The 210,215-nt window shown below is 39.3% G+C and overlaps 4 protein-coding genes and 2 long non-coding RNA genes across 14 annotated transcripts; 5 read left to right on the forward strand and 1 right to left on the reverse strand.

Moving 5' to 3' along the window:
* The first annotated feature begins 23,188 nt into the window (after positions 1–23,188).
* LOC124866398 lies at positions 23,189–34,357 on the forward strand. The gene is made up of 3 exons (XR_007037796.1): positions 23,189–23,451; positions 26,754–26,916; positions 34,026–34,357. It is a non-coding gene; the product is annotated as an uncharacterized LOC124866398 (long non-coding RNA).
* A 38,878-nt stretch (positions 34,358–73,235) lies between these two features.
* On the forward strand, positions 73,236–88,666 carry erfl1 (Ets2 repressor factor like 1). Of its 2 annotated transcripts, none has more exons than XM_047361384.1 (5): positions 73,236–73,345; positions 73,926–74,160; positions 77,886–78,072; positions 83,472–83,601; positions 85,010–88,666. In XM_047361384.1, the coding sequence occupies exons 1-5, from the start codon at positions 73,285–73,287 to the stop codon at positions 85,813–85,815; spliced, it is 1,419 nt and encodes a 472-aa protein (XP_047217340.1). In that variant the 5' UTR covers positions 73,236–73,284; the 3' UTR covers positions 85,816–88,666. The 2 variants fall into 2 exon arrangements, with proteins under 2 accessions (XP_047217340.1, XP_047217341.1); XM_047361385.1 differs by having other exon boundaries at positions 77,886–78,063.
* Positions 78,531–81,110, reverse strand: LOC124865891. Its single transcript, XR_007037683.1, has 3 exons — positions 80,863–81,110; positions 80,591–80,665; positions 78,531–78,764 (listed from the first exon to the last, which is right to left on the reverse strand). It is a non-coding gene; the product is annotated as an uncharacterized LOC124865891 (long non-coding RNA).
* Positions 88,667–92,846: 4,180 nt separating the features above from the next.
* Positions 92,847–161,150, forward strand: arhgef1b (Rho guanine nucleotide exchange factor (GEF) 1b). Of its 7 annotated transcripts, none has more exons than XM_047360512.1 (32): positions 92,847–92,905; positions 114,847–114,933; positions 115,026–115,139; positions 116,957–117,055; positions 120,537–120,579; positions 120,718–120,823; positions 122,592–122,732; positions 125,308–125,337; positions 126,194–126,296; positions 126,465–126,534; positions 126,829–126,855; positions 127,246–127,428; positions 130,933–131,062; positions 131,980–131,991; positions 132,623–132,781; positions 135,961–136,157; positions 136,250–136,396; positions 136,639–136,721; positions 136,891–137,016; positions 148,215–148,329; positions 148,968–149,068; positions 149,257–149,331; positions 149,417–149,492; positions 150,067–150,234; positions 150,326–150,413; positions 150,499–150,606; positions 155,424–155,476; positions 155,568–155,705; positions 155,807–155,932; positions 156,020–156,207; positions 156,628–156,732; positions 158,312–161,150. In XM_047360512.1, the coding sequence occupies exons 2-31, from the start codon at positions 114,883–114,885 to the stop codon at positions 156,700–156,702; spliced, it is 3,132 nt and encodes a 1,043-aa protein (XP_047216468.1). In that variant the 5' UTR covers positions 92,847–92,905; positions 114,847–114,882; the 3' UTR covers positions 156,703–156,732; positions 158,312–161,150. The 7 variants fall into 7 exon arrangements, with proteins under 7 accessions (XP_047216468.1, XP_047216470.1, XP_047216469.1 ...); XM_047360514.1 differs by having other exon boundaries at positions 156,023–156,207; XM_047360513.1 differs by having other exon boundaries at positions 132,626–132,781.
* A 2,523-nt stretch (positions 161,151–163,673) lies between these two features.
* Positions 163,674–169,357, forward strand: cd79a (CD79a molecule, immunoglobulin-associated alpha). Its single transcript, XM_047360520.1, has 5 exons — positions 163,674–164,646; positions 166,521–166,847; positions 167,540–167,655; positions 167,804–167,866; positions 168,746–169,357. The coding sequence occupies exons 1-5, from the start codon at positions 164,607–164,609 to the stop codon at positions 168,869–168,871; spliced, it is 672 nt and encodes a 223-aa protein (XP_047216476.1). The 5' UTR covers positions 163,674–164,606; the 3' UTR covers positions 168,872–169,357.
* A 149-nt stretch (positions 169,358–169,506) lies between these two features.
* lipeb (lipase, hormone-sensitive b) lies at positions 169,507–203,725 on the forward strand. Of its 2 annotated transcripts, XM_047360921.1 has the most exons (14): positions 169,507–169,652; positions 178,797–179,038; positions 180,400–180,684; positions 181,134–181,224; positions 181,553–181,579; positions 184,555–184,700; positions 185,099–185,284; positions 186,788–186,940; positions 190,734–190,878; positions 194,458–194,685; positions 196,612–196,812; positions 200,760–200,941; positions 202,408–202,674; positions 203,027–203,725. In XM_047360921.1, the coding sequence occupies exons 1-14, from the start codon at positions 169,562–169,564 to the stop codon at positions 203,429–203,431; spliced, it is 2,649 nt and encodes an 882-aa protein (XP_047216877.1). In that variant the 5' UTR covers positions 169,507–169,561; the 3' UTR covers positions 203,432–203,725. The 2 variants fall into 2 exon arrangements, with proteins under 2 accessions (XP_047216877.1, XP_047216878.1); XM_047360922.1 differs by lacking the exon at positions 181,553–181,579.
* Positions 203,726–210,215: the final 6,490 nt, after the last annotated feature.

The raw sequence follows: 210,215 nt of genomic DNA on the forward strand, positions 1-210,215 counted from the left end.
TGACGAGGTTTTGGGATTGAAGTGGGGGTAGGGAGGAATCGAGGGGCAAATAAATAGAAATTGAATGGTTTGGGTGCGAGCAGACAGAAGTTCTGAGGCGGAAAAAAATATAAAGAACAGAGAAGATAGCGACAATGATGGAGAAACTTTTGATAGTTGTGGAGTTCAGATAACATAATGGTGCTCCTCTAGTCTTTCCAGTTTGCACAAATCCAAGGGGCCTCTGTTAATCAAGGAAAGGACATTGTTTGGAAGGAATGGGCAACCAGTTTGTCTTCTAGTCTAAAGTCTGCAACTCCCATTGTTCCCTGCTGGATATAGAACCCATATTTACATTCCGGTATAATCCAGAAAAACAGAAAAAAAACAAAACATTAAAAGCCTATTTTTTATGATGACCATAAAGGTACAACTACTAAAAATTAAATTCATCCATATATCTTCTACACCTGCCTAATCTTTGTGGGGTTGTGGGGGGCTGGTGCCAAACTACAGTGGATGTTGGGCAAGAGGCAGGTACATTTTTGACAGGATACCACCACATTGCAGGGCAAGACACACTTACGCCTAAGGGCAATTTAGAGTGACAAAATACTAAACATGCATGCTTTTGAATTGTAGGAGGACACCAAAGTACCTGCAGGAAATTCATACATGCATGGGAGGAACAAGCAAACCCCAAACAGAAAGGCCTCATTTGGGATTTGAACCCATCACCTTCTTCCTAAGTAGCATAATCTGGTAACGACTAAAAGGCTAGTTCCAAAAATACAGGGACTACAAGGGTAAATTTTGGAAATATAGATACCGTTACAATAATCTAAGCTACTGAAACTAAAAGCATGCATTTGATTTTTTTGTGCCCTGTTTTGATAGGAAATCCTATTTTTTGAGATCAGAATTCAGTTATATTTAAGTTTAAAAGCTCGTAGTTTGTGTTAACTGTAATAAATTTGAAATCATCTGTTCCTGGGGTCTCTGGGGAAAGAGGTTGTAAATCCTTCATCAAAAGAGTTTTAAAATCTTTATGTTCTGAGACACATATCAACATAAAAACACAAACCCATGGATCCCTAGCAGATTTTAAAAATCTGTCAAGGAAGTGCTGCAGCTATTGTTATTAGTGTTCCTGTGGGACATATCTATTAGGCTTGTTATATCAAATACTGTATCGCTGAATGTTACAACCGTTGACTTTTAATGGGGTAATAAGATGGTTTCTGAGTGTAAACACTGCAATTATCTCAGGTTCATGGTGAGAACACTGGGATTTAATCTCAACTGTGGAAGTTTCTCCCCTGTTCTTTTCTGCTGCCTCAAAAGAGAGAGAACATGAAACTATGCATCGATGAAATCCCTGTAGTGTTGCAGTTGCATTTTTTCATAGAGATTACACTATGTAGGTTGAAATTGACAGAGTCATCAGTTTTAGTTTTATTGTTGAAAATCACCACTTTTAATTACCACTTCTGCTGGGCCTTCTTTCGAACAGTGTCTATGGTTTTCACACATAGACACTGTTCAAAAGAAGGCCCAGCAGAGACTGTACTTCCTGAGGCAACTCAAGAAGTTCAACCTTCCACAGGAGCTGCTGGTCATCTTCTACACTCCCATCATTCAATCTGTCCTGTCTTCATCCATCTCAGTGTGGTTTGGCTCATCCAAACAGGACAGGTCCAGAGTGCAACGAATAATCAGGACTGCAGAGAGAATAATCAGTGCTGACCTTCCCTCCATCCAGGACTTATACAGGTCTAGGGTCAGAAAAAGAGCTGCTAAAATCTCTGCAGACCCCACACACCCTGCACATAAACTGTTTAGAGTTTTACCGTCAGGCCGCTGCTACAGAGCACTGTTCACTAAAACCAGCCGCCACAGAGACAGTTTCTTCCCCCAGGGTGTTTCTCTGTTGAACATTCAATAGAGTACAAAACAACAGCATACAGATGTTGCAAATGCACCTTTTTATTTATATATGTGTATATTGTACATTGTAAATATGTATATTCTGCAATGCAAAAACAAAACCAGAGAGCAAAGTGTACCGGAGTCAAATTCCTTGTATGTACGAACTTGGCAATAAAGCTGATTCTGATTTTAATTGTGTGATGGGAGTTACAGCTCATTGTATAATGGCTTACCAGGAAGGCTCACAAGAAAATGGCCAGGGTAAATGAGAAACTACTGAAAAAAAACAGAAGACAACATTCTGGATCTCATAATCAAAAGAGGCCTTTGGAAGTCCGTCATTGTCCTGTGAGAATGATAACAGTCGCCCATCTTCCCAGGAGGAGATGCTCTCAAATTCATTATATAGCCAGACTGTGCCATCCTCAGAGAAACTGTAAAAAAAAAAAACAAGTGATGCATCTCAGACTCTGCAGGCCTTTTACCAATGTTAAATGACAAAGTTCATGAGGCAACAATTACATATGCATGGTCAAGTTTGGATTGCTTGGAAATATTGCCAGACAAAAGCCTCTTTTGCTATAAGGAATATAATATTGTCTCTTAAATTTGCTAAGTTAAATTCAAATGAGTCACAAGACTTTTGGAACAATGTCATATTGCCATAATGTTGTATTTTATTTGCACTCATAAGTCAGATTTTGCACTCAGAAGTTCAGAGTTCCCAGCTGGGAATACAGTAGTTACTCCGAAGTCCAAACAAGGTCCAAACAAAACAGTGAAAGTTGTTTACATTTATTTACAAACTAGCATGATTGAATAAAATTTAAATTATTCTAATGGCAAATATTTAAAGTTGTAGAAAATAAATTTCCATGGTGCACCAGCAGCAGCATGTGATTTTTGTCCATGGTCCTGAAACCAGCAGCAGGATGCAATCACTGTCCATGGTCCTGAAACCAGCAGCAGCATCTGATATATTTTCATGGTGCTAAAAGCAGTTGCTTTGATCTCTTCTTCAAAAGCAGCTGGTTTTCCTAAGATTACAGGCTCTAAATCTCCAGTAAACTCAATTGTTTTACTCATGTAAAACAATGTTAAGTAGCTGCAACTGATTTGACTTAATATGTAACATTTTACGTTGGGCCAGCAAAAAACAAGTTGGAATGAGGCTGTTGTTTATACTACAATCTCTTTAATAATTACATGTGTTACATGGCATATGGGTTTTATAGATAGATAGATAGATAGATAGATAGATAGATAGATAGATAGATAGATAGATAGATAGATAGATAGATAGATAGATAGATAGATAGATAGATAGATAGATAGATAGATAGATAGATAGATAGATAGATAGATAGATAGATAGATAGATAGATAGATAGATAGATAGATAGATAGATAGATAGATAGATAGATAGATAGATAGATAGATAGATAGATAGATAGATAGATAGATAGATAGATAGATAGATAGATAGATAGATAGATAGATAGATAGATAGATAGATAGATAGATAGATAGATAGATAGATAGATAGATAGATAGATAGATAGATAGATAGATAGATAGATAGATAGATAGATAGATAGATAGATAGATAGATAGATAGATAGATAGATAGATAGATAGATAGATAGATAGATAGATAGATAGATAGATAGATAGATAGATAGATAGATAGATAGATAGATAGATAGATAGATAGATAGATAGATAGATAGATAGATAGATAGATAGATAGATGCAACCTCTGCTCTAATTTATCCCAAATGTGTTCAAGAAGGTTGAGGACTCTGTGCAGGCCAGTTAAGTTTCTCCACACCAGACTTTATACACCTGCAGCCATGGAAGTGATTATAACACATTCTTTATTAGTGTTTCAATGTATAAAATAAATAGAAAATTCTCATTACCCAGTTTAGCTAATCACACTGGATTTATTACTTGCAACTCATGTCATCTCAGGTGTGACAAGATTCACATTGCAACTTCTGGGCTAAGTTTAAGTCAAGTCAAGTTTATTTATATAGCGCTTTTCAGGAACAAGGCACTCAAAGTACTGTAGCACTTGTGTAGTTTAGCACAACATAATCCACAGCATCATGCTTGGTGACAGCATTTTCTAACACAACATTTTAGCACAGATACCTCATTCCAACAAGGGCCTGCGAGGGTTGAAGATTTAGGCTTGTTTTGCAGCCACAGGACCTGGACACCTTACAGTCATTAGGGACCATAGAATCCTCTGTATAACAAATTATTTTAAAGTGAAATGCAAGTAAACCTTTCACACAGCTGAAAGCTGGTTGAAATTGGGTCACACAATAGGATAATCTTTCCCAATGCACCAGCAAATCTACAACAGAATGGATGAAAAAGAAAAGAATCCAATCCGAGAAAAAGTTCAGACCTCAGTTGGACTGGAATACTGTGGTGGGACCTCAAGAGAAATTACAATAAACATGTTCCCAGAAACCTCAATGAGCTGAAGCAATGTCTAATCACAGATATTTCATTATGGTAATGATTATGACATTTTTAGTATGTTTTTGTTGGGGTTTGGTCTGTAGACCAATAACACACATGTGACATATATGTAAAGCACTACATATGAGGGGACTTTGCCAGAAAATTCCTCCTCAACAATATGAGAAACTGAAAAAGTCAAACAAAAGATGGCTATGCTATTAGAGCCAAAGGAGCTATTGAATAGGTTTTCTTAGTTTTTCCACATTTGACTGTAACAGTTTAACTTTGTATTTGTTTAATAAGCAATAAAAGAGTGGGATATTTTGTGAATTACATTTTAGAACCTAGCCAGATCAGTTCTATCAGTTTTGCTTCAAAACCCTAGAATTGAAAGAGGGTATACTTTCTTTTCACCTTGAGCGAATGCCTAAAAACTGAACTACCAGTAAGTGTGAAGATGAGACAGAGTGGGTCACTCAGAGAGCTTGTACTCAAACATCTTTGAGTCAAGTGACATGAATCTCAATCTCATAATTGATTTTCATAAACTACCAAGCATGTTGTGAGGAAGTCCTGTTGCACCGACAGAAGATTGGACTATGTTACTTAGGCCGAACCCCCACACACCCTCTCGAATCAGCAATGATAAAAGTGGAGCTGAAATGGGTTGTGGGATGGAATCAAGAGAAATGAGATACACCAAATTAGAAGAGATTGGCCTGATGGACTTGGATTAGAAGGGAAAGAGGTGTATAGGGAGGGCATATCGAGAAGAGGAGGAGTGAGTGAATGTGGAAGATGGGGAAAGATGGAGGAGAGAGGAGGAAAGCAGTGAGGGGTGGGGGGTCTTGGTACTTGGCAGTCTCTGGGTATCTCAGGTTCTCTCCGGCCGGGAAAGCGGTCGATATTTAATTGTTATTGCTAGCATGGAACGCACGGAAGCGGGGCCTGTACGAAAATTTCTCATTTATTTGGTATTCTTGTTTTCTCTCCTTTTCCTCCTTTCACCCGCAGCCCTCTTTGCGGGGGAGGAAAGTGGGGGGAAGAGATGGGCGTCCTGTGTGCGCATTGGGGTAAATGAGAAAGGGGATGAGATCCTTGAATGGATCTGAAAAACAGAGTGTCGTCCTCTCCCCAAGTTTAGTTTCTGTCCCCAGAAACATCATATCCAACCCACTGTCACGTCCACCTGCCCCCCACCAAATCCGTCATTTTCATCAAACGTCCAACCAAATATTATCTACACTCCATTCCCGAAGATCGAACATAATTTAGAGACGATGGGATTCGCCATCTGTTTTCATATTTCATTCCTCCGTGAACTTTATTTTCCCCTCGACTTCGGACAAAATTATAACCCGATCGATCCGCTTTCCCGGCCACCACCACCCGTCTACATATATTTTTTCATGTGCGACCACTTCACCGCACCGTGTGGGTCAATTTACAGCCGAAGCAACGCCTGCAGAACAGAATCTGCAGCTGATAGAAACTTAGATGCTGATGCGAGGTGGAGGTTCAGCCTCAGCACCTTCTCTGTTACCCCCACCCCCCTTCCTTCTCTGCGCTCTCATCCCTCCCCATGCGCCCGGATCGCTCCCCCCTGCGCGCTTCTGACCAAATCTCTTTGCTTTCTTCTTCACGCTCTGCTCCTGTAAAGTAATACCAGACCACTTTCAGACAGCAGCAGGTTAGAGAGGAGTCCTTTTTTTTTTTTTTTTTACCTTGACAACTTTTTGGAGGTAACTTTTCCTCTCTGTGTGTGTAGTAGCGGGCTTCCACATCTCTCGCAATTTCTTTTCCGTTCGCGCCGATATTCACTTACATTACCACTCATACATCATGTCAGTGTTAGAGTAGTTTAATGCACAGGAGGGAGAGGATGCGCTGTCCGATCTCTTAAAACTGCACAATTACCATCAGTCCTCCACGCACGTCGACAGGATTCCCATTCCAGCCCAAGAGGGAGCTACTGGACAAGTCAATGAAGGTGCGCCGGTGAAGGTAAGCACCTCACTTCCCTATTCAGTTATAGACAGACGGCATTAATAATTGAGAAAGCCGCCAGAAATTAGAGTCTCACGAGAAATATGATGCACTTCATCGGTGAGAGGGGAAACCTTGCGCCTCACTTGCATAAATTGATTGATGCAGCTTGCAGAGGCTCTCTTCAAAAAGATGCTGAAGTTCGCGACATGCACTCTCCTTTTAAACGAAAAAGTTGTTGGCTTACATTTGTTTTTTCATGGTGCCTCAGGGGGTGTAGTTCAGGGGCAAACGCACGATGAAAAGTAAAAGAGCTGCGGGGAAGTGGAACTTTGGAGAGGAAAGATGTTTCTCATTCAGTAATCCAACACAACACTGAAAGTATGGCGACGCGTATAGACGGGCGTTCTGATTTAACTTCGTACTTATTCGAGGTTATTAATGCATTTCAATTACCTCAAAGAAAAAATAATCACAGCAACCAAAATGCGTCCTTAAAGCAGAGGCGCATACAGAAAATTTAGGAAGGGGTGGCAAGATGGGGGCCATTGATAATACTGTAGTGGCACACCAAAACCTTATCCTGATACTGGCATGTTTACTGGGAGTCCAGAGATGGGCTTTGAAAAGTTGCATGTAACAAAGGGCAAAATAACTAAAATAAATGAATTATTACAAATGAATAAAAATAAATAATTAATCAACGTTCTAACCTACGGAGGTCCATCAAATTCAAAGTGTTCTGATAATGAAGAACTCCTCTCCAAATACAGACAGCAAAGAAGTGTGACTCTTATCTTTGATGCCTCACTGATGTTCATGCAAGAGCTGCTGCTTTGATGCAGCATTGCAAACAGACTTCGTTAACTCATCCAGTGTTGGACTTTTAAGACGCTGCTTTTCAAGATTTTTCAACTTTTTCTCCCTCTTGTTGAGTTAATGTCATTTATGAAATGTGCTCCAGAGGTCAAGGTCTCGTCTGCTCTTAGGATATTTTCTGCTCTTAGGATATTTTTACGTTATTCTCAGTCACTTGTTTTGCATATAAGTGCGTCTTTAAACTTTTATTTACATTTAAAAAGGAACATTTTCAGCCTGATCTCTTCATTTATTTCAATTTCATATTGCTCAAGGTCAAAAACACACAAGCTTTAAAATCCACAATGATGCTTGAAACTTTAATACTTTGGGTTAACCTTTGAGAACATACACATAAATCAGAATTATGTGCAAATTACTTTGTGTTTCCACATTTCCTAGTTGTTCAGTGTGTTTTTAATCCTTTAATATGAAGCACATCAATAGATTGCACCTTTTCCCACCTCTTGTCAAAAGCTGCATTGATCTGCTGAATATTGCAGATAGAGATACAGAGAAGCTAGTCCTCAGCTGCATTACTACAAAGCAAGTAATTGAAAGCCTTGAGATTTTTCCTTTGTATTGTATCTTCTCAGTTTGTGTATTTAAGGAGCTTTTATAGGGAGAGAAAATTAGCAGACATATAACCTCAAGTCACCAGCTTCATCAAAGTGTAAATTGTGATGTTTTTTTAATATTTCCTGATGTGTAAACCTTCAAATAACGAAACTTAGCTTTTAATTTCATTGTTACTTTCTAAACATCAAAAACCTTCAAGATATGTTTATTTTTTAAGTGACGTTTGTGAGTACATTGTTAATAGTTGCTCTATATTTTTACAATGACTTACTGGCAGCATCATTGTCAATATGTTACCATTGTTACCAGTTTGCAGTAGTTCATTGGCAGCACATTTGCCAGTCTATTGCCATAACATGGGTAGTTACAGTTCATTTACAGGCAGCAATGCCTTTATTAAGCACATGTTTACAGGCAAACAGATGACAGTATAGAGCTTAGAGAGCACCTGAAGGTTTGGTGTTAATCTGCTGGATTCAATTCAGTTCAGTTCCAAAGCACAAATTCAGACCAAATGTCAAAAGTGTATAATATATAATCAGATCAATCCAATCACAGAGACAGATTGAAATTCAGTTAGCACATAGCTGTCATATGCAGACATAATCCAATTTAACCTGAATTATAAAGCACTACAGTCATATTCAGCTTTTTAATTGTGGTTCCTTTAAAAGGAAGGTTTTGAGTTTGTTCATTTTCTGAATCTGACTGTATTTAATTGTTTTACATTTTAATGAGATTGGATGCGACTGGATTCAAGCAGGAATCTGACTTGTGGAGTGTGCAGGAATGGACACTGGAGAGTAATAGAGTAGTCAGTGTTTATCTTCCAAATGACAGCAGTCAGTGATCTGATCTTGGAGAATCAGGGAAGAATACCAACAACTGAGCCAAGCTATTATACATGCAAGGCAAGGCAAGGAAAGTTTATTTGTATATCATCATTCATACACAATCCAAAGTGCTTTACAGAAATCATAGCAAAGGGGTTAAAATAACAAAGAAATATACATTTTACTTAAAAAGGCTACATATCACAAACTTAATAATAAACAGAAAAATGTTAAAATGCAATCGTAACTAATGTAATCTTCATTCTCATGCTTCAGTCAATAATGATCAAGCAAACAGTTCATTAGTGAGATTCTTTGATCGAGATCTACAAAAAGCAGCATTGTTTTCATTACCGATTTAAATGAGCCAACAGTTTATGTACATCTCAGGCTTTCAGGGAGTTTCTTCCAGAGCTGATGAGCATAGAAATCAAAGGCTGCCTCGTCTATTTTAGTTCCAGGTTCTCTTTCCTCATGTTGGTTAGGACTGTGGCTGCAGCATTTTGAATGCAGCTGCGTGATTGTTTTTTTATTTTATTTTACAGAGACCAATCACAATAATTTAGCCTACTGAAAATAATCTAACCTACAAAATCAGGAATCAAACAGAATCATTGTCCCTGTAAGCAAAGTTTTATTGAAAATACATAGACATGATGATATAATCTTTTTAGGAAAATGTGGTTGAAAAGTTAAAATGTATGGGATGTCTACATGTTGATGTCTATAGATGTGTCTATAGATGTCTACATGGGTTGATCACAAGGGCTAACAAGCCTGACTTTCAATGTTTTCGTTCAGTGTGTCACATTTAAACATATTAATGAACTAAAAATTCAAATTTTGACCATATTTTTTCTCATCCAAATAAAAACATAGACTGGCCGACCTGAAATAGCAAAAGAAAAAGATGTTCATAGATGTACACGGTTTGGATGATTAGCTCTCTTTAACAACTTTAACCTCACAAATGTTACAAGATTTTCATGTTACTTTTGCATTGAATTAAATGTTTCATTCTGCCCAGCATTTTATTAACTGTGGAAGGTCAATTTTGCAATATGGACCATGATCCACTTTTATCTACGCCCAGTAAATGTCTGAAGAGATTCCGGAGAGAAACTGTGGAAATCCGTAATATAACAACGTATGGACAAACCACAGTGACATTTTGTTAGATATGGGGAAACCAGTGGTCTCCTTGCAACTCTATTTTGTATTGTTGACAGTTTTTCTCCTGCCAGAAATACTCCAAATTGAGAGTACGCTGGAGCTTTGTCTGCTGAAATATAGGAGACCGACAACTCATAAGTAATTCACACAAAGAGAGAAGAGAAGAAGAAGGATCAAAAAGAACAAACTGAACTTCCTCTTAGATATCATCCTCCATGTGGGACATCTTTTTGTCTACAAAAACCTGAACTCACATCTAAACTGCATCTTTTATAGTGAGATCCCTGCTGGAGAGCCCAGATTTCTCCCTGAATTACCAGTAGGATGATTCCCAGTGCAGTTCTACACAGACTTTCCAGTACCCCTGCCGTTTTCACTTCTCCCAGATAAAGTCTTTTCTATTGATGAAGATAATGTGCTGATCAATATTGCAGTTTCAGGCTTATTCTAAGAGACTTCATATCTGCAGGCCCTGTATGAATCGAGGGTCTGCTGTGAGAGAGTGTCCCCTACATTGATTATGTATTAGCTTGGCGAGTTCCAACGCGCAGCCACTTGTTTGCAAACAGTGGTTTATTTCCGAAGTATTCAAACGACCACTAAGCATGCAGAGGCAATATTTATAGAGGCTTTAACATTCATTGTGGATGGCTCCACGGGGCGTTGAGACGCTCGTAAAGGGTCGAGCACAGTAAGTCCCAATCCACTGAGCATTTGACAGTACAGTCGATGGCTCAAATCATTCCTCATCCCCTTTATGGCTACATGGACATTTACAGCTGTTATGGGGTTAAAATACAGACATAAACGGATGCAAAGTGTGATTAAGGGTCATTCTGTTTGAAGGTTTTAGCACTTGGTGACAAATGGTGCCACCTCAGGGTTCTGGCTGTGCTGTTGCTTCGAAGGAGGCAACTAGTGAAGAATATTTTTGTCATCCCACACTTTGTTGCTTCTTTCAACTCAAATAAGTAAAGGGAAAATTAATTGGAATGAAGCTGTTTTTGAATATCCCAGATGTTTATCGTAATATTCCTTTTTGAATTGTTAATGCACAAAATTATCTTTCTAGTCAAACTGTATGCAATATATATATATTTTGACATGAAAACAGTATTAACTCTAGTTGCTTCTTCTTGAGAAGACAAAAAGTGAGACAGGAATCACTCAAATTTAAGTGTGTGTATATGTTGTTTTTTAAACATCACAATTGGGACATTCTTTACCAAACTCAGTTTCACACAATGGTTTTTCCATCAAACTGGTGTCAGTGTGAAACTGCTGCTCATGCTTGCTTAGCACCATTTTTTGTGTTTTAACCTCTGCAAGCTCTGGCTATGTTAAATCAACTGGTGCTTACTTTGCTCCAACTATGAGCTGAGCCAGAGCGAAAAAATGCTTTTATGAGGAGCTGGAGGTGGGCTCAGTTAAATTAGCTTTTTTTTTTTGAGAAATGTACAATGATAAACAGTATAAACAACAAATCTCAACATTGACAAAAAAAAATGTATTAGTACTGGAATAACATGAGCTCACTGGCTCTAATTGTTCTGATGTTTACTTTGATATCACTTATCACCAACTTTACTTAATGATTGTACAGTTGTTTGTATGTCACACTCATGTTCTGCCTTTTAATAAATCCTGCTTCAAATTCTCCTGATTCAAAACACCGTTCGGGATTGTTAAGAGCCCAAAAACGCCCCATGTAACAGCGCTAAAAAAAAAGCTGATATCAGGACATCTGTTTTTAGGGATTTTAAGAAAAATAATATGATTTTTGTTCTTAAACTGTCCTCCTGTAATGTCTTTCTCAACTAGATCAATATTTTACTGGATGAGATGCTTACAGTGATGCAGTGATGCTGCTCCAAGCTGGCTCTTGAACAGTGGGAAACCATACCGGTTCTTTTATAGAACCTGTTAGAAGCTGGATGATTGTTGAAACTACTTTGGTAAGAAAGAAACTCTAAAAAAGCACCTGGAAATGAACCTGGTGATGTATTTACATTTGGTGACAAAGCAGTTATCAGTGAACTACAAGAACAACATTAGCCAATTATAGCTAGAAAGCATGTACTATATATTATTATATCAGCAAAGGGACAGAATTACCTCAGTCATAATTGCACAGCAGAATATGGTAAAAGCATATCAATAAATAGAGTTTTAGCAATGATGATAACTATTGTATCTTTAGTTCTTCAGCACAAATCTAGACGCTGATCATTTCCCCCTTTAATTCCCCTACACATCCTGAACTAACCATGCAATGATTCATACCTACCAAGGGGAGGTTTTGTACCTGCTTTGACAACCATTGCGAAAGTAATTTTCTGTAATTTGTTAATAAATGTGTAAAGAAATGCCGTTCCACTCTACTAACGACGATAAAAAGTCGTAGATATAACAGGTTTGGTCCTACAGTGTGTGGTGTACAGCCACACAACAAGCACAACATGCCACACAAGAACAGATTTCACTCACAAACATTCAGATGTCAGACGGTAAATCTTGCAAAACCTCCCGAGATCAAACGTGAGTTCAGAGTAAATTCCCTCCGTGTTTCCGTCACTACCCTTTCTGATTGGTTAGATGTCCCATTCAACAGGTTGCATGCTCGTTCGTCCTCGGGGAACACCCCACGCGGTAGGATATCAGGCTAAGATAATCCAACATGTTGAATATCCCCGATTTGAGGTCAGAGCAGTCCCAATGTCCTTCCGAGCAGAATAGATCACTCTTAACACATTACACACAGCAGGATTATCTCATAAGATTATTTTAAGAGCATCACAATAATCGGGGCATGTCGGAAGGGGAAGATCGGGTCACAAATTGGCATAGAAGTCCTGCCGTGTGAACAAGGCAGTAGACATGTCTGCCAGCAAGAGAAGGTCAGAGTTACTTGAGTTATTTGATTTGTTGATTTTCACTTATATTTCATAAGAAATTTTTAACCTGTTGTAATATGGTGTGATACAAACTTTCAGAAAATAATCTACAATTAAATGAAATAATATGTCAGACTCCACAAATTTTATCAGAGTGTAAAACAGCCTTTTTCTTTTGGGCTCCACGTCTTTGGAAAGAGCTTTAAAATATCAATATTTCGACACTTCCCACTCTTTATATTTTCAGGGGCCTGAAATGTATAACTGTTTTATTTAGCCTTTTATTTGACTTGTCTTGGAATTAATTTAGTTTGGTTTTAAATATACCAACTGCTTTCTGTTATTATATTATATTATATTATATTATATTATATTATATTATATTATATTATTTACACCACCATGTTGACAAGGATTTAGTGGAAGTTTACTGGCTGTATAAAATATTATTAATTATTATTATCATTATTAGTGTTAGTAGTTGTCTTAGTAGTAGTATTTACTCTGTCAAGACAAATACAGTAAGGTTTAAATATTATTGCTTAAGTTATGTAAAGCTTTGTTTATGGTTAGGAAGAGGGATGTAAAAGGGAATAAAATGGCAACTTGGGGGTGCAAAATGGGAAAGGAGTGAGTTGACCTGGAACAATCTCCCATGTCCACTCATTTTATCCTCCCTCCCTTTTGAAATCCTTATTCTCTTTCACTCTCCAAAGTTTCTCCTTCAGCCCAGTTGAGCTGCTCTGAACTCCATCTCAAACTCTCTACTTGTGTTCCCTCCAGTTTTCCTGCCACCTTCTCTGTCTTCCCGAACAACCACAGCGGTTTTCTCCCTTTAGACTGTGTGAACCCTGTTTTGGAATTGCTGACCCCCCTCGGTTCTCTCTCTCCTCTCTCTTTCTCCGCCCGTCTCCCACTTAACCCCATATTTCACAGCTGACATACGGCTAATTTCGCCCCAGTCCTCCGAACAGAGCTCTTTATACTGCTCGAGCACGCTTAATTACCCACAATTAAAGCCAAACGCTAACGAGAAAATTGCTCTGTTATGAAATGACTTCAAAAGGAGGAGAATAAGTAGAATAGATTGGAGGAAAAGTTGGTTGGTAGCCCTTGGGTGGAGGGAAAGAGCTTCGCTGCTGTGTTTTTCTCCCTTAAGCTGTCTCTGTGGACAGTGGCAAGCAAAGATCCCACTGGCGTCGCCTAAAGCTGTAGACAGCAATGCTTAAAATATATATGCAAGTGTTGATAATGTGAAAGCACAGTTATTTCTTTTAATAATGCAGAGATGCATCTGGGAATACTGTGTTGTGAAATGGTAAAGACTTTCATTTTGGTTTCTTTGATCACAGCAGTTTAAAATCATGAACATTAAAGATCCAACATAGCGAATGTGCAATGCAGTTTTAGCTTTCACAGGGGTCAAACCAACCTCAGGTATGCTGTTTCATTTGTTGATTGATTCTGTATCATAATGACTGACATGTTTGACATATTTTTATAAAAGGAAAACAGAAAATGCTCATTGACTCAATGTCCCATCTGCCTCTATCTAGTTTGAAAGCTAATATTCATACAAAAACAAGCACAACAGGACACTTTGCATCTCATCTGTTCTTAATCAGAGAAACGCTGTTTGCATGTTCTGTGATCAATGCATTTTGTTGGGTTGCCTGCAGTCTACATGATGAGAAAACAAGGTTATTGTCCTAGCAAATCCCTATTCAGTTTGGTTTATTCAGAAAAAGTGTAATCATGGTACATGTCATAGTGCATAGTGCCATATGACATACACAGTGCTTTGCAAAAGTATTCACAGCCCGTGAACTTTTTCACCTTTTGTTGTATAACATCCACAAACGTCTATGTATTTTATTAGGATTTTCTGTGAAAGACCAAGTGAGAAAGTAAGTCGAAGTAATGTCAGGATGCAGGGTTTTCAGTTTATTTTTAAAACAAAAAATCATTTTCAATCCCTTTTGCTATGAAACCTCAAAATAAAATCCTGCACAACCAGCTACCATTAGAAGTCACCTATTGGGTGAACAGAGCTCATGAAGTGCATGAGTTTTAATCTCAATAAATATAGCTGTTCTGTGAAGGCCACGGTGGTTTCTTCCTGAACATTAGTCAACAGACAGCATCATGAAGACCAAGAAACACCCCAGACAAGTCAGGGATTAAGTTGCAGTGAAGTTTAAAGAAATGATGTTATAAAATAACCAACGCTTTGAACATCTCGCAGAGCTTTGGTCAGTCCATCATCTAAAAATTAATTGAGTACGGGACAACTTCAGACCCTACCAAGACTTTGCTGTCCACCGAAACTAACATGGTGAGAAAGGGGAGCATTAATCAAAGAAGTGGCCAAGATGCCTATAGTAATTGTGGGCGACCTGCAGAGATTCACAGCTCAGGTCATGCTGTGGCAGTGCTTTTCTTCAACAGGGACAGGAAAGCTGGTCAGTCGATGGAAGATTGACCAAAGCTGAATAAAGGGAAATCCTGGAAGAAAACCAGTTAGAGGCTGCAAAAGACTTCAGGTTGGAGTGGAGATTCACCTTCCAGCTGGACAAGGACCCTAAACATACAGCCAGAGCTACAATGACATGGTTCAGGTCAAGTTATATTTGTTTGTTACAATGGTCTAATCAAACTCAATCTGACTGACCTTGAACTTGCAAATATGCAGAAAAATTAGTCTCAAGATGTGCAAGACTGGTAGAGACATACCAAAAAAGACCTGCAGCTGTAAATATAGTAAAAGGTGGTTTTACAAAGTATTGACTCAGAGGAGCCAAATACAAATAAATGTTACACTTTTTAGATTCCCAAGAGTCAATGAGAAAGATTTTGGGTACACACTGAACAGTTTATCAGGCCATCACTGGGCAACCAACTCAAAGGATAGACCATACAAATATAGTTGTGAACAATTTAATGATACCAATAACCCTAACCAGAACCCAGAGAGGAAAGACAAGAATCCAGAAAAACCCACACACGTACAGGGAGAACATTTCAGTTCCACACAGAAATGTGCAACTTAGGGTTCAAACCCTAACCTTCTTGATGCAAGGCAACAACACCAACAACTGCAACACCACAAAACCCTTCATTGTAATTATCTATTCTTATTTTTTGTAGTCTTTCAAAACGTTTTAAAAAGTTTTGTGGTCAACTAAATAGCCTAATTTTATTGTTTATTAAGCCACATTGCTTAATGGTTAAAGAATTAACATGGAAACTTTGTTCTGTCACAAAATAAACACATATACAATTTTAAAAGATGGTCATACTTTTGGCAATCCAAAAACATTATTTACATGTTGTTTTTTTTATATAGTTTAAGGTATAAAGTCTTATTGGATGAGGAAGACATAGATATGAGCATCAACAAATCTAAAGCAAAAAAATAAATAAAGCTAGACTGAAAGAGAAAACGTTGACTGAAAAACATGCTTTAAAACTATTCAAACGAGCAGGTTTATATTTTGTGAAGTACTGCTTCCAGGGTTTGTCATTTGGTTTTGGCTGTGTTGATAAAAAATTACTGAACTGTTGCTGGATGGCGAAGCTAGAATAAACACTTCAAATTACTATGATCCTGATAAGGTTTCTTACAGAAGGACTGTATTTATAATAATGAAACTCTGCTGCTAACACCTTACAGCAGCTTGTCTGAACCGAGAAATCAGGCTGTTTGGGTGTTTCTGTTACTCTGTCCCTGACCACACAGCCCATTCTTGTTCCAGAGACGTCCACACCATCAACAACCCCCCAATCCAATCTGCACTTGGCAAAATGAAACAAATAACCAGTAATTTGGATTATTTACGTCCAGTTTACGCCTCACCTTCAAGGAGGGGGGAAAAGTGAGCTATATGGTCTTTGGATAATTGGAACAGTGGTAGTAATAAGTGCAGCAGCTACAGTGATAACAATTAGATTTGATTTCATTTGAGAATGCCTCCACAGCTGCTCCCCACTCACCCCCTTGAAATCCCCTTCTTTCCTCCCTTCCCCCTTGCCCCTCTCCCCCTAGATTAAAGTGGGTGTGTTAATTCCGTGGTGTAGCGATCGAACAGCTCTGGCAACAATGGGAAATGGGCTATTGATCAGAACAGCTCAGATTAAGACTAGGCAGTGGAGCTCTTTCTTGCTCTCTTTTCCTTCCTTTTCTCCCCATTTCCCACCTTCTACTGGCTGTCTTCCTGTCTGTCCTGCTTGTGTCACCCCCCTTGCCTCACCCCGAGATGCACACACTCTCCATTCTTTTGTCTTTAGCTCTCAAACCAGTGGAAAGTGTTAAAGAGTCCATGAGGAATTCCCTTTCTTGCTTCCGTGTGTTTTTAATTTCCAGTAAGATGAATCTCCGTTAATATTTTTGTCCCAAAAGAAAGCAGCGAAACAGAAAGTATATATAGTAACATCAACTTGAAGTATAATCCATCGAGTTTTCTCCCTTTAACAGCTTTCTATGCTTCAATGTGACATCGACTCATGGTAGATTTCATATCAGTCAGTCACGCAGAGGGGCCCCCTCCTTTTGTTGTGCCACAATTAAAATGTGCCCCATCAAAACGGCTCGTGTCCCAAAATGAGCTGTCACGCTCACGCCGCAGGACGGAACACATTGGGTTTGCATTGAACAGACATAAAACCCGGCAAATGTGAGGAGACAGCAAATCCATACAGTGAAAAGTGAGCTAAGAATCGCCTGCTCTACTTATATTAATTAACTCAGTCAATGGGGATGTGATAGGTCCGTTTTTCATCCTCTTTCAGGCGCCTCCTTGCTTTGTCACATATACCTCCCAGGTGTTGTGTTGTGGGGGGGGGGGCTCTAAGATGCTCTGGCTGATGAGGAGAGAAAAACCTGAAAAAGTTTGAGTCAGGTTGTCTAAGGCATGTTTTCCCTTTTCAGATTCTGAAAATGATGAGCAGCAGAAAATTAAAGTATAAATACTGACAGGGACCAACAACACACAAATACACAAAACAAAGCAAATGTTTGCATCAATATTGCCACGAGCCTCAGGGGACTCAGAGTATTGGCAAAGCTTTCATCTGCTATGTGTGTGAGTGTCTGATATTCAATGCTCACAGCACTCATGACTGACACACATCAAGAAAACAGATGTGCATGCGCTCATGTACTGGACTTACATTTGTGCGACTTGAATCCCAACACTGGGGCAAAACTGGACTTGGGAACAAATGGAGGCACCAGTTCAGGAGGTTAACAAGCAGTGATAGACAACTGGAATCGGAAGCTGGCACTAGAGGGCGATGAAGAGGTGCAGGAGCAATAGTATGAATGTGTGATGTGTGTGCTTGGCTTTGACCATGAACGTGAACATGTTAAACCGGTAATGCTCCTTTTGCTCCATGCTTCTGCCCTCAAAACTATTCCGTATCATTGTTCTCAGCAAAATTGCAGTTTCTCTACAGGATGACCTTAGTTTAACTAGTTTATCTGATATAACAGACAATAAGAGCAGTTACACCACAGGAAAATTCTGAAGATTTAGATTTTTTAAGCATTTTTTAGGGAAAGCCTTTAAAATCATTTTAATACTGCAATTCACTGTTGAAGGAATTGCTCAGGCAAGGGTGGTTCATGCATGAACGACACTCAGGGCAAGTCTCCTCTTCTGCTGGATGGATGGATGGATGGATGGATGGATGGATGGATGGATGGATGGATGGATGGATGGATGGATGGATGGCCATTAACCAGACATGCAAATAGGTAATCAAAATATTTTCTTTGTGCCAAACCTCCACTACTCACCCTGAGGCCATGTCGTCTGGTACAGATAGCCATATTGCCAATAGCTTTAGCCTCCACTATCAAAAATGACCACTGTGGTCAGGATTGTTGAAGTGAGGTTCTGGTCAAAGTTATAAGTAGTTACCTTACCTGCAGTATATATCTCTCTTGGCATCTTCACTTCATTTTAATTCAGACAGGTTGTCTGAATTGAATGGCTAGTCAGAGAAGGGCCAAAAGCAGGACTTTCTAGTCTCTTTAACTCAACATTTCCCAGCGCATCTCCAAGCTGTCCCTTGCTGTTTATAAAACAACAATTCAGGTTGTGATGTCCCGCTCACAAGAGCTTTCAAAAATCTACCAAGAGAGGTGTGGAGTTGACCTTTACAGGGTCAACATAGGGAGTTACACATAAAATGAGTATTGGATATCTCCAACTAGGGCTAAATACATTGGTGATGTATAATACCTTGTAAGTCCTTTTATTTTCAAATTATACCACAGGTGAAGGAATTACTCTTGTCTGAGTCCAATGAATGGGATTGTCTCCACACTTTTCAGATGACCTGTCTTAAAAGCAGTGGACCTGGTGTCTTTTTACAAAAAACACCCCAGCCAGCTGGACACACTGACCGTCTGTAAACACTACATCATACCTTTGAGCCACATAGCCAGATGCCCCTTACAGAAGTTAGGTGATATGAGGCTGTGACATCCTCGCTTTACCTCCCAATGCCACCTTAGACCTTTCAGAAAACACAAGGTGCCGGTTTTAAGTGTTTTGTGAAAGAGGCTACAGAAATCTATCATCTTTTATACTGTAAAATGGAGACAACGACAACATTTTTGTAGTTTTACCCCCTTTGTATTTCAGTTACTGCGACCATAAACACTTTACCTGTTCTGTTCTCAGTATATGTTTCACACAGGAAGATCATTGGTGGTGCAACATCTCCTACCAACACTTGCACTGTAGATAATCACTTGATACGAATATGACTGCCGTTTTAAACATTCATAAAAATGCATTCACATAAACCACTTTGAAATTTATTAGATCAGAGCTTTCTTTAAATGATAAAAGTCCCATTTGGTGAATTGTGTATTATCTGTTAACTTCAGTTTCCAGGACCAGCTACTAAATAAAAAAGCTATGAGAGTTATCAACTGCAGGTAAAACATTAACTGCTTAAAGCTTTTTAACAAAAACTTACTTTAGAAATTCTGAACTTTCTCTTTAACGGAGATGAAAGAAAACGTTGTATTCAGTAAGCAGACTTCCATGATCGTTAGCTCGTTATATGTTAATAGCACAAAAAAAGATCTTATTTCATTGTCAACCCTTACTATCCGAAGCTTTGGATGCGAGCATCCAGTTCCCCCCATCCTTTAATCCCTTCTTCTCCTCCTCCACCTCCTCCTCTCCTGATCCCTGTGTCATAGACTCCGGCTCTCTGCATTCAAGTGAATTCCATCGGTTTACTTAATTGATTATTAACTTACTGATAAAGAATCAATTGAATAATTAAAGTTTGTTTAGGGTGGAGTTGATTTAATGGCACAACAGTTGCCCTGTTTCTTTTTCACCTGAATTCTTGATTTCACATGTGCCGTTGTGGAGCCGGACCAAAGTAGGCAGAATTTGATTTGGGGGGGGGGGGGGGGCGCGAGCAATATTATCCGGCCCCCTTGCGTTAATACTTTGTAGCGCCACCCTTTGCTGCAATTACAGCTGCAAGTTGCTTGGGGTATGTCTCTATCAGTTTTGCACATTGAGAGACTGAAATTCTTGTCCATTCTTCCTTGCAAAACAGCTGGAGCTCAGTGAGGTTGGATGGAGAGCGTTCATGAACAGCAGTCTTCAGCTCTTTCCACAGATTCTCGATTGGATTTAGGTCTGGACTTTGACTTGGCCATTCCAACACCTGGATACGTTTATTTGTGAACCATTCCATTGTAGATTTTGCTTTATGTTTTGGATCATTGTCTTGTTGGAAGATAAATCTCCGTCCCACTCTCAGGTCTCTTGCAGACTACAACAGGTTTTCTTCCAGAATGGTTCTGTATTTGGCCCCATCCATCTTCCCATCAATTTTGACCATCTTCCCTGTCCCTGCTGACGAAAAGCAGGCCCAAACCATGATGCTGCCACCACCATGTTTGACAGTGGGGATGGTGTGTTCAGGGTGATGAGCTGTGTTGCTTTTATGCCAAACATATCGTTTTGCATTGTGGCCAAACTGTTTAATTTTGGTTTCATCTGACCAGAGCACCTTCTTCCACATGTTTGGTGTGTCTCCCAGGCAGCTTGTGGCAAACTTTAAATGAGACTTTTTATGGATATCTTTGAGAAATGGCTTTCTTCTTGCCACTCTTCCATAAAGGCCAGATTTGTGCAGTGTACGACTGATTGTTGTCCTATGGACAGACTCTCCCACCTCAGCTGTAGATCTCTGCAGTTCATCCAGAGTGATCATGGGCCTCTTGGCTGCATCTCTGATCAGTCTTCTTCTTGTTCCAGATGAAAGTTTAGAGGAACGGCCAGGTCTTGGTAGATTTGCAGTGGACTGATACTCCTTCCATTTCAATATGATTGCTTGCACAGTGCTCCTTGGGATGTTTAAAGCTTGGGAAATCTTGTTGTATCCAAATCCAGCTTTAAACTTCTCCACAACAGTATCTCGGACCTGCCTGGTGTGTTCCTTGGTCTTCATGATGCTCTCTGCGCTTTGAACAGAACCCTGAGACTATCACAGAGCAGGTGCATTTATACGGAGACTTGATTACACACAGGTGGATTCTATTTATCATCATCAGTCATTTGGGACAACATTGGATCATTCAGAGATCCTCACTGAACCTCTGGAGTGAGTTTGCTGCACTGAAAGTAAGGGGGCTGAATAATATTGCACAGCCCACTTTCCAGTTTTTTATTTGTTAAAAAAGTTTGACACATCCAATAAATGTCATTCCGCTTCACGATTGTGTCCCACTTGTTGTTGATTCTTCCCAAAAAATTAGAATTTTATATCTTTATGTTTGAAGCCTGAAATGTGGCAAGAGGTTGAAAAGTTCAAGGAGGACAAATACTTTTGCAAGACACTGTATATAGTGCTTTTCTGTAACAAGACATTCAAAGCGCTGTAAATGAAAATAAACACAGATACAGACAGAAAAACAAATCAAATGACACTAATAATCCTTGGGAGTAATAATAATTAATAATCCTTCTACGTTTACTGGTAGAAATTGGTTCCAAGCCACTCTTAATAATAAAGCATCTTATGCTAAAAGAAGATGATAATATTGATAGTCTCATCAAGCTGAGTCACTGGTACAAAACAGCTTTAATCTCCTTTACTCTGTCTTCCCGTGGAAAATATTTGATCAATTGTGTTGAGAGACCAGCTGACCAAATCCATAATTTGCAAGTTTGGAAGATATGTAACGTGAGGCTCTGAGAAAAACACAGACAAAACAGATGCAGAAATTGGGATACATAATTTTCTTAGCACTTTGTTGTATGAACAGATCACATTTTCCTGGATGCTGGAGCTAATCAGAGATAGGCATAGATCAAGATAGACGTCTACCATCTTAAACCAACTTGCAATCTAAACATTGTCATTGCTGTTTATGAGAACACTAATATACGAACCTTTACATTGCTCTTATGTTTACATTACAAGCACATTTCCAACCTTTTATAAGAAGTTTCAAGTGCAGCAGGGGGGCCCAAGGTGCCACAAATGCTGTCACTCATGGGGGCCCTGTGCAGATGGTTTATGGAAGTCATGAGGTGGGTTAAGAAGTATTGTGATATGAATATTGAAGCAGGAACAGCAGGAATGATGTTTAGAGCATTAGTCATTATCTTCCTAATGTCAGTCAGTCAGTCATTTTCTACCACTTATTCCATAGTGGGTCACGGGGGAGCTGGTGCCTATCTCCAGCAGTCTATGGGCGAGAGGCAGGGTTCACCCTGGACAGGTCGCCAGTCCATCGCAGGGCAACACACAAACAACCATGCACACACTCATTCATACACCTAAGGGCAATTTAGAGAGACCAATTAACCTAACAGGCATGTCTTTGGACTGTGGGAGGAAGCCGGAGTAAGGCCGGAGTGAGAACCCATGCATGCACGGGGAGAACATGCAAACTCCATGCAGAAAGACCCCCGGCTGGGAATCAAACCCAGGACCTTCTCGCTGCAAGGCAACAGTGCTACCAAGTACGCCACCGTTCAGCCCTCTTCCTAATGTAATCAATTTAAAAAAGAAAAAAAAAATCATTTAGTGAGATAAATTCAGCAAATCATAGTGATTTCCAAGCTTCCAGACACACACTCCCATTGCACTTTAACTCCATGAAGTTACCACCTTCATTGGGGAGAAGGGGGGGGGTTGGGTTAAAGTAAGCACGTTTTTGGTAGCCGGGACTAAATTTGTTGGGGAACTGCACGCAAAGCTGATCTGGTTGGACCCGCAAAATGGCTCATCTTGTGGCAGTCAATCAGAGAAAGCGCTCACAGTCGCAAACGGAGCCAGTACCACACGGCGCACTCACAACCCGCTCACAAACCTCATATTTGAGACACAGGAGCGGAAACGGGTCGAATCCTACTTCAAATTCTCTTTCCTCTCGGCTTGTCGACCGGGGAAAACAAACCGACCTGAGGCGCGGCGAATGGGGATTTACTAATTAACTACTTACACACACACACGAAGAGAGAAAGAGAGAGATAGAACGAGTGAGTGAGGGAGAGAGAAATGCACACCTCCTGTTCCTCCTCCTTCTCCTCCTCCTCCTCCTTCTGCTCGCCTCCCCGGGTTCAGGTTGGTAGTTGAGCTGCCTCTCCGGTCGCTGCCTCGGTGCGCCGTCAGATTGGATGCGCTTGGATTGACTGTGCGCGATTCAGCCGGTGAGAAGATCACTTCCTGAAAATAACATACAAATTTGAAGGTATGTTTTGTTAACAATACTAATAATTTTGGTTTAATTTTGTTAGCTCTTCTTCCTCTGTTTTTGACTGAAAAAAAAAAAAAGTTGTGTCCGCGCTTTAGCGCGCTTGCTCAAACGTCTCCTGTGGTGATATAATTTCGCTATATTATAACTTTTTCTTGCTTACATGGAAGCTGTTGCACTGGTGCAATATTTGCTTGCAGGAACAAAACACTTGTTCCTGCATTACATATTTTTGTTGTTGTTTTGTTTTTGGAAGCATTTGAAACATTTTGCGCGCACACACACCACGGGGATGTTAAAGTCTGCGAGCAGGTGGGAAAGTCTCGGCTCTACACGTTCAGCTGTCTGCGTTGGCCCGGATTAGCCTTTAAATGTCTCTATTTGTTAAGGCGTCTCGCTCTCACCTCCACGCGGCCGTATCAATCAGTCAATTAAACAGGCATTCACGCGGCGAGCTGCACAAGACCCTTGCAGCCGGTGTACATATCTCACTCCCTCTCTCTCCCTCTGGTTCACATTAATCAGCGCTGCTCTTTTGGCTCACGAATATTGTTTGTGAGAGACTTTGGATATTCATGAGGCCTTTGTTTTGCTTTAGCGTGAACTTAATTTAATGAATCCATTTTTAATTATTTACATTACTTTTGATTTGAAAATAGAGTCGTGTTCAAGTTCATCTGCATGCTTTGGATAACCGGAGTTTTACAGAATGTCCCCAGCACATTTTTCCAAGTTTCTGCTCTCAGATTTCTCAAAATCTGCAAGTGTAAAAATAGTTCGAGCTAGATGTTTTCTTTCCGTTGTCATATGCCAATGTGCGTCCTCTGCAAAGGAAGAGGCTCAAGTTTACTCCAGCAGAAGTGAAGCCGCGGATTTTGGCTGTGCTTGGGTACATGTTGGGATCCAGACTCGCATGGGAGTTTGTTTAAGAAGTAGGCACATCGATAACACTTCGCAGTCAAGCTTTAAAAAACATATTTGGAATAATCTTTATTTGATTTCACAGGGTTCATATGTTTTCATATATTATTACTTATTTATTTTCTCTCTCTTTTTAAGGTGTTTGTACACTACCCCCCCAACCCCCCCTTCAACTTTTGATGCATATTTATGCGCGCCATGGGTGTACTCCCATCAATTATTTGTGCCTGTATATTTCCAGATAAACAGTGTTTGTAAATCGATACATGCATGTAACTATTGCAGATTAAGAGATCGATCAATGGATCCACTCGAAGACCAGAAGAGCAGCCAGTCTGTGTGTTTGTGCGTGCGTGCGTGATGTGTGTGTGTGTGTGTGTGTGTGTGTGTGTGTGTGTGTGTGTGTGTGTTTATGTTGACTTGAAAAAACATCAGCCATGCAAAAAATTTTATAAAGATGGAGCGCGGGCATAACAGCGTGCGTACTGAAAACATGATATAAAAATGGAAATGTTAATTTAATTTTGGTCATTTGCGCCTAAGACAAGCCCAATTTATTATTATCATTATCATTATCATTATTATTATTATTATCATTATTATTATTATTATTATTATTGTTTTTGTTATTATTATTATTGTTATTATTATTGTTGTTGTCATTGTTATCATTATTAATAAACTTTTTAATTAAAGAACTGTGAAAAATAAAGATGGATTACAGACTAATTAAACAAATATTTCCATAAAAAAATGAATCCATGTAAATTTCTTCTGGTTTAATTTTCATTTATTTCATTATTTATTTTTTCATATTTTACTTTTTTTTGTGCTGTTTTTCTTGCTTGTGTTTTGGCTTAGTGTGTGTATAGTCTCAGGTCAACGTGTTGAGCCTTTTCTCACCAGGGTAGTTAGTGGACTTTTTTGGACCTTGTGTTCGGGTTTTCTTCTTCCGCTTAGCTGCCAGTAAATGAGAGAAAATAGCGACATTAAATTGCATTTCAGGAAACGTATTTCCATGTGAAATCCTTCACCACTGCAGATTCGGAACTGAACTCATCAACCCGTCCACATTAATTTGACATCCAACAATTTTAATGCAAAGGAAAAGTTATAGAGAAGAACTGCTGTAGGAAACGCGTTTTATTATTATTATTATTATTATTATTATTATTACTACTACTATTACTATTACTATTATTATTATTATGTTTAACATATTTTGCTTAGATTGATGTTTAACAGTTTTATTATAATTATTATCATTAGTAGTATTATTATTAGTATTATTATTGCATTTAACTGCATTTAATCAACCGATTGAGGCCTGATTAAAACTCCGCCTTTTCCTACATTTAAAGTTTCGCATTTAATTTATTAGTATAAGATGATTTTTTAAACCGACAGATGCTTTCTACTTTTACATTTTTTTGTACTTTTCTTGTTCTTCGGCCTCTATCGCTTTTGCAAAACACAAAATAACGACGTGCATTTGATGCTCTCCTGTTGGTCCTTCACTATTAAAGTCCAATTGTTTTGTCAAGATGCTTGAAAAAAAAATATTCACAAAAATGTGTGAATAAAACTTTCATGTTTGCTATACTTTGGTGAGGTTTTAAGATTTTTGGGGATATTTTCAGTTATAGGGAAAAATAAGATGTGTGAATTTTTTTTTTTTTTTCTTTCTCCAAAAATGCTCTCATCCTTAATGTGTTTGTCATCTGGAAAGCAGTTTCGTATGATCAAAGTGCGGCTAGTTAGTGCGGTCAATACCCTTTGCAGCAAGTTTCTCATATATCGATAAGAAGACGGCGAAGCCTCCTGCCGAGCTGCATTCAGGTCCTCAATCTCCGCTCCGAGAACAACCCTGGCCACAGCAGCGCTTATAGGGAAAATATAACTTTATATTCATTTGAACATAGTTTTAATGTAGATAGAGGAATTAAAGCTCTCAGAAGTAAGTTTGAGTTCGGGTTGCATCAGACAAGCTACTTTATAAAAAAAAAAAAAGTACAAAGTACCCACCAAGCAATTAGTACCAGTGATCATTTTCATAAGTTTATACTGGCATGTGTTCGTCCTCCTCGCTGCCCCTTTACTGTGTGACAGTAAGGAGGCAATAAGGTGATTGATCTGTGGTCTGTGAGGCAGCAGTGGTCCTGCGAGAAAACATCAGAACACAAGTTTCAGGATCGGATCGACTCAGCTGGGCCAAAGCGACACCTCCCTTGCTATTTATTTATCATTTGATCAAATATCCACGAATTTCTAATAATAATAAAAAAAAAAAAACTTGCAAACAAAATGCCTCAACATATATTTGTCACCTCCTAAAGAGCCGCGAAGGTACTAATTTTTATACGTATTTTGGGTTTTAGTGACGCTTCCGTGCAGTGAGACAGCGGCGCTTTCCCACGTCTCCTCCTTCTTCCTGGATCGGAACATCCGCAGCGGCGAACAGACTCCAGCCCAGGCCGGGAGACGGTGATCAGGCTTCGGCCTCAGGTGCATCTCTGAGGCGGGGCCACGCGGAAAGTCCAGGTGGGTGAAACCTTTCCTTCGTTCTTCAGTTTTTATATCGTTTTTAAACTGCGAAGGTTAATGACACTGTAAAGGTTTTATTGTTAAAATAACAATTAGTCAGTGGTACATATTATCCAAAACATTGTTTTAGTTTTACATTTAGCCTGCATTAAATTAACGTCCAGTACAACTGGCAGCTGTTTAATGTAAGCTATACCAACAGTAATTTACAGACTTATTTGTGAATAAACTACATAATAAATTGCTATAAATGTTCTAAAATACCCCAAATACTTTGTAAATCTGCAGTAACACGATGTAAACACCTTATACAGAACAGAACTGCAGAGAATACGGAAGTTTTACTGTCAGAACCGACTTCATCGTTGTAAATTGTTAGTGTCATTTTGTCTTTAAAACCACCGAAATTGTTTGATAGGGTAGCCTGCTGCAAATCTTTTATTTTTAAAATTACATTGACTCAAGGTAACAATTATCCAGTACCTTTCGTATTTTAGTTTTGCAATAAAGTTATTTCAATCTGTTGCACAGAATTGCAAAACTACAATAAAACTTGTTTTATTGGTAAACTCATCAATGCTGCTGGCTTAATGTTAAAAGCTATGATAAATAATTACTGCAATTCAGTAAAAATCAACAGTAACATGATATTAACATGTTATTTGCTGCTGAATATAAGTGAGCTGTTTATTGTTACCACAGTAGAAAAAAAAAAAAAGGTTGTGAATAGAGACATTATATAACTTGAAAAAGAAGAAAAGTGTTTACTGTGTACAAAACACGGTCCAGTGTTTTTTATGACTTTGTAGATTTTGGGTGGTGTTTTCCGGTGAGAAGTCATGTGTTGTTGATTAATGTGGAGAATCAATTTTAATTTTATAGATATTCAAAAACATTACAATAGTTTGATGCCACAAACTATCAAATAGGAAAAGTTAAAAATATGTATAATTATTTGGGATTTTCTTTTCTTTTTGAAAAAAAGAGACAGCAAGATCTGTCTGCTCATAATCAAAGATTTCCCCAGCAATGTTTTCAGACCAAATTTCAGATTTTCCTCAAGCCAGCCAACGCTCGGACATCTCCCTAAGCACCTCTTTGCCTCCCCCATTTCTTCCTGTCTGATATTAGCCCCCTGGCGCACCTTAAAATGTGCGTTTCATTATTCAGGATTCAGTTCTGTTTGCCAGTGTAGACACACTTGTACCTGTTACATCCCAAGCCTATAGGGCAACTGAAGGACTCCTCTGTTTCTTTTCCATCACCTTCTCACCTCCTCCCCTCTTCTGTCATCGCTCACCATACCACACCTGGTAACTACAAACTTGTACACAATAATAACAGCCGCATGTACCTATCTATCTCTCCATCTAGCCTGTCGGCAGTTAGTGGAGTGGCTGAGAGACTTTCAGTCGTGAAAGGTCAGTTAATCAATGGTTCACAATTTGACAAATCCCAGCGACTCTTATCATCCTCACGGGCGTTTAGGACCCGAAAGGAGGACCACCGAGATAAATGCTTAATCCTGGATGCTTAGAGAGAAGGAGCAAAAGAGGACAAGCTGGTGAGCAGATGGGCATGCAGAGAGGTTGGGAGCAGCATGGAAGGGAGGAGGGGTTGTTTTGGAGGACTAGGTGAGCAACGAGTAGTAAAAGAAGCAAAGAAAGAGATGTAAAAGTGACTCCATTGCACAAGGTGAAGGTGAACAAATACGCCTGCATTTGGAAGATGTCAGCCCACTGCTTTCGTCTGTCACGTTCAAAAGAAGCACGCGACTTTGCAGCTCTCAGATCACTAGGTTTGCCTGAGGCTGGACAGGCCATGCACATGCCTCCTGGGTTGACGTACAAATCCCGCTTCAGTCTTAGTTATGGCTTTGACACCATGTGTAAAGTTGAGAAAAACCTGAGGAAAACAAAGGTGTATGAGTGCCTGAATTCTCCCGTGGCATGTTAGCAAGCCTGCAGCAGTGTGCAACCAAGAGGAAAATGAGCTTTTGTCCACAAGGCTGGCCCTTTTCTTCCCTCTATTTTTCAAGCTGCAGGGGTTTGGAAGGTGGCAAACTCTCTTTGCCCTATACCCTTAACAAAGATCACCTCAGTGTGACATCGGGTCAGTTGTTTTTTGTCCGACTGAATTGTTTGTGCTTTTTTTAATCTCTTCTTGCAGTTTCATTTACTCGAATCTAAACATAGGCAAATGCTCAAATGTACACACTGAAAATGTTTACACATCTTTTTCAGTTTGACCAAACCGTATCTTTATTTAGTCCAGAAAAATAAATTGAATATGTATCTTTGTTAGTCAATAGATCTTGTTCCGATTGAACCTAAAGAAAGATTGGGAAAGTTATGTTCTTATAGACCATCTCTTCAACCATAATAGCTTTTTTTTTTTTTTTTTACCGTACTTAAAAACAACAAGAAAGTCAAAAGACAGTGCAAGGATGACCTACTGATCACACTCTCTTAAGTTAAAAGCCATTGTAAAAAAAAGAGTTTTTAAAAGAGATTCAAATGCATAAAGAGTTCTGGCAGACCTCACAGAAACAGGAAGATGGTTCCAGAGTTAAGAGCTGGGGCTGAAATAGCTATGTAGAAGCTCAGAAAGATAAGGTGGTACCAGACCATTTAAACATTTAAACACCAAGTGTAAAATTTCAAAAACAATTGTAAAAAAAACAGGCAGCCAGTGACGAGAACCAATCTTGGGGTAATGTGCTCACACATTCTTGTCTCCGTTAATATGCAGGCAGCTGAATTATGGACCAGCTGGAGACAGCGGAGTAGATACTGGTCAATTCCACTATAAAGGCATTTGCAATAGCCTAATATAAAAAAGATAAAAGCATAAATGACCCTTTTCAGGGCATCGTGAGGAAGATAAGGCTTAACTTAGCTTCAGATGATAAACTTTAGACTGGACAACTGCACTGACGTGTCTGTTAAATTTGAGGTTATTATCAAAGATAACCCCAGGGCCCCTAATAAAATACAGTCAAATGAGTCTGGGGAGCCAACAGTTCTGCGGCATCCTGTCACCAGGCAAGCTTCACCAAACACAATGACCTCTGTTTGTTTTTTTTCATTTAAGCAAAAGAAAATTCAGCTCCGTCCATGTTTTAACATCTTGTAAACACTTCTGTAATTGGCTCCAACAGAGCTTTAAGTTAAATAAATCTGGATGTCATCTGCATAAAAATGAAATGCTACATTATATTTTTCAAAAATGGAAGCAAGTAGAGTGAAAATAAAATAGGGCCTAAAATGGAGCCTTGAGATACCCCATATTTAAGTGGGGCCTCTGTGAAAGAAAACTGACCAAGTTAGACAGAAAAACTCATGATCCACTGTGTCAAACGCAGCAGTGAGATCAAGAAGGATTAAAACAGCAGAAGCCCCAGAATCAACAGTTAAAAGCAAATCATTGCACACCCCGAGGAGAGCTGTTTCATTGCTGCGACACGACCTAAAACCAGACTGAAACTAGATGTTCCTGCAACTGAAGATAAACTACATCCTTTAAAATGTTAGAAAGAAAATGTAGCTTGGCAGTTGGCCAAAGGTTTGAGAGAATATTAAGATTAATTTTGCTCTTTTTAAGAAGAGGTTGAACAACAGCATGTTTAAAAGCAGCTAAAACAGAACCTAAGAGAAGAGAGGTGCTAACAAACAACAGTCTGTGGGAAAACGGTCACCTGAACAGTATAAGGGCCTCAAGTGTTAACCTATTACAGAAGTCTAAGAGATAGTCACAGGCTCAAAATATGCTAAAACAGCAGGGGAAACAAGTGAAATAGCTGGATCAGGGTTGCAAAGTAAAGCAAAGTAACAAAGTAACAACCTGACAGCACTAGCTTCATCAGTAAAAACTTCAACAACAACAACAAAAAAACCCTTCACAAAGTTAAACAGAAGTCAGGCCAGAGGAACCATAAGGATTCACGGGAGTTCAGAGAATTAAAGAGTTTGAGGCTTGCTAATATTCTTGGATGCAAAACTAGAAATAAACTGGGACTTAGCATTTTTGACAGCAGCCTGATACTCAGTTAAATAGTTTTTTAACTTTTCCAAAGGAATGTGAAGCCTCTCGTTCTTCCGTCTTCTGTCTTCATGCTGGCAGGTACGTCTAAGCGAACAGAGGCACTATGTGTTAATTTAAATTTGCCTAAAAGATTCAGGAAAAGCATATTTGTAAGAGATTTTAAATTATATCACCATTAAATTTGAAATTTGATTGGGGTTTTTAGAAACTGGCAAATGTGATTATTATTATGTAATTATGCAAAGGAAAGTATTCATAGTTTATAATTCAAATGTATTTAGCTGTTCATGTCTGCTGCTTGTGGCTGGGCTAGAGTCACATTTTATGAACAGTGCAATTGCAAACTAATCAATAAATACATGAAAACTGGTTCCTTATTCCCAGCTCTATTCTGAAATGTTATACTCCATTTATGGCTGCCAAACCAGTTTTAATAAGTCAAATAAGTAGTGGTGTCTCCTGAATTTCTTTATTGCTATTTATTTAATATAAAACTAAGCTAGAATCAGGCCCCAGAATCTAATTCAGCCTAGGGCCCCATACCAGCTTGAACTGGCACTTCTCAGGCATAAGGCAATGTCATCTTGTTGTCTTTTTAACAAAATTTAGATTGGAGAATTGAGTTTGCATGTATGCATTGAGATTTCATCTGAGCTCTTTTTCTAGAAGAGAATCTGGCACACCTTGAGCGTCCTTTATCACCATCTCAATACAAATCCAATATAATTCAATTGAGATTAGTTGAAATGGCATGACAGCAGGTCTCTACTATTGCCAAAACACTTAGGAGACAATGACAGCACCACATCGATGCATACTAACACATACACAACACCCAACCTTGTAGCGAGACCGACACATACTCACAGATGAATCAGTGAGTGGGTGACAAGGCAAGTCAAAGACGTTAGGGAAAAACAAATCAGGAACGGTGATGTCAAGGGAAGATAGGAGAATGTGGAAAGGGTTTGAAGCAAAGGGGAGAGAAATGATGAAGGGAAGCAGTTGGTGAGCCATGCTAAAGCATGACAATGAAAAAGACATTCGAGAGAAGGAGTGGGATAGAGGTGGTGAAAGATCAGAATGAGGCAGCGATGCCCTTTTGAAAAGATGGCCAGTTGTGGTCCACAAATAACTCTGGAGTACAATACCAAAAACGTTCTATGAAGTCATAATAAATTAAAAAATTAAAGTTACAACTTATTGAAACATGTATTCTTGTATCTTAAATGCATATAATAAAAAAATATGCAGATATGACAGTGTCTGGCTGCGGGGCGAGGCCTTTATGTCTGTTGTGGTGGGATGACCAGTAAATTTAGAAGTGTGGCTATTTCCCTTCCCTGGCCTCCTTCGGGCATCACTAGAAAAAGATCAAGGAAAGAAAAGAAGATGCCAAACACAGAAATGAAGAGCAGAAAAGATAAAGAGGCTAAATAGGGGCAGGTTCACTGGGGGATAAAATGTATAAGTGATGTACAAGAAGAAAGAAAAGAAGAGATTTACTAGAAGAGAGATTAAGTCAAGTTGTCCCCGGTCAGTCATTAATCCGATTTAAGCACAATTAAGGTGAGACTGATTCCTTCCTAGAGAGAAAGAAATAGATGGAGAGGCTGTAAAGAGGGATACCAGAGTGGTGAGGCGGGTTGTGGTGGGAGACAGGAAAGGTAGACAAGGATGGAGTGATTGAAAGAGAAAAGTAGGAAAATGAAAACAGGTGTCTGAACTCAGAGAGGCTGTAAATTGGGCAAATTAGAGGCTGTGCCGTGTACAAACAGAATCCTGATGAAACATTTTAATGTGCGCATTTGATCAAATGTGTGATATTTGACAAATACAGGTATATATTTTGTAAAATCTTTCTCAATTGTGTTTGCAAGAGATGGTAAATTGACCGTTGACCACATTGAGTGATTTTAAGCTTGACTGGTCTTAATGGATTATCAGCTGGTCAGAAACTGAAAGATTTGATCTTATTCTAATCGGTGAATGCAATATAACTTAATACTGCTAGAAACCACACTCTTCTGTGTGGACCTGTTTACAGTAGGAAGAAGAATCTAAGTTAGTTGATTTCAGAATAAGTGAGATCCTTATACGTGAAGTCCGAGCTACTTACTGTAAATGGAACCTTGATTTTCTATGATGATATGTCTGCAACATATTCAGGTGGGTCCTTTTAAATAGCGAATGTGGCTTCAGCAGATAACAGGAAGGCTAAACATATTACAGCAAAGTTGCTGCAGTTCAAGGTTAAGGTAAGTATCTATATCGGATTGGGGGTCTCAAACTTAAGACGACTAAGGTCATTAGAAGGACTCTGCAGAATTTGTTGCTGAGGAGGTTATTCAGCAATTTGATTCAAATGTGCTGAACCAGGGAAGGATCTAAAAGTTGCATTAACACTGGTCCCCCTGATTACTGGAGTTTAGGACTATATTTTGTAGAGAATGCACACAGAGAGTGCTGTTTACTTTTACTGATGCTAACCATGCTAATTATAATAAAATACAATCCTAAAGACAGATACAATTTAAAACTCTGTATGTTTCTGTTTTAAAATATTATAAAGATTTTTAAACATTTTTATGTCTTACTCCTTGCCATCTCACATGCAAGGTGAGGTGCCATCTCTGCTCTTAATATAAATAATGAATAATCAGTGATGACAAGAAGGCAAGATGGAAATGTTCTTACCACTTAACTGTTCTCAAAAAGAAACTGGATTAGGCAAAAAATTGGTCAAAAGAACTCTGATTGGTGCATCTCTGTCAGTGTTAATAAATTATATAGAGTATGCTTCTGACTCTATTTTATTACCCTTAAAGCAACTAACCAGACTGCTAATCATGTGTGGACTAAAGCTGCAAAGATTAGTTTGAAATTATAGTGTCTGTTTTCCTATTGCTTAATGAGTCAATGAAGAACAGAGAGGACTCAAAAGAGTATTACAAAGAGGGACAAAGTGAATGAATGTTATTCGAAAAGAAATGTAAAGAAAGTGATGAAGAGTAACCCACCTCCTTTTCTGTTTGCAACAAATCCTGCTCTGTTTGTTCCAGATGTGTATCAGGGGTCTCGGGGTCGACAGAGGGGTCCCTCCACTGCTGTAACATTTCTGTCTCTACTGAGAGATGGTGGTCCCGATAGCTCGGCCCGTCTGACATGTACACAACGGTACATAAATCAAACGCACGCTCGCTCCATTTATCACCTGTTTGAGAAGCACAGAGATAGCGGCCAACTCTGCATACAGCCAGCGTGAGTCAGGTCTAGTTAAGTGGGGTAAGTAATGTTTAGCTGAAAAGGGTTTACTCGTGTTCCTGCTATCTCTATTGTTCAGGGTTTCTTCCAGTGTTTGTGCCTCTTTTGTTTAATAGTGTGCAGCTTGCTCTCAGCTACAAGCATAATTGCTGCCCCCGCATATAACTGCATGTTATTACAAAGCTTGTTAGGCCAAAGAATGGAGGAAATTGACAGCTCTGGTCATAGATTTTGTTTGCAACATTCTCAGCTTCTAGATGGAAGTGGCTTTACATGTTTTTTTGATTGACTTACATGTCCTTTTTAAAGTATTTTGCCATAATTGGGCAAGACACTTTTACATCTACATCTTTTTTGTTGCATCAGTGTTTTTTTTGACACTCTGTTAAAGATTCTCTTTCATTTTTACTCTGGCACATCATCATGAGTCCCAGATTCAGAGGCCATTTGGCTGCTGTTGACAGGAGGGAGCAGCTATTGACAGAGCCCTGCCGGGGAGGCGTGTCTCCGGCCCCACGTCCAAAGCATTTGTGGCGTTTAATACACTGTAGCAGAGGTCCTCGCAGCCCTCGCCCTGCATGCTACTGCCATAGGGATCAATATGCACTGGGTTAGAGAGAAATGGACCATCTGATGCACACTCAGAAAAGAGGGGGGTTAGAGAAAATGAGTGGGAGAGACAGAACAAGTGGGGCAGGGTGGGGGTAACGAGGTTTAAAAGGAAAAAGAGATGAGCAGACTTGGAAAAAGAGGAGATGGCAAAACCAAAAGCATCAAAAAAGGAAGAAAAAAGGGAAATGATTAGAGGGATGGTTGAGGCAGAGAACTGCTCTGCACAGAGATAGATAGCAGGGGAGGAAAGCCGTCAATGGTTGAAAGAGATGTTCAGCCGGGAGAGAAAACAGATTGGAGTGAACGGGGATAGATGCTGAAAAAGAGGAAGACTTCAGACACCAGAGAGGATACAAACAGGAAAGAAAAAAAGACATAAGGGAAGAATAGGAGATAGGAACGGAGAGGGGGTAGAAGAAAGGAAAAACAGACAGAGAAGGGGGGTGAGAGAGGGATGAGGAGGAAAGGAGAAGAAGGGGGGGTAAAATTTCCATCAGGTTTTCAATTGGGGTGGATCAATAGTGTATTAGAGCTCACCTTGACCCCATCTCCCCCCCCCCTCCACACACACTTCTCGCTGCCCCGGCACACAGGCCAAGCTACTCTCCCTCACAGCAGGGGATGGAGAGAGGGAGAGATTGCATTACGGCCTCTCCTTCATGGACCAAAGTGGCAGAAAATGGCACAATAAAAGCAAGAGCGGGCAGAAAGCGAAAAGAGGGAAAACTGTCGGGCAGAAACAGAGAAAGTGGGAGACAAGGATTGAGAATGTGCAAAACAAGAAAGCAGCGGGTGTTGTCGCACTTGTTTGGATGGACCTTTCTGCCGGGGAAGATACATGTTGTTGTTGGGCACCTCGTTGTGTGCATGACTTGAGTGAGTTTGTGTCACTAAAGCGCTTAAAAAGACAGATTGGAGCTGATGCTATCCACACAAAACGAGATGATGCACATGGAGAAATGTTTAGTCTTCCAATCACAGAGGCTGTTTAACAGTTATCATGCTGGGTTTCTTGTTTGTTTCTTACTTTTTCGCTTTACTGGCTTATCAGAGCTATAAGAATGTTAGCTGAAAAATTCCTTGTATTTATTCACAATACATTATTTACACAGCATTCAAAGGTTAAAAACATGTCTGGAAAACATATTTCCAGATGTTGCACATAGTTGAAATCATATCCAAGCTTTCATAGATGTTTTTCATAGATTTTTTTCAATAAGAAACTTTTTCAGTGTAGCAGTGAATTTCACTGTGTCCTCTTACCAATGATAGACTTGGTAGCAGTTGTAGAACATTTATGTTGTAGTTTAGTTTGCTTTTGTATAAAATGTATCCATCTGTGGCGCAGTAAGGGAAGAGACCATAATTCTAGGATTTTATTAAATGTTGATCAGGAATACATCAACATAACATACAGAAACATAACTTTAACTACAAGTTGTTAGTTTTAGCTATTTCAATTTAAATCAAATTGTTGTTTCTTCATTGTGTATTTATTAGCTATAATTCATTTAATATGGTTAAATATAATCTATAAAAATGTGAAAAACGACCCTGCGACACTACCATGTTTCATCTGTAAATGGGCTGAATTTATAAAGCGCTTTTCCAGTCAAATCAATCACTCAAAGCTCTTTACACTAGAGCCACATTCACGTAATTCCACTCACAAAATCGCATTCGTACACAGATACACAGTTTGGTAGGCAAGTTGAGGTTAAGTGCCTTGCCTAGGGCACATTGATAGGAGGGAGCTGGAATCAAACCCACAACCTTTGAACTGCTAGACGCCATAGTCGCCTCCAATGGCAGCAGATACTCTACTTTGGGTAAATAACACGTTTCTTCAGCATACATATTTGATCAACATGAGCGCTACACCCCTTACACGCTACTTACACAACTACCACTCAAATACTGTAGCACAGACTCAGCAATATGTTACTATAACATTACTCATGCAATGCTGTCCACGTACATAAAGACTGACTCACTTCAGGATGTCAGATGTTTGAAAATGAAAGTAAACCTGATGACAGGACATACTTCCTGATTAATTCAGCTAATAATCATCTGACCATTTTCAGCCAAGCAAAGTGAAGTAACATAGCGGGTCCCAACGCAATTGAACACTTTGAATTTGATACTCTTTATCCTAATACACAAGTGCTATTCAGAACGAGGGGGCATCCTAGGCAACACATACACTTTCCAGGCGTAAAAGGACTTAGTGTTCCACTAAATACACTCTTTCCTCACATGTAGACCTGCATATTAGCATTTCTAAATACTGTCTGTCAACTTACATGGTAAGATAGAAAACTGTGCAACAGCAGTTAACACATGATATAGAGAAAACAAATCATATAGAAAACAAATCAGATGAGGTGTAAAATAACTTCAATAATCTTAGAAGTTGTTGAGAGTTTTAGCAGCCTGAGGCAGAGCTGTATAACAGTGTAGTGGCTTTGTTTTTGATGTTGCTATGTTGTTTGTCTGATGGCAGCAATTTAAAATGTTCATGGAGCGAATGTAAGCAGTCTCTGACGATGTTTAGAGCCTTCCTTCTAACGGCACTGAACAAGATCCTGGTTCGAAGTACATCTACTCCAATGGCCCTTTCAGGTCCCTTGACTTTCCTCTGCAGGGTCATCTGTCTGCCACATTGCAGATGAAATACTGTTCTGAGATGCAACATGTCAACGAACTCTCCACTATAGTTGAGAGGATATCGGCAGGGAATGATGCTTGCTGTAAGGTCACTAAAATAAATATGAATATTAAAGACTAAACTTGTTGAGAATAAAATGTGTGAAACTTTCCGTCTGATGCCTGTCAGATGAAAGGCATCTCCGCAAGTGACATCAGCACGTTTTTATCGTCCATTAATCTAAACTTTTACTATAAGGGTCTTAAAATATACCTGATAAGGTGAAGCTTCTAATTTAATCTTTTCAAGCCCAAAGATTGACAAATATTAATATTTAAAAATAGCAGTACATCTAACAAGAAAAGATATCTAGTCAAACTCGTGGAAAGGAATTGCACCACCTCACCTTAGCTGGATCGAAGAGCAGATATTAACATTGTGAATGATACCTTATAACTGTCCAAAACCTACAGTCTTTCCAGCATCAATAGAAGGGACAGTAGTGCATAAAGTCTCGGTTTTAGCAAATATGGTACAGCATTGGGTTACTATCTTAGACTTTACTACTATTGAGTGCAGAGTAACACAGCTCTGTCCCTACCCATCTGTGACTATGCACTGCTGGTTAGCTGGCTGAAAGGGAGCTATTACTCTTTTCTTTCACTTAAATAAAAAGACCAATTTGCATGTTAAGAAATATTTCCAGACAACAAGGAAAGTCACCACACATCACTCTTGTTAAAGTTTTTTAAGTACTTGAATCCAGGCTCTGCCAGAGCAGACAACCTCACAATTATCCTGATAATTAACTAATTAACTCAGCTTGTGTTTGGTTAAAGAGCAGAAAAGTGAAAAGTGTTAAAATATAAAAAAATATACCACTAAATTTATCAGTTGTTTTATCCTTCATTTAGTATATGTATCATAAATAACATTTAAATAACCGTGTTATTTTAGCAGCAGTAACAGCGGTTCTTTTTCTGTTTTAAATAAAAGTGATCATATCATGTTGTACATTTTTGTTTTATTTTTCTTGTATAAATACCATCATACTTTTAAACCAAAGTATTTTTCACTAAATGTTATACTGTGATAATCTCACACTGACCCATACCTAGCAATGGCGTACATCAACTTTAGCTAGACAGCTAATAATGGTAGCCACAGGTTTGCCTTTAAAATCTCAGATTTTATGGTGGTGATATAGTGGTCCTTTCTATTTTCCTGGTCTAATTCAATATTTTATTTAAGCTGCAGGACTCTGTCAGGGCCGCCATGTCTTTTTATGCCTATGAGCAAAACAAAACAAGGAGCTGAAATGGCAGGAAGATGCCCAAGTTGCTCAGAGTCACAAAAATATGTTGTTTTAGCATAAATGTTGAGAATCAAATATTCAGCACAAGAAAAAAAAGAGGTCTGCCACTATCCACAGGCCATGCTGTGGAAATCCGTGATTTTTTGAAGGGGTTGTCCATATGCAATGAGTTAAATATGCTGGCAACCACATAATATCCACAGAGATGTCTCTCCTCCATCAGCAGAGGACACCACGTTTCTTCTGGATGGCAGCGGCAGAGGCCAGAGGGAGGTGATGGGGGAGAGGTTGAATAAAATAAAATTGATCCAGGATTTTAGCATTTAGACACAGTTTACAAAGCGATATAGAGGGGGGACTGTGCAGGGGGAGGACACTTAACTTTACAATAGGTCAGCTCTGCTTCCAACTCTGTTACTAGCCCGATGTCCTTCTGCATGTGTCCCTCTGTGCATATACACAAGAAACTAAACAGAAAATAGAATCCTTTGATTCTTTCAACGATCCGTCTTTGGGTGAGGGTGTGATTTAGCTTTTTAGACGTGAGCTTGTTTGTAAAAGCGCAGACCTGTACCAGCAGCTTCATCCCCATCTCTTCCCCACATTTCCTAATGCTGTTCCCATTGTCGCCATCCACACTTCAGTGCACAAGCACATGCCAAGAAGACACACACAGCTTCACACAAACTCGGTCCCACTCACTGAGGGGGAGAAAGGGGAAGAAAAAAGGAGAGAAAAAAAGAAATCGATCGCCGGGGATAGCGGTGCGCGTCGGAGGATCGTATCTTGTCAAAATAATATATTACCCTCATCCCCGCCTGATCGATGCGGTGGATTAGGGACGGAGGGCTCCCTTCTCTCTTCTCTCCCCCTTCCCCCCTCCCACCGTCTTCTTCCTCGGTGCTTGGTGCAGTTTAATATTTACCTCCGTGAAAGAGCGGCCGCGACGGCTCTCAGCCCTAATTGATTCCGACACATGCGGCTCTGTGCTCGGGCTGCGGATGAGAGAGGGAAGGCCGGCAGGAATGCAGAGGGAGAGAGAAGAAAGGAGGAATAAAAAAGGGAGAATGACATGAAATGATAAAGATGGAAGGATTATGAACTTGGGGTAAATGCCTCAATGTGCAGTCCCTTAGAATGGTATTCATACCCTAATTTCTTTCATATTTAAACATGATAGCACAACAAATTTTATGTGTTTTATATTATGTGACAAAACCAAGACAAAGTACTGCATAACTGTGAAGTCAAATAAATTGACACAGTTTGTGTTCTATGAAAATCTGACAATTTGTTTTTAGCCCATCTACTCTGATACCCCTAGATAAAATCCAGTGCAGCAAATTGCCTTCAGAAGTCACCTAATAGAGTTCACCTGCGCGCCATTTACTCTCAGCATGAAGTGTGGCATACATTTGGCCTCTCTCTACTCGGATACCTCTAAGTTATGTCTAGTGTACCGACTGCCTTCAAAAGTAACCTACCTAGTAAATAGAATGTAATTTAATCTTAAAGAGGACATTTACCAGAGAAACAACACAGAGGACCATGGTCACTTTGGAGGAGCTGCCTAGATCTACAGCTCAGATAGGAAAGTCTAGTGACAAGACAATAATTTGTTGTGCAATCCACAAATCTGGCCTTAATGGAAGGTGTCAAGGATGAAGCCAAAAGAGAGTCAAAGAAAGCCACAAGCCATGTAGTGGACACCAAAAACAAGCAAAGTAGGTGCTCTGGTCAGATGAGTCCAAATTAAATTTGTGAAAAACATTGCACATAACCCTGAACACACCATCCCCACAGTGAAGCATGGTGGTGGCATCATCGCGCCGTGAGAATGCTTTTCTTCAGCAGGGGCACGAAAGCTGATGAGAGTTGATAGGAAGATAGATGCCGTTTAATACAGGGCAATCCAAGAATAAAGCACATTAGACGCCGGGAAGTATAAATGTGAAAAAACAGTAGAGACGTACCCCAAAAAACGTCCGGCTGAAATTGCTATGCAAAGTATTTAGTTTGACAGACAGTTTTCATATGAACACCACCCTTTTCAGATGGTTTGTTAAAATATATATATATTTTCTTCAATTTTATAATTATGCACCATTTTGTGTTGGTCTTCCGCATAAAGTCAGAATGAAGTACACTGATATTTGTGGTGTAAACATTTCAAAATATGAAATATGTTTAGGTGGTATGAATATTTTTGCAAGGCAAAGTGAGGATAAAATGTTGTGGAAAGATAAAGAATTGCAAACTAGACTTGTAGAGATTGTAGCAAGAAAGGCCACAAGTGAAAACATGGGTTGTTCAGTTTGAAGAAAAAAAAAGTGTTAAATTGTGTTGGAAAATTTTGACAAATAGATTTAAAACCAGCAAGGAACCTCAGTCCTTGGTCAGAGGAAATATAAACTGGAAAAATGTAAGAAGGAGATGACAGAGCCATAAGGTAAAGAAGGATGGTAATGTTCTGTTGGACAAACAGGAGCAACAGAGGAATGGAATAGATAGCTAAGACGAAGTGAATCGGGGAGAATGAGGGAAACAGAAAGAGCAAGTGGAAATTGGACACCACGTGAAGATGGCTTCTGGAGAAAAAAACTGGAAGTGGACCAGGGCAGAGAGGAGCAAATGAGAGGGGATTAAGAGGGCGACATGAAGATGGATAAAAATGGTGCAGTGAAACATGACGGGTGGAATGTAGAGCACCAATAAAAGCGCGGGAACAACGAGGGAAGAAATAGAGGGGGAAGATGGAAAAAAGAGCCCGCTGCAGGGAGGTGACAGAATGATATCAGGTGGGATAGACAGAAAATAGGAGTGATAGCAGAGTGAGAGACGGAAAGGTAGAGAGGGACCATATTTTCCGTTGAAGGAACTGGGCTGTCATGCTGTTCCGCCAGTACAGAGCGGCTCTATAAAATACAAAGAGCAGGCGGGTTGTGTCGGGTGACTTATGTGTATATCTAGGCTCTGTCAATATTTCTTTCTGTCGCGCTTCCTCTGTGCTCCCTGGGTCCTCAGCTCCAGCTGTGCTTCCAGTCTCTCCTTGACTGTCCCACTTATCGCTTCTTGTCCAGCAGGTCTCTGCTCTTATTTCTTTTGCCAACTGGAGGCATATGCAGAAGGTGTACGTTTTGAACAATAATCTAAAACCCAAACACTTATCTGGGACATTGGTTTAAGGCTTTGGCGGCTCATATTCCCCAATGGTTTGCCATTATGAGAAAATGAGATTTACAGTTAAAGTGAGCGACGACACAGATATGTCCATTGATGCTTATGACTCAAAAATCCCAGAAATTGGGAAAACAGCTACTGGTGGTTTAAATCTATCATGCCTACACTATTTTTCTTACTTGTGCAAAAGTGCATGTATTAATTATTGTATGTGTTTGTGTGCATCTTATTGCAAGTGTATTTCTGTTCTGCAGCACAGAGGCACCGGGTGGCAGGCTGATTTATTCATGCCTTCCCAAGGAGGATTGCACCTCCTATTTCTCATCTGGCACACTTTGCATCCTGAACACAGGCCTGTGGAGGCCTGGGTCCATGGAGGTCCAACATCCTGCTGGTGCACTGCTCTACTCTGCAATTAGTGGATACTCACAAATTAGCTGAAATTTTATGTTTATATATTATTAAATTGGATCAGAACTCTTTTAAACAGTTCTGTCTTTTCGGTCATGTGAAGTTGCTCCCTTTTGATTTACAGTGGCTTGAAAAAATGCTCATACCTTTGGATTGTTTCACAGTCTATCAATGCACAACAAAAACGAATGTATTTTATCAGGGCTTTATATGATAGACCAAGCTGCAGAGATTCAAACCTCAGGCGGGAGCAGCAGTCTACATTACAACTATTTGTCATGCACTCCATAAAGTCACTGTTGAAAGAAAATGAAATCCCCTTTACAGGTTGCCATGCAGGGGACACAGCAAACAGGCACTCTGGTGAGATGAGATCAAAGTGTAACTTTTTGAACTGCTTGCAAAATAATATGTGTGGTGAAAAACTATCAATGCACATTAGCCTGTGGGAACTATTCACACTGTGAAACATGGTGGTGGCAGCATCATGCTGTGGGAATGCTGTTCTTCTGCAGGGACAGGGAAGCTGGTCAGAGTTGATGACAAGGCTGATAGAATTAAATACATGGCAGTCCTGAAAGAAAGCATGTTGGAGACTACAAAAGACTTTAGAGTGGTGTGAAGGGTTACCTTCCAGCAGAAAAATAACACTAACCATACAGCAAGAGCTACAATGGGATGGTGTATATCAAAGCATATTCATGTGTTAAAATAGCCCTATCAAAGTTCATGCTTAAAGCCAATTGAGGATCTGTGGCAAGACATACGTTTACTGATACTCTATCCAAGAGACTGACTGAGCTTGGGCTATTGTGCAAAGTTAAGAAATTAGAAAACCATGTATCACTTTTCTTTCACTTGACAATTAGGGGCTTTGCCATGTTGGTTTAAAAATCAAATTAAATTAACTGGAGTTTGAAGAAAATTTCAAGAGTTTGAATGCTTTTTTAAAGGCACTTTATTTACAGCCTAGATTCTTGTTAAGCTAAAGCCAACTGATCTGAGTTTTGAATTGGTTTTAGGAGAAAGGAAAAAGAAAATACACATCGTTCCACTTTGCAGCTTGTTCTATGAATCTATTTGGAGCTGCCGTTAGGACTCTGATTGTCAAGACAGAACCAGAAAATAATGATAAGAAAAAAACAAACAGTAAAACAGAACTTATTTACGTCACAGAATGAGTTGAAAATTCCCAAACCATCTCCAAGGCTTCCTATTTCTCTGAGCCGTTGTTTCTTTTTCCTTCCCAGTCTCTTCCCTCTCTGCGTCTCTCTCACTTTCTCTCTGCTACTGTGTCTAGTTCTTTATTTACACATCCCCCATGCTCTCTGCAGTGGCTCAGGGAGCGGTAACAGAAGTGTCACTTGTCATTATTGGTCTAATTCAGTAATCCGTCATCGCGCACTCACTGTATGCAGCGCATTATATGCTGGCACAGCAGGTGTACTACGCACCGAGGTGGAGATTCGATTTGACACGCGCACACAGGCGAGCGGGGACCGACGGGGGCCGTGGCACTGAACGTGTGTGTACATTTGTTAGTGTGTCAAAGGAGGAAACGTGGAAAGATGGAGAGATTGAATCAAGGCTTTTTCGTGTGTCTGGTGTGGGTCCAGTTGCAGTCCAAGCTTGTCTCATTAGTGACTCTGAATGCTGTTGCGCTGGAAACACAACAGTAGGCATTAATATAAAGTCATGAGGTTAGGTAAAGATCTGCCAATGTATTATTATGGCTTTGGATCTCTTCATTCAGAATGTATCCTCATAAGATTTGAATGTGTCTTTTTTTAGATGTCTATCTGTCTGTGTGCTCAGTCACCTTGCTGTTTAAATCAAGGCTGGTTTAAATGTATGAAAGTGCTGTTGTCATGATTGTTGACGTAAATTTACAGGCAAATTATTCATTTTAAACTCTTTCGATGTAAAAAAATGATTCCATAGTCATTATCGTGTTTCTTGGTTATACACTCTCAAAAATAATGATATTGCAACCGCACAGAAAGGTGCTGCTTTTTGTCAAGAAATATTAGAGGCTGTTCTACCGTAGAGACTTTTTCACTATTTGGAGGGAACAAACCACCAACTCTGCACAAATGTCTGACTCATTGATCCACTCAATTATTGCTGATAATAATAACATAAAAGAGAAATATTATGGAAAGGAATGTAAATCTTAAAACCTCCTGTTGGCCAGAATCTTTTTTTACCTTTAATTGAGCAGAGAAAGTAAAGCATACAACTCTGCAGGTTTTGTCCACTTCATCAGGCACGTTTCATTTTAAAACTTAAAATTGTGATGCATACATTGTTTCAGTTTGTTCTTCTGCTTAAGGGTGACCCATTGGTTTCAGGTCTTGTCAACTACTGTCAAGTTTTTATTCTTCTATTAAAGCTAATGTCATTTCATTTTCTGTCCTTTTTAAAGATGTGTCATCAATGATAAATTTTGATTTTACTTTTTCTATTCATCTTTAAATTTCTATTACTTGTTTTATTGCTTAAGACTTACTTATTCAACACATTTTATTGGTGTTAAAACTATAAGGCAGTTTCCTAAGGTGTTTCAGAACATTTCTGACATCAACCACTGCACCAAAGCTACAGTTTCTAGAGCGTACCATGTGCACCTTATTGTTAGGAAAAAAAATTATTTATATACTGAATGACAAAAAGATTAGATTTAGTCTGTTAAACAAATTCAAGGGAATTATTCCACAATGACTACATAACAGCTGTTGTGAATTAATGATCGTTTTGTTTGGCTTTTAGCAACTATTAATAATTATATTTAGTAATTATTCAGAGTTTTTACCAGTCTCCTTTGAGTACTTTAGTCCCTGTTTCATCCTATGGTTGGGGCACAACACAGCTATCCTATGGACATAGTCAGGCACTATTTGCATGTCAGTTTTGGTTGGAAAAACTCGAGATTACATTGATGCTAGTCTTAGGAGATTAAGGAAGAGAATAGAAACAACTCAAATGTTAAATTAGCTGCCTAATAAAAGTTAAAAGTGACAAAACAGGCAATTAAAGAACAACTGACTTGCTGCAAGTAACTTAATCAAGGTGTAAAACATAGAAAGGAAGAAGAATTATCACAGTGCACAGGGGGAAGCTTAAAAAAATAGGGAATGGGTTAACTAACTTAAAATAAGAACTTTAAAGATGAAGATGTATGAAGAAAAACCTAAAGAAAAAATAACTGATTTAGAAACAAAAGAGCATAAGCAAATTAAAACCACATATAGTTTATCAAGTTATTTGACATAAATAACATTGAGAAATTTAAACCGTAATTTACAAATAGTTGTTATAACGGCTCTTTCCATCACATACAATTAATGTTGACATCTTATCTAACACACACATGCTTGTTTAAGATAAACTTTATATAACATAACATAACATAACATAACATAAAGTAGCAAATGTTTTGTAATATAACATAATGTAGAATTTAAAAATGTGACATAAAGTACGTGTAATTTAATGAAGATAGTATTATCTAGCAGTACGTAACAGTGGATGACATAGCATATGATACGTATGAAGCATAATGTAGTGCAGCTTAGCATAAAATAACATATAATAAAATAACATAAACTTAGTTTTGCACTGTGAATGTTGTTCTGATATGATATTTTACAATGTTAAAAAATCCACAACGTTTAGTACAGATGAAGGTTTTTGAATGTTTTGTAATCTTAAAGCTAAACTTGTGTGCTGTCCGATCACATTGGGACATGGGCTTAAAAGCAGACAATCAACCAAAAGATGTATTGAATATTGAATATATGAAAAAAAAAAAAAAAACAATTATGTCACATCTTTAAGCAGAATGGACATGATTTTTTAAAATCTCAGATAGAGGGTTATAATATGAAGTGGTTTGTGTCAATAAGATCTGTTGAATATCAAGTTAATGACCAAGGAGCTTGTTTGATATTTCTGTGCAAAATTGTGTTGTTGTTCATTAGTTAAGACATATGATATATATATATATATATATATATTTTTTTTACAATAGGCCAATTTTAAACAATATTCGGGTCTACAGTTTTATCTTTTTTTACTTTGCACTGTAATACATTTGCCCTTTGAGTTATATAAGCATTGGTTTTACATTTACATTTCTCAAACATCTTTTTTTTTTTGCACCTTTTTATTTAAAATCCAAAATTCAACAACTCAATGCATCAGTCCAGTTACAACAATGTCAGACAGAAGGTTTAGCATGTACACAAGTGTGGTGCATTCTGGGTAGTATTTTGTGTGAACCGGAATGAGAGTAAAGAGCTTTTCAGGTTTGTGATAGTGCAGCTTCCCTTTCTCTTTTTATCAGTGGCAATTTGTATGTAGGCGCACACCTCTGTACTCCCTGCAGACACAGCGGATTTCATCAAGTTCTTAACCCCACAAGGCTACAAATCCGGTTACCACTGTAAGTGTTTTAAACTGTTTAAACTATCAGGGTGCTCCATGCTGAGTCCTGTGCCGTGTGCGAGTCACGCCCAGATTTCACTGAACCATAAGAGTCCTAACTGCATTTACTTTTCTCATTTCTCCCATTTTGTATTTGCTTCATGTAACACCTGCCATTTCCCGGCATCTTATCAAAGCCAAGCCTTTATAAACTAACTCCAGGGGGATTCAGTACTATTGTGTTCTGTAAAGTTTTTATGGTTTTATTGATCCCTTTTTCACAATTCCCTCTTTTTTATAGAAAAAGGTTAGTAAAATACTATATAATTGTATATAACTTGAATATCCCAACCCATTTTAATTTGCTTTAAAATAAGTTATTGTGTTGTTGTGGGATCCACTGAATGTTTCTGATGTAGACATCCTAATTACTAGATAAAAAATCCACCTCAAAGTTAGATTCCTAAATTTATTGCACTATAAGGTTGTAAAACGTTTGCCTCTATAGGATTTTCAAAATCGTTTTAGGTTGCTCTTCTCAAAAACCGAGATTAATTTCCTGATCTTGTTTGCTTCATTTCCATCCTAAAGTCATTTGTCATCAGAGACTGAGGAAAGGACCTGGTAGCTGCAGAAGTTTACCATCTCTGCTCTGAACTTCTAATATGTGAACAAGCCTTCAAATGGTGGCTTATAATGCTCTATTGTTGACTAAGAATATTAAGTCTGAGAAGTTTTAATATTTCCTATGGGGGAAAGCAATAGAAATGTTTTTTTTTTTATCTGAACAAAACAAAACTGGTAACATTTAGGTAATGTTGCTAGTAAAGCAGCTGCCAGAGCAGCAATCTCTGACACAAATTAATCACAGACTAAACTCAGCACAGATACGGATCATCACAATCAATTTGCATTATTCCTCCTTTAAAATTATAACTGCCAGCCATCTCTTTGACCCTTTGAGTTGCTTTATTTTAATGTTGATTGCTTGTGTGTATGTTTTTTATGTTTCTCACAGTACCTACATTTATTGCCTTTTATTGATTATTGCATTTGATAGATTTTGCAACCACTGTACCACATTTTCTCTATTGAGGAATAATAGAAGCTGAATCCAAAGCTAAATAACACTGACTTTTATTCAAAAGAAATGTTCAAAGTGCTAAGCTCTTGTTCTTTTACCTCATTCATCATTGTGTGTGACCTGGTTTTCTGCCGCCTCTCACATCAAACACAAACAGAAAATAAATACAGGGACTCAGAAAAGGATTGTTTAGGGCAAAGTTCTGTAATTCCTTAGCTCAGGTAGAAAGCCTTTGATTTCAAAGAATACATACTTGTTATTAACTTACTAGTTTATGAAGTGAAATCAGCTTAATTTCTTGCTTGACTGCAGCATTGTTTTTTGTTGGACTACTACGTTTCCTTTGCTCCATGAGCATCTAGAGCAGTAAAGAGTTATATTCCATAGTTGGTTAAATGCAGTGGCTTACAAAAGCATCATTGTCCCCCATTTGATCGAATTCCCCTATCTAAAATCTAGTGCAATCAGTTGTAGAACTTTCAGAAGTCACCCAACTGGTAAAACGTGTGCAATGTTATAGCATTATGTGTCATGTAAAGGATTTATGTGAAGTCCTAAGAGGTTTGTTAGACAAGATTAATGAACAAACAGCAACTTAGAGACCAAGGAACACAGCATACAAGTCAAGGATGAAGTTGTAGATAAGCTTAGAGTAGAGTAGGGTATAAAACATGGCCCAAGCTTTGAACATTTCACAAATAAAACCATCATCCAAAAATGCAAAGAGTATGGTACAACTGCAAACCTACTGCATTAATCAGAGAAGCAACCAAGAGCCCATGGTTACTCTGGAGGAGCTGAAGAGGTCTGTCAACATGACAACTATTACTTGGGAACTGCAGTAACAGTGCATATCACCCTGAACACACCATACCTGCTGTGGAACATGGCGGTGGCCGCATCATGCTGTGGGCATGCTTTTCTTTGGCAGGGACAAAAAGCTCCTCCACGTTGATTGAAAGATAAATAGAGCTAAAAAAAAAAAAAACTGGGCAGTCCTCGAAGAAAATCTGTTAGAATAAAACACTACAGTGGTGCAGAGGTTCACCTCCCAGCACGACAGCAACCCTAAACATACAGCCAGAGGTGCAATAAAATGGTTTATACAAAGAATATTTATTTGCTAAAGTAGTCCAGTTAGTCCAACCCAGAATCTGTGGTATGACTTAAAAATTGATGTTCACAAATGCTCTCCAATCAATCTGACTGACTTTCAGCTATTTTGCAAACAAAACTGGGCAAAGCTGTTATTTACCCGGAAAGATGGCAGCTATAATTGCAGCAAAATTTGACTCTACAAACTCTGAACTCTGGTCGCTGAATATAAATGCTCAACAGTTCAGTTTGTATGTGTGAAAAAATAAAAACCAAATATAATTTTTCTTCCACTTTATAAGTGTGCTTTGTGTTAGTCTGTCGCATAACATTTGAATAAGATGCATAGAAGTTTGCGGTTATTTACCGGAAACAAAATGTGAAAAAGTCGATGGGGTCTGAATACTTTGCAAAGCCTTTTAATTTGACCCAATTGGCAAGAGCGGGTTTGCGCCATAATATATCCTTATAAGTTCATTATTAGCGTATTATTCTGTAAAAACTGAGGTGGAGAAAGTTAAAAACAAAGAGAAAAAGAGGGAGAACGCAGCTGGGGTATGATTAAAGAAGTTCTTGAGGAAGGAAAGTGTTTAAATGATTAAACGTGTATGCTTGAGAGGACATGAGAAACGCGCACATGCAGCGAAATACAGCGAGCTGTTCAAGAGACACGAAAACGATGAGAGGTGATGCCACCAGAAGGGAGGGCAGAGGAGTAGGAAGAAAGAGGGGGAGGAGGGTGATGATGAATGCAGGGAGAACAGGGATGAGAGACGGAGCAGCATGAAAAGAGCGCGTACCGTGCGCGGCCCCGCTCTGACGATGATGAAACGTTAATTAAAGTAAACGAGCTACCTGCGCTCCCCCCCTGGTAACCCTCACCCCTTGTCACACTCTGTTAAGAGACAAAAAGAGGGAGAGGAAGGAGAGGAGGGGATTTTAAGGAGAGAAGTTGGATAATGCAGCTCAAAGTTGATTTCTATCACATTTGTCGGAAGATGGATGCATTCAAAGCAGTAAACATTGATGATTTGAATGTTTACTGCTTATTCGTGCTTATTCTTATATATGTTTGGCATATTCTGTGTTTTTGCCTTAGATAAATTAAACTGTCTTCTGCAAATATTATTTAACGCCCAAAATCAATGTGTTAGAGCTGCTGTTTTCATCTGGTTTTTTGCATTCGAAAGATTAGCCCCATAATTTCCAAATCCAATCCACAAATCCTCTCTTTTCACGCTTCGCCCCGGCCTGCGTCCCTCCATGTATATAAGTGTCATTTCCCGTTCAGGTTCACGCAGGATATATCCGCCAAGTTCACCTTTTTCTTCAGTTCTTTTTTATTTGATTTTTTTCCCTGCCCATATTCATCCACTTAAATTGGGCTTTAATTCTTTTGTGTATTTATTTACTGGCTCCACCACTCTCTTCAGTTTTTTTTTCTTCTTTTTTGTTTTTTCATCTCTCTCCAACGATTATCCTGGCGTCTAATTAGAAATCGATGCCGCTGGGCCGGCGGGTATTTGCAGTTTGTTTGTGGACGTTGAGAACAATTCCCCGGACAGAGAAGAAAGGGAAGAGAGAGGAGGAAGAGGAAACGCTGCACCGCCACTCTGTATGCACACACAAAAACACACAAATGCACATATATTCTGACAACCGACTTTACAACCGCTTGCAGCTATTCTTATTTCTAAAAAGCATTTAAAAAAAAAAAGCAAAAACATACAAGGAAGAGAGAAATGAAAAGAAAATCATTTTTTAACAAGCGAGGCGAGGGAATTTTTCAGGATAGTTGAGGATTATTTCCCAAGTGCTTTAGGAAAACAAACTGATCTTAAGTGAGGACAAGATAGGAATGTGAACTACCTTCACATTATTATTATTATTACGATGATTGTATTATTAATAATATGTATATTGGTTTCTATATTTTAAGGCCTACGTATGTTTAAATTCTTGTTGTTTTTTTCTTAAGAAATATATTTTGCGTCCGATTTAATTTTCTTTTTGCAAAAGAGAAAATCGAAAGTTTGCAACTCTGTGAGAAAAGGATGTTAAACGCAAGCGTGTCACACAAACCCTCTTCTTGTTCCCCTGCATCGTTCTGTGCCACATCTGTCTGCTGCTCCGTCCGCATTTATGAAGTCGACGCGTTAGCGCCATTACCGGAGCCAGTCGAACCTAACCGGATTAGTAGCTGCCAAATGAAAAAATACCTAAAGTGTTCCAACCAAGTGAAAAAAAAAAAAACAGAATACAATGTAGGGGAGGAGAAATCCGCACTTTTATTAGTTCAGCTTTGCTCCACAGTGTGTTTGTTTGTTTACCGTCTTGTGCGCACGACGTTTTATTGGCTCGCTCCATAATCTGTTTGCCAGCCGCAGTTTCTCTTCTGGGTTTTTTTCTGTTCATCACGACCAAACGAGATCCATCACACACACGTACATACGCGCATGCACACTGTGTCTGACAGGTCTGCAGCAGGGGCTCATCCAGAAAGTTTTTGTAAGCGGTGTCCCTATGCGGGGCCAGTAATACCTTTTTGGTTGCACAGCAAAACCAAAAGCTATGGCAGAACTTGAAATTTATGTCAGACAAAATGAATACATAAAATTAAATCTTGATTCTCCTGATGAGTTTTAAAACAACCTTCATGGTTTGTAATATTCATTGTTGCATAAGATTCTGACATGATAAACTTGAATACAAATACCACAGTTTTACAGTATCACTGTATTTCAGATATAAAAAAATATAAAATTATTTAATTGCTTTTGTTTAAAACAGAAAAGCACCAATTACTTCTGGCGCTGCTAAAATAACATATCAGTTATTACAGCTATAATGATCTGTAACATTTGTTTTGTTTGTTTTTTTTCTTTTGACACATTAACTTAAGCAACATTTCAGAATAACCACCTGCTAAAATTAGAAGCAGTTTTTCCCACAAATATAACAAGCTGATATTAGCTGGTTAATTAGTCAGGCCATCTGCTCACGTAGCCATCCTGCAGTCACGACACCCATCCCTTGCCCACTGTCCTTTTAAAACATTGATGGGTGGTGTTCCTCCAGTTTGAAAGCCATTACCGTAATTGTTTCTCTGAACCGGAGAAATTTCTGAACAACCAAATGTGCCTTTCTTTTAAGCATGGAAAAGTGTAGTTACCATCTTTAAGCCATCTGACCGGTAGTGTGCAGCAGCATGTGGGGGAGGGGTACCATGGCACTATTCTGTGCTTTATACAGCCAGATAAAACTCTAGTCCCAACTATGTTTTGTCAGGGATCTTCTCAAAACGACTTTAAACATTAGGAGCAATACAGAAAATGTCATAGTTCCAAAACTGTTTACAACCTCTATACATTTTTGTTTTCAAGTACCTATATACCAAAAATCTGCTGACTTCATACGCTAAAACAAGCTTTTTTTAATCCCTCACGACATATAGGGTCCATGACTTAGAAGTTGTGTAACTCTTCTAATTTTTGATCTAAATGTGTGATCCAGATATCAGTTGCAGGTGGAGCATCAAACTAATGGCCATCGACCCCCATGCCAAGGTTTGTCAGGGGAGGCCAGCTGGTGGGCCGTTAATAATCTTACGGTTCTACAACCCAACCAAAACCCAGAACAGAATTTCAGGAGTTTAATTTAGGTTGGTTGCAATGGCAGAACTTGAATTTTAGGTCCAATCAACTTCATCTTCTTTAGAATTTTGTTCAAAACTTAACAGTCTGTAAGTGGATGTTTTCAAAACAACTGATTTAAAATATTAGAAAAAGCTTCTTTTTAGGCCCCTTTAAAATTACGTGTCCATGACTTAATTTCTGTGAAGCCTAACCCCCCAACCCGTGCATCCCCCTCCCCCTGGTGGCGCCACTGAGGAAGTGTCACATTGGTGGACACTGTGGGTGTCACAGCACTCTGCATGATAAGGAAAACTGAATAAGTTGCTTTTTCTCCTTGTTGCTTCACATTTCGTCAACCTCTGTGATGCTTTGGCTGTTTGAAAATCATCAACCCCAACTCCCCTGTGTGTGTGTGTGTGTGTGTGTGTGTGTGTGTGTGTGTGTGTGTGTGTGTGTGTGTGTGTGTGTGTGTGTGTGTGTGTGTGTGTGTGTGTGTGTGTGCGTGTGTGTGTGTGTGTGTGGGTGGGTGTGTTTAACATGTCTGTGTCTTTCTCATATGGGCTCTAACGTGCAGTCAGTCCAAATTTCAGACTCCATCCGTGCATTTTCTGTCAGTCTATCCTTCCATCTTGCACTCTCATTAAATGTAACCCCCCTCTCTCTCTCCAACACACACGTTCACACACACCCTCTCTCCATCTCTTTCTGAGTCTCTCCTTCTTCTTCCTCCGCGCCTCACGCTCCCCTTGCCCGTGGCTATATGATCGTGAAAAATGTGTTTACAAAACTCGCTCTCTTGCAGATCAAACCGTACGGACGAATCAAAGACTTTGGAGGGAGAGTCAGAGGAGAAGCGAGGAAAGAAACAGAGAAAGAGAGATAGAGAGAGAAGGGAAAAGAAGCAGAGGGTGTGTGGAGGCCTTATAATTTTAAAATTCTCTGTTTGTTATTCCCTTTTTTCCTTTCTTCATATGTTTTTTGTGTGCGCGTATGTTTTTGCTGCATCTCCTTTGGTAATACAATATCTTTAAGGCCCCCAAAACAACTGCGTCTCGCAGTTAAACAAGAGATAATGCAATATTGATGTCTCCTTGTCTTTGCTATAACGCAATACAGGGCCCATCCTGGCTGGACACGCTAACATGGGCTGATGGTGCCCTTGCACTTAAAGGAATTACTCCACTCCTGTAATAAATTTTATAGTGATGCTACACAAATATCAGATCCCAGAAGGATTACAGAAGATGGTGAAACTAAAGGAGTTGAAATTACTCCAAAAGGAGCATCAAGAGTTTACTAGAAATGATGCATTATGTTCTGCAAAGCTATATTGGTTTTCAGCTCACTGCCTCATGATTCATTTGGTTCTAGAAGATGTACTTTTGGTTTAGAATTTAGAAGTCATTTAAAGTCATGCTGATAGAGACAATGCTCCTGGTGGTCATCGGTTGTTTCAAGCTGTAATAAGTTGCTGTTTTTGTGTTTCTTAAGAGTGATTGTTAAAAACCCTTGATAAAGTTTGTGGACTGAGGAAACACCAGAGAAGCTAAATAAATGACAAAATTAAATAAAGTGTTGCAGTTGCGCACTTTATTTGTGGTCACACCAAATATTGATGGATGGATGGTTGGATGGATGGATGGATGGATGGATGGATGGATGGATGGATGGATTTGAATTTAGCTTGTTTAGTTTGTTTTATGTAACAGCATGAGACATTTCTTGTTCCTGTGAACTTTCACTTGAATTGAACTGAAAAGAATTAAATTGAATTGAACATCTGTACTTCATCTGTATATATGGTACAGTGCAAAAGGTGTCAAAAAATGCTGTAAACAAACAATGTTTTCAGGAATATAAATGATGATTTATTTTTTATCAATTTAAAAAATGCTAAGTGAGTGAACCCAAACATACTGCCAAAGTCAGTAAGAACTACCTTCTGCATAAAGAAGAACTAGACTTACTAGAAGTAATGGAAAGGCCCCCACAGAGCCCTGATCTCAACATTATCTAGTGTGTCTGGGATTACATGAAGAGACAGAAGAATGTGAGAAAGTCCACATCCACAGAAGATCTGTGGTTAGTTCTCCAAGATGTTTGAAACAACCTACCAGCCGAGTTCCTTCAAAAACTGTGTGCGACTATCCCTAGAAGAATCGATGCTATTTTGAATGCAAAGGGTGGTCACACCAAATATTGATTTGATTTAGATTTCTATTTTGTTCATTCAATGCATTTTGTTGAATGATGAAAATAAATGATTAACACTTCAATTTTTTAAAGCATTATTTGTTTACAGCATTTTTCACACCTGCCTAAAACGTTTGCACAGTACTGTATATACCTCTTGGCACCTCCTTCTCATGTTAGTCACCCGCTGTGGGATGGCATCCTATGCCTCAACAAGCATTTGTCACAAGTCAACCAATGTGGCTGTGTCAGTCACTCTGGCATGAACAGTACACCCAGGCTCATCCTACAGGTGTTCAATGGGATTAAGGTCAAGGATGCTGGCAGACGCTTCCGTCCTCTCCACTCCCAAATTCAGGAGGTAGTACCTGATGAACCCTTCTCTTTAGGGGTGAGCATTGTCTAAATGGTCATTAGAATTTAATCCCTAAAAGTGGAAATATGGGATGCCACTTGATGCAGAATCACGTATTGATAGGAGTCTTTAGTTTGCCTCTAATCATGACAAGTCTTACTTTTCCAGTGAGGAAGAGGCTTCCAAACACCATCCAACAGCAACCACCAAAGGCTGTCTGGTACTGGCAGAGTGGATTTAACAAAACAGTATTTGCCCTTCTAACTTCTTTATTAATTTGACCAAATTAATTTAGTTGCTAAATCTTTACCTAAAGTGATAGATCCCAGTGGACACTTTTCTGAGAGTCAAATGACTGGTCTTAAGAGGATGGCTGATTGTATCTATGCATCTATTATTTCTATTATATTTATGCAGGAAATTATTGCAGTGCTGCCAGTTTAGATAATGATAGTCACAAACGGGTCTTTTTGTTGAATTCCGCTGAATTGCATGCCAGGTTCATTTGCAAAACTGAAACAGCATTTAAAAAATATATATATTGATTATCTTTGTGTGTCAAATATTTCATGGTCATAAGAGTCTAAAATAATCAGACCTTGAAAAGTGGAAGACAAGTGAAAAACAGAGGGACACAAAAATGAAAGTTAAGGGGAGTGTGAAACATGTGCTGGTGAAGGGGGTGAGGAGAGGAGAGCTAAGAGGACAGGGGGGAGGGGGCAGACAGACAGGCAGGGGGAGCGATTATTGCAGGGTTTATGTATGAGCTATTGATTGAGCCGGTGGTGACTTCTTGAGTGGTTAATTCGGGAAGTGAGAGTGATACAGAGAGTAACTCACTGACCAAAGAGGAGAGGGAGGGAGGGTAAAGGGGGGGGGATGATGTGGATATGGAGAGAAACAGAGGCTGAGACTTGTGCATTTCTTGGGGTAAAAGTGTGGAAAACACCAACTGTTTTACAAGAGAAAATGCTGCGATGCCTCTACATATTTATTCTGTTTGTTTACAAATGATTAGAAACATCCTTCTTTTTCTTCTCATCTTAGTCTAAGCATACACCATCTCTACAGGTACTCCGGTTTCATCCCACCCTCAAAAACAGGACTGTTCATGCACTGTAGAACTCCATACCTGGCTTATTTACCGCACCAATCCAACCTTTCAAGCACTTGACTCTTTTTCAGAGAATTGAGCAACAGTATGCACAGGGCCATCTTAAATTATATGTAAGCAGGCAAGCAACTGCATCAGATGAGTAAGCAATATAAGTGAAAAGTTTGTTTTAATGTTTCTGGATATGCTTAGTAATAGGCACATGGGCTAAACTGCACATACTGTGGTGGAAATCATGTTTTGATCCCCTTCTGAGTTTGTAGGTTTACTATTGTTAGTCTGGATTTTTTGTGAAACATTTGTTTTAAAAGTGCAAGACAAAAGATTCAAAAAAATGTCCAGAAAAAAACTTTTAATAAGGGTTTGAAATTGAATTGCATTTGAGTAAAATAAGGTTTTGATTCCCTACTATCCAGCTAGAATTCTGACCTACACATACCGGTTTTGTTCCCTTCAGACACACAAATTAGTCTTCTTCCTTTAAGGAAGTACCTGTCAAATAATCAATTTTATTCAAACTTCTCCATCACTATGTACAAGACAAAGAACTGTTAAAGGTTGTCATGGACAAAATTGGAGGAACTACTGGCTGGAATGGGCTACAAGACCATCAGCAAGAAGCTTGCTGATGAAGAGACCAAAGTTTTTATGATAATTAAAAAATTGAAAAAGTACAAGATAAGTTCCCCTCACTCTGGAGTACCATACAAAATCTCACCTTGTGAGGTAAAAATGATGATGACTGAGAAAGCTGAAGGATCAGGCCAGAATTACAGCTGAAACTTTGAGTTGCTAGACGACAGCCTTGAAACCTTTGGGCTTAGGAGAGCATCTGGAAAGACAGGTGGGCCAAAATCCCTTGTGAGATGTATGCAAGCCTAACCTCTGACCACAAGAAACACCTGACCTCTGGGCTTGCCTGCAAGGGTTTTGCCAAAAGTCCTAAGTCAAGTTTTGATTGAGGATCAAAAACTCATTTTACTCAGTCAAATATAAATAAATTATACTTTCAAATTCAACATGGGGATCACATAATGATTTTCTCCACTGTACTACCACAAAAATACTAATTTTATATGATCTTCTACAAGCCTACAGGGGTTGGACAATGAAACTGAAACACCTGGTTTTAGACCACAATAATTTATTAGTATGTAGTATTAGTTTGCGGCCAATACACCGTCAATTCGTCTTGGGAATGACATATACAAGTCCTGCACAGTGGTCAGAGGGATTTTAAGCCATTCTTCTTGCAGGATAGTGGCCAGGTCACTACGTGATACTGGTGGAGGAAAACGTTTCCTGACTCGCTCCTCCAAAACACCCCAAAGTGGCTCAATAATATTTAGATCTGGTGACTGTGCCGGCCATGGGAGATGTTCAACTTCACTTTCATGTTCATCAAACCAATCTTTCACCAGTCTTGCTGTGTGTATTGGTGCATTGTCATCCTGATACACGGCACCGCCTTCAGGATACAATGTTTGAACCATTGGATGCACATGATCCTCAAGAATGGTTCGGTAGTCCTTGGCAGTGACGCGCCCATCTAGCACAAGTATTGGGCCAAGGGAATGCCATGATATGGCAGCCCAAACCATCACTGATCCACCCCCATGCTTCACTCTGGGCACGCAACAGTCTGGGTGGTACGCTTCTTTGGGGCTTCTCCACACCGTAACTCTCCCGGATGTGGGGAAAAAAGTAAAGGTGGACTCATCAGAGAACAATACATGTTTCACATTGTCCACAGCCCAAGATTTGCGCTCCTTGCACCATTGAAACCGATGTTTGGCATTGGCATGAATGACCAAAGGTTTGGCTATAGCAGCCCGGCCGTGTATATTGACCCTGTGGAGCTCCTGACGGACAGTTCTGGTGGAAATAGGAGAGTTGAGGTGCACATTTAATTCTGCCGTGATTTGGGCAGCCGTGGTTTTATGTTTTTTGGATACAATCCGGGTTAGCACCAGAACATCCCTTTCAGACAGCTTCCTCTTGCATCCACAGTTAATCCTGTTGGATGTGGTTCGTCTTTCTTGGTGGTATGCTGACATTACCCTGGATACTGTGGCTCTTGATACATCACAAAGACTTGCTGTCTTGGTCACAGATGTGCCAGCAAGACATGCACCAACAATTTGTCCTCTTTTGAACTCTGGTATGTCACCCATAATGTTGTGTGCATTTCAATATTTTGAGCAAAACTGTGCTCTTACCCTGCTAATTGAACCTTCACACTCTGCTCTTACTGGTGCAATGTGCAATCAATGAAGACTGGCTACCAGGCTGGTCCAATTTAGCCATGAAACCTCCCACATTAAAATGACAGGAGTTTCAGTTTCATTGTCCAACCCCTGTATGTGCATAAGTCTATGCACACAAACATTCACACACAAATGCAGAAAGAAGTTTTTACAGCACAATCAGAAAAAGACAGCTGTCATAAGCAGTGGCGGTTCTAGACCAAATTTACCAGAATCCAGGATCTCATTCTTTCGGGCATGACTCAAAGTTCATAGTCATAGGTGAGGGTAGGAACGTAGACCGACCAGTAAATTGAGAGCTTCGCTTTTCGGCTCAGCTCTCTCTTCACCACAACGGACCGGTACAGCGCCCCCATTACTGCAGCAGCCGCACCGATCCGTCTGTCGATCTCCCGCTCCATTCTTCCCTCACTCGTGAACAAGACCCCGAGATACTTGAACTCCTCCACTTGAGGCAGGAACTCCCCTCCAACCTGAAGAGGACAAGCCACCCTTTTCCGGTCGAGAACCATGGCCTCGGACTTGGAGGAGCTGATCCTCATCCCAGCCGCTTCACACTCGGCTGCGAACCGCCCCAGTGCATGCTGTAGGTCTTGGCTAGAGGGGGCCAGCAGGACCACGTCATCCGCAAAAAGAAGAGACGAAATCCTCTGGTCCCCAAACCAGACCCCCTCCGGCCCTTGGCTGCGCCTATAAATCCTGCACATAAAAGTTATGAACAGGACCGGTGACAAAGGGCAGCCCTGCCGGAGTCCAACATACACCGGGAACAGGTCCGACTTAGTGCCGGCAATGCGGACCAAACTCCTGCTCTGCTTGTAAAGAGACCGGATCGCCCCTAACAAAGGGCCCCTGATTCCATACTCCTGGAGCACCCCCCACAGGGCACCACGAGGGACACAGTTGAATGCCTTCTCCAGGTCCACAAAACAAATGTGGACCGGCTGGGCAAACTCCCATGAACCCTCAAGTACCCTGTAGAGGGTATAGAGCTGATCCAGTGTTCCACGGCCGGGATGAAAACCACACTGCTCCTCCTGAAGCCAAGGTTCAACTATCGGCCGGACTCTCCTCTCCAATACCGTGGCGTAGGCCTTACCAGGGAGGCTGAGGAGTGTGATCCCCCTGTAGTTGGATGTTAAAAGTTGATATGTATGTCAAATCTAAAAAGGAAAAATCTCCTTCATGCAGAGTACCCTTTTAGAGTAAAGGCCAATACTGTGTAAGAACAGAGAAATGTGTTGTCTAAGGGGTAGATATCTATTCAAGGGGTGCGAGAACAAAATAACATTATTCTGTTCTTGCAGTTTGTTCTTGATGCATATTCTCAGCAGAACTTTTTTATTGTTGGAAAAAAATGTGTGAACGTTTTTCTCGTGTGTCCAAAAACATTTAGGTTGCTGTTCTGCAGTGTTAGGGACCTATGAAGGCTAAAATCTAATTATATTCTATATTACTTTCACGAACGCACTTTCTATTGAAATCTTACTACAAATCTACACTTTTCTCTAAACTTTTAAAGTTCTTTTTTTTTTTTAGACCTAACTCCTTTAAACATTGTAGTCAACTCCGGGACTGAACAGACACGCACACACACAAATTCTTAATAGGCGTGAATTCAAGCCCACAGGACACTCATCTGCTCTCTGAAAACAACAGATGGCTCCCTTGTTCTCGTTGTATCACCTTGTCTGACGTAGTCAAAATAGTCAAGAACAGCAAGGCCTCAAAGTGACGTGTGCGCGCACCTGTTATAGTTATGCGATATATGTAGGCACGGACGTATCATCCTTGTATCTAAACGTGGCTGTTTTGCAATGCACCTCTCATGGAGCTTGTTTGCTCATAGGATATCCTGCAGTCAGACTCCTAAAAGCTGTGGTGGGCGACGTCTCGTTTACGTACACATCACTGTGTGTGCGTGAGTGTGTGTGAAGGTCAGCTCGCCGGCACAGTTTCTTTTCCTATTTCTCTTCCCTCTCGCGCAGGTTTTGATCTCTCAGCCATGAGATCAAAGGCGTTCTCTGGCTATTAGTCAGCGCGAGCCATTGATCCCTCATCGATCCACGCGAGACACAGCCGCCCCATGAACACCGCGCGAGGCTCCCCAATGCTCCTCCCGCGCGTCAGAAGAGAGAGGGAGAGACTGGGGGCGGGGGAGGAGTGAGGTGAGGAGACAGCAAAGGAAGGAGGTGCTGTATGTGTGTGTGTGTATTTTTCTACTGGCGCGAGCAGATCCAAACTCGAGCTTTTTCTTTGCCGCGGGACATGAAACAATGAGGCTCGAGCCGGTTTTAATAAAGCGCGCTTTCCCTCCTTTCAACTCTGGCGCGAGGCGGACGAGCCGGCAGCGGAGAGCGATCGATAATTAATGACGATGAATAATTTAACCCTATCGATTGATACTTTTTTCTTCATCCTTTCCCCTCCTTATTTTCTTAAGGCCAGCGTTCCATATCATACCAATGTACCGTTTCGCGCGCTTCAACATCCTCATCCCCACTCACCTGCTTCTCAACTTCTTGTAGGAGTTCTTCACCTTTCATGAACATCTGAGAAAACAAGTTCCTTTATTTAGCACAGGCTATAGCTCATATTTATGAGCCCAGTTGGAGTCTAAACTTCACCTGACTTCCCTCCAAGAATGGAAATGATATTTAAAAGGCTTTAAAAATGTATATATTTTAGTATTTTTTTTAAATCTTTAAATTTTCATACTCAGTAGGATTAAACAAAATTGTTCTCTTAATTGAAAATTCAAGATGTTCAAGACACGGTTTGCAAATGACTTCTCTTTTTATGAGCCCAATTTGCCACCCTAACCTACTTGTGCATGCTTAATAGGGCAATAAAGTAATCACCATCTCAGTAATGCACTGTTTCAATTAATTGATTTACAAGGTAAATCATGTTATAAATGTTAGCCATTCCTAATTAGTGTCATTATGTGGGTTTCTGTTGGACCGATATGCGGGGAAGAACTCCTGAAGCTCGAAATTTGCAGGTAAGACAACACTTTATTGCTCATGGCTGGACACGAACAGGGTACCAGGCGTGCACACTAACACAAACAACACATAAGGAACCAGCGGGGAACAAAGGAAACAAACGGGCTTAAATAAAAAACTGGACAGCAGGGGAAACCCATGACACACGTGACCAGACAGTTAGGGGAAAACACAGAACAGGTGTGGGCTTGGGGTGCAGGGAGACAGAAAACAAAGGACTAGACCAGGTAAAATAACAAAACACAAACTCAAGAACTCAAAACACAGCAGGTATGACAATTAGAAGTTATTGCAAGGTCATATATAAGCTGGAAGGTCAAGAAAAAGTGTCATATTGTTTTTTAATGGAGTTGACCCACATACAGAAAGCAATTCAGGAGACAGAGTTTTACAGTGAAGTGTTTATTTACAGAGTAGTGTAGTGAACAGGGAAACTGGAACCAGGATACCAACTGTAAAAATAAACAGGATGGTAAGCAGGGAAAACTCAGGGTCAAAACTAATGAACAATAATTCTGCCTTACTGGGTTGATGGAATGATCCGCCAGAGGGAGGAGAGCGGAGAGGCCAAATGGTTGTTTACCCGTGAGACATGATGGTGGATAATGGTGTGCCAGGATGATAAGTTGGACCAGGGGTTTCAGATGTAGGTGCAGTGGAAGGAGGTGGGTGGACAGGGTTCTTCAATGGAGATCCAAGGAGCGAAGAATTCAGGAGGCTACCAACCTGTGTGGTCCAATGAGTTTAACAAGAGGCTTGAGTCTTTGTTCATGGAGCTGGATCACTTCTTTCCAGAAGTGGTTAATCCAGGCAGAGTTCCACGTGGAAGGCAAGGTCAGGTTCAGGTAATTCTGCAAGGTAACAGATTCAGATTACTAAAAGTTCAAGGACAAGACAAGGTAATGTGGCTTGAGCTGTACCACTAAGGGGAACACTCTGGCAGTGAGTTGCTGGCAGCCTCCTCCTTATATACTCCTCAGCAGGTAATCAAGGGAATAGAGAACACCTGTCACCTCTCCTCCAGGTTCCATACCATCTAGGGGCTAAGCACAGTAAAAACACCAAACAAACAGACCAGGCACAGATCCTGACAAAAAGTATTTTTTTTTTACTTTTAATGATAATAAATGTAAATACTATGTTATAGAAAAATAGATTGATAGATCAATCTTCCAATCTTGTCTTGCTGGCTTTCCTGTCCCTGTTGAAGAAAAGCACCACCAACAGTATGATCCTGCTAACACTGTGTTTCATAAAAGGGATGCTGTGTTTACGGTGATGTGCAGTTATTAAAAATGTGTTGCCTGATGCATTTGTTGTCTAATTTATGGGGTTCAAGCCTTCTTTAACATATGATCATAACCAAGCTGGCTTCACAATGTCATCTCATTTGCAAAATCATTAGGCTGTTGTGCTATATTCTTTATTATCTTCTGAGCAGTCAATATTTCTCGTAGGCTTTTAAAGTGAATAATTCAATTGTTTAACAGTTGCAAAGTTTTGTTAAAATTTGATCAGGAAGTTTGCTCGGATTCTAAAGGGTCTTTGCCTCTCCAAAACTCGTAGGCTGAGATCTAAACTTCACCTGACCTACCTCCAAGAATGGAAGTGGCATTTGAAGGGTTTTAAAATAGATGGGATTTTTTTTATTATCCATAGCAATAGACCATTATTTTTGTCAAAACACTTCAAGATTCAAGGAGTCTTTACAAAGGATCTCTTTTTATTTTCAGAACCAAATCTTTAACCCTGACTTACTTTTGCATGTTCAATTAGGCAGTGAAGGTACAGTAGGCAGCAGCTGATTAATGCACACAAATCATTGTTAAAATATGAGACGGTTTCATATTGGAGTTTATACAAACTGGGAGGACTAGAAAATTATTTCTTTGGTTTATTTCTTTAGGCTTTGGGGTTGTTATGGCTAAAAGTGTGTCTTTGATCCAACTTTGTCACATAAAATAGTTGTCTTGACGAAGTACTCAGCAGAACTTGACTGATTTTCTGAAGTAATATAAACACAACATTCTTAGTGTTTTACAATTTATTTATTTTTTTGGCATTGGTTGTAAAGGAATTTTGGAATTATAAAGCAGTTTCTTTAAGCCACATACACTAGTCTATGAATCATTTCTAGCGAAGGACCAATCAGCTTTTCCTGGCTGATATCAATTTCTAGGTTTTATGAGGTCTGACCTGCCGATTAACTAGGCCTGGTGAAAGAGAACCAATGTGCTGCAGGTATTTTGATAGAGGCAGTCGCTTTAATCCAAAAGAAAATGAAAGAATCACAAGATTAAACACATTTATTGATAAAAGCATGTTTCTAATCTTCATGTATTTCTTATTGCAGCTCTAATCAAATGTAAAAAGGACCAATTTTTGCCAATTATTGGTTTATGCCTGTTTTTCTACAAAACTGCATATTTTATTTCTTTTGTTATTTCTACCATAGAAATGCCAAATGTAATCTAGCTTTTAAAGAAAAAATATTTCTCCCATGCAGGTGAGGAGGTATTCGCTGAAAACTTGGCGGATAGGCATGCAGTGTGTTCTGTTCTGTAAAAGTTTCTACAGTCATGGCAAGTTGTATTCGCTAGTTGTAGGCTTTAAAATATCTACAACATGTGAGCTAAGTCTAAAAGTCATGTTCAATGAGAAATAGGAAAACAGTCTTAATAGTGACATGCTTCCCTTAGTACATCCATCTTCTGTACGAATATCATTTGTGTATTAGCTCTTTTGGGTTTTTAGTGGTCTTAAAAGACATTTGTGTCTTTCAAAGGCAATCATCTATGGTCTTTGTTTATTGAAATTAGAACCAATTATGGTTGGCTGCAACAACTCGCCTAAATACACAATCTAAAATTGATTCCTTGCAAGGTTGTTTGCTGAAAATGGACACATTTGTTAAATCTTTGTTTTGATGCCGCTCCCATTCCTCTGAAAATTATTAGGTACTGGATGGAAAATGAGGGAAAAAAGACTCATTGTCCAAAAGAAAAACTTCCCAAAAGTCTGAAGGAATATTATAAAGATCACATTAAAAGATTACAAAAAAATCGAACTTTTGGAAAAAAAGCATTAAAAAAGCACTTCTGCACATTGCTGTATATACTCAAAACGTTTTAATTTCACAAAGCTGGGTATTTAGGCATGTCTTCTTGTTTTTATTCCTTATTGTGGTATTCCTTATTCTGACTAGTGAAGAAACTAATAGAAGAGAAGTGGCCAAATAGCAACCTGACAATCACCAACAATCCTTGTAACTACAGTGGCTCTGTATCTTTCAAACTGAATTTCACTGGCTGGTGTTCTGGCTGGGCACTACTGTCAGATGATAGCCCATCTCAGTGTGAAGGCCTCAGTATTTGCTCTGCCCCTGCAGTGTGGAGTAATGTGCGCTCTGTGGGAGAGCCTCGGTGCTCCTGTAACTATACATCTTGGTTAAATACACTGACAGAGCTGCAGCCCTGCCTGTTCCCATTACTCCAACTGCACTGATTCCTCTCCCTTTCATATGACATTACGATGGGTGTATGGATTCGTGATACAAATGAGTAATCATGTGCAAGTTTTGCTGCTTTATAAGTTGATAGATGAGTGCATTGACTCTTGTAGAATAGCTTTGTGTAGTTTTACTGGTTAAACCTTTTTTCTACTTAGAAGATAGAAAAATGAAAGTTATTTACAATACATCCATTTAAACTCTAGCAGTCTATTTCAGTGCCTATAAAAATTTAGGATTGAATCAATGCATTTTATTTGAAATCTTTGAGGTTTTTAAACTGATTTTGATTTAAATGAGGTTAGAACAAGTAAATAAATTTTTGCTGTTGTTTGTTTCACATTAAATGATGTCCACGGAGTCTGTGGACTGACATCTGTATTAATTAATGATCGTTTTATTCTTATTTGGTAAACAGTTCTCTGAAGCAGATAATTGAGATGTTTTTAAATTAAAAAATAATCTTTTTCAGAACAAGTAAAACTTTAATGGTACAACATATATAAAGAATTCAATAATAATATAATACATACATCTTAAGTATTTCTGTACATTTTCAGTAAAATGTGGAGAAATGATGAGAAATATATGCTACTGTATCTGCAGCATTGACTTTTTACTCTTGCGTTTGGATAGGCGGTTTCTATTCCTTTACCCCGACCAACCTTCCTCCTCCTCCTCTTCCTCCCCCTCCTCCTGCTCTTTCTGTCTTCTGTCTCTCCCTTCTCTCCTTCTCTCGGTCTCCTGTAACAAACCCATAGCAGAGTCCCTCTGTTCTTCCACCCTGAGGCTGACCAGTGTGTCAGAGCTAACCAGGGAGAGGAACAGAGAGAGGGGAGAAAGCGGGAGAGAGGAATTGAGAGGGAGAGGGTTCAGTCAGGCCTTTTTCAGGGGCAACCGAAGAAAAAAAAAAGTGGAAGATGAGACAGATGTACAGAGTCCGTTTCATCTCTTGGAAAAAGAAAGCGAGAGAAGCCAGACTCTTCATGGTTCTCGCAGTTTTCTATCTTTTTATATCGCGACCCATCACTCTTTCCTTCTTTAGACAGCACTGGAGACATAATGTTGCCTGAATGTCAAGCTGCCCCCCCTTTTCTGTGCTCTACCCCAGTCAATCTGCAGAATTTCAAAACAGAGTTACAGTATGTTCCTCACACTGTTCCCTTTATACACTTGTCAGTGGCCTACTAACCTCAGCTGCACAAAGTATAGCAGCTCTTATGATGGACTCAAACATGCATGGAACAAAAACTCATCAGTATCTGGGAGTCTGCATCAAAAAGAAAATAATTAGATTGTTTTACATTTTATGTTGTGCATTGTTGGTCTTAAATTATAACACACTTTTCAGTTTGCTGAATGCAAGCTTCAGTTTGTCATACAGTTTTAAGGTCATTTAAAATGTTAGTTTAAAAGGGATCAAAGAGATGCTTTGTGGTCTAAATAAGGTTTAAAAACCTTAGACCCAAGTCTGAAGAGTAGTGTGGCACAATTATTTAGGGTCTCTTAGTTACGCTGACATTTTTGCACCAAAGGTGTACTTTTACCCACCTTTTACATATTTTTCACACATGATTTTGTTAACGTTGGCAGGTTTTATGCAACGGAAATGTTCAGTTATGATTCAAAGAAAATTAGACTTTAGCTTGTCAAAGAGTTCCCTGAGTGTTTCAGAGCTATACGGTGTCAGGGTGAATAATTTCACACACATTTTACACATCTCTAATATTCAAGACTTTATCATAAAACAAAACAAAAAATCAGCTTGCAGAAATAAATACTGGCACAGACAATACATCAGTTAACTACATATAACCTTGAACACAACATCCCCGCAGTAGAACATGGTGTGGGCAGCATCATGGTGTAGGATCATTTTCCAGGTATGCATATTGCAACAAAATTTGGTTATGATAATTGCTTTACATTCTTGTTCTGGTGCTCATGATTTTTAATAAAAGAATCCCTCTGTTTGGAGCAACCACATTAAATAAAACTGGCTGAAGCACTGTTTTTTGGCAGAATAAAATATCTTAGCAATCAATTTTTATTATTTCTTTTTATCATTATTTTATTATTTGTTATGTATAAATAAAACCTGAATTTATTGTGCCTTTGGAGATTTATTAAACCCCAAAGAGTCTCGTCAATTCAATAAAATATTAAAAATCCTTTAAAAAAATAAAAAAGGTTTATCTTTGTAATCTTTATATTACATTTGCCCAAGCCAGTTGTAGTTTGTCAAGTCAATAAATTTACTTATACAACAAGGGAAATATTCTATCTACCCTGACACTTTAAGGCAACCAGACCAACCATATATGCAAGGGCAGCACAAGCTTTTAAAGTTAATTCCATCTCTTTAAGAGCAACTTATTCATTTCTTCTTCCAGTCAGTGGCTGCAAGTTTTGTATCTAAAGCCAGGGCTCAAATAAAAAATATCTGATATAATCACAATGAACTTCTATATTTGTAAATATGAGGACACATTTTAAATAAAAGTTACCCTGATAATAAAATATAAATAAATAAATAAAGAGTCCAGTTTAGAGGTGCATAGTAATAGGTGACTCCATGCATTGCACTGCTCTCCTATGCATTGCTATGGCAGGCCCCAATAATTACTTATCTAATTTTTATCTTACAATGTGTAAACTGACACAAAACAACATGCATAGTCTTTGCCTTTGACCCCTGAACCTTGATCTTTCAAGTGTTGTGTGCCCTTGATTTGTTGTTTTGCCCGGTCACAAACACACAGTGCCCTGCTGCAAGCTAAATTACCAAAAGCCTCTGACTCATCAGCACACCAGAGGGTCCTCAGCAGTAATTATCCCTTTGTTAAAGCCGGCACAGGCCTCTCCTTCAAAACATGTGGAGCACCATAACTGAGGTTTGCTCTAAGCAGTGAACATAAGTTAGATTTTTTTTTTGTCAATATGTACCCATCTGCAGTTACTCTGCATCTCTTTTGTGCATATTGTCACACTGGTAACTGTGTGATCCGTCATCCACGCCAGGCTTATTGGTGACCTTTTGTGTGAAAGAGGTCTTTTGTTTTGGCCTGTTGTTTCCACAGCCGCTCTGTGCGAAACAAAGTGTTTTGTGAGTCTTTTTGTATGTCTGCCCGCATCTCTTCTCACAATCAGCACAGTAAACAAAGTGCATTCTCACTTTCTGCTCAGTGAGATGTGTGTTAGTGTGTCAGTATTGATTCAGTCAATATCTATGGGCTCCATGTCTTATTTTTGTGCTCTGCTTCTCACTGTGTGCATGTGACGACTACCTGTATACTTGCACATTTTTGCAGAATCTGTGTGAGACTGTGCAATCCATTACAATCTGCAAAGGCCTGCATCTGACAGTTTGTGTATGTGTGTACAACTGTGTGTGTGTACGAGAAACTGTATTCCCTGGGCTGCTAGTTATAATGTTTCTGGGGGTGATGGGGGGAACTTGAAAGCCCTGTGCTGCCCAAATCAAAACTAACAAGGAAATGATGGGGGCTCCTTTATCTCCTCTCTGGCCTGGGGGGCCGAGAGGGGCAAGAACAGGAGACTGGGCAGGGAGAAAAGAAAAAGAGAGGGAGGTAGAGATGGAAAGAAGAAGGAGGAGGAGGAGAAGGCAGGGGCAGCCTGGCTTCCTCTTTGATTTGTAAAAAATGCATTACCTCCGAAATCAAACGGAAAATTACTGCGCCGAAGCGAAACACACAGAGTAGGAGCGAAAAGGAGGTGGGTCGGGCAGGAGGGAAGGGAGGGAGCGAGGTAAGGGAAGACACTGGATAGGTGTGTGTGAATAGAAAGGAGGTGGAAAACAGGAAAGGAGGAGTCACCTGTATAGATATGCTGCCAAATGGGAAAAAAAGAATAAAGGGTGGATGTGTATGGATCTGAGGTGGTGCGTAGGTGGTTTGAGAGGTAGCTGGAGAGCCCCCCGACTGATAAGAGCACATGCATATGGTCCTCTGAGGAGACAAGTCTATACATGCTGCAGACCATGTGAATATGGCAAATGAAAGAGATGATACAGTATTGATGACCTGTAGCCCACAGGGATGAGGAAGCTTATAGATCACTGCCTCCAACACAAAGAATATCTTGTCTTTTTAAAGACCAGACTTTCATTCAGATACATTTTATTAGAAACTAACGTTGTAGGTTAATGAGAAGATTTTAGATATATTGCATGGCATCATATGCAAAACAAGCCACATGACAGGCTCTTTATGTGTTTAAAAGTATGTGCAACACTGTGTACAGGCAAAGAAAATTAATGATGAGAAAAGAAAAAAGCATGAGTGAAAAGGTTCTGGACAAAGAAAAAAGCTTGAAAACAAGGAGGATGAAGGAAGAAGAAGAAGGGTGAGAGGGGCCACGATCCAAGGGCTGCAGAAGCGGGGCGAGAGCGATGCTGAGGCTGATAGAGAGAGTGAGAAGTGCCTCGAGTTAGCAATAATAATTTATACAAACACACCTTAATAATTCACGTTCCATTTCAATGCTGCAGGGAAAATCCAAAATTCACAGAGCATAATTAAATAGAGGCAGAGAGAGAGAAGAGACGAGACGAAACGGAGAAAGGCCAGCGTTAAAGATACCAGCGAAGCAGCAGGTTCATCTCTTCCATCTGAGATTTGTAAAACAACTACCATGAAACGGTAACATGTAAACCTGATCCAAGTCTCATGGAGCAACCAAAACCTCCTCCCTGCCTCCAAAAAGTGTGTTCTTGGTTTTTACATATTAAGATCTACTCAAGTCCATTTGCAAAACCAAATAAATTTCAACAATTTCAGTTGCAACAGCTTTCATGACATGCTCTTGCTCATTTGGTTATGGGGGTCATGTTTTTTTTTTACTGGTTATTACAAATGTATTTATTTAAGATATTATATATTTTCTTTCTTTTCATTTATAGTTACATTTATTTATTTTTAATTCATTTATTTATTTTCAATTCATTTTTTAATTCATTTATTTTTATTTGCTTCAGTTTTGTAAGAATTATTCATACTTAATTACACCTGAAAGCTTACAAGTTTGTTTCTGGTGATGCTCCAATCAATCGGCAGGAGATCTTAGCCAATTTTCTCTTGATCAGCACTGATTGGCAAGTCAAATACTGAAAAATCAGGTGGGTTTTATCCGTTTTTTGTTTTCTTTCATTAAATGCATCAGAACTAAAGCCTCCCACCATGTCTTCTCTACAAAATTATCAACCAGCAGCAAGTTTAAATGTTATAAATTTCAGATAAAAGTTATAGGGAGAAGGAGGATAATCTTGTAGTTCCTTCATTTTTCATGTCTGGAAATCAGAAAATGCAAACATACAAAAACATAAAACACAAAATAGGTGAATTTAAAATGATTTTGCAATATTATTAAATATTGTCTTTTACCTTCCTATGACTGCTCCGTGTCATAAAAACAAAAAAAAGAACTAAAAAACTAAAACCTAACTGATCTATTACATTTCATTCAATAATGCAGCTTTTACATGCACAGATAATATTTGCAGAAGCTTGTAGATTAACCTGCATCACAGGAGGATTGCACTCAAAGACCTTAAGATTCTATTTTACTGAATCAAGCAAATGGCATTTTAGCATAAAGGTCCTCAGAAAGGCAGGAAAGGTTGGAGACAAACATGTGGCTTGCAGTTATCCATCTTGGTAGCCTAAGCAGGACTCTAAATACATCCTGAAAAGCCAGCCTGAGTTTTTTTAATGTTAGCTTTTCTGTAACTACAACACAGTATGGAAAAAATGAAGTATAAAAGTTAATATTATAGGCCTTATAAGGGGCCCCTTTAACATAATCTGCATTCATGTATAATTTCCATCCTAACATATAGTTTTGAATTTACAATTTAGAACACCGTTGCTGTACATCATCATGATCTCATTAATCTTTACTCTGTATTTCCTTTCGCTCATCCAACATGTGTTTTGAAAAGTGTGCTGGAAGTAGAGCTGGAAAGTGACAGAATAATACATTGTCATCAGCATACATCTAAAGGATCATCAAGACAATCAACCAGTACAATCAGTCTCACAAGTGTTCAGCTTCATAGAAAAATCAGACAGTCAGTCAGTCAATAATTATTGAATAGGAAGGGACCCTTCTCCTTAGCATCTTTAATAATTTCTTATTATTAAAATACAGGACTTGTAATATTAATGTCCTGATAATATTAATACGTTTTCCCATTTTGTCAGATTACATCCTCCTATTTTATTGGACTTTTATGGGAAAGATCGAGACAAAGAGTCAATAAAAATCTATAAATTGTGTCTCATTAGACATATAGCAACTCATCTAGAGAATTACATTTTTAGAAATCCTTTTTTATAAAATGGCTCAAGCTCAGTCAGACTGTATCATGGTTGTTCTTCAGCTTGAAGGTGAATCTAGCCATAAGACTCAAGACTTTTGCAACCTCTAACGGGTTTTTCTTTCAGAGTTGCCTTGTATTTAGCTCCATCCTTCTTCCCATCAACTCCAACCAGCTTGCCTGTCAATGTTGAAGGAAAACATTCCCACAGTAGGATGCTTCCACTACCATGTTCAACTGCTTACATGGATTGTGGCAAACTGCAGAGGACACTTTAGGTGGGCAGCCATGTCTTGGTCAGGTTTGCAGTCATGCCATTCTCTTTCCATTATGGGTTGATGAGGGGAACAATGCTTCATAGGATGTTCCAAACTTGTTTTATAAACTAAACCAGCTACAGACCTCTCCACAACCTTATCCCAAATGTATTGTGTTCCTTGGGTCTCATGATGCTGTTTGTTCATTAATCTTCTCTATAACAAATCAAACAGGTGGATTCTACTAATAACTGACCTTTGACAACAGTTGGTTGCATTGGATTTTATTTAGGGGTATTGGATTAAAGTGGACTGAAAACAAATGCATGCCACACTATTTGGATTTGGATTTGTATAAAATCATTTTACATTTTCCTTCAACTTCATTAAGCAGCACTTTGTGTTGGTCTATGACAAAAATATCCCATGAAGTTTGCAGCTATAATGTTGCAAAGTGGGAAACGTTCAAGTGGTTTGAATGCGTTTGGAAGTTTATGGCTGAATTTTGTTCAGATTATATTGTTTCAAAAACAATTATGCTTTTTAGTTTTATTAATATTTTAGCTTGAAATTCATGTTTCAGGGCTGCACGGTGGTGCAGTTTGTAGCACTGTTGCCTTGCAGCAACAAGGTCCTGGGTTCCACTCTGGGCCAGGGGTCTTTCTGCATGGCGTTTGCATGTTCTCCCTGTGCTTGCGTGGGTTATCACCGGGTACTCCCGGCTTCCTCCCACAGTCCAAAAATATGCCTGTTAGGTTAATTGGTCTCTCTAAATTGCCCTTAGGTTAAATGGGTGTGTGCGTGGTGTTTTGTCCTGTATGTCTCTGTGTTGCCCTGCGATGGATTGGCGACCTGTCCAGGTTGTACCCTACTTCTCGCCCGTTGACTGCTGGAGATAGGTACCAGCTCCCCCGTGACCCACTATGGAATGAGTGGTATAGAAGATGAATAAGATGAATGAATGATTGAATTCATGTTTCAGTCAAAACTCAGGTGAAAGTTCTGAATCCTTTAGATGATGGACATTTTAACTCTCAAATCATCATAAAGTCACCGGCCACTCCCCCAGTCTACCTACATATCAGAAGAAACCATTTATCTGGCCATTCGGTTTTATATTTCAGAATTTGATTTGCACTTTCTGCCTTTAAAAATCCACAAAAAACAAACCTAAACTGTAACATGTATGTTTAAAATATGATTTTGTTTAAATATAATATGCTTCAGCGGCTTTTTGGATGCCTTTTCAAAAGTCTGTGTAATTCCTGGAGTTAGAAATGCACTATTGGGATGTCCACCACATTGCATCAGACACGGCCTCAGGTGGCTGTACAAGATCACATCCATCAAACACCTTATCTCCACCAAAGACATATTAAACATAACCTTGCTGTATTTCACATCGATTTGAGGTGCCTTTCTGAACTTACGACGCTTCTCTAGACCCTTACGCAATATCTTGATTTTCAGCAAAGTTTACGCCCTCCAACTTCTACTCGGCTGCCGTAAACTTTACTAAGAATAAATGTTTTTTCGTGTTCCTCTGGTTCTATCTGCAACAGATTTAAGACAATGTTTTGTTGCTATTATTGTTTCAGGTGTTGAGGAGGTATGGACTGCAACTGCGTCAGTGATCTGCTGCTCCCCCCGGTGCCCGCTCTCTGGACCCCAGGTGAGTCCGATCCCTGTTAGCCACGTTGAAACAATACCTCTCCTCATACTTTTGCTGCAAAAAGTTTTCATTTTAAAAATTTATTGAAATATTCAGGGGAAAATATCCATGAAAATTTATGCCGGATTTAGCGTAACCATTGTAAAAATCTGGCTGAAAGTTACGCTAAGAATTCAGCTTTTTATCAAGAAAATCTTTAGTAATGCTGGAGGCTGGTAATTGGCTCTATGTTTTGTGTCTGACAAGGCAAGATTCACTGTGGGCTGAAGCAGGTCCTCCTATGATGTGCATACAGTTGGCTGTTAAAATTCAGGCCCTGGTAACATCAACCAAATCTCCCCCAGTGAGCTGTCATCATCCCACTGACCAATCTATCGAGGCTAGAGGGCATTAGCACAGACTAACATTGCTCAAGGCACGTGCTGTGATTTTAAACACATCATCTCTCAGCTCCATCGCTCATCAGTCATTCAGACAGCAATCCCCCCCCACCCCCCCCAGCGAGCAGCGGGACAAACGACAGGCCTTAACCTTCTCTTTTGTTGTTTTGTGTGTGTCTCCCTTCTCTCTCGCTGCATAGGGTTCGCCTTCCCAGACTGGGCCTACAAGCCTGAGTCGAGCCCTGGATCCAGGCAAATCCAGCTGTGGCACTTCATCCTGGAGCTGTTGCAGAAGGAGGAGTATCAGGGCGTGATCGCCTGGCAGGGAGACTACGGGGAGTTTGTCATCAAGGACCCAGATGAGGTGGCCCGGCTGTGGGGAATAAGGAAGTGCAAGCCCCACATGAACTATGACAAGTTGAGCCGGGCGCTGAGGTATGTCTAAATGAGATAGGTTTATCGCCCCCCCCCCCCCCCGGTTTACATTATTTGTTTACTCTCGCCAAACTTAATCCTCACTTAACGCCTCTCTTTTTCATGTCAGTGAAAATAGAAAGATAAAGGTAAGACTTCTCCAAGGGAACGTCAATACCCTCAATTTCTCCTTATCAGCTGACATCCTAATGGAAAGATCACCATTGAGCTGCCAAATACAAAATTCAATAGGGATTTCAAAATTAAGCTGCAGTGTGAAAATTGCTTGGACTTCCCCAGGAATAGTGAAAACACACGGCTCCAAACTGGAGAAGCAGTTTACACCCCCTCGATCACTCACAGTTTTGTTGTGCCAACACCCACCACCCCGACTTGTTCCACCCCCAAATCTGCCCCCCCTCCCCCCTCCTTCTGCTTTCCTTTGGCCCCTTGTTAATGGAGGCTGTCGTCAGAGTCTAATTGTTATGAATTGGCTGAGGCCACAATTAGCCTTCTTAATTAGCCTCACTTAATTGCTCAATTAGGGGCTAAGGCACAATTGCCACGCAAAGCAAAACATGTACACATCATTGCATCGGGGTTCAGCCACTGTGAATACATGCTGATATGAACATTCTGCTCTGTTTGTTGATAGAGTGCGTCTGCATAATGAGGAGCCTTGTACCCACGGTTAATGCTGAGGCTGTGTTTCTCAATCTAACTGTGATCTTTTTAAACACAAAAGAATTCCTTTAAGATTTGTCTGATTCTCGCAATAACTCATCTGCAGTTTTTTACAACCCCCCGCATCCTGCCTTCATGCGTGATTTCTCAGCTACTTTACCTGAGCCAGATGGCTGCATGTCCCCTCCCTAACCGTTGATCAGCTCGGCTTCCTGGCACACAGTACACTGTGACACCTCTGTGGGTGGTAAAGGAAACTGGCATGATGACATGCCTGTCGGGAGACACCGAAGGTCGCTACCATGGAGACTACTGTCGTTGTTATGTCACCTATTTGTAAATCCGCTTCCCTGTTGGAATTGCTGACAGCTTCTCGGTGTTTGGTACATATGCACAACCGTCTCAGACACTAAAACTGTGGCTCATTGTTCAAAGTACAAATTCAGATTAAGATTTGTTTTCTACGTCATATATCTTTATCTCTGAGAAATACAAAACTAAAATTAGTTGTACCTGAACATAAAATTGCTGCCATTCTCTAACAGTGACTTTGGAAATTTGTTTTTACCTGCTTGTCCCTCTTCCTGGGGTCCAGTCTAGTTCCAGGTGTTTTCAAACTTCTTACTCCTTATTATTGCTTTGACTGTAAATATAGGCAAGTAGCTACTTTCTTTTAGGCAGTTCATAACTTATGAAGATCAAATAGTATCTTTCCCATTTTGAAGATAGGCTAAGAGAAATGGGTCTTTGTGCCACATCCTTTTTATATTTCAGAGAAAAAGAAAGCAATGAATTACTACATAAGAAATCTTTAACATCCTGATCAATGTAAAAAGAAATAAAGAATTCATGAGACCTTTTGAGACATTTATTTTATGTCCCTCCATATCTAAAAGACTGTCTCACCCTACAAACTCCAACACGTTCCCTGTGGTGCAAACACTTAAACTCCTCCCAAGAAAAGCTATTCACTATGGGAGATCATACATTCTGTGCTGCTCCTGCCAGACTTTGCTCATCCTGACACAATGAGAGCATCACAGCCTATGGACAGTGTTGTTAAAACGTGATGTTAAAAGATTCTTTTTTATTATTTTGACAGAATTCTTTTTTTATTTAAGTCGCAACTGTATTTTATTTGTATTGATTATTGTTATTGTTTCTGTCTTTTTGCAGCACTAGGATTTTCTACAAAAATGTTAAGTTATGTAATGTAAAGATAAAAACAAAAATGCGTTAATGTTTATAGGAATTGTTAGGATTGATTTCATTTAAAACAATCATTTCTTAACCAGTGAATAAATGTACTCAAACTCCATTTGTATTTTGAGGACTTATCTGTGGTGATGAGCTCCAGCTCTTTGAGGTTGGAAGGCCTTCTAACCATCACCCTAATATTTAGCTCCCATCACAGATTCTCTGCCAGCTTCAAGTTAGGCTGCTCGCATGGTCACTCCAAATTACGCTAGTCATAAAAGCATGCTGTTAAAATTAAAACATTACTTCATCCCTAAATCTGCTAGATGTATTAATAATTTTGAACAATACTTTATGAAAAGTGTGATATATTGATAGACTATTTATATTTATGAATGAATATCAAATTATGCATTAAAAGGCACAAACAGGCATCTTTTTAGGCACCAAAAACAATGAATCAATAAAAAAACAAAAACAAATATCCAAACATTACAGTCCAGTGATATGCCAAGTGGAGAAATCTAGAATTTAAAAAGATTTTATGTTTGCAGACTTTTCTTCTTCATTTTTCAAAAGACATAAATTCTACTTTTTGCTAATGGTTTGAGTATAGTTTGACCAGTCTGAGACCAGACAGTGGCTCCATATGAAGAATGTGAGAGAATCATTGAGTTCAAAAACATCTCTGCACAGTGAAGTGTTAAACAATTTCTAATAATTTTATAACAGTTTATATTTGATCTAACAGTTTTGATGAATTTATCAACATGGCTCCTAAAGTTTAACTGAGCATCCAGAATTATTCCTAAATATTTTTCTTGTGATACTTGCTCGATAGGATCCCCATTGATCTGGATATTCAAGGACTGTAATGACGTTTTCTTGATTGAAAAGCAAATACACTTTGTTTTCTTTGTATTGAGAGTTAAACAAGAGTCATTTAGCCATGATGATAATCTCCGCAGGCTGTCCTGAAGTTTTTTAGTCACCAGTTCTTTGTTTTTGAGTTGCAAGCATGTGTCGTTTTCCCAGGGACACAATATAACTCAACAGGATCTGAAGCATATGTTTTTATTTATAAAATAGACTAAAAGAAAGCCTGGGCTGAATAATCATAGAATATTATATTCAGAATTTCTTAATTTGTTTTCTGTATAGACAGAAACGTTTGTTGCTTTTCTGTGTTTCTCACTGTTTGCTGCTTGACTCAAACTCTGTACTGGTTTGGTTATTGATGTTGTATGAACTACAGAAAAGTAAGGTGTGCAAGTATAGAAAATATTTGGCTATTGTGACATGCACTGTTAGTGTAAAGCAACTATTAGACTTTAAGACTATTTAATAAACATTTATGTGTATTAACCTCTGTTAATTTTTCATTTCTGAGGTTTAAGTATAACATCAGAAATGATTCAAAACTCAACTAAACAATCTTGTGAATCTGATAAATAAAACATGGAGAAAACCCTTTTTAAGTGCAGAATTGTCTTGGAATGAAAGGAAATAGTTTGACTGCACTGTATGTCTGGAGTTCAAAAGGATCTAGCATTTTGATTTTTTTCTGGTTTTTTGTCTTCTCACAGCTGAGTAAAAATGTACTCAAAAAACACATTGCATTGAATAAAAGCAACAAGATGTGAATTGATCTGAAAAAGGAGATGAATAAAAACAGTGGGAAATCAGCTTAGCGCTTTGCCTCACAGCGTCCAAGTTGTTTATTTATTCTTTTCTTACAGTGAGGAAACACAGAACCTTGATGCAAGCATTAAAATAATCCTTCCCTCTCCTTTTTCCTTTTTCCTTTATCCTTTTCCACATCTCCCTCCATCCCTGCATCAATATCCTCTCCTCCTCCTCTGCAGGTATTACTACAACAAGCGCATTTTGCATAAAACCAAAGGGAAGCGGTTCACCTACAAGTTTAACTTCAGTAAAGTGGTGCTGGTGAACTACCCCATCCTGGACATGGCCAACTCGCCCTTCTTTCTGGCCCAGAACCACTTTAATGGGGGCTCAGCTGCTCCAGACTGCAGCCCAGAGGTACGAACGGTAGGATGGAGGGATGGGGAGGGGATATGCTTTATGTTAAACTATATAAATGTACATAAATGATAAGGGTCATAATCAGCCCCGTAACCTACCAAATATCAAACAACGTTTGTCTGAAGGCTGAATTTGTTACCTTCCAACTGAACAAATGTATCACACATTTAAAGAAAAAATAAGATTCCTTTGTATCTTTCTCATTAAAATGTATTTATCATGACTAAACTGATAACATTACAAGCATGGAACTAATATTTTTGTAATCAAGAATTAATAGTAATCTAAATTAAATTGCTGTATATTTTTTAACGATTTATACATGATCAATGCAATTTTTCTGTTAAAAGAAACAAAAACAAACTACATAAATTAAGGAATCTAACACTAATTCCACAGATTAATACTATAGCTAAGAGGGGGAGTAAAAAAGTGAATACAATATTATCTGTGCTCATTAAAAGTTTAACTTTTATCAAACGTATATTTGTCTCTCCTATTGATTTACAGCATAATTTTGAGTTCTAATACCTAATATTGATTTCAGTGTAAAAGTTAGCCAGAAACACTACAATATAACAAGAAAAACCCACATCATGAAGGATGATGCGGGTTAGATGAGCTGTTAGGGTCCTGGGAACCAACTTGAGGTTCGAAATATCCTTTTGTCTCTCTCTCGGTTGGAGGGATGTGCCGAACTGGGTGATACAAGGAAAAACAAAGCAAAAAACCTTTCAGGAATTTTACAGCAAAATAGACAAATGCAATGAAACATACTATGCAAACAAAAATATTTATCATAAACAAATCTGTAAAGTTGACCTGTACTAGCTCTGACTCTGCTAGGCATGGTTTCTTGCTTGTCCTTTGTCTCTCTATGTGGATCCCAGAGCTCAACTGCCTTGGGAGTTTCTGGGGAAGGAATCTTCATGAGGACCTGATCAACCAATCATAGGTAGACTTTGGGAAAAGTGCGTCCACGTCATGCTCGACAGCTAAAAACAACAATGGATTCTATATTCTTTAGACTCAGGGAGAGACCATGAATGTAAACTATCAATTTTGGAAACAAAACTATCTTCAATGTAAAGCTGCTGTCACATTCAAGGTCTCACGCATATGTAACCATTCTATTAAATCAAGTAACATTTAATAATTCAAAATCCTTTCTGGATTTTTAAATTAGCAAAATAAGATCCTTCATACATGAAGAATGGTGGCATATTAAGAGACAGAGACAGTCATACAAGACTCCTTGAGCACAACACTTCAGCAGAGCCAGCCTAAGCAGCTGCTTGGTGTCCTCAAACCAAAAGATGGCCCCCAAGAGCACTAGAACTGTCAGGGTCACAGCTTATTTTTGTAGGAGTAATGTTCCTGTGGTACATGTGCAAATCAAAACTTGTGATCCTTAACATTTTAAATGTTATATGTATAAAATGTTTTGTTATTGGATGGGTTTTTGAAGTAGCTTAGATGTTTCTTGCTCCACCTTTCTATGCAGTAACACATATTCACCTCAAAATTATATGGTTTAAGTTTTTGAGGATGGGGATCAAGGTCCAAACAGATTAATTTATGGGCTGAGTAATGCAAATGTGAGCCTTATATTACTTTATAGTTATAAAAGAAATAGTTTTGTTAATTATAATGCACAAAAATATTTAAACTTGGATGATGAAAGAAAATAGTAGCTGAGCTTAAGGTTCCCGAAGAAGTCCAAAATCAAATTCTTTTTAGGGTACCATATATGGCTTTGTGTTGTAAAAAACATTTTTATTATAAGGATTAAGGACACCACCCAGTCAGGATATTGGAAAGGGACTTTGGAGTAAATGTCAGATCTGTGTGTTTGTAAGCACTATTTGTTTTATAGAAAGTGGGCATGAATTTACACAGTGATAAATCAGAGAACTCACAGATCTAAACTAACAAATTGGGAACAAAGAAAAAAACAGGCAAACACCTTACTCTGCTCTTAGATGTTTTATAATCTATGATCCATTTCAGGTAATCACAGCTCAATCTTGTAATTTTTTGCTGTTATGTTTCTTGATGCCCTCCTGTGCATTTTCTCTTTACAAGAGAATTATTGCACTCATCACTCCCATCTTTTATATGTTGTCCTGATGCTGGGGATAATAGCTCACATCTCAATGAGCCCTGAGAGACTGTAACATTTTACAGAAATGTTTTCCAACAGAATATAGAGCAGACGGGTATTATTGGATAAAAAAAAAGGCTTTGACTTTACCTGTATATCTAAACTTTAAAAATCAGTTTAAAGATTTTTAGGGAATACAGATTTCAACATTTCCACACAAATGTATTTATATGTCAAATAAAAAAAATAAAAAAAGTTAATTAAAGAGCTTTGCAATTAGCCAAAAACTAGAAAGCACAGGTAACTTGAAAGTACAGTTAGGGGGAGAATCATCCATCATTTGTCTGCGCCATCCCTCAGATGGGATAAGGAGATGCAGACTCTGAAGGAGATACGAGCAGGAGGACGGTCTTAACTCACCCTTAAAACAAAAGAAGACATTATCCCTCTCCTTCTCTCATCCATGTCTCCGATGGCGTATCCATCTGTCATCGACTGAAAATGAAAGAAATAGGAGAAAGAGAGAAAAGAAAAAGCAAGGGGGCCGTGTCAAATCAGATCAATAGCGGGTCATTAATGCGGTATGTTAAGCAACGCAGATCTCCCAGCTTGGAAGTACAGTCTCAACTTTCAAACTTGGTGACAGATACTATCGATCCAACCCTATGCAAAGGGAGAGAGAAAAATCCCACCTTTGTCCCCTTGATTCCCGAGGTTCAGCTGTTGCACTTTAACTTGTCTCCCACTCAATCACATGGTTAAAGCAACAAAAAAAAACACCCATATACTGACTCACACTAGCTGTCCTGCTTCCTGAATGGGTCCTGTGTCCTTTTACTTAAACTGTCCCACAATCCTTCTTTTCTTCTTGTCATTTATCCTCTGTCCCCACTATCTTAATCGCTGGTCTCCACTTGACTCTGTACTTTTCCTGTCTTTGAGTCTCTGAGCCTCTGCATCTCTCTTTACAATGAGTCCCAGGGCACCCCCTTTTATCCTGTCCTTGCTGTGACTGTGTCGCTGTTTGCATCACACTGCTGGGTGCTGCTGTCAACATATGACTTTACACTGCACGCCACAGAAGAAAAGGATAGGAATTCATGCACTCAGTTTAGCACGTTACAGTATATTGCCAAACTATTCACACACACCATTTGGACCATTTTACTATTTCAACATGTTATAACCTCAAACCTAATTGTATTTTGCTGGTATGACTGTGAAGGGGAAAGGAAAGATATATATTTTTTTACAAACTACGATTTAAGAAGTATGGTATGCATATAGGCCACGAAAACGTATTTCCCAATTACAAAGTTCTGTTTTTGATGTATTTTCACTCTTTGGTGTTTTTGACTTTCAAACTAATTTTAAGATCAGACAAAGAGAGTAAATACGTAATGTAGCTTTCAAATGGGGATTTCCAACTCAGTCTGGCTCTATGTGGAAAGCCCTTGTTAAATCACAAATGTGCTGTGATTTGCCACAGTTTTTGGAGAGCTGAGTTTAATTTCACAACCCATACTAATTACTGCCAGGCATTAAGAATCAAGAAAATACTCAAATAGGACCTGTCTGATAGCATGAAGTAGGCTAAAATACCTCAAAAAGCAGTACATCATGCCCCGATTTAAACAAATTGTAAAATAGATGAAAAACATAATCATTGACTTTGCAGAGTTACAAACCCATTTCTAAGATTTTGGGAGTTCGTTAAACCAAAGTGAAAATGGTTATCCACAAATGGAGAAGAAATGGACAGTGGAGAACCTTTCCAAGAGTCGCTGGCCAAACAAATTTAATCTATTAAAATCTCTGAATGGCACAGAAAAAACAATGAAGGTTTTGGAATGGCCTAGTCAAAGTCCGGAATTAAATCTGACTGAGATGCTTCGCACAACCTTAAACAGGCCATTCATACTCAAAAACCCTATGTGGCTGTGGAGAGGGGAATTGTCCGAGCTTCTGCTGGCAACAACTTAATGCTCACCCTCTACCGATGATCCACATGGCTCTGTCTTTAGTGTTTAACCCTTTCTCTCTCCTAGACATGGCGATTGACTGAGCTTTTACTGTGACTAACTCTATGTGCTCTCTTTCAGACTCTAACCTTGAAAACTGGCTCAGAGTTTATCTGTTCTTTCTTTCTAGGTGAAACAACTAAAGGAGCTACATCCATTAACATTTACTTTTCCTTCCCATAGAAAGTACTCCTGGATCAGTGCTTCTTTGTTCTCTTTGCGTCTCTGCTCTGTTCTCTCAAATCCCCAGTCGGTCGTGGCAGATGGCCGCTCACACTGAGCCTGGTTCTGCTGGAGGTTTCTTCCTGTTAAAAGGGAGTTTTTCCTCTCCACTGTCGCTACATGCATGCTCAGTATGAGGGATTGCTGCAAAGTCAACGCCAGTGACTGTCCACTGTCTCTACATGCTCATCCAGGAGGATGGAATGCTGCAAGTCACTGACTGGATGCAATCTGCTGGTTTTCCTTAGATAGAAAAACGTTTTTATCCAATTTGAATAAAAAGCTAACTCCGACTGCACTGTTCAATGATTAGGATTAATTGGAATGTAAGTACCTGACTGTTGTGAATTGGCGCTATATAAATAAAACTGAATTGAATTGAATTGAAAAGTTTAAACAATTCTGCAGAACGAGCAAACATTCCTTCAAAATGATATAGAATTCTCATTGGCAGTGATTGCAAATCCTTGATGGCAGCTGTTGCCACCAGGGATGGCCCAGTAAATTATTATGCTTGTGGGCACTTACTTTTTTACATAGAGGGAAGTTGGATTGATAGTTATTTTTCCCCTAACGAATGTCATACTATTTGAAATATATTTATTCTGACTATCTTATAATCTAATTATCTGATTTTCTATTGTCTCAAGATCTGAAGCATGAAAAAAGCAAAAACAGAAGAATTCTGTAAAGGGGCAAATACTTTTGAACATTACCACATTCTGCAAAGAATGGGCAAAAATGTCTCAGCAGGTAGCGACAGACCCTAAAATATTGTAGCTGTAATTTCAAATTTGATCTACAAAGTATTGACTCATCGGGCCTGAACACAAATGTGGCCTGATCTTGTCAAAGTTTTGAAAACCATGTGTAATTTTCCTTCAACTTTAGGATTATGTGCTAAATTGTGTTATTACAAAAATTCCAAATAAAATGCATTGTTTGTGGTTGTAACTTGACAAAATATGAAAAAAAAAACGTAGGGATACTTTTTTAAGGCGTTATATTTGTGGACAAAGACAATTTCTAAACATCATTCTTATCTTCCTCTTTCTTAGGCTATACAGTCCCTGTTTCCTCGTTTGCCAGACACCGGCAGGGGAACATCCCTGTTTGATCGGGGATCCACAGCGCCGGGACCTGATGGAGACAAACTGAGACTGGACACATTTCCTTTCCTCGGTTCAGGTGAGCTGAAGTAGATTAGCGCAAAATTATCACTATTCGAGGAGCAGACGAGTTTACACTTTAGCAGAGAACAATCCTTAAACAAAAGGTGGGAGGTGAAGGTAGAGAAAGAAGGAAAGCAGAGACAGGATTGAGGATATGGGGAGGCATGAACATTTATTGTTAAAGGAAATAAGAGCGATAGCTGTCCCACAGCAGCCTGCAGTGAGGTTGTGCTGCAGGTAAGAGAGGCCAGGTTACCTTGTGCATTATGTAGGCGACCAGAGGTAAGAAGCAAGTCTGAGGCTGAAGAAATCATCTTAGTTTTTAGTGCTGCAATTTTGCACGGTCATCTTCCTTCTTCTTAGCACACGAGCGTCAACAAATGCTGTGTGGATTTGTGTCAAATGCATCTGATTTTGCTTTTATCTCTTTTCTACACAAGCTCGAGAAGGTAGCATGTAAACAGATGCACTCAGACACACATACACACATGCAAGCCTCATCACACAAACTTGCACCTCTCCTCCCTCCTCTGTTTGTCCTCAGGTCCTATCCCCCCTTCTTCCCTTCACAACCTCCTCTCCATCCCATGTGTCCCTGCTGTCCTAATCCCTTCCCAGGCAGGAAGGCCCTAATTGAGGGTGCAGGCTTCAGTTTGTGGCCTGTGGGCGCCCATTACTGTGTTTTCATAAGCAAGTGAGGCCTGCCTGACTGATTCAATATTCATGTGTCTGCCAGCTACTCCTGGCCCAGCACGCAGAGACTTCAGCGCTGTCAAATTAGCCCTGCATAGTAAATAACGGAGTGGTAGGGAGAGAAAGAGTGAGACTGAGAGAGAGATGGAGGGTGCAGCAGAGACAGAATATCTGAGTTGGTTGTCATTTGGAAGGAAGTCAGGTTGGATGAGAGGCAATGTATTTGTTTGTTCATTAAAACTTAATAGCAGCCTCACCTCAGATTTACCTCCTATTTGGGTTATGAACTGATGCTGACAAGGAATTGAATTAAAATACAGCGCGATAATTAGTTTGCAGATGGGTACATTTGTCTAATCCGATAATATTTAGTAACATACTTGACATATTTCTCTGTTTTAACATTTAGAAGATTTGTTTTCAGAACCATCTCTAATAATAATCAGTTGAAAGATTTGAGCAGTGTTAATCACTTTTACTGCAGTGCAGATTCTTTGTGCTCACATCTGTTCTGCAGCAGTGTGAAGCGGGTGTATAACACAGTACTGGCATGCATAAATGAACCATCAGGTTTTTGAAAGCAACTGTGCCAAAATAAGCCCCCGTGGCTCCTGATTTGAATTGCAAATCCTGGCTATAATTAGTGAACATTCTTGGATCTTGTAAGTCAGGAAACCTTTGCCCCCTTCTGAGAGTTAACCTTCTGTCTTCCTGGGTCTCCTCTCTCCTAGGTGCCCCGTGCTATTCCAAACCCCCGTCCCTGCTAGGTCCATACCCTCGCAACCCACCCTTTGACTACCCCTGGAGTTTCAACCCGTACCTCCCAGGGGCCTTCTCTCTCAATAACTGCCCCAAACTGCCCCCTGGCTCCCTCTACCCCTCCCAGTTTTACCCCAGCCCTTTGCAGAGCAGCCTTTCCCAGCTGCCTCACCCGTTCTCCTCACTGCTTCCCCCAGGGGAAGCTGCCGGAGGTGAAAGGGGAGCACCAGGGCAGACTGGCGGGACAAACAGCACAGCGGGTGGTCAGTCAGCTCGGCTCTGCCTGCCGCCCTACCCAGGCAGCCTGTCAATGGGTCGGACTGACATCGCCAACGGGGTGACATTGGGGGAGAGGGTGGAGGCAAACCCTTCAAGCACAGGCTTGGGCCTGAGTTTGGGGGCCGTCAGCCTTGGAGCCGGGACAGGCCAGCAGAGCCCCACAGAGAGGAGGGGTGGGGTGAAGCAGGACCCGGAATCAGACTCAGACCTGGAGATAACGGATCTGAGCGACTGCAGCTCGGACAACGAGAACGAGCATGACTTTGGCATCGGGAAAGAGTCCAGCCTAGGGAGCCGGTCGTCGCTTGTGTTGGATGGAAAGAAAGGGAGCCTCTTGCCTCCCATCGCCTCTCTCCCCCCACCAGTGTCCCCTCATCCACTGAAGAGCCTGGTGCCCCTGACTCCTCCACCTCCTTCCCTGCCTCCATCGCTCTCCCCCTCCATGGCTCTGCACGACAGACACAGGGAGGCAGAGACTCTGAAAATGATCCACAGCTAAGACATTTTCTGACCCTACTGACAGGTCTACGCTCTGATAACTCTCTTCTTCTTTCCTGCTTTAAACTATCAAATCTTCAGTCATGGTTGAATATTATTTTTTCCATGTCAAATACTTAAGTTCCCTACTTCTGAAACTGTTTGCTGTGTAGGTTTTTTATTTATTTCACCCTGATGTCTCCTCCAGATTAGAATACATTATTCTTAGCTGCTAAGGTGCCGATTTTTTCATTTAGTCTTTTCTGTTTTGATTTTTCACACTAAATGTGTGCAAGAACTCTTCAATTTGCTGTCTGTAGTTGAGCTTCAAGCTGAGGGCAACAAGGTGGCAAATTGCAGATCAGTTCAGGCAGTAAAAATATGAACATACTCCAACGAATCAGAATAATCAAAACAAATTTTCAATTTCACATATAGGCATTTTAATTCTTGGGATTTAAGCTTGTAAAGCATATTTATAATTTTTTGAGACATTGTCAAATATTGCCACCTAGTGGTTCTCTCAGGCAATATTCTCTACAGCCTTTACCTTAGTACAGTGACTTTGCAAAAGTATTCAGACCACTTGAACTAGTTTACATCCTGTCCTGCTACAAACACAAACTTTAGTATATGTTGTATTATTTCGTGACAGACTGTAGTAGTGCAATGTTTTTACAAATCAAAAACTAGAAAGTGTCATGTGCATGTGTAACAAGCCCCCCGGTCGCCGCTTCAGCACCAGGTATCAAGCTCTTTTTATAGTTCTAGAACCACCGCTTGATGCGATTACAGATTTGATCTTCTTTACAACATAATATAAGTATCAACTAAATCATTCTCCTGTACCTTTGACTGTGTGGTTAGAGTTGCTCTGCCACTAGAAGGTGAATCTCTAGCCCAGTTTTAGGTTTTTTTGCAGCTTCTGACAGGTGTGCTCTTCAATTTTTTTTTCATCAGTCTCTCCATTCAGCTCTGACCCTATCCCTGCTGAAGAAAAGCGTCCCAACATCATGATGCTGCCCCCACCATGCCTCATAGTAGGCATGTTGTGTTTAGGGTGGCAGTTTTCTGCCACACATAGCGCTTTGCATCTAGGTAAAATAAAAATATTTTGGTCTCATCTGAAAAGAACACACTCTTGAACATGTTTGATTTGTCCCCTGCATGTCTTGTGGCAAAATGTAGAGGGTACTTCTGAAGACTTTTTAGCATCAATGGCTTTCTTTTGCAATGTTTCCATAAAGACTAGGTTTAGGGAGTAAAAAATTAATAGCTGTCATGTCAACACACCCTCCTATTTGAGCTGTGGATCTCTGCAGCTCTTCCAGAGTTAACAAAGGCCTTCTGGTTGTTTCTCTGATTAATGATATCAGTTTAGCTGAACTAACATGTCTTTGTAGGTTTATAGTTGTGCAACACTCTTTCAGTTTCCGGATGATGGATAAAACAGTGCTCAGTGAAATGATCAAAATGTTGGATATTGCTTATTAACCTATCCCTACTTTAAAGCTCCTTATATCTTTATCTTTGAACTGTCTGCTGTGTTCCTAGGTCTTCATGATGCTGTTTGTTAGTTAACTTTCTGTAACAAACCTTTGAGGACATAATGCTAATTAGATCACTTTTGAAGGTAATTCGTTGTTATAGAGTAAAGTGGGCTGAACACAAATGCATGCCACATTTTCTGCAAATCATGTATTATTTATATATTTTTATTTATTTATATCTTTTTTACTTATTCACTACTTTCTGTTAGTTTATCAAATATGTTCCAATTGAACAAGTGAAGTCTTGTGGTTGTTACAAGACTAAATGCAAAAAAAAGTGAAAACGGTTTTAACACAATGTTGCAAAAGTACATGTATAAACTGTTTCTCAAAGCAAAATTTTCCTTTTTTTGTAAGCACCGCTTCATGTGTTTTTATTCAAATACAAAAAATACATTATTTATTCAGTTTTAACTGTATCACTCTGTGAATACTTAATTGTTGTTGCACTTTTTACAAACAGGAATGAAAAAGAGAGCTGAGTGAGCTGGATCAATTTAGAATTTGTATGAATATTTCTGTGTATATATTTTAATATGGTGTACATGACATTTAATTATGATTCCTCTATGATAAGATTTACCTGTATTGTTGTGATTTACTTCAGTATTTAAACATGTTGCTAAATTATAATTGTCGGTGTATCAAGGTTTAAAATATTAATGGAAGAAGATCTGAAAGTGAAGAAAGAGCTCTATCTAACGCTTCTTGGTTTCTGATTTCTATCTGCCTCAGTTAATTGTGCCCGTTGCTCATTTTTACTACATACCCAGTGAAAAAAATACCCTTTGGGTAAACAGAAAAGAAAAACATACTTGTAGACTTATTTTTCTAGGAGCATTAAGCCAGTGTAAAACTACTGTAATTAGTCAAATATTAATCTTATTGGTCTTTGCATTTTTTTTTAAATCCTCCTCGAAAATCTGCTATGATCATTTTTCAATCACTGTTTTATAACAGCACTTATCCCTGCAGAAACAAACTGTTAAACATCGCAAAAAACATTTATTTCCCTAACAATGTTGTACAGTTTCTTTATTTTGGCAGCTTTTGGTTTGCTAGGCAGTGTCACTTTTAAGGATCTGTTGTGAAAGCTCTATTGTAAACTTACTGTTAAGCTTCATGTTTTGTTGAGTTGTTCCAGGAAAGGTCCCAAGTTACCCTTGTGTGAAATACCAATCTGTAAATATCGTTTCCTTTCTGTGTGTATGTGTGTGTGCACATCCCAAAATGAAAATGCAGTGAGTCTACCGATCATTTTACTTTATTTTACTGTAAAGAAAAAAATGAATTTGCAGAAAGAAGAAAAAGATTAATATCTTCAAAAAGCAATAAATATTATTCTGGATAGCGGGCTGTTTGTGAGTTTATGGAATGGATGAACTCGTTGTGTGAGGACCATTAGGGGGCAAACTTTCATTACACTTTTTAAAGTGAATGCAGTGTTTTTATCTGCACACAAAGTGCTCAACATTTCTTGGAAACCACAGGAAAATGATGTGTAAAAAGCCTTCGGACGCACGGGCGGGTCGATCGATAGATAGATAGATAGATAGATAGATAGATAGATAGATAGATAGATAGATAGATAGATAGATAGATAGATAGATAGATAGATAGATAGATAGATAGATAGATAGATAGATAGATAGATAGATAGATAGATAGATAGATAGATAGATAGATAGATAGATAGATAGATAGATAGATAGATAGATAGATAGATAGATAGATAGATAGACAGAGATAATCTGAGAAACAGAAGAGAACATGCCGATAGGTGTTCTTCATGATCCAGGAAACTGAAACTCACCTAAACTTGCACATATTTAAAATCTGAGCTTAACAAGGACCTAAACTCAACTAGCTACTACACTCAGTCTGGAGGAGGATGAGGGAGATAAAAAAAAAAATCTTCAAAGCTTACATCAGTTTTAGTATGAGATGATTAGAATTAACACACCTTTACCAGGGCTTTGAAAAAATAAGAAGTTTATTGTGTTTTGTTAATTGTTATTGTTTATAAAAGATTTTAATATTCAAATTATTATTTGACAGCATAACCATATGGGAAACTGTTAAAGCACAATAGAAAACTCCCTGGTGATCAGTCCAATTACTAATTACAATCATGCCTACATCATGTTGTGTGTCAATTATGAGACCCACTACAACTTTAGTGTTTGAACTAACTGATCAAATCTTTTAGTTAGTAAGTTTTTAGTTAGAAATGCACACTTGTCCAGAATATTAACAAATGTAACATTTAACTATACAGCTTACAGAAAAAGTATTAAGTTTAATTCAGGGCAAAAAATAGCAAAGCAGATTGACACAGGTAATTGGCTTGGCTACAAATCTGAGGAATTTTCTCTTCCTAATTTGATTTAATATTGTCTCCTAATTCTGCCTCTCCACATTTTAAATACAAATTGTTCTCCTTTCACCCTGCGATGGCCTGGCGACCTACCCAGGGTGTACTCTGCCTCTCGCCCATAGACCGCTGGAGATAGGCACCAGCTATCCCGTGACCCTGTATGGAATAAGCGTGAAGAGATGGATGGATATTTCTCTTTTTTTTTTTTCTCTCACTATTTTCACACTTCTATTCAATTCAATTCAGTTTATTTATATAGCGCCAATTCACAACACGTTGTCTCAAGGCACTTCACAAAGGTCAGGTACATACATTCCAATTAATCCTAACAATTGAACAGTGCAGTCAGATTCAGTTATTTATTCAAATTGGATAAAAAGTTTTTCTGTCTAAGGAAACCCAGCAGATTGCATCCAGTCAGTGACTTGCAGCATTCCCTCCTCCCGGATGAGCATGTAGAGACAGTGGACAGTCACTGGCGATGACTTTGCAGCAATCCCTCATACTGAGCATGCATGTAGCGACAGTGGAGAGAAAAAACTCCCTTTTAACAGGAAGAAACCTCCAGCAGAACCAGGCTCAGTGTGAGCGGCCATCTGCCATGACCGACTGAGGGTTTGAGAGAACAGAGCAGAGATACAAAGAGAACAAAGAAGCACTGATCCAGGAGTACTTTCTATGGGAAGGAAAAGTAAATGTTAATGGATGTAGCTCCTTTAGTCGTTTCACCTAGAAAGAAAGAACAGATAAACTCTGAGCCAGTTTTCAAGGTTAGAGTCTGAAAGAGAGCACATAGAGTTGGTTACAGTTAAGCTCAGTCAATCGCCATGTCTAGGAGAGAGAAAGGGTTAAACACTGAAAGACAGGGCCATGTGGATCATCTGTAGAAGGTGAGCATTAAGTTGTTGCTAGCAGAAGCTTGGACGATTCCCCCTTCCAGAATGGTGTCACAGTTAGACACAGATTCAGGCCAGGTGTAGCTTCTAGGAAGAGAAAAGAGAGAGAACATAAAGTTTAAAACTGAAATAACAGCAAACAATACAAAATTGGAAAGTAGTGTGAGAATGTAGCAAAGAGGGTGAAAGTGGTCATTATGTCCTCCAGCAGCCTAAGCCTATAGCAGCATAACTACAGAGATAGTTTCAGTTTATTTATTTATATAGCGCTTATTTACAACAATGTCATCTCAAGGCACCCCACAAATGGTCCGGAACGGCACGGGCCGCCGGGGTGGCCAGACCAAACCACGGAGTGCCAGAGCCCACCCACATGTAGGGGCACTAAGTAAAATAATAAACTGATAAAGTTTGTCCATCTAGAGCCCACTGATGGCCATTGTTATACTAAAAACCACAAGGACTGGGATAACTCTTCTCTGATTTATTTCCAACATTTTACCAACCACAAAATCTGTTTGTTAGGGGATAGTAATTAACAGATTCAATCATAAATAAAATTATCATTAATTGTAGTTGGATTCAAAACAGCCTTGAATCTAACGAGTCTAAATGTATAATGGGGTGGTGTGTAGTGTTAAAGTTAACAAAGCAGTTCTGAAAAGAAATGCAGGCAATAAAATTAATAACACTAATATTACTAATAAGAAGCAAACTATTTCCAAATGGTTTTTTTTATTTGACTTGAAAAACATTTTGGTTTATGTTTTAACTAAAGTTAGGCTGTTAGGAAATGTGGAGATCAAATGCTTGTACAGTTTGCAGGTCATTGAAACAAGTTGGAATGATCACTCTTCTTTTTACCCTGCAAGGATGCATTATTTCTTAGCAAAAATAAAATACAATGGATTTTTATTCCCTTATTCCCTTCTCAGCTGATCTTTACGGATTATTTATTTATTTACTTGCAAGAAGATTCCTTTGTAGATTAATTCATGAACTGTGTTTATTGATAATTCCATGAAAAAATATTTTCTGTTTTTAATGCTTTGTTGACTTAGGACTAACCTTTCAGCCTTTGTTTTCATTGTTGTCCATTGTTACCAAATATTACTCCACTTACCAACATTTTTCAGGGTATTATGTAACATTTAATCATAAACTCCTCCGAATTTGTGTTATGGTTATAAATGTTTTCTTGTTATTGAACTATTTGACCTCAAAGAGCCTGTTTTTAGAAGGCTATTTTTGACATTTTTGTTTTTTCCATTTACAATATTTTTTGTATTTGATAGGCAACACCTCTTGCATATTTATTTTTATTTAAATTCAAGTACTCTTAGCTCTAAGCTAATGACAGGCACAGTTGAGTAAAATGCAGATTGGATGAGTATGAACAATGTTTGTCCACGGTGTGGCGGTAAGGGGATGTCATAAACAGCATTAATCAAGATAGAATATGTTTACTTTAGGCACTAAGCCTCGTCAACACGTCAACACAAACTCAACTTTATCAAACAGCGGCACATAATGCAATAGTTAGAAGTTTGTTTATATATTCAATCAATTAAATAACAGATTATAATCTCACATATCAAATTAAATAATTTAAAATAAGTATAAATTGAAACAAAATGCCTTCGGAATGAAAAATATTTTTACTAAAATCATGAACAAAAATACTACAAAATGTAAATAACAGGCATGATTATAAAGACAAAACAATCTCAGTAATAATCTTTATCTTTAAATTCCAGGCTACTTCTGAGATTTTATAGATTTACGTTTCGGATCTTTTATTCAGTATAGGAGCTTTCGTTGAAATGAGCTTGTTTTAATTTTACATTGTCTAAAAGTTAAAGCACTATTAACAAGTATACTTGTTACTTATAGTAACAAGTAAACTATAAGAATGTAGGCCTGGTAGACCCAGTTTTGGCTCAGGGTGGCTGAGTGGGTTAGGTGGGGACTGTTTACTGTGTAACACAGTGCGGAAACAGGCCGTTCACTTTGTTATATGACGAGAAAACACACTAAAGTAAAAAAGAAACATTAGTATCGTTACTCAATAGTCCAAAATAAAGTTTAGCTACTTGTTAAATTTTAAAAGGTAACTTATTATTGTTGTATTGGTCATTACACAGAGTCCATATTTTCTTCTTTTTTTTTTTGATGTGTACTTCCGCGTAACTGTGTTTTCTTTTTTTTTTTTTCTCCCACTGACGCTCGGCAACTTTCGAACAGGAAACCTATTAGACGCTCCGGTCGTCGTTTTATCTTTAATAGTTGGTGAGTAAATCATCTAAACCCATTTCCAGTCAACATTATGAGCGTTTTGAGGTTTTGCGCCTCTACCCGGTGAGTTAAACGTCGCCGTTGGAAGGGATATTTGTTTCTCCGAGAGTAATGGCTCTTCTCCCCCTCTCCACTCACTCACAGCCCGAGTTGTGTTGGGTCTGCATGCAGGAATCCTGTGCTCGGATATGCGCCCTCTCTGGACATTTTCTCGTTAATAGCGGTTTTATTTTAACATTACAGATTGTTCATGTCTCACATTAACAATGTCTGTTTAACCAGCAGTGTCAGGAGTGTTGCGTTTGCAGACAGTTGGAGAAAGCGTCTTCAGGTAGCAGCAACATAGTTATGTTTTGGTATTACTGGATTTATTCAAGTCTTATTTGGTTTTATTCTAAATCCACAATTCAGTTTAATATCCCCAAAGGGAGGTGTGTTGTTTTGTGTAATGAGTTGTCAGTGGGATGCTTATTGCAGGTGACCTTGGGAAATTTATGTTTTCATCCCTTTTTATATAATGCCCTCCTTGTAATTTATCAAGCCAAAGTAGCGTAGTTCAAACAGGCTGACCAAGTCAAAAACTTGGCAAAAGGTCTAGAAACCGTTACCAAATCTGGCTGCATTTCAACCGTCTGGGTTTGGGAAAAGTTGGAACTGAAATTTGCAGAGTTCAGACAAACTACAGTGCCTTGCAAAAATATTCATATTCATGGATTCAGTTCCATTTATTCAGTGCAACCAGTTGCCTTCAGTACGTTTACCTGTCAAAATAAACATAGCTGTTCTTTTAGAGGTTATTATGATCTTTTTAAGAACAGTAGTGAACAAACAGCGCAATGCAGCAACCCCATGGTGAAACATGGCTGTTGCAGCACATGCTGTGTGATGCTTTTCCTCAGCAGGGACAGAGAAGCTTAGGGTATTCAGCTCTCCTAAGTCAAAACGTTATGGAACCATTAACAGCTGCCAGGTATATTTCTACCAGCTTTGCACTCGTAGAAACCAAAGTTTTTGGACATTCTTTTTTGCAAAATATTTTAAGTTGTCAGATTGGACAGACACCAACGGTAAACATCAAGGTTCAATATTGAATTTTGGTATGGACTTTGATTAACAAGAATATTCTTTGATCTAAACCTTTCCATTGTAGCTCTGGCAGTATGTTTAGGGTCAGTGTCCTGCTGGAAGGTGAATCCACCCCAAAGTCTTTTCTTTTGGGACTGGCCTGTATTTAGCTCTGTCTATCTTCCCTTAAACTCTGACCAGCTTTTGTTTCCTTGCCAAAAACGTTTCCTCACAGCATGATGCCAGTACCATGTTTCACAGTGGGGATGGTGTTTTCATGGTATACAGGTCCTTCTCAAAAAATTAGCATATTGTGATAAAGTTCATTATTTTCTATAATGTAATGATGAAAATTTAACATTCATATATTTTAGATTCATTGCACACTAACTGAAATATTTCAGGTCTTTTATTGTCTTAATACGGATGATTTTGGCATACAGCTCATGAAAACCCAAAATTCCTATCTCACAAAATTAGCATATTTCATCCGACCAATAAAAGAAAAGTGTTTTTAATACAAAAAACGTCAACCTTCAAATAATCATGTACAGTTATGCACTCAATACTTGGTCGGGAATCCTTTGGCAGAAATGACTGCTTCAATGCGGCGTGGCATGGAGACAATCAGCCTGTGGCACTGCTGAGGTCTTATGGAGGCCCAGGATGCTTCGATAGCGGCCTTTAGCTCATCCAGAGTGTTGGGTCTTGGGTCTCTCAACGTTCTCTTCACAATATCCCACAGATTCTCTATGGGGTTCAGGTCAGGAGAGTTGGCAGGCCAATTGAGGACAGTGATACCATGGTCAGTAAACCATTTACCAGTGGTTTTGGCACTGTGAGCAGGTGCCAGGTCGTGCTGAAAAACGAAATCTTCATCTCCATAAAGCTTTTCAGCAGATGGAAGCATGAAGTGCTCCAAAATCTCCTGATAGCTAGCTGCATTGACCCTGCCCTTGATAAAACACAGTGGACCAACACCAGCAGCTGACACGGCACCCCAGACCATCACTGACTGTGGGTACTTGACACTGGACTTCTGGCATTTTGGCATTTCCTTCTCCCCAGTCTTCCTCCAGACTCTGGCACCTTGATTTCCAAATGACATGCAGAATTTGCTTTCATCCGAAAAAAGTACTTTGGACCACTGAGCAACAGTCCAGTGCTGCTTCTCTGTAGCCCAGGTCTGGGGAATGCGGCACCTGTAGCCCATTTCCTGCACACGCCTGTGCACGGTGGCTCTGGATGTTTCTACTCCAGACTCAGTCCACTACTTCCGCAGGTCCCCCAAGGTCTGGAATCGGCCCTTCTCCACAATCTTCCTCAGGGTCCGGTCACCTCTTCTCGTTGTGCAGCGTTTTCTGCCACACTTTTTCCTTCCCACAGACTTCCCACTGAGGTACCTTGATACAGCACTCTGGGAACAGCCTATTCGTTCAGAAATTTCTTTCTGTGTCTTACCCTCTTGCTTGAGGGTGTCAATAGTGGCCTTCTGGACAGCAGTCAGGTCGGCAGTCTTACCCATGATTGGAGTTTTGAGTGATGAACCAGGCTGGGAGTTTTAAAGGCCTCAGGAATCTTTTGCAGGTGTTTAGAGTTAACTCGTTGATTCAGATGATTAGGTTCATAGATCGTTTAGAGACTCTTTTAATGATATGCTAATTTTGTGAGATAGGAATTTTGGGTTTTCATGAGCTGTATGCCAAAATCATCCGTATTAAGACAATAAAAGACCTGAAATATTTCAGTTAGTGTGCAATGAATCTAAAATATATGAATGTTAAATTTTCATCATGACATTATGGAAAATAATGAACTTTAATCACAATATGCTAATATTTTGAGAAGGACCTGTATGTACTGAGATCCAAAAACCACTGACCAGACCACCTTTTTCCATGTCACAGCAAGCCACATGACTTGTGTGAACTCAGAACAGGATTTTCTTATGACTTTCTTCTTGCCAGTCCTCCATGAATGCCACATTGGTGTAGTGCGCAGCTAGTAGTTCAAATACATTGAAGTTTATGCTGGCAGCGTGACAAACGTTCAAGAAATTCCAGAGGTATGAATACTTTTGCAGGGTGCTGTAGATATGGAGACTCAAAGTCAGAAACATACAAAGATTTTAAATTGTAATCTTTGTCCTATTGTGAGACCTCTCCTCTAGTGCACGAATTATTGATGAATTATTTCCTCTAAACTGCCAGATTTTGTTCTCTCAGGATCCAAGGCATTGTTGTTTCTCTTCAGTCATTATATGTCCATAAATAAACATACTTTTATGCCATCTCTGTAATTAAAAGAAACGAAAAACATTTAGTCACAGTCCCTGTAAAAGTCCAGATCTAATCAGTTGGATTTCCCTCAACACTGTTTTTGTACATGAAAAGGAGACTGACGTTGGGTCCTGCTGCCTTTCTATACCACTCATTGTTAGATCAGACCATATAGACTGGGTGCCGCAGCGCAGACAGAGTTCAATAATTTGTGTCTATGCATAATTGATTACCAATGATGATTTTTGCCTTGTGAAAACTAAAGGACATCGCCCCCTCAGACCATGCAGAGAGTTCCCTGCCTTCACAGGAAGCTCTAATTACAGTACGTCTAGCACAGCAGTTTCATTATTCAACTGCCGTCATTGACTAAATATGCAGTTGGTGAAACGCCGTAGGTTGAGCTTTTATTAATCATACCTCAAAGAGAAGGTTGTCAAACCAGTTTGTTACACTTGTCCTTTGTGATATTTACGTGTAAAGAGTGTTTTTCTCTGAAAGCTGGACCGTCGTCAGGGCACACTTTTACATTTTTTTCCCTCTGGATGTTTATATCGAGCTCGTTATTAGATGCTGTTTGGAAAGGGTGTTGGTTGGTGCTGGTGGTTTCGGAGACTGTGACGTGTTCTCAGCGAGGTGCTGCACTCAACTCAAGAAGCCCCATGTGAAGCAGTCCCTGCCACTTCCTGTTACACTCTGCTAAACTAGAAGGAGCACTGCACTTGTCATCTCTTTTCTTTACACACGCTTTGCAAGTTCAGGCTTGTCTGGAGCCCAAAGGTACCTTCGCTTCCTTTTAAAGGAATGTTGGCTATTTAATTTGAGCTGCTGTGCCCCCCCCCCCCCCCTATCACCACCTCCCTGTCTCTCGCTCTATCCATTGTTATAAGCCTACATAAACTCGCCCACATCAACTGCCTCTCAGAAAGTAGGATGATGAACCTGGGTAGTATCATAGTGAGGCTTAACAGTTGTTGTCAGCCTCAATGAGAGATGCCCAACAGCTGGAATGACAGGTAAGGGCACCCACAGTTGAACAGCCCGGGGGTGTCCTGAGGGCCTGGAGCTGTGCTGCAGGAGAGCTAATAATTTACTGTAGTCAGGCATGGACTTCAAAGCGAATGCAGGTATTCTTCTCTGGCTGCAGTTAGTTTGACGAACAGGCAGCAGATAATGAGAGACAGAACGGACCGGGCTGCTCCTCTCGTCTCCACGGGTCAGCAGTGAAAATCTACTGATTCCTCCTGAATGAGCTCGGTTTTTCGAAGTGGAGGTGAAGGTACAAATAAGCATGCAGGGGAGTTGATGGGAAGGCGGTTTTGCCGTGCTGCACCTACAACACAAGTCATAACCATCTGAAAAAAACCGCAGCTATTCTCAGTGCTGTTGTAAGGCAGCAAGCTGCAACGTGCCTCTGTGTGTTTCTGTCGTTGTTTGCACAGAGCGCTCATGGATTTTAATGTACAAAAAAGATTTCTGAGTGGTTAGTTAAAGTTCTTAAAGTAGATCATGTTGATTTGAACAGTCGTTGCAGTGGTGCTACAGTGTACAAAAAGTACTCGTAGAAAAAAATAATTGCAACCCAGAACAGAAGACGTGTTGCAACAGATGTATGCAGTAAATTGATCAATGGCCGAATGCCTTTTAAGCTGCTTCATGTTTCGGGTCCTGTTATTTTTATCTAAATGCCTCCCGGCAGATGCTTTGAGGATGTGATGAGATTATTTAAACAGCTTTTAAAGGTTACTCCAGATGGAGCTATCACATTAACTATATCAAGGAGTTGTTAGAAAAATTTGAACTGGCTTGGTTTTTCATCATCTTCGGAGATCTTCCCATTAACCAGAAAAAAAACAACAAAAGAAAAACAGACATGTTTTGTTTGAGTCACTTTAATTGCAGCTATCTGCAGTTCTCTCATCTGCTGAGTGCTGCAGGCTGGTCATCTGTAGGTTACAGCTGATTGGCCACATTTTTGATCATTGACGCTACAGTAATAGATTTATCTGTAAAGTCTAAAACCCTAGCTTTTCTGTTGTCATATTAAAACTGATTTCTAAATTCCGATAGAAATTTATTTGGTTTGATTAATTTATTATTTTTCTTTGGGTATTTTCTCGCTTTCAGCAAGCCTAAAAGCATAGTTGGAGGACAAAAAAAGATGTGACAGCTTATGAAATTACCAGGAAGTAATATTTTCAGGAAATCCTTACAAATCTTGCATCAACCTGACACAGAATTGTGGATTTGAGGAAAACCGAATAAGCGATGGTACATTTAAATAGTTTAACCTTTGAGTGCTTATAACTTCTATTTAGACAAAACAACTGATGCATGGGTTAAATTAGACAACTTTTTTTGTTTTTGATTGATTGATAACTTTGTGATAAGGGATTTAAGGGATTTAAGCATTCTCTAAAAGAAATCTGGTTCAACAACTGGGAAAAAAACAGCAACATCCAAACGCAAAACTTCAGAGATCCTTAGATCTGAAGCAAATAAAAGACATTTAAACAGTCAATTGCAATCACAGCAAAATATAAAGAAAGTCCCGTTGATTAATGACATTACTGTGCAAAGTTAAAAGACTGAAGAGAAAAACTTGCTAAATCCTGAGTGGTCAAATCGCAGCAGAAAAGGCTGGCCAAAAAAAACCAACTCTTTAATTTTTATTCTTATTAATGACATTTTTTTTAATATTCATTCTGCTTGTTTAGGGTAGGCCAGCAAATTTGCAGATTGGGCCACTGTCAACTGTACCTAAACAATGAATTTTTTCTCCATATGTATTTTTTTTTTTTTTTTTGCTTTGTTGTCTTCTGCGAATAAAGACTGTCCATTTTTACATGATTGTGTGTTTAATGCTAAATTTAGTTCGTTCACGGTCATCGCACAGAGGTCGTTTTCTGAACTTGTTCATGTGTCTAAATAGGTGGATAAAAGTGTTTGTTATTCAATTGATTAGTTTATCATTAGATTTCACCGTCACATGCACAACCTTGTTGGCAATAATGGATCCTCTCTTTCTAGTTATTATTTTAGTTAATACTCCAGCTTTCTCACCTGTTCTCGGAGGCAGAGAGTAAAATAACATAGTTGCTCTTTAATTTTAAGATCTAAACAGAGTGATGTTGCTTCTGTGGCTCTAAGCAATTTTGTTTTTCAGTGGACCGAAGGCAAAAAGGACTCTTAGGGTTGTAGAGGTTGCTGACCCCTCCTCCTCTATAGGCAATATTGTGTTCATTTTCCTCCTTGGACAGTTGTGTGGCATGTGGATAAGTCATGGGGCAGAATTGCAAAGTTCAGGTGGCTCACACAAGCCGCTCAGTGTATTCACTCCTGCCAGATAAGGAGTGCCGTTCACCTCACATGTGTGGTCGAAGTGTTTGCAGGGATAGTGTTAATCTACCCACCCTCGTACACTCTCACATTAGTAAATGACCTCTTCAGACCCCACTGAGGTTAAATGCAGTCTAGTTTAAAAGTCCTCTTTCTCTTAAGATAAGAGGATTTTATGTGTGGAAGTTTAATCTGAAGCTGTGGCGGTTTGTTTCTTTACACACCTTGGGGGGAGAGAAGGTGCCAAATGGAAAGGGTTACATTCATCTGTTCAAGTGTGAGTCAGAAGGATGGCTGGTAAACTGATGGGATAGAGTGTGTGTGTGTGTGTGTGTGAGTGAGTGAGAGAGAGAGAGAGAGAGGGGAAACAGAGAATGAGCTCTTTCATTTGATGGTCTGAATGGAAAAAACGAGGCCGGACTCCATAGACGATGTTTACTTTTGAGACGTGTGGGGGTTGAAAGGTCCTTAAGTGAAGCGAATGTGTGAGGACTGTATTCTGACTGTATGTTAGGCTGTGGCAGTCACAAACAATGGATTCTGTATTAGTCTTAATGTAATAAATGTCTGCTTCTCACACATGGTTTACAGTAACTCTGTAAGTAAACATTTCCACTGTGTTGTTTGGTAGCACTAAGATTAATTGTTTTATACGGACTAAACACAACCCCCTTCTATCATTTAAGTTTACATTCAGTTTAATTTGGTCCAGATTCGGCTTTATTAAAACATGATGATACATGAGGATTTCACATGCATAAATCACACACGTGCAAAGAAAACGAATGCAGAGAAAAGCAAAACATTCACTCTTGCAGACTGATGAAGCATTAGGTCAGTGCATGTTTAAAGTAGACTGTATAGCACTTCGTAACACTTTTCCTGAGACGTGCTTTGGCGTTGTGACATACCGAAAATAATTTCGATGCCACTGTTATTAGATGGAGACTATTTATATCGCTTCATCCATTAGAAGGTCAAAAGATAAAACAGGTTTGTGCACAGCTGGACCTCTTGAAATATAATTATTAATGCACCTTTATAAGATAATAGATTAGATTATTTATTACGAAATTCTAGATGAGAAGATAAGATGTACGTCATCCTTTTACATATTATTTAGGTTTGGTTTATTTTTCAGTTTAAACATCATCAAAAGGTCTCCACATAAAGTATTAAGTAGAGATGAACCAGTCTGGCTGTTTCTAGCTGATACTAGTATATGGTTTTCCTTGTGGCCTGAGCTACTGATTGTGACTTAGATTGATTTCATTATTTTATTAATATTTAATGTTATACTGTTTAAAGGCTGCCTGTTAATAGGAGAGTTGAAAATAATTAAACGTAGATGGCTCGAGTCATTTATTGCCTTTTTGATATTTTACGCACATCATGGGTATAAGATTTTCAGCATCGTGAGCCAAGGTGTGCCTTGGTGCAAGTGCAGAGGCATTTTTGGCGTACAAGCTTTGATTCTGGGCAGACTTGACATTCCTTCCAGAAATATTTGACATGAACCCTGGTATTTCAGCTTTGCCTGGTGCCTGCTTAAAATCGGCTGCCGCTCAGATGAACCTGCTGCACATGCTGATGCACATAATTGGACAACCGAATGAGTCAGGGTCAGGTTTTTTTCTGATGAAAAAGGCTAATCAGAGATTTCTTTGTTTAATCTTGGCAATTACTGCTGCACACATACCCAAACTCTCTCGCATACACATGGAAGCAGTTAGTCCAAGCTGGAGGTTCACTCTGAACTGCCAATCCATGCCAGTCGATTTTCCCCTGGCCTATCAACTGTTTCCATGAGGCCATTGACCTCTTTATGGGGGTGAGGCGCGAGCGGATGGGGTTGGCAGTTAGTCGGAGTAGGAGACCGGAGTTTGCTTTAGCTGCCAGGAAACAGGCAAATATGCCGAAAGCCTATTAAGCTTTGCTGAATATGTGTGCATAAATGTGGGGGAAATTTGGGATACCTCGTTTATCATCTTTAACATGTAAACAGCTCTGGAAAGCCTTGCAGACATTTAGGGGGATGGGGCTGTTCAATATCATCAAAAATGTCTGAATGGAAGGTCATCGACTCCCTGCAGCAGCCGAGTCCAAGTATAAACAAGATAAGCTTACTGCACTAAAACAATGTTACAGGAGTATGTTTCCTTTTACAGTGAAAACAAAGAACAGCATGTAAGGCATGTTGTGTAAAGCAACAAACAAGTAAAACCCTGCTTGTGTTTCCCTTTGCTTTTGGCCATATTCTTATTTTAGCAGCTATGTAATGGTCGTGAAATGACATAATTGGCTCTTGTCGACCTGCTATGAATGCACTGGCACTGGCTTGAGTGAAGCTAGAAGGAGGTGTTTTATTTTAGGCAGGACATGGAGGAGATGAAAGTTAGAAGAAAGGAGGACATATTTATTTGCTGTGAGAGAGAGAGAGGCCTGATTAGGCAAATTGTCGTGTTCTCAACACCCTCAGCAAGAAGGAGGCACTCCCTTTATCACCAACTCATGATCTGACTTCCCCTGTACATGCACTCAGCTGTGCAGCACTATCTCACTGTGTACCCTCGGCTGGGTTGTTTGCCGAATGTCAGAGCAGTGACAAGATCTCCAGGATAACTTTGCTCCCTGTAAAGGCTCAGGCCGCTGTTCTTTTACCCTTTCTATCACGCGGAAATAACAAGCAGGCAATTTCTTATCTCTGAAACAAAAAAATTAGGTCTTATCTTTAACTGAGTCTGTGTTTGTAGAATACATTAGCACACTTGTGTTTTCTGGAAGCCTAATCTGTTCTGGAGACATTCTTTTTAAAGGGATAATCTAAAAAGACGTGCACTTTCGTGAAGTTTGTACTTATTTTCAGCTAAATTAGTCTAAACTTATGCAATAGAAGTCATTTCCCACAAATCACCTCCACTGTGTCTGTTATTAAATTGTGTTGTAAACGCCCTCATCCTAGAATCAGTCCTGTTGTTCTGTTGTCATCAAAAGGCTTACTTCTGAGATTAGAGAGAGATTTTGGTAAAACGTTAGTCAGAAATAGTTTCGATGCCTTAAGCCTCTTGATTAAGTAAACAAAAGGCTACAATTTTTTCAGACATGTCCAAATTCAATTTGGATTTTCAGACAGAGATCCCTGTCAGGGTTTTTTGTTTTTTTTATCTTAAATATTAGAGTCATTGAGTCCAGGCAGTTCCTGATGTTTGTTGTTTTAAGTCAACTTTGCTGTATTACAGCTTGCATAATGAGTTAGTACAGAGGGTGATGTGACCTTTTTGCAAAGGGGTCGGAATATTTCCTCATTCGTTGGAGAATACAATGCAATAAGTGTCCTCAACTAAAGATTTGTTGGTGCATGAACCCTGAAGTTCATTGTTAAATGAGGAACTACATTTACACGTCCGTGTGGGAATAAAACGAGGTATAACCCCAGGGTATTCTGTGCTATGTCATTCACACGCAATGTGGTTGTCCACAGGTATCGAAAGGTCAGCATTACACACGGTAGCCAGCAGTGGTGGTGATGTGCACAGCATTGAGATATCTAAAGTGTGTAGTTTCAGTTAGCTGCTCCACAACAAATCATATATCAGATTGAGAGCCTGTGAGAGCAAATACTTGAAATGAAGTCACCATTCAGATCTGACATCCCAAGAAATCTTGACGTGAAACAAGTTAAAATGCTGTTTTATGACTGCAAACATGCATCGGGTTTATGTTGTGCCAAATTGTTTACCTGTTCAAGGCATGTTGCTATCCTACAGCATATCAACACCTTCTGTGTAAAAATTAGTCTTTTGCACCCGTGGACACCTTCCGCCCTGCAGAAATACTTTTTCACATTTTATGACATTATAATTAATTCCAAACCACTTTTATTGGGATTTTATCTGATAAGCCAACATAAATAGTGCTTAATGTTAAGTAAAAGAAGAAGAAGAGTTATACATGGTTTTCGAAAGGTTTAGCAAATAAAAATCTCAACAGCAATGTTCAGGTTTGCTTGGATGTAGGTCTGGACCTTGACTGGGCCATTCTAGCACATGATTATGCTTTGGTCTAAACCTAAACATTACAGCCCTGTCTCTGTGCTTGGAGTTGTCCTGATGGAAAGTGAACCTCTGCCCCAGTGTCAAGTCTTTTGCAGCTTCTAACAGGTTTTTTTTTGTTTTCAGTTTTGCCCTGTATTTAGCTCCATCCATCTTCCCTGTAAGCTTTTTCCCTCCTGCTACAAAAAACATCCCCACAGGATGTTCTGCCACTAAATGTTTCACATTTTGGATAGTGTGTGCAGTGTTTTGCTTTGTGTAGTTTTTCCCGACACATGGTGTTTTACCTGCCGGCAAAAATGTGAATTCTTCTTACAGCTTTATTTCAACAAAGGCGTTCTACTTGCCACTCTTCCTTGAAGACCAGGTTTCTGGGGTACACAGCCAATAGCTGTCATGTTGGTAGATTCTTCCATCTGAGCTGTGGATTCTTGCAGCTCCTCCAGAGTTACCATGGACTTCTAAGCGTCTTCTCTGATTAATGCTCTCCTTGCCCAGCCTTTCAGTTTGGGTGGACAACCATGTCTTGATACGTTTACAGTTGTGCCAAACTCAACCCTGCTTTAACCCTCTCCACAACTGTGCACCTGAGCTGTCTGCTGTGTTCCTTTGTCTTCATGATGCAGTTTATTCACCAAACCTCTGTGGACTTCACGGAAGAGCTATAATAATTCGTAGAATAAATGAACACAAGTGGACACTGTTTACTGAAGAGGTTGTTACTGAAGGTAATTGGTTCCACTGGATTGCATTTAGCGGTATCTGAGTAATGGGGGCAGAATACAGATGCACATCATACTTTTAAGATCTTTAGTTCAAAAACATCTTTGAACTATGCATGTAGCTATGGGAGAAAAAGTTAAAAAGCATAATTTTTTTTTAAGGCACTCTATATAATAATTTCTTTGTAATTTAAAGATGCATGTTTAATATGAATCCATCCACAGGAGACATGTTCTATTTTCAGAGATGTGTTTTGGGGTCTGTGAACTCTGAGCTCTACCAGCTGCAGCCAGAGCTGCTTGGTCAGGGTTGGACAAGTCAAGGGTGTGTGCTCGGTTCTGCTTTTCTGACTTTTGGAAACAGATGTGTAATTAGTAAGCTCTGATATGTGGGTCTTAAACAGTTCCTGGATACTTAGTTCTTCCTGCACTTGCCAAAATGTCTTGCGTATGCTTGGATATTTCCATTGCCTGTTCTTTTAGTGCTTCCTGCTTTGTTTCATGTCCCATTTTCTTCTTTTTTTCCTTCTTGCCTCTCCTCCGTCTCTCATTTTACTATGCCTTCCTTCATTTTTGATAGTCAATTATACCTTCAAATGTCTAGAAAGTTATGATGCAAGTTTTCAAAAGAACATTGTGATTTTTTGAGACTTGTAATAAGGTAAGTGTACAGAAACTGTTGTTTTGCCTGAAACTATCAACTTCTAAATGGTCTAACTAGAACGTGTTTTTATTTTTGCTTAAAATCATCAAACATTAAATTGGAAAATGCATGACTAATTCCTCATTCATCTAACTACATGCATTTGCCTAAATAAAAACCCATCTTTACTGTAATTGCTGAGCTCGAGTCTCTTTATGTCCGTTGAAACGTTTCAGGCAACAGTTATTCTGACCTGAAATCCATCTTGGAGGAGCTCATTGTCCTGTACAGAATATTATGAATATTAATACCATTCTTGGTTACAGCCTCAATTTAAGTCATTTATTTTAAAAGGAGTTCATTGTTGTGCCTCTTTATATTTAATGGTATAACCCTGAATTTGGTTTATGTGTGACAGAGAGGGTTTTTGGTCGAGTTACCCGATGTAACAAGACCTCATCTTCCAGGGGAAAAAGCTTTTCTTTCTCCAGACATGATGCTTTTCATTTAAACTAAAAAAATATGTTTAAGTTTAATCTTCTCTTCATCAGCTGTCTGGTTTATGCCTACAAAACAAACCAAAAAATCAATCAGTAAATGTGAACCGATGTTGTTTTTGGAGAGCAGAAGTTTGCTTACAACAGCCCTTACTTGCACAACATTAGCCCTTTTCCACTGCAGGGACTTTCAGCCAGTACTCAGGATTCTGAAAGCCCTCCGTGCATTTCAACACAATTTTACCCAAGTAATGTGAACAAATGGCGGGGTACAGTCTTCGCGGTCAGGCTATTACCGCCACCCGCTGGACATGAGGTTTGGTACAGTTTTCTTCACAACTTCCCCAAACATCTTTAGGCTAATTTAAATAAAATTTCTGGGGCCTTTCAGAGCAGTGGAAACAAGGCATACAAATGACCTGGGCTTCCATTTACACGAATAAAGTAAAAAGTTAAATCCCTGGACTCCTGTGGACTGTTGTTGGTCATTGCTGTGGATGAGACATGATCATCGCCCTCTACCGCCTTGGATGAGGCGTTTAGTGGTGCAGCTTTGATTACATTGCGGTTTAAAACTATTACAGGGCTTTCTCCTTCTATTGATTGTCTGCAGAGGTGAAGCAGCAGTCTTTGCTTAGATTATCCATGGGAGTCCAAACTGTTAGGATTAGGTGTTTCAGGAGTTTATAATGTATATCAGCAACTATTTTCCTTGGGAACTGAATTGCTAGAAAACACCCCAGCAAACATGTTTTACACTTTAAACTTGAAACAGAAAAAAACATTCTCATGCTGCTGATTGAAAACACCAACTTCTTATTTAACAATCAAATTACTTATTAATGCTTATAGGGTTTCAACTCAAGTATTATTCTTGACTCCTCAAATAAATAATGATTAATAGTTTTGCAAATAATTGAACTAATATCCAAGTACATTTTGTTTATCTGTTCTTTCTTTTAGGTTAGATTGGTTTTCCTGGAGCCTCATCCTCATAAAAACTGAATCATACTTTTTACTTGCATGAGCAAAACTGTAATGAAAAAATCAGCAACATGTTCTTCGTCCCCTTGTACATCAGGACCACTGTCTTTATCACACTGGTGAAATCTGTCTTCTGTACAACTTTAAGTTTCGTTCAGGTTCTGCAGTAACTTCCTCTTCTAGTTCTTGTGTGAACCTGAACATGGGTTCCTCTGGAGGTTTCTTTGATGCAATCTTGTCATGTTTCTTACGGAAACACTTGTGGGCTCCATGCTTTTCAAAGTTTTCGCTCTCCATCTTGATTCTTTCTTTGTGTCTCACCTTCTCTCACTCTTCTTTTATCTGATTGGTTATACAGGATATGGCTCTGATAGCTTCCTGAGGAAATTACACCCACTTCCTGTCTGTATGACTCTTTATTTGCCAGGGCTTTTAAGGCGCCTAAGGGTGGAGCTGCTGGAGAGGGTGGTTTAGCAGCAGCAGCAGCCATGGTAGGAATCCCCTGGTCACTGTTAATGAGGCTCTGGCCTGATGAATGAGCCAGATAAGCAGCAGCAGCAGTGCAAGCTGTCCGAGCTGCAGGCTTCAACCCCTGCTCTATTTTTAGATGCTGCATTTATAGCTGCTTTCCCTCACAATTTCAGACACATCTTTACATTTCAAAAATTGAAAGGTGTGGAAAGGAGAGCAAGTTTTGTTTTGGGTATTGTGTTGATTTCGAATATAAGATGGGAAGACATAAACAAGACCTGGCAGAAAGCGAATTGAATTATTCTAATAGTTGCATTGACATTCAAACATATAACACCTTGAACGAAAATCAGTGTGTTTAAAGAGGTATTTAAAAGCAGGTATGCCTGTTAATACAATGTAATTCCTTTGCTCGCAGTAACATGTTTATTCCCAAGAGCCTGAAAAGCCCCTGAGCTACAGTAGATTAAGAGGATAGCTGTAATTCTGCAAGCCGGGGTGTGTCGCAATCTCTGATAATCATTTCATCCTGGGATAATTACGTCTGTTTGTTATTTTTAATGGAATCAGAAACTTTGGATTAACACAGATGGACTGCAAGCGTGCTCCAAGTTGCCCTGCAAAAAGGGTCAAATTGGTCAATTTTAACTTAATCTGTCTGCAAGTTGTTGCTGTCAATATCAGAACCTCTACTTAGGACTCAGACGTTTGTGGACATTTGCTTTTATGATCAAAAATGGAGAAGTGGACTATGTAGAGTCTTTCATCTCAAAGAGTAACATTGTCATTAAGAGTGATCTATTTTTACCCAGATCTTCTGTTCACATTTATGCACGGCTTACAGAAGATCGAAGACTACTCGGTCATCTGATGCATATTAGGCACTTGCACTCAAAACCTAATTGTTTGCAGGTTTTGGATGGTTTAACCTAGATCTGCACAACATATTGAACTGCAATCGATATTGCATCAGTGCGTGCAGTATTGCAATTGCATGTATACAAGCTATCTTGTTAAAGGGCCAATAATATATGTCATTAAATAGAGCCACTAAAAATATATATTAAATGTGGGCAAAGAGTGCAGTGGAGGTCCTTCAAGGAGACCAAATATATAATCGGCATGGAGATTTTGTATGAATGGCCCTTGAATGCAATATCTCCCAAAATATTGTAGTCTTTTGAGATATTGCCCATGTTAATAACCCATCGGTTTCAATATTTACGAGTTACATCACAACTGCATGTTTTCCTAATATTGTGCATTCTAACTGACACATAGAAAAACTTGAAACTTCTACAGTTGGCTTGTTGCACCTCTACAGAACGTTGAATACTTAAGACTGTATTTGCACTTTTAAATTTTTTTTAGTGTGTGCATGCTTATTGTTAGAGTTGCATTGATGTTATGAACAGGGCTCACGTTTGTTGCAGACATTTTATGAGAACTTGTGATATTCTTTTTGGGGTCCATATCTACATGTGTTGTTTTCTCTTCATTGAGTGGTATGAGCCTTTATTTTTATTGCAGAAGTCCTCGATTGGGTGTGGCCACAGTTTGACTCCTCTTCCTCTCCTGATCTGATTGTTTTAACAGTTTCACAATCACTATGAGGTTTGCATGAGACTTGATGTAACAATAACTGAGTTATCATTAGCCTGCACTGACCCTGGTGGAAATATTTAAAGCTAATTCTGCTGTTAAGTCTAAATAAAGGTGCTTATTTTAGTTTGTCCATGTACAGAATTAGATCTCAGCTTGTTCAGCGACAGAGAAGGAATGTTCTTGTAAAGACCAGTTGTCACAGAACACACAAACCCACCGGTACACTGGCAACTCCCCACAATCAGAAATGCCATCCACACACACATACGAACGTAGTCTTAACCCACACACACAAAGGCAAACACGCTTGATGGCTATCATTAGATTGATGCCACCTGACACTTACTTAGTACAGGAATGTGATGTGAGGGAGGGGCAGGGGGCAGCTGCAGACTCCCAGGAACACCAGAGTTGATCTCTACACTGTTTGAATACTGTGTGCATGCTGCATGATCCAGGAGCAGCCCTCAGAGTATAGTGCTTATGCCAACTGGTAATTGTGAGGGGATAGGAAGAAGGTCTGCTCATTGTTGAAACTCACACTGTCTCCATCTGTTGCCTGAACCATGCCATATGCTGGAATGCACCACTTGGTTCAGTTTAGTTAGAGCAGGAGCAACTACTCTGTGGCCCTGCACTGCTACACGTAAAAGGGAACTGACCTTTTCCACTTCCCTCGGAGTAACCACAATCAGCTTCCTCCTGCCTGCTCCAATTAGCCCTTAAGAATACCTAAATGTATTACAGATTCGCTGAAATAACAATACATAACATATAGACATAAGACATAACCATAACAAAAAACTGGCCTCAGAATCTCCTGTAATGAGGGGACTGGAATGCTGAAACATGCTAAATGGCAGCAGCAGTCAGCTTTTCTCAAGGTTTTCAAAGCTTTTGCATTTTACTCAAGTGAAGTTGGCGCTCCACATTCTTCGCATTTAAAAATTGTGGTGTCAAACACTCGTGGTTTTAGGGTAGGTCCTCAGAGGTCAACCAGGCTCCTTCCCATTACCTAAACCAGTGGTTCCCAAACTTTTTCTGCTGGGCCCCCCTCTGGTTTCCAAGAAATGTTGCGCCCCCTACATAGGTCCTTACCATTACTCTGAGTAGAGTGGTGTGATATATCAAAACCCAAATGCCGTCATTTGGGTATTTGCGGTATCACAATTGCAAAGGACTGCTTGGATTTGGTAAGAGTTAATATTTTATGTGCCATTCATGCAAATTATGCCTGTTAATAATGTATTTGGCTGCTTGGATGGACTGTTACTGCCCTCAGTGCCCACTCTTTATGTATTTTTATTGGTAGAGATGCTGTTGTCATCATAATATTGTCCAAAAAATATCGTAATTGCATGTTTTCCTTATACTCCTTATACCATACTATGGCTTTATTTGAAGAACATGGAAATGCACACATTGAACATTTTCATTTGAGTTAAAGGGTGTCATCTGAACAAATATTTCTCAACACGAGTATACAAATAAAAGAGCATCTGCTGGGTAGATTTTGTCTACAGGCGTGTCTGAATATTAAAACAGGGTGGGTTTTCTTCTCTGTTAGGTGTTCTGTTTGATGCACCTGTTATTAAAATTTCACTCCGCTTTTTAAAGGGAGCAGTTTACCTTTCAACCAGGGGAAGCCAGATTTTGGAGCTATCGCTTCACTGGCAACAATTTACAAAACTTCCTTTTTCCATTCATTGTTCCAGCACCGCATGGCTCTACCTCACTGTACATCGCTCTACTTGGCACGAAACCTGTTGTGTGGCTTGAAACCTCACCCCTAGCAGGTACCAAAAAAAGTCAGTACCGGGCTGGAAAACTCAGTAATGGAAACCGTCACAAAACTGGTTGAGTAAAGTGGAGCCGGCCAAAGTAGAGCCAATGGAAAAGAGACAAATGTTGTTGCGTTTGTGTATCTGTTTGTGGTTGTGTGTAGATGTGCAGTCTTTGCTCTCACAAGACTGTGTCTCTGTTTAGCTAACCTCTCCTACGCAGGCTGCTCCAGCGCTGGCCTCTGTCAACCTGCAGCCCACTGTATGCAGTCATGAATGAACACATTTTCTCTCTCAGCCTCCCAGTTCCACTTTCTATCTCCCATGCCACCACTTTTGTTAAACTCGTGCACAAGAAGACCTCACCTTGACCCAGAAGCATTTAACAGAACCACCACATTGCTGTACAAATACACTTCAGTAAAGTCTCCAGTATATCCAATCTTGATCTAGCACCCTTTCAAATTTCCCCAGAAACTAAGAGGAGTTTTAGTTCCTGCTTAATTAACTGGAATAACCACATTTAAACTGGTACAATTGGACCAGTAGTACTTTTAGCACCTGTAACGCAGGGTGACAATTAATATTCTTGCTATTATTATTACGAACTCTGCTGAAAGCACTGCAAAGCATATACACACTAAACAGGCATAACATTATGATCACATGCATATTAGGAAGTGGAGCCCCCCGTTGGTGCTAAAATCGCCCTGGGCCTTTGAGGCAGGGCCTCCTTCAGACCACTGAAAGTGTGCTGTGGTATTTGGCATAGGGCTGCAGCTAACGTTTAGTAATCGAGTATTCTGTCGATTATTCTGCCGATTAATTGAGTAATCAGATAAAAAATTGGTACATTCTGCAGATTTTTCATTTAACTACTTAAGTGTATTTTATGAATAGTAGAAATACATAAAAGATAAAATGCAAGTGAACAGATAATGAATTCCCTATTAAGAAAGCACAGTAACAATATACATGCCTTTAGTGTACACTTGAACATTTGTAGCAAAGAACGCATCTGCAGCTATACAAACGTTCTAACATCGACCCAGCTCAACCCTTTCTGGTTCATTTTAGATTTGGGCTATTTTTGGAGGCCACATAAGCACCTTTAACTTGTTGTGCTGCTCAAGGCATTCCAGAACCATTTTTGCTTTGTAGCAGGAAACATTATCCTGCTGAAATAGGACACAGGCATCAGGGAATACTGTCTCCATTAAACTGTAGCCAACAGTGCTTAAATAATGGGACTCTGTAAAAGTAAGATCCACGTAGAGCAAAACATTACCCACAGTATCATACTGCCAAGGCCAGTTTGGCTTCCTCCCATGGTGCATCCTGGTGCCACGTATTCCTGAGGAAAGTGATCCTTGATGTAAAGTAAAAGAAAACATGGTTGATCAGATCAGATCACCTTCTTCCATTGCTCTGTGCTCCAGTTCTGATGTTCACATAGCCATTTTTGGTTCAGCAGGGGCAACCTAATTGCTCTGCAGTAATGCAGTCCCCTATGCACAAACTGTAATGCACAGTTTGTTTTATTAGAACATCTTTCAATCAGAACCAGTATTCACTTCTTTGGCGAATTGAGCTACAAAAGCTAAATTGATGAATCGGACCATGTGGGCTTACCTTCACTCCCTACTTGCAGACTTGTCATCTGTCACCCATGACCCTGTTTCCTTACTGTTCCTTACTTGGACCACATTTCATAAATCTGGAGCATTCCAGACCAGGAACATTATACATAAGAGTCCAATTTTGTAGATGTCCTCACTCTGTCAAAGAGCTATTAAAATTTGATCCTTACAAACTCAAACTAAAATCCTCATTCTTGCCATATTTTCTGCTTTCAACACAATAGCTTTTGAGGACAAAATGTTCATATGCTGCTTAATATAGCCCAGCCAGTAAAAGTGCACAAAAACAAAAACAACAAATATTGTAGGTCACTGACCTTTCTTTCAGGGGTAATATGTTTGTGGATATTCTAGTCATCCTGATATGTGTACTAGTCTACCTGGTTAATATTGGTTTTTAAACCCTGCACAGAAGGTTCCTCTCATTTTCAGCCTAGCGGCTACAGTGTTCGTGACGTCCAACAAGAAGCTCCAGTTTTTATTCATTAGCCTGCAGGACATGTTACCTAATCTGGTAAATAAGACCCGGCCCCTTACAAGGCAGCACTCTGTTGTTAGTTTTAAGTGAATTCAGTTACTGAGCCTATTAAGCAATACACTGAAATGTATCTATTTTTAATACTATGGTAGTTGAGGGAAGACGAAGGTTACGGCCATGATTGTCTTCTTGTGTGTGTATCTAGATGGAAAGTGTGTGCAGTGTATGTATTTAGAAATGCTAAACGGTAAACCTGTTCTTTATTACAATTTAAATTAGAGGCAGCTTCTCTAAGAGTTCGGTGAGATATTAAAGTACTGTGGATGCATGAAAATGAGCAAACAAAAACGTTATTTTGAGGTAAAGAATTTTCCACTTACATATTTTTACTTGTAGCAGCTGCCAAATCTTTGAGATATTAATACTTTTTCAGCATAATATAGCATGTTTTATACATGAGGCTGCAGTCATTAGATTAAAAACGTTTTTCTAAAATAGAAAAAAAGCATGATTTCTCTATTTTGTTTTTCCCACATTTTGCATGCAAAGCTATAATCTGATGAATTTGGAAAGGCTTCATTTAAACGGCAAGTTTCATAAAGTGGTGTATTGCTTGAGAATGAGGGTGACCAACCTGGCCTGATCGAGAAAACTAATTGGGCCTTTTGTTAAATCATGAATTAAACTTTTGGATCAATTACACTAGCCATGCCCAGACCTGATTACTGTCAGATCTCAAAAAACAAAACATTGTGCCCAAATATAAGGAAAATAAAGAGCAGATGAGAAATGGAATGGAAATGGTAAAAAAGCCTTTTCTAAGTCTTAGGGACCCCCGGCGAACAACAGTTAGAGCCGTTATCAACAAATGGAGAAAACACGGAACAGTGGTGAACCTTCCCAGGTGTGGTAGTTACTCCAAGAACACTTTAAATACTAATCCAGAACCACTTGTAAGCACTGCCAGCTTCTCTAGTCTTAGTTTAGGTCAGCGTGTGTGAGTCAGCAATATGGAAGAGAAAAGAACACAAAGAACCGAAAACGTTTGGGAAAATATTCTGTGAACTGACGAGGCAAAGATCAACCTTTTGTAAAGTGTGTGTCAGGTTACATATGGAGTAAAACTAACATAGCAATTTCAGAAAAAGGAGGTCGTTCTGACAGTCAAACATGGTGGTGGTAGTGCAAAGGTCTGGGGCTGCTTTGCTTCGTCAAGGAACTGGTGGCCTTATAAGTATTCTACTCTGTCCCAAAACATGCTGCCGTCAGTTTGTGACTTTAAGCTGTAGCACTCATGGGTTACGCAACAGGAGAATGACCCACAGCATACCAGCATGCCCACCTTTGAATGGCTCAACAAAATTATGGTTTTTAAGTGGCTTAGTCAAACTCTGGGCTTAAATTCAATTGAGATGCTGCTTATGCCGATTTGGAGGCAAAAACCTCTTCTCTAGGTTTCTCTTGGGGCCAAGTTGGTTTGGAAAACTTTTTGTTGCTTAATAAATGAAATCATGATTTAAAAACTGCATTTTATATCTTTGATACCAAAAAAATTGTTTAATCTACAACTTTTAAAGTGTGACAACAAAAGCTAAAATATGAAAACCTTAAGGGGTAAATACATTTTGCTTGGCACTGTACATGGTCACATCCCTTAACCCCCCTAGCCCCTCGCTTAGAGCATCAGTACGTTCTGACACTGTGTCCACTGTTGTCACCTAGCATAGTACAGTTTTTCTGTTTGATGTGTGTTTGGGTGTTCCTTGCTGGCAGCCCTGGTTGTGTGGCCTTCAGAGGACTGAATACAGGAGCTGTGTTTTGTTTGTGTGTTTATGGGGAAGGGGAAGTGGTGCAGGGTGGAAAGGGTGGAGAAGGGTTTGTCATATGTTGTGAAGCATTTTTTCCCTTATTCATTGATTTCAAAGACGAGGGCTGGCGTAAACCTTTATTTTCAGATTAACTCAGTGCCAGTTTTAGATCAGGGAGGTTACGTCATGCCATCTACAAGAGAACTCTGTTGAGTTGCAGATTGGGTAAGAACTTCCTGTTGCTCAAAATGAAGTTGAAACTCCCTGAGCTTAGCAACTAACCTAAATGTTAAAGCATATAAGCTGCAGGTATCTTTATAGTTTAATAATGCTGAATCTTTTTATGTTTTAGAAAACATTATTGGAATAAATGATTTTTATTTTACTTGAACTGATTTTACACAGAGAAAGTTCACTGCATTCAGACTCTACTCTGACTTTCTGTTCACCTCTGCTTGGCAAGGATCTTTTGAATCAAAAAGTAAGGGTTAAGTCTAGAAATGTCTGATGAAGTGTATAAAATGCGCTAATCGTTTTGTTTTATCCCCTTTCTCCCACTGTGTCTCCATAGAGTGGCTTGTTTGGAGCTCACCGCTCTAAGCCAGCCATGAGCATCATCGGGGCTGAAGATGAGGACTTTGAGAATGATTTAGCAGATGTGAGTAAAGGGAGACAGAAACATTTGAATCTAAACTTATCATTACTTTTAACTTAAGTTTCTAATTCTATGTCGTTTTTTGCTCATCGTAGTCAGCAGATGACAAATGCAAGGCCTTCGACAACATCGAGTTGTTGAAGACGCGGCCAACTCACCTGCTCGTCTTCATACAACATCTCATTCTCCAGTTTGACCCCTCTCCCCTGGTGAGAACTTTACATTGTGCCTTCATAGGGGGACTTTTGAGCGCTACATGGGTCATAGAGTTGTTGGTTTAACTATGGTTTACATTTCTTAAGCTAAAATATTTCTCACTTTGCAGTCTGAATTTCAAAATTATTTCACAAGGTTGCTGTGTTAGAAATTTTTTTTCTACATCTTTGTGCATTCTTCTTAATATTTCAGGGATTTGTTTTAAAGTGTGCAGGTATTTAGCAGAGTTATGTCTGCACAGATGTGGACAGGAAATGAGGGGATAGATTAGAGTCGGGAGCAGTTTAGTATCCTCCCGCAACTGAATCAACCCTTACCTCTGCCCCAGAGGAGGGTTCTGTATTAACAAAATAAAAATAACATGAGTTTCACTGAATATGTGATTAATAACTAAGTAATTACCAAAATAAATTCTAATTGCAAAACAATCAGTTTTTTTAGGATGTTTGTTTGCTGTTTAATTGCATATGTATTTATTATTCAAGCATTCTAGAAAATAAATACTTTTGATGATCCCAGCTGACCCAAAACAGGAAAAGTTCAGTGTTATTTAATGTCAGAGAGTGAGGAGGAAAAATAAGGTTGTTTATTTTTATAAAGTGTATTTAAACCTCAACTGTATATAATCTGTTACTTAGTTTCACATTTACATTTAAGAGCAGGTGTTGACATTTAATTGAAGATTAACGTTTCTTCATTAGGCTTTAATACAGGAAAAGTTTTTATTTTTACATCCCTTGTCTTATTGTTAATTTTCACATTTATTCATCATGTTTTCCTTTTAGTGACTGCTGTCTAAAGACCTCAGAAATATCCAACACCAGATATGTAAAGTTTAGCCAGCTGAATACCCCTCTGCCTCGCAGGTTAAACACAGAAATAAACACACTGCAGGCTAAACATAGAAATATCTTCCCTAGAGCATGTTTTGTCTTTTTGTTCTGGGTTACTGTGAAAAAATGCAATACTCCCCGATAAATATGTTCTGTCTTTTGGATATAAGGGGTACCCTCCACAGATTGGCTTTTTATTTAGCAAAAATGCTATTATTGGTTTTAATTGCTCTCTGCACTCTTAAAATGTTTGGGTTTTTTCCCCTGTTGTTTTAAAGTACCTTTTAAAAGTCTCCCTCTGGAATTAATCCATTCATACCTTTAGTGTGCTTGGATTTAAATTTTTTACCTCTTACCCATTTTTTTAACTCCTGGATCTATGAACTGGGAACGATAAATGCAGTGCTCGCTCGCCTTTGACACTTTCATATCTTTGACTCTATCACACTCTGTAAAAAATCTGTTACATGAAGGCAGGTTTAGTTCAATAATTCAGCCGTACCTTTGGTAATTCGATTCCGAAGAGGAGTACTTGTGCTGAGTTTTCTACAGACTGCAACTTTTGAAAGTGTTTAAAGTCTCACGCTGCAGATTGACAGGATTTGTTCATTTGAATTGTTACTCATAAAAAGACAGTGAATTCATGTTTTAGGGAAGGTTGTAGCTGCAGTTAAATGATGTAAATTATCTCAAATTTCACTTCTCCAGTCAGCTGTCCTTCTATTTGATCATATTTCTGTATGTCTACCATTCATTTGCTTGTCTTTTGTCCATATGTCCATCTGTTATTCATCTGTGCACCTGCTGGTTTGTCCTTCAGCCATCCATCCATCCATCCATCCATTTGTACGTCTGTCCTTTTGTCCACCTATCGAATGTCCATTCTTCCATCCATCCATTCATCCATCCATCCATCCATCCATCCATCCATTTCTAAATATTAAAATAGCTTTTTTCATCTTTTGTCTCCTTCGCAGTTGTGTTATCTTCATGCTGACATCGTGAAGAACCTCAATTCTAGAGAAACCAAGAAACAGTTTCCAGACTTCTACAACAACTTCTTGGATAAGAGTGCTGTAAGTAGAACACTACACTATCTCCGTGAAAAACTGGATGAAAGCCGATTTCAGAACACTACGGAAATCTGTCATTTCATTTAGTTAATAAATACAAAAAATACATTGATAACCCAGGAACCTAAACATGAAATAATATATTTGGACTGGTACAAGGTGCAACAAACCCTGTTAGACTTTCTTTGCTCCATATTCTCATTTGAGTGCATGAAAGAGTTCACTCTGTACAGTAAGGAGTGGCATAAAATGATGGGGAAAGTGGTAAGGTGTACTTACAGGAGCTTTTCTCTTGACTGCATTGACATAAGTCGCACTTTGTTCTTCTCATTAATAAGACCTATAATAAAGGAAGTGTAGAAATAACAACACGAAGGAATGATCCCAAATTAGATGCGAAAAATGAGCACAGAAAACATTAAACACACAGGTTGGATCAGGTTGATTATTGAAACAGAGCTGAAACATGTTATTTCAAATTAGTCTGTCTGGGTGAAGATGAATGGTGTGTTACCTGAGCTGTTTTATTTTTTATCTTTTTGAATGAGCTATTTCCAACTGTTTGAAAAATGCTCCAAATGTAGGATGTTGGTTAACAGTAGAAATCAAAGTTAATGTAACAAGTTAGCGTATGAATAGGACATTACATTTATTCAAAAGATAACGATCAGGGGAAAATCACTTGGTATTTTTCATAAAATTAAGCAAATAAACAAGAACTTTGTTTAAATGGGACAATGATGCATGTGTTTCCTTCAACCAAGTGTTTGTGGTCTGAAATTGGTCAACCTGAAGTTTTATGTTAGGCTCTGATGATACTTGCTGCCTTTACTTTATTATTTTCTATTTGTCTTTTCTTTCATGCCCTGTAAGGCACTTTGGATTGCTTTGTGTATGAATGGCTCCTTATAAATGAACTTGCCTTACTGTGTTCCAGTCATTCCTTAAACAGACATACCAAAAATGCTGGCTCACTTGTTAAGAAATTGGGTCAGAAGTAACACTTTCTGCATAAAACTGATTTACAAAATGCTTCTTTGGATGTTTGTACAACTTTTAAAAATAATCTTAACTGTTAGCTTTGCAGGGCTGCAAGGTGGAGCAGTTAGCATTGTTGCTTTGCAGCAATAAGGTCCTGGGTTTGAATTTCAGGCTGGGGTCTTTGTGGAGGCGGCTGTGGCTCAGTGGGATGAGTAGTCGTCTTGCAGTCCTAAGGTTAGACTTCGATTTCAGCTTCCTCTTGGCACAAGTTGATGTGGCTCTGGGCAAGGCACTTATCCTCAAGTTGCATACTAATGTGTGTAACGGTGTATGAATATGAGTGCAACTGGGTGAATGTGGCACTAGTATAAAGTGCTTTGAGGGGTCGGTATGGCTGGAAAGGCGCTATTTAAGTTCTGTCCATTTACAATTTCTGCATGGAGTGCATGTTCTGCTTGTGTAGGTGGAAGCTTTGGTAACTTCAATACCTTCTACAGTCCAAACAATCTGCACGTTCCGCTCATTGGTCTCACGAAATTGCCCTACGGTGTGGATGTGGCCGTTTGTCCTCTGTGTCTCTGTGTTCCCATGTCGAGGTCTGGTGTCCTGTCAAGAGTGTACCTTGTCTCTCTTCCAGTGACTGCTGGAGATAGACACCAGTGCCCCCACAACCCTCCACAGGTTGAGCACATATAGAAAATGTGGGTGATGCATTTGTTAACAAAGTCAAATATTTTCAGTCAATCTGATGTGTGAGTAATAATGCACAGGTTCTGATGTCTTCAGGAACATTTCAGTGAAGTAAAAAATTCACTCTATTATTAATGTTTTAATTAATTTAGTGTTAAAGCTTGAACTATATAGAGTCACGACTATAGCTTACTCTAAGGGAGTTGACAGTTTTCCAGTAAACTGTCATTACTACTGTCCAGATAAGTAGTAATCTGGACAGCGTTGTGTTCAAATGTATTAATGGAAAGATTAGTGGAAGGAAAATGTGTGGTAGAAAAGATTAAACAAGCAGCAGGAGATAACTGCAGCCTTGTGAAGATTATAATGCAAAAAGGGCCTATTCAAAAGTTCAAGGGGCAGGGGAGTTAGAAGGTTTGAAGTGAAGCTGTTGGAGACTTAATTTTCCAGAATGACTTGGCACCTGCCTACTCTGCCACTCTGTTCATTTATGTTTTCATATTTGACATTCTAATCTTCTGTGTAATAAATCTTTTAAAGTTTCATTAGCTGTGAGCTACAATCATTCAACCAAGCAGGAATCAACACTTGAAATGTTTCCATCCTTGTGTAATGAATCTGTAGACTTTCATTTTTGAAGTTATGGTTGAAATAAAGGAACTTTTCAATAATATCCAAAGTTATTTAGATACTCCTGTAACATCCTGCACTGATGAGAGAGAAGGACATGGCTTGACCATGAGTTTGTTTGTTTCTGATTATCTTTATGTTTTCATGCATCTTTCCTTTCCTCCCTGCACACCTGGACTTTCTCTGTTCTGCACCTCCTCCTCAGACATCTATCACTCTGTACGTGTCAGTCAACTCTGCTCTTGACTCTCCCCCTCCGTCTATCCTCAACCCCTCAACTTCCTGTCAGAATCGTGGGAAAAACCCCACAGGAGGAATTATCCGTCATAGGTCTCGCTTTAAGAAAATAAATAAATAAATAAAAGCAACTCTGTTGTGATCCAACAGACTCAAAGTTAGACTGTGTGGTTATATCTCACTTTGGAGCTCATATTTGGCATATCTTTTTGTTTCCTCTGATATTTTGTTTTTATTTCCTGTGTTGAAATGACCCCTGGTGGAGAAAGAAAGCAACCGCGCGATATTGTTTCACTTAAATCCACAACTTCTTTAGAACAAGTAGATATGTACAGCTGAGGTAAAAAGAAAGTAAACTATGTCGGTTCTAGGGCTTTAACAAGTAAATCACAGGTGTCAAAGCCAGTCTTCGAGGGACCGGAGTTTGATTATTTGGTCTTCACCAGTTCCTGAAAACATTTAAATCTAACCTCAGGTTTGCAAAAGCACACACACCTCAGATTTTGAACAGTCATTATTGAATAAAGATACAGCCACAATTTTACAAGTTTGTGAAATTGTGGCTATCTAGGTACAATGGGTGAGTGGCTATTTGGCTTTCAATGCTGATTTTTATTTATTTTGTTCTAAGAAATGTTAAGATGTCATATCCAGCCAATACGTTTCCTGCAGCGGATAACCTGCACAGTGTCTTCATTCACTATAAGTCCAGATTAGTTGCACCCAACAGTTAAAATTAGTGGCTACTGTGAGAAGGGCCAAAACCAAAGCTCACTTCTTTTGTCTGCCATAGATTTCTGCAAAAAATGATCATCTTTAGAATTTAAAGGGGGTTTACTCACTTTTCACTATGAATGTAAATCAATATATGATATAAACATTTTACATCCAATGTTCCTTTTTATTTATTTCTCAGTAACAGTTTTGTTTTGTGTGTATATTGCAGATTCTTAGAGTAGCAATGCCATTCAAGCTGTCCTCTGAATTCGGTAGGTGATATTTTTGAATAATACCGTATATAATAACATATATTTTTAGCTTTTAGAAATGTTTTTTTTTTTTTTTGGTGGTTTGTTTACTTGTTTGGAAGTGTTAATTATTATAATCTCTGCTCTCACTTTACCAAGATCGAACTCGCCCAGAGTTGTTGGCCGATGATACCCAAAGGCATTTTGCTGAAGAGGTTCAGAAATTTCAAGCTTCAGAAGTGGCCAAACAGCTGGAAGATTTCAGGTGAAGTTCTAATAGTTTGAACTCTGTTCTTGAACTGAAGCTTAATTTCTTTTTTCTTTTTTTTAATCTCAGATCCCCCAAGCAGCCTCAGGTTTAACTGTTTGAGAGGAAGTTTTAGGGTTATGGATGTTTAGTGGAATATTTAGACTTGAATCACCCCAGGTCAGATGTATGGCACTATCACAGCAGCATTATATGGCACTTGTTTTACTTTTATACAATTTTACTGTAAAATCAGAACAAATAGTGCTGCAAAAAACACTTGATGGTGGTTGTTGTTGCTGCCAAGGGTGGCACAACCACTTATTATGTTTGTGGGACAATCACTTTTTCACACGTAACTAAGTATGGATAGATCTTATTTTCCTTAATAAATGAAATCATCTTTTAAACTGGTTTTTGTATTTACTTGCTTTATTCTTATCTGGAACTGAAATTATTTTATCTGAAACGGAAGGGATAAATATTTATCTTGCTGTACTATATATGCAGATTAGCTGAGCCATAGAGATTATTTTCTTAATTGAACCACTAAAGTTAATAATAGATTCTGCTCTCAATTAAACAACCTCTGTGGGTTTTTAAAACTAAATTTGTTTTTAGTGTTACAGCCTTGCATTTCATGTTTGTTTTTCCTCCAAAGTTTTTCCTCAGGCATGAAGAAAAATATTAACTATAAACAGTACTGTAACATATGGTAAAAATACAAATTTGCTTATATTTGCTGTGCAGTGTGTATTTGGATGACAATCAAACTCATCCCTCGTATAACTGAACAATAATATCTTTATTTAATTGACAGGAATTTTGGGGAAAATAAATTCCATGATGCTTTTGGACACTAGACCTTAAATATAAATGTTTTTGGGCTTTTTTCTCCACAATGTGACATTAGAGCTTTCGTTGTGATCGCATTTTTATTCCTTTTCAAATATCAATACAAACAGCAAAGGGAAAAACAAATTCATGATCAGAGTTGGGGCATAAGAGGGAAACATCTGCATATTGCCATGCATGACTTGTATTATGACTTTTCTTGCCAGCTCAAAACTGAACTACGCATGTGATATTTTAATTAAACAAAGTAGTCCGATTTTTGTTTTTTTTAGGAATGGATGCGTAAATCATTTTAGGTCCAAACATTCTGTCTGTCTTGTATATATGGACCGCTTTGTGCCTGCATTAAAGTTTCTTATTTAAAAGAGTTTTGGATGTTTGCCTTATTAAAAGAAAGACATCCAGGTTGCACATTCTTCTGAGCTTGATTGAAAAACACATGAAGAACTTTTGTCTTTTCTCAGCAATAAGAACAGGATTTGGGTCACTCTTTCTTTGAAAGCGCTCGCTGTTTTTAACCAAATTTAATAAATTCATTACAAGCAGGTTTTTGGTGCTCCAAACTCTGTTTTTGGGTAAAGGTCACTGAATCGATATGGTCCTTTTTACTGGAATAAAACAAGAAGAATTACATGAAAAAGTTTGGTTATTAAAAGACGAATAGTTAGTGAAGTACCTAACAGTTTCCATTTTTAGAAGATTTATTAATTTGTTGGTAATAATGTAAAAATTAAAAATAAAAAGTCACCATTTACTTTAAGCACCTGGGATGGCGGGCCAAATTTGTAACACAAGCAAGCGAGAACAAGACGGAGGATATCTGCAGAGTTTGTTACATTTTGATGTGGATACCCTGCTTGTAGTTTTGCTTTCTGTATTATTTGTGAGAAACTTCTCTCTTAAGATTCGCCTCCTGCTTTGTCTTACACAGGCAAAAAAGGATGATGGGTATGACCCTCCTTGAGGAGCATGTGACGGATGTTGAGAATCACTATCCCACGGACCGCGTCCCGAAGGACATGAAGGAGAAGTCGGTGGCTGAGAATCTGCTGGAGAAGATGTATGATTCACAGTGAGTGACTTTTTCTTTCATGTGTCAGGAGTTATTTCACAGACTAAAGTTTTATTCATGTTCTGCAAAGACAAACAGTTTCCGGTAGATGTTCCCAAAAACATTTCTTTGATTTTTGAGTGCAAAGATTTTTATTTTTATTTATTTTTTTGTAGTATTATTTGTACAGTGAAAAAAGTTGGTCTGTCTACCGTTATTGACAAAAAACCGCCGCCCCTTCACAGGCTCACATCTTAAAATGTGTGCACAGTACAGGTGGGTGCGCAGTGACAGAATAATGTGGCAACTGATCATTTCTTAAACAGTAATCTGACTTTTTAATAAATCAAAACATTGTCGTTTATGCCTTCACTCCAGGGTATGAGAGCTCATAAAATTTCTACCAGTTGTTTCTTGTTGTTATAAGGAGCTAAAAACACACTCATGCACTCTCCTACATAATGGGATACCCAAAGTCATCTTCTAATGACCCAAATATTCAGCAGGTGTTCTACTAGAGAAGCTGCCCTATATTTAAATCGACTTAAAGCACAGCAAGTTCATCACAGCTGATGTTTTAAAATGCCATCTATACTGAGTAATGATTGCTTTGATAAGTTTCCTCGCTAAGACTGTGGCAAGATGCTCACATGGTGAATGGATTCAAAATGCTTCACCTACCTGTGCTCTCATTGCAGACAGGGATTATGTCTGCATGGAGAACTTTTTTAATCACAACTGCAACCTTCTTGTGTTTTCGTTTTTTATTTCACTTTGAACAGACTCAAACTTCCAGTGTTACTTTGTAAAGAACGACAAACGCATTTAATATTTTGCACTTGAAAGCACTTGAAAACTACGACTACATTTAGCAGGTTTTATGGCTCTTAACATATTTTGATAGATGTTTAACACAAAATAGGTGCATGGAAGCATACATAGCTGTATAGCTGTATTTTTTATCTTATTTATTTCCAGACCTGCAAAATGCAGAAAGAACCTGCGTAAGAACCTTGGATACTTGATTATTTTTACTTCTAGTCATTGATTTGAAGTCAACGATTATCATTGTTTCTAATATTAAAACTCGCCACCGCATTTGGACGTCCCTAGATGGCAATCAATAGTAGTAGGAACTGTTTATGTAATAAATGTATGCATTTATGCAAAACATTTATCCGACTGCACAGTTGAGGAACCCAGCAGCAAATTGAAGGAAAAATAAGCTCTCAGGGTGAGAGATCTTCGACAGAAGAACAAAAAAACAGCGTGAGAAGGAAATAAGAAGTCAGAGAGATGGAGGCAGCAGTGCCACGTTGGCAGGAAGGCTCTCCCTGGAGTTCTGCCAAGTCCTTGTTTGGGGTGGGGGTTAGCCAAAACAAGTGAGACAGAGAGAAACAGATCCAGAAGAGTATCAGTTCAACATAGCTTCTAGGATGAGCATATTTAAAGAAAGGAGGCTGTAAATCTCAGTTATAAGTGGTCCTTGACCCCGCAGCCATGAACATCTTTTCATCCAGAAGCAAGTCAGACACGGAGGGAAAATAGGCCATGAGAGGGCAGAGGATGGTCTTATTTAATCCTGTCAGGAAAGAGGGGAAAGAAGTAGAAGTGAAAGGAGGTGCAGCGTTTACACTCTGCTGTCACCCTGTGAAAACAGACACGATAGTGTGGAAGGAGTTTGCAAACCTGTGAAAGCATCAAAGACATTATAATTCAGCTTCAGGCTATCTGAGCTGCTTCAGCACTGTTGGGTGTCTATCTCTACTGTACAAATGATCCAATCAGCCTCATTCCATTCATCCCTTCTGACTTTCGTCTTTCTATCCCACTCCCTCCTACAGTCTCCCACAATCTTGCGCCCGATCACCCTCCACACAGACCAGACCTTCTTTCTCACTCGACCACAGCAGTGGCCTCACCCCATTTGTTGCTTATTGGTCTATGTGGTGAGGCAAACTAGGTGGACCAGACATTTGATTGGATAATGCAGGGAAATCCCAGAGAAACCCCTCCCATTCTTTATGTTCATCACAAAATACAAGGATCAGATGTCTACAGGCTTGCCTGCATGTTGCATCAGACAAAAACATGGTTAAATACATCGTTTCCACTTTGTTAGAGCTTTCTGGATTTCAGATTTTCGTTTTTGCAGACCTTTTACAGGACGAGAAACAGCCACAGATAGTTAGGAGACAATAATTTTACTTTGCATTTGTTTTGCATGTATAGTATAAGTATAGTACAAGAATAGGCATTGTTGAACAGTTAGATGCTTTTCATTTCACATTTTTGATCTTTTTAAATTTCTTTTCCCTCTTTTTTTGTTTTGTTTTGTGTACAAACTTTAGAATATGATCAAAAGCTCTAACTCTGAACATAACAACCAGATAATCAGCTTTCATTTGCAACAAGATAAACTTTGTTGCTTTAAATTCCACCGAGCCAAAACAGAACTCATAATCGGTCAAGCAAGCGAACGGAAAAATGCTACTTAAAAAGAAGAAGTAAGCTCGGTACATTGAATAATTGTGGTTTCTTTTTTCTCACTTCAGTGGACAAGTCACTGATACCTGTTTCGTCTCTTTTGTTTTAGGCTTACGTTTGTCTCGGATGAGGAAAAATGGTGAGTTATACTGTTTTACTTTAGTTTAATAAGTTTGAAAAGTTTTCCTTGCTGTTTTTGTTTTCATGCATTTCATCTCTGCATGTTTAGCCCGGATGTGGCCAAACCACAAGACTTTTGCATATACATTCAGTCCGGCCAACCAAATGTCTAACTAAAAAGTTACTCTTGCAGACGTTTTGTTATATTTTGTATATGTTTGGCAAAGAGCAATAATTTAAAAATGCTCTGCATGCTCCTGCACTTTTGTGTCATTTGTCCTTTACTTTGAGTTGCTTCTGCTGATATTGTTGTATTCCAGGGATGATGGGCTCCAGAAGTTTATGTTGGTTTCTAATATGAAGCTCTTCTGTTGTGTGCTCCTCTTCTGGCACTCCTCCCTTTCTCAAATATCTCCCTAACTCCCCGCAATTTTATAAAATTTCCTTCAACAATGATGGAGACGCTCTGCTTGTGCATTATTATTATTATTATACAATTAATGCAAATAAATATTGCATGTAATTTTTACTGAAGTTTATGAACAAGTTGTGTTTTGTCATTAATTTATGACAGTAAACAAGTGATACTGCTCTGAGTTTTGTGTCCGATCTCTAGTTTTTTGTAAAGCTTTGCCAATACCAGTTTCTGATGATTTGATTTCTCTTATTACGACATCCAACATTTACAATGAAGGAAAGCTCAAACAGATAAACTTGGCTGTGGTACAGTTAGTCTTACCATTTTGTGCTAGTGCTGATGTTCTGATCTCCATAGCCTTCGGGAGGAATGTCTGAAAAGGAAAAATTATCTTTGGAAAATGTTTTTTTTTTGCAGCTTCTTTTTAAATAACACCTGTCTTTAACTTTTCTTCCAGCCAAGCCATCTTCAATGCAGTGGCTGCCTACATGAAGCACCTTGATGTTAAAAACAGGGCAGGTGATAGTAAGAAGTCCAAAAGAGGCTTCCCATGGATTAAGGTAAGGTATTCTCATCAATGCTGAAGAAAATCATCCTTGTCTAGTTAAAATAAATAAAATAAACCAATATCGTCCTAATGAAACTTTATCTGGTTGCAATTTTTATTCTTACACCTCAGATTTTTGTTTCACCTCCTGTTTTCTTCCACTCCTGTGTTATCTTTGCAGAAGAATCATGATCCTCCAAAGACCAAGACTATTCGGGGGTTCCATGTTCCTAACTGGATTGGAGGCAGTAGTAAAATACCTTTTTTTTTTTTCTTTTAAACATTATTTTTTTCTGTCATGTCTATACAGCTTTATTTTAACATTTAATTTCCCATTAGGATTAATAAAGTATTTTTTAATTGAATTTCAAATGAACTGTTTAAAATGACATGAAGTGGATATATGTTGAATATATGTTACAACTATGCATTACAGACATTAGAAAACATTTAGTTTAAATTATTTTTATTTAGTCATGTCTCCTATTGATTTTTATTATTGGTCTGCATATAAGAACCTGTCCTGCCCTTCTTTCCTTTTGCAGTCGAAGTCAAAACAAAAGATCCTGAAGGTACTCTTCATTCAGAGTCCTCCTTCCCTGATATCTGTAGAATATTTACATCCCTACTAATCAATTCATCAGCATGTCTGCATGTTTTAAATCAAGCAACAAGAGGCTGTGGTTGCATTGTCATTCACCTGAGTTTGTTTGAGTGGAGTTAGTTATGGTGTCCCAAAGAAGCTCACATGGAGGATTTATGATTCTCACTTGTGCCAAACTAACCATCTCAACCTTAGCAGAAACCCTGATTGCACCAAACTTACTTAAACTCTTTGCCTGTCTTATAGTCGTTTCTGTTTTTTTCTCTAACCTGACTGGGGTGCTTTTGGGTTATGGGTTTCTGCAGCAACATTGTTAATAGTTCAACTTCCGTAAGGCTATGTATTTCTTCTCCTACAGTGGATAAAGATATTAAGGGAAGGGAAGCCAAAGGGGCTTCTGGCCGAGGCTCATTGACTGAACCTCAAGTTCCTTTGATCAAAAAACCTGAAAGCGCACCGTCGGTGCCTAGCGTGGAGCCCCCTGGACCTCTAGGCAACAACTCTAGCACCATCAACAACACAGAGCTCGCTCCGAACGATGGTAAAACTGTAAATTCTGTTTTATATTGACAACCAAAACTGATAGGAGCCTTGCAAACTTATTCATACTGCTTGATCGTTTTAACATTTTGTTACATTACAACCACAAATTTGAAAATATGTTTTTTGGATTTATTGTGATAGTGGAAAGGAAATGAAAGGAAATATGGACTTTATTTAAAAAAAAATTCCAAATAAAATTCTAAAAAGTTTGGTTTGGATTTACATAAAAAAATAAAAAGAAATAGAGTGGAACCCAGAGCTTTCAGAAGTAAAGTGTAATTCAATTTCAGGATAAATGTAGCCTATATCTCTTGACCATTTCTTCCTAGGTTTGCACCATTTCCCAAAACTAAGCTCACCTTGTATGGTTAAAAAAAACTGTATATCTTGCTACTACTTAGAATATTGTTCAAAATTTCATTTATCTCACTAACTCCATTCACCAGATAAAACACATTTTATAGGTTAATTACACACAGACGGATGTTTTTATTTCTGTTAAATATGATGATTTTCTGCTTACAGCTAAATGAAAACACGAGATTTAAAATTAGAATATTACATATGACCAATAAAAAAACATTTTTAATACAGAAAATAGTGACAGGCTAAATGAAAATATGTTTAATAACTGCTTTAAGGTTGCTATTTTCAAAGGGTACTTTTAATCTGATGAACGAGCCTCACATGAACCCATATTCTAACTTATTGAACATGACTGTATATAGATGTTACTGCAAAAATATCATTTTTGTAAGGATTAAAACAAAGTAAGAATGGTATTAGCATTATTAAACATGTTTTAACGCACAGCCCCACCGAAGAAGGCTCCAACAAATGTAGAGCCAAACAGGGGACACTATATTAAGAGACCAATTATGATTTATAGCGAGACATTCTTTAATGCCCGTTAACATAGAGCCAGAACCCCCGAGAGGTTTGCATGAAATGGATTCTCTTCAACGAACGAGGAGCCTTCATCATTCCAATGATTTGTTCAAGGTCAAGTTTATTTCTGCAGCACATTTCCAAAACCTCATGCTGCCCAACAGGCTTTACATACCAAAATATGACTGAAAAAATTAAATGCATGGCAGTGACGCAATACAAATATAAAAAGAGAAACAAAAAATAATGCAATAAGACAGTTTAAACAAAACAAGAATAGGGGTGCTAAAAAAACAATGTCTCGATCAACTTGGGCTAAAAGCCGTTCAATAAAAATGTGTCTTCAGTAGATATTTAAAATATTCCAGAGTTTGTTTGGATCCAATATTTAGAGGCAGACTATTCCAGAGTCTGGGATCTGCCACAGAGAAGGCCATGCCACCTTAAGATTTGAGTTTGGACCTTGGAATCCATCACTTCAATTGTCAACTGGACCTCATAAATAGGAGCTCAGATAAGTAAGACGGAACTCGGCCACTGAGTGATGCAGGGGTTGAGCTCATGATCCATGTATGAAGGCCTCAGTCTCCAACGCAGCTGTCCTGGGTTGGAGGCCTGACCCGGAGACCTTTGCTGCATGTCTTCCCTCTCTGTTAGTCCATTTTTAAAATAAAGGCCACTAGTGCGACAAACGTTAAATAAAAGGATAAATTGGATCCTGTAAACAAACAAGATGGCAGTGGTAGAGAGAGCAGCATTGAGATTATATGCTCCTTCCGTTTCGTACCAGTCAGGAGACGAGCAGCTGCATTGTGGACCAACTGGAGATGATGAGCAGAGGACTAGTCCACACCAAAGTACGTTGTCGCAGTAGTCCAGTATTGAGCAGATGAATAACGTGTTCAAAGACATTAGCTGGAAGGTTTGGCTTTACCTTAGCTAGCTGTCTCAGATGGAAAAAAACTAGATTAAACATCTGCAACCACCTGTCTACATGGTGTAAAGGAACCATCAAGATTCACACCAATGTTTTTAAAGTTTGTCTCACAATAGGAGGTTAAAGTTCCCAGAGCACTGTCAATATCTTACTAACAGAGTTGGCAAAAATAGCAATTTGTGTTTTGTTTTCATTTCAGAAAACGTAAATATTAAATAATATCAATAAAAAAATTATAATTTGAACAGAAATAAGAAAAAGTATGCTAATTCCTATCCACTCAATACTTGATTGTGCTCCTTTCGCAATAATTACTGCATCAGTGCAGCGTGGCACAGAGGCGGTCCGCCTGTGGTTCGGCTGAGGTTTAATAGAAGCCCAAGTTGCTTTAAATGTGGCCTTCAGGTCATCTTTATTGTTGGGTCTGGTGTCTCTCGTCTTTACTTAACAATGCCCTATAGATTCTCTATAGGGTTCAGGTCAGGCCAGTTTGCTGGCCAATCAAGCACATTAACACCATGGTCACTGAACACTCTTTTTGTTCCTTTGGCATTGTGGGCCGGTGCCAAGTCCTGCTAGAAAATGAAATCAGCATCTCCATAAAGATTGTCAGCAGAATGAAGCATGAGGTTCTCTAAAATGTCCTGGTAGATAGCTGCGTTGACTGCAGACTTCATAAAACACAGTGGATCAACACCAGCAGATGACATGGCACCCCAAATCATCACTGACTGTGGAAACTTTACTTGACAGTCCTCTGAAGTTTGAGGTTGTCCCTGCTGCTGGTGCACTTTCATTTCACTCAACTTTCTATAAATATGCTTGGATACAGAACTCTAAGCAAGAAGCTTTTTTAACAATGAACTTTTGTGTCTTCCCCTCTTTGTGGTGGGCCCACTGACCCAGACTGAGAGACCATTTAGAATCTCAGGAAACCTTTGCAAGTGTTTGTGTTAATTAGCTGATTAATGTTTGATACCATGTTCTATTTCTGAAATACGGAATTTAGGGTTTTTATTATCTGTAAGCCATAATCATCATAATTACAAGAGATAAAGGCTTGAGATTTTTCACTCTGTTTAATAAATATATTCGAGTTTCACTTTCTGAAATGAGTGACAACAAATATTGAATTTTCAGAAAAAACTAAAAGACTTGAGACTGTGGTGTAGAGGTTTACCTTCCAGCAGGACAGCAACCCTAAACCTGCAGCTGTAGCAACAAGGCAGTGCTTTACTTTAATATTGCAAATCCAACTGAGAATATGTGGCAAGACTTAAAAAATGATAAACATAATGAAAATACCAATAAAATACCCTAACGTTTGTGATTGTAATGTGAGAAATTGAGAAAAGATTCGAGAGATATGATTATTTTTCAATAGCGACTTCTTGCGTCAGTTTTTTGACTGATTTTATTACATTACACTGATTAAATCAATCCAGCATCACGTTTGTTTATCATCCCAAATGCAAAAATGAAACAAATAGAGAAACCACAATGTACACATCTGGAGTTTTTGTTGGGCAAAGTCTTTAATAAGCAATGCTTATGTTTTCATACATATACACAAATACACAAGATTCTACGGTTAAGTTTGACGATCCTTTCAGGTGATCTGACTGTTTTTGACTTGTAATACTTAGCTGATACAAATGTGGTTTTCTACTCCCTTAGGTCAGCCAGGCAATTGCTTAGAGCTTCCCACTCCTTCAGATGGACCCCTTACAGAGATGGGAGCTGGGGTTTCTGTTGTTGAGCACAGTTCACCCCACGATGCTCACCCAGAGGAGTTGGACAAAGACAGGTGAGAAGGATGAAGACGGGGAAGAAAAATGTATCCGGTAGTATGCAAACAGCAGTGTAATGGCTCAGGGCTAGAGATAGCAGTGGGATTAGAATTGGATAGTATGGGAAATGGGGGAGGCATGTGTCTGAATTGCACTGGCTGAGGGAGTGTGGTAAAACTCCCCCAGCTGTCTGTCCCTGCTGTGTGCTAGCTCTTGTCATGCTGCCCGTCGCTCGCTAGCTAACAGAGCCTGCAGGTTTGAGAAGGACCCTCGCCGAGGTGAACGTGGACTCAACCCCCTTGCCTTCCCTCTCTCTTTTTATCCTTTCTCCATCTTCCTCATCGTGGCACGTGCTCTCCTTTTCTGCTATCACTCTATCTGGTGTGTTTCTGTCTGTCCCAATCCTTCTCATTGTAACATCAGAGCTTCATTGCAGTTTTTATCGGCCTCACTTTGCACAGTTGGTACAACCTTATTTTTTTCAGTGAAATCAGTACATATTGGCACCACATCAGTTTTTCACAATGTTGGTAAGTTTGTAATAAATACAGTGCAATTGTTTGCTTTCCAAGGTGCAGCTTTCCAGCCAGAAAAAAAGCTTCGATCTTCAATCCAGCTGTAGTCAAGCTATATATTTACTTCCGTATTTTAGCAGCTTAGTCAATGTGCTTTCTGAGATGTCTCCGTGTGTCAAAGTCAGGGCCCGTCCTGCGTCTTCGCTTGTCTCTTCAGTTTGTGCGACTACATGTTGTCACCAGGAGCTTTTGGCGTCATACCTGACATGCAGCTTGGTCAGTGGTTCAGTAACATCTTCAGGGTGTCACTCATTTTGGGGTGTGCATAAATGCATGTTCTGGTTGTGACTGTGGTTGAAGACAGTTGTGTGAAGAGCTCAGGGGAGTGTGTAACAGTGTGATGTTCCGTGTTTTTGCAGACGGAAGACAAGGTGGGTGTCAGCAGAGACACGGACAATCTTCAGGCCCCAATTTCTGTTCACATACGATGCAGACAGTACAGCGCTCATAAGCAAACCCACTTTACACTGAGTTTTATGTTCCTGTTATGATGCAACACAAACTGGCTAAGTATGTTAAAACTGATGCGAAGGAATTAGCTTGATTAAAGAGAACAGCTGGATTATAATATCTGCTGTGTTTGACACTACATAATTAAGATTAAAGAAACCTTCAGAGGCAATGTGTGGCTAAACATACTTCTGCTGAGTGGGATTCAGATGCTACCATACCTAAAGAGGTGTTCCATGTTTTTTGTCTTACTAACATATGCATGTCATGTCACGGATATTTACTTTTCATTCAACATCTGTCTTTGTTAGTTTTTTCTTTTTTACCTGTACATCTTGAATTAATTTAAATCATCATTCTCTTTACTCTCATAATTAACTCAAATTCCATCCACGCACCTCTCTGTAATTTGAATATTTTCATTTTTTTCCACTGTCTTTTGGATCTGTATGTTTCCTTCTTTTTTTTCTCTTTCTCTTTATCCTGTCCCTGTTTTCTGTCACCCTCATCATCATCCTCCCCCTCGTCCTCTCCTACCCTCCATCCCTTAAGCAGGAAAGTGGGACGCAGCGAGAGCGCCCGCGTGGACCGACACTCGTCTCGTCGCCGTGGATCTTCTCGTAAACAGTCTCGGTCCCGTAGCGACGTGGACCTCCAGCCTCCTTGTTCTGCAACAAGTCCTGCCCCGCTCTCTCCGCAGCACACCCATCCGTAAGATGGACAATCCTTCTTTTTTTGAAGCCTCTACGGCTGGAGAAGCTCACAGCAGGGACAGACAGGATGTCAAGTACTTTCAGATTAAACACAATCAATAGAGCCACCTGTTTGGCATATAAACAGTAATCACAATGTTGGACGTTGAAATGAAATCATGGTCCATTTTTATTTGTCCTTTTTTTGACAAGAATTTACAAAACAAAATATTCTATATCAAATTGAAAATAGATTTTTACAAACTGACAATTATTTAAAATATGCTGTGTAAACTAAGTGTTTGCAGAAATATTCACCCACTTTATTGTGACTACCCTAATTCAACAGAGGTCCAGCTAAGTCACGCCACCAGTATTCCAGTTACTGAAATGGAGATCACATTAGTGCGCTTGTGTCAGGTGATTGTAGTATAAATATACCTGTACTTGGGAGGTTTAACCTTTAGGTCATGAGGATTCCTGCTGCTATTACAGCATGAAGAACACTTGAAGTCACAAAGTGAGTAACCGGCAAGAGACAGACTGGTGAGAAATGCCACCAAGAGACCTATGACCAATCTAAAGGAATTGGGGAAATGCCACTGTTGAAAAACCCTTATATGGATTCGTCCAACAGCATGTGGTAGGAAGAATGTTTTTTGGTCTAATATGACAGAAATTGAGCTTTTTGACCATCAGACTAGATGCTGTGTCTGGCAACCACCAGACACTGCACATCCCCACAAACTCACCCTTTTTCTGTGAGGCAAGGTGGTGGCGACGTCATGGTCAGGGATGCTCCTCAGCAGCAGTCCCTAGAAGGCTCATAAAGGAAAGGGTAAATATGAATGCAGAAAAGATATCGCCAAATCTTGAAAGATAATTTGACTCAGTCTGCAAGAAATCTATGACTTGGGGGGACATTTATATTCCAGCAAGACAACAACTCCAAGCATATACAGCAAACGTTATCCAGAAAGAGTTCAAAGATGACCTCTTGTCCAGTGGGACTGAGAGCTGTGATTGCAGCCAAAGGTACATCGACTAAATAATTACCTGAAGTGGGAGAATATTTCTGCCATCATTTGTTTTATCTTTATCTTATCTTTATGTAATCTTCATTATTGACATTATTTAGAAATATCTGTTTCACTTTGATAAGATTTATTTGCAATTTAGTAAAAGCTGCTGTTCCAATACTGCTGCAGCTTAATGTCATTCCCACAAGTAACAGCTGTATGTTACTAGAAATTTGTACAATTTTGTTGATCAAGATTAGTAATGAGCATGGAAATAAATAGAGGCTTTTATTGTATCTCACACTTAAAAGTTTAATTTGAGCACATTTATTCAGTGAGGCACAATTGGTCTGGGAACTATTAATTAGTAATTTGCGAGTTCCTGTTTCCCCAGGATATAATATATAATGACACAAGGTCTCATTTCTTTTAGTAACTCTTTCAAATGAGAAAAGCAAGAAAACAAGTTATTCAAGAAAGTCAGATGTGCACTGGTCTTCATAATTCAGGAAATGGCTTCAGAAAAATAGCTACAAGTCTAAACTTGCCCATATCTACAGTCAGAGGATGACTGTAACTCTGAACTTTAAAACTGAAACTGGAGTCTTTTCCAAAACACTTCAAGCAGGGACGTGTTTATGAAAGATCTTGGACAGGTCTCGGAGAAGTGCGTTGAGACAGAACAAATCACTGGACTTCAGCCAAGGGCAACAACACTTCAATAGAAGTATCATTTGAAAATGCAAATTTGAAGTGTTTATTTCTTTGAAATAGGGAATGTCCAACTGTCATTTTATTCTCTTTATCACCCTGCTGACTTCCACTCCATGCTTCTCTTGGTTTGGCTGTGCCATCTTCATTATTGGAAGCTCTCATGTGAGTTGGACATGGCCATCCTGATTGGTATCTTTTGAATGTCCAGAGGAAGCTTAGTAAAGGGGTTGTCTTAGCAACTTTATGATGGAATGGTTCTGTGAAAAAGCTGGTGACAAGCAGAGCTGGATGAGGGCACCTGATTATTTTGCACAGTAAGGAAAATGGTAAGGCGGCTAAAAGATCTCCAAAGCTTGCTTCCGAAGAACTGCAGTAAAATCCACTTTCCTTAGTTCTGAGACCTTAATCCATGGCAAAACTGACCTGTGAGCTGAAGAAGTTTAAAGGAAATACCAATTGAATGGATCCACTGCTTGGAAACATCATGGAGAAACCAGAGGTCTTCTAGTGTTTTGGGTTTTTGATCTGTCTGTAGTGTGCTACACAATAGATTCCCTCTTTTGATCCACAGCCACCTGGAGGTGCTCTTGCAGCTTTGCTGATGTTGTTGGTGACTTTCTATTCGTTCAATCCCGTGTTACCAAGCCTGAATGCACGGTGCATTGACTGCCCTTGCAATCCTTTACAGCCCATCTCAGTGAGTTAACAGAAGTCCCTCCTCATGTTTCCGTTCAGATCTCAACAAGTATCTGTTCTTCTGCTCGTGGACCTCCTCAATTCAATCTGTTGTGATGGCTATGTGCCCTAGAAAATGTCTTCCTTGATTCGCCTGCAGCTGCCAGTCATTAGTAGAACCTATTAGGTCTGTCAAAGTCTTGAGGTTAGATAAAGAGAGTATTGTTTCCTCTGAATCTCTGTGCAAATAGCATCAGCAACTGCCTTCGAAGGCTTGTTATGGCACCATGTATACCTTTTCTCTCCTAGGGCTTCAGGGTAGCTTTAAAAATATGGTCCAGAGACCCTTGCCAGACACACCAAGCAAGACTTAAAACACCTAAAATACTAATCATTATTTCCTTTATATGAAGATTAAATAACACCCAGAGTCAAGTGTTGTCAGATAGGGGAGGACAGTAGCAGCATCAATGTCCAAAAAAGAGTTCTGCAGTGTAAGTGTGAAGATGTGACACAGAAATCCTGTTCTGAAGAATATAGAAATAATGAACTTTTTTCCCCCAGCATAGTCGATTTAGAACAGTATGGTTATAAAGCTGCTGGTTTACTCACAGTAAAACATTTTTAAAATTGCACTCACAGGTTTTTTTTCCAATTTTCAGTGTGATGTTATGCTACTCCAGTAAAATGTTTTCTTCAGAGGTGGATTTAACTGTAGAGGGTACTGTAAAGACTGCCTGAATTTGACCTGGTTATGTTATAGTCATTGCAGACTAATGTATCTTCTCAGTGTTAATTTGGATGCACCAGCTTTCAATCTTGAGGTGCCTGGCCCGTCCCCAACAAGTTCCTTCCCACATTTAGAGGAGGTTGACCCCCGCCTGCAGGAGTTGGAGCTGGACCCACCCAGCTGGAGGCAGCTGGCGTTTCCTGAGGTTTTGAAGAACCTCAACAAGAAGGAGACCAAGAGGCAGGAAGTCATAAATGGTACAATTTAGCAAAAAAAAAAAAAAGAAGGACATAGAGTGCACATGCCTTTTTTATGTTGCTCATTCTTTACGTCCTGATTTCCCTTTCAGAGTTGTTTGCCACAGAGCATGCCCATGTGAGGATGCTGAGTGTCCTTCAGTTGGTGTTCGCCAAACCTCTGGAGAGGGAGGAACTTCTGACTTCCATAGAGCTTGCGTCCATTTTCCCAAACCTTGAGGAAATCATTGAAATGCACCGTGAGTGCTGCTGTAATCACGCAGCATTGACTCGTCTATCAACTACAAATAAAATACGTTTTTATAAATCTCTTGTAACTCAAAAATCCTCAATTAATGGAAAGCAGAACAAAAGCATTTTCTGTATCTGTTTTTTTTTATATTTTTGATAATGCCTTCATTCTGATATTAAGCATAATAAGAGAAGAGGTGCTATGTAGACTGGGAGTCAATACTGTTTTTGTTTCCCTTTTGAATTATAGTTAGCTTCTATGAAAGCCTGAAGAAACTGCGTATCAGTGACAACTTCATAGTTAAGTGCATCAGCACAACATTGCTCAACAGAGTAAGTTAACCCTGTCTTTACATTCATTATACATATACTAGCAGCATATTTGTCCAAACATAGCTGCGACAATGTGAAGTTATAATTTGGTAAAGCAAATCCATCAATTAAAGTCTTTCCTTATTTCTCTAATTTTTCTGTTTCACCCTGCATGTCACTGTGTTTACAGTTTAGTGGCCCCGAGGGAGAATGGTTTCAGAAACTGACATCCAGGTTCTGCAGTCACCAGACCTGGGCCCTGGACCAGATCAAGCAAAGACAGAAGAAAGACCCCAGCTTTAACTCTTTTATACAGGTATTACACTGACTCAGAAATAAATTCCTTATAGCTTAATAGACGAACATGCATAGATGTACTCGCAAATGCAAGAAATCACATATACTTAAACGCGCTGTATACAAAGAACCGACGCACCTTTTCAGCTCTGCTCAAATATTTTCAATAGGAAAAGATCATGGATTAGTGACAGCTTCTCCAAAACATTGACTTTGCTAAACTTAAGCCTCGTTGCAAGTATTCTAACTGTATGGTTAGGGTCATTGTCCATTTGGAAGAACCGTTTGTGCCCAAACTTCAACATTCAGGCTCATGTCTGGAAATGTTTTGAGTATTTCCACATCGTCTCTTGATGTCGTCTGTTTTGTGAAGTGCACCAGACCCTCATGCAGCAAACTACTCACACAGCCACCCCTATAGTTCACAGTGCGGATGGTTTCCTTAAGCTTTCAAGCCTCTTCATTTTACTTCTAAATATAGGCCAAACCCTTCAATTTTAGTTTCAGATGACAGGATATATCTCCAAAAATTAAGGTCTTTGTCAGCATAAAAAACAATTATTTGTGGTTTTTATGCTGATTTTGTTGTAAAAGTTTCTTCAGCCAATGTTGGTACAGGACTAATCTCACTGTGGGTGATGACCTTTTCTTTCCTGCTACGGCCAGCAGTTTATTGCAAGTCTTGTACTTTTGGTCTGAAGTTGTGAAGGCGTGGTAAGGCATATTCGTCACTTCCTGATTTCTCTGTTGCACTTGGCCTTCACACACCAACGCTTGTTTGGTGTGTGAAGCTCTCTCGTTTGATCTGATTTCTCTCTACTGTGATATCTCTTACTTATTCTAATACATAAGCACGTTAAAACACTTACTTTCTGTTGCTGCATTTAACATTTGGGGACTCTCCGTGTTTTCTAGTAGTGGTAAAGGGTCGCTAGCTTAGCGTTAGCTCCACCATGGCTACCCGTTCTGCTGTTTCTCTCTCTGTGTCAGATGTTCAGTTACTCCTCTGCCTCCTTTAGTGATAATGGGACGTGTAATAAATGTAGCATTTTTGTAGCTTTGAAGGCAAGGGTGTCGGAATTGGAGGCCCGGCTCCTTGAAAAACCAGCAGATAGCCGAGGCCCCTTAGCCAGTGCGGAGCCACCGAGGGTAGCTCCCCGTAGCAGTCCTCCAGCAGAGCCCGCGCAGCCGGGGCTTCAGGCCGGCTGGGTGACGGTACGTAGAAAGCATAGTCCTAGATCCCAGCCCACAGGTCACCACCAACCCGTCTGCGTTTCTAACAGATTTTCCCCGCTCAGCAACACACCCGCTGAGAAGCCAACTCTGGTAATTGGCAGCTCCATAGTCAGAAACGTGGCACTAGAGACACCAGCGACCATAGTCAAATGTCTGCCAGGGGCCAGAACGGGCGACATCAAATCCTAACTGAAACTGCTGGCTAAGGATAAGCGTAAATACAGTAAGATTGTTATTCATGCTGGTGGTAATGACACCCGGTTACGTCAATCGGAAGTCACCAAAGTTAGTGTGGCTTCGGTGTGTAAGTTTGCCAAAACAATGTCGGACTCCGTAATTTTCTCTGGTCCCCTCCCTGATCTGACCACTGACGACATGTTTAGCCGCATGCTGTCATTCAACCGCTGGCTGTCTAGGTGGTGTCCAGAATCAGCTTTATTGCCAAGTTCGTACATACAAACAAGGAATTTGACTTCGGTACACTTTGCTCTCTGTGTTTCTTTTTTTTTTTTTTTTTTGCATTATAAGATATATTTGTGCATATATCTTTATGTCCTTAAATATTAAATGTTCATCAGAGAAACAGCCTGGGGGAAGAAACTGTCTCTGTGGCCGCTGGTTTTATTGAACAGTGCTTTGTAGGCGACCTGAAGTTAAAACTCTGAACAGTTTATGTGCAGGGTGTGTGGGGTCTGCAGAGATTTTAGCAGCTCTTTTCCTGACCCTAGACCTGCCTAAGTCCTGGATGGAGGGAAGGTCAGCCCTGATTATTCTCTCTGCAGACCTGATTATTCGTTGCAGTCTGGGGATAGAACACACCCCTGGGGGTCACCAGTACTGATCGATCTGTTGCGGGAGAAGATGCTCCCCAGTCTCACCTGCTGCTGTCGGTCCGTTAGGAAGCTGTTGATCCACTGACAAGTTGATGCTGGGACGTTGAGCTGGGTGAGCTTCTGGTGGAGGATGGCTGGTATGATGATGTTGAAGACCAAGCTGAAGTCTACAAACAGGATCCCGGCGTATATTCCTGGACGGTCGAGGTGTTGCAGGATGAAGTGTAGACCTAAGTTGACAGCATCATCTACCGACCCGTTTGCTGGGTAAGCAAACTGCAGGGGTCCAGCAGGGGGCCTGTGATGTCTTTCAGGTGCTTAAACACCAGCCGCTCAAAGGATTTCATGACCACAGACGTCAGGGCTACAAGCCTGTAGTCATTTAATCCTAGGATGGTGGGTTTCTTGGGCACTGGGATGATGGTGGATCGTTTGAAGCAGGAGGGGACCTCACACTTCTCCAGTGACTTGTTGAAGATCTGGGTGAAAATCGGAGTGAGTTGATTTCCACAGGCTTTCAGGCATGATGGGGAGATGTTATCAGGTCCTCCAGCTTTCTTTGTTTTTATGAAAGAGCCTGTTTACATCTTCCTCAGAGATCTTTAGTGCAAGCAGAGCATCTGAATGTAGGGGGTTGGTTGTTTTATGGGAAGAATTTGTTCCTGAATGTGATGTGGAGGAGATGGTTTGAGGTGTGAATGGCGTCCTGTCATGTCCGCAGTAGAAGCCATTCAAATGGTTATCCAGGCGAGGATTCTGTTCAGGATGGGTGGTGGGGCTCCTATAGGCAGTCAGGTTTCTCAGACCAGTCCATACAGCCGAAGCATCACCAGTAGAAAGGCTGTTTTTTTAGCTTCTCACCGTAGCTTCGCTTGGCTGCTTTGATCTCCGTGTCCAGAAAACGATGTGGGCTACATTGATAATTAGAGAATATTTTGGGGAAGAGCTGATCTGATCCGAAGAGATGGCATCCACCCCACTTTGGATGGAGCAGCTCTTCTTTCTAGGAATCTGGCCAAATTTATTAGTTCTCCAAAACTGACAACCCAGGGTTCAGACCAGGAAGCAGGGTCGTAGTTTAACATCCGTCTCTGCAGCTTCTGTACTGTTACCCACCCATTACCATATTAAGACAGTGTCTTGCCCACGGCCAAAATTGAATAGATTAAAAAATAATCTAAAAGGAGGAAATCATGAAAATCTCATAAAAATAAACACAACTCAGACTGAAAAGAAAAATAAAACAATTAAATGTGGCTAACTGAGCATAAGATCTCTCTTCATAGACTTTGCTAGTTAGTGTCCTGATGTGTGACAATCAGATTGATGTATTTTGCCTCACAGAAACCTGGCTGCAGCAAGAGGATTATGTTGCTAAAAATGAGTCGACTCCTACTAATTATTAAAATTTTCACATTCCTCAAAATACTGGGCGAGGAGGAGGACTAGCAACCACCTTTCAGTCCAATTTATTGATTAGTCCCAGACCAATCAATAGCTACAACTCTTTTGAATATTTAATCCTTAGTTTTCCTCATTCAAATTGCAAAGCACTAAAACCACTTCTGTTTGTTGTTTTGTACCGTCCACCAGACCCTTACTCTCAATTTTTAGATCAGTTTTCAGACCTTTTATCTGATTTAGTGTTAAATACAGATAAGGTAATTATAGTGGGGGATTTTAACATTAATGTTGACACTGAAAGTGATAGCCTAAATATAGCCTTTAATGCTATCTTAGACTCAATGGGCTTTGCTCAAAACATTAATACACCTACCCACCTTTGTCTTCATTCTCTGGACCTTGTGCTGACATATGGCATTGAGTGTAAAGACATAACAATATTTTCTCATAACCCTGTCCTGTCTGACCATTTTTTAATAACCTTTGAGTTTAATTTAACCGAGTACACCTGAAAGAAAATTTCATTATAGTAGATCATTTTCAGACAATGCTGTAACAACCTTTAAAGAATCTGTTCCACTTTTAATTTCCTCATTATCACAGAAAAACACAGTGGATGGCAATAATTTTGTTTCTGCCCCTTCACAAATTGATTATCTTGTTCATAGTGTTACTTTATTGCGTGGTGCATTAGACAATGCAGCCCCCTTGAAAAAGAACGTAATAATTCATAGGAGGCTGGCTCCCTGGTTTAATTCGGAGCTGCGTACTTTAAAGCACAATGTTAAAAAATCGGAGAGATAATGGCGCTCTACACACCTAGAGGATTCCTACTTAATCTGCAAAAATAGCCTACTGTTGTATAAAAAGACACTTCGCCAAGCCAGGACAGCTTATTTCTCATCATTAATAGAAAAGAACAAGAATAATCCTAGGTTTCTCTTTAGTACAGTTGCTAAACTTACAGAGTCATAGCTCTGTTGAGCCATCCATTCCCTTAGCTCTCAGCATTCATGACTTATGGGATTCTTCTTAAATAAAACTGATTCTATTAAAAATAAAATCTTTGACATACTCCCGAAGATGATTACTTCATCCTCAGAAAGTGAGACAACATTGGAAATAACTGCAGAACCTGATTTGTGTTTGGACTGTTTTGATCCTGTGGAGCTTCCTGAGTTATCAGAAATATTAGCTTCATCTAAACCTTCAACTTGTATGTTAGACCCAATTCCAACCAAATTATTTAAGGAAGTGTTCCCTCTGATTACCAGCCCCATTTTAGATATGATTAATCTATCCTTAGTAAATGGATATGTACCACAAGCTTTTAAGGTAACTGTAATTAAACATTTACTTAAGAAACCTTCGCTTGATCGAGATAACTTAAAAAGAAAAATTACAGACCTATATCCATTCTTATCTAAAATTCTTGAGAAAATAGTTGCTAATCAAATGTGTGAGCATTTACACAGCAATGACCTGTTTGAAGAGTTTCAGTCAGGTTTCAGAGCTCATCATAGCACTGAAACAGCTCTGCTGAAAGTCACTAATGATATTCTTATGGCCTCAGAAAATGGACTTGTGTCTGTACTTGTCCTGTTAGATCTCAGTGCTGCATTTGATACAGTCGATCACAATATTCTCTTAGAAAGGCTGAAATATGCTGTAGGGATCAGGGGAACAGCGCTAGGCTGGTTTAAATCTTATCTGTCTGACAGATTCCAGTTTGTTCATGTAAATAATAAATCATCTTTAAACTCCAGGACTAATTGTGGAGTACCACAGGGTCCAGTACTTGGGCCAATTTTCTTTACTATATACACTGCTCAAAAAAATAAAGGGAACACTTAAACAACACAATATAACTCCAAGTAAATCAAACTTCTGTGAAATCAAACTGTCCACTTAGGAAGCAACACTGATTGACAATCAATTTCACATGCTGTTGTGCAAATGGAATAGACAACAGGGAGAAATATTTGTGGATTAGCGAGACACACTCAATAAAGGAGTGGTTCTGCAGGTGAGGACCACAGACCACTTCTCAGTACCTATGCTTTCTGGCTGATGTTTTGGTCACTTTTGAATGTTGGTGGTGCTTTCACACTCGTGGTAGCATGAGGCGGACTTTACAACCCACACAAGTGGCTCAGGTAGTGCAGCTCATCCAGGATGGCACATCAGTGCGAGCTGTGGCAAGAAGGTTTGCTGTGTCTGTCAGCGTAGTGTCCAGAGAATGGAGGTGCTACCAGGAGACAGGCCGGCACACCGGGAGACGTGGAGGAGGCCGTAGGAGGGCAGCAACCCAGCAGCAGGACCGCTACCTCCGCCTTTGTGCAAGGAGGAACAGGAGGAGCACTGCCAGAGCCCTGCAAAATGATCTCCAACAGGCCACAAATGTGCATTTCTCTGCACAAACGGTTAGAAACCGACTCCATGAGGATGGTATGAGGGCCCGACGTCCACAAATGGGGGTGTTGCTCACAGCCCAACACCATGCAGGACACTTGGCATTTGCCAGAGAACACCAGGATTGACAAATTCGCCACTGGCGCCCTGTGGTCTTCACATGAAAGCAAGTTCACACTGAGCACATGTGACAGAGTCTGGAGACACCGTGGAGAGCGATCTGCTGCCTGCAACATCCTTCAGCATGACCGGTTTGACAGTGGGTCAGTAATGGTGTGGGATGGCATTTCTTTGGAGGGCTGTACCGCCCTCCATGTGCTCGCCAGAGGTAGCCTGACTGCCATTAGGTACCGAAATGAGATCCTCAGACCTCTTGTGAGACCATATGCTGGTGCGGTTGGCCCTGGGTTCCTCCTAATGCAGGACAATGCTAGACCTCATGTGGGTGGAGTGTGTCAGCAGTTCCTGCAAGATGAAGACATTGAAGCTATGGACTGGCCCACCCGTTCCCCAGACAGGAATCCGATTGAGCACATCTGGGACATTATGTCTCGCTCCATCCACCAACATCACGTTGCACCACAGACTGTCCAGGAGTTGGTGGATGGTTTAGTCCAGGCCTGGGAGGAGATCCCTCAGGAGACCATCCACCGTCTCATCAGGAGCATGCCCAGGCGTTGTAGGGAGGTCATACAGGCACATGGAGGCTACACACAATACTGAGCCTCATTTTGACTTGTTTTAAGGACATTACATCAAAGTTGGATCAGCCTGTAGTGTGTTTTTCCACTTTAATTTTGTGTGTGACTCAAAATCCAGGCCTCCATTGGTTAATAAATTTGATTTCCATTGATGATTTTTGTGTGATTTTGTTGTCAGCACATTCAACTTTGTACAGAACAAAGTATTCAATGAGAATATTTCATTCATTCACATCTAGGATGTGTTATTTGAGTGTTCCCTTCATTTTTTTGAGCAGTGAATATGCTTCCAAAAGGTAAAATTATCAGGCAGCATAGAATAAATTTTCACTTTTACGCTGATGATACTCACCTTTATTTATCAATACATCCTGATGAACCCAACCAGTTAGATAGACTGCAAGCATGTCTTGAAGACCTATAAACTTGGATGAGTTTGAATCTTCTGCTTCTAAATTCAGACAAGACAGAAGTTGTCATCTTTGGACCGGAGTCTTGAAAAAAAGAAACTGCTTAGTCAATCATTTTTCCTGGATGGGATTAAATTGACCTCCGGTAATAAAGTAAAAAACCTTGGTGTTATTTTTGACCAGGACCATGACCAGGTCATTTAAATCCCATATTAAACAGGTTTCTATGAGTTCCTTCTTTCACCTCTGGAACATTGCCAAAATTAGAAATATCCTATCCAGGAGTGACGCTGAAAAACTAGTCCATGCATTTGTTACTTCAAGGCTGGACTATTGTAATTTGTTACTATCAGGATGTCCACAAAATGCAGTTAAAAGCCTTCAGCTGATTAAAAATGCTGCAGCAAGAGTTCTGATGAAAATTAAAAAGAGAGATCATATTTCTCCTATTTTAGCTTCCCTTCATTGGCTCCCTGTTAAACCCAGAATAAAATTTAAAATTCTCGTCACATGTAAAATCCTTAATGATCCAGCTCCATCATACATCAGAGATCTGATTGTTCCATACGTTCCTAACAGAGCACTTCGTTCTCAGACTGCAGGTTTACTGGTGGTTCCTAGAGTCTCTAGAAGTAGAATGGGAGGCAGATCCTTTAGTTATCAGGCTCCTCTCCTGTGGAACCAGCTCCCAGTTTTAGTCCGTGAGGCAGACACCCTGTCTACTTTTAAGGCTAGGCTTAAAACTTTCCTTTTTGATAATGCTTATAGTTGGAGTGGCTTAGGTTATCCTGGGCTATCTCTGTAGTAATGTTGCTATAGGCTTAGGCTGCTGGAGGACATAATGACCACTTTCACCCTCTTCGCTACATTCTCACACTACTCTCCAATTTTGCATTATTTGCTGTTATTTCAGCTTTTAACTTTATGTTCTCTCTATTTTCTCTTCCTAGAAGCTACACCTGGCCTGACTCTTTGTCTACCTGTGACACCTTTCTGGAGAAGGGCATTGTCCAAGCTTCTGCTGGCGACAACTTAATGCTCACCCTCTACTGATGACCCACATGGCCCTGTCTTTTAGTGTTTAACCCTTTCTCTCTCCTAGACATGGAAATTGACTGAGCTTTTACTGTAACTAATTATATGTGCTCTCTTTCAGACTCTAACCTTGATAACTGGCTCAGAGTTTATCTGTTCTTTCTTTCTAGGTGAAACGACTAAAGGAGCTACATCCATTAACATTTACTTTTCCTTTCCATAGAAAGTACTCCTGGATCAGTGCTTCTCTGTGCTTTTTGCGTCTCTGCTCTGTTCTCTCAAACCCCCAGTCGGTCGTGGCAGATGGCCGCTCACATTGAGCCTGGTTCTGCTGGAGGTTTCTTCCTGTTAAAAGGGAGTTTTTCCTCTCCACTGTCGCTACATGCATGCTCAGTATGAGGGATTGCTGCAAAGTCAACGCCAGTGACTGTCCACTGTCTCTACATGCTCATCCAGGAGGAGGGAATGCTGCAAATCTCTGACTTGATGCAATCTGCTGGGTTTCTTTAGATAGAAAAACGTTTTATCCAATTTGAATAAATAACTGAATCTGACTGCATTGTTCAATGGTTAGGATTAATTGGAATGTATGTACCTGACTTTTGTGAAGTGCCTTGAGACAACATGTGTTGTGAATTGGCGCTATATAAATAAACTGAATTGAATTGAATGGAAGTTGATGCACACCAAAACAGATTCCTCTATGGGACTCCTGGGAACCAGTCTACAGGCTGGACATTCCCTTTATGTTTACACTTCACTATATTTATTTGAACAGACAAATGTTGGACCTTCAGTCACCTAGAAACTGGTTCCTTCATCTGGGTTTTCTTAAATTGGTTAGACCGAATAATCTTAAATCCTTTTCCATGATGTGCAAATGTTCAACTGAAAGTTCCTGAAATGGAATAGGAGGTTTGAAGTTTCTGGAGGTAGTCACAAACCTATATACAGGTCCTTCTCAAAATATTAGCATATTGTGATAAAGTTCATTATTTTCTATAATGTCATGATGAAAATTTAACATTCATATATTTTAGATTCATTGCACACTAACTGAAATATTTCAGGTCTTTTATTGTCTTAATACGGATGATTTTGGCATACAGCTCATGAAAACCCAAAATTCCTATCTCACAAAATTAGCATATTTCATCCGACCAATAAAAGAAAAGTGTTTTTAATACAAAAAAAAGTCAACCTTCAAATAATCATGTACAGTTATGCACTCAATACTTGGTCGGGAATCCTTTGGCAGAAATTACTGCTTCAATGCGGCGTGGCATGGAGGCAATCAGCCTGTGGCACTGCTGAGGTCTTATGGAGGCCCAGGATGCTTCGATAGCGGCCTTTAGCTCATCCAGAGTGTTGGGTCTTGAGTCTCTCAACGTTCTCTTCACAATATCCCACAGATTCTCTATGGGGTTCAGGTCAGGAGAGTTGGCAGGCCAATTGAGCACAGTGATACCATGGTCAGTAAACCATTTACCAGTGGTTTTGGCACTGTGAGCAGGTGCCAGGTCGTGCTGAAAAATGAAATCTTCATCTCCATAAAGCTTTTCAGCAGATGGAAGCATGAAGTGCTCCAAAATCTCCTGATAGCTAGCTGCATTGACCCTGCCCTTGATAAAACACAGTGGACCAACACCAGCAGCTGACACGGCACCCCAGACCATCACTGACTGTGGGTACTTGACACTGGACTTCTGGCATTTTGGCATTTCCTTCTCCCCAGTCTTCCTCCAGACTCTGGCACCTTGATTTCCGAATGACATGCAGAATTTGCTTTCATCCGAAAAAAGTACTTTGGACCACTGAGCAACAGTCCAGTGCTGCTTCTCTGTAGCCCAGGTCAGGCGCTTCTGCCGCTGTTTCTGGTTCAAAAGTGGCTTGACCTGGGGAATGCGGCACCTGTAGCCCATTTCCTGCACACGCCTGTGCACGGTGGCTCTGGATGTTTCTACTCCAGACTCAGTCCACTGCTTCCGCAGGTCCCCCAAGGTCTGGAATCGGCCCTTCTCCACAATCTTCCTCAGGGTCCGGTCACCTCTTCTCGTTGTGCAGCGTTTTCTGCCACACTTTTTCCTTCCCACAGACTTCCCACTGAGGTGCCTTGATACAGCACTCTGGGAACAGCCTATTCGTACAGAAATTTCTTTCTGTGTCTTACCCTCTTGCTTGAGGGTGTCAAAAGTAGCCTTCTGGACAGCAGTCAGGTCAGCAGTCTTACCCATGATTGGGGTTTTGAGTGATGAACCAGGCTGGGAGTTTTAAAGGCCTCAGGAATCTTTTGCAGGTGTTTAGAGTTAACTCGTTGATTCAGATGATTAGGTTCATAGCTCGTTTAGAGACCCTTTTAATGATATGCTAATTTTGTGAGATAGGAATTTTGGGTTTTCATGAGCTGTATGCCAAAATCATCCGTATTAAGACAATAAAGGACCTGAAATATTTCAGTTAGTGTGCAATGAATCTAAAATATATGAATGTTAAATTGTCATCGTGACATTATGGAAAATAATGAACTTTATCACAATATGCTAATATTTTGAGAAGGACTTGTACTATGAATACAGGATCGTACGACGAGTGTGACATACTCATATAGAACAAAGCAAAGGTAGCTGCAACATAGTCCATGGATGCATACAGAGGGGTGACCCCAGATGATCCTTCAGTGTCTATATAATCTGGGATAAGGATCAACACAGTCTGATGCAGAGAACAAGCTGAATAAAACCAACAACAAATCGGCCTGTATTAAAAGCCCAGATTGTTTTTAAATAGTTGTCATCAAAACCGAAACACAGAGCACAGCCAGATATTACGGGAGTATGGAAAAATCCTTTACATTTGGTTTACCCGTGTTGCTCAGGTTAATATTTTAAGTTGTATGATGCGAAAAGGACAGTGCTCCGTGATGATAGGGTGTGGTTTGTTGCTTATTGTGAAACTATGCTAAGGAAAGGTGTTGGTGTAAACATCTGGCTTTAAAGATAATTAAAAAAAAATCTCACTCATTATTCTTATTGCAAACAGGAATGTTTAGGTTATCCTAACTGCCCTAAAACAGGAAAGGTTTAGTCTGATGAATTGTTGGGCAGAGAGGAAAGGAGAGGATTTCTTTTTTACAGTGAATGTAAATATCTGGTTTCTGCTCTGACGTTGTATGTGTTTGAACCTCAGGCTGCAGAGAGTAAGCCCCAGTGCCGCAGGCTGCAGCTCAAGGACATTATTCCCACCGAGATGCAGAGGCTCACAAAGTATCCACTGCTGCTGGAAAATATTGCAAAGAACACAGGTGTGTGGCCGATGTGTGTCTATCAGTTATCGTGTGTATTGTTTGTGGCATGGCCTAATCATGTATTAAATCCATTTCCTGTAAAACATCTTTTACTTAAGCTAATGTGAAAGCTGCCCATATTTGCAACACACAACCTGTTTATTTAAGGTTCGCTGCAGATTTTTTAATTACAAAAGCTGATCAGTATTGATGAATTCAGAAAGAAAGGTTTTGTTTACAAAAGATTTACCTATCAGGCTTTTTCAAGGCTTTTTAGGCCAATTTTTTGTTTTCTTTGAGCAATCTGATTTAGTTTTTCTTAGGAGACTTAAAAGACAAACAGATGTGCTACAGGTCTTTGATACAGGTAGAGGTTTGAATCTTTGCTTAATGTCTGTTTTTCACTGAAATGAGAACAAATAACTGCTGGCTTAGTGTCACTTTTCCATGTTTATTTAATTACGAGGGTTTTATTTCATTCTGCTGAGCAAATAATAAGAGTCACCATCATTGTTTAAATGTTAAGAAACACTTATATGTGACACAGAATGAATATATGTCTGCAGAGTTCACTCTCATGATTAAATGCTTTCATTTGGGCTCCTTTGTAAAAGCTGTATTGTCCTCAGATCTGTGTTTTCTGCCTGTTTCCACAGAGAACCTAGAGGAGAAGGACGCGATCCAACAGAGTGCAGAGTGCTGCAGAAAGATCCTCAACCATGTCAATGAGGAAGTCAAAACAATGGGGAACATGTTGGTAAGAACCACATAAACCAGCACTCGAACTATTAGGTTGTTACTGATAATCTGCTGGAGTAGTTTGAAGGTCTCTGCTTGTTAGACTTCTGTTGCTTCAGTGTTGACCTATCAAACAAGCAGTCTGATTGCTCTCGGTCTGTCTCTGTATGTATTTTTCTGTCTGCGTGTCTCTGTCATTGTTTCCAGACTCTGAGGGAGTACCAGAAAAAACTGGACACATCAGGGCTGAAAGCTATAAATGAGCTTTATACTGAATATAAGGTATTTTTCTTTCGAGAAGGTTAGTTTTTAATTCTTTGTTCTCTTGTCTGAGCTTTTCTCACCACTTTTCTTCTGTATATTCAAGAACATTGACTTGACTATGAGGAAGATGCTTTTTGAAGGTCCGCTGATCTGGAGAGTCACCAAAGAGAAGGCTATTGGTAAACAAATTCACATATTTGATAAAAAGAAATCCAAACATTAAAATCAAACATTTTGCTGAATCATTATTAAATATAAAAACATGCATTAAAGCGCAAGTTTTGATGATTCAAGTGTGCTAAATTAACTTAAAATAGTGTGTTTTGTTTATAAAATTTGTTGTATTCATCCCCAAAGGGAAACATTTGTTGTGCAGTTATGATTGTTTGGCTGTTAGCAACTATTAAAATTTATAATGAATAATTATCAATGATTAACACATTTATACTCTAAGCCTATCTTAAGTTCAATGCATATTTTCATTTCCCTTTTTAATATTTGCACATTTAAATCACAAACACAGCTGTACTGCACCTGGTGGAGCTTGACTTCCTCTTTTGTATTAGTTTAAATTATTGGTGTAAACCTCTGTGTAATAATAGTAAAAACATTTGATAGACTAAAAAAGTCTACTGGTTAGGAAAACATATAAAATATGATAAAATAAAGCAGTGAGTGATAAACAGAACAATCATAAACTTATCTAACAGTGTAAAGAAATTTTGTGAACCTGACAAGATCTTTGTCTCTTAGATGTGCAATGCTTGCTGCTGGATGACCTGCTGGTCCTTGCACAAAAGCAGGAAGACAAGATGTTGCTCAAATGCCAGAGTAAGAGTAACATCGCCGTGCAGGAGGGAAGGCAGATGCTGAGCCCAATTATAAAGCTCGACTCGGTTTTCCTCCGTGAAGTGGCAACAGGTTGGTTTTTGTAGCTCAGCCGACCAACTCAAACTACTTCCATTACAACTTCTAAATGCTTTATTTCTCTTTCTATTTCCTTTCCTATCAGATCGAAAGGCTTTCTATGTGATATTTACATGGGAGAGTGGTGCTCAGATCTATGAGCTGGTGGCTCAGTCTGTTGGAGAAATGAAAACGTAAGCATCAAAGCATATTGTCAGAGTAAGACTGTTTAATCTAATGATGATGAACTGTAACCTCCTTTACTTGTATGTTTTGTAGTTGGTCTGATAAGATAAAGTCAGCGGTTGACGAGTTGAAGAGGAGTGGAGCCTCCAGGAATTTGACTCTTCCTCCTGGAGTTGGGGTTTCTCCTCTCAGTCCCTCCACGTATGTGTTTTTGTGTAGAAATTAAGTTTCTCTTGTTAAAACCACAAACTTCTGTTTATTTTCCAAGAATTTTATGTGATATATAACTTAAAGTAGTACATAATTGTGAGTTAGAACAGAAAAGACTATGTAGCCTCCCTGAGTCAAACCTTTTCAAAAACCACATTGTGCTGCAATTCCAGTTGGAAGTCTTTTGGATTATGTCTCTGTTGGCTTTGCATATCTGGAGACCAGGTTTGGCCGATTCTTCTTTGCAGTGTAGCACAGCCTCTGTCAGACTGGATGGAAAGTGGCTGTATACTGCAATGTTCGAAAGTGCCCTAAATTCAGCTAATTTATTTTGCCAACAACTCTGACCAGCCTTCTTGTCGGTGCTAAAGAAAAGCATTACCACAGCATGATGCTGCCACTACCATGTTTTATGATAGGGACAATATGTAGACCAAGAATACAATTTATGTCTTACCTGATGGCACAACTTCTTGCACGTTTTCTTTGTTTCCAATATGGCTTGTGGGAAACTGCAGACTGACGTCTTCTGGTTTTCTTGCAACACTGGCTGTCCTCTTAAGAAAGAATCCTAAGACTAAAAGTAGCTCCTAATGACGTCATTCTAAAAGAAAATCATAGAATTTCTTGAAATCTAGGACAGATTAAAGGTGCACCTCTAGTGAGGTAATATTAGGAAGGATAAATAAATAATCATGAATAAAAAAGTGAACAGAAGTACAAGCAATAATGTACAAAATTTACAGACTGTAAAATGCTTTCAAAAATAAAAAATTGGAAAAAATTGGAAAAACAAAACAATATACACTGCTCAAAAAATAAGGGGAACACTTAAACAACACAATATAACTCCAAGTAAATCAAACTTCTGTGAAAGCAAACTGTCCACTTAGGAAGCAACACTGATTGACAATCAATTTCACATCCTGTTGTGCAAATGGAATAGAAAACAGGGATAAATCTTTGGCGATTAGCAAGACTCACTCAATAAAGGAGTGGTTCTGCAGGTGGGGACCACAGACCACTTCTCAGTACCTATGCTTTCTGGCTGATGTTTTGGTCACTTTTGAATGTTGGTGGTGCTTTCACACTCGTAGCATGAGACGGACTCTACAACCCACACAAGTGGCTCAGGTAGTGCAGCTCATCCAGGATGGCACATCAATGCGAGCTGTGGCAAGAAGGTTTGTTGTGTCTGTCAGCGTTGTGTTCAGAGCCTGGAGGCTCTACCAGGAGACAGGCCAGTACACCAGGAGACGTGGAGGAGGCCGTAGGAGGGCAACAACCCAGCTGCAGGACCGCTACCTCCGCCTTTGTGCAAGGAGGAACAGGAGGAGTGCTGCCAGAGCCCTGCAAAATGACCTCCATCAGGCCACAAATGTGCATGTGTCTGCACAAACGGTTAGAAACCGACTCTATGAGGATTGTATGGGAGCCCGACGTCCGCACAACCCTCCATGTGCTCGCCAGAGGTAGCCTGACCGCCATTAGGTACCGAGATGAGATCCTCAGACCCCTTGTGAGACCATATGCTGGTGCAGTTGGCCCTGGGCTCCTCCTAATGCAGGACAATGTTACACCTCATGTGGCTGGAGTGTGTCAGCAGTTCCTGCAAGATGATCCACCAGCGTCACGTTGCACCACAGACTGTCCAGGAGTTGGTGGATGGTTTAGTCCAGGTCTGGGAGGAGATCCCTCAGGAGACCATCCACTGTCTCATCAGGAGCATGCCCAGGCATTGTAGGGAGATCATACAGACACGTGGAGGCCACACACAATACTGAGCCTCATTTTGACTTGTTTTAAGAACATTACATCAAAGTTGGATCAGCCTGTAGTGTGTTTTTCCACTTAATTTTGTGTGTGACTCCAAATCCATGCCTCTATTGGTTAATAAATTTGATTTCCATTGATGATTTTTGTGTGATTTTGTTGTCAGCACATTCAACTTTGTACAGAACAAAGTATTCAATGAGAATATTTCATTCATTCAGATCTAGGATGTGTTATTTGAGTGTTCCCTTTATTTTTTTGAGCAGTATATTTAGAATCAGAATCAGCTTTATTGCCACGTTCGTACATACAAACAAGGAATTTGACTCCGGTACACTTTGCTCTTTTGTTCTGTTTTTGCATTACAGAATATACATATTTACAATGTACAATATACACATAACTAATAGAAAAGGTGCATTTGCAACATCTGTATGCTGTTGTTCTGTACTCTATTGAATGTTCATCAGAGAAACAGCCTGGGGAAAGAAACTGTCTCTGTTGCGGCTGGTTTTAGTAAACAGTGCTCTGTAGCGGCGGCCTGAAGGTAACGCTCTGAACAGTCTATGTGCAGGGTGTGTGGGGTCTGCAGAGATTTTTCCAGCTCTTTTCCTGACCCTTGACCTGTATAAGTCCTGGATGGAGGGAAGGTCAGCCCTGATTATTCTCTCTGCAGTCCTGATTATTCGTTGCAGTCTGGACCTGTCCTGTTTTATGGATGATCCAAACCACACTGAGATGGATGAAGACAGGACAGACTGAATGATGGCAGTGTAGAAGATGACCAGCAGCTCCTGTGGAAGGTTGAACTTCTTGAGTTGCCTCAGGAAGTACAGTCTATTTACCTCTTCCTCGGAGATCTTTAGTGCAGGCAGAGGATCTGAAGGTAGGGGGTTGGTTGTTTTATACATAAATACAAACTCTAGGCAAGATACAGTACAACAATCTAAACACTATATACATATACTATATACATATAGTATAGAAGGAAGATGTAATTGAGGTGAAGAGGTATTTCTTGTATTGTACATGATGATGTAGGCAGGCTAAGCCTAAATGGTCATCTACAACGCTCCCCGTCTGTGGAGAAGTTCTCTGGTGTGTTGTTATCTCCTCTAGCTTTCAATTCAATTCAGTTTTATTTATATAACGCCAATTCACAACACATGTTGTCTCAAGGCACTTCACAACAGTCAGGTACATACATTCCACTTAATTCTAACAATTGAACAGTGCAGTCGGAGTTAGCTTTTTATGCAAATTGGATAAAAAGCTTTTCTATCTAAGGAAAACCAGCAGATTGCATCGAGTCAGTGACTTGCAGCATTCACTCCTCCTGGATGAGCATGTAGAGACAGTGGATAGTCGCTGCCGTTGACTTTGCAGCAATCCCTCATACTGAGCATGCATGTAGCGACAGTGGAGAGGAAAAACTCCCTTTTAACAGGAAGAAACCTCCAGCAGAACCAGGCTCAGTGTGAGCGGCCATCTGCCACGACCGACTGGGGGTTTGAGAGAACAGAGTAGAGACGCAAAAAGCACAGAGAAGCACTGATCCAGAAGTACTTTCTATGGAAAGGAAAAGTAAATGTTAATGGATGTAGCTCCTTTAGTCGTTTCACCTAGAAAGAAAGAACAGATAAACTCTGAGCCAGTTTTCAAGGATAGAGTCTGAAAGAGAGCACATATAATTAGTTACAGTAAAAGCTCAGTCAATCGCCATGTCTAGGAGAGAGAAAGGGTTAAACACTAACTCTCTATTCTCCTCCCTCAGCTGTGTCAAAAGCAGGCTCCTCACCTCTTTCCAGTTCGGTTTTCTCCACCTTTTGTTCTCCGATTTGTTTTGGTCGTTCTACCAAACCTAACCTCATTATACAAGGACATCACAGTGAAATGCTGACAGCATGACAGCTTACATGTCAGCATGTAAACAAATCAAACTAATGATGAGCATGTAAATAACCTATGTTCAAACATGTTGATGCTGTGTGACAATTTCAATCAATTTCACTGAGTCATCTTCATGAGTTACACATTTCTGAATCCAGTCTAGATTCTATCGGTTAATTTCTCTCCATTGATTACTAGGAGCTCTTTTTTTGTTGTTGTTTATTTTAACATCCAATCACAGCTCTTGAAAGACAGCGTCGCACCTAGCAACGGGGTCAACCACACCTTCTCACTAAGATAGGCATTTCTGTCGTCTCCTTGCTTAGAGTGGTTCTCAGCAGCGAATACAATCACTCTTAAGCTACGAGTACTTGGGGGGATTTTTTTAGGCTAAGCTAGGAGCTCTCTGAGAGAACTCTGAGAATCTTTGTGAATATGGACCCTGATTTGTGGAGTAAACATCTATTAGTTGTCTCTCTGACAAACCAACAAACAAGCCAAAGCCTTTACTACACAGCTCTATTTATACAGAGATTAAATCAAATGGGCTGTACTGATTAATTAGGTGACCCCTCAAGGCAACTGGCTGTGATGGATTTTATTAAGAGGACAGAATACTAATGCATATTACTTTTCAAATTTTTATTTGTAAAATATTTTGCAGGCCGCGTATCACTTTTCTTCCACCTCTTAAATATGTGTTATTTTGGGTTCAGGGTTCCTGTGCTGTCTGGAAAAGTATGGAATTTAATTTCATTATTTTCCTGTCCTGGAGAACTAAGGAAACAGCAAATAAGATTATGAGAAAATATTTGTATTTCTATGCTTTAATCTCTATCCTATTGTCTAAAAGTTGTCTTCTCTTCTTTGTGTCCTTAATTCCTTCCTTTTCATCCATTCAGTTTTTTTGGTTTTTTTTTTACAGACTGGGTATTTAAAACCTGTCCACTGTAGAAATATTTTCCATAAATACATAATGTAACTTTACTATTTTATATTTTAAGGTGATGTTAAGGACCAGGAACTCTGGACATTTTAGTCTGGATTAGTATGAAAGTTCTACATGATAAAAATGTGAAAACAATGTGAAAAGGTTCAAGGGGAGTGAAAAAACTTAATTACCTTTTTTCTTATCTTTCAATAAGGCCAAATGCCCCATTGATTCCATCTGAGAATGGAGGTTTGCAAGGCAGCAGAGGTAAGGCCACTTTACAACATTACATGGTATAACAACTTACCATCCTTAGATTTTTCTGAAGGCCAAAGTTGAACCTTCTTTCCATCTCCAGAACAAGATAGGGACAGCATGACCGATGACAAACCAGTGGATAAACTGATAAAACGGTTGACTGAAAGGGGCCTCGTTCATGTGCTAAATCACTCCAGCAGGGATCAGGAGAAGATGGCCAGCAGTGCCCTGGATGAAGGTGATCAATTGTCTTATTTGTGCTTCTTTCATGTTGGGTTATTGCCTCTCGTAATATCTTTCCAATACTTATCAAACCACTGAATCTCTCTCTTCTGTTAGTCATGTCACTGAAAAGATTGCTGATCGGCAGCATCAGTCTGTCAGAAGACTCGTTGCCTGATGAAGAACATGAAGAGGAGCAACCAGAGAAGCCTTCTCAGGGGATAGATAGCTCTCAGTCAACAGGTTAATGATTTAATCACCTTTTACTGCTAAAAACAATTAAAGTGAGAGCTAACAACACCACCCTCTAACTTGAGTTGTCTCCATTAACAGAAGAAAGTGAGTCTACAAACAGCGGATATATGCAGGTGAACACCAGTCCCCCTAGGAAGGACGGTGGAAAAAAAAAAGAAGATGAAGACGGCAGTATCAGTGCCCCTCTGGTCTTGTCCCAGGAGAGAAAAGACGAAGTGTCCAGGAGGCTGGACAGCCTGCAGGAAAAGATACGGAGACTACAGGTGAATAAGGAGGGAGATGAATGGGAATATCAGGGGGAGAGCAGATTGTATGACGGGGGCAGATAAAGATGTAAGAGGAGAAAAGATTGAAGCCGAGTGGAAAGGAACAGCATTGCTGGCCATTTCAGCGGCAATAGCTTAAGGAAGGAGTGAGCAGTGAACAAAACAGGACCAAATGGTGCAAAAGAGAAACTGGTGAATAGAAAACCATTTAACCACTGCTGTTACTGCTTTGCTGAAAATTGCCTTGTGAAATTGGACATGTCTAAAAATGGCCATTATGTCCGGCACATGCAATGGGATATGTCAGGGAAGCAGCGAAGGAGACAAAAGGTGGATGTTTAGAGGAGGAGGCTGAATTGTGCATGTCTGTGAGTTTTTTCTCAATTCCTGAGATGATATTGATTTTCTGTGTTTCAGGCTGTGGAAGAGGAGCACCACAAGCTGAACGAGGTCCTTTCTGAATTCTCACTGGAAGGCGGGAACTTCCAGTAAGATGCCATTTTGCCACCTGCTGGCCACAAGGTGAGAACGCCGAAGTAGATGCTTGAATCTGACCAATTAACACATGATATTAACGTCAGGTGTTATTGTTTATGTTGTGTGCTGTTTTTAAAGATTTATTTGGAAAAACAATAATTTAAAAAAACATGTTGGATATTATTGTATTTTTCCTCCATTGCCTCTTTTCTAAGATGATAAATATTAAAAATTAAATATCTCTTTTAGATGAAAATGTTCTCAAAAAGAGAATTTTGGTTTCTGACCTCTGGAAGAAATTATGCTTCTTTACTGAAAATATTTAATTTTATGATCATTTCTAGATCATTGATCTAAACAAATGAAGCCATGTTATTGTTCTATTTTGTGATAATGGCAAAAAATGCTAATAATCAATGCTATTTTTTCAAAATTAAAAATCTATTAAAACAGTGGATGTTAAAAATAAAATTATTTTAAAATCATTTGACCTCAAAATATATGTCCAGTTTACAAAGGTATAAAAATAAAACCCCAAAATAACACCTGGTAAGGCTAACAATTGCAAAAATAGTGCTTTGTGGGAAATAAGACAACTATATAATAAAATGATATGTAAATACATTCTGATATTTTGCAATTACAAAAATATTCAGTGAAAAAATGTATATAAAATTAAAAACGTATTTTTGACAAATTACAAATTGGGAAAAAAATTTAATTTTTTTTTCTTTTAAGTAGGTTCTGACAATTTTATAACCTTTCATATTTATGAGCTCTCCTAGTAAAGATGCTGGGAAGCTTTATTATAATATTTCTCTTTTAGTGCAGTTGAATGTTGTGACACTGAAAACATGAGATAAATCCAAGCTTTAATTTAAGTACATTTATTCAATAGGGAGAATATTGTTTTATAAATAATTATTTACAATAAAATCATTGGTGATACCCTTAAAGTTATCTATACGAAATGTATCTCAATATGTTTAAATATTTTTATTTTAAAATTGATCAGTGTTACAGAACTTGTAAGTAGTAAACCATGACTTTCTGTTTCCCTGGAATACAAACATGTTTTGACCCGGAAGCCCACTTCCATTACCCACTCAGAACATACAATGATTTAAAAGTTGGATCTGTGGCAGAAGAGGCTGGATTAGGAACTCCATTTCTCTTGCCCTCATAAACAGGGAGAAGAATGTTATCTGAAGTAAAAAAGGATCTCCAAAGCTCACTGTTGGAGAACTGAAAAAATATTCTGTATCATGTTATACTCCAGTAAAATATTATTCATTAAATATATGTTTAAGTGTCTTTACATACAGATTACTGCTGTCTGAGATCCACTTTTCCTTAAGGTTTGGAGGAGTGTTTTCAGGTTTTTGAGAGCAAATACCTTCTTTGGAGAAAACTGCCCACCTTATATATATATACATAAAGCTTGTTGAGACCCAAGACAGAAACACCTTAAAGCCAAAATCTTCTTATTTTAAAAATATATTTAGAAGAAAATTGATGAATAAAACTGGAAAAACCTGTTCCCACTGTATCCTTTAATAATTATTATCTTTACCTAGATTATACCATCCATTACATATACACGTTCTCTCATCCTTCTGTTCAGGTTTTCATCTGGCTGTTGTTCAGAGCGAAGTGACTTTCAGAGGCTTTCCTGGAACGTCCTATCCCCCTGCCAAAAAAAACAACTTGCCTGGATCCAAGCTGCCACTATTATATCTTTGTATCAGAGCTGTTTGCTGCCAAAGCAGGAAGTTTTCTGCCTTCCAGAGGAGTGTAATTACTTTGTGCACAGTGCAGTAGTTCAGTGATGGAGCGTCGGAGGTGTGTCCATGTGTATACGTTTGTCTGTTTGGGTGCATGTTTGAAACAGAAATATGGAATGGAGGGGGAGAAAAACAAAGATATCCTGCTTTTGAGGAGGTGGTTGTTTTCGCATGGAGGTATTAAAAGTAATGAAGCAATATTGTGGTGTGAGAGACATGCTGCCTAATAAAACTTTGTCTTTTCTTCCTGCTGTAACACACATACGCACACCTGAGACATGTATGCTGGAACATCTCTGACAGTGATGCCAAGAATATCAATGTACAGGAAACAGAAACCCTGAAAGGGTTAATGTAGCGTTAGAGGCTTTTATTGATAAACTACTGCTGGTATGTATTATTTCTAGTCTATGCCAAAATACAACAAGGATGCACTTTCTCTCTGATCAAGACGAGTTAAAAACAAACTTAAATTGCTAAATTTCTTATTTAAACTCTGTTTCAGTATGTTTTTTTTGATCAACTGGGCTTCATGTAAGCAGCCCTCTATTGGAAAGCCTCATGCAAGAAGTGTGTGTATGTGTGTTACAAGGTTTTTCATTGCATTTTTTCTCAATTAAACATTTATGAATAGTGGCACTATAGGCTATCATGCTGTTGATAATGGAGACAAGTCTTTATGTACTGCTTTTATTTATTCCTCTGAGGATGTTTTAGGTCAGCGAGTTGCCTCATCTTAGCGATACGGTTGCAACACTGGGTCAGAAAGAAGCGAGAGCGGCCTGCAAAAGTTGGACAGGAAGGAATCCTAGGATATTCACATCAAAGGTGGAAAGAGAGAAAACACATAGGCCTGAGAAGATGGTTTGGTTTTTTTGATGTTTTGCTTTGGATAGCTTGAGCTAGAAGGTCATGAGAAGACCTGAAATTAGGATTTTGTGCTGATGAAATATGAACACACACATGATCAGCTACAGAGTGCCTACAAACTTCAGACTTGTTCATTAAGGCACCGTTTCTGCAGCACCAATGTCCCTTAGTAAGTGTTTGCAACTTCTGATCCAAAACATCCTTCAGTTGGGGTTATAGTTTGTATTAAATGACATTAGATGCGTATGTTAGTGATAAAGTCCCATCTAGCAATATTTGTACCAAAGCTTTCCTGCCTTTGTGTTTTACTCAGCAGTTGATTGTAATTATGATTGTTGTAGCATAATTCCTAAGTAGTGGCATAATTGAGGCTGTGCACACAGGACCAAAGATTTAACAAAGCCCATTTAAGAGTGAAAAAAGTGGTTTTCAATAAAAACAGGACTACTTGAACTTTATGACCAAATTCCAGCAGACCTTGCAGGTCTCTGAAAACCTGCTTACACCACAGTGACGTTAACCAACAAGTGAAAGTCCGTTCAGGTGACTAGATGTAAGAGAAATCGAGTTGCAAGCTCTAACGCATTGCCTTGCTTAGAGCACTAGAGACCAAGCACTGCTAAATAATCTGTTAAAACTAGGCAGTGTCACAGATGACTTGGTGAAAGGAAAGCTGTTGTCTTATTTCCACGTCGCCTTGTAATCATGATCACTTCCTGATATGCATTCTTATTGTTGTTGCTACAACAGATCCTACCTTCTGAACCTACTGAACCTCAACATATTTACACCATTTAGTCACTTGAGTGTCACAAGAACCAGAATCATAGGTCTCTTTTCTTACTATACTGCCCAATTTTCCCTTATGTGTTCCTCTTTAAAATGTTTGCAGTAAACAATAGTTTGAAGGCACTTGCTTATCTGTCTTCATAGCATATTTACCTTTTTTCCAGCAGGAGTTATGCATTTCATTTAATGTACTCGTAATAAGGTTGGGGACGTGGTCAAATGTTTTTCATTGCTTTTTGAAGAAGCTGTTGTAATGATGTGCTGTGCATTTTCTTTTACTGTAAAACAGGGAGGAACGTCTGCAACTTGTCAATGCACCAATGAATTTAGCAGACATGCAAATAACCCAACTGTGACAGATTCTCTAAACATTTAGCTCCTCAAAGTTTGGCTGTTTGATTTCGATATAAAGTGCAAGTTTTTCACTTTTTGGAACTTGATTGATCTGATTGTAGAACTCAGAAAGCACTAGTGATGCCTTCAGGCTTCATTGGCTGACAACCATTACAGACATTTCTCCCCGTCTCTCCCTTCCTTTGATGCTTTTTCTCATATATTCTATATAACGATGTATAAAGTGTGTTTATAGAGTGGTGCCTTCTTCTGACCATTAATTTGTTTGCTTCTTAAAGGGCTTGTAAGGAAAAGATAGCGGTTTAAATGATTAATAAGCAGTAAGATATCATCCCAGAATGTTAATTAGAAGGTTGATGGCTCTCTTTCATATTTATGTTAATTACATTTAGCCTCCAACTTCCTCCCTTTTTGTTTCTATCACCATTAAATCCTCATGGCTTAAGCCCACTCAGCCAGCCAGAGCCATGTTTAGCAGAGATACTGCTCCTTCCATCTTGTTGATCTTATAAAAAATTTTATATGCAAGAACTATATTGTGTATTTGGTATTGATTTTTAAGCTGTAAGAGTCTCACAAAAGATGTATACCTGAGGAATATTATGGTACGTTTGTGTTTTTTAATTTTCTTTTTTTTTTTTAAATAAAATGGGGAAATTAAAAACATTTTTTTGTGATTTTATAGTTGAAACCAGATATTAATTCTCTTAAAATATATTTGAAATGATGGTAATTTCTTCAGTTCCATATATAAATTATGCAACCATTGTAGAAACAGCTTTATTGGTCAAGACTGTGTGCAGAAACAAGGAATTTGACTTTGGTCTCAAGCACTCACAGCAAACAGTAAATATAACTAGAAAATTTCGGAAGAAATTTAGACGGGGCCTGCCTCTTGGTGCGTTTTGCTCCGACCAGAGCTTGCTATTTTTTTATTGTCTATGCTATTGTCTCTGCTATTATCAGCTTAAAATATGACTAGTAACTCTGGAAGACTGAGGCTTTTATTTTGAAATTTTCAGTAAGCCTTATTTTAAATGGGCTCCAACATTAGTGTGAAGCCCAGTCCTGAAATGATCTATTGTTTAAAATGCTAAGGCTTTTATTTTGTAGAACATGTTTTGTCTTATTTTGAAAGTCCAGCATGGTTGTACTTTCAGGTCTGGGTTAGTTGCATTGGTTAAATAGAACCCGCTTGCTATTTAAAAATCATTTTCTATGCTCTTGTCAGCTCACAAAATCCATAATATCTCTGGAAGACTGAGGCTTTTATTTTGAAAGTTTCAGTAAGCTTGTTTCAAAGGACCAGCATAGTCCCATTCCCATCACTTGGGGAGCTCCAACAGTAGTGTGAAGCCCACTCCTGCAATCATCTATTGTTTAAAGGCTTTTATTTTGTAGAGCAGGTTTTGTCTTATTTTGAAAATCAAGCATGGTTGTCCTTTCAGGTCTGGGTTATTTCTATTAGTTATATATAACATGCTTGCTATTGTAAAACCATTGTGTATGTTATTATAAGCTTTAAATAATCATTAATAAGCATGGAGGGTTGATGAAAGAAATTGACCTTTAGGGTCAATCACTGTTGTGTGGATGTTGGAACAGTAGTACATGCTGTTTAAGTACCCCACACAACATGGCCGCCATGTACTTGCCCCCTATGAAGCTGGTCAAAGGGTTAGGTGTCATGTCAGGTTTAAGCCATAGAAATGAATGAAAATCAATGAAAGTCAATGCAAAGTCCTCAGAAAGATAGTAATCCATGCATGTGTGTGTGTGGGTGTGTGTCTGTGTGTGAGTGTGTGTGAGTGTGTGAGTGTGTGGGTGTGTGTGTGGGTGTGTGTCCCAGTGTGAGACACAGAGAGGCAGAAAGAAAGACAGAATGACATCCAGACATATACAGTAGGAGATACACAGAGCTATAAATAGAACAGTGAGGAATGAATCAGCCAATCAGCAAAGAGCATCAGTGTAACTTGACACCTGCTGTTTCTCACTCACGCAGCACCTCTCTCTCTGTCTCCCCTGGTCTAGGCTTTATAACATGGAGGCGCATGCTCCCGAACAACTGGCCATAACTCTGAAACCGTAGGGGCGATCGATGTCATTCTTGGACCGTTTTTATCAGAACGGACAGGGGATCGAGAATATTAACACATTTTTGTTGAAAATATAATAATAAAGACACAACACTGGGTGAAAAGTAAGGGAAAATGGCGAAAAAGGCAAAAATGCCTGAACATGCTCCCGAACAAAGTCTAATATCTCGGAATCCGTACATGGTATTTGAAAATTTTTTAAACTGTGGGCGACAGCTGTCCCTTGTCCCCAATCATGGATATTTTCATAGCTCTATGTCATTCACAGTATAAAATATGATTTTTGAAAGAAATGGTGTCACTCATGGATTACAGGTCAAGCTCTCATTGAAAATACATGGGAGAAGGCCTACAGAAATCTACTGACTCTTGGCGATCGAGGGGTGTTTGACAGAAATCTATGAGACTTAGAACAATTTTGAAATTATTGTGTGAAAGCAGAGGCCCGGCACTACAATCTGACCGAAAATTGTGGCTGTAGAGCGAAATTTGTGGCCGTGAGGGCCAGTTGAAACTCATTTTTCCTGAAAAAAATCCCCTCTTTTTACACTCTAGTAACTGCCATCTCCACTGTTAAGAGTGTGATTTTCTCTCAAACTTTGTGTCGCTTGGAGTCTAATTTTAGAGAAACCATAGCAGTTATCAACAAACCGTTTTCACTTCTGAAGAGCCGACGGATTTTCCTACAAACTGAAAGTCAAACTGTTTTTCTAGGTGAAAGTATGGCGATACAGTAGAGCCTCAAAAACAGTGAATTTTGAGGATTTCTTCGCCCCTGACTCCATTCATTCCTATGGGGTTTTTGGGGCTCGGTTTTTCGTTAATTACGTCGCCATAGTAACTCGAAACGCCAATAAAAGTAATAGCACACCTCACGGGACCGAGCCGGTCGTTTTGATGTATATATTGTGGGGGTGCACGCAGCGGTTCGGGCCGCATTAACGGAGACGGAAGAAAAATAAAGATATAAATAAAGAGACCAGTTTAGAGGTGAATAGTAATAGGTGCCTGCCATGCATTGCATGGGAGGCAGTGCATTGCGAAGCAATGCACTGCTCTCCTATGCAATGCTATGGCAGGCCCCAAATATTAAACTTTAGAGGAAATAAAATAAGAATAAAGGGAACATGTATGTGTATGTACAGCCATTTCTTTATATTAAGAAAAGAAAAAAGAAAGGCAGGTCACAGTTAAACCACAAATTTTTTATCAGTCATATCTACAGTAGGGCTGAAACAATCGGATTAATCATGATTAATTGATTAATAAAATAATCGCCAACTAATGTAGTAATTGTGCAATCGTTGACTTGAGTATACAGACTTTAAAACATGCCATTTGCTGAAAGAACAATCCACTCAGAGCAGTAATTAAGTCACAACCATACAAAACATATTCATATTTTGCATTTAAGATGAAAAAACCTGTTTGTCTGTAAATATGCACTGTCTAGAACTCCTCAAGTGGCATAGTTTTAGCTTCACCTGATTCAAATTCTGTAAATAATCTCCTAGAAAGCACCTTTTGCTACGCGATAATTTATCAGTTAATTCAAAAAATTGTCTGCAGCTTAATCGATTAGCAAAATATTTGTTAGTTAAAGCCATAATGTACAGAATTTGAGTTTATGGATTTATGTATCATAATACAATAAAATGAGCTGGTCTTTACCAGGTTTGCAAATTATGTAAAGATTCCTTACTGTAGTTATTGATTACTCAAAGCTGGTTCACTTCCAGAAACATTTGTTCCTGCATTGTTCTTTTTAAGGACAGCACATTTTAGTCCGGTTCTGACTTTAACTGGACTATTCAGTATTGGTATATAAATGTACTTGTTTTAATGGATTCAGAGTCTGTTTATGCAAATGTGGGATGGTCCAAACTCATCCAAGCATGATTCCTGACCAGAGACCAACAAAACAGCTCAGATTCATTAGAAAAGGAAGCTTTTAAACACTTGAGGAGAGTTTTGCCTGATCATAATTCTTTTATTAATCATCTAACCTTTTTTAAGACAAAACATGGGAGTATTTATGTTCTTTGTGTTCTGCAGTTTGATGGGTGAGTCACATGACTTTTTTTATGAATATTGTCGAATACTTAAAGTTTTAATCAGATGAATGACTTTCAAAGTAAAGTAAATATAAAATATACATATACGATGTTCTAATGTTGTATTTTATATTGGTTTGTTTTTAGAGAAAGTTGTCTGCATGTCAGTCTGAATTTTATATGATATCTTTGTATTTGTTCTTTTCAGTTCTGCTTCAGTGAACCACATTTCCTGTCAGAGCAGATGTTTCTGCTGTTATGCTGTTTTGTTTTTTTATAAATTTTTTGTTCTCACCTTTAGTTTACCATGTTTATACCCTAAAGAGTATTTATTCATTCATCTTTATGTCTGACTTTATGACGACAGTGATCAATAAAAAACAACAAATGCATAAAATCTCAAAATCTACTTAAGTAATTGAGACACAGTTATAAAATGTAATACAACCAGGGGATCGGCCTATAAATGCCTGCTCTCCCATTAAGTCATCTATATTTCTATAACAGGGAAATATTGAATTAAACCAATTTCAAATCAAAATAAATCTAAAGTTACACATCAGTCAGAAGTTTAGATTCTATTTTGTTTTCATTAACATTTTCTTCTTTATACAGATTTATACTTAATGATGACACTGCTTTTAAAATATATTGAAATCTTAATTTTTTACATTCTTTCAGTTGAATTGTTAAACTCTTCCATAGATTCATTCCTCTATCTGAAACGCAGTGTTGCTTAACATTAGTTCTTACAGTTGTGCTCAAAATAACAGCCTGTTGCATCATTTTTCAAACTAATCTCTCCAGCCCATGTTGGGTCTTTTCAACAATGGGACCTTACATATGCTTTGCATAGGTGTCTTGTAGTTGTTAAATTAGTCACAGCTATCAGTAGGCCTTCTTTGATTACCTAAGCTAAGTCAATGCCATTTTGGCTATTCTTCGATCCGGTTCATGATTTTCCATTATCTTCCTCTTTTAATGGTTAGGCTTTCCATTTGAAAATATCTGAGATTATTTTAACTTAGCTATAGTTATCTGCACTACTTTTTTTGCCTCTTCAATCAACTTTAAAATCAAAGACTAGTTTTCTGCAGAACAACGTCTGGAACGAACCATGTTACTCAATTTCACAGAGGAATGCAAATTAACCAGCATGTATGACCTTTGCTGCCTCTTTTGTACATGTGTCACACACAGTTGAAGAGTACCTATGATTAAAAATTAAAGACTTCTACATGCTTTGCAAGTGGGAAAATCTGCAAAATCAGCAGCATATCAAATACTTGTTCTCCCCGCTGTACATAATGTGTTGCCTATACAAATTTTGAAAGGTTTGAAATTTTACCAAATCCTAAAAATGTATTTAATTTGATAAAAAGTGAATCCATTGGCTTTCTAGAACTATTTTTATTCAAATTTTCAAAGCACATTTCCTCACAATTCTAAACAAGTTGTATAAGGAAATGTAATGGGTTGTATAGAATATATATTAAGTCGTGATCTATTGCATCTTTCACCTAATACATTATTCTGTTCAACCATTCCATTATGAATGGGATGGATGGATAGACCAATAGAATACAGTATTGTCATTTCAACAATAATGAAATTGAGGTGCATCTTCTGCAGTGTAAAACATAACTAGCAGTTTATAGACAAAACAAGAATCTGTCTACAACAAAAAGAAAAAGATAATCACATATTCTGACCATTTTACTCATTGCACAATTCCTGCTGAAATCACATAACAGTCATGAAAAACATTTGTTCTTGATTTTTATTGTCCTGTTTCTTTTACCTAAAGGTAGAAGCTGAAACAGACCTAAAAACAAACAGGATCTAGGATCATTACAAGGTTATTTTGTTTTCTTCTTCCACAGGTAGTGTTGCTACTGCTGAGATTAAATTAGATCCAGACAGACCCTTTTTGAGGGTCCAGTTCTCTGACACAGCTGACCTGAAGTGCTGCTACAAAGATGGACCACTAAATTTCACTTGGATCAAGAGCAGTTCATCAAAGGTTTCCAAAAAAAACCAAATGGACCAGGTGATCTTGTCTGAAGATGTGGTTCAAAATTACACACAGTCAGAGGGCAAACTGTGTGGCATCCTAACCCTGAGGAAAGTCAAGTTAAGCGACACTGGGCTGTACCAGTGCTTCCTTAACAAGGAAGTCCAAACACATGGCACCTACTTGCAGGTCTTCAGTGAGTATGTGGGGGTGAGGGTGCACAGTCCAGGACAAGCAAATCAGCAGTGTGTGTGTGTATATGTGTGTGTGGAGTCAAGCTAGCACTAAGCACTGCTTACACCTCATAAGCCCCAAAGCCTGTTAACATTGGTCTATTCAAGACTTGTGCAAGTGGCAATATTTCAACATTGTAGTCAAGCTAATCTTTACATCATGAGACTAGTCTCATTACACACTGTTAATTATTTATATACTTAAAAAGCACCAACCATTAACAAATGTAAATATGATGCAAATGTATTGTGCACTGCACATAGGAGCATCTGGCATATTAAGATCATTAAATAGCAATGGTAGATGTTGAAAGATATTCAATTCAATTCAATTCGAAAATACTTTATTAATCCCAAAGGAAAATTAAATGTTGTTATAGCTCATATTATGAAGGTTTCCTCAAAGAGCCGTTGTAGATATATATAAATATGTATATAACCCCATGTTATCCATGAGACAACCTGTATTAGTATACAGAAACGTGTTAATCTGACCTAATGAAGCTACCGTTTGTACACTAGACTGGAGCAGATACATAAACAATCTAACAATAAATCTCTTTGGCAATATATAAAGTTATTTACTTGTGCTACAAAAGATGACAATCGCATATTTTTACACTACCATGATGGTTTAATCTGTCTGCATGGTTAGGGCCAATGGAGAAGACGCTAAACCTTAGTGAGAGCACCAAAAACAAGATCCTAACAGCTGAAGGAGTCTTGCTGCTGCTCTGTGTGGTCATTCCTTCTGCCTCTCTTTTGTTAAAGGTCAGAAAGTCACATCACACTGATTCATCAAAACTTTCTGATCTGTTGATGGTTATTATCCATTTATGTTGAAATCAGTGACATATTTCTCAACTCTTTTATCTTTGCTTAACCACTTTGTTTACCAATTTCATCTCCCCCCTCACAGTCAAAGAGCCTAAATAGACTGGAGATGAAAAAAATGAAACATGAAGAGGAGAACATATATCAGGTGAAAATATTTCCATCCTTGCAAATGTGCCTATAATGCTTAAACTGTTTTGCATTTTATGTTCAACCAAAAAACTTTTGTGGATTTTTGAGGTTTAAAAGAGGATAGACAAACATGATAAGATATTGATTTGTAGTTTTAACTTTCTTTTTAATAAATAACAGTAATTTAGGAAATGTCTCAAGTAGCTTCACACAGCCTGAAACTGACATGTATGCCCTCACTATCACAAAATAACTCAAACTCAGATTGGACGAAGAGCATTTGTTGAATTCTTGACACAGATTCTGAATTAGCATTTATGTCTGGACTTTGACTGGGCCATTTTAACACATGGATACATTTTGGTGTGAACCATTACATTGTAGCTCTGGGTGTATGTTTAGGATCATCGTGCTGAAAAGTGGACTTCTGTCCCAGTCTCATAGTCTCAACTCTTTGCAGCCTCTAACAGGTTTTCTTCCAAGATTTCACATAACATCACCTCTGACCAGTTTCTCCATTCCTGCTAAAGAAATGCATACTCACAGCTTGATGCTGCCCCAACATGTTTTACAGTTTGGTGTGTTCAGCTCAGTGTTAGTTTTTCACCACATATATCCTTTTAAGCATATAGGCCAAAAAGTTCAATATGGGTTTCATATGACCACAGCCCCTTCTTTCACATCTTTTCTGTGTCCCCTACATACAGTAGTAGCAAATTTTTATTTAGGGAAATCAAGAGTAAAAGGTGCTGAATACAAATGCATGGCTCATTTTCATAATTTAATTGTAAAAATCTTTTAAAAGCATGTATTCTTTTCCATCCACTTCACATACATGCTCTATTTTCTGCCAGCCTACCAAATAAAAATTGTTTCTGCTTATTTCATACACCAGGGGCTGAATCTGGAAGACTGCTGTACAACATATGATCAGATTGAGCGCTCCCAGGCACAAAGCCAGTACCAGGATGTGTGCAATGCTATGGAAGAAAAGGAAGAAAGCCTTCTGGAGAAACCATGAATGAAAGCACAAGTCTATTTTGGGAGCTTTGTGAAATGTGATCGGATTGTGACACACAATGGGTTTTTGATTACAGCACATAAAGTTCTGAACATTGCAGCTACATTTTTAGCTTCTGAAACTCATATTGAAACTCACATTCAGTCTTTTGGAATAAAAACAGCTGGTGACGAAACTGTGTTACCACATAGTCTATTCAATCAGGATGGCAGGAAGGATTTTTGCGATACCGATCATGCTTGATTCAATCAAATCTTTAATTACTGTATATTGCAGATTTTGTGTCTTTAAAAGTAGGTGTTCTGGTTTTCATTTAGTTTTTGTTATTTTAGAATGAAATGTTTAAGCTTTCTAACATTCCTGCTTCCAAGTGTTATTATAGCTAGTCTAATTTTCATTTAAGCTTTAATAATTATTCTCTTGCGGTTTCCTGTAACCTTTAGACAAATGAATCTATCTAAAATAAAACAAAAATAGAGAAATGTGTCTATTGTCTGAAGACCACAATGTTCTTCAACTTGTAGTGAACAATGCAAATTTATTATTGCCTGTAAAGCGTTGTGATTGGCTACTGGACTGAGGACCCGTGATTCCATTCGCTTGACCTACTGTGGTGGGCGGGGCCTCCGCGCTGCCAGGTAGGTATGAAGGAGAATTATGAGAGGCGGTGCGTAAACAGAGTGGGCGAAGATGGCGTCGAGTAAGAAGGGAGGAGAGAATGGCAAGCTGGAGAGAGTTGTGAATGGAAGACGCTCATCTAAATTCAAAGAGGGTCCTGTTGGTAAGTTTTTTTTTCTGCCGTGCCAGCCTCGCTCCCCGGCATTTGTCCTTGGGATTACTTCCCCCTCTGTTGACGGAACGTCCTCCCCCCTATAGCTAACATATCGCAGCTAGTTTAGCCGTTTTAGGGTAGCACCGCTGGATTTGTACCAGCAGCCTTTGTTGACTCGCTGTAGAGTCCATTAGAAACTGTTAGGATTATATTTACACAGGCTGCCTGTCTCCCTGCTATGTCTGTAGTTAGCAGCATTCCTATTAGTGCTGACAGTATCAAGTAAATTATTCGTAAGGTTAGCGGTACGGCATCATTTTTTTTTTATCCTGAACTCGCTATTATTAACACAAGGATCTCATGTATTTATATAAAAATTTCAGGTCCTCCGCCTCTAGTCTCATCAGCTGACCCTGACAGCGTCAACTTCATTTGCAGGTACAATATAAGTAAAAGGGGAGGAGACTCGATGAATGGGATTACAGCAGTGGGTGTAAGGTGTGAAGAGGAAGGGTTTATTAGTTCTCGCAAAGCGCTGTTGACAAATCTGTTAAGACAACACATGGTGATCTGCCGCTATGACAGCAGAGAAGGTTGACTCAGGATGACGATTAAAGAGAGCCTCCTAAAGGATGGTAGCAGATTTAAGACGGGAAACTGCAGGCATGTGGGCCGTCTGTTAGAAAGACCTGCAGCTTATTTTAACTTCTCACAATTCTGACTTTAACCTCACAAACTAATCAGTTTGAAGGCTTTTCTACATGCCAATGGCAATATTGTCTTGTTTTCTCCTATAAGATCTGCTGTGTCTTTAATGACCTTAGGCCCATATAATGAGATTACCAGTTTTCACCTAATCTTTTTTTTTTTGTTACATAAGGTGCCTAACACACATATTTTTTTTTACTTAATAAAATCATATCTGGTCTGTAGATTACCATTGAACTAAGCCCTACTTTTGCAAAGTGGGTGGCGGTGTGCAGGCTCATTGTTACTAGTTTCCTGTTCTTACCACTGTCAGTGTGTGTGAGCTACTATCTGGGACACCACAGAGCCAAGGCTTGTAGACTCTTCCTTCTGCTTCTAGGCAGTTCATACCACTCAGTTCTGGGTTTAATTTATTTCAGGATTGCATATCAGAATTGAAGTTTCCAAATTCAGTTTCTGAGAAAGTTTCAATTTAACATAGGAAAATGGATTTTTAACCTTTAATTTCAGAATAAACTCTCACTAAAAATAAGCATGTGCTTGTGCGTGCACCAATATAAAATGACATGTAGTCGGTACAAAATGTCTTCTGGCAGAAGTCTTCATTTCAGACCAAGTTTTTTTTGTTGTTCTTTTTTGACCAGTGGAGCTACAAACTACAACAAGGTGAAATGGAAAGTACCCCTTTCTACTCTTACAGTTTTGTAACCATATAAAGCCAGGTGGCAGGATTTCTCTTTAAAAAACCCTTAAAACTTTCAACCTGAATACACCTGTGGGACAATGTTACAGGTGGGGGTATTCCACTTCAAGGAACAAACAGGTTGTTTGCATGTTCTAGGGCACCTTTACTAAATTAGCTTGCTATATTAAAATTAGGATAAATACAAAATTGCTAAGACTTAGAAATAGACGATTCAGAATCAGCACATCATCTGATGATAATAAAGTCTCCTTGCCCAAAATGTCCTTCTGCAGGATTTTTTTCCCAATCATAAAGGAAAAACAATCATTTGGTACAAAACATGCATGTTAACTGAGTGGTAAAACAGTATATGTAGAAGAATAGCTAATACTGTATGAGTAAAGTATACACATTGCTTTTATGGCCTGTTTATTGCACACATTTTAATAAAGGTTTAATTCCATCCATTGTTCATTGCGATGAAGTGTTTAAAAAATTATAAAGCTTTTTGAAACTTTCTCTCACAGTGATTGGATCTTTTTTGGATCTATGGCTTTGCTATCTGTCCTAGCAGGCATTTTGTTTTGCAGTCTGACGGTATGCTTTTACAACATGCTCAAAACGGGAAAACATGCTTAAAATACAATTTTATTTAATGGACAGAATGGGAATGTTAGACAAGTTCACGTTCTTTCAGACGTGGCAGATAGCTCTCATCCAAAACGAGTTTATCTTGTGATGTTGCTCACTTCTAGGTCAAAGCACATGTCCTAAAACTTTATCGTGTCATTTACTAAACTTAAAACAAGGTTGATACATTTACAGACTGGAAAAAGTGAGTTTTCACTACGAATGCACTGATAAATAGCATATAATCAGATTCATATTCTTGACTGTTTAAACAAATCAAGCACTAAAACAGTCAATGGTCAGAGGTGATCAAGAAATTTCAATTAATGCAACACACATTGATGGTCACTAATTCTAACTTTTGGCCTAGTATGATAAAGGCTGCTCTTAATGTGGTTGGTTTAAATAACTGTAATAACAGAAAACAAGATGTTTAAGTGATGTGGTGTTGTTTTTGCATCTCTGTCTTTGGTTGAGAGGTCACATCTCCCCTCATCGGGTTATGGCACGGACATCTGTTATAACAGCCAACCTCTCTACACTGAGGTCATGTTTTCCACTGGAAAAATCCTCTCAGAATTTCTTCAAATTATTTCAGTCTGTTTTGTTTTTAAAGCTTCACGTGTTGGCTGCGTGCACATTCATATTTCTCAAGAGTTGGCACATGCTGCTAAACAGAATAAGGGTAATGGTTTGGTCAGAGGTGTGTTTAAAAGTTAAACTCAAAGTCTTACACTGGTACGGTTAAAGTATACCGTTGCAGTATTATTGAGCAGAATGAGAAGGGTATAGACACAGAAAATTACTAGTACACTTCTGATGATCATTACGAATATGGAAATTACGACTGGTTTTATATTTCCCTTTATGATCTTTTTCTATTTGTTACTTTTACAAAGAATACATTTAGAAGACCGTTTTTACTCTGACAACCATTCTATTCACCTCCTGTTTTATTGCCAGTTTAATCAAATGTATATTTACATTTATATCTTTACATCATTTTCATATTTTGTCACATTACAACCACAAATTTTAATGTATTTCTTTGGGATGTTACGTGATAGACCAACTTAAAGTAGCCCATAATTATGAAGCAGAAGGAAAATGGTTTAAAAAAATATTGTAGAATTATTGCAGTCCTTGTCTCTATATATTCTTAATTGGATTTAGATCTGGGGTTTGACTGGACCATTCTAACACATTTACATTTATATGTGCTTTCATCCAAACCGCTCCGTTGTAGCTCTGGATGTATTTTTAGGGTTGTTGTCCTGCTGGAAGGTGAACCTCAGGATTGCGCCGTGTTAAGCTCCATACATGTTCTCATCAGCTCTAAGCATTTTCTCTGTTTCTTTTACAGAAAAGCATCCCCACATGCTGACATGGCGATGTTTCACCTGGGATAAATTATGTTCATGGTGGTCTGTGTTGTTAATTTTCTGCATACATGCAGACTTGCATGTAGTCTAAAAAGTTACATTTTGGTGAAATCTGAACAAACAAAACTTTAGTGGCTTTCCTTCAACATTTTATTCTGGCTACATAGTCTTCGCCTATCACACATTTTCCCAATAACAGTTTGAAGTTTGTGGTTGCAGTTTGATAAAATGTGAACAAAAACTCAAAGGCTAAGATTACTTTTGCCTGATAACCGCTAGCTTAACTTGTTTACACTTGTTTCTGTCAGTGACCTTTGAAAATACTCCATAAATCTAATTAAAAACATTTGGACATTTGAAGTGCTGTTTTCCTTTCTTAGCTGCTGTGTCTCTGCCAGTGTTCAGGTTTTGCCAACAAAGTTAAAGTTCACAGGTTGTTGCAAGCTGACCAGCCAATGGCAATATAGCCCTTTTTCACAGGGGAGATGGTTAACTGCAATGGGATTGTTCCTAGATTTCCTGTTTTTTTTCCCGTAATATGGCAGGGGTGGGACTAACAGAATATAGAGGAGGACTCCACGATGCTTCCAAGTAGAAATATGGCACTCCCTCATACAGACAGGCCAGAAAACCAAAGAGTCACGCAGTGAAGACAAAGGAGCATCAAGTTCACAACAACAACAAAAACGTCTTTACCTTTGCTTTCTTTTTTTCATGCTTTCTTTGCTCTCATGGAAGAGAGGAGGCTGACATGGACAAAGCCTTGACCTCAGATGCTGGTAAACATTTCTAACTTTTTCCTCCCACTCTTCACGCTGTTCAGTTTTTTAATCCATTCCCGTCATTTTGTATTCTATGTAAGTAGCAAGCTGTCTTTTGTCCCCGTAGGAGCCATTGTCAGTAATGTTGCTGGTGTTGATTGTTGTACATGACTTATTAATGCCCACTGTCATTCATCTTTAATGCGGAGAGACCAGTTACAACTTAAAAGTTGCTCTGGTGGGCTTACAGTGACCACATCTGTCATTTAAAGAGCAAGAGAAAACTTAATTCATTAGCAGACCACCTGCATTGCTTCAGAAGTCTCCAAAGAGTTTAGAAGACCAGGAGGTGAGTCATGTTTTTCTTCTCCGAATAGACGAGAGTAGGTTGACAGCTCTTCTGGCATGAGGGCAGGCACGTTTGTGTTCTCTGAAGCATCATCTCCAAAAAAAAAAGATGAAGTCTGTTTCATTCTGATGAGATGGTAGCGGCTCACCTAACTGTTTTTCATTTGCATAGTATTTGCATGTGATATGCTCGCTGAACTTAGATGGGGTTGTAATGTCTGCCGACTTCATTGTTATTAAGTTTCTGAGCAGCTTATGCTGATCTGGGTTTGTAAAGTTCATCCCTGGCTTACTCTGTCAACATCAGGCCATGCTCAGAGGAGAAAGGTGATGAGAGAGTTGCATCCCCCTGCTTTAATTAAGCTATGCAATTTGTATTTTGGCTGCAGGCCCAAGCTCATATGACTTCAGTGGTGTCATTCGGGTGACTCTTTGATTGGACCAGTCTCTGTATCCACTAAGACAACCCTGCTGAGAATGCAAATAGAATATTGCTTTTCTATAGATGTTCTTGGCATTTACACTTTATGCTGATCTAATGCATTGTGTTGTTTACTTTCTTTGTCAGATATGATACATTCACACCTATATATAGATAATCTTCAGGCTGCTGCTCAAGTCCTGAGGTGAAGCAGCACTCCTGGAACCATGCACGTGTTTGTTGTCGCTACTGAACCGCTCTGAGTGTTATAGGATTTTGTCATTGATCCCTGTGATGAATTCATATGACTAATGCTTGCATAACATCAGTCGATAGAAACTCCAAGATAACTCACCCCTGCTGTGTCTGTGGTATATTTCAGACTTTAAGCAAAAATATGCTGAGTTATTTCACTCCTGTCTGGAGCCGGGGTGTTTTTCTAAGCTTCTGTTTTTAAAGTTCAACAGCCAGAGAAAGAAAACGTTGGAGTTGTCATTTTAAAGACAAATAGAATCAAAATGTGTTGACAGAACCAGTGGAGAACCCTTCCTGTAACTCAAACCTCAAAGGTGTCATCTGAAATCTTATGTTAAACTCTGCTGAGACTGACGTTTACGAGGTTTAATCTTAATGGCTGAGTCTAAAATGATAGCAGTAGCTCAATAGGACTTCTGTAGTAGAGAAGTTTTCCATGAAATCGCTGGATGAGCTTTCGTTACATAAAGAAATCTTTTCAGTTTGCTGAATAGATGTTAAATTAATCCAAAACAAACTGTTAAAATGTGATGCCAAAGTGATTTAGTTGTATTTGTGTACAAGCGAATAACTAATTATCCTCACAACCGAAATCTTCCTCAGAAACAGATGTCCTCTAAACTCTCCGATTAATTTGGCCAAAAAAAACAAACTGTTTTTTCTCTGTGACTTCCCTCAGGACAGCTCCTCACAAATTTCACTGATTAACATTTTCTTGGTTTTTGTGCAATTTAGTTCAGATTAGGGCCATTTCACACTGTTAGCAGACACTGATAACTGCTAGAGTCAAAGGGTTTGCTGGACTGTTTTTTTACTCGGCTGACATCTGCAGAGAGACTGGTGTGAGATACAAATTAAGCCTGTAGACTTGTGCTTAGAAACTGCTGTGCAACCACTTCTTCTAAGCAATTACAGTAAATCATACTAAATGAAGGCCCTTTTCCACATCAACTGCTCTCTGTTATAGAGACAGCAGCTTAATGTCTTGGAAAGCTTCTGAATAGTCTGCCTGATGTTTTTTCCATAACAATGAGCATCAGCAGTCACCCAAAACGTTTCAAGATGACATTTGTCTAAACTCAAACCAAGTACATTTACAAATTCCTAGCTTTGGTTGCACCTTTTCTGAATATGGGGATATTTGCAGCATTTTTAATAAGATTCAAGCAGAAGGCTGGGTTTTTTGTCTACAGTCAAATGGAATAAATAAGTTAAATGTTTGCTTCTTCTGGCTCAGGAAGGATTGTTGTTTTTTTTTTTCTGGAAATATATTAAAAAGCTGCCAGAAGAAAAATGGAAAGCAAACACCAGTTCATAGGAAGTTGTCTTGATTAATCTTGATTAATGTCCTGTTACAGGTGTCAGGGGGATATTATTTTTTTTCCCAGCAAATTGAAATATGCTACTTCAATAAGTTGTTATGAACAGAAGGAAAAGGTAAATAATTGTGGGCATTATGGTTCAATTACTCATGTCAGCCTCAAGACAACATTTTACTTTGTAAGTAGACTTTTTCTTTTCTTCCAAAATATCCCCCATGTCACTCAAGATATTTGCGTAAATCTACTTGTCTTTTTTGTCAGGTCCAAATATTATTACTTTCATTGTTTTACCTTTTTCAACTGTGTTCAAGCTTGTAGTTCTCAAAAACAAACACAAGGCAGGTCAAAACGCAGCCAGAGGTTTAGAAGGTCTTATGTCACCTCAGGAACATCAACCTCTGGTGTTAATGGGTAACGCTGTATCCACCAAGACTAAAGTAGCAAATGCAAAGTCTCCAAATTTGAGTTCGTAAAGGGGAGATTTCTATGAGTATTTATCCAGTGAGGAGGAGGAATAATGTCTGGGTGCAGTAGCATGCCGTGGGTGCCTCCCCATAAATCCAAAGTTCCAGTCGTTTCAAAATCCCGAGCCTGAAAGTGTTTTAAACTGAGAACCTGATCAGCAGTAGCTGCTGATCCATATTTCTGTTGATGGCCTTTTTATTGTCAGATAAAGAATGTGCTCCTTGAGATATCCGGACACTATGGTTATGTCAAAAATCATTCATACACACGGAAGCTTTGGGCTAGGAGAAAAGTATTTGCGGTTTTATTTAGGCGCCATGAACACAAATACTGTTCTGGAAAAAAATGCTTATTTTGAGATGGACTTCTTCAGGACCCCAGTTTCATAAAGAAGTGTGATTTTTATTACTAACCTGCAAACAGTAACTGCGTTTATTCATATTTTCAGATTGATTGATATTTTTTCCTGCTCTCATGGAGCCAGCTGTGGCAAACATACAGTCCCAACCCTACTGTCAGTTTTTGGGGTTTTCACACATCATTGATTCGAATTTTCGTTTTCACAATAAATCAAAATTCTAATCATAGGACATTTTTCACGATTATGATAAATAGTATGATAAATGCTCACCCCTAGTTAGAAGTAATCCTTTAAATTGACCAGCCTGTTTCTTCTGACTGGAAGTAATATTAACGTTTTAGAGTGACTCAGTCACAGTCCTGACTTGAATTTGATAGGGAATCTCTGGAGGGAGCTAAATATTAGGATGATAAGTAGGCCTTCCAGCCTCAAAGAGTGGGAGCTCATCCTAAAATATAAAAATACCAGTGGAAACATGCAAAAAGATGATCAGCAATCATAAGAAGGAATTGGTTGCCAACATAATGCCAACAAAGGCTCTTAGATTAATTATTGAGATGGGTATAAATAATCTTTCACATGCCAATTATGTTAAAATGTGAATAAATACTGAGATTTCTGTTTTTTCAAAAGCAATACTCCTTGTCTGTGTCGGAGACAAACTTCTACATTGTAAGAAAATAATCTGCCAGGGGTGTGAATAATTTTGGCTTAACTGCATGTCTATCCATATGTGGCGGTGTCTTCCTGTTTTACTGGGCATCATTCAAAAAGCTCCTTTTTTGTTTGTTTTGAAAAATGCATTTTCAGATTTATTACTTTGAAAGCTTTTTAGGTTTTCTGTACCTAAAATATGTGATATGAATTTAAAATTGTTTTGTATAGCATTTATAAGTATAATATTACATCTAAAGGATATATACTAGGTTTTAAGTATATATATATATATATATATATATATATATATATATATGAGGTTTGATTATTGATAACTTAAGGCAACATAGCTTGTCTTTGTGTGCTTTTTAACTAATTTCCATCTACATCTATACTTAGATGTTTCTCCTCTAAGTTCAGACTTTGCTTGGGAGATGCCGTCTTTTACGTGTCTCACTTCTGTCTCTCAGCCTATACAGCAAATGTGAGCTAATTCCCAATGCTGGCATGGAAACTGGCGTCTCAGATAACTCAACAGAGGGACACACTCCAACAGGGACAGACAGTACTGTATCATTGTCCTCCATTAGCGTAGAGATATGAGCACGGTTGATAAACATACCAAGCTGTGTGATGTCAGCTGCACGCCTCTCATTGCGACTCTTACATGAATGAGCGTGTTTGGATGTTTGGACCTTATTTTTTTCTGGTTTCTGGCCAGTCTGTTTGTTCTTAGCAGCGTCTTGTTGGCAGAGGGCCTCTGCCTTCTCCTGTTTCATGCAGATCTTATGGGGATTTTAGCTGCTTAGCCTGGGTTTACAGTGTTTAATTTCAAGCCTTGTTTAACACATTTCAGCCCAGGAGTCTCTGTACATCAGGCGATATCAGCTTAGTTATCCAGACTAAGAACATTTTATTGGATAATTCTGATGACGTCCCAGTGGGTGTAGTGTTTCTCTTGGATGTTCTCCCACTGTTCTTGCAAGATCAAGCTAATGGGCTCATGTTTTACCTCAACAGAAACCTATAAGGTTGAACGTTTTCCATTTAATAAAGCTGGTCTGTTTAGTAGAGTTTCTAAAAATGTCGTAGTTAGATACAGTATTGGGGTCAACAAGGCTCCTTTGTTTTATCTGCCCTTTTGTGTACTTTTCTCAGTGATGGATTCCCAGGCAGTGTTTGAGGCCCTGTACAGCGTGTGTGAAGAAAATGTCACTTTCTTCTCGGGCGGAACCAAGGGGACTCAGGGTGATGCGGGCCAGCGGCTGGTGGAGGTCATGAAACGGATCCAGGACCATGCTCGCAATCTGGAACCTGTCATTTCTGGCTTCGCAGCCGTTTATCACCATTTTGACTTTGACCCACACATACCTGCTAATGGCTACCGCTCGCTCGTCAAGGTAAGATGTGTGACGCTTTAAAGTCCTTTTATCTGCAGGATTCAAATCCTAAATTCTTGTTTCTTATTTCAAACTTAGTGCAGCTTGGAGGATGAAAACTTTTAACACTGCAGTAGATTCATATGAATATTGCCTCCCCTGGTGTAAAACCACTGACTGTTACGTCTTTGACTTGGTATTTCTTTGTTTCAAGGTCGGCACATCTGTTGCAGAGATTGATTTTTATGTTGCAAATTGGGGCAGATGGATCCTTCGACTGCTGAATTACTACTGTAATGTATTTTAATCATGGACACTTGTCGATAAAACATCATGACCTTCAGTCGGTGCAGCTTACTATAACTAAATGCATTTGCCAAATGAATGCTGCTCTGTTTTCAAGCCCCTTGATTTCCACATTTATGATCCCTCTGATCTTTGCAGGTCTTCTGCTACACTTTCTATCATGTTCACAGGACCTCACAAAAGTATTCATACACCTTGAATTTCTTTATACTTTGTTAACTTACAAGTACAAACTTTTATGTATTTTAGAAGTAATGTCAATAGAAAATAGGCTGCAATTGTACCCATAAAGGACAAGCTTTTGAATATCTCACAGAGCGCTGGAGGCATGGCCATCCACCTAAAACTGACAGACTGGGCAAAGAGAGAGCCTTATACAGTGAAGCAGCCAAGAGGTCCATACTAACTCTGGAGGACATCCACAGCTCAGGAGGAAGAATCTCTTGACTGGGCAGCTACTAGCTGTGCACTCCACAGATCTTGCCTTTTTATAGAGCGTAAAACCATTGCGTGAAATCCACAGCAAACATGATCTGTTGAGATGAAACCACAGTGGAAATTTATCAGATGCCAAAGGTTTACTCATAGGAAAACTAGCACTGCACATTGATCTGTCACACCATGCGCTGGCGGCACATAATGGTGGCAGCATCGTGGTGGAGGGCACTTTTCTTCAGCCGGGACAGGGAAGCTGATCAGAGTTGATGGGAAGATTTATTCAGATGAAAACAGGGCAAACCATGAAGAAAACCTGTTAGAGGCTTCAAAAGACTTAACACTGGGGCAGAGGTTCACCTTCGTGCAGGACAGCAACCTTAAACATACAGCCAGAGCAACAGGTTAATGGTTTAGATCAAAGCCTATCCATGTGTTAGAATGGCCTAGTCAAATTCCTTGGCTAGAAAATTTAAAATTGAGGATAGTCACAAACATTTTGCATTCTAGATGGGCACAAGTTTTAGAGACATACTGAAAGATTGCTTCTAATTATGTTAAAGCTTTGCCTTTCAAGTATTTTCAAAGTTATTTTTTTAAATAATCGCTAAAGTTTTGACTTGCGATACTTATTTTTTCAGGTTGTGCGTTGCTGTCTTCTCCACATCATCCACAAGGGGCGCTACATCACAGCCAACCGTCGCAGCATCTTCTTTCGGGTAGCACACAACGCGGGGGAGATGGAAGCCTACTGCAATGCGCTCTGTCAGCTGCGCGCCCTGCTTTACCTGGCCCAGCGCATGCTACATGACAACAGCCACGGAAACCTGTTCTTCCAGGATGAAAGCGGGCTCAGCGAGAGCTTTATCCGCGAATACGCCTCCATGCATAAAGGATGTTTCTATGGCCGCTGCCTGGGCTTTCAGGTATGGTTACTTGCATGTGAAAACAAGAGAGAGAAGTGGTGGGGAGTGGGCAGAATATGAATTATAGGGGCCTCCTTGGTGATGAGACTGCTTAATTTTAATTAGACTTTAAAAAAACTATTCAAAACGGAGTCATTACCAAAACATTGTGATTATGATATACGTTAGGATATTGATATTTATCCTAAATGAATAAAAATAAAAAATCCTGATGTGTAAAACTGCAGGAAAAAAGAAAAATGGTAGATGTCCCTGTTTAGTGATTTGTTTTGTTCTCTTTTAGAGTAAAGTAGTTGCTGAACTATTAGCCAAAACATGGAAAGCCAAGTGAAAACTGAAGTTTATTTGTATTATTGCAGGTTCACTCACTGCCTCCTTCTTTAGTTCTACCAATGGAGGATTAGAATATAAATTACTGGTACTTGTTTTTGATTGCTTTCTCTCTCCAGTTTACCCCGGCCATCCGACCATGTCTTCAGACCATCGCTATTGGCCTTGTGGCCTTTGGAGAAAACTATAAGCGTCATCAGTCAGGAATAGGTCAGCATTGCCTCCTCATCCAGCTCTCATTCAAGCACCATCTTCATTTATCCTCACATCTCTGCTCCAGTCCTCCTTGGCCCCTGACAGTGTACCTTTTTGATGTTGTGTGTTTGGATTTTAGATGCTCTTTCATCCTTTTGCAAACTCAAGGGCTCACTGGTGTGTTTCTTGTATATTTCAGAATGTTTTGAACATTCACTCACAGTTAAGGGCAGAGACTGAATCATATACAAACTTGTGCTATACACACAAACACACAGACATAAATAATTAACTAAAAAAACTCGCGCTCTGATGGTTTCTTGTGCTCTCTGCTGCACCACAGTGGACGCAGGAGGTATTGCACCATATGGTGAGTGTATTGGAACCTTTTCATTGTGGTCCTCTTTGACTTGGAAGACATTATGACATTACTCTTGAGTTGTTTATTTATACCATACCTTCTTTTATCCCGAGTATTTTTGTTTTTTTTATTCCCTAAGCTTAGTATTAGAAGTTTTCGTATCTGATTTGCAAGAAATTTGGATTGTCTCTGACTGTTATTTACAAGTGTATCTTAATAAATAAATAAAATAATTAAAAAGAGCATTTATTTCTCAAGCTAATGGAAATTCAATTCTAATTATGAAATGCGTGTTATACAGATTTTCAAGTATTTATTTCCTTTATTTTTAGCTGTCAGATTATAAAACCCCAAATTTAGTTTTTCAGAAAATTTGAATTTCACATAAGACCATTCAAAATTTGAATACACTAATGTTTGTAATTATAGAGTAGTGCAGTACATTCGCTCATTACTTGGCACGGGCTTCTTTTCCATGAAGTACTGCATTACTTCATCAATGCAGCGTGGCATGGAAGCAATCAGTCTGTTGACCTAATGAGGTTAAGGAAGCCCAGGTTGCTTTCATGGTGCCTTCACCTTGTCTGTATTGTTGGGTGTGGTGTCTCTCATCCTCCTCTTGACAATAACTATAGATGATTGAGGGGTTGAGGTCAAATGAGTTTGCCAGCCAATCTGGAACAGTGATAACGTGATTATTAAAGCAGGTACTGGATATTGTAGCTTCACACTGAAGGCATCAAAACTATGAATTAACACATGTGGAATTATATACTGAACAAAAAAGTGTGAAACAACTGAAAATATGTCTTATATTCTAGGTTCTTCAAAGTAGCCACCTTTTGCTTTGATTACTGCTCCGCACACTCTTGGCATTCTGTTGATGAGCTTCAAGAGGTAGTCACCTGAAATGGTTTTCCAACAGTCTTGAAGGACTTTCCAGAGATGCTTAGCACTTGTTGGCCCTTTTGCCTTCACTCTGCGGTCCAGCTCACCCCAAACCATCTCGACTGGGTTCAGGTCCAGTGACTGTGGAGGCCAGGTCATCTGGCGCAGCACCCCATCACTCTCCTTCTTAGTCAAATAGCCCTTACACAGCCTGGAGGTGTGTTTGGGGTCATTGTCCTGTTGAAAAATAAATGATGGTCCAACTAAATGCAAACCGGATGGAATAGCATGCCGCTGCAAGATGCTGTGGTAGTCATGCTGGTTCAGTATGCCTTCAATTTTGAATAAATCCTCAACAGTGTCACCAGCAAAGCACCCCCACACCATCACACCTCCTCCTCCGTGCTTCACGGTGGGAACCAGGCATGTAGAGTCCATCCGTTCACCTCTTCTGCACCGCACAAAGACATGGTGATTGGAACCAAAGATCTCAAACTTGGACTCATCAGACCAAAGCACACATTTCCATTGGTCTAATGTCCATTCCTTGTGTTCTTTAGGCACAACAAGTCTCTTCTGCTTGTTGCCTGTCCTCAGCAGTGGTTTCCTAGCAGCTATTTTACCATGAAGGCCTGATTCACACAGTCTCCTCTTAACAGTTGTTCTAGAGATGTGTCTGCTGCTAGAACTCTGTGTGGCATTGACCTGTTCTCTAATCTGAGCTGCTGTTAACCTGCGATTTCTGAGGCTGGTGACTCGGATGAACTTATCGTCCGCAGCAGAGGTGACTCTTGGTCTTCCTTTCCTGGGGCAGTCCTCATGTGAGCTAGTTTCTTTGTAGCGCTTGATGGTTTTTGCGACTGCACTTGGGGACACTTTCAAAGTTTTCCCAATTGTTCGGACTGACTGACCTTCATTTCTTAAAGTAATGATGGCCACTCGTTTTTCTTTACTTAGCTGCTTTTTTCTTGCCATAATACAAATTCTAACAGTTTATTCAGTAGGACTATCAGCTGTGTACTGTATCCACCTCCTGCACAACACAACTGATGGTCCCAACCCCATTTATAAGGCTTGAAATCCCACTTATTAAACCTGACAGGGCACACCTGTGAAGTGAAAACCATTTCAGGTGACTACCTCTTGAAGCTCATCAACAGAATGCCAAGAGTGTGCGGAGCAGTAATCAAAGCAAAAGGTGGCTACTTTGAAGAACCTAGAATATAGACATATTTTCAGTTGTTTCACACTTTTTTGTTCAGTATATAATTCCACATGTGTTAATTCATAGTTTTGATGACTTCAGTGTGAAGCTACAATATTCATAGTCCTGAAAATAAAGAAAACTCTTTAAATGAGAAGGTGTGTCCAAACCTTTGGTCTGTATTGTGTGTGTGTATGTATGTATATATATATATATATATATATATATATATAATCACCTCTTTGTGAAGGGTGTCAATAACTTTAACTATTAAACTAGCACCCCTCCCCATAAATATGTAGGAAATAAAATTAAATTTTTGTTTTAAAAATCCATTATTTTAGGTCATAGATAACATTCAAATTTTCTGAGAAACATTGGGTTTTCATTAGCTGCAAGTTTGACCTTTTTTACATTTTGAAAGTAATGTGCTTGAAATAGATATATCAGTCTGTGTGATAAAATTTGATTGTAATATAGGGATATGCACATGTACAGTATATCCCTTTATTTACTACCCATTTTGTCCTGAAATGATGGACAGTAAATGTCACAATAAAAGCAGGTACATGATGCATTAAATTTATTTCTTCTTTTCCAATCTGTCATTAAAACAAGTTTTTCAGCTGTCTCTATTTCTGATGTTTGCTGCGTTCTAGTTACACTTTTGTTTGCTTTCCTCCAGTATTTTACCTTTCTTCTTTCACGATCAGTGACTTTTTCTGTATTTTGTTTTATTTTTTTGTCACATTTTTCAATTTCCTCTTTTTTGCTCATTCCTATTTAGTTTTTTCCTCCCTCTCTTTCTCTCAATATTCTGGTCCTGCTTTGTCCTTCACATGAATCCACATGCATACCTCCCTCACTGTGTTCACTTTCTTCCTTTTCCCAGGTGTGGCAGCCAGCTCTTTCTTTACCTCAGGGAAGTACGCCATCGACCCAGAGCTGAGAGGGGCAGAATATGAACGGATCACTCAGAACCTGGATGTGCATTTCTGGAAGGCCTTCTGGAACATCACAGAGACTGAGGTCCTGTCGGTGGGTATCCTCTTATTTCCACACCTGGACACTTTGTTAGACATTTGTAATCCATGTGTGATATCTGGGATTTTACTGCACACTGGCACATTGGCTGTGTGTGTTTTTTTTTTATTCATTTTAATTGTAAAGTTGTATCACATATATCATCTATTATACATTAAACATTTCCCTGGGAAGATCACCTTTCTGTCTTTTTTTTGCATTTTTGCCTAGAGGGCGAAAGTAATAATGGAAGAAATTCATTTTATCTTGTGTTATTCATGATTTATTTATCCAGTTTCTCTTCCTCTCCAGTGACCTACCTTTCTTTTTAACTTGGTCTTCATTTTTCTACCTTACATGTCTGTCTATCATTTATTTATTTATTTATTTATTTATTTATTTATTTCCTCCAGAGTCTTGCCAGTATGACCTCTACTCAAGTCAAGGTGAACAGAGCGCTTTCTGTGCCCCCTGTGCACTTCGATCTTCCGCTAGCTGCCAACCACAGAGCGTCTGTGACAATAGCTCCACCTTCAGCACATGTCGGCACTGCTCCTGTTCAAATGAGACTCATTTCTTATGAGTTGCGGGAAGGACAGGTACTTAAATCAGTATTTAAACTCTCAGTATGGTGACATGCTTCAAATTGTCAATAAACAACTTCATAAAGTCGACTTCTGGGCCAAACTAGACTAGCTCTTGTTTTTTAAGTAGAAAGCTTTGTTAAAGTATTCAAAGAGGTTGAACCTTTTGCATCCTTTTAGTACAAAACCAAACTTACATGTGTTTTATTGGGATTTTATGTTGTGGACCAACACAAATCGGTGCCCCAAAATAAAATCTAGTTCAACCAGTTGCCCTCAGAAATCACACGTAATTTATAAAAGTAGTTCACTTGTGTGTAATTTAATTAAAACTGAATATTTAGAGCTGTTTAAAGCAGGGTTATGTTAAAAAAATACATTCTAAGAGTTGGACATCTGAAAGAGCATCGTTCAAACCGTCATCCAGAAAATGAAGTAGGAAGTCATAACTGTAAACCTACCAATGCATGGTTATTCACCTAAGCCGGCACGCTGGCCAAGGAGAGCATTAATCAGGGAAGCAGCGAAGACTCCAATGTAATCTCTGGAGGAGCTGCAAAGATCCACATCTTAGGTGGGGCAATCTGTATGCTGGACAACTGTTAGTTAGGCACTCTACATATCTGGCTCTTTATGGAAGAGTTGGAAGAAGAAAGCAGTTAATGAAAGAATGCCTTAAGAATTCCTTTTCCAAAGCCTGCGACAAGCCATGTAGGGAACCCAGCAAGCATATGGATGAAGGTGCTCTGGTCAGGTTATACAAAAATAAAACTTTTTGGTCTACATGTAAAACACAACATGTGGCAGAACAATAAACGCACATCCTCCCTTGAACACACCATCCCCACTGTAAAGGAGGGTGGTGGCAGCATCATACTGTGGGGTAGCTGGTTAATGGAAAGCTAGATGAAGCTAAAACCTATTGGTCGCTGCATGTTTTCAGTTTAGATATATTCATACTATTATGTTTTGTACTAAATGGCTGTTTTTTCTACATCCATTGTTTTTTTTTTAGACCACATAGGTTTCCTCTTTGAATCATTAGCAAGTTTTGCCATCACTTTTATCACTTATTATGTAACTGAACTTCTTGCTTCCTAATTTATTCGGGGGACCTCCTGTCTCCATTCCAGTTTGTTCTTCTTTCTTCCTTCACTGGTAATAAACCAGAAAGACTTAAAACAAACATCTTAAGCCAGTGATAATGCTCAAGACAACAGTGTCCTTTTATTTGAACAGAATCCCAGCCTACACCAGTAGAAGTCCTTGCTGTTTGTTCCTGTTGATAAATAGGAATTATTGTGCAGTTCTGCTGGCACAGGATGGATTGGCAACAAGCTGCTGCAGAACTACCAACTAATCCAGCTCTCAGAGGAGCACTGCTGCTAACTCCAGCAGCGAAAATACCAGCTTAGAAATTTGATTTTATTTGCAGCACATACACTATGCATACAGTTATTTTGTGTACCACAAAATACATTCTGAATTTTGATCCAATCCCTTTCTCTTTGTTTCTAGGACAGTGAAACTCTGCTATCTCTCACTCGATCTGAGGGAGGCGCTATTTCTTTATCCCTGGGGTTGAAAACCAAGCGCCTCCCTTCTTCGCCCTGCCTTCTGATCCACTTCCATGGGGGAGGATTTGTGGCCCAGACCTCAAAGTCCCATGAGGTGAGATGATAGTCCATCATGACACAATTTAATTTTAAAACATTATTTGTCCTCAATTCAAAAGCAAATGGCGAAGTAGTTATTTATTCTGTTAAGTCATTTCCTAGAGGAGGGGAATGCCTTGACTGTTAAATTATAAATTATTTCAACACGTCACATTGATCTAGTAATAATAATTCTAATTGAAAGGCAAGTCACATGCAGCAATAGGAGATGACATTAAATGAGTACCGCATTATTGCTCCCTGTCAGACCATCTGCTCTGGTGGTATTTTTCCCAGATTTGAGCAGGTATCATTAAAGCAGTCATCCAGCCTAATTCAGCTTTAATTTCTTAAATAGTGTTTAGTCAAACTTAATTGTATCGAAGCCCACATAATTAAAGAGACAGATACAATTTGACAGCAGAGGAGCAATTGGTTGTCATTCTGTCTTTTCCTGTCATTAGTGCTGCATGTAATGAGCTGTTTAGTTAATTATTGTTGTAATTATTCCTTGAAAACTTAATTGAGACTTTGACCACCCTCTTTGCTTTCCTTACTGACAAAGTGCACACAGAACTGCCCTTTTGTTTGTGGTGCGTTTTGGTGCTTCCAGTTGTTGGCTTCATCTTAGCTGCTCAGGACTGGAAACAAGGCATGGCTCGGTATCAGATTCTCACAGTAAGATAACCTTAGGGAAAAAAAGTCCTGGTCCTATTACCAAAAGATTACCAGAATATAGAATGAAAACATGTTAAATTTTGTAATTCTGTGCTACATATTATACCACTGGGAGTTAAACAAGCTGATATTATCCTGTTTGTTCTATCGGCTCAGATAGCCTGCCTGCAATCAGCTGCTTTGCAAACATCCTGCTCGTAACTTGTAACAATGTTACCTTTATAAGAGTGACGAGTGGCGCTTATTTAATTTTCACACCGTGACAGTTGATGTTTTTAGTGACTGGAAATATTTCCTAACAGCTGAGTTGGTCTTTTTTGTAAGTGAGGTAAAAGTTCAGGACAGTGAGGTTTAAACCTGTAAAGCCAAAACATGCAGTTCAAAAAAATATGGTGTTTTTTAATCAAACACAATCATTTGTATGTTGTGATTTTTTTTTTCTTTACCTGACCAACAATAAACAAAGAATGCACTATATTAATTAAATGAACAAATTATTTTGTATTTATGTGTTGTAGAAATGTCATAGAGCTAAAGCATCGGAGTCTCACACACTTTTAAAGTTTTTAGGTCGACTCTTTTCTCTTTAATTTTTCCTTTCTGTTCTCAGCAATGAGACAGGACATGCTGCATTTAGCAAAAAATCAATGAATGTCTGCTTTTGATTAAAAGTTCCTGGATGTTTGTGGTCTTATTTACTATGGAATTAAAAACCAAGCCAAACAGATTGTTAATAAAAGATAAATACTTCGTCTTGTATCAGATATGTTTCTATTTTAAGAAAGTTTTAACTAAAAAGTAATAAAGCTGTCCCAGTGTGGCAAATGCCTGGGCTGTCGGGACACATTTCTATCGTTTTTGAAATGCAGTTCAAACAAAACCATACCGAGGGCCTTAAATAGCTTGCGGCCTAAATTCGGACACCTCTGGTTTAGGAGCCTTCTTTCAGCCAGTTAATCAGCTGTGAGCAGCAAACAGGAGGGAACAGGCAGTTCTGTACTCTATGCTGCTCTCCCTTAAGCTTGAGAAAATTCCTGCATGTTCTCCAGCATTTTTTTCTTTAACCCTTAATAGGGTGATGACTGCAACCTACTTCAGGCATTTAACTTGGGCTATCCTCCTGCTTCTTACGTGATCTCCCACATGCTTCACAAAGCTGTGAAACACCCTGCTTCATTCAGCGTATCATGCACTCCTGCTGCCTGCTTGTTTGAGCGACTCCCCTTTCTCAGCATCAGATGATCTCCATCCTCTCTGCCATGTGGGAGATCCATTTGGTGGCGGTAGAGATGCACTTGACATTACAGGACATGTGTGAGCAGCATGTGCATGGAGTGATGAGATCAGAGCCTGGAAAACTCTCCTATATTAACCTTTACACTCTAGGTATACCTTGATACCAACAGCCAGCCCATTCATGTCTGGGTCTAGCACCTTTTTATTTAAGAAAAGTTGTTTTAGTATGCCTAATTTCTAGGCAAAGCATGTGTTTATAATATATGAAACTCTGCAGGAGCAGCACATGCATTACTTGCTTGGTTCATCTTAATGAAAGAGAACCTTGTCTTACCGATGGTTTGATCCCCTGTTTCCTGTTTATCCTTTGCCGATGTGGCCATCTGTTTCTGTTTGCAGTCTTTAGCTACTAACAGCTGTTACATAACAAGGCTCTGTGAAATTGCAAAGGACGTGGCATCGTTGATCTGCAGCTGCATAGTAACTTGTGGATGAGAAGCAATCGTGAGGGTGAGGCGGGCTGTCATGTTGAATTAGGACAGAAAGAATTACCCCAGGCCCTAATGGGAAACTTGTCAGACTTTCCTTCACTCTTTTTCTTCTTGACAACAGGCCTGCCAGTATCTTAGAAAATCTCTATGTTCACTTGGTATCCTTTTTCTCCTTTCTTTTTGTCACATTTTGGCACCACATCCTTCCGTCTTTTCTTGTCTCCCCCCTTTGGCCGTCTGCTGTCCGAATCCTTCATGGAAAGACACGTAAAGGAGAGCTGAGAAAGGAAAAGTTTGACAATTGAGTTGAGAATCAGAACGAAATGTTTTCCCTTGTATCCTTCCCAACATACCTGTTATGTCCTCTAGCATAACACAGAGCTTGACCTCTGCTGCAGGAACCAGTTGTGGATTCATTGTGCAGTAAAGCTGTGACCAAGAATAGATGTAATGTCTGCAAATTTAGCAATTTGTAGAGCATCAAGTGTTAGGTAGTAGTATTAAAGGATTTCAGATTAACAGCACTCCCTGTCTGGCAGTGAGCTGGAGCTCTCATTAATTCCCTCTTTGGGACCCTAAGAAGGGTTTGTAAGTGAAGAGTTTCCAAAGTCATGTAAAATTAAACAGCCTCTATCCAACCTCAGCAAGAACTGGGCTATGTGTTGTGCATGCACAGCATTTTATTGTTTTTTTTTTCTGCAGGCAGTTGATGCGATGCCCTGGCTGACAACTTTGCCACACACCAGTCAGTGAATAATGTTGCTCTCAAATGTTCATCCTCACCTTTCGCTGATTCACACATCATCTAAATCAAAGCTGTGCTCATTCTGCAAGCTCATTCACTTTTCTGTTGCTGTGATCCAAGATTTAGCGTGACAGATTAAGGCTTAAACACACCAGAGCTGACGACTGGTTTTTTTTTTCATGCTAAATCAGAAGCTGGTGGTGTGATATTCAAACATGCACACACCTTCATGTTTCCTTGCAGTTTGAGTGAAAATCTTTCACTTTGACTAAAAGCACTGTCGCAACCTGACTATTGCAGGCATAAAGAGAAGTACTCGGCATTCTAGTCGTTTTTATAGACCCTCCTTGTAAATCTACAGCACCATCTTGGCTTTATTCACACTGTTCAAAGTAGGGCAGTAGCTGCATTTATTACTATAGAAAAATGGCAAATGGAGGGGACTGTGAGGGCAGCTCTCGCCTCTCGGCCTGCTTCTGTCTATACGGTAAGCCAAAAAGCAGAAAAATTACTTCAGAGGGACACTTAATGTCCCTTTTATCCTTGTGTCTTAACACTGGCTCCAATCCACCACTGTGGTTTTAATAAATTTGACTAATACATTATGTTTCTGTTTTACTAATAACCTCTTACCTCCCTGCTTTTATCATTTTGCACAGCCTTACTTGAAGAGCTGGTCCCAGGTACTTGGTGTTCCCATCCTGTCAGTGGATTACTCTCTGGCCCCTGAAGCCCCATTCCCACGCGCACTTGAAGAGTGTTTCTATGCCTACTGTTGGGCTCTAAGAAACCACCATCTACTTGGTACATACATCTCTCACACTACATAGAACTGCCTTTTGCTACATTTGTTATAATCTCAGCACATTTTCTTGCAGGGCTTTAACTTCTGAATAAATTGTGTCTATAAAAAAATGTCAGTCAGTCATTTACTATCCCGCTTCTTCCATAGTGGGTCGCGGGGAAGCTGGTGCCTATTTCCAGCAGTCTATGGGCGGGAGGCGGGGTACACCCTGGACAGGACATGTCCAATTTAACATGTCATTTTTTTCTTTATTTTAAAAGGAATATCATAAAATAATAAAGTTAAATGTAAATGTGCCAAAGTTAGCTGAAAGGCTGGCTGAAAGCCATTATATAGGAAGGAATAACAATGTCAGCATACTAAGTGCTTAAAATCAGCTGACCAGAGCTTTTCACTGATGTGACACTTTAAAGGGCTTTTTGAAAAGCTGCATTATACAGTTATTTTGTAGATGTAAAAAGATCTGCTTAGCTAGCAAGTAACCTTTGTCAAAAAAGCTGTTAACCTGCCTGCAGAATCTTCTGCTTGTTGACCTGAGTAAAACTAACAATCGTCTACATACATTAATATATCAAGTGGTCCACACTCACAAGATAAATCATTGGTATACATGCGAAAGAGGATTGGACCTAGTATTGAGCCCGGTGGGGCACCTTTTGATAATCACAGGGAACTGGATTGGAACTTTTCATTTTTAGCAATTTCATATAATTGACAAACTATACAAAAAAGCCAGCCAATGAATTTTTTTTTAAATGGTTTTAACTATGTAAATTCATTAGGACAAAAGCCCACCTTTATGAGCCTTTAACATTTTTAAAGAAATAATATTACTGGTTTAATAGAAAGATTTGGCCTAAATCATATCTACATTGGTTGTACAAAATGATTTATTTAAAGATGATCAGTAAATTGAGAAGCAATAATAATTTCTATTACATTTTTGATTTTATTGGCTTCTAACTATAGACACTGATTGGTCTGTAGTTATAGGTCAACAAAGGAGCAGCATTTTTAATATAAAAATTATCTTATATCTATATCTTATTGGTGCTCTGATCTTGTTTAACTTGTCTATTTAAAAATGCTGTTAAGGCATTCTTGAGTTTCCAAATTTCAGACTGTCTCAATTCAGATAATAAATACAAAATAGTTTTTTTTATTTCCTTTCTAAACTTATTCCAGAGTTATCTCTTTTACATAAGTACTCAGATGCTTAAAACTTAACTGAAATAAGACTTAATTCTGCCAGTTTTCTTGATATGCTTTTTGAAACATAGGTCACTGACCTTGATTTAATATACTGAACATAATTACGATGATGCACTCTTTGATCAGTACTAAGTTTCCTAGTGGATAGAAAACAAAGCCATTAATGTTAGTAGCAGATAGGGTGATGCAGTAAATAAAAATATGTATACTCTAAGCCACAGCAGAGTTAAAAGAAAAAGGTTTTGAATTGATGATCCTGCTGCCGTATAAAACAGAGTAAGACAGGGAGTGAAATTGTCAGAAAAGTCCCCATAATCCACTGAACCTTTATGTAAGAAGATATTTATGATACTGGTAGAACAAAGCATCTGTTCACTGATGTACAAGTCCTTCTCAAAATATTAGCATATTGTGATAAAGTTCATTATTTTCCATAATGTCATGATGAAAATTTAACATTCATATATTTTAGATTCATTGCACACTAACTGAACTATTTCAGGTCCTTTATTGTCTTAATACGGATTATTTTGGCATACAGCTCATGAAAACCCAAAATTCCTATCTCACAAAATTAGCATATCATTAAAAGGGTCTCTAAACGAGCTATGAACCTAATCATCTGAATCAACGAGTTAACTAAACACCTGCAAAAGATTCCTGAGGCCTTTAAAACTCCCAGCCTGGTTCATCACTCAAAACCCCAATCATGGGTAAGACTGCCGACCTGACTGCTGTCCAGAAGGCCACTATTGACACCCTCAAGCAAGAGGGTAAGACCTGGGAAGCAGTGGACTGAGTCTGGAGTAGAAACATCCAGAGCCACCGTGCACAGGCGTGTGCAGGAAATGGGCTACAGGTGCCGCATTCCCCAGGTCAAGCCACTTTTGAACCAGAAACAGTGGCAGAAGCGCCTAACCTGGGCTACAGATGAAAGCAAATTCTGCATGTCATTCGGAAATCAAGGTGCCAGAGTCTGGAGGAAGACTGGGGAGAAGGAAATGCCAAAATGCCAGAAGTCCAGTGTCAAGTACCCACAGTCAGTGATGGTCTGGGGTACCGTGTCAGCTGCTGGTGTTGGTCCACTGTGTTTTATCAAGGGCAGGGTCAATGCAGCTAGCTATCAGGAGATTTTGGAGCACTTCATGCTTCCATCTGCTGAAAAGCTTTATGGAGATGAAGATTTCATTTTTCAGCACGACCTGGCACCTGCTCACAGTGTCAAAACCACTGGTAAATGGTTTACTGACCATGGTATCATTGTGCTCAATTGGCCTGCCAACTCTCCTGACCTGAACCCCATAGAGAATCTGTGGGATATTGTGAAGAGAACGTTGAGAGACTCAAGACCCAACACTCTGGATGAGTTAAAGGCCGCTATCGAAGCATCCTGGGCCTCCATAAGACCTCAGCAGTGCCACAGGCTGATTGCCTCCATGCCACGCCGCATTGAAGCAGTCATTTCTGCAAAAGGATTCCCGACCAAGTATTGAGTGCATAACTGTACATGATTATTTGAAGGTTGACGTTTTTTGTATTAAAAACACTTTTCTTTTATTGGTCGGATGAAATATGCTAATTTTGTGAGATAGGAATTTTGGGTTTTCATGAGCTGTATGCCAAAATCATCCGTATTAAGACAATAAAAGACCTGAAATATTTCAGTTAGTGTGCAATGAATCTAAAATATATGAATGTTAAATTTTCATCATTACATTATGGAAAATAATGAACTTTATCACAATATGCTAATATTTTGAGAAGGACCTGTACATTATGACAGGACTCATGATCGTAGGGAGAATGGACATGGATAGAGCTTTAATGTGTCTTTATCTGCCCCTGCCAAAAAAAAAAAAAAAAACGTCAAAACTGTTGAATTCTAATGTAAATGAACACACAAAATGATGAAGTTGTCTGGATATAGTTTTTAGGAATGGTTTGTAACAATGTAATCAGGAAAGGGAAATAAAAGTTATGTTTTCTAGTGTGAAGCTGAGTGCTTTGTAAATCATCACTGCTTGTTTCTGCTGCAAGGCTTCAGTTAATTGACTGTGCTGTATGCTTCTTGCACTCTGCTCTCTGCTGAAAAAATTCAATATTCAGACAGAACACTTCTTATGAACCTGAAAAATGAAGCACACTGTTCAATAAACAGTGACGATGGATTTGGTTTGTCCGCGTTGTAACAGATAATCTCACAGCAACAAGGCAAACGATGAAACACCTGTTAGCATCTACTTATTATCTGTTTGTTGTTCAGTAAAGGCTTGGTTTTGCACCTCCACAAATAATTACAAGAATGTGGTCGTTATCTGTTTTTTTTTTTTTCCATCTCCCATTGATAAATATTTCCATCTTCGCAGGATGGACCGGAGAGAAAGTGTGTTTGGCCGGTGACAGTGCCGGGGGTAACTTATGTGTGACCACATCGATGCGCGCCGCTGCCTTTGGTGTGCGAATGCCAGATGGCATCGTGGCAGCCTACCCAGCTACACTGCTGACGGCCTACGCATCGCCCTCCCGTCTGCTTACACTTATGGATCCCCTGCTGCCGCTCAGTGTGCTCTCCAGGTGTCTCAGTGCCTATGCAGGTAGGGTGGTGTTTGCGTGTACTTCTTAAATCTTGTTACTGGACAATCTTTAAGAAATAGCTTCTCCCCTTTTTTTTTTTTTAAGGTGGATCTACACTTACCGGCCACTTTTTTTTAGGTACACCTGTTCAATTGCTTGTTAACCCACCTACAAATGAGCCAAACAAATGCAATTAGGTGACGAGGACTCCAGAGTTCATAGTGAGCATCCGAATGAGGAAGAGAAGGGATTGAAGTGAGTTTGGATATGGTTTGTTTTTTGCAAGACAGGCTGGTCTGAGTATTACAGAAACTGCAGATCATACGGTGAAATTATCCTGTGTGTTGTGTGGATAGGCATGCCTTGCTGATGTCAGGGGAGAATGGGCAGACTGGTTTAAGATGATAGAAAGGTACAGTAGCTCAAAGAACCACTTGTTACTATTGAAGTATGTTGAATAAACTTTCTGAATGTACAACACCTCACTGGGCACCTCTCCTCAGGAAACTAAAGTTATAACATATCACACAAGCTGACTATAGTTGAACAGTAACAGATTGGATTTCATGATGCTCAGTTTCAACGGCAGCATTTAAACTGAAGGGTCAGAATTTGGCATAAACAACATAAAATCATGGATCCATCTAGCCCTGTATCTAATTCAATTCAATTCAGTTTTATTTATATAGCACCAATTCACAAAACATGTTGTCTCAAGGCACTTCACAACAGTCAGGTACATACATTCCAATTAATCCTAACAATTGAACAGTTCAGACTTGGGGTGGTGGTGTAATAGTGTAGGCCATGTATTTTCTAGGCATGCCTTAGGCCCCTTATTACCAGTTGATCGTCCTTTAAATACCTCAGCCTACCTGAGCATTGTAGTTGACCGTGTTCATCCGCTCAGTGGTAAATGGACTCAATTTATGTAGCACTTTTCTAGTTATACTAACCGGTCAAAGCTTTTTACACTAGATCTACATTTACCCAGTCGCACTCAGTAACCCGCAGACATTAGGGGCCTTGCACTAAGGCTCATTAGCATTTGGCAGGTGGAAGCTGGAATTAAACCCACAACTTTCGGATTGTAAAATATTGTTCCCACTGTGCCACAGTCACTGACTGACAACACCGTAACTATCTTGTTATGCTAGTGCTCCAGAGGGACATCATCGAAACATGTCCACTGTCATCCAGTGGCTTCCACACTTACCGGGGAGAACCAGTAGAGGAGATTATTATCTTGCATATGCAGGCATCCGATCTGCAGCAACTGCACGATGCCATCGTGTCATTATGGACCAAAATCTCAGGAATGTTTCTGACACCCTGTTGAATTTATGCCCTGAAGAATTAAAGCAGTTCTGAAGGCAAAGGGGGGATTTAACCCAGAACTATCCAGGTGTACATAATAAAGTGGCAGGTGAGTGTATTACAAATGTGTTTTTACTTTAAAGATTTAGGTTTTTGTGTCCTAATTTGTATTATTGAATAGACTCCAGTTCAGGACAAGACTAACGAATAATAACATCTAATTATGTGACCTGAATAATTAATAATTTATATAATTTATCTTGGTGTAGGAAAATTTTATTCATCTTTTCCTGTCTTATTGTTCTGCTATTTTTCTTTTACTTTGTGTTGAGCATTTTTTATCATAAAACTTCCATTTGCCCGTGTATGTTATTGTTTCCTTAACTTATCTTTTTCAAAGTGAACTGTAGACATCTGTAGGAAGCAGAAAACAAGGTAAAACATTACCATGTCGCCTGTTTTGGGCCGCCTTTTTTTCCCCCTCTCTCATAATGTCATCATCTATGAATTGCTGCCTGTAATTTGGTTGCAGCATCAAACCTCCTTGGAAAGTGATTTTTCTCTCCTGGATCATGTGTTTCCTATCATTGCTTCTTTGCCATCTTCTCTGCTGGCGTCTTCTCCTCCAGGTAATGAGCCGCAGACAGAGAAGCAGGTAGAAAAAGTGAGCACGTTGAGCCTGGTGAGAAGAGACACGGCCCTGATGCTGCGAGATTTCCGACAGGGTGCCTCCAACTGGTTCCAATCTCTGCTGGATCCCAACAGAGCGTCGGCCTCCTCCAACACAGCTGCCGAGACAACACCAGCAGCCCCCGATACGCCGACAGCTGGTGTGTTTTGTGTGTGTGGGTGTGTATGAAAAGTAAATGAGCGTTGTGAAAGAGTTATGGGAGCAGCTTTATTAAAAGGTTTTCAATTTATGTATTATTTAGTTTAAGCAGTAACTGTTTGGACCTAAACTAGGAACTCGTGAGGAAATTGTCATTCCCAGGTTCTTATGCAGTCTGGATAATACTGGATTCAAATTCTGTACGTTTTCCAGTTCTGGTTAAGTTTGGAATAAAGAGAAAATAAGTATTTTCAGTCTTTATTCTCTATCCCATTTTCTAAATGTCCGTCCATCCGGCCGGGCGGCCACCCATCCATCCATCTTCTGTTTTTCGCAGCTTCCATGTTTAAAGCCGTGCCACTGTAGAAACGCCTGCCATAAATGCAGAGAGAACTTCCGTATTTTACATTTTAAAATGGAAGTAAATGAATGATAACTATGGTCTAGAAAAGTTGGAATTTTTTCATGACAAATGTGTAGAGATGCTGTATCTCTTGGATTGTGGTTAAGTTCAGAGGAAATTCAAGTTGATGTTCGTTGTTTGATAGGTTGCACGCAGTAAATGGTAATCAAAGCCTTTTGCTGTTTGCATTCCACATTTTCTGCGTCCTCGTTCAGTCTCCTTAAACGGCATTATTCTGCCAAAGTTTCTTTACAGCTCCTATCGAGGAGGTCAATGGTGTGGATCCCTATTCTTCAGCATCCAACTAACCAATTATGGCCTCATCCACTCTGTTGAGTAATAATCCTGTACCTCCCTTCATGTCAGTGCCTTGACAGTAATTTTTAATTATAACCACCGTAAATCTGAAGAGGAAATGTAATTTTATTGGTGTCACCTTAGTTAGGTGACAATCTTACAGCCGGCAAGCCAAATCTAATGGGAGTGTCATAGGTGGGGGCGTATTAATAAAAGGCCATCATGGTGCTGAGGTGGTTCATTATTAAAATAGAAGATTGGGTAACGCTTTGTGAAGAGACCAGGCGTGACGGCACACAGTGGTGTCTTGACAGCTCTGGGAGGGTAGATGATATCACACTGACGGCTCTTTTTGGATTTCCTCCACCTACTTTCGCTCCCTTCTTCCTAATATTCCCCAGTTTGCATCTTTGGCCCGTAGCTGTTAGCTGTCAAACAGGACATATGAAAAGCAGAAACAGTGGAGTAAATGAGTTATCCTGTGTTGCTTTGTCTTAATTTTTTTTGTGTCCTCCAACTGCTGTTTGTACTAGATGAATTTATTGCACTGCCTTGCAAAAATATTACTCCTCTTGAACTTTTTTTTTACACATTTTGTCACATTACAACCACAAATGTCAATGTGTTTGCCATCTTCTTATACAGAAAGTATTACGCCAGCATAATTGTAAAGTAAAAGGAAAATGATGGTTCTCCAAAATATTTTACAAACAAATCTGACAACTATAGCAACCATCCCTTTAGAAGTCAGCTAAGTAGTAAATAATTTAAAAGTTAGAGATTAAAGTAGAGATTAGTCGCATTTTGTCGTAAAACATATGGAAGATGATGGTTTTTTTCAGATAGATAAAATAAGCATTTTTGGGACTCTATGCAAGAAATGAAATGTGTGGCAGAAAATGAAATGCTCATCACCCCAAACACACAATAACTACATGGTGATGGCAGCATGGTTCTGTGGGGAGATCTTTCTTCAGCAGGGACAGGAAAGCTGGTCAGAGTTGATGGGAATATGGACGGAGCTAAATACAGTGCCTTGCGAAAGTATTCGGCCCCCCTGAACTTTTCAACCTCTTGCCACATTTCAGGCTTCAAACATAAAGATATAAAATTAAATTTTTTTGTGAAGAATCAACAACAAGTGGGACACAATCGTGAAGTGGATTGAAATTTATTGAATGTGTCAAACTCTTTTAACAAATAAAAAACTGAAAAGTGGGGCGTGCAATATTGTTCAGCCCCCTTGCGTTAATACTTTGTAGCGCCACCCTTTGCTACAATTACAGCTGCAAGTTGCTTGGGGTTTGTCTCTATCAGTTTTGCACATCTAGAGACTGAAATTCTTGCCCATTCTTTCTTGCAAAACAGCTCGAGGTCAGTGAGGTTGGATGGAGAGCGTTCGTGAACAGCAGTCTTCAGCTCTTTCCACAGATTCTTGATTGGATTCAGGTCTGGACTTTGACTTGGCCATTCCAACACCTGGATACGTTTATTTGTGAACCATTCCATTGTAGATTTGGCTTTATGTTTTGGATCATTGTCTTGTTGGAAGATAAATCTCTGTCCCAGTCTCAGGTCTCTTGCAGACTCCAACAGGTTTTCTTCCAGAATGGTCCTGTATTTGGCCCCGTCCATCTTCCCATCAATTTTGACCATCTTCCCTGTCCCTGCTGACGAAAAGCAGGCCCAAACCATGATGCTGCCACCACCATGTTTGACAGTGGGGATGGTGTGTTCAGGGTGATGAGCTGTGTTGCTTTTACACCAAACATATCATTTTAAATTGTGGCCAAACAGTTCGATTTTGGTTTCATTTGACCAGAGCACCTTCTTCCACATGTTTGGTGTGTCTCCCAGGTGGCTTGTGGCAAACTTTAAATGAGACTTTTTATGAATATCTTTGAGAAATGGCTTTCTTCTTGCCACTCTTCCATAAAAGCCAGATTTGTTCAGTGTACGACTGATTGTTGTCCTATGGACAGACTCTCCCACCTCAGCTGTAGATCTCTGCAGTTCATCCAGAGTGATCATGGGCCTCTTGGCTGCATCTCTGATCAGTCTTCTCCTTGTTCGAGATGAGAGTTTAGAGGGACGGCCGGGTCTTGGTAGATTTGCAGTGGTCTGATACTCCTTCCATTTCAATATGATTGCTTGCAATCATTGAAATGCTCCTTGGGATGTTTAAAGCTTGGGGAATCTTTTTGTATCCAAATCCAGCTTTAGATTTCTCCACAACAGTATCTCGGACCTGCCTGGTGTGTTCCTTGGTCTTCATGATGCTCTCTGCACTTTGAACAGAACCCTGAGACTATCACAGAGCAGGTGCATTTATACGGAGACTTGATTACACACAGGTGGATTCTATTTATCATCATCAGTCATTTGAGACAACATTGGATCATTCAGAGATCCTCACTGAACTTCTGGAGTGAGTTTGCTGCACTGAAAGTAAAGGGGCCGAATAATATTGCACGCCCCACTTTCCAGTTTTTTATTTGTTAAAAAAGTTTGACACATCCAATAAATTTCATTCCACTTCACGATTGTGTCCCACTTGTTGTTGATTCTTCCCAAAAAAATTTGAATTTTATATCTTTATGTTTGAAGCCTGAAATGTGGCAAGAGGTTGACCAGTTCAAGGAGGCCGAATACTTTCGCAAGGCACTGTACTGGCCGATCCTAGAAGGAACCCTGTTAAACTGCAAAATACTTAGGCGTTAGTCATTTGTCAGTAGAAAAATGACCTTATACTTGCAGCCAGAACTTCTGTGGAGTGGTTTACATAGGGACATGTTCATCTGCTGGAACGGCTTGGACCTAAATCCCATTGAAAATCTGTTGCAAGACAAATGTTCTCCATCCTGTCTGACTGAGTTTGAGCTATTTTCTGAAGAGAAAGGGGCACAAATCTAGTCTATAAATGCGTAAAGCTGGTAGAAACAAACCAAAAGACTAACTGTAAAAAGGTGGATCTACAAAGTATTGTAAATCGATTTTGAAAGCCATAAATCATCTTCCTTCCACTTCACAGTGGTGCACCACTTTGTGTATGTCTTATCACATTTAATCCCAGTAAATTACATTGAAGTTTGTGGTTGTACTGTGAGAAAATGTTTCATATCGAATACTTTTTTAGGGCACTGTTTGTTGCACACTTTTCTGTTTGATGGCAACCTTTAAATATGAGTCAAACAATGTGATTTTTAGTTGAATATAATTTTTTCTTCAACCTCTGCTTTGTTTATCAGATACAGTGAGAAAAAGTGTCTCGGCAGCCTCCATCTCCTCGCCTCACGCCGACCCGCCTGTGCCCAACAAGCCATCGGAGTTCCCCAGCAGAAAATTATCTGTGAAGAGCAAGACATGCCAGGACTTGGGATCCCACAGCAGTCCCATCCCCCAAAGTTCACCGCTGATGTCTGAGCATGCTGTATGTCACGCTGTAACTTTCTTATGTCGCGATTAGCTCGCTCTCAGATGGTTCCCTTATCAGGAAGACTTTAATGCCATTAAACAAAGAGATGTTCCTTAACACAACACTGGAGTGTTAGCGGGAATTCGAGTGGGAATTAAGCCTGCGGCATAACTGTAGTAATTGATGATGGTTACAGTGGTATTCAGAGAACAAAGATCCTCCTTCTATTGATTATAATAGAAGGAGTCTTTGTAATGTAGAGATATTGCTGGTCAAGGGCATCAATATCATATTGATGTTGTGCTTTTAATTATTTATTTGAATCAATTTTCTTTCTCCTGTGGGCAGTGAGCATAGCACAAGCATTTTTGTGATTTATTCGTTTTCAAAAATCAGTTGGTTTCCTGACATTTTTAAGCATAGTCCTTTTTAAGCATAGCCCTTAAATATGGGTTTGAGGTTAGAACCTTTCCAGAACCCTAAGTTCTCCCGATTTATTCATTTTAAGACAATATTTTCAGTTTGAGATTAATGTCTCGTAAGAACTCCCAGTACTATTTTGGAGCTGATTGTTCTTACTTGGTCGGCTCCCTCTAATATGTTGATGAAGTCACATCACTATTATATACTGGTTTTCCCGAATCTTCCAGTCTATGTTGTAATGGAGTCTGGGTGGTTCCTTGGCTGTTTTTGAACATACTACTCAGGATTGTCATAATCTGAGGGTGACTGTTTTGGGGTCTGGCATTTGATAGATGGACCTAATTAGGGGTTCCAGTGCACCGTCCCAGAATTCCAACATTAACGCGACTAAGAATGTTCGGACTTAAAACCTGGGCCTGCGCCAGGAAACCAACCAGTATTAAAAAAGTTCTGCAAAAAAAAACATGGTCAAGTATTATGCCAGTAGCTTGTTGAAGGTGGAAGTGAAAGTGTGATATTAACTAAATATTCATGGGGTTTCATGCTTATGTTCCAGTCTGCATGTATCATTAGAGAAAATCAACAATAAATTAAAATGAATGAATCTATTCCTGTTTTTAAAAAAAATTGAAAAATAATAATTTAATCATTTATAGCCCAAGTTTAAAATGAGAGTTATCCCTATTATAGGAGTATGTAAAGGTCTTACCAGAACTGTAAATGTGGCCCTCTGGGATAAATCATCTCCCCTGTAGAAAGAGGCAGCTCATCTTATTCCACCATCTCTCACAAACAAGTTAAATCCCATCAAAGAAATCCAAATTGTTTGTTACATTCTTTTTTTCCCCACTTCTACATTGATTAGATTAGTAACAGGCCTGGCAAAAAATAGCCTTGAAATCTTGTTGCTCAGCCTGGATTCAGGCACTCTGCCAATGATTTTATATTTTCATAAGGACAAAGTTCTGTCTGTTCACATAAAAGCAAACCCGCTCCACATTTTGACCTGTCAGAGCTGCCTAACCAAAATGGAATATGTTTTTTTTTCTTTACCCTAGGTGGAGGATGTGAGTTTTTTCCTCTCCAGGGATAGTGACCCCTCCATGTATGATGACCTGTCCTCTTTGGCCATTCCACCCCCTGTCGTAGAGGAAGAATCGGAGCTGGAGCGCCCCAGGGAGTTCCCTCTGGGTTTTGAGCCACTGCGCTCGGAGCAGCTTGCTGAAATGACAATGCAGAGCTCTCCAGTGGTCAAAGATCCTTTCTGCTCACCTCTGCTGGCTCCTGACAGCATGCTGAAGGGGCTGCCTCCTGTACACATAGTGGTAAAAATGCATTTTGTTCCATCTAGTTATTGTTTTCTATCAGACGCTTGCAAAGTTTGGAGAGGAAACCAAACCGTCTAAAAGAGTCTCTGTTCAGTGTTTAAAGTGGTAGCTGAGGTCACAGCGTGCTGTTTCTTTTTATGAGGATGTTGTATGACCAAGAGGAAACTAGTCCTAATTTTTAAATGGCTTAAGTGAGTCAGAAAGACTTAAAACATGAACAAAAGAATTGGGGCTGCCTGTGCTCCTCTAAATCCTGTAATTAAGATTCTTGACATGTCTGAAGGGAGTTTAAATTTGTTTTTCACCATCCGCTCCCCCCCTTTTTCTTTTTTTTCCTCCCTCGTCTCAGGCTTGTGCTTTGGACCCAATGCTGGACGACTCTGTGATGTTTGCCAAGCGTCTGAGGAGCGTAGAGCAGCCCGTCACCCTGTGCATTGTGGACGACCTCCCCCACGGCTTCCTCAGTCTATCACAGCTCTCCAAGGAGACGAAGGAGGCCGCCAACGTCTGCGCGGAGCGAATTCGCGCAGTCTTCAACCAGAAGGACACACCCCCAGAACCACGCAAGCACCGCAAACTGGAGCGGACCGATAGGGGAGAACTGCCGCCCTCTAGGGAAACTGGTGCTCTGCTTGCCGGCCCTCATGAGAATGCAGAGGCAGCTGTTGGGAAAGGGGCTAAAATGTCTGATGGAGAGGGCTCAGTTGCTGTGGCAGCCCAGAATAACTCTGACGCTGGTGGCATCGGTGCTTAAATGAGTTTGGGGGGGGTGGGGGAGACTGCAGTTCACCAAAGGAGTGAAGAGAGAGAGTGAGAGAGTAAATGAAAGTCATATTGATGTAAGCAGTGCAATGCCTAAATGAGAAACGGAGGGAGCGTCTTGAAAAACTAAAAGACCACTGGGTGGGGGCAGTCTAAAAAATTGCCTAGCGTTTGAAAGATAAATAAGGGGAGGTGGAGCGCTGAAAGGTATCTCTTTCTGCTTTTCAATTCTTACCACTTGTCTGTGCGACATTATGCACCAACGCAAATCTGTCAAAGAAACGAACACACCCACAAAAAGGCAGTCATGTTTCAGAATGAGATGATAATTTAAAAGCTTCTCAGATCAAAGACCACCACTCAACCCCCCCCCCCCCCCCCTCCACACACACACACACGTATTTAACAGAGTTGCCTTTAGGCAGCTGAAGCTCAGACATAAAGCAGCACAGAGCGCTCCTAAGACGACGCCTGAATGGGTGATTCATCTGGGCCGAGGCAGGCCCTAATCAGATAGCGGTGGGCACACTGTACACTTCTGTGTGGAGGCATCCGCATCAACGTGGCCACTTGTCCTTTAGGAATCCACTCTAAATCTCACTTAATAACTCCACATTGTCTTCTCCATTATGCCTGTTTGGCAGTCAATACAGCTTACTTTATGGCTAGTAACTATGTTGACTCTCCCCAGATTCAATTACCGAGCTAAACATAACAAACCAAAAGACTCCAAACTAAAGGAATTCATTTACTTCTTTCTTGAGAATTCCAGTTTTTTTTAATTGTATTTTAAACTCTATGCAGGATTGTTTTTATCATTTATGTCAAATTATGTTTGGATTATAATCTCTGAGTCCTGACTCATTTAAACTTTAAACTATATTATTTTAATATAATCTTTTACTGTTATTATGGTAAATATTTTAAAATATAGCGATTAGTAAAAGCATTATCACCCCTGACCTTTCATATTTTTGTCAATTAATAACCATAAACATTAATTTATTCCATCCGGGATTTTAAGTTATGGATAAAAGGCCTATAAGTATGAAGGTAAAGGAAAGTAATACATGGTTTCTGAACATTTTTGCAAATAAAATTTGAAAAGTGTAGGTCAGAAAGTTACATTTTAATCACAATTGAGCAGAGAATCATCTTTCACTTGGTGGTCTAAGTCCCCTCTGGACAGAGCACAACTTTCATCTTGCTACTCCTCCATAGAGGCCAGATGTTTGGAGTACAAAGCTAGTTGTTGTCCTGTTGACACATTCTTTCATCTGAGCTGTAAGCTCTGCAGCTCCTCCAGAGTTCCCATGTGCCTCTTGGTTGAATCTCTGATCAATGTTGTCCTTGCCTGGACTATTAGTTCAGGTTGGCTTCCTTGTCTTTGCGGTTGTGGTGTTCTCTTTCCATTTTTGGATGATGGATTGAACAGACCTCCATGATTTTATCTGAGTTTTACTTGTAACAATTTTGAAAACTATGTATCATTTGGTTTCCAGTTCACAATATGCTCACTGACAAAATGTGAAAAAAGTTTTAGAGGTATTAATACCACAGCAAGGCACTTTATAGATTTATGTTTCTTCAGGCTAAACTGCTGATTTCTCTGGCCTTTTCACTTTGGCTAACTCTCAGAAAAAAAAGCACAGTGATCAGTGAGAGAAGATGATAAATATTCCCTCTCCCTGCTGCCTTTGGCATTTTTAGTGTTGTATTAGTAACGCAGAGACTGAAACTAAGATGCATTCAAGTGAGAACAAACAAGTTCAGGGAAATTGTTGTCCTTTTTCTGCAAGTCATGGTTGGATTTTGTTGTTAGATGAAGCGTTTTAATAATTTTAATATTTCAGGATTGGAGACAGTTGCTCGGTGTTCCCTGCAAAGAAATGGAGTTAAGCAGAGTGAAACGCTAAAGACTCCAACTCTCAGCCATCCGTACAAATTTTATATTTGATGACACTGTTTTTCTAGCCATTTGTCAGATTTTCTCTGCTGTTTTCAGTGTCCAACCAAAGTTCTCAAACCCGGAAATGTATGACCTGACAGCTTTGTTTTTTGTAACAAGTCGGGAGGCTTTTAGGCAAATCTCAAGAACCCCTGCTGTGAAAAACAATTGCTAAGAAAACAAAAATACTAACATGCATTTTGCACAATGGTTTGGAGATTTTTCTCTCCCCAACAGCCTCAATTGTGGTTGTCACTGTTTTTGATTACTTTAAGACACATTCCCGCAGACACATCCATCAAAGTTGTTTAAAATGCACAAACGCCTCCCTCTGGTTAGTCCATGTGGCTGCCAACAGTGGCTGGCTGTGTCTGTCCCTTGCCTGGTAACAGACCTGAGGTTGCCAGGTCTGCAGAGAAGGATGCCGTTTGATGAATAGGATTTAGCTGATGCTCTGGCTGTGAAATCCTCCACCCCCCACCCCCTGTAGAAGTGCAGGATTTTCATCTGCAGTCATGCTACAGGATTAGACGGTTCTCTGTTCTGTCAGCTTGAAGTACTTACTGCAATATTTTAAGTCAGATTGACAGAAAAAATAATACACTTGGTATCTAAGGTTTGTGGCTGAAGTTTAAACTAGTTAGTTTCTATTCATGTGCAGTTTGCACTTTTACTGCAGAGTTGGTTTATTCGGAGTTTGAGTCTTCACATGTTGGTTTTCCTGTTCGCTTGCTGCTTACTGAGAAGGCGTTAGTCTGTTTATTCTGTGGAAACGACTACCTTCATTGTGCCATGTAGTCATAAACGGCACTTCAAAGTCAATAGACTATTCATAGCCTTGATTTTCTGTTGTAGACGGCAACTTTGCGTGTAGTCAGTCCTCCTCGGAGCCTATTTTTCTGTGTGTAATTTGAAGTGAATACACTTCTTCATCAATACTAGGTGCAACACTGCAAATAATGCACAAGAAAAACTGTTTTGCTTATTTGCATGCAAATGTAAAAGAAATGTGTCAAACTCTTTCACCTTCAGTGTATTGACACTCGTATGCCTCATATCACTGATCTGTTGCGCTTCATGAGAGCAGGTGATGGCCCAGAACACTAAGGTGAATTATTATCTATTTAGTGACAAAGCTGTGGATTTATAATTGGAGTGCCTGTAGCTTTAAACTAAAAGTTGTTTCAGTGTAATACTTAGTATTGCTGACTCATAGTCTGTTTATGTCAGTCAAATCTCGCCTGTGTTAAAAACCTTGTTGGGTTTATTGTAAACAAATTTGTGTGTGTTCAAAAGGTTGTTTGGCTTAAAACTCTGCAATAGTGCAATATCCTTGAGCAAGTGTTTGGTAAGGCTGCATAACTGGTTACACTCCAGGATTTTTCTTTCCATAGTCGCTACTCTCCAAGTCAGAAGTGTGGTGATGCTGATTATCGTAGTGCAATACCCTGCAATCACCAACAGCTTGGGCTTCACAAGCAATATATCAACCCATATCTAACAATTACAGTTTCCTTTAAGGCTGCTTGTATAAATGCAGTGATTCATTATATTTACAAGCACTTCACAAGAATGTTTCATTATAGGTGGACAGGTAGGCTGGAGTTTAAAGCAGAACCAAAGAGGACAGCCAGTCTTAGAACTGATGTTCTGGTCCTCTTGTTTAATGTTTAACTGTTGCTAGTGTGTTGCTAGAGTGTAGAGTAACCTGTCTGCACTCCATGCAAATTGTGCCGCATGATTTCTGATGTGGGAGATGTTCATTGTTTCTAAAAAGAGGGGAACAAAATACCTTGATAAACGAGACAGGACCGTAGACGGGACAAAGGATAGTTTTAGCTTTTCGTTAAACACCACAAGTGCAAACCTGTGAATAATGCTAAACAAATGTAAACTGAAGATGATTTATGTAGATATTTGTTTTCTGAAATGTGTCAATCAAATTGATTATTTTTTGACTGCATTTACTTTGCAGGTTCCATGAGAGATGAATGTATGTGATGAACCATAATGTATTGCCACGTTTCCTTTGCCGATTTGTATGGAAATAAATATATTCTCCCAGGAACGCTTCAGTTGTGTCCAAACTTATTGATGAATTAGCCCTGCATGTATGAAACAATAAAATATTTCATAAAAGGGTTTTCTGCCTGGATATTTGCAAGTTTGTATTTGAAAACATTAAAGCTGCAGCTTTAATATTTTCAAAGGAAATTATACTTGGATTTTCAGCTTGTTTTAAAAACTTTTGAAAAATGTGTCATGCATTTTTAAATTAGCCCCCTGAGAGGAAGCTTTGTAGAACCACTTTTTGATGCAATTACAGCTGCAGTTCTTTTGGGGTATGTTATTGCCAACTTTGAACATCTAAAGCCTACAATTTTCACTTGTTCCTCTTTGCAAAATAGCTCAAGTTTAGTCAGACTGGATCTCTGAAAAACTTTTTTTCTACTCTTGCCATAGACTCTGAATTGCATTCAGATTTGGAGTTGACTGGGTCACTCTAACACATGGACATGCTGGAAGCTGAACATCTGCCCTGGTCTCATGTCTTGCATTCTCTGTAAGGTTTTCCTCCAGGATTACCCTGATCCATCAATCAACTCTGACCAGCTTCCCTATCCTTTTTGGGGGAAAAAAGAGCAGCACAATGTTTAGCCATTGGGATGATGTGTTGATCAGCGTTTATTTGATCAGGACACATCTTTCACGGTTTGTGTCCCCTACCTAACTATTGACAAACCTTCAAAGTGGCTCCCTATGACTTTCTTTCACCTATTTCATTCCTCTTGACTCTTTTCCAGAAAGGCCAGATTAGTTGAGTGCATGACTAGTTTTCCTGCCGACAAATTCTCCCATCAAAGCATAAGACCTGTGTACAGGTCCTTCTCAAAAAATTAGCATATTGTGATAAAGTTCATTATTTTCTATAATGTAATGATGAAAATTTAACATTCATATATTTTAGATTCATTGCACACTAACTGAAATATTTCAGGTCTTTTATTGTCTTAATACAGATGATTTTGGCATACAGCTCATGAAAACCCAAAATTCCTATCTCACAAAATTAGCATATTTCATCCGACCAATAAAAGAAGAGTGTTTTTAATACAAACAACGTCAACCTTCAAATAATCATGTACAGTTATGCACTCAATACTTGGTCGGGAATCCTTTGGCAGAAATGACTGCTTCAATGCGGCGTGGCATGGAGGCAATCAGCCTGTGGCACTGCTGAGGTCTTATGGAGGCCCAGGATGCTTCGATAGCGGCCTTTAGCTCATCCAGAGTGTTGGGTCTTGAGTCTCTCAACGTTCTCTTCACAATATCCCACAGATTCTCTTTGGGGTTCAGGTCAGGAGAGTTGGCAGGCCAATTGAGCACAGTGATACCATGGTCAGTAAACCATTTACCAGTGGTTTTGGCACTGTGAGCAGATGCCAGGTCGTGCTGAAAAATGAAATCTTCATCTCCATAAAGCTTTTCAGCAGATGGAAGCATGAAGTGCTCCAAAATCTCCTGATAGCTAGCTGCATTGACCCTGCCCTTGATAAAACACAGTGGACCAACACCAGCAGCTGACACGGCACCCCAGACCATCACTGACTGTCGGTACTTGACACTGGACTTCTGGCATTTTGGCATTTCCTTCTCCCCAGTCTTCCTCCAGACTCTGGCACATTGATTTCCGAATGACATGCAGAATTTGCTTTCATCCGAAAAAAGTACTTTGGACCACTGAGCAACAGTCCAGTGCTGCTTCTCTGTAGCCCAGGTCTGGGGAATGCGGCACCTGTAGCCCATTTCCTGCACACGCCTGTGCACAGTGGCTCTGGATGTTTCTACTCCAGACTCAGTCCACTGCTTCCGCAGGTCCCCCAAGGTCTGGAATCGGCCCTTCTCCACAATCTTCCTCAGGGTCCGGTCACCTCTTCTCGTTGTGCAGCGTTTTCTGCCACACTTTTTCCTTCCCACAGACTTCCCACTGAGGTGCCTTGATACAGCACTCTGGGAACAGCCTATTCGTTCAGAAATGTCTTTCTGTGTCTTACCCTCTTGCTTGAGGGTGTCAATAGTGGCCTTCTGGACAGCAGTCAGGTCTGCAGTCTTACCCATGATTGGGGTTTTGAGTGATGAACCAGGCTGGGAGTTTTAAAGGCCTCAGGAATCTTTTGCAAGTGTTTAGAGTTAACTCGTTGATTCAGATGATTAGGTTCATAGCTCGTTTAGAGACCCTTTTAATAATATGCTAATTTTGTGAGATAGGAATTTTGGGTTTTCATGAGCTGTATGCCAAAATCATCTATATTAAGACAATAAAAGACCTGAAATATTTCAGTTAGTGTGCAATGAATCTAAAATATATGAATGTTAAATTTTCATCATGACATTATAGAAAATAATGAACTTTATCACAATATGCTAATTTTTTGAGAAGGACCTGTATATTCTCCAGAGGTACCATGGGCCTCTTGACTGCTTCTCCAATGAATGCCTGGCCTGTCTCATTAGATGGGCAGCCATATCTTGGTTGGTTTGCTTCTGTGTCATACAAAGCTAGGGGTGGTATTTTACAACTTAACCCTGCTTTAAACTTCTCTACAACCTTACCCCTGACCTTTCTGCTGCCTTCATAGAACAGTTGTATTTATACTGAGATTAGGTTACAAATAGGTGGAGTCATTGCTAATTAGGTGCCTTCTCAAGGCAATTGCTTGCACTAGATTTTATTTAGGGGAATAAGAACAGAGGGAGCTGAAAACAAAAGCATGAACTACTTTTTAGATTTCAGTTGGTAAAAATAAGTCTAATCATGGAACATTTC

This window comes from Girardinichthys multiradiatus, chromosome 3 (assembly GCF_021462225.1).
Source record: "Girardinichthys multiradiatus isolate DD_20200921_A chromosome 3, DD_fGirMul_XY1, whole genome shotgun sequence".
Taxonomy (NCBI): Eukaryota; Metazoa; Chordata; class Actinopteri; order Cyprinodontiformes; family Goodeidae; genus Girardinichthys; species Girardinichthys multiradiatus.

Bases quoted from the DNA above. Each gene is read 5' to 3' on its own strand.
- erfl1 (XM_047361384.1), top strand. From the start codon at position 73,285: ATGGACTGCAACTGCGTCAGTGATCTGCTGCTCCCCCCGGTGCCCGCT. The intron at 73,346-73,925 runs GTGAGTCCGATC...CTCGCTGCATAG, and splicing joins GCCCGCTCTCTGGACCCCAG to GGTTCGCCTTCCCAGACTGG. The intron at 74,161-77,885 runs GTATGTCTAAAT...CCTCCTCTGCAG, and splicing joins AAGTTGAGCCGGGCGCTGAG to GTATTACTACAACAAGCGCA.
- arhgef1b (XM_047360512.1), top strand. From the start codon at position 114,883: ATGAGCATCATCGGGGCTGAAGATGAGGACTTTGAGAATGATTTAGCA. The intron at 150,607-155,423 runs GTATGTGTTTTT...TCTTTCAATAAG, and splicing joins TCTCCTCTCAGTCCCTCCAC to GCCAAATGCCCCATTGATTC. The intron at 155,706-155,806 runs GTGATCAATTGT...CTCTTCTGTTAG, and splicing joins CAGCAGTGCCCTGGATGAAG to TCATGTCACTGAAAAGATTG.
- cd79a (XM_047360520.1), top strand. From the start codon at position 164,607: ATGGGAGTATTTATGTTCTTTGTGTTCTGCAGTTTGATGG. The intron at 164,647-166,520 runs GTGAGTCACATG...CTTCTTCCACAG, and splicing joins TGTGTTCTGCAGTTTGATGG to GTAGTGTTGCTACTGCTGAG. The intron at 167,656-167,803 runs GTCAGAAAGTCA...CCCCCCTCACAG, and splicing joins CTGCCTCTCTTTTGTTAAAG to TCAAAGAGCCTAAATAGACT.
- lipeb (XM_047360921.1), top strand. From the start codon at position 169,562: ATGGCGTCGAGTAAGAAGGGAGGAGAGAATGGCAAGCTGGAGAGAGTT. The intron at 181,225-181,552 runs GTCAGCATTGCC...GCTGCACCACAG, and splicing joins GCGTCATCAGTCAGGAATAG to TGGACGCAGGAGGTATTGCA. The intron at 196,813-200,759 runs GTGTGTTTTGTG...TTTGTTTATCAG, and splicing joins CCCCGATACGCCGACAGCTG to ATACAGTGAGAAAAAGTGTC.